The sequence below is a fragment of the Hemicordylus capensis genome, chromosome 4 (assembly GCF_027244095.1).
Source record: "Hemicordylus capensis ecotype Gifberg chromosome 4, rHemCap1.1.pri, whole genome shotgun sequence".
In the NCBI taxonomy this organism is placed as follows: domain Eukaryota; kingdom Metazoa; phylum Chordata; class Lepidosauria; order Squamata; family Cordylidae; genus Hemicordylus; species Hemicordylus capensis.
The window spans coordinates 100,461,565-100,728,933 of NC_069660.1; the positions used below are offsets into that span (position 1 = coordinate 100,461,565).

Sequence of the window (267,369 nt, forward strand, 5' to 3'; positions counted from 1 at the left end):
ACTGCTTCATCCAACACCAGCATACTGTCTGGCTGTTGCTGGTGTCTAACCTTTCTTACTTTTATGTTGTCAGTTCCGTGGGACAGGGAATTATCTTTTCCCTTTGCTGACATAAACTACTTTGAGAACTTTTTTGTTGTTGAAAAGCAATATATAAATGTGCTTAATAAATAAATAAATAAATAAATAAATAATAATTGCATCCTCTATAATAAAAAAGGTAAAGCGTGATCCTGTGTCTTTCTTCAGCCCGTGTCTTTCTTGGCCGTTCTGGGCATGCGCAGAGCGCATGCCCAGAACGTCCGAGAAAGATACAGCCGCCCAGACACGGGTGGCCATGTTGGGGCCAGGCCAGACGAAGAAGAAGCAGGAGGGAAGAGGCGACAGCGGCGGAAGGAGCCCTGCCGTTAAAACAAACTTCGGAACCGGGAGGAGGAGAAGCGGGGGACGGGGAGGGAAGAGACGGCAGCGGTGCACCAGACGAAGAAGAAGCAGGAGGGAAGAGGCGGCAGCGGCAGAAGGAGCCCTGCCATTAAAACAAACTTTGCAACCAGGAGGAGGAGAAGAGGGGAACGGGGAGGGAAGAGACGGCAGCGGCGGAAGAAGCCCTGCCTTAAAAAGGACATGGGGACCGGGAGGAGGAGACCCAAGGATCGGGGAGGGCAGAGGCGGCGGTGGCGGGACCAGCCCAGCCGCAAAGCCAGCCATGGGCACTGGGAGGAGGAGAACCGAGGATCAGGGAGGGCACAGGCGGCAGTGGGGGGAACGGGGAAAAAAAACAAAACAGCAGCGGCGGAGATATAAGAGAGAGGAGGCGGAGAGAGCTGGCACCAAAGGCTGCTGCTGCGGGTGTCATTGGGCTCCTTCTCTCGCCTCCCCCCCCCGCCATGGCGGTGGACGCGAGGCGGCTGGAGGACCTCAACCTCCACCAGCTGAACGAGCTGCTGGAGGATGAGAAGCAGCTCCAACACATGGCCAGAGAGATAGAGGAGGTGAGGACGGGGGGAGACTGGGGGTGTCACCAGGGGGAGGGTTGCAGCCCCGTTGCCCTGGAAACTGGCGCTTAGGGGAGCCTCCCCCCATTGCTGCTTCTAGCGCCCGTTAATTTAACGGGCTGAAAGTTACTAGTATATATATAAACACACACACACACACTTTATCTTATTTCTATTCTGCCCTATATAAATTCTCTGGGAGGTCTTCTTTTTCTTTCTTTCCCTCTGTCTCTATATGTGATATATTATAGAGGAAGTGAGCAATTACGGCATTTTGTTTAATTCCAGTTTCTTCAGTCCACTTCAGTGTTGACTGCTGAATTCAGTTTCAGAAGCCTTATGTTTTCAAAATTTATATTTCTATATACAGTATCAGTATAATTTGGAATATGATACTGTGTGTTTGAAAGACCTAAAATTCCAACTTGCACATACATTTTTCAAAAGAGTACCACATGGCCTATTACTGATTATTCTAGTGTTGAAACAAAATTTGCATCTGAACTCAAATGTCCAGTGCTTGTGGGTTCTGCTTTTAATTGTTAAAATTGTCAGGTCTGGGATTTCACCTTCAGCAAAGCCTGAGTTCTCTGCTCCTGCTTAGTCCTCTATTGTGTCCTTGAGTTTTATTTCATGCAATCTAATGGTGCACTAGCAAATCCTGATAATTGGTTTAGGATTAAAATACAGAGCCTCATCAGTCTTTTGATTAACCAGCAGCCAAACTGTTTTTTGTCTAACGATGGTACAATGAGAAATTCACCAAAAGAAGTGTAAAGGGAAACCTGCTTTCCTGCAATCATTTATACAAGGTGTTGCTTTTACTAGGAGAAAATGGCTGCTCCAAGCACCATTTGCATCAGGACTTTTTATTAAGAATGCCATCAAAGTCCAGAACAAATGATTACACAGCAGATTTAGGGAAATATGCCTGCGGACTGGGATGTCTGTCCCTTTAATTATGCATATCCTCCATACAAGCACAAACAACTATATTAAAAACAGGGCACATTTTCACACAAGAACATACATGTATTATATTTAATGAATGTAGAGAAGGAAATAAAATGTCATTTGTAAACCAATATCCAACTATTGAATGCCAGCTGTATACTGAGGATGGATTAAAACTGAAAAGACACCTGTGACCTTAATGGAACTTCTTTTCTCCCATGGATATCTTAGTTTTGTCTCATTTTCCTGAAATGTTTCTGGCAGTCATGCTTGTGGGAAGAACTTGGAAACCTAATAACATTGCTGTCATAACCCAACATGTTATGACACTGTGTAGACAGAGATTCATATGAAGATGGATGGCCTCATTCACTTCAGTATCAAGAAATGTGTCATAGATGCTTCCTTCCTGCATTCATGGAACACTCTCCAACATTGAAACGCTGAAGTTTCAAGAAAAACATAAGAACAGCCCTGCTGGATCGGGCCTAAGGCCTATCTAGTCCAGCATCCTGTTTCGCACAGTGGCCCACCAGATGCCACTGGAAGCCACAGGCAGGAGTTCAGGGCATGCCCTCTCTCCTGCTGTTACTCCCCTGCAACTGCTACTCAGAGGCATCCTGCCTTTAAGGCTGGAGGTGGCCATCTGACTAGTAGCTGTTGATAGACCTCTCTTCCATGAAATTACCCAAACCCCTCTTAAAGCCATCCAGGTTGTTGGCTGTTACCATGTCTTGTGGCAGAGAATTTCTCAAGCTGATTATGCATTGTGTGAAAAAATACTTCCATTTGCTGGTCCTAAATTTCCCGGGAATCAATTTCATGGGATGACCCCTGGTTCTAGTGTTGTGTGAGAGGCAGAAGAATTTCTCTCTATCTACTTTCTCCACTCCATGCATGATTTTATATACCTCTATCATGTCTCCTCGCAGTCACGGGGTTTGCTTCAACACACTAGCTTCAACACAGTTTGCTTCAACACACTTTTAATAACCAGAAGCCAAAATAGCTTAAAAATAAAAACTTTAGGCATACATTTGTACATAGGTTTTCAAGTGACTTCTAACTTTGGATGACATGTAGACTAACATTGTACTGCTGCAATGAACAAACATGTATCCACACAAGAATGTCATGTGGCTGAGTGAATGCTCTAAGTTGCTCAATCTCTTATGCTCTCAGGCTGGCATCAGAGGCACTATCCTTTCCCCCGTCTACAATTATTCCATGTAACGTATGAGATGACCTTATGTAAACCTGCAAGCTAATAATGAACCAAAACATGCATTTTAATTTCAGTGTCATTCTGAGGAGATACAACATTCTTTTTAGCCTACTTTCCTTAAGGAAAGTAAGCTTGTGAGATCACTTGGCATTTTGTGTGTATGTGCATTCATCCATGTGTGTCTCCTCCCCCTCCCATCAACTTTGCAATGCTTGGACCAATATGAACCAAATTGGGTAAAATTTAGGGACACTTCAGCGGTGTAGTTTATGATTATTTTATCCACCCCATTTCAAGATGGCGTATGTGTAAATGTTTGAGGTGGGCTAACCTAATGTTAATGTTTAACCTAATGGCTAACCTAATGTTAATGTAAATGTTTTAAGTGGGATAACTTGTGGACTGCCTAACTGATTTGGACCAAATTATTTTTTAAAATTTTTAAATTACATTTGTATTCTGCTCTTTGTCCAAGAAGCCCAGAGCAGTGTACATGGTTATGTTTATCCCCACAACAACCTTGTGAGGTAGGTTAGGCTGAGAGATACATGACTAGCCCAGAGTCACCCAGTGCATTTCATGGCTGAACTCAGGTCTCCCCAGTCCTAGTCCAACACTCTAACCACTACACCACACTGGCTCACCAGTGGTTTGATGCAGTTGTAGTGAGTGACACAAAGGTACACCTCAATGGTAGTAGTGTGCACGGATCGGTTCGGAGGCCATTCTACTGGCCTCCGAACCGGTCCGGACAAGGGGTGGTTTTAGTTCGGGAGGGTTAGGGTGGGGGGGGTCCATTAAGGGCGGGGGGGGCTTTACTCACCCCTCCCGCGCTTTGCTGCTTCGGCACCATAATTAGTTTAAAAAATGCGCCACAGAATCCCTCGCCGCTCCGGGGCTCCTTGACTTCAAAATCGGGCGGCAGGATACTTCCCTGCCGCCCCCAAAGCCCCCTCAAGCCATTTGAGCTCTTTAAATCTCGCCCCGGACCGAGTGCTAAAGCGCTCGGGCGGGCGGCGGGGAGATATCCGTCCGTCCGCCCGCCCCCTTCCCTGCCTTCTGCGAAGTGCAGGGAGCCTTCTTCGCGCGCGTGCGCAGAAGGCTCCCTGCACTTCGCAGAAGGCAGGGAAGGGGGCGGGCGGACGGAAGGACATCTCCCCGCCGCCCGCCCGAGCGCTTTAGCACTCGGTCCGGGGCGAGATTTAAAGAGCTCAAATGGCTTGAGGGGGCTTTGGGGGCGGCAGGGAAGTATCCTGCCGCCCGATTTTGAAGTCAAGGAGCCCCGGAGCGGCGAGGGATTCTGCGGCGCATTTTTTAAACTAATTATGGCGCCGAAGCAGCAAAGCGCGGGAGGGGTGAGTAAAGCCCCCCCCGCCCTTAATGGACCCCCCCACCCCAGTGCCGAGCCGCAGGTCCGCGGTCCGGTGCACACCCCTACTCAATGGCATAGTTTGTGATGATGTCATCCACCCCAATTCAAGATGTCAGATACATGAATGTTTGAGGCACAAGGGGGCTAACTTGTGAACTGCCTAACCGATTTGAACCCAATTTGGTACAGTTGTATGGACACATAGGGACACCAGAAAGGCATAGTTTGTGGTTGTTTCATCCACCTTGATTCAAGAAGGCGGACATGTGCAGACATGTGAATGTTTGAGGTGCAAGTAGGCTAACTTGTGAGCTGCCTAACTTATTTAAACCAAAATTACCCATTGTAAAAGGTAAAGGTAAGTGTGCCATCAAGTTGATTTTGACTCTGGGCACCCACAGAGCCCTGTGGTTTTCTCTGGTAGAAAACAGGAGGGGTTTACCATTGCATCCTTCTTCACAGTATGAAATGATGCCTTGCAGCATCTTGCTATATCACTGAAAACATACTAGCAGGGATTCAAATCGGCAACCTTCTCCTTGTTAGTCAAGCATTTCTCCACTGCACCACTTAAGGTGACAGTTAGTCTGTTGTAGAGATAGTTAACACAAAGTAGGCAGATTAATTCTTACCAGAACTTGATTACTTTTAAATTTAAAATTACATTTTAAAGAAATAGATAATTTTGTATTTATCTATCTATCTCTATTTTGCCCTATGGACTTTGAGCATTTTGTTTGAGGGTTCAGTCTTTCTTACAGCTCTCATTTTTTGACAGATACTGGACACTGCCATCAGCAAAATGATTACTAGGTCTCTAGACCTACTTTGTCTAGAGGTTAAAAGAAGTGAACTTACAGAAATGTGATGTCGCTATTCTCCAGTCAGGTTTCCAATAGGGCTCAACACCACATGACATGCCAGTCTTTTAACATGTACATTTTGAATATATAGAAATGATCAGGCAAGATATGAGCAAGGCAGAGATCTCCACCAAGCTCTACAAAATAAAAGGACATGTTTCTTCTTCCTCAGGATGTTTTCTGAAGTTATGTTGGAATGATCATCTTGTATAACTGCACCTCTAAAATTTCTAGTAACTTCCTCATAATATTATACTGTGAAATTCCCACCAACTTCACATACCAATTAAATCATTGTTGTAATTTCAGTTTTAGTTAGTGAAGGAATGGAACAAATATATCTTCCTTTCTGCCTTTGTCCACATGGTCTTGCGGTCCATGTCTTCTGCATTTGTACAAAAGCACATCTCCGTTCAGTGTTCTTGCGCAGTCTTGCTTTTCCTTCTTTGAAGTTATGGAAGGTCATTGGTCGGTCATTACTCCACACCCAACTGTCCTCTTTATTTTCTTCTTTTAGTCCTGAAATGGGAGACACTGCAATTGTGAAATGCACTATCTGCATAGAAAAGCTTTGTTATGCTGACAAAAATTGTATTGAGCCTTTTGCAATTTTGACTACAGTGGTTAACATCCAGAGCAAGGAATCAAATTCAGAATGAGCACTGTTGTGCTAGTGAAAGAGGATGGTTTACTTGTGCATCCCAGCCACCCTCCAGTGGCTGTTGCTGGTGTCTATCTTATGTTTCTTTTTTAGATTGTGAGCCCTTTGGGGACAGGGAGTCACACACCCCCATTAGGACGTATGTTGCAAATCCCATGGTACGTGGCACATCTTGCGAGAGTTCTGACAACACTCAGAGATAGAAGGGGGAGGGCACGGAGAAGGAGGGCTGAGGAGTGGATGGAGCCTCAACCAATGAAAACCAGTCCCACCAAGGAGAGCCTTCTACCAAATGTTTTGTGTCTCTCGCGCTTGCAATTTGTGGGCTGGCTCTGAGGGGAGGGGGCTGCTACCCTGACTTCCCCCACCCCTGAGTGACAACTTGAAGGGAACGAAGGGAAAACTGATGGAGCTCGTGTGGGCATTTATTATTGTAGCAGGAGATAAGCCTCTCTGAAATGACTGCCTCACCCATGGCAAACAGCAGCCCCCACAAGCCAAAGCAGAGCAACTCTCCCAGGAAGAGAATGGCCATGGCAAAAGCCTGCGAGCCCCCTTTACTTTGCAGTACTGGCTGCCACAGCAGTAGCGGAGAAGGCCCTGCACAGTGTCCAGCTGCTGTGCTTCAATACAGTACAATAAAGCAGGGGCTGTGGCAGGGGCATGACAATGAGGAGTGTGTGTGTGTGTGTGTGTGTGTGTGTGTGTGAGAGAGAGAGAGAGAGAGAGAGAGAGCGAGAGAGAGAGAGTGTGTGTGTGTGTGTGTGTGAGTGCTCTGTTCTTAGTGGGCCTCCCCTCCCCCACCCTGCACATTTGCCAGGCTTTCCTATGTGCAGAAATCAAAGGTGATTCCCACTCACAAAACCTGCCCCAACACACCTCCACCACACACATACATCACCTTCTGAACCTCTAGACGCCTCCAAGTCTAGAGGGAAAGCAGAATGTCAGGCACAGACAAGGGGAAATGACCTCTCTCTCTCCTTCTCCCCCACTGAAATGCAAGAGACTTCACTTCCCCTAGAAGAACCAGCCTCAGTCCTTTTCTTCGCTCCCCTCCACCTGCCACCCCAACCAACATGGCGGGGTGTGTGTGTGTGCATGCGGATAGATGTGGGTGGGAATTCCAGGGTTTGGGGCAACTGAGGGACTAAGAGAAAAGAGGTGGAAAGTAAACAGGAGGAGACGGGGGCGCTAGAATAAAGGGAGGGCCACACAGGGGATCTATCTCTTCCCCCCACTGAGTCAGATCATTGGTCTGTCCCTTTGAATAAACTTGATTTTGCAATTCATGTAGAAGGTCTATTTAGTCCTCAACTACTAAGGATTAAACAATTCTTAACTACTAAGGACTTAACTACAGTGGACTAAACAATTTAGTCCTTAACAACTTAGCACTACTAGCTGGTGCAAACAGTTTTGGGCTAGAATAAAGTCATTCTGCAAGCAGTTCATTGCTTTGGATGTCAGTCACTTATGAGCCTCCTTTGAGGAGGATCATAAGGGCTTTCCCCAATTCAGACAAGCCCCATCGAAACCATGAGTGGTGGGGTGCGTGGGTGACATGTCAGGGGCTGGACTTTCCCTTCACCCTGCTGTACAAGCCACAATGAGGCTTTTTCATAATCATAATCAGGCTATGGACTCAGGCAGTGGACTCCTTGATTTCAAAAGTATTTTACTAAAGGGTAAGAGAAGACACACATTATCATTTTGCTTGTGGCAGTATGTGCTTGCAACAAATGCAACTAAACTACCACAATCCTCCTTGGGATAGTTTAGTGATAAAGCACATCTTGCATGTATAAGGCCCCATGTTTAATATCTGGCACTCCCAGTTAAAAAATTCTGAAGTGGCAGGGCTGGGAAAGACTATCTGAGAGACTGAAGAATTATTGCCAGCCAGAGAAGACAGTGCTGGGTTATATAGAACCTTGATCTAACCTGATATAAGGTATAGTTGTCCACCATGAGCAAAACCTGTGTTTGCACACCACCACCATTCACCTCTCAGTACTGAGATAGGGAGGTCATTCACAGGACCTTTCCTGCTGGGGCTGGGAGGGGCTGGGAGGGGAAGACAAGATTCGTCCTATCTTCTCCCACATGGCCACCTGTGTAAAGCAAGCCACAATACTCGCACACCCACATGATTGCCACTGAAGCGAGTGGCATGGTATTCTGGAGGCCAGGGAAGCAAAGCCTAGCCTCCAGGAATCTCACAATGCACCTCATGTGCAGCACAGTGCATTGTAGAAATACTAGTAGCCAGGTAGCTCCTTCCCCAAGCCTCTATTGTTAAAATTGCTGCTGGCAGCCTGAAAGAGGTGCCATGCTGCCCACACAACCAGGCAATGAGGGAGGAGGGCATGCGTGCACCACCTCCTGCCTCACTTCTAGCCTGGGTAAACCTAGGCTACCTGTCTGAGAAGTGCTGGGATCAGGACTAATCTCGGCAGTTCTCACAAGCAGCTCTACCCACGTAGAGTGTGCTAGCCCAGGTAAAGCTGGTCATGAGAATGATCACACTGAATGATTGAGTGAATCCTATGAATACACATTTTGGGGGAAATTCTATTGACATCATTGGGAATTTCATCTGTGTAAACAGTGGATAGGATCAATTTTGAGAGAGTTTTGGCAGCTTTTAGAATGAAAAGGCAATTAAATGGCAAGTGAAAATATATTTATCGTTTCTGGAATATGAACATTCTAATTCTGGACAAAAAGTTGGTGAAAGAATATTGCCAATAAATAATAAATGTTATTTTGTGGCAAAATACGATGAAAGATTTTAGAGTTCTGAATTCTATATGTAGCACTACCTGTACTTACAGATACAGGATAAAAACAGATTTTTACATATCTCTACATTCATTATTCCAATGGTAACTTTTCAAATACGTCCAGTGTCATGTGCAATTGCAGTTGAATAATATTTACTTACCAATCCAGAATGGCTGCTTATTGGCAAATTTCCAGAGCCACGCCATCTCTCTTGGAGAATGCACACTGGCTAGATGCCCATTGGACCTGTATTTCAGACAACAAAACATGACAATGATCCCTGAAATCTGTTAATAATATAGGGGTGTGTGTGTGTGTGTGTGTGTGTGTGTGTGTGTGTGTGTGTGTTACCACATTCTAAAGATGGGAATCAGAATCCTATTGTTTAGATGATAAGAATCCTATTGTTTGGATGATACAGGTTGGGAATCCTTTATCCGGACTCCCAAAATCTGGAAAGCTCCGAAATCCAGACACCACGCTGAGAGAGAGGGGGGGGGAAGTGCTTGTAGCTTCAACCACCTCTGTTTGCAGGAGTGATCGCTTACGCCCCCTAAACTTGCTGTTGTTGATTCCTCAGCTCATTAGCTCTCCTTTTAGTTGCTATCTGCCTTTTGTTTACTCTCAAGCTTCGCTCCTAGCAGGAGGGAAGGGAAGGGAAGGGAAGGAAAAGAGGGGGAGGGGGGAAGATGAAAGAAGTTTTTTTTAAAATAAAAGGTATATATACACAAGAATTTAGGAGATAACAGGGGCACACAAGAAACAGATGAGTAAAGATCTAGCAGAATAAATATAAACAAACAGGAAGAGATGAGAAGAGAAAGAGAGAAACGCTGCCTAGGCTTCAGCAACCGAGAAGAGCCCTACTTTGGGGTACAGCCAAGCCAGTTTTGTGAATGGGATCGCACTGCCACTCACACACTTGCTTCTCAATCCGGTCTGAGAGAGGGGAAGGAGGGGAGGCAGGAAGGAGTGCGATCCCATTGAGAAGCATGTGAGTGCTGTTTATAAAATCAAAGAGAGACTTCTAAGACAAAAATCATTGTTAATGAGGCAGATGACTCTGGAGGAAACATTCAAAAAAGCCATCCAGCAGAATTACCCCTCATCCCTAGAGGACCCACTACCTAGTCCCTCAAAAGCTTCTGATGTTCCTTCTCATGATGATGAGATTATTTTCATCTGAGTTTCATTTCCATCTAAAATGCCATGTTTGAGTAAATTCAATGGTTATTTGATTATATAATTTAAATAAAACCTTTTTAAAAAAAAACCCCAGTAACCTTTCATGCCCAAGATATCTCATTTATGAAAATATTTCGAAATCCGGAAAAATCTGAAATCCAGAACACCTCTGGTCCCAAGCAGTCTGGATAAAGGATTCTCGACCTGTAAGGAGCATTAATCATTCTGCATATGATTGACTTACCTGCATCTCAGAGGATTAGTTGGCATCTGAAATGAAATGAGGCATGACTGGCTATTTAGGAAACCATCATGGTGACAATCGGCTTTAACCAGAACAAAAAGATCACCTTTAATTTTACATCAAGATTAATCAATGTTCCGATGCTGTTGCTTCTTTTTATTGTTGTTGCATCTCATGAATAACAGCAATAATTAGCACTTATATGGCACTTTTAGAGAATTCAAATATATAAAATATCTTTACATTTATATCAATGTTTCAGGAAGATATTCAGTATTATTATTTCCATTTTGTAAAGAGGTAGGCACCGAGGCTACATCACACTGGGATGCCTAATGTACCTAGGGAGATCATAGTGAGGCAGAATTTGAATCAGGAACTTCTCAGTCCATGCCACTCATAGTGGAGTTACACATTATCTGTAGGGCAGCAGTTCGTTGAGGAGGGATTTTTTAAAAACGCAATGCACTGCACAATGCGAGTAGCGATGCAACATGTGATTGCACAAAGTGTAGTGGAAGAACCCTGTTGAGGCATATTTATTAGATGCCTGCAGTGGCACTGGTAGGTCTAAACCATTCATGTTACACTGGACAGCATGGAAGCCATGTGAGATTGCAGTTCAAGACTGATGTGGGAGGAAAGGTGCTTTTTAACCCGGTTCCCTCACAGTTTTTCTGCTGGAAAACGCCACCCCCAGCTGCTTTGGTGCTGAGATAGGGATATCCCTAACTTTTCTCCAGTGTGGCTAATATGTGTTGGTGAGATTATTTTCAGCTGAAAAATAGCACAAGAGCCCCCCTCCCATGCTGGACTTCCACTTCAGGTTGCAGCCACTGAGGCTGCACATATGAAAAGAAAAATCTCAAAGAGGATGTAACATGTAGTTCCACCTTTTGCTTCTACACTACACCCGCTCCACATTAGGGGTATGCACAATTTGCTCCAATTACAGTTTTTCCAGAGAGAGCTGGTCTACCAATTCGGTTTAATGGGTCGACCTACTCTCCCAGAAAACCTGGAAAGGAGAGCTGGTCTACCAATAGGTTTTCTGGGAGGGCAGGTCTACCCCTTAAAGCCAATGGGAAGACCAGTTCTCCCAAAAGAACAGTGCTTTAATTGCTCTGTTTTTCTTGGGAGAGGTGGTCTACCAGTTGGGTTAAATAGGTAGACCTGCTCTCCCAGAAAACCTCTTGGTAGACCACCTCTCCCTGGAAGGAGAGCTGGTCTACCAAGAGGTTTTCTGGGAGAGCAAGTCTACTCCTTAAACCCAATTGGTAGACCTGCTCTCCCCACAGAAAATTAGTGGAATGGGCCAACAAAATGGCGGTTCAGATAGATAAATTGATTTGAATTGAATTAGGATCAATTTGATTTGACCTCTAGAATCGCCACTGAGGTCAATGGTGATTCAATTCAAGGTTGAATCATTCAAATTGACCCGATTTGGATCAAATCAATTCATCCTAGAATCACAGTACACATCCCTACTCTACACCAGTCTGAAGAAAGTGTAGAAAGAACTAAAACAGGGACTCTATGACAGCAGTCCTAAATATACTTAGTAGGGAGCAAATGCCATTGAACACAGGGGGACTTACTTCCAATTAAACATGCATAGAATTTCAATGTTAATCTTTCAATCTTTTTTCCATTCTTTTAAATAGAGGCATTGAAAAACAAGAGAGAGATTTCAGAGTTGTTCATATATTCACATGCATTTTCCAGCAAAAAACCCAGCTTGCTTTGGGTGCTTATTTTTCATTTTAATCTAGACCATATTGCCTTAATTTATCTACTAAGCAGTTATGATTAGTTGTTTTCTCCTCTTTAAATTTACTTGACTTTTTACATTTTAAAAAGGGAACTTTTAAAGAAATGGAATAAGGCAGTGTGCAGGCTTTTAAAATTAACAACCAAACAAACCACATCCTCTCTCTTTCCTGTTTGAATCTAATAACATTGTTAAAAGTGCATGGATATTCCTCTTTATGAAAAACACTTGAAGAAAACAAAACAAAAATACTCTGCAGTTCTTGTGAGATACGTAAACAGTCCAAATGTTAACTGCGGAAACATATCATTTAAGACCTTCATTTGCTTCCAGTTCTTTCCTGGCAACATATTTTGTTTCAGTTTAGTGAAACCATTTTCATAACTACCCTCCAAGGTTTTTGTTGCAAGGTCAGCCCCACTTCATGCTGGAGTTGGGAGTATTATTAACAAGTGTGACTAAACCGTTCCCTTGTTGTCCACTTCAATTTCCAGTTTGTCAGAAAGCATGAAAACCATAAATGTTCATGGGGGTGTGGGAGAGAGGGTTGAACCAGTTACATGGGATGTCAGGATATCTATCTATTATGAGGCAAAAAAGCTCAACACCTTGAAGGAAGTGGATCAAAATCAAGTCAGTTAAAAGAGGGACTGCTAGCATTTAGCAAAAGTGGGGGGACGGGACACTACATCATATTTGGAAAAATAACTTCACTGTATGCATTTGTTGGATGAAACCCTTCCAGATGCTGTTTTAATGGGCCTGCTATTTAAAGATTGGCTGGGTAACATTCTATGGTATACAGTCATCCCTTGCCTACCGTGGTTTTGAGTATATGCAAATAGCAAATTGTGACAGGTCTTGCCAACCGTGACCCAACTATCCGCGGCTGGTGAGGTTTTTTTTTAGTGTTGTGGTGGTTTTCCTGATTTGGGGAGGGGGGTGTTCAAAAGTTCGATCTGCTCATTCCTCTTGGTGACCCTTGCCAATTTAAAATTCCTTTGAATTATTTTGGGGGGTTAAAATATTTTCCTGAGGTTTGATCTGCTCTTTCTTCTTGGTGACTCTTGGCGATATTACAGGATTTGGGGGGTGGTTTCCCCCCGCTTTGGGGGGGGTATTCCCCCCCTTTATTTTAAGGTCTTTTTGTGGTTGTGGTTCCCCTAACCCCCTGTTTCCCATAGACTTTAATGCCTCGCCAACTGTGAATTTGCCAACTGCAAGGCTTCTTTGGGCGTAACTAGACAGTACTTTAAGGTCTCTGGTCAATTTTGTGTCAGAGGCTTGTTTTGATTTCACTGTTTATATCCCCCGCCACCATACCCATGTATGTGGCAACTGAGGGTAACACTGCATACATCTGATGAAGTGGGCCCTAGTCACAAACATTTGTGCTAGAGTATATCATCTCTAAGGAACTGAGATAGACTAATATGGCAACTCTTCTGGAATTTGTCCAGCTTGTAGTACACAATCAGGACCAAAGCTTTCCCCTGAGAACGGTAGGTATTGCTCCCTTTGCTGCTGCACTCATCATGGGGAACCTGTATAAGTTCTACAAAGTATAGCACTGTGGCAGCAGAACCCAGCAGATCCCTGATGTATGTGCATTCATTAGAAGGGCTCTCTTCAACACAATCAGGAATCCTACATGAACTCATATAAGTCAGGCAATGAGTCTGTTGCTGTGATGCCCACCCACTGATGCACATCCATTTAATCATCAATAATGTCTGAAAATGGCACCGCTATCAGTGAGCAGAGCCAGTGTGGTGCAATGTCTGCCCTTGGAAGTCTGGAAACCAGCTCGCCTCCCCAATATCTCCTCTCCAACATCTTCTTGCTCTCTCCAGCTGTAACCAAGCTCCAACCCTGCCCCCTATGCTGGGCTGTCTCCCACTAGAAGAAATGGGAAAAGACCAGAGATGTAATGTGGGTGGTTGACCACTGATGCCAGGCTCACTGAAGCTACATGTTGTGGTGGTTGTTGCTGTTGTGATCCTTTTGGCTTTGTTCTGCCAGCTAAAATCACTGCTTCTGTGAGGTCAGATGCTTTCAAACGTTTTACTTGTTCCAAACTCATCAGTTATATGTATGTTTTTAATAAAAATATAACACAGGGTAGAAAGCCATCCCAGAAATGAATGGGTCCCTATGGTGGGGTAGTTTCTGTCTTATTCCCAACATAAGACAATTGGGAGAAAATCCACCCCAGAAATCCCTATGGTGGGGTAATTTCTCCCCCAATCCCAAAGGGCTTGATATGGGAATGGTATAGATACCACCCCATCATAGAAAACTCATTCATTTCTGGGGTGGCTTTTCTCCCAATTGCCTTATAATGGGAATGAGATAGAAATCACCCCACCATAGGGACCTATTCATTTCTGGGATAGTTTTCTACCCTGTGTCATATTTTTATTAATAATATACATATCATAACTGGTGAGGGGCCATACTTGTGGATACATTGTGTACCAGAGTGCAGGTAAGAGTCTGACAACAAGAGCAAAGCTGGGAGTGCAGCGTGCACACAACGTTGCGCAGCTGGGGGTGGAAATCCACACCAAAATCCAGATGAGGGTTAAAGCTGATGATAGACCCTTTTTAGGGCTTAATAGCACTTCCATTACATGCAGAAGTGCCAGGGTTTCTGAGAAGCAGGCAAATCCCCTCCCCTAGTTTTAATACTTCTTGCTTCCTTGCTTTACTTGGATGATTAAAGGTATTTGAAACCCATCCTGAGAAGACTTTGCCCCTCAAAGTGCAAACCGATATGTTCCAGGGTGTCTGAGAAGGCATACAACCCTTCACATTTCTAGTGTGCTTGGATAAGACTGAAGGGACCGAGCAGAACTAACACAGAGGCTGGTAGGCACGCAGACTGACTATTTCTATGTATGAAAATAGCTGATGCAGTTCGATACAATCAGATATGGAAATGTTGTATTAAACAGTGCTGATATTATTAATTTTGCATAGAAAATATGATGCAAAATGTTGCCAATAGGTGCGGTTTGTGAGTAGGATACAATTGATTCAGTGCGCAGCCCTATAAAACATGCATTCCTTTCCAGCATCTCCATACCATTTTCTGCAGGCTCTTTCAGCGTTTTCCCAAGTTGAATTTCTAATTGAACTCAACATGTAGCAATGCTTGTCTCGGAGTGTCCAACCAAAAGGGCACTTCCTGGGTTTAGTCCTCTAAGAAGAGTAAAAGCAAACCATACAAAGCAAGATTACACATCTCAGATAAACCTCTTATTGAAGTCCTTTCCCTGGAAAATGGCTATTTAGAAAAAATGAGTTCAGAGTAGAAAGCATGACTTCTTAGGTTATGCTTCCAGAGCACATCTTAAGATATAGGTCTCGAAGCAGCTTGCAGAAATGTAAAAAAACTAATATGATTGTACATGTCTATTTAACTCTCATACTTATCAGTCAAATATTTGTTTGCAGTTACTTGATAAACGGGACAGTGTGCAGTTGTCATATCACATGTGTTTGAGTGACTTCTCATCTTGGTAAGTGAGCCCCACAAAGCTTAATAGCGCTTACTTCCAGACAAGCATGCATAGGATTTCCTAAGAGAGTCCCTAAAGCACAGATCCCCAGCTTCTTTTCCCCTGCAGGAAGAAAAGTGGTTGGGGAACAATTTTGATTGGGAAAATGATCAACCATAGCTCAGATTTGCCACCCTCCACCCCATGACTGTATTTTAAACCAGAACATCTAGAAATTGATCATGGCTCTTGTGTGTCTTATCTAGTTTTCCCTAATGAAAGTTAGATATCCTTGAATTGGGTGCAATACTTGGCATACTTATTTTGGGAGTAAGTCCATGGGCATTCCCAGGACTTTTTCTGCGGTGGGGTGGAGGTGGGGCTGCAATCCTATACCCATTTACCTGGGAGTATGCCCCCTTGAATTCAATGGGACTGACTCAATCAGGGGGGGAGTAATTGCCCCTTCTTGCCCGCACCCCGGATGCTCATGTATCAGATGTTTTCATTTGAGTTTAGAGGCTGCATAAATCCCACTGAATTAATGAAATTCAAGCAGCCTAGGTGTGAGAAAGAGTGCTGCAATAATTTGTTTTTTTCTGAGTTCTCACCTACAGTACTGTAGTTCATAGGCATTTGGTAATGAAGATATGCAAACTTTTGGCTCTAATTTGATGCAATGTTGCTCTCTTCCTCATGAGATTTTGATTTAATAGAACAATTTTCTAAGTAGTTATGAGTGAATTGGAGGGTTAAGATCATTTTAAAACCTTAAATCAACTTTTAATGTATGAAATGGTGTGAACAAAGTTGGACTCAATTCTGTGAGCTAGTTAACATTTTATAGTTAAGATGCTAGGAATCTTGATTGAAATCCTTTATTCTTCTATCATAGTGAAACTACATTTTGATTTGTTGGGAGTGGGGAGTTGCTAACAAGACCACCAAAACCTAAGAAGTCCAAGAGAAACATAGTCTGTAAAAAGAACCTAAAAATCAAAACACAAGAGTCAGTATTTGAGATGACACCCAAATCTACATCTCCTTTTCATCTTCAGGAAATGGCACTCATTCTCTAAATGCCTGCCTACAGGCAGTAATGGGCTGGATGAGGGAGAACAAATTTAAGCTGAATCCAAGCAAGACGGAAGTGCTCATTGTGGGGGCTCAGAATCTGAGGGATGAGTTAGATCTCCCTGTGCTGGATGGGGTTACACTCCCCCAAAAGGAGCAGGTGCACAGCTTGGGAGTATTCCTGGACCCAGGCCTCACCCTGGTATCTCAGGTGGAGGCCATGGCCAGGAGTGCTTTCTATCAGCTTCGGCTGATTCAACAGCTGCGCCCATTCCTTGGAGAGGATGACCTCAAAACAGTGGTGCATCAGCTGGTAACCTCCCGGCTCGACTACTGCAATGCGCTCTACGTGGTGCTGCCTTTGTACGTAGTCCGGAAACTTCAGTTAGTTCGGAATGCGGCAGCCAGGTTGGTCTCTGGGGCAACCTGGAGAGACCATATTATGCCTGTTTTGAAATAGCTACACTGGCTGCCAATATGTTTCCGGGCAAAATACAAAGTGCTGGTTATTACCTTTAAAGCCCTGAACGGCTTAGGTCCGAGTTATCTAAGGGAGCGCCTTCTTTTACATGATCCCCACCGCACCTTAAGATCATCTGAGGAGGTCCTTCTCCAGTTGCCACTGGTTCGTCTGGTGGCGACACAGGGGCGGACCATTTCTGTAGCTGCTCCTGGGCTGTGGAATGCACTCCTGGCAGAAATTCATAATTTGAGATCATTGCCGTCCTTCAGGAAAGCCCTTAAAACCTACCTATTTGGCCTGGCCTTCCAGGGTTTTAAATGATTAACTGTTTTAAATTGTTGCCCTGATTTTCAGGGCTTTTAGCTGTTTTATTGGTTTTATTGTGTTTTAATAGTTTTTAATTGTTAATTTGTTTTAATTGTTTTTATCATGCTGTGAACCACCCTGAGCCATTTTCGAAGGGCGGTATATAAATCTAATAAATGAATGAACGAATGAACAAATAAACAATATGGCACAGTATTGCTTGTGTTTGAATGTGGAGACTTTGGTATAAATAATTGCTCAGCCATGAAGCTCATTGTTGCCTTGGACAAGTAACTAGCTCTCAGGCTTACCTGATAGGGGTTACTGTGATGATAAAGTGAAACAAAAGTGTATGTTAATCCATTTTATGCACTAATAAATAGTAATAAATGATAATTCTAATGTATAATAGAGACGCCCAAGGAAAGTCCTGTTCCTTATTCCATACTTGATATTATTTCTCTCAACTTCCATAGAACACTGAGAAGCAGCACTTGAAATCAGGTAAAAAAGCATTAAATGAATATTACACCATAGTTACAAGAGGAATGCTTGGACTGTAGATTAAAAAAACTGAGTTCTGATTGATTAAGAATCTATCCTTTGTCTCCAGCAGTGGCAATAACATTGTTGGGAGGCTCTGAGGCACTACTAGTGAATTGCCCCTAAAACTTTCTGCTATGGATTGACAGCCTTTATATAACTTTATACACAGTTGCATGGAATATAATGATGTATAATATGCATGACACTTCTGAGGATATATATCTTTCCTTTCCATCACCCAGGGTTTTTCCCTCCCCCCTTATAAACTAATTCTACCTGCTTTGTGCTTGTATGTAATGAGATAGGTTCACTCTTCATGCCCAAATCTCTCTGAGGAAAGTAATATTGGCTTTGTTGGCGAAAAGGTAAAACAGACAAAGGCTCCTGAGCAGCTGTCCCAATGTCAGATGGTAGATCAAATTGCCCTTCAGCTCCTGTTGAAGTATTTCCTTGGAACTAAAAATGATCAAGAAAAATAATGGGAAAATACAACAATTTCTGACATTATTTCAAGGACCAATCCACAATCATCTACTTTTCTGTAGCAAAACAAAGGGGGATTCTTTTAATGAGGAAAGTGGTGCTTAGGGGGCTGCCTCAGCTTAGGGGGCTGAGAGAGAGAGAGAAGAAAGTGTTGGCACTCCTCTCCCACATGATTGTAAGGACTGATAGACGTTTTGTCCAAACCAGTCCAATGTAATCAGCTGTTTAGCAAGCAGCTAATGTTCACATGGTTGGAAAACCTGGATCTGATTCAGTTGCCTCCACTGTTGAATGAATTTTCAAGTATCTTCACCCTTCTGTGGCTGAGGATGACCTTTGGCTATTATGCAAGGGATGATGGGAGTTGTAGTCCAGCAAATCTGGGAACCCAAGTCTGAGAACCCCTGCTTTACATATTGCTCATTTTCAGGCTTATCCCGTAAAAATATCCTTGAGGGTAGGGGGTGGGTTCAATGGACATCCCATTCCACATGGGGCTGTCACATCCAGTCAGTGTAAGCAAAAAATGTTCACTTAATCAGTAGGGTTGGGGAGATAAAATATGGCCTGCTTTATGTGTTGTTCTGCATGTAATATACAATAGCACTACAAATGATGGAATTGGACTTAATTTACTGTATTTTTGGTAAGGTAATAGAACTGACTACTTCATTTTGTGAATTAAAGTTGGGTCTTGGAATGATCCAAAGTGGAGAAGAAGCATTAACTCCAAGGGAACATTGAAGTTGATCAGTTTAGCAAAAGAATATAGGAGAAGAGAGATGGTCTTAGGAGAGGAGAGCTAGTCTTGTGGTAGCAAGCATGACTTGTTCCCTTAGCTATGCAGGGTCCGCCCTGGTTGCATATGAATGGGAGACTAGAAGTGTGAGCATTGGAAGATATTCCCCTCAGGGGATGGAGCCGCTCTGGGAAGAGTAGAAGGTTCCAAGTTCCCTCTTTGGCCTCTCCAAGATAGGGCTGAGAGAGATTCCTGCCTGCAACCTTGGAGAAGCCACTGCCAGTCTGTGAAGACAATACTGAGCTAGATAGACCAATGGTCTGACTCAGTATATGGCAGTTTCCTATGTTCCGATGTCCTATGTGGCATCATAGACCCTGCAAATATTTTATTTATTTATTTAGTCATTTATTTTATTTAAAATATTTATGCCCCACCCCTCCAGTACACCACTGCTCAGGGCAGCTCACAACAATAAAATAGATACAATAAAAGTAATAAAATTAACCAAATTAAGTAAACAAGTTAAAAGTTAGGTTAAAAACCACAATCAGTATTAAATTTCAAATTAAAAGTTATTTTAAAAGCTAAAAATTGAGAATTACAGAACTAAAAACCAAATAACCTACCAGATATAACCAAAGATGGAGCATTAAAACGCCTCTTTTAAAAGATGTGTTTTTAGCTGTTTGTTTTTTATAAAAACAACTACTGATGGAGGGAGCATGGCAAAGCTCTTCAATGGTATTGAAAGCTGCTGAGAGATCCTGGAGGAACAACAGAGTCACTCCATCTATCTCCCAGCAAAGGTCATCCACCAGGGTGACCAAGGCAGTTTCAGTCCCATAGCCAGCTCGGAAGCCAGACTGGAAAGGAACGAAGTAATCAGATTCATCCAGGACTGCCTGGAGCTGAGACACCACAACGCTCTCCAACACCTTGCCCAAGAAGGGGAGGTCTGAAACTGGTTGAAAGTTATTTGTCACCTGGGTCCAATGAGGGCTTTTAAAGGAGGGGCCTAATGACTACCTCCTTCAGGCAAGGGCGGGACCACCCCCTGCTCTAGAGAGGCATTCACACTCTTGCCACCCATGGACCCAGTCCCTCCCTAGAAGCCTTCACCAGCCATGAAGGGCAAGGGTCAAGGACACACATGGTAGGCCTCAACCTTCCAAGCAGCCTGTCCACCGCCTCAGGAAACACAGTCTGAAAACGATCCAATATAACAAGACCAGACAGTGCACTGGCAACATCAGTTCCGGTGCCACAGAAATCTTAGCCTTTAAGTCAGAACGGATATAAGCAATTTTATCTGCAAAATGTAATGTAAATTGGTCATAGTGGGCTGTCACGGGTTCTATTTGATGGTTTTTGGGGTCCTCACCTAGGAGGTCCCAAACTACTCAAAAAAGCTCCACTGCACAACACTGAGATGAAGCGATGGTGGTGGAAAAGTAAGATTTCTTCGCTGTTGCCACTGCCATAGAGTAGGCCCTAATAGGGGCTCTAGCCTGTGTTCGGTCACATTCATTCTGAGTTTTCTGCCAACGACACTCAAGCTGTCTACCAGTCTGCTTCACTGTCCGCAACTCACCTGTATACCAGGGAGTCACTTGGGCTCAGCAGGTTGGGAGAGGTTGCCAACGTGCAACTGTGTCGATCACCTGACCCATCTCCTCATCGTTCGACTATTCGGAGTTGAACTGAACCACCCCCTGTTCGGTCCAACCCCGAAATGAACCACCACCACCACCCCGGGGTTCATGAGTGTGTTTTTTTTAAAAAAATTAACACTTACACCCTCTGGGGGAGTTTTCCGAGGCGGCGGGGGGAGGGTGTCCACTGAGGTTCCCCCTCCCCCCGCCGGCCTCTCTTATTTAAGAAATCAGCCGTTTGGCTGCTCTTTGGACTTTCCCCCTTGGTGTGGTGGCCATTTTGGTGCAGAGACCCAACCAGGTCTCAGTAATGCATGCCAGGTCTGTGTGCTAATCCAGAATAACCTCCTGGATGGCTGTCGCCTTTGCATTTATGGACCTGGCATTTAATAGCACCAGCTTTAAGCATGGTGGGCTGCTGGGAGAGTTACTGGGGTCTCCTTGGATGGGAGAAGAACCAGAGGGCATGATGGCTTTAATATAGCCAATGCACCTTCCCCTCACCTGGCACGTCCTACTCCCACCAACATATCAGTCTCTACCAAGGATCACTTCAGTCGGAAGGGCCTCCTCCAAAGTAACACTCCGCAAAAAAACATATTGTAGATATTTTAAAGAATAGCTATTCTTTAAACTCAGTCTGTCTCTGTCTTTAGGAGAACATGTAAGGTTATGATGTCAGATCGAGCTGAAATTGTGTGTGTGTGCAGGGGTGGGGGGATGGTTGGCAAACATTTTCATCTCCTGTCAAAAACTCCCCTGCTGGCAGTTTTTCAGATGGGGCTGTGAATGAGGCAAATGTATTTGCAGCATGGCAATTGTATTCCCCTTCTAGTAAGATGCTAGTTCAGAGTGAGATTTGGAATTACTGGTATCCTCTAAATTGGATCAATACATCGTAATGCAGCCAAATTTGATTGGATACAATGTCATCATGCTATTTAATCCCTGATTGGTTGGAACTGCATTGTCAGGAAAAAGAAGGTATGAAAAATAAAGAAATGGCAACAAGCTGCAGGTCAGGAAACAAGCAGGGGAAATGGGCAGTGAAGCAGCACTGAAGACTAGAGCAGGGTGGGCACAATTGTGGCTGGGGATGCTGGGAGTTGTTGTCCAAACACAGCTAGAGGACCAAGTTACCCAACCCTGAATTAGAAGATGTTTTGTGAAACATTTCTGCTTGCTCCCTGAAAATTCCCGTCCTGATCTTTTTGCTTGCGGGCCTTTCAAATCGATGCTATGCAGTCATTTGAGTAAGAAGGGGAGGATGTCTCTTGGGCTAGCTAGGCTATTGGTGACATTTCCTAAAGTGATATAAGAGCATTGGAAAAGGTACTTTTAAATTATGAAGTGTCATTATAAATAATACCAAAATAAAACTGCTACCCTTACGATGTTATATACTGGAGGAAGAGGCTCCATTTTGGCAGGTAGATGCACTGGAAGACACCTAGTACATTATTTTCATGGCTTTCTTTCATTAACTGATTTTCCATTTCCTCCCATTACAACTTTTCTAAGTAGTTAATTCACCCAGAAAGGCAATGATATTCATAATTTTATGGTGGCTTATTTTGCAACCTCAGCAGGAAACCGGAGTGTTATTAATAGGATATCTTTTAGTTCTTTGCCCTCATGTAGTAGAGGAGGCTGAAGAAAATCTATTATTTAATAACATTTGTTCCTACTGAAAGATAATTATCCTGGGTGTTTCGCTTCTGAAAAAGAAAAATGTGGAAAAATGTGTTTGATTACACTGTTAGCTGGTATAAATTAGAGAAGGTCACTAAAGGCAATGAGATCACATAATTTTACATCTAATGAGGACCTAAAATCAAAGTTTTGGGGGTTTTTGGATTCCTTAAGGTAACTACAGAACTCCTGGAGCTGGGTCTCACGATCCATGAGACCCGGTTTCATTTGGTGAGCGGGAAGAGCGGGCTAAGCCCGCTCTCCCCACTCACGAGCGGGGAGGGAGCCCTGGGCGGCCGGATTGGCCGCCCACACGATGTCCGGCTCCGAGATGGAGCTGGCGGGGGCTGGGGAGCTTGGGGGCCGCGCAGCCCCCGGAAGCCCCAGTATGCCCTGCGTGAGCGCGCAGGACATACTGGGGAGACCCCGAGCTGGGAGGCTGCTTTTAAGCCTCCTGGCCGGGGGTCTACTCGCAAGCCACGGCTACTCATGAGCAGTTAGCCCGGGTTTGCGGGTTAGCCGCTCCGGAACCACCGGGCTCAGCTGCGAGCCTGGTGGTTCTAACGATCACAAAAATCGGGCTAGGATTTTCCTAGCCCGATTTTTGTGATCGTAAGCATAGCCCCCTGGTCTTACAGCAATTAAAATGTGACATTGCAGATAACTATTAGGGGCAACTGTCTTAACTCATTTGCTTATGGATTAAACAAATCATTGATAGACTTTGCAGGCAGACAGACATTGAGCCTTTTCTCACGAATAGTGAGAAGGGGCTACAATATTTGCGCTGAGGAAGTCCTAAAGAGCTTACCTCCTTGCAGACGATCATTCCACTTTCCCTGGGTGGGCGGATCACCTGCCCAGATGAGCACCAGCTGCTGCCAGCAGCTCTGAGGGTCGGGGTGCCGGTACGCATCTCCCTGCATCCCCCTACCCCCTGGAGCTCCAATAATGCACCGTGTGAGTGTGCGGTGCATTATGGGATTCCCCCTCCCCATCTGCTAGCTGTGGCTGACAGACGACCATACAAATGAGGTTAAGGGAGCACTCGCTCCCTTAACCTCGTTTTAAGAGGGCGGCTTCATAGGTGGGTTTGCTGCTATAGTGCCACTGGGTTCGGTCGAATCCCAGTGGTACACATGCATGTGCAAAACCGGGCTGGGCTCACTTAGCCCAGTTTTGCACATGCATGTAAATACCCTCATTATCTGGGCATACCAATGGGCTGTGTTGAGCTGCTTGGTGCTTTTTCTCGGGTTTTGGATCAGCAAGAACTTGGAAATCCACGTCTTCATCATCAAGCATGTGTTCTGCCTGAGGAACATCTCCCCTGGATGGAGAGTCATGATGATGATGATGATGATGATCCTTATTGACCAGATGCTCTTCATGAAGGATATTTCCTCTTCCACTTGCCATAAGTGAATGACCAGCATACAATGGGTTTTCTGAAATTTTGCTAGTCCTCTCCAACACTTCCTGAGTATCTCGAGGTTGGATGGTTGCAAAAGAATCACAGCCACCTATTGTTAGATAGAAAAATAAAGAGAGAAAAAGAAAAGAAGATATGCGTTTTGAATACAGGGTGGTGAACTGTGAGGAAAATAGAAGATCCTGAGGGTTTTGCAAGCAATTCCCTTCTACTTCCATGCCTCTGCATAAGTTACTTTAGGATGGGAAAACACAGGAGTTTCCACCCTGGGGAACTGTTGAGAACCCTGCACCCCAGGAGAGGCCTCTACATGGTGGTCTTTAATCTCTGCAGTCCAAGGTTAAATCTAAAATAAACCACAAACGAGATTAATTTTGCAAGCTCAGCTTAATCTTCAGAGAACTCATTTCTGAAAGGGCCCAAAGCCAGATGCTGCAGACAAAAGCCCAAAACAACAGTGCTGCTTTTTGTGCCAGGACAGTGTCTTGCTTTCAGATTCACCACTGCAATGTCAGCTCAGGTTACAGTTTCCACTTTAGGAATATCCAAGGACAGAACCAGAAGGTTGCTGAAAATTAGGAGTGGAAGGATAGTTGTATGGGAAGCGTACATTGTTATTTTTATATATATATACATACATACATACACACACACACACATATACACATACACACATACACACACAAAATGATATAATAACTGGGGCCACAATAACAGGGGTAGTGTCTGAGAAAAAGGACCAGGAAAAAAGAATCACATGGCCACAGGGTGTCACTCTTGACCCAAATTTGGGTCAGTACATGCCACTGTCTATGGCAGCTGTAAATTTAGCATCACAATCATCAGATACTCTGCTTTTCCTATAGTAAAATAGTGATTGAAGCATCTCAGCATGTGAATGCATATATTAGAACACAGAACTTACTGCCTGTTATTCATTAATCTGCTGCAATGCTTACTCTTTTTATCATTTAGCTAAAGGTAATGGTGACCAACAGCGACAAATATGAAAAGAAAGGAGGGCATTTAAAAACAACATGCCGGCCCTGAACATAATTTGACCTTAGGCATCTTGGGAGTCTGGTGCTGCTACTCTTTTTTCTTGACTCAATTATATGTGATCTCTATTAGCAGAAGCACCTGGATCAGCAGCCTTCAAGAAATGTCAGTTGAAACTAACATCTGGAACCAAACAAAATAAAAGAGTGGAAGTTACTCTGTGCATGGATCTCAGGTGGTTTAAAGCTGAAGATGAATACTCAGGCTATTATTTAAGTTGTAGAGTGCCTATTGCAGAAAGATATTTAAGAATTGATTGAAAAAATGTCAAGGATTGTTTAGCTAAAATTGATTCAATAAAACAGCAGCTGCAAGGAGAAAGAGGAATAATTAAATTAAATAAGACCAACATTCTATTACGGCTGTATAATAGGGATGAATAGGGATGTGCTGGGACAGGAACCTACAAAATTTTGGAAGATAGATTGTTTCCTATTCTGTAACAAAGTTTCTTTCTGCTCACCTAGCATTGTACCTCAATAATATTAGACTAATCTCTGTGGGAACTGCCTGCCTTATTGCGGATTGTATTCTGCACTGAAGTACCTAGCGATGTGTCATAGGAATCACAGTCTATCCTGTCCTGGTAATCGATCTGTGTTTTCTCATTAACTTTAAAGGACACTGTGATGCTAAGGGTCAGTTGTGGTTAAAATTCTGTTGTGTTATGATTAAGTGTGTTGTGTCTCACTTAAAAAATAAACAGAATGCAATGCCTTCATTGCAGCACTCAACTAAAGTATTCTGCTTTCCATTCCACTTGAAAAATTGCATGGCTTATTTTAGAGAAAACCAGTCTGTGAGGTTCAGAAAGAGAAGGAATATTATAACTGATTGATTGATTGGTTAAGTGCCATCAAGTTGGTGTCAACTCTTGGCAACCACATAGCTAGATTCTCTCCAGGATGATCTGTCTTCAACTTGGCCTTTAAGGTCTCTCAGTGGTGCATTCATGGCTGTCATAATCGAGTCCAGTCACCTTGCTGCTGGTTGTTCTCTTCTTCTCTTTCCTTCAAATTTCCCAGCATTATGGACTTCTCAAGGGAGCTGGGTCTTCACATAATTTGTCCAAAGTATGATAGTTTGAGCCAGGTCATTTGTGACTCAAGTGAAAATTCTGGATTGATTTGTTCTATGATCCATTTGTTTGTTTTCTTGGCTGTCCATGGTATCCTCAAAAGTCTTCTCTGGCACCAAAGTTCAAAAGCGTCAATGATTTTTCTATCTGGCTTCTTCAAAGTCCAGTTTTCGCATCCATAGAGTGTCACAGGGAAAACCATTAGCTGAATGATTCTAACCTTTGTAGGTGTAGACACGTCAAGGTATTTAAATATTTTTTCCAAGGCCTTCATTGCAGGCCTACCAACCAAGTGCTAGTCTGTGGCGTATTTTTTTACTGCTGGATCCTTTACTGTTGACAGTCAATCCTAAAAGGCAGAAGCTATCCACCACTTCAATGTCTTCACTGTCAATTCTGAGGCTGGTTGCTGTACCCCTTGTCATTAGTTTAGTCTTCGTTACATTTAGTTGTAGTCCCATTTTTTCACTGTGCTCCTTAACTTTCATTACTAGAGCTTGCAGATCATCCCTGTTCCCAGCTATCAGAGTGGTGTCATCAGTGTAGCACAGGTTATTGATGTTTCTTCCTCCAATTTCCAAACCATGCTCATCTTCTTCCAATCCAGCTTCTCTCAGTATATGTTCAGCATATAAACTGAACAAAGAAGGAGAAAGTATACAGCCCTGTCTTACTCCTTTGCCAATCTGGAACCAGTCTGTTTCACCATGTTCTGTCAGGACTGTGGCTTGCTGCCCTGTGTATAGGTTTCTCATGAGAACAATGAGATGTCTGGGACACCCATTTTCCTAAGGATATTCCACAACTTGACATGGTCGACACAATTGAAGGCTTTTCTGTAGTCAATAAAGCACATATTGACTTCTTTCTGGTATTCTTTGGCTTTCTCAATTATCCAGCGGGCATCTGCAATGATGTCTCTTGTTCCTCGGCCTTTTCTGAAACCAGCTTGAACATCCAGCATTTCCCTTTCCATGTAGGGCTCTAATCTGCGCTGGATGTTCCTGAGTATTATTTTGCTAGCATGTGAAATTAAGGATATTGTGCTATGGTTTGTGCAATCTGTTAAGTCTCCTTTCTTTGGTATGGGTATGTAGACTGACCTCTTCCAGTCTGTTGGCCACTGTGTTGCTCTCCATTTCTGGCATAGTTTGGTTAGAGCCTTGACTGATTTGTCTTCTATCACCTGCCATATTTCTGTAGCTATTCCATCAATTCCTGTAGCTTTCTGACTTGGTAATCACTGGAGTCCTGATCTAACTTCATCTTCCTGTACTAGAGGTTCTTGCAAGTAGGGAATATCGTCTAGAGTATCTTGGATGTTGACATCCCTGCTGTACAGATTTTCAGTATACTCTGTCCATCTCTGTTTGATCTTCTCTGAATCAGTTTCTATCTGCCCTTTGACATCCCTTAACATACCAATTCAAGGTTGGAACCTCCCTCTCAGTTCAGAGATCTTTTGGAAAACTTTCCTTGTTTTTCCATGTCTAGTTCCATCCTCAAGGTCTTTACAGATGTCATTGTAGTATTGCTCCTATATTACAGGAGCAATATTATAGCCATTGCCAAATTTATTTTAGAAAGATTTTAAAACACTGAAAGATTCTTCTGGTTCGTAGCTATCAAAACAAATTTTCCTTCTACCTCATTTTTTGTTGAAATTAAAAAAACCAAAAAGATAAGTCATTTTAATAATACTATTGGAAATATTTTATAAAGGTTTATACTGAATATGGTTCATACACTTTATATCTAATTTTGTAGTTAGGACAAGATATTATTTACAGGAGTCATGCCCTAAAAGTTATTGTTTATATTGTGGTCAAAACAGCACTGTATAAAAACGCTGACTTGGACCTTCTAAAAACTTTCAGAAAATTTGATGCAGTCTGCATCTTCTGATATAAAAGATATACCGATGTTGCACTATATTCAACATGCCTTACTTCCTACAAATTGACCACCTAATGATGCAGCGAGGAAATGACTTGACTAGCAAGCCAGAGATTGCCGGTTCAAATCCCCACAGATATGTTTCCCAGACTATGAGAAACACCTATATGGGGCAGCAGCGATATAGCAAGTTGCTGAAAGGCATAATCGCATACTGCGCGGGAGATGGCAATGGTAAACCCCTCCTGTATTCTACCAAAGACAACCACAGGGCTCTGTGGTCACCAGGAGTCGACACTGACTCGATGGCACACTTTACCTTTACTCCCTACAAAGTAAGCTTATAATTACAGTCCTAACCAATAAACTCTGGAATTCAATGTGATTTAAAGTCACAATCCTATTTGCCTGAATTTAACAGTCATTTATTAGAACACTGAAAATTGGGGGTGGGATTCCTGATCAGAAAATGAAGCTCTGAATCACATAGATTAGGCTGGGCACTTTGGCAATTTGCTGAACTAGGAAGGCAAGCTCTAGATAAGTCTCTTTGGAAAGTGTTATTAGAAGACCTGTCTTACCAGTCCTTGGATCTAGAATTTCAACAGTCACTTCCCTCTTGTGTCCCAGTACAGCATTTTTAGGTTTGTTCAGTATTATTTTAAACACTTCATTGTTTTCTTCAAGACCATCATCCTGAAGGAGGACATTCCAGATCTTTACAGATACACCTGTCAAAAGCACAAGATATAAATGTGAGAGTCGTAAATCACCTTTGAAAGTAGGTTTCAACTGCCTTAGTGTAACATGCTGCCATTTTTTGTCACAGTCCTTCCAGGTTCAATAAGCAGTTGTGGAATGTTTCAGTGAGAATAAATATACTTGCTCTGAACATGTACAATGACCACCCTGGCCCTATATGCTTCAGATGTAATGTCCCATTAAACGGGGAAGAAACCAATGGCTGGCTCCAGATTAGTGTTTCACTAGTGCAATGGGAGCAATTGCACACACTTGAGAAGTTTGTGAAACTGCATAAAGTTGTGCTGCTCCACGCTGTTGTTCAGTCACTAGTGGAAGACCTTCTCTGAGACATATATAAGCTTTTGTTACAAGGTTGCACAACACTTGCAACTTGCAGTTGTGCAATACATGTGCACTCAATTGTGTGACAAGTGCAACATGTCTCTTTCACTAGCGCAAGCACTAGTCTGAAGCAGATGTTTCTTTTCTTTGCACAATGTCTTTGCACTGTTGTGCTAGCACAGGGCAACAGCATTATGCTAGCACTACACTAGTCTGGATATAAGAGTCTTGGGAGTTTCCACCAAAGAGCCTTGGGGGTTTCTTCCTTGACAGATATTCATACAAATTGTAATGTATGCAGGCTCATAAACACTCCAAGGCTCAGTTCCTCATTTCACATCCTCAAGCAACCTGCTTCCTGACACATCACCACTGCTTTGTGCTATTAGCATCAGAAAGTCCTGGAGGCTGTTCCCATGAGCAGCCTAGCCCAGGCTAGGGCAGCCTGGGCTAGGCTGCTTGTGTGGAGTGCTAGGATCCATGGAGATCCCAGCACTCCTGCCCAACCTAACCCCACTCCTAAGCCCAGCTCTAAGCTGAGTTTAAGGGAGCAAGCACTCCCTTAACCTGGCTGCTGGGGCTGTGTGTATTCTTGGGCTCCATGCAGCCATGAGCACAGTGCACTGACAGGATCCCCCATCTGATGGGTGCTCTAGGTGCCCGTCTGTGTCTGCTCGGGCACCACACAGCCTGAGGAGACACAGAGATGTGGGATCCCCTCAAAGGACTATGTTCATGGTCCCAGCCTCCAGAACTCCACACTGCGTGGTACTGGGAGCATGCTCCACACTCCTAGAAGCCTTTTAGTGATCATCTGCGGGGAAAGTGAGTTGGAGCAACCTACCCTTCCCCCGCCTAGTCATGTGAATCATGTACTCTCTAGTGAAGCAATTATATGCTATTATTAAGAAGCATTAAGGTTTTCAGCAACCTTTAAAATCCATGCCTTGCTAGCACTATTATTTTATGTGTAGTAATATTAAATAGAAGTTTTCCTCACCAGATTGTTTTCATACAACTGTATTTTGGACAAAAGACTAAGAAGTGTTGCATATGGAATTATGGAGGAGGGAGCCACAGGGGACTGTTTCACTGGATTCTTACTGTCAGTAACTTGGCAGAAAAGGAGAGTGAGAAGCCTTCAAAATACCAAGGGTGCCCAGCCTTTTCAAATCCCTCTTTCTATTATCATTGCTTCCCTCCTGCCCCATAAGAACATCTCTGCACCTGGATCTCCAGGCTATCTAAAGAGAAGCCCAATGCATTCTGTGAAACAGCATTTAAAACCCAGCAGAAGATGTTTTGATCTCCTTAAGCTCAATTTCTAATAAGCTATTGCCATGAAAGATTCTTATAGCCCGACTTTTCAAAGCACAATGCTGGCACCAGCCCCACTGAAAAGAATAAGGCTAGCATTGAGGGAGCAATTTTAGGACTGTGGATCCAGATGAAGTTTTATTCTCATCCTGGGCTCCAGTTCAACAAAGTACTTAACCACATGCTTATCCTATCAGGATTTTGTAGCACCAAACACTGCAGAATGTATGTGTATATATGTTCTTTAATTACAGTAAATGGAGGGAGACAACCAAACAAAACAAAACACAACTCTCCAACAACAATGAAATTATATTTAAAAGCATACAAGGAGTTCTTCAGCATTGTTAAATTGCACATTAATGGGCAAGCCAAGCAAACATTTTAGAAACTCTAGAAGGCAAAGCTCTAAAGAGGAAGCCCTCCCACTGTATTCCCCACTCCCTCTTTTTTGCACACACATATTTGATAGGAAGCAGTCTTATACTGCTAAACCCTCATTTTCAGAGTACAATTGAAAAGACAGCAGCTATAGTAATGTTTTGCTGCTTTTGGTGAGTTCTTCCCACTCCATTTTGAGCAGGGAAGCCTATTTTAGAAGAGAAATACCTTATAATGGAAACTGTGCTTACATGTAAAGTTCTTTTCTGAAGCCTGGCCCTCCCTTTTGGCTCCAAATGTTGAGGAAACATGTGAAAGAGAGCAGCATCCCATCTACTGGCTTCTCTCCTGACGTCTAAATATTCAGTAAAGGTGAGAACAGGCACCATGTGCATACATACAACTATAAGCACATGTGGTGTGTAAGCATGACTGGGAAACCTGATTGTCAGCTGATTTACATTATGGCAGCATCCAGACTGGTTGATCAAGGCAGTTGGTCATTACTGAGTCCCACTGAAATTAATGGGACTTAAGTGAGCAATGAGTAACTCATATCATTGATTTCAATGGTGCTTAAATTTCAATTAACTAGTTTGGGTGATGCCCAATATGTTTTAAAAATGTATGAACAGCTATTCTGAGCAAGAATTCAAAATGGCTAACAAGCAATAGAATCTATATATATAATTCTCCTGGGTGTGCCTTGGAATGTGCGTCCTAGCACGCAGCTGATTGGCTGGGCGGCGGACGGGCCTGATTGGCTGAGGCACACCCAGGAGGATTGGTTACCGCGGCGGCAGCAGGCCTGGCCGCAGAGGCCAGAGGCAGCGGCGGGCCCAGCCCAGCTGTGGAGGCAAGGCCCAGGAGCGGGGGGGGGGGAGAAAAGGGGGGAGAACAGAAGTGGCGGTGGGGAGGAGAGGCGGCTGGGCCTGGAAGTGGAGACTGGGGCAGAAGGTGGTGGGGGGGGGGGAAGAGGTAACCGCTGGCCCCAAAGAGTGCACAGATGCTCTGTGTGGGGTTGGCTAGTACAATTGAATTTTATCTCAGTTTCATCAGAATTATATAGAGGGTCCTCTTTGTTCCACAAGTCCAACATAGCTTGGGCTCTTTGCCCAAGGGGAAAAAAACTCCACACGATTATCATTTTGATTTCTGAATATATTCCTTATGCTTCTTTAAAAGGGAGACAAAATTATCTAGAATGAATAGTTTGGATGTATAAAATAAGTTATGTCATGTGCATTTCCAATTTCTCCAAGAGGTGAGAAGTTCCAAGGGTTTTGGTGTTACCTGGGTTTTGGCTTCCTTTGAAGGAAGCTTATGGTATCTCTGTAATTTTTTATTTATTAACAAATACAGAAGAAGAGCATGAGATGGAGGTGAGCAGCAGTGCACTTCTGCATGCAAGCCAGCAACAGATCACATCAGCTCCCCAGAGAATGGCCTTGAACGCCAAGGTGCTTCACCTCTTAGCTTCTCTATTCAGTCCCCCCACAAAACACTGACTGACATCTAGACTAGTGAAGCACTTGTGCAAATCAGTTGTGCTAGTGCAAGACCATTGCACTAACTAGTTGTGCTAAGTGTGGAGCTTCCATTTCATTCCATTTCACTAACACAAACATGTTTGTACTAGCTCAGCAAGGTGTGCAACCTGTGGCATATGAGGTGTAAAAAAACCTCATATATTTTGCAGGGAAATTTTGTGCATGTGTGCAATTCTGTAAATTCCCATAACTTTGTGCAGCTACACAATCTTCTTGCACTAGTGCAACTTTGTCCATTGTGGAAGCACTTTGGTATTCTGGATGTCAGCCTCTAATGCTATTCACACGAGGAGCCCATCCCAGGCTAGAGCAGCTCAGCCTGGGCTGGGCTGCTCGTGTGGAGTGCCAGGATCACTCCTGATCCCAGTGGTTCTGCCCTTACTAGCCTGACTTTAAACCCCGGGCCTTAACCAGGGTTAGAGGGTGCATGCAGCCCAAGCACACATAGCGTCAAGTGGCTAGGGCATCCGATCCACAAGAGATTTCCCCAATGCATTGTGCTCATTGAGTGGTGCATTGTGGGATACCTGGAGGTTGGGACATATTTTCCTGGCCTCCAGAACTCTGTGCTGCGAAGCACAGTGCAGATCGTGTGGGTGTGCAAGCATCCCACTCATGGACCTTGCTCATCTGGAGGGGAGAAGTAAGCTGGATTTTGCCTCTCCCCCCCCCATGCCATCCACGCCCGCCAACAATGGTCATGTGCAAGATCTTACAGTATCCTAAAACTGCTTGTCTGTCCCAAGCTGCTTCCTCTGTTTCTACACACACACACACACACACACACACACACACACACACACACACAGTCTCTCTCTCTCTCTCTCTCTCTCTCTGCTGGGATGGAAGAGATGAGTCTCCTTTGATACAGCTTCTGCACCTTCCAGAGGGATCTCCCATGAAGGAAGCATCCTGAACAATTAAGGAACATTAGCTCTTTTTGTCAAATCTCAGATTCTGTCAAGGCATTGCCTTAGGCAGGACCTTCGTGTTAGGACTGTTCAGTCTAATAATAATACTGAATCTTGTTCCTGAATAATTCAGTGGTACCATATTTGCCTTCTGTAAAATAAAAAGCTTTATGAATTTGTTCAGCTATAATAAGTCGAGGGCATGGTTCTGCCAACATCATTGAGACAGTTAAGCACATCTTTCATCTCTCCTATTGAAATTAATTGGACTTAATAATGTTTTTGACTGGATCATACCCCAAATAATTTATTCCTAACAGCAAGCACAACTCCAGCTTTTTGTGGGTCCTTGGGCATAAGAATCCCACAAATGAAGCTCCTTGCTTTATCTTGTTTGCAGATTTTTCAGGAGCTGATTTTGTGCTCTTCTCCAAGGCTCAGCAGACATAAGTCATGTCTATCTGAAGATGGTAATTTGGAGTTACATCTACTGCATCTCTTAAAAGTTTTTCCCCAAACACTCATTAACAGATCTATAAGCTCTGCTACAGGGGAGCAGATAAGCAGAGTGCTGATCATCAGTGGTCTGATTCATACAATCATTCAAAACTAGCTTTGATGTAGCAATAGCAATAGCACTTACATTTATATACCACTCTATAGCCGGAGCTCTCTAAGCGGTTTACAATGATTTAGCATATTGCCCCCAACATTCTGGGTACTCATTTTACCGACCTCGGAAGGATGGAAGGCTGAGTCAACCTTGAGCCCCTGGTCAGGATCGAACTTGTAACCTTCTGGTTACAGGGCGGCAGTTTTACCACTGTGCCACCAGGGGCTCTTAGGTTGTAGGTTGTAGGGGCTCTTAGGATGTAGGTTATCAACATTCACATTACTCTGTGAACTCACAGCAAGGTGATTTATGTCCCAAGATTAATCTAAGATTCCCACCTTGGTGTGGGTTCACACAATCAAGCTAATGTTAGTAACCTACATTAAACCTAGATTCAAACAACTGTGTTAACCAGACCCCTATCTATTTTATCTCACTGTACTAGGTCTGTGAATATCACTGAGTGATTTCCTCCCAATGCTACCTTAGTGGCAAATGGAAAGGAACTGTATTGAGTGGAGGGCGTGGAGGGCTCATGTGGAGCTTTGAAAATCTTCCCAAGTGGTCTGCTGTGCAAGCACATTAACCATCAGTGTGAGTACACAATGCATCATTATAAGGACCCCTGCTATAGAGGGAACTCTGAAAGAAAGCTGGAAATTAATGGCGACTTCATAAAAATCTACTTCATTGTCAGTATACAGACTGAGCAGGAGCATCAGGCCAAGAGGCAGTGGTAGTTTCACAGCAATATCAGTCCTGATTTCAAATAGCTTAGAGCAAAATGAGAACTACTCCTCAAACTTGTATTTTTTTAAAAGAATAAAAAGAGTGTCACCCCTTCCCTTTCTATCTCTTGTTTTTAACAAAAAATAAACAGAATTTAAATTTCATCTACCAATGTCCAGTTAATCAATTGGATTGCCATTAATAATTTGAGCTTCAGGAAGAGGTCAACACCTATTTTACCTGCTCAGTACAAAAGTATTACCTGTGGCATATAGTGCTTTTCTGTATTATCTGATCCATGAGACAGTGAGCAGCATAGCCGTTTATTTTCTAAACTCCTGGCTTGTGTTCCCTCTAACAGGTATTTCCAGATGTTGTTGACTACAAATCTCAGAATCCCCAGCTGCAATGGCTTTTGGTTGGTTATTATGGGAGCTATAGTCAACAACATCAGGGAATCACTGTTAGAGGGAACACTGCTCCTGGCTATCACCTACTTAAGGTTAGCCATTTATGGAAACACACTGGCTGAATTCAGATGGAATACGATACCAGAGTTAAATGGGGCAGAGGTTGGAAGTCCATTAGGTCCAAATTCATGAAACCATGGTTTCGAGCTGAGAGCGACCTGCAGTTTGCCTCACTATACTTTAATGTGAACCTTTGGTTTGCACAAAGGTTTGCTGCCAAGACCTCCAGTTTGGCCGCTGAACAGTTACGTCCAAACCCGGATGCTGCCATATGATTTTGAAACCGCAATCAAAGAGGTTGCAGCGCAGACCCACCCAGGGACTTGTACCAGGGATACAGCCTGCAGGAGTGGATGGTCACCCCCTATCACAACCCAGAGATGCCCTAGAGAGGAACTTGAACTACAGGCACAGCAGCATGAGGATCATCGTGGAGCAGTCATTCAGGAGGCTAAAGGCCTAGTTGCACACGATCTACATTTTGCTGGATGTGGAGGAGGATCTTGTGCCCAAGGCAATTGTGGCCCGCTACATCCTGCACAACATTTGCAAGACCAGGGGAGACATCTTGCTGGAGGAGCCTCTGGACCCAGCCACACATCCAGAGGGTGAGGAGGTGAGCAGGTGCATGGGATTGGAAGGGCATGCTGCCCTTTAAACTGCTGGTGGTAACATGGGGTCATCACCAGTACCTGCAGCAGCAGCAGGATCAAAAGTTGCAAACACCTGTCCCTACCTTGCTAATTTAAGGGCTGACAGTGTATTAAAGCCTAATAGAGTTATAGCATCCATTATGAAATCATTGTGTTTATTTCCAAATGCAAGTGTGGAGCTACCCCATCACACCTGGCCAGTGGCAGGGAGGGCAATGAGCTGTTTGGGGGGTTGGATGAGTAAGGTCAGGACATGGGATCCCCCTTGCAAATGGCAGGCAGGGTGGTGAGCAGTTTGAGGGGTTGGATGGGGGCAGGGAACGACATGAGATCAACATGCCCACTTTGGAATCGCAACCAATGGTGGCCGCCTGGATGCCGTGTTGATGCCCTGCTCTCACTCTCTTGACATGAGGAGCGTGTGGGTGCCTGAGATCTGCCTCAGTGGCCAAGGTGCAGGGAGGGGCTCCCCTGTCCTGGAACCGAAGGTTTGTGGACTGTGGTTGGATGAATGTCTGTAGTGCAATTTATAGTTAAAAATTGAAACCGTGGGTTCACCAACCTTTGGTTTTGCGTTATGTCTGAATTTGACCAACGATGTCTGATTTGTAATCTATGCTAAGTCTTTTTAAGAAGGCTGTGATCAAGAGACTGGATTGATATTGCTTTTGGTCATGGAAATTTCCCCCCCAAAATCAACATATAATGCTTCCCACATATGTATCCACAGAAATGATTCTAAAAAAATTCTATAGAGGCAAACATTATCTCGAGCCCTGTGTTCAGAAGGAAGCTTTTTTCTCTTATGGATGACATACTATAGATGCCATTGGCATCATTGTTACTCTGAACTAAGCTTTTATTTAATAAAGCCATAACAGAAGCATAAAAATGGTTTTCTTACCAGGATCAAACTGTACTAATCGTGCGGAGCTGTGTTTGAAGTCCAAGTCAATTCTAGCTGATACTTCTTGGACCTTTAAAAAACACCACCATTCAGAAGCATTAGAGATGCCCATGATGGTTTAGCTTCGTGCTGAACAGATTTTAATATAAAGTAAAACATGTATTGCACTCATTGCATATCTCACTTTTATTCCAACAAATGATGGTTCGGCACTCTGTCCTGTTCTCAGAAGTTTAATGGGAAGAGACCCAACGCTTTCACAGACACGGTAGCATGTTTCCGCCAGTTCTATACGTGACCATTTTATTTCAAGACTGATGAGGAAACAGAATTGGGAGGAAAACACAGTATACAGGAACCACAACAATCCTTGCAGTTGTAATTAAGCTACTTAGGGACAGTTCATAATTACCATTTCATGCTTGTCATGTTGTGTCTAATTATTGATAGTAATGTTCAGCATTGAAAAATAACCTTTGCTGCCTCATAAAACTTCATTCTCAGAATCATAATGTTAACATTTTTGGCCCTACATTTACTCATGAACACAGCACAGTTCTATTCTGCCTGTACTCCTTCAAATTCACCTCCAGATGAGTTGTCTAGGGTTGTGAGGGGGCTAGTATGTATCCTCTACTCCTTGAATTAAAACTTGGAACCATTGGTCACTCGCTGTGACATTTTAAATGACTTTTTTGTGTGGACAAAATCTCTCATATTCGGGCCGAGCTGGATTCCATAGTTACTGCAGAGTCTACTGTGGAGGTGTCCAGCAACTCCTCTTATGGGATCAGATTGGGTTGTTTTCGGTTTGTGACTCCTGAGGAAGTGGACAAACTGCTTCGGACTGTACGCGCTACAACCTGTTCTCTTGACTCTTGCCCAACTTGGCTTATCTCATCTGATATTCATGTTATCAGAGAGGGTCTGATAAATATTATAAATGCTTCTCTGAGGGAGGGCAGGATGCCTCCTTGTCTTAAGAAGGCTATTATTAGACCAATTTTGAAGAAAGCTACTCTGGATCCCTCAAACTTAGCTAATCACAGGCCTGTTTCTAATCCTCCATGGTTGGGCAAGGTGGTTGAGCAGGTGGTGGCCTCTCAGCTCCAGGCAGTTTTGGATGATGCAGATTATCTAGACCCATTTCAAATTGGCTTTCATGTGGGCTATGGGATTGAGACTGCCTTGGTCGGCCTGATGGATGATCTCCAACTGGCTATCGACAGAGGGAGTGTGACTCTGCTGATCCTTTTGGATCTCTCTGCGGCTTTCGATACCATTGGCCATAGTATCCTTCTGGAACACCTGAGGGAGGTGGGATTTGGTGGCACTGTTTTAAAGTGGTTCCGCTCCTACCTCTCTGGCAGATCCTAGATGGTGTCACTTGGAGACTGTTGTTCTGCTAAGTGAGATCTGAAGTGTGGAGTTCCACAAGGCTCCATACTATCTCCAATGCTTTTTAACATCTACCTGAAACCGCTGGGAGAGATCATCAAGAGGTTTGGTGCAGGGTGTTATCAACATGCTGATTCTCCCCCAGCCCCTTACCCCTCTAGGGACAGCCCTGTGAGGCTCAGATGCAAGATGCCTCTGAATACCATTTGCAAAAGCAGGAGAAAGGGCATGCTGTCATCTCATCTGTGAGCTTCCCATACTTTTGCTGTATCATTTACTTTGTTTTAACTGGTGTTTTAATTTTTGTTGTTTATTTTAACTAATGTTTTAACCTTTTCTGTTTCTTTGTTTGCTTTGTTGTAAACCGCCTAGAGACGTGAGTTTTGGGTGGTATAGAAATACGTTAAACAAACAAACAATACTGAGTAATGCCTGGTCTTAGGCTAGGCAGTCCATCTGTGACATCACAGCAGCTAAGCCAGTATCATTCAAAAAGGCAATCTCACCCTAGGCCAGCACAGGTCTGCACTGGCCAGTGAAGAGACACAGCTCAGTAAGAGAGAGGTCAGAAATTGTGAAGAACTTTGCAAGAGGCATGAGTCAATGGTCAAGGAGGACATTTTATGTCCTCCTTGAAATATGTAGTCTGCAATATTGACAGGCTTTATAAGCCTAGATCCCAATTTTCTCTTGTTTAGTAATGGTGTGACATTTGAAAGACTGAAATGTCTAAAAGAAAAGGTCTGGTTCTGTTGCACAGAACTATGCCTAATATTAGTATGACTATTACAAGTTCCCTCCCTGACATCTCCATGATAGGGCCGAGAGAGACTCCTGCTTGCAACCTTGGAGAAGTCACTGTCAAGTCTCTGCCAAGTCTTTGTCAGTCTGGGTCAACAATACTGAGCTAGATGGGCCAATGGTCTGACTTGGTAGAAGGCACCTCCCCATAGTCCTATGTATGTTCCTATTAATTCTGGGGCACCTGTGATTCATCTAGCACAGGGCTGGCCAACCTGAGGCTCTCCAGTAGTTACTGGACTATGACTCCCATCATCCCTAGACCCAAACAGCTGGGAACCCTCAAGTGGCCATCCCTGCTGTAACACAATGCTACGAGACATACATATGTATCTATAATAATTGTTCCCCGCAGTGTTAAACAATAACACTACAATGAGGACAGACCCACAGATATATACAGGCTAATTTTCAAACACTCTTCTCATTAAATATGCCAAACCCACATCTTGACACTTACATTTCTGGAGCTATTGTGTTGCCTGCTGTATCTGAGACCTGAAATTCAAAGCTATCTGAAGTTATTTCCATGAAGGGGTTTATGATGTACCGAATGTGATGTTGGTTTAAGTCATCTTGAGTAAAAGAGTTTTGTAGGAAATTACCTATAATGGAGAGATATACAATATTTTAAGAGAGGATAGATTTTTCTATGCAGAATACTCAATGCTGTAACTTATAAAACAAACATACCATTAAAATATGACACTTAGCTATGATTCCAAACTTTAAAATTCAAATCAGTCAAGGCTAACCTTATTCAGGATAATTATTTTTTTTAATGACAGCTCTGAGGCAAGGCAACTATTCAAACAAATGTTTTAAGTCAGTGTAGGCTGCAAAAGCTGGCAAATGTTAATTATATCAATAGATAAACAGTAGTGGTGTGCATGGTCTGGAATTCCCGCGGTCCGGCACGGGGGGGAGTTTCTCTTTAAGGGGTGGTGGTAGTACTTACCCCCCCCCCGCCGCTCTTCCCCCTCCGGCGCTGGCAGTATTCAAAACATTCTTGGGGAATTAGTCTCCACTGCTGGCGCACACGCACAGCGTGACATATGCGGCACGCGTGCACCAGCGGCGGAGACGAGCGCGCACGCCGCAAAGGGCACATGTGCGCCACCAGCTCTGCCTACTTTTAAGCTAGCAAGGACAACGACGGGGGCAGGGGTGGCAGGGAGGAACTCTGCCGCCCAAAGAACGTTTTGAAAACTGCCAGCGCCGGAGGGGGAAGAGCGGTGGGGGGGGGAGTACTACCACCCCCCCCCCCTTAAAGAGAAACTCCCCCTGCCCTTCCGAACCAAACCCCGGGAATTCCAGACCGGTCCGGAGGCCTTGTCAATGGCCTCCGGACCGAACCATGCACACCACTAATAAATGGTGAGTCATAGAATTCTGCGTTGTACTGGTAAGGAAAGGAATTCGCTGTTGTACAGAACCAAAGAAAACAACTGGGTTCCTTAAAATCAGTTAATGGTTGGAAGCAACATATCTCTGATGCATTTATGTTAACTGTAAACCCCACCTGTTCATATTTCATTTATGTTTTTAATATGCAACAACAGTAGACTGTGTTTTCCAGGTGAGAATCCATTTTATCCAGTTACTACATTTATATTCCACTCTTTCTCCAAGAAGCTCACAAGTCAATTGCATTATTTCCCCTTTCCCCTCACAACAGCCCTCTGAGGTGGGCTAGCCTGAGGGAGAATTAATGGTCCAAGATGAGCATCATGAGTATCATGGCTTTGCATGAATTGTGCCTCTGAATTCCTGGGATGAATGTAGCAGGGGCGTAGTGTACATTGTACAAGCGGGGACAAATGTCCTTGGGCCCAAAGGGTCAGGCGGCCCCCAAGGGACCCCCAAGGAGACCCCCCCAAGAGGCCCCCAAGGAGACTGCCCCACCACCATCCCTGTCCTGCCCCGCTGCTGCCCCCACGACTCCTGTCCCACCACCACTTCTTATCTTGGCCTCTGGCTCCAGAGAGTGAGGGGTGATCGAGCGGGAAAGGTGGTAGGTGTGGTGGCAGCGGGCCTCTTCACTCTGGCATGATGTCATGGGCATGCGATTTCCATAGTCAAACTGCACAGGTGTGTAGTTCAGCCAGAGAGGAGAGGCCCGCTGCCACCACACTCACCGTTTGTCCTGTTCGGACCACCCTCCACCCCCTGGAGCTGGAGGCCAAGATAAGTGGTGGCAGCGGGGCAGGAGTGGTGGTGTTGGGGCTGGCAGGGCAGGGGCAGCAGTGGGGAGATGTTGGCTTCCCCACCCCTTGCGTCTGATGTCAGGCGCAGGGGACATGGCTGGGGGCATGGGGGGCCTCAACCCAGGTTTTGTCCCCTGGCCCCCGGGGGTCTTGCTACACTCCTGGAATGTAGCATTTATTTCCAATATTTCTATGCTGCCCATTATCTGAGAATGTCAGAAAAGTATTTCAGCATCATGCTATATTTATCCAGTGCTTCACTGTGAGCTTCCTGGCTAAGTGAGGGTTTGAATATAGTTTTCCAGACCCAAATCCAATTCCCTAGCCACTGTACCACACATTTCATAGATTGCAACTCATGTTCAGATCTCTATATTTAAATTAATCCTGGAATGCATAGATCTGACTATAGAGGAGATCTGTTTATTGCCAAGTCAAACCATTCTCTCTCTCTCTCTCTCTCTCTCTCTCTCTCTCTCTCCCTCTCGGTATAGAATACTTCCACAGGCAAACCTGGTGGGGGGGGAGCACTGTTCAAAGGGACATTTACTATCCCAATGCAGATAATAAATGAGAAGGGGGGAAATACTTCTCATTGTGGTTTGTCTTGTCGAACTAGAATTTATACAGAACTGGCAGACCAGACAATATTTTGAGGATGATTTTACTTTGTGCAACTATGCCCCACCCAATACACACTTGGTAAACAGTATCAGCCACAGAAAAGCAAGTCCCTGGTATGTCAACCTTTCCAAACAGTTCATGGCACTAAAGCTGATGGTTTGTGATCTTCACTCCCTGTTCATCACATGTACACCTGCATGGACTTAAAGTATAGGAAGTGAGTGCACAAATTAGCCCTGAGCTGCAACAGAAAGGATGTACTTCCTCCGCTCCAATTACTGGTAGTGGGAATATAGAAAGATTTTCTTTTCCAATGACTGCTTTTCTTAAATGGTGAGATGACTGGAGAGAGGAGAAAGTGACATAATAAAAGGCTTTTGAGATCAAGAATGGTGTGAAGGGAAAAAGCATCCATAGTTCCTCAGAACAAACCAACCTTATGAATAAACTCCTTATGAGGTTTATGATAAACACATGGATGTCTTTGACAGAACACAGTTCAACTGTGGAACTCTTTGTTCCAGGAAGTTCTGTCACTAGCAAAAACATTGTTTTAACTGGTTAGATGGCACATGCAGAATAGAATGACCTGTGGCCACTAGCCATGATGTCCAAAGCATAGGCTGCATTTTCAGACAGGCTACTTCTGACTACCTTTTATAACAACTTCCCTTGTAAACACGAAGAAATATTATGCTGGCTTAATTAAGTCTTTATAAAAAGTTTTTTTTTCTGCTTTCGCTCCTTTTTCTTACTGACACCATACCCCACACTCTGTACAGGATCCCCACTGAGACAAACAACCAAACAACAAAAGATTTCTATATAGAATACAACACATCCCTCCCCTTTATAACAACCAGAATTGAATTAATTTAAAATTTAGTGACAAAGTCTTTTAGGTGGTCTCTAGTCATGCACACTTCTCCCAATTCTTGGGTTCTCTGGCACAGGAGCTGTTTGTGGTTTTTCTTCTGGTAATTGTCCATCCCTTTCTTCAGTCTAATCAGTGAGGTCAAAACTAGAGGCAAGATCAAAGTCCTCTCCAGTTTCTCTCTTGAGATCAGAATCCCTTCCCTCTTGTTTCATAGTGTGCATGCTGGAAAGTCTTGAACTGTTCCATCTTTCCATCATCCAATATGACAGAATCTCCTTGGATTTTGATTATTAGTTTTGGTCCAGAATATTGGACCATATCCCTTTCTCATTTTATAATGCAACTGTACTCAAACCCACCTGAAACGTTCGCATTTTCGCACTCCATTACTGATCCACATACAATTTGTATTTTTGTTACTTCTCCCTTACCCAATCACAAATCTCTGCATCTGCAGGGTGAGACAGCATGCAAAGCTCTTTCAGTTGTTGCCATTGTGTAAGTTTGGTGGTAGCTTTGCATCCTCTCAGCAATTCTAGTGGTGATTTTCCTGTAGTAGAATGAAGAGCAGTTTGATACGCAAATAGAGTTTTCATGTATTGCCTCTTTCCAGGGTTGTTGTTGCATAGTAGACAGTTGTAAACTTTCTTCCACTAATCTTTTCATTGTTTCCACTAAGCCATTCCCTTGAGGATGGTACAAGGAAGCAGTCTTGTGTTTTATCCCATGATTATTCAATTATTGCTCCATTTCAAATGAGGTAAGCTGTGCTCCATTTTTAGTCACTGTTAGTTCCTTAGGAGGACCTTCTCTTGGAAAAACTGCAACCATGAACTAAATCGCCTTGTTTGTAGTAATTTTTTCAGCAAATGAAATTTCTGGCCACCTGGAATAATAATCCACCATCACAATAACAAATATTTGGATTGTGGGTATGGTTCTCAAAATGACCCAATATAACCAGAGCAAATTTTTCCCAGGGACCATTGGGATACTCTGCTGGAGTCAAGCGGGTGGCAGAGGTGGCTGGCGCTGGGGTGGTGGTGGCAAGAGGTACCTTTAAAAGTCATTAACGCCCATACCACCAGCATCTAGACAACCACTGAGAGCTGCCCCGACTGTGGCACTCACTTGGTCACAGCGCATGTGCTGCAGCCTCGTGAGTGCTGTAGCCAGGGCAGCTGCCGAGTGGGATGCCACTGCTCCTGGCATTTTCCAGGAGCCAGTGGTATCGCCAGTAATGACTTTTAATGGTACCTCTCACCGCCATCCCCAGTGTTGCCCTCACCGGCTGCCTTGGGGAGGAGGAAAGTAGTAAAAGTCTTCTGCAATTTGTCACATACAGCACAACTCATATGGTGCCTGATTACATTTTCAATTTGCTTGTCCATGCCTGGCCACCAGAAACTTTTTCTGATTCACCTTTTAGTCAAGCTCATGCCCAGGTGACCTTTGTGGGCAATTCTGATCACTTTTGCTTGGAAGCGGGTTGGCACCAGCACCAAGTCATCAGCACCAGCTCCAGAATGGATAACTCACCAGAAGGGACAACTCACTCGCTACATGCATGTATGGTTGAAGATGTTCAGGTACCTTGTTTTTGCATGGCCATCCATTAGTTATGTAAGGATTAAGTTCAGTAAGCAATTGATAAGCACTGAGGGCCATTTTCCATTCAGAGGACTTAATCGCTCTATGAGTATATGAAGCTATTTGAGCAATCACTACTCCTTCATCCTCCTCCTCTTCTTCTTTTAAAAATAAATTTATTTGTACACCACCCCAAACACATGTCTCTGGGCGGTTTACAACAAAACAATAAAAACAACAAATAAAAGGTTAAAACATTACAACAATTTAAAGTTTATAAGGTTAAAGCTATTAAAAATCAAACAATTAAAAGAGTATCTAATTAAGAGCCTGGGTGAACAGGCTTCTGGGTTCTTATGGGATCTCCTCTTAGCCTGGAAGTGGAAGTTGAGATAAACAATCTGCAGTTATATTCCGAAGACCTGGAGGAAATTCCATCTGTAAATCAAGTCCATAATTCTGATGATCCATTTGGCTATTCTTGGGATTGCTTTACTTGCGCCCCGAATAGTAAATAAAGCAGATAGGGGTTCAAATCATTTTATTATGATTAAAGATCAGATACATTAGATATATCAATACAGTTACAAAAGAAAAAGGGGGGGGCTATTAAATTTAACTACCACCATAAGGCAAGCACTTAATCATGGCTATTGAATATATTGATCAAACTGGCTGTTAGTCGCTGCTGAATCTTGACAGCCAACATACAAAATTTTGCCACATTATAAGTGATGCCAGGTTTCTTATCTGACAGGAGAAGCATAATGTAAAATTAATCTTCTCAACCAGTTCAGTAATAATAGGGTTATCAAACTATTACGACAATCCCTGTAAAAAGAGCAGTGTAACAGAATATGTTGGACTGATTCAATCACTGCATCTCCACAAGGGCAGGTTCAATTAACCAGTGGAGTTTTAGTAAACCTCTCTTGTAGCACAGCTGACAGGAAGATATTGTATCTCGCTCTAAAAACACTTTCCAGTATTTGGGCAAAGTTAATGTGGCTAAATAGCTGGCCAGCTTCCATCTAGAATTTGCAAAAACCCATCTCATGGGCATCAATACCATATTAATTTTGGTTTTTTTATTCAGTGTCCACAAGTCTCTGCATAGATACCTCTTTAGTTTGGTTATAACCTAGTGACATAAGGAACTCTGTAGACAGGCCACATGTTAGGAGCTTCCTAACTAAAGTCAGCTTCCAGCTTGACTGAAACTTATCAATAAAAATTAAGGGGGCTAGCCCTGCTGAGAAAAATTGGATGTTCAATCAATAACTAATAACTAGCTGACCCGAGTGCCGCGGCCGGGCCGAGTGCCGCCGCCGCGGTCGGGCCGGGTCGCTTCCGCCCCACTGCACCACCACTACCGCACTGTCGGGCGGGCTGGGGCCCGCCGCCGAGTGCCGCGGCCGGGCCGAGTGCTGAGTCCCGCCGCCCCACCACTACCGCGCTGTCGGGCGGGCCGGGCCGCCCCCGCCGCCTCACATCTGCGGCCGGGCTGGGGCCTGCCGCCGGCTGGCCCGCGGCGCCGACTGGCCCGCGGTGTGGCCAGGCCCGCCGCCTCGCCTCCGCCTGGCTCCCCGGCCATGGCTGCCGCCGCTGCTGTTCTCCTGGGTGCGCCAGCCAATCATGCGCCCCGTAGCCCAGCCAATCAGCTGGGCTGCCGGGACGCAATTTTGCCTGGCACACCCATGAGAATTAAATATATAGATTAACCTCCATACCTTTACTTCAGTTTTCTGCATTCCATTCTCCAGCCTTAATATTACATTAGATACACACCCTAGGAGCCCAGAGAATTGCTCTTAGAAACCTAGTTTGAAGTATCTCTACTAGTTTATAATTAGTGTACAATCCCACTTTGTCCCCATATAAGATCTGTGCCAGTAACTTGGCTTCAAATAACTTTAAAGCTGCGGAGACAAATTCTCCCTTTTCATGTGGTAAAATATCAAAATAGCCAAAGAGCTTTTTTGATCCACTTGCATGGCATAATTTATGTGTGTCTTCCATGTCCCCAAGGAGTGGAAGACTACCCCCAAATATTTGAAAGATCTAACTTGTTCAGTTCTGTTACCCCCAATTGTCCAATTTAACATTTTTTGACCTTTTGAAGAATGCCATAATCTTAGTTTTCTAGGAATTTATCACCAGCCGATCTTTAAATCACCAAGATTTATCTCTCTTAAGCTCTCTTAAGCCCTATTGGGGTATGCGAGGTGACTGCTGCATCGTATGCATATAACAAGATTGGCACACTTCACTCCAAAATTTTGGGAGCATTCAAATCTGGGTCAAATTTCTTGACAAAGAGTTTATGTAGAAATTAAACAAGGAGGTGCACCCCTGTTTCACACTTCTCAGAGTTGGCACTGTGTTTGAGAGCAGCTCTTGTGGGTTACATCTTACTCTTAAAGATACAATTTCCCCCTGCTAGCTGTGCTTCAGGGGAGGTTTACTAAAACTTCACTGGTTCATCAAACCTGTCCTTGCGGAGATGGTGCAATTGAATTATTTGTTGGTTGGTTGGTGGGTTTTTATTTAACATATTTTTATACCAACCACAACCTGTGTCTCTGGGCGGTTACAGTTAAAATAATTTAAACAATCAATTAAACAATTTAAACCATTTAAACATTAAAATCGTTAAGATTAAAATCATCTTTTAAAAAAACAACATTAAAATATTAAAACTATAAATCTAATTAAAAGCCTGGGTGAATAAATATGTCTTCAGTGCCTTTTAAAAAATTGACAGAGATGGGGAGGTTCTTATTTCAACAGGGAGTGCATTCCAAAGTCCAGGGGCAGCAATGGAGAAGGCCTGTTCCCGAGTAGCCGGCAAACAAGTTGGCGGCAGCCACAGGCGAACCTCTCCAGATGATCTTAGTGGGCGATGAGGCTCATGGTGAAGAAGACCATCTCTTAAATACCCAGGACCTAAGGTGTTTAGGGCTTTATAGGTAATAACCAGCACCAGCTGTATTTTTCCCAGAAACGTATCGGCAGCCAGTGTAGTTCTTTCAACAAGGAGTAATATGGTCTCTCCTAGATGACACAGAGACCAACCTGGCCGCCGCATTCTGTACCAACTGCAGTTTCCGGATTATGTACAAAGACAGCCCCACATAGAGCACGTTGCAGTAATCCAGCCTAGAGATTACCAGCATATGTACCACCATTTGAGGTCGTTCATCTCAAGAAATGGACGCAACTGGCGTATCAGCCAAAGCTGATAAAAAGCACCTCTGGCCACCGCCTCAACCTGGGATATCAGGGAGAGGTTTGGATCCAGAAGCACCCCCAGACTGCGTACTTGTTCCTTCTGGGAGAGAGTGACATCCAGAACTAGAAGATCAAAATTGTCTCCCGAGTTCCGACCCCGCACAATAAGTACCTCCATCTTATCTGGATTCAGTCTCAGATTGTTACCTCTCATCTAGCCCATCACTGCCTCCAGGCAGGCATTTAGGGAGGTTATGCCTTCTCCTGATGATGTTGACATGGAGAAATAGATTTGGGTGTCATCAGCATATTGATAACATCCTGCACCAAATCTCCTGATGATCTCTTCCAGCGGTTTCATGTAAATGTTAAACAACATTGGAAACAGTATGGAGCCCTGAGAGACACCATACAAAAGTTCAGATTTTGAGGAACAACAGTCTCCAAAAGAGACCATCTGGAATCTGCCTGTGAGGTAGGAGCAGAACCACTGCAAAGCAATACCTCTCACCCCACAACCCCCTCATACGTTCCAGAAGGATACTATGGTCAATAGGATAGAAGGCGGCCGAGAGATTGAAGAGGACCAACAGAGTCACACTCCCCTTGTCAATTCCTAATTGGAGATCATCCATCAGGCTGACCAAGGCAGTCTCCACTCAATTGCTTTTTATTACAGCCGTTGGCCAGCCAAGATATAAAAACCAGAATGACAAATATAACTACACAAATAGTGACTGTAAATTATATACAATAAAACTGTATACAAACATCCAGGATAAATTACTTTAAAAACAGTAAAACAACTCCTAAAATTGAGACCTTAATCTCATAGCAATATAAAAAAAATTTGGCCACCACTTTTGTGATCTCACAGCTTGTATCTGCAAGGCAATGTTGTATATAAAAAAGCTCACACCTTCCAGGAAATCTAAGTAACAGGGGGGAAATAAGTTCTTCTCTAACACCTTGATACAAAGAGCAATATTACAAAACATGGGTAACAGTTTCCAGGAGGCCAGAGCCACAAGGGCAGAAAACCGTAGCTGAAGAATCCTTAGAGAACCTCCTTTCCAAAAGAGAGGAGGGCAGCACATTTAAATGAGCCTGAGCAAACACCACCCAAAACTTGGAGAAGTGAAGCGTTGTTAGATAATTTGCACCTCTATCTCCCGTAAGGGGGGGATCCCAAAGTGTAGGGGAGAGCAGGTCCTGTTTACCGAAGACGTAAGTTCTTGACGTTCAATGTCATGCAACCATAGAAATAGTATTTCCTTCATCTTATTATTCTCCAGAGTAAGTAGTTCAGAAGGAGAGAGCCCCAATTACATTATTTTGTTGTTTACATAAGATAGCCAGGGGTTTGGATAAGAGTCCAACCATAAGTAACGGAAAAAAGAAAATTCCCGAATCTCTAAACAGGGTTTAATCCATCTAGCAAAAGCAGATTCCCAAGCTTTACAGACTTTAGAAAAAGACCCAGATTCCAGACAAAGAACAGAATATGGCACGCACATAGGCACTGCAAAGATTGCTCTTAGGAATATAGACTGAACTCTCTCCAATTCAATTGTGACCCCCGTATCCATAATGGCGCTCCAAAAAGTAATTGAGCCACAATCTTAGCCCGAAATACCTGGAGTGCCATAGGTATAGGCAGTCTCCACTCCATAGCCCATCCGAAAGCCAGTTTGTAATGGGTCTAGATAATCAGTTTCTTCCAAGACCACCAGGAGCTGGGGGGCCACCACCTTCTCAATCACCTTGCACAGTTATAAAAGGTTGGAGACAGGCCTATAGTTGCTTAACTCTGAGGGATCCAAGGCAGGCTTCTTCAGAAGTGGCCTAATGATTAATGGTCTAATGCGGGGAGACATTATAAAGGTCTATAAAATCATGAATGGTGTAGAGAAAGTTGATAGAGAGAAATTCTTCTCTCTCACACATAACACTAGAACTAGGGCTCATCCCATGAAATTGATTGCCAGGAAATCTAGGACCAACGAACGGAAGTACTTTTTCACACAATGCATAATCAACTAGTGGAATTCTCTGCCACAAGATATGGTGACAACCAACAATCTGGATGTCTTTAAGAGGGGTTTGGATAACTTCATGGAGGACAGGTCTATCATTGGCTACTAGTTGGAGGGCCACCTCCAGCCTAAAAGGCAGGATGCCTCTGAGTACCAGTTGCAGGGGAGTAACAGCAGGAGAGAGGGCATGCCCTTTACTCCTGCCTGTGGCTTCCAGCAGCATCTGGTGGGCCACTGTGTGAAAACAGGATGCTAGACTAGATGGGCCTTGGGCCTGATCCAGCAGGGCTGTTCTTATGATTGTCTCCTTAAGACAAGGAGGCATCCTGCCCTCCCTCAGAGATGGAGAGATGAATTAGTCCAACCTGTTCTGTTACACTGTTCTTTTTACAGGGATTATAATAATAAATTGATAACCTCTTTATTACTGGGGAAAAAAACTTTTTTTAAAAAATGAGCAAGAGTAAGCATCTGTCTATATTAGTCACTTTAAACTTATCCCACAAGATCGACCTTGAAATTGAGTCCAAGGCAAATTGGAAGTCAATTAAGGCCACATATAAGTTTTCGGGTAACTACTATATTAACCTGTAAGATGTTGTAATACCAGTACATGGTCTGCCGCTGAGCACCCCGCCCTAAAAGGGTTACTTCTATATTAACCTATACGCGATGTAACATCAATGCATGGTCTACCACTGAGTGCCCCACCCTAAAACCAGCTTGTTCATCCCCTAATATACCTTTATTCTCCAGCCACTCTTGGAGCTTCCAGTTCAAATGCCTTGCATATAATTTACTCACAATACTTAACAGACCAATTGGACAATAATGTGCAGAGTCATCTTTGTTTCCTTTTTAAAATATTGGAACTATTATCTCTATGCCCCACTCTTAGGTATATGCGCTGTGCAGTCTATGTGTGTAAAGAGAAATTGCTCATCACTCAGCATTAGTTCTAGGAGAACAAGATCACTACCCGGGGCCTTACCTCCCTTCATGTAGTCCATCAGTTTATTATCTTCAGACATTATACTGCTAGCCAATCAGGTAGTGGAGCATCATTAGATCAGCTGTTTTTAATTCTTCCACTGGATCCTCAGAGAGTTTTAAATGCTCTTCCCAAACCTCCGCCAGTGGGGAAGGATTACCAGGATGGCTGATTAAGGAGAAATTCCTATCTTTAACTGAATGACTCAGCAATTGCCAAATCTTCTTTGAGGCTTCCCTCTTTTTATATTTGAGAAGGGTTTTATATTGTTTTTTAAGTTCCAATACTCTTGAGGGAGTAACTAGCAAGGGGTTTTGCTGGTATAATCTGTAACAGGCCACACGTTTCCTCTTGGCCTCTACTCACTCCAAATCAAACGAAACTTGTGATCTAACAATTTGCTTATGGGTATGTCTATCCTGTTCTGAGGCAAAGAATGTCTGAAGCTTGTGAATGAAAAGACTCTATTGACTAATGATCTGATCTTCTGGTTCACCACCTATAAGGGCTAAGTGGGTTGCTAGAATATGTGCTGATGTTATCCATTCTGTAGAGGCCTTAGCATGCCTCTCATTCCATCTGACCTGGATCGCCCCAGCTTTGTCCACCACTGCAGGGCGGTAAATCTCCTCCAATTGCCATGAGCCAATAGAGAGGGCATTCTGTCTGGGCAAGGCTCCACCTCCACATATACTATACTTCTGATCAAGTTCTGGGGGAAAAGCCAATATCTACTGTGGACATTCTATCCCCAGCCCAGATGGTGAGTTCAGCTAGGCAATCCCCTACCACTGCCCCATTCAGTACACACAGATCTAGACAACTGGCCAGCTGCATCAAGCAGAATCCCACTAGGCTGCACCTGTTGTCCTTAGCAATCCACAAGAGAAAGGACCCCACTTCTACTTCCTCCAAGGGGCATCCCTTATAATGTGCATATAGCACTGGGCCCAGCCTGGCATTAAATTAGCCTCCTCTCAGACACAGGCTGTGGGGTTTGATTCTAAGCATTTTCACAACGTATTTACCTTCACTCTCCCACTGTTGTCTAATTTGTGAATGCACATGGTAGAGGGGCTAAATAAATATTGACCAATAATATTCTGACATTGTTAAACTGGAGTAAGCACCCAACGGGCATGAAACCTGTAAACCCAGATGCCACCAGCATAGCCAAGCTCCAGTTTGGTCTACCTCCTTTCATACTGCGTATCACACGAAAACACTTAATATAATACCCATCAAGCTCCATCTTGTCCATAGCCCAGTTCTCCTGTAGGAGCAATATAGCAAAGTTAGTAAAAAAAAATTTAAAGCCTAAATCTAAGACCTCAGATGCCCATTCTACTATATTCCACATACTCAAGGTAAGATAACAGGGTTTCCTTAGTTGTCAGTTTGTCTGTTCTGACAACAATTGTGGTAGTTGACTCCCTAGCAGGGTTGACTGCCACCTCTGGCTCAGAAAGCTTCAAGCTGGGAGTAGTGATGCTGTGTTCACATCCGTTGGCAACCTCTCTGGTGACTGGTGGCAGGGCTGATGTCTCTCCAGTCTGCTGGAAATTATACTTTATACTGTAAATTATACTTTAGCTCATCCTCCCCAGGTTCCTGGGCACTCTGGTACCCAACCTACGAGGGCTCCTCGAGGTCTAGTCACAGAAGGGATATCACAGTGATACTCTCCCTCTCCTTTTCCTGTGTGGGATGACTATCTCTTTTCACTTCTCCACCTCATTAGTTAGAGCCTTCTCCACAGTGGCTATTATCTCAGTCAAGGAGGCTAGGGGCTCCAATAGTTACACCAGGTCTTTCATTGCAATTGGAAGGACTGAGCATGATATATGTTCCCTCTTTCTTTGTGTACAATGTTCCTTGGGGAATGCCTATGTTCTGATTGTGCAGCAAAGGGAGTCCTGTAGATGACCCTCTGCTGATGGAGATTAGGTTTGCTGTTTGCCTGACTCCATCATTTCCAGCATTTCTGACACTCCATCTCACTCTCCTCCTTGCTATCATTGATAGTGTTTTGCTGCTCTGAAGAATTCATCCAAATGCACCCATGAAAGGACTCTGCTTATTTCTGTATGCTGTCAAATGCTTGTTTTACTTCCAGGAATTTGATGTTTATTCCTGCTTCCCCTTTGGAATTTGTCCTCAAGGGGTTAATCCTATCTGTTGCTCTAAATGACTGCATTAACTTCTGGGAGTTGTTGGGGCCCTTCTGTCTCCTAAATTTAACTAGTGAACTGTCTTTAACTCTATCTCTTATATATATACTCAATGTGGCTGCTTTCCTTATTCCTTACTTCAGGCTTAATGCTTCCAACTAGAAGTGGCTGTGGGCAGAAATCTTGGAACACACGACTCAAAGAGGCACCTTTTAACGTGGTGATTATCTTTATTTAGCAGGGGGAGAGTAACTGGCCCTATCCACCCCCAGCACATTACCTCCAGTGACTGTTGCTGGTGTCTATCTTATGTTTCTTTTTAGATTGTGAGCCCTTTGGGTATAGGGATCCATCTTATTTATTTATTATTTCTCTGTCTACCACCCTGAGCCATTTTCGGAAGGGTGGTATAGAAATTGAATACATGCATACATACATACATTTGCTTTAAAAGGGCTTCATTCTTTGCAGCATAAGAGGAATAACCAAGGTCTTAAACTTAATTAGGATTCTTTTCATGTTCAACTCTAAAGGTAACTGTTCAAATCCCTACGAGGACACCTCAAGATCTGAGCCAGGGAACATATGATTGACTTTCAGTTCACCCTTCTCCCATAATTTAAGCTGATATTCGCGATATAGAAGACTAACTGATTTGTCTGTAGAATCCGCATGAGATTCAGTGTCCTGACTCTTCTCTTAGGATCTCTCTGTGCTGTGGAAATCTCCAGCTTGGGGGGGGGGGGCACTGGGTGAGGAGATCCCCAATACTGAGTACTCTTGGATGAATTTGGCAAAGTCTCCTCTAAGTCTTCTCTGCATTACTTTGTAATTTTTGGAACACCGAAACTATGGTTTCTGATGTAAGAAGACAGTTCTTACTGACAAAATCAGCTAAAAACTCACAGGTGTAAACTTTGCTTCTCGGCCAATGGATGTGTGTTTTCTTCTAACCCCACTTCTTCCCCCACTGCCCACTGCTCCTCCAAGATGGTTTTTTCGAGCTCCAAACACACTGGCTCAACTTCCAGTGGAGCCAAGCGGTTCTCTCCTGCTAATAAATTCAATGAGCCCCCATTCACTCTTGCTATGAACATCTATTCTGTGTTCCTTAATTGCCTATGAGGGCGGGCACTCTTTCTCATTTTTCGGGCTCACTTTTCTACTTCGATTGCCACACATCCGATTTGTGGCAGATTTATTGCTGTTACACTGCCCCTCTGTTGCTCACCACTGGTATATAAATCCAAATTGTGAAGCTATATCAGTTAAAAGTCCTTACTAAAAACACTATTTAAAACTTGTGTTAGAGAAGACTTGTAAATCATTAAAAAATAATTAAATTGTTCTAAGCACTCTGCATAAGCATAGCTCCCCAGACACCATCTTCTCGAATATTGACTGGCTTATGGTTAAAATAACCACCATCACCACTTTACAAGGTAAGAGCTGGAAGAAAAGTACACTCAGATGCAGAAGGGGGGGGGGTGCATGCTGCAGACAGGTTTTTATGATCTGACCATAAAGTGAATTTTCTGCCCCACAAGTAAGTCCTGAAGTGCCTCACTGCTCAGAAACATGCTACAGCTTATTTTCAATGACAGTAATCTTCTCTGATGTAGTAAGCACTCTGGAAGCAAAGGCAACTGTAACTTCCCTGCCACTTTTTTGCTTGGTCAACACAGCACCCAAATCATATTCAAAAGCATCAGTGGTTACAATAGTGTGGTTACAATAGTGTACCTATTAGTGTAAAAAAAAAAAAAAAAGTGAGAGCAGGGCTTTCAGGAATGGTCAATTGAATAGTCCCAAAACTAGCCTTGCAGGATGCATCCCAATTAAATGCTACGTTGTTGGTTTTTAAAAAATAATTTAAAAAGAAGATTCAGTGGAGCAACTTTTGAGGCAAATTGTCTAACAAATTCAGAGTAATACTCACAGAAGCTATTCCAATGATCCAAAGAAATTGGGCTAAGGGAGCCTAGCCCAGCTGCCACCTAAACCCCCCTTCCCTTAAACCAGGTTAATGGAGTGAGCACTCCATTAACCTGGGTTTTTTTTGGTCATGAGACACCACGGCACATCTTTGCACTGTGGTGACTCATTAGGAAACCCCTGTCAGGAAGGCTAACACAAGCCTCCCAGCCTTGGGGGTCTCCCCAGGATGCCCCGTGCACACGTGCGGGGCATCCTGTGACTTCTGAGAGCTGGTAGCCCCCAATCCCTGCCACCCCTACCGGCTCTGTGATGGGATGGCTTCCTGCACATCTGCGGGGAGAGCAGGCTAAGCCCACTCTCCCTGCAGAGCCCAGTAAGGCTCTACACACCCATCATGTGTACAGCCTCACAGGCTCTATAAATGAGCAAAGTGCATCGTTGTGTGGCTCTGGTGCTTCCCAAATAGTTTTCATCAAATCTGTTTTGGGATGTACACCACACAATATGATGAGGCTATTCACCCGAGTGTGCAAAACTGGGCTAAGGGAGCCCAGCCCAGTTTTGCATGCTTGTGTGGACTACTGGGATTGTGCCTGATCCTGGCGGCTACAGAGTGCCAAATCCGCTAAAGTAGCCTCTTGCTAAAATGAGGTTAAGGAAGTGAGTGCTCCCTTCATTTTATTTTTTTATCATGTGTCAGCCATAGCAGGCACAGCCGTAGCTGGCACAGTAGGGGGTGGGGGAGGATCCCAGTAATGTGCCATGCACTCACATGGTGCATTATTGGGGCTCCTGGGGTGGGGCAACACACAGCGGCACGTCCTGGAACCCTGACCTCCAGAACTCCCAGGTGAGCTGCAGGCACGCCTCCACTCGTCTGGGCAGACGATCTGCCCACCCAGAGACTCATTGCAGATCATCTGTGGGGAACATAGGCTAAACCCTCCTTCTCTGCAGACAACCTGCAAGCTCTTCTCAGCGATCATGAGAAGAACTCCATTGTGTGTCCCAAGTACTTCACCGAGTGTGTGCAAATCTGACATTCCTCTGTAGAGACAATAAGTCCATGTTCTTGTGAGTTTTCTTAAGACTTATGTCAGTTTAGCATCAGGCACCTCATTGGTTTTGCTATAAACTAAAATGTCATCCTGAAAGTAAATGATGCCATCCAAAAATGGCATGCATCATTCTTTGAAATTTCGAAGCTGTGGAGACTAATCCAAAGGGCAGTCTTTTGAATTGAAAAAGACCCTCTGAGGTAGTGAAATCTGTGTATTTGCAAGAACCTTTGAGCAGATGAATTTGATAATAGGCCAAGGACAAGTCCAAAGTTGTGAACACTGAGGCCCCTTTCAGAGTAAGCAGCGTTTCATTGATATTGGGTAATGGATAACAATCCACTACCATGTTGGTGTTCACATCTCTTAAATCTACACACATTTGAAGTGTACCATTTGATCTGCATATAAGAATAATGGGAGAGACCCATTCGACAGGCTCTATGATATCAGCATGCTGTAGTCTTAAAAGCTCCTCTTTAAGTGGTTGGTACAATTTTATGGGTACATTCCTCATTTTGTGTTGTACAGGTATTGCATTCATCTGAATTTTATGTTTGAAATGCATGGCACTGCCAGGAGTACCAGCAATCCGAGATATCAGCAATCATATCAGCATATGGATGCTCCATAATCTATAATGGGTTCCATGTTATTTGGAGAGTACAGAGAATCGGAATCAGCCATCATCTGCACTTCATGGCCATTAAGTTTAACTTGACAATGTGGAGAAGCAGGCTCTGAGTCTGTCACACTTAAAACGTTATCAGGAAGTGGTTCATCTGCCTCATCCTTATCATCAGTAATGGAGTGGAAAGCAGACTTGCAAATCTTGCAATGTGTTCCCTTTTCTTGCACTTGTTGCAAGTGACCCTCCATGCATGACATTGAGCAAAATTGGCTTTGTTGTAGTCTCCACATGGGTAGCTCTTCCTTTCCTGTGCTGCCACTTTTTTGGGCAGTGCCATATAAGCCCCATATGAGGCTTGGAAACAGCCTGGATTTCAGGAGGTTGGTTTGGGGGTACCAAAGAGAATAATTTGGCACAGTGAAGAGCATTTTCTACCCTCCTAACCATCTCCATAACTTTATCCAAGGTAAGTTTCCCTTCTAGTAGCAGTTTTTCATGCATTTTGGAGCAGTTTGTTTTCATAACAACTTGATCCCTGAGTATTTCATCTGTAAAGTTGGCAAACTCACATACAAACCAAATTCATAGGACTTCAAAAGGGGTCCAAGATAAGAGTCACCATATTAAAAGAAGCAGCAAGTAAGTTCCACTCATACTACTTAAAACTACTTGTTTATTAGTTCTAAGTAAATAATAAAATTTATTGATAAATAAAATATAGACCATTTATCATACAGTGGGTCCAATAATTTTGATTACAGTTTGAAAAACTGAATATAAATATAGCAGGTTGTTGGATAATTATGTTCTAAATCTTCCGCCAACATTTGTTTAAAAGGAATCCATATCTATTTTGGTTACAATTATCATAGTTTTGAAATCTGTATTCATTTTTAGTTCTGTTTTATATTCTGATGGATTTTTAGCTTACTTTCAAAAGGAAAGAAGGCTTTTGATATCACCATGTTCATCATGTGTCCTCCTAATAACTTCTGTATTTAGTCCAATTACAGACCAAATTCACAGCATATGGAAGTGGGACCTAGGAGACTTCAATTGGAGTATTTTTCTCTATTGGCCACCTGATTTTCAAGACTGTAGCCATTCAAAGTATAAGTAATGTTACCCATATGCTTACAATCAGATACAAGCCAAATTCACTGTGGATAGGAGAGGTCCAAGGAAAGTCTAATGGGAGTATTTTAGTTCTGCTGATACGCCATCTTGAAATAAAATGGCAGCCACTCAAACTTAGGCAAACACTCCTGTGAATTTAGTTTCTATGTGCTGATAGTCACATACAAACCAAATTCATAGGACTTCAAAAGGGGTCCAAGATAAGAGTCACCATATTAAAAGAAGCAGCAAGTAAGTTCCACTCATACTACTTAAAACTACTTGTTTATTAGTTCTAAGTAAATATGCAAAATTATTTACATCTTTAACAAAAAGTTAGAGTTGCTCTCATAGTGTTTTTACTTTCTTATGATATTTTTATAGTCACCTCTCAAGAAGATTTCACCAGAATGGTTCTAACAACTCATACCCTTTTCCTACCGATTTGAGATTGACCAGCTCTTTTTTTTAATTGCCTGTTTGTTGCTGTGGTTGTTGTTGAATTTTTATAACTTTGCAAACTCCATGGTTCAGGGCAGATTTTTAATGAAACAGCTTGCTCAATTGATATGGCTACCCTGAAAACACAGGTTGATCTGAAGAGCCACAGCTCTAGAACTATACATACTGCATCAAACAAAAAGGCTTATATAAGCAATAAAACTAGCCCATGGATTTCAGAATCTTATATTTTAGAGTCAAATACCTGCTTTTGTGTTTTCCAGATACCCAAAGAAAGGGTGCCGCTGAACACTGAAGATGATATCCTCTTCTCTGCTATCAGCATCTGTGACTTTTAGGTTGCGGACTGTAATAGGGATTGCAAACCTCCCATCTTTGAGGTTTTGTATGGTGGTTGGACTTGCCTTTAGAAAGAGTTTTGGAGCTGCTTTATCTTGAAATTCTACCTATTAAGATAATGCATAAAATGAAAGGGAGAGGAAGGACTTGTCTTCATTTAAATAACTCTCACCATTGTCCTGAGTATTCAACTTGAATGTTAGACCTGAAATTGCATTTTGCTTCACTTATTAATTGTTTCCATTGTGGTAGATGAGCATGGAAATAAGAACATAAGAACAGCCCTGCTGGATCAGGCCCAAGGCCCATCTAGTCCAGCATCCTGTTTCATGCAGTGGTCCACCAGATGCCGCTGGAAGCCACAGGCAGGAGTTGATGGCATGCCCTCTCTCCTGATGTTACTCCCCTGCAACTGCACACCCCTGCTTACTACATATCTCATTTTGCTATTGTCTGGCAAGTTGCATTTTTTAAAACACAGAATAATGGGTGTGTGTTCTATTTCATTTGTTACATATATATCTGTCTTGCTTCCATCATGGAGCAAGGTGGTGCTCATGGAGTTCCCAGGTGATCTCTCATCCAGGCATTGACCGGATCTAGAGCAGTTTACCTTCAATAATGTGGCTATATATATAGCTTTTAACTGATATTGTTTTGATTGTTTTGAATGTTGTTTTTAGAATATTGTTTTAAAAAATTTTAAATTGTGTTTTACATTTCTTGCTTTTAAATTTTTGTTTTGTTTGGTTTTAATTAAAGTTTTAATTTTTAATCTTGTTGTAAACCACCCAGAGATGTAAGTTTTGGGCGGTGTAAAAATATGATTGATTGATTGATAAATAAATAAATAAATAAATAAAAATAAATCATATGCCTTCAAACCATATCCTGGGACTCTGCTTTATAGTTCCATACAGTTTTAGGATTCACATATATGAAATTATATTCTCCACAAGTAGATACCTATGAATGGTGTTAGAAAGGAGAGGAAAGAAGCTTTGCTCAAATCCTGTCCATTCTTAAACAGGAGGATAACTCAGCACCTGGTCCCATATCTTCTTCTGTACAGAACTAAATGGTGGCTTAGTCCACAGCCACCTGTGTCTCCATTAAACTTCAGCATTCCTTCCTTTCTACTAGGAGCTATGATTTTCAACAGAAAAAGCAGAATCTGACTTGTGTTAGCCCCCTCTCCTTTGTTTTTCTTTCATGTTAACTCTTACCCATGCATCCAGGACACTGGTAAGTGGCTTCAAATAGCATTTGAATGCTGGTGTGCATGTGCAAGAGAGAGTGTGGCAGGGGAGAGAGAGAGAGAATAAAGATCTCACACACACACACACACACACACACACACACACACACACACACACACACTTTATGCATTCATTCTGAAAAGAAGACATATCTCCTTAACATGGTGTCCAGGTGACAATGCAAATCTATGTTTCGGAAGGATTTTCCATAGCAAGAGCCATCTTGCCATCTTCCATAGTAAAATCTATGGAAGTTACTGGTGAAAATTCTGGAGGCACACCAGTGACAATGGTCCACATACAGTGCAGTGAAACGCAGGCTGAAGAGCATGTCTCAAAGAGTGCTTGTACTGCTGCGGAACAGGCTACAGGGTGGTTCCACTCCACTTTAAAATGGCACAAGCACAGTTGCGTAACACTAGGGAAGTGCATGAACTGAATTTTCAGATTCAAATTCGAATCAAAACTGGCCATTTCAATTCAAATCCAAATTGATTCAATTCAAATATGAATTGATTCAAACGATTTTGGTGCCTTTTTGTTTTTAACCAATCAGGGCACCTGAATAGTTTTTTAAAGGTGCCAAAATGTTCCCAAACTGTTGTTGTATCAATTTGAATTTGAATCTGGACAATTAGATTCAAATTTGAATCTAATTGCCCTTTTTAGGGGTCATTCGATTCAAATTTGAATAGTTCAAACCAGCCAGATTTGACAAATCAATTCAAATTCCAATCACTTCGCACATCCCTATACAACACTACCTCCATTAGAGATAATGGAGGTAGCATCACACAACTGCACTTGCACAATTTTAAGTCAGAGAGGAACAGTTGAAATTCCCATGTTTCCCTGTTTTCTATGTGGGTCACTATTTTAGGGAAGAAGGGGAGAGAAATTGATACAGCCAGAAGCTGCTTTACATGATGGATTGCCAGATAAAGATTGCTGACTAGGGACATGAATAGTTGAACAAAGACAAGTTGCAAAGGAAGAGACAGCAGGAAGTACAAGCGTTTCTGGATTATAAACAAAATAATATTAAAGTATGCCAACCCCCTACAGCTTGGGTCATGCTCTTTCAAGCATTCAGCTGACTGGCAGTTTCATTCTGAAATTAGACCAAAGAAGGGGAATGACGGTATTACAGTCCACTGTGATGTGCAGTCCCTAAAGAAAGAACAAAGCTGCCCTCCCCATCAACATCATTGTAATTCAGCCAAGTGTTGAGTTTTATGCCACTGAGATGCTCATCTATCCAAACTTTCTTCACCTGTTCTGATAATTCACGCTCCTCTGGGATACACACCTTCATGCCACTGTCCAACCAATTAGTTGCTTGACTGACTGCATTCTACAATCCTTAAGTGATGGTTCCCTATCTGACATCTTATGACAACTGATTAGTAAACTAGGCCATGAGTTTTAAGTACATGCAATTTAGGAGCTACTTCCCGTTAACCCCTCAAGTTCCCAAACTCTTTAAAGTGTACTATCACATATTAAGGGGATGAAGGCATGTTTGCAAAGTGACTAGGTAAAGATAATCTGTAAAGTTGCATACTTACTTGGAAATAAGTTCCATAGAACTCAGTGGGACTTACTTCTGAGTAAACAAGCAGAGGATTGGGCTCTGCTGCTTCAAAGATATGGAGGATATAGAGGATATAAAATATTTTTAAAGGATATACAGGGCAAGTTTATTGTAGAGTTGTTTGCTGCAGTTTGTTTGTGCAAACAAAAAGATTACTTATGCATGTGAAAAAGACTGCAGTTAGAGTAACTAAATGCAAAAGTGGATAGGGCTCCTGGTAAATTAATCACAAGGTTATTTCTTGAATACATGGCAACAAACAAAAATCCCTATTTTGTGATTTAGCATGAAGAAGCATATTTCAAAATGCAAACTTCTTGCAAGAATGTTCAATCAACCAATACGAAACAGGCTATTCAGACGCCCCTAAACCTAAAGCTGGCACACCAAGCCACAATCAGTGAAGATCTAAGTGGTTGAGCCCAAGCACCTTATGAGGTTCAGGAGGTTTTGACCATAGTTAGGTGCAGCAAGGGAGCAGTTAAATGTCATTTAGAATTTGACTGCATTCGGTCAGGGACACGCTCTCACATGAGAGCTGGTCAGACCAATCTTTCCGAAACACTGATTTCTGAACTTTTGCCAGAGTTGCCTCTCTCTGGTGGCCATGAAGGCTGATTTACCAGACATGTTAAACCTCTCAGTCCTGAATAAGCAGTTAAATCTGTATCCAGCATTAAAGAGTAGGTTTAAAGGCACAGTGCTGTGTTTCACAGGCAACCTGCAGCACTTAAACACAGTTTAAACACAGAGAATTCCATGGAAATCAAGTGGGCCTTTTGACCAATTCATACAACCAGGTTAGAGGTTTATTTTGAATTTTCCCATCCATGACAGCTTTTTAAAAATCAGTACGGATAGAATGAGCATTCCATGGGTCTAGATCCTCGTTAGTGTCCATGGAACACTTCAGAAAGTTTGTTCTTAGTTTGAGTAATCCAGTTCAGAAGAGGATGGGGCTCCAGGGAAATTAATCACAAGATTATTTTGTAAGACTGTCCCCCTATGAGGTGACATATGGTACTCACCATGTCTGGCAGCCAGTTCTTAACTTTTCCCTGAAGTGGTAAAAACTCAGTAACAGAAATAACTGCTGCCATAATATTTACAAGATGTATAATTAAGAACAACTTATAAGAAATATTTGCCATATAAAGAAAAATGATACCTGTATTGTAAATTCCACAGGGTCCTTTCTCAATTGCCCATTAACCAAAAATCCATGATTGACTTTGTCTGTAGCTATAAATGAGAATGTATCAATTTGTCCAGCTCCACCATTGTGTTTGTAGTACACCTTCATACTGTCCACATCCAGCTGCGTAAACTGGCCCCAGTGCATGACAGTCTCTTTCATGTACAAATGTCCATATTGTGGATGCTGGGTAATTACATAGGTGAGGTTTTTTACTGGACTATCTACATCCGTAAGCTGAAGAAAATCTGGAGTTAAGAATCCTTTACTACCCTCCACAACATGGAGACCTTTGTTGTTAAGTAACGTGGGAGGAATGCGGTCAATGTGCTCAATGTTCAGTTCTAGCAGACTTTTTTTCTCCACATGACCATTGCTGACAGTAAAGCTATTTTGTAAAAGAAGAGGGGAAATAACTGTTATTTATAGAAAGGCATTAATTCACATAGCACTGAAAAGTTGAATGGGCTCTTACTTTAGCCCTATTCACACACGATGTTTAGTGCACATACAATCTATGTACAACATATGTATGCACATAGTTATTCACATATTATGTCCAAAACATGTATTCCTTCCTATTTGCACCCTGCATTTGAGCAGATCTGTATCTACATTCACTTTTTAAATGAATGCACATACAGCCATACATACAAAAATGTGAAAATGTGTACAGTAGACACTTGTACATTCATACAATGTAATGTTTGAATAGGGCTTTTGAGGAATTCTAGTGGCAGGGAGAAGAAAAGAAGCAAGAACAAAGGTACTGGTATGTTTGTTTGGTTTAACTGAAACTAAAAGATCTACAAGATAACCCCATTGCGGTCATCTGTGGGTTAAAAGGCTTAAGGAACATAGGGAGAGAGGCTTGATCTGGCCCAAGATAGTTCCTCACTTTGCCTGCCTCTATCAGTGATGGTTGGTAACCATAGCTTCCAAAATGAAGAGCAGATAATGCTTTTATGAGGAGGGGAGGCAATAAAGTGAAGACTGGCGCCTCTGCCACTGGATGTTTTCAGACATGCTTTTTCTGAAAGTTCCATTCCTTAGCAGGAAGAAACATGTTTGTGAACATCCCACAGTGTAGCACAGTGGACATCCAATCAGAGTCAGGGGATTCACCACCACAAAAATCCCTTAGTGAATTTACATTTCAGCTCTTTCTATAACTCCAAGAATGCTACAGAGTTTGCAACATTAATGGTTTGACTTAGAACCCCTATTTTTGTCTCCTGCAGTCTTAGAAGTTAGACCAATAAAAACATAAGTGGAATTTCATTATTGCTTCTTTCTCTTTTGCAGAACAAAATGATCACCAGTGGTTGAATGGAGATTCCTGTTTCTGGTGACAGGACCATCACCAGTACAAGTGGAGGGTGGCAGACTATTGTGAAGGCAAGGTTACTCTTCCCAAGACAGGACAATGGAAAAGAAAGGAAGAATAATAATAGCTCTATTCATACATTATGTTCAATGCACATACAAACTGCATACAGTGTATGCACATACAGATCTGTGCACACATACAGTTTTTCACACATTATGCTCGACACAAGTATAGTACTATACTTCCTATCTGTACCTTGCATTTGAGGAACCTGTACCTAGGTTTACTTTTAAAGTGAACACATGTGCAATCATTCATATAAAACATGTACACGTGTACAGACTTCTGACCACATGTACAACATAATATCAGAAAACAGGACAGAAGTATGTTTATATGTAAAAGACTGCTGTTTTCTAGGGCCATGTAGGAGGAATAACTGATGCATGGCTGTAATGGAGCAGTACAAACATGCAGTGAAAGCACACTTTGTGACCAAAATGTCTGTATATGCAGTGCTAACAAAAGCAATAAACCCATCAACACCACCTTGGGAGAAGGCAGAGAATGTTCAATGGGTAGAGCATTCACTTTACATGCAAGAGGTCCCAGCTTCAATTCCTGGAGTCTCCAACAGGGCTGGACTGGGGGCACTGAGAGGGCAGTGGAATGTATGTGGGGAGGGTGCCAGGTTTTGAGCAGAATATGTAATTAAAGGTGGGAGCATTCACTGCTGCCGGGTGCAGTGGGGCGCACTGGGAATATGCCCTGTTGCCCTGTGGGCCACTCCGAGCCTGGTCTCCAAGGAGGGCTAGGAGAGTTTGAAGCCCTGAACAGCTGCTGTGAGTCACTATAGGCAAACCTGACCTAGACGGAACAATGGTCTGACTCAGTATAAGGCAGTTTTCTATGTTCACTAATATATGGACCCAGAGAGGTGTGTCTAAAATTCCATAAACCTGAGTAAATATTGCACTGCACTCTGGGGAGAAGCCCTTGGCATATTTATGTGGAACAGTTTTTAGACACTGTCAAATTTGTTCTCATTTTTACTTCCTTACTAGAAAGAACAGTTGGTTTTTCAACCACCTTTGTTTCCTTCTTTGACACTTTCAGCAGTTTTCAAGACACACTAGCATGATACAGTGATATCACCACTATATTATATGCCCTTGTATGGCAAAGCGTCAGTGTTGCACACCGAATATGGATGGCCAATACAGCACATCTGATAGTGTTTACTGAAGTAGGAGCCAAAAGAAACAGTAACAGAAGCAGTGACAGAAGAAGGATACAGCATTACATAGCCTGGGGTCTTGTAGTGTAATCTCTTGAGAAAGTCAAGGATCAGGGTGTGAGGAAGAACTATGAACAGGTTATGACAGGAACTGCACTTGGTGTAGCAAGCACTGAAGCCTGACAATGAAGGAAACCATGCCAAAGGCTTTAGTGGTGAGAGAATTTCAGGAAAGTGGATTAAAAAAAAGGAATTTTGTAAAATAAATACATGCATTTATGTAATTCCAAAATTTGATGCAAAATAAAAAATAGCAGTTGCTAAGTCTGAGCCATGACACAGGAAGTTGCTAGTTCTTATTTTTTCTGAGTACAGGTGGCGGCCATAATCAGGCAACTATTTCTCAGCCTCATCCCCTTTTCTACATTCCACCAGTGAAAATAGGAGCATGCCTCGGAATGTGTAGGGGGTGTGGTCAAGCAACTTGGGAGGTATACTTACAATATGCAGGGGGTATGGCCAACCAACCTCAGGGGCATGGTGTACAACTCTGACTATAAGCATGGTAATAAAGTACATGTAGAGTACATTATCTCAGATTATCAAAACAGATGAACCGTGCCATACCCCCAACATTTTACAGATGAAAAGAGGGATATTTTCATCTGGAACAACCAGTTCTCATGCCAAGGATTATGGCCAAGTCCCTCACCTACCATTACAATTGGCTGAAGACTGGATTCCACCTGCCATATGCTGTGAGTTGCATACAATGGCAGATTAAAGGAGAGGCAGGAGAGACGGCTGCCTATAGCGACAGAATCCTCCCAGCAAATTTTGGAGTGGGGTTGAAATGATTTTTTTTTTTAACCTTTAAAAGTGCCGCCGTGCAGCAGAGTGGCAGCGAGAGCTTCTCCTGCACAGCAACCTCCCAAATTATAAGGGTGAAGGCTGCACCATGGAGCGCTGGCAGGTGCAGGCACAGAGGTGATGGTGTGGCTGCGGCTGTGCAATGGGCGCACATTGGCAGCCAGTGGGTAGAGGAGGTAGGCGCTGGCAGCAATACAACCTCTTACCGTAAGCCCGCTCACCTCTCAAATGAAAGCCGTCGCCCAATTTCAGGCCTTTCTACGCACGCATGCACAGAAAGGCCAGATTTCGGCGATGGCTTTCATTTGGAAGGTAGGCGGGCTTGAGTTAGGAGGTATATCGCTGCCCTTTCCATGGCGGAGAGGACAGTGATATACCTCCTAACTCAAGCCCACCTACCTCCCAAATGAAAGCCATCATCCAATTTTGGGCCTTTCTGTGCACACACGCTTGTGCGCAAAAAGGCCCAAAATCAGATGATGGCTTTCATTTGGGAGGTAGGTGGGCTTGAGTTAGGAGGTTATATTGCTGCCAGTGCCTGTCTGCTCTTCCCACCACCCACCAATGTGCACCCATTGCGAACCCGCCACTGCCGCACCTGCTGGCGCTGCACCCTCATAATTTAGAAGGCGGGTGGGTGGGTGCCATGCAGGAGGAGCTCTTTTAAAGAAGCTTTTTAACTTTTAAAGGTTAAAAAAAATAATTTAACTCCCCCCCGCCTTCTTACTTGCAAAGGGAAGGGGTGAGGGGAACCATGGCCTGGCAATAGTTGACAAAGTTTTGGCTGCCTACTGGCGGCAAAGAGCTTAATCTGCATAGTAGCATTGTGTACATGCAACCCATTTACATATATATGCATTAGAGACATGATGCATCCACCCACCCGCTGGAGATTTACTTGCTATTGACTCCAAGGAGGGTGCTGAACCCTGAAGAATGACAACTCTAGCAGCTCAAATGAGAGGAAAAAAAAAATACTGAACAGGACAAACTGAAGAGGCAAAAATAGGGACAAAGTAGGGACATTGATTTACTAGTGACAGATTCCAGGAAATAGGAACTGTTTTTACCAAATAGGGGCAGTTGGAGCCTATGTATTAGGCCTGTGCACCTAATTCATTCATAAATTCAGATCTAATAATAATCTGCCAAAAAAAGAAAAAGAAAAAAGAAAGCCAAATGCCCTAACACCATTGGAATCAGAGTTGGAATCAGGTTGAAATTGATCCAATATTTTACCAATAATGCTATTGGTACTTGTGGTGATTGGTTAATTGATTCACTGTCAGTCAAGAGGAATTTAAACTTAGGAACCTACTCTGGAGAGAATTCCTTAGGGAGGGGCTTTGGAATGGCATGAACAGGTGGCTATAAAACTCAGTTGGAGTTAACTGATAGATTCAGATAGGGCTTGGATGAGCCACAGATAGGGATGGCCAGGGCTAGATATAGGATCTCTTGTTATTATCTCTAGAACATGACTTAGGGTGCAATTGGGAAGTTGGTGGGTAGGTTTTACACACCAGGCATGACCTCTGTAGAGCAAGCTTAAGAACCAAATGTAAGTGCTAGGAGTGTATGGTTTATTACACAAGATATACAGTCTAGGAGTTATTTGTACTTGGCTTCAGGGTAAATGCTGAGCAAAGCCACTTCGAAGTACACTCGCAGCATTTAGGGATGCAGATCCTCCCCTCTGCTCTTGGTTTTCTCTTGAAACAAGTCCACATGGCATGCTCTGCTTCTAGCCAATGGGGGTGGGGGAGAGAGAGAGCTCCTGCAGAGATAAATCTGCATTTCTGAAGAGAGCATGCCTCTTATCATGCTAATGATTCTACGTCAGTGCCTCTCCCATTAGGGGTGTGCACAGAACTGCCACACTGTGGTCTGGCACTGGGGTGGGGGTCGCTTTAAGAGCGGCGGGAGGGTTTACTTACCCCTCCCGCCGCTTTCCGCTGTGGCGCCGTAATTAGTAGTGTAATTGGGGCGGCAGGATAGCTCCCTGCTGCCTCTTCCCCGCTGCGTGCGCATGCCCAAAGCATTACTGGGAGCTTTGCCGAGTCGCAACCCCCCACCCCCAATCCAGACCACCCAGGTCCAGACCGGTCCGGACCCATCCCTATCTCCCATTTGCTCCGGTTTTCAGAAAGAGTAGCTTAAAACCAGCATTTTAAAAACTGGGACATACATCGAGATAAGCTAGAATTCACATCACAAAGCCCGGTTTGTGTGTGGAGTGGGTCCAAAAATCTCGAAGGGACTTCGAGGTAAGTTTGGCTGGTGTGTGAACGCACACACTCTCCTTTGAAGGAGATTCGAGGCAGAAGCCCTGTGTGTTAAGCCTCCAGGGAGATTTAATCCTAGTAAAGGTGCTGAAAGTCTAAAGAAGCTTGTTATTTCTAAACAGTCACCTCAGTAACTTAAAAGCAAAGCCTTTGTTGATGTACTGACACAATCTTATATCAGTTCCTGAGTGTGAATACAAGTTCAAAATATAAAAGGTGATGCACAGACTTGCCAGTTCTAAGGTAGATACTTTGTTTCAGAAACCATTGCACATTTGACCCTACGTTGTAGTGAATAAGAAACCGCTGGAGCTATTGTACAAGAATAAAATTATTTGCTTTGGTTCGGAACTTTAAAACTGTTTCAACTGTGTTTACTTACTCTCTGTGTTAATGTTTAATATCTATATATTTTAAACACTAATCTCCCAGTCCCAACCTCGGGTCCTGATAGTACTTCCCACTCTTAACTTTAAAGTTTAGAGACTCACCACTTCTGCTTCAGGTAACTAATCCCCTTTGCTGCTGCTGGCCATCGGCCACTCTTCCTGGCCGTGCTGTCCCTTTGGCCTTGGCCCCTTTGCTGCCGCCAGCCTGATGGCCACTCTTCCAGGCCCCACCACTGAGCTTCCACTGGAGGCCTCCAGCACAGGCCCCACTGCAGCCACTGACCACTACTCCCCAGGCCTAAAGGTCCTGAAGCCTTCCAAAACCTCTGCTTTTTCTGCATCACTGAAGAACTGTCTACAAAGTGGGGAGGAGCGGGGGGGAGCCATTTTTAAAGGCAAGCACCTTATTTAGTACTTGCCTTTTTAGGAATGCCCAGCAACACTGTGGGAATTGTGCATCTCTTAGAGGAACTACGATACTCACAATGCCCCATGCCTCCAGCAGTGAGTTTCTAAACTTTAAAGTTAAGAGGGTGAGGTCCAATAGGTGTATTGGAAATATGCTTAATTCCATGCTCATAGGAGGGAGTTCAGTCGGAGTGCTAACTCTTGAGGGCTATCTCTTATCACTTGTGGATTTACTTCCAATAGTACCAATATGGGGACCACTGGCCCAATATGCCTATCGGACCTATATTACTGCACAGGCTTACTATGATAAGAATACTGACTGCCTGAAAAGGCTGTTCTTGTTACAATGATTCTGAGAATGATTGAGGAATGCTTTGAATGTTCTAAATGTTCTTAATTATTAACATACAGCACCAAAACTCAGAAAGATGGCCCACAGGGCAAATTTTAAATTTTATTTTACTAAATTTGTCAGTGAATGTTCTCATCATATTCCATAACCTTAGTATTTACTTCACTTATCCGCTTTTGGAGGAAACTGCCCCCCCCATATTCCATTCTTTCCCATTCTTTTTAACAACTAACCCAAGAATTTATTCAGATGTAAGAGTTGGGAGACATCAAGTCTTCAGGCACACTGGCTAATTTTCTTCTTTAGAGCTGCTTTCAGTAAGCTCTGCATGTCAATCTGCAGCTTCTCTAGGTACTTCTCACACATTAGCACTAATTAAGACAAATGCTGTCTGCTATCAGTGCTATCTTACCCACCCACCACAACACACACAGCATCACTTCCAGGGGCTGTTGTATGTGAGAAAATAATATGCACTGATAGTGTTCTGAGGTTACAGATTCTAAATGTTTTTTTTTAATTCAAATATAGATTAAAGTAACATGAGTAGGCAAGTACCTAAATCATGAAACAGGCAACAGTTAGGGTATATCTGTTTGGGTATGTTTGATGTAGGAGGAAGAATTATGTGTAATTTGAATTCCTTGTACCTACATTGCTCATATCTACATTGCTACATTACTGTATCGGCATACAGATTATATTTGCTACATAGTCCTGATCAGGCCCTGCTTGCTGTATAGACAGGGAGGAATCTGTAACGACTTGAGACAAGTACAGAATCCACTGCAAGTGCTGGTTTCAGATGAAAACACAAGTAAGGGTATTCCATTCCCATAGCAGCAGCAAATGCAGGCCTTCCCTTAGTTAGAAATATAGCAAAGACATACTTAATAAATATATCATAAAGCAAAGACATGTAAATATATTAGCAAAGGCAACCCAATAAGCATATTTTATAATAATATTTAGCATTTATATAGCACTTTCAAGTGTTCAGGTGCTTCACATGAGGCTGAGAGGGGATGACTTGCCTAAAGCCACCTACCAAGTTAATGGCAGAGGTAAGAATTCAAACTTCTTGATTTGCAGAAGTGAGCGTGTGCGAGGTTTCAATCATGGAAGCTTGGCCCGGGCAACCGACATTGGCAGTCTTAGATTTGAAGTAGGATGGCCAGTGAATGTCGATTGCCACACCAAGGATTGAACAGTTTCATATGATCACTTTCTGGTTGTTTTCACTGTACAGACAAACCAGGGGCTGGGAGTACATGTGCCTCCTCCTCCGTCCACCACCCAACACTTAGCAGCATAACTATGATCACTGGATCACAGGGGCCCCCCACTCTAGCAAGGTTGGAGTAGGCCCAGACACAAGATTTTCAATTGGGCCCCCCACCCCTCACTGAAGCTCAGCTCATGAAGTAAAGAAATCTTATACACACACACACCTATCTATCTACAGTATCTATCTATCTACAGTATCTATCTATCTACAGTATCTATCTATCTATCTATCTATCTACAGTATCTATCTATCTATCTATCTATCTATCTATCTATGTGCCACAATAGAACATCATCCTAATTTATTTATTTTTAAGGTTTTGTAAATTGTGGGTGATGCAAGTCATTTCATGGTACTAGAGAAAGACATGCTGTTCTGGTAGCTCCAGGAATTAACACTCATATCAATTTCAGAGGATGAATACAACTGAAGGAAGCCTGTGTGGGTGCACGGCTGGGGGAGTCAGTGATGTGACTTGCCTCTGGGGGTCACCCAAGGCAGTGGGCCCCCAGACAACTGTCTCCCCATGCCCTATTATATTTACACCCTTGCTTGATCAGGATAACCAGCCCACTGAGTCTAAGATAAAAGCAGCTGGATGTTGATGATGAAAAAAGAGGGGTCAGCTCAGATGCTAGGGAGTCATGATGGTGAGTCAGGCATACAAGAGAGCAGGGAGGCCTGGGAATGGTCTAGCAACTCATTTTACTGTCTACAATTCTGGTGCATACTTTATAAACCAGTCCCAACAAATGCTGCATATGTGAACAAATAATAAGGGTCATTCACACGACCAAAGTGAGGAGGGCTGGGGAGCCTACCTGCCTTCCCCCAGATGATCCGAGCCACTTCTGCCATGCATGCTCAGATTACTGGTGCTGTGGCAAGTCTGGCAGCAATCGGGAGTGGGGGGAGGAAGTCGTGCCGCCAGGTATCCCACAGTGCACTGTGAGAGCAGCGTAGTACATTGGGAAACCTCTCTGTTGCTGGGTTGCTACTCCCCCACCCCGCTCCAGGCTCTATAGTTAAGATGGCTGCCAGCAGCTTGAGAGCACTGCTGGCATCTCAATCACCCACATGACCAGCGAGTGAGATAGGAAGTGTGCATTTGTCCTCTTACCTCACTATAAGCCTGGGTTTAGAATCAGGGCTACTCAACGGAGGAGTGGTGGGATCAGAAGCAATCCCAGCACTTCACATGACTGCCCCCACCTGGGGTAGCCTTGTCCTACCCTCATAGGGCTGGTTTTGTGAACGGTCTTATAACATCTTATGTCTTGTCAAATCATGAAATCAGTCTTTTTTCTTTTCTGCACTGAGTTCTGACCAGGTTCTGTCCACTTCAACATTTGTCCAGGCACATGTGATGACTCTAAGTTTCAGAATTTCCTCAAAGCATATACTTCCTGATCCAGAGTTCCAGTTGCACTCCTATGCACAAAACAGAGCTCTTGTGTGCACGGGCTGCCCCATTAATTTCCACAGAGGGAGCAAATCTTCATGCATTAAAGGAATGTGGATTTGCATGTGGCTATGTATTGAAATGAATGGGTCATCTCTTGCAAGTAGGGGAATGTCATGTGAGCCCTGAAGGTTATACTGCAAAAATACTGTAAATGTATTGGGGCAATAATATCTTTGTGCAGCATGGGGGTGAAAAATCAAAGATATTCTCTGGCAGTTTTAAAGCAGCTTTGCATTGAAAAGAAGCTTGAACTGTGATTGTCTTCAATAGGTAGTGCTTCAGTCTCAGACCGCTACTCTTAATGTTTTTAATCACATCTGCTACATAGATGTGGCTATGAATAATTAACTATGCCTCCAACATTACACTCCTAGATTATGGGAGAGACAGTGACTGGTGCAGCATCTCGAACAGTATAAGCCATTTAGGAAACTGTTATCCACTTTCCCTTTATATTTGCCGTGCAGTCACTTACAGCTTAAAAGGGTAAATCTTTCATAGCTTTAATTAAAGCATTTAATATAATTTACACTGATGCTCTATGTGCTCAGGGTCTGTCAAAATTGATGCTTTAATAACATGTCGTTTCCTTTCTTTTCCCCTCTCCCGACTGGCCTGAAATCTGTTAAAATTACCACTAATCTAATTGGGAACAAAGTTGTCAAATGCATGCAGCTCTGACAGTTTGTCTTTCTGCAAACTGCCAACAGATTGCAAGTTACGCATGTGTTGCGCAGATGGGTAAGTTAAAAGGAACACACCAAAAAAACAAAAACCCAATTTATTAAATCACCTGGAACCAGCAGCTCCATTCCAAAAATAGTGGGAATGAAATATAGCAGGAGCTACAAGAGTTGGCACTGGAATATGCCAGAAGGTACCAGTTACAAAACAAGATAAACATTTTGAGAAGCCTCAGCTGTGTAGCAGAATAATGAGGAGTTATTTAACCCGAACTGGATTACCAGCAGAAATTAATTTAGAGTGCACAATTTAAAAAAAAGAAGAAGATATTTTAACCCCCCTTTTAACCCTTTATAAGCACTAGAAAGATAACATTTTCTGCCTCAGCCCCAAAGTGACCGCCCCATGTACCTGTTTTAAATCATCCAATGATGTTTACTGAAAGGACCATACAGATGGTGTCCTCTCCCTTAGCACGTAATCTCTTCATGTGCTCACCCTCCATTTCAGGAAAGGATACTGGCATTCCCTACATGGTTGGGAGCTGACAACAATATGCCAGCAGTCTGCTTCCAAGCTACCAACAGAGAACAATTTGGAATTTTAATCTTAAAATGGAAGAGAATTTAAGGCTTGGTTGACGGCTGAACAGATGTGTTAAATACAGTGGGAAAAGTGCCCACAGAAACACTCTTAGTAGCTGAACCTCAATTATCCAAATCTCACTTCCCTGGGTGTCCTCCATGTGATACAATGTCAATGTAACCTCAACTTTCTGAAGAGGTAGGAGAATATATGGATAAAAGAGGCCCTCCAACTAGAGCTTAATTTGTAATTCAGCATCAGGAATCTGTTTTAGTACAAGGGCTATGCATCAGAGCATGCTGTCCCTTCACCACCATAGCTTCTCTCTGTCCATTTAAGATTAAGGTCACTACCAAACTACACATTACTTGTCATTAGGCTGACCTGCTTTGTTTTCACTGAATAGGAGTGTGTGTGTGTGTGTGTGTGTGTGCGCGCACACACACGCTTGTTAGAACTGCAGGGAGATCCAACCCTTTGCCCCCAACATGGTCCTGATTTGGATTGTCCTCGCACAACTATTATTTGCTCGAGAATGGTGAACTCTTCAGAGCTGCCTCAGAAAACTCTTTAGAGCTTGCCTCAGACTAGGTCAGAAATGATCTGAATCCCACCCACCACCCACGCCAAATTGGGAAGAACTTGGATTAATTGCCAATAGAGCTATGCATCACATCAGAATGATAACTGGGTCCAAGGTGATCAAGGGCAGAGGTATTATTGGGCAGATGTATTCAAAGAACATGAACTGCCTGGCTCACCCCTCCCACTGAGATCCGGCCAGCCTCACCCCTCCTCACTCATTCACAGCCGATGCTTCATTGCTGGCTGGGTCTTTTCTTTCTTTTTTAATCTCCCTCACTTGGAGCGAGGAAAAGAAAGAAGAAAACACCCAGGTAGCAACAAAGTGCTGGCTAAGAATGAGCTGCAGAGGTAGGCATGGGCCTTTCTGGGCTGACCGTGCCCCCTGAGTGAGACATCACATCATGATGTGATGGGTCACGGCCAGCACCTGGAAGGACCCACACAGTTCCTCTGCAGTTCATTCCCCAGCTGGTGATTCAGTGCAGGCAGATGCTTTCTCTCTCTCACCTTGCTCCAAGCAAAGGAGAGAAAGAAAAAGAGCACCTAGCCAGCAACAAAGCATTGACTGGGAATGAGCGGCAGACCACTGTGAGGCCCTTCTGGGTGCTGGCCACACCGCCTGTGTATGGTCCCTTTATGGCAGTGCTGCTGCCAGGGCGATGGAAGGGAAAGACGAGTATTGAAATTGGGAGCTTTTCTCCTAAGGTAAATAGCAGCTGCAAGGAGGCCCAATCTGAACCAGGACTGTGAAAGGCAACATGTTAAATCCATTCTACCCCTGCCGCCAAAAATTCACTCCTGATCTCTATCAGCCTACCACCACCCTTCTCAGCTCCTATTTAGTAAAGAAGCTAAGCATATCACTTAACATACTAGCCTGATTCAGATATGCTGCATGAGTGTACAGATGTCTGTACATGCATACACATTTGTGTGAATGACTGTACCTGTGTTCATTCTAAAAGTGGACATGGATACAGGCCCTTAACATGCATGATATAGATAGGAAGAGTACTTCTGCACCTGCGTTCTTCATAACATGTGAATGACTGTACCTGCGTTCAGATCTGTTCCTGTGTACACTGTACACTCATTGAACGAGTGTTGAACATAACGTGTGAATGGGCCTATTGTATATTTGGGTCTGAGGAGGAGAGGATGAGGAGCCCAAGCACCTCACGTTTTAGAAACTGAGGGCCAATATTGATATGGATTTCCAAATGCAATTTTCTATGCTTCAAAGCACTTGCTAATCTAAGTGAGAAAGCAACACTGGTAAGTGGGTATTGAACCCTAACCCTCTGTGTCATTTACAAAATTTGAATCATTTCCCAAAACTGCTATTATTTCTACTGCTGAGAAAATATAGGAGCCTGAATTGTGCTATATGTTTTGCCAATGGTCAGCTTTAGGGGGGCTGATTGGGCTATATTCCCCAAATAGAATTGTGCTCCTTCCCCCAGAGCCCCCTTCAAACTTCTCCTCTGCTATTTTTGCGGGGCAGAGCTCCATGAATGGAGGTAAATCCTTCCAACTCCCAACCTCCCACCACCACCACCAAAAAAACCCCAAACCAACCCAAAATGTGATGGAGAAGTGGTTTCAGGAGAGAAGATGCTTTGCGCTCATCTGCCCTGAGAGAAAAATATTAATGCTAGCACTGAGTCAAATCTCCTCCCTGCAATCATGCCTCAGCATTTGCAATCTAGCACACATGCCACATCTGACAGACAAGTAAGTAGAGTAGCCCAGCTGAGTGACTGTATGGACCTACAAGGAGCAAAAATCTAGGTTCACTGCTTTTGCTTGTTGACAGAATGGACAGGGGTTAATCAGATTTTTGGTTCTGCTTAAAAGAAAAAGAAATTGGAAAGTCTGGAACTGGAAAGAGGCAGGAACTTGGGTTGTTAAGTAGAAAATTAGCAGGATCTGGAGTTAAAAGTGTAGAAAAGTAGGAAATGAATAGAATCTGGACGTAAAGGTGTGGAAGAGAATGATTCAAGAAACAAGGGACCCAGTTGTATAACAAGATTGGAGTAGGCCCTGGGACAAAAAATCAAAGTTGACTCCTGCCTCTCCGCTTTCTTCACAGAGGCAGGACAGTGAGAACAAAGTGCAAGGTGTCACCCAACTGATGGCCCCCACACCCTCAGGGCCTGGAGACATTTGTACCTGCCTCTGTTCAATTGTAGCTATACTGCTTAAAGGCTCGTTTTGGGTGCCTCAAAAGCCAGGACTAGTCAGCATACTATTGAACTATTATGCCTGAAATTAATTATTTTTTCTTTCTTCCCTTCTCCCCTCTCTCTTTCTCTCCCCTCCAGAAAGGTTCAAGGCAGGAGAAGGGGAAAGAGTTTTTTCCCATACATACAAAAATGCGGTGCGGGAGTGGGGGTGGGGGACCATGCTTTAGGATCTGTGATTTATTTGATGACGGTCATAACCTCACTTAGAAGGAGACCGTTTACATGATTTACCGATTCCTTCTTCCCCTTGTTAATTTGACTCATTTCTTAGGAAATTATAAACACTTAATCACTGCAAGAATAAAATTAGCTAGAGTGCCCATTTGGTAGCAAAGAGAGTGTAAATAACGTTTGGTTTGGGAAACTGGAAAAGAGAAACAAGTTAAGAGCGGTGTGTGTGTGTGTGTGTGTGTGTGTGTGTGTGTGTGTGTGTGTGTATATATATAGTGAGGTTAATCACACATTATGTGTAAATATCCACATTAGCGCTCTGACATTTTTATTTTTAGAAAAACGTCTATGGGATGAGAGATTGAAAAGGGAGATGTGGGAGTGGGTAGAGGATGCAGACTCTTCCCTGCAACATCCGAAGGTCTTTTCCTGAGTGGGGGGGGGGGAGATATACATATACAAAGTATACATGGGCAGGGGGCAGGCAATGGAAGCAAGTAGCAGGGTAATATTGGCTCATTTGAGGGAGGCAACTGCCCCGCTTGCCCTGCTCCATGTTTCCTCAACCCATTGGTTCACCTACTCTGTATTCCACCCAAGCTGTTTTCTCACTCACAGGGTTTTAACTACATGCTTTCAAGGCAGGAAAAGAGCCACATACTCCAAATCCCCTTTCTGTCCTCCAAAATCTGCTCTTTCAAAAATAAATATGGTTCCAAAGAATTCTAATGCACATAATGTGGACCTAGCAACAGGTGTGCTGACCAAGGGAAAGTCTGAGGAGCAACTCCTCACTTACATAGGTGGGTGTTTTGTTTTGGTTTTTTTGCAGGGGGAGGAAAGACACTTTTGAGGGGTTATTAGATAGCAAGGGGCAGTTCAAGAAAATGAGGGGGGATTCCTTAGGGGAGAATGCTTATGGGAGATCTACACCCCTGCTAGCCACTATATGTTGAAAAAGAATGGAGAACCTATAAGATCATTCCCAAGTGAGCTGAAAATGAAGTCCCTATCCTGTTACTGATTTAAACAGTATAGGTGATTCTTTTCTTCAGGAAGATGGCATTAATGGGTTTATAATTCATTAAACATGCCACATCTGTTTGGAAATTCATCAGAAAGGGAAGAAGAAATCTATTTTCTGCTGTATATGGTATAAAAAGAGAGAAGGGGTTTTTTTCTTCTTCTCCCTTCTGCCCACTCGAGGTATATAAAACCATTACATTTAAGTACCATAATAAAGAGCAACATATGCTTTTCTTTAGAAATGACACCACCATCTGGATTAACCTAACAATTATTTCAGACAATATTGTGGATTCTTCCCCACTCCTGACTGGAAAAAACTACCCCAGAGCACAACTACAGTTTCATTTGGAGAACAACAGTAACAGAATTGACAGTATTCCTGCCCTGCCACCTATCTGAAGATGGGGCTTCCAGTGTACTGTATTGATGTGAATTCATATGCTAATTAATTAAAAAGTCAGTAAAAATATGTCTCAGTACCATGTGTACTCATCTCTCACTGCTTTTGGCTGTAAGACTTCAAAGCATGACAGTTAATCAATTGCTGGTGCTTGCGGCACTGATGAGAGGAGATCCAAATTGCCTTTTTCCATATTGCAATGACTGAATGGACAACAAAAGCCATGCAGAGGTTGGTCTGAATGCCTGGCCAAAACTGAAAGGTTTTTCCATAGATTGAAAAGTAGGGGAAGAAAGGGAAGGTCTTCTCACCTGAATGAATCCTTACTAGCCTCGTGGCTATTGTCATGAATGTAGCAAACCTTCTGGGCCACGACATCCAACTGGCTGTAGCGGGAAATGGGCATGCCGGGATAATTGATGTACTCAATCTGACCATGCACAGGTGGCACAGAAATGGCATACAGCAGCTTCTCGGGTTTGCCAGTGCCATCTGTTGCCATAAGAACATCTGTCGTCAAGGTCACCCTGTCACCCTCTGTTAAAGTTACAGGTTTGGTGAATAGAACAATGTCACCTAAAATAAGGGTGGGGGGGGGGAGATAGAGAAAAACATAACACAAAGGATGAGACAAAGGTGTGTGTGTGTGTGTGTGTGTGTGTGTGTGTGTGTGTGTGTGTATGTATGTGTATGCATGCACTTAATCCTTTAATATTCCGTAGAGGGAACTGGTTGGAGATGGCGGGGGGGGGGAAGCAAAGCAGCTCAGTATGTGTGTGGGGGTGGGGAAATAGACATGGTGAGTAGAGGAAAAGCTGGGATGAAGGAGATGCTGTGATGAAGCATTTCGCAGGAATTAACAGAGATGTTTGCCAAACCAGGCTGGGAAAGAATTCCTTTGGTACCTGCTGACTTTTGAAAACTCTGTGTCAATAAATGGAAAGTATTGAACAATAAACCCTTTAATTTAACACATGAGCTGTCTGTGCAGAAATATAAACATATCAAGGATGCATTTTAGTTCTTTAGGGACTCTATGTTGCTACAAGTGTGCTATGCACCTATGTGGGCATACTGAGCAATATGTACACACATGGAGGGTGGAGTAATACATGCAGGTATACACACAGTATCATTTGACAATGCACTCTCCCCCTTATCACAAATTATCCTAAACTGCTTCTTTACTGAAAGTGACCCATTTGTATACAAAGAACAATTAAGTTAATAGACCCACATAGGCTGATGGACAAAATGCCCTAATATACTAAGCGCAGCATGGCACTTTAAGCTGATGGGGTTATGTGATGCTGTAACCTTGCCAAGGGTGATTCTCCTGTTACTGGATTTGTTGCAATCCTTTTTGTTTTTTTAATGTCTCAAAAGTACATGAGCAATTGGCAGATGTGACACTGGTTAGGAGATCAACAGTCACAAGCTTATGTACTTGTTTCCCTCCCTCCCCAGCTTCTCTGGCATGAATCCCCCCTCCCTACCCTTAACCATGTGTTACCATTATATATACACCAGTAATAACTATGGTGAATTCTAACAAGGGTTTCCTAACTTTACCAGAGAGCAAGAGTCAAACTAGACATAATGCTGGCAGATGAGGGTGTGTTTTTTTAATGTAGCAGCCCAGTTTAACATATAAAGTGGAGTGTTGTGGGGGGAATCTTCTTCAAAAAGTAAAGGAATATGAGGAAGAAGAGCGCTCAGTTCTCATCTCCACTTACCTCCTTTAGCTCTGGCACTTTTCTCCATTCCTGACTCACATCCAGTATTGAAACAAGAAGAGAGTGAAATGGTTGGAGGAAGGAGAACAGGTGAGGTGCAGACCTTTTGCTCTTAAATAACTCCCATTCCCCCAAGTTATATATCATGGGCAGTAATGTCCAGCGTGGTCCTGAAATTGTTTAAAGGTGGTTTGCAAATCCTGGCTAACAGAGAACCTGTTTAGTATTAACTGTGATTAAGACAGTTGCATGTATATCACTAAATCATGGTTAAGACTGACAAGAGAAGGGAATGGAACGGAAATTTGCATCAGAAAAGGAAGGTAGGTAGGTAGAGAAAATGGGTAGTGTCTGCAATTCAATCCCAGGTGGATTCTTTTCTCTCTTTTTTGGAACTATAGTATGTTCCAAAGAGGAGTCAAAATAATTCCAAGCCATCAGAGCCAGATTTTACACATCTGTTACAAGCCACTTAAAAATTCTTCAAGCATCTTGAAAAATAAAAGGGTCAAAACGTTAGAACACAATGAGGCTATTTTCACGACCAAACATAACCAGGCTGAGGAAGCCCAGCCTGGCTTTGTGTGGTCGTGTGCTGCACTGGGAGCCATGTGGCTCCCGGCTGCTAGCTCTGCTAAATGCCCCCCCCCCGCCTGTTAAATGTTTGATTGATCATGAATCGCCACAGCATGGATCTGTACCATGGCAACTCATGAGGAGACCCCAAACCAGGAGGCTACTATGAGCCTCCCAGCCTCGGGGGTCTCCCCAGAATGTCCCACACAGTCATGCAGGGCATCCCTGGACTTCCAGGGGCCAGGCAGCCCCTGATCCCTGCCACCCCACTGGCTCCATGAAGGAACTGGTAATCATGTCAGCAGCCGATCCGGCTGTACAGGGTTAGGGGCAGGATTGTCTGCAGGGAGAGCAGGCCAAGCCCAGAGATGCAAGTTTTGGGCAGTATAGAAATATTTTAAATAAAATAAATAAATAAATAAAATTAAAAATTAAAGCTCACTCTCCCCACAGAACCCTCCTCTGCTCTCCGCACTACTCGAATGGAGAGCCCCCAAAAGATTGAGGGGGAAATGGTGAAAAAATATGGTGAAGTCCACTGCTGCCCTAGAATTAGGGAAAGCCTATTTTCATCTAATCTTCAGAAGCTGAGTCAAGCAAAATCCAGCATAAATTTTCATTGTAAGTTTTGCTGGATTCTTTCAGGCTAATATGAAGTTTACAGGTGGTGACTTTGTAAGCCATTTGTAGGATAACAACAGCAGACTTCATATTTCCCGCCATCTAATTTGCCGGCATTATTTTCCATGGTCTAAAACAGTGATTCTCAAACTTGGGTCCTCAGGTGTTATTGGACTTCAACTCCCATAATCCCCAACCAAAGGCCACTGAGGCTGGGGATTATGGGAGTTGAAGTCCAATAACACCCGAGGACCCAAGTTTGAGAATCCCTGGTCTAAAACAATGGGGTTTAGACTGTTTCTGCCTCAACAAAATCATTGATATTTTACTTTTCTATTTTTGCAAAAGTTTACTGTAATTTTCAAGTTTCCCAGGAGCTGCAGTCGAGTCCTCGCACCATTCTAGTAAGTAATGCAGAGTGGTGGAGTGCTCCATCTGCAATCTAAACATCAGATTCCTTTCAGACCAAACTTGACTCTGGAGGGAGCTGGGGTCCAATCCTAAAAGAATCTGGGGAATGCTCAGCCCAAATTTGGTGCCTGGGCCGCCATCAATTTTAGAGGCCACCACCAGAACTAGTAGGAATGCTGGCATCCTGAGATATGAGACAAAGCCCCTCAGAACTGGAAGTTATTGTAGGTCTACACATGCAGCAGGTAGTAGAATCCTGCACCACTTCAGAGTACAGGTGTATAAAACACACACCCACACCCACACACCAGAGAGAGTTCTAGTTCAGTTCCTGCTACGCCAGTTGGGGGTTGTACACATAGGGAGAGTGCAGGTGGGAGATGTCATTTCTGCATGTTCCCCTGTATTTAAAAACACACACACGCCAAAGAGAAGAGTTCTAGCCCTGTTCCTGCTGTGTCAGTTTTCAATTTGCAGGGCATTTTTCTTGTGCTGCTGTTACATTTGCCCCCTATTTCACCACACCATTCACAGACAGTGATTCCGTGGTGGTCTTTAGTGAGATCTTTGGGTGTGGGGGCATGGAATAAAGAGTTGAGAAGCAAACTAATTGATAATGGCAGTGGTAGTTTTCCTGGCAGCCACAGTGGGATGATGGCCATTATTTTCCTCCCTGAAGCCTCTAAGAACAGTGTTACATCATGAGGCAGCATCACAATAATTTTAATTTATTTATTTATTTAAACTTTTTTATACCGCCCAAAACTTATGTCTCTGGGCCCCAATAATAGGGGCTTATGGGGGAAAATGACAGCCATCAGCCTACAGCTACTAGAAAGAGACCACCCATCACCAAACAAGTGGCAGCAGTAATAAACTGTAAGCCAGTGGGGGCTTTGAGTCAAATTTGAGTCAAAAGATCTTAGTTAACCTCCACTTAGAATGGTGTGTGTTTGTGTGTGTGTGTGTGTGTGTGTGTGTGTGTGTGTGTGTGTGTGTGTGTGTAAGCACCTCCTATTAAGTGCGTAAGTTATTAGTTAAGAACTTTAGGCTCAGCTCTATTTTTAAAGCAGGAGAGCATTCAAAGTGGTAACTGCCAGCTACAACATTAAGTCAATTCTTCACCTCAGGATCTAGAGCCTCATTCTCAGCTTAATCTTTTGCAGGTACAGAACAGGCCTTAGTTTCAGGAGGCATCTCATAGCTTAAGCAGCTCTAGGCACTCTGGGTTCTAGAAACCCAAAGACTGGATGAAGAAGATGAAAGGGAATTCCTATACTGTGCCATGCTATACAGGGAAAAGAACAAGAAAGGAACAGACTGGCAGCTGTTCCTTACTGGCAGACTGACTCCTCTTGAACTGCCTCATTCCAAATAACTTGATTCCTGTGCTATCTCTGTCATATAACCTGTTCTGTTTCCACATCATTTAATGAAAGTTCAGTGAAATAAATCCAGCATAAAATGCTTGTGAATTGCACTCCATTATGATATTCCATTGGCCACCTATTGTCCTAAAATGAGATCGAATGGCCAGGTATAGAAGAAGAACTGAGTTAGATTACTAGTCACATTTGAACATCTGCAAACTCATTGTTTGCAGGCAGCTTCCTGGGTTTATTTGGTTTAGATTTCCTTTGTTTGACTCTATTAGCTACAGCTGGGAGGTTTCCTTTGTCTTATTCCAAACATGGTGAGTGTGCAAAAATCTGAATTTAAAGTTTTATTAAGGGTACATTTTATTAGCTGAAAAAAGGCAATATTAAATGCTCAATGAACTGTGCACAAATAGAGAAATTGTAGGAGTCGGAAGAGAATGACTATACTCAGGGAAGTATACATTGAAAGAGGTATGTAGTAATAATTCCAAACTAGATCCCCATCTTGATTAGTTAGTAGGATGAGATGTGTATTTCAGAACCGTGATGTCTTAACATATCAATACACATATTGAAAGATCTTTGTCATTTAGTAAGGCAATTTCTTAACAAGGGAAGTTCTTTCTCTGTGTTAGTTGCATGATCCCAGCTGGAAAGGATGATAGATATTCCCACTCTCATCCTTCTCCCAATTTGTAAAAGTTTGCCTAAGTTTTCACTTGATCACACTTATTATTAACCACATAAAGTAAAGAATTAAGCACACACATGTGCATGCGCGTGCACACACACACACAGACAGAGCTTGGTTAACTGAACACTCAACTGGAGAGAGCTGCAGAGGTCCATCTGCAGCTGCCAACGGCTCGTCTGGTGGCCACTCAGGGACGGGCCTTCTCCGCTGCTGCCCCAAGGCTTTGGAACGCGCTCCCTAGTGAAATAAGAGCCTCCCCATCTCTGACAGCTTTTTAAAAGTCTTTAAAAACACATTTCTTCACCCAGGCTTTTAATTAATGTTGTTTTAATGGTTTTAATGCTGCTTTAAAATATTATTTTAAAATTTTTAAATTGTTGTAATGTGTGTGCCCCCCCCCCGCAATTTTTGTCTTAACAAATGTTTTACTTTGTTTTTATTTTGTTGTAAACTGCCCAGAGACGTAGGTTTTGGGCGGTATAGAAGTGTTTTGATAAATAAAAAACAAATAAATAAAAAACTGGTATTGGGGTAGATTAGGGAGGGGGAAACTGGGTTTTTCCTCTTCAGTTATAAACTGGCAACCACATTTTGTAAATACACTTTGTAATTACACTTTGACAACCAACTGGCAGATTTTAGTCTTACTGGAAAAGAAGTTGCATTTATAAATGGTAAAAGAAAAAAGCAACACCTAGCAACATTCACAAGGCTGACATCAGTTCCTCTTTCTTAGAAAGAATAAACAGTCTGAGTAAAAAAACTGAATTTCACACCTTGGGACGCTCCAATATAAGCTTTGGGCCATCCCCAAATGACATACTGCATGACCAGCAGATTGTCCCAGTTGAGATGCCCCAACATATCTGGCCTAAGGCTTTGTTCTTGCACAACATGCTGGAAACATATGATACCTCAGGGAACACTTCGGAATAAGAAACTGGGGGCTTTTTATCTTGAAACAAGGCTTTGGCCACCATAAATCACATACCTTCGACACTGGGAGACTGTCTCCTCTGAGATGCCCAACCTCATGAGGTCATTCTCATGACCAGACCTACCTGGGTGGGACAGGGCTAGCCCGAATAAGGCTGGTCGTGAGAAGCACCAAGATTGTTCCTGATTATGCTGCTCCTCCCTCATGTAGCCCTGATCCTAAACCCAGGCAGAAAGTGAGGTAAGAGGACAAGTGCACACCTCCTACCTCACTCTCTGGTTGTCTGGTTGCTTGTGCTGCCGTCAAATGTTCTCAGGCTGCTGGCAGCAGGTAGGATCCTGCCTTCCCCTCAGCCCTCCCCACTTTGGTCATGTGAACAACTTTCATGTTTGGCCCAAAGCTATGTGGTTCAACTACTTATCATTTATAATGCCCCCATGCCAGTCATTGCCAGTAAACCTGTGAATGAGGATCTAGGGGATTTGTACCCCCAAATAAGCACAGGGTCGCTCCAAATATACAAATCTTGCCTGAATCTTTGTTTTTGCACAAGCCACTCTCAAGTGTGTGGTACTTAAAAATACTATTCTATCGTTATTCACTTTTTTCTCCCACACCAAAGCGTACAGGTCGGTATACATATGTTACCCATTTATCATCACGACAATCCTGTGAGGTAGATTAGGGTGAGAGATGGTAACTGGTCCAAATTCAGCCAGTGAAGGTAAAGGCTGAGTGGGGATTTGAACATTGGTCTCCCTGCTAGTCCAACACTGCCACTACACCAATGTGGTTCTCAAGCACTGGGTCACATCCTACCACACTTCTCAGTCTCTTGTAAATCAAGTTTAAGAGGAGTGGAAATAAATCTAAAGTTTAGAAAGAGTATGTTACTATATCTCCCTGAAAACAAACACACACACGCAACTAACTTCAGATGATTTTTATTTTTCCTAAAATACATGAAATACCCAGATGATGATTTAGGATTAATAGATTATCAAAAGTGCCAGTTGGCACTCTCTCGGATTTTTTTTTTTTTACAATCCCTGTAATAAATGCAGCTGTTTACTAATAAATAAAGCCTCAGCTGTAACCGAAATAAATTAGATGCATTTAATTGGTTGATTGCAAACCTCCCCTCTTTATTACAATACTGCTCCTTGTTATTTTATGATGTCAGGGTAACGTGGCAGATTGACAGAGTGTTTATGAATCACAGTTTACAGATGGCATCCCTGTTTTCTTCAGGAGTTATGAGCACAAGTCACAGGAGGGCTCAATAGAGGGTTTTCGCCAAAGAAGACCCCCAGAGATTTAGCAGCTTCCATTTCTCTTATGCCAATCTTCTCCTGACAGGAACACTATTTCACAAAAACCTATGTTCAATACATTACAGCCACCTGGCACAAATTTAGAAATATTTAACACTCAGAGGACTCTGGTGAGACTCCATGTGATTTCTTTTCATTTCCAAAAAGGACATAACAACAATGCTAGGAACAGGCCTCACACAGTTGCTCTCAATGGATTTGGGTGTTTTTTTCCACCCTCCCGTAAGCTAAAAGAGTAAGAGGAATTGATTTGGCTTCTACACCCCCCTCTCGCCTACATAAGGTACTAGGATCTCCTGAGCACACCTCAGAACATTGAGCCTTGAACTTTCAGAGCGGCTGAGACTCCTGACAGCTTTGAAATTCATTTGGTATATAATCTTGGATTGTTGCATTTAAGGAGGCTTTGGAAATGAACTCTTTCTTTTGGTCACTAGTCATGAACACACACAGGGGTTTGTAGTCATAATAGTCAACAGATTTGTAAACTTGTGCTATTAGTTATGCGCATAATGGATTGGATTTTAATTAGCTTGTGCATAGAAAACTGGAAGGAGATGGCATCCTTTGGAGATAGCGAAAGTACAAACTTCACCCATGCATTTAAAAACACATCAGAGGCATAAAAGGAGGTACAGGAATAATCTTCTGCTCCCCCCTCTAAAACACATTTTGGCCCCCAAAATGATTCATGAAAGCTCTAAACCATTCATTTCCTACCTTTGTCCACACTTTGAATAAAGATATAGAAGCTTTCTGGTGGTAAGCTGTGCTGTCCATCTGTCACATAAAATCGAAAGCTGTCGTGGCTTTCTGGAACCAGGATGCTAGTATGGAAATACCAGAGGCGGTTCATGTCCACATCATCTTGAGTGAAATTCATTCCAGGATGCAGTGTGCTCCAAGCTGATGTAGTCTGAAAAACATCATTAAATGGGTGGCTGGAAACAAATACATGCACACTCACAAAGCCCACATGCCACACAGATATTCATTTGCACCGTTGCTCAATATGTTACCTTTCAAAACTGAATGTTCATCAGGGGGTGCCTGAGCTGACAATGTTATGTTGTCACAATGTCTGGAAACTTGAGAAGGGAAAGGCAGAAGAAAGACCAACAGTACAAACATCCTAAAGTCATATTCCCCCACTGGAGTGCAGCTGCAAGTGTCTCATGACTATCAGCTGCCTTGGTACGCTAGAGGTGAATCTGAAAACCATGGCCAAGGCAAAAGTTAGTGGAAGGAAAACACTGGATCAGGATGGATGCAGAGTTTATTTGATCAACAGAAGTTCAGTGCATCTGAGGGAAGCCATTTTGTTGTGGTTGGCTATCTGCTTGTCAGTTCTACTGTGGCTGGTCAACAGCCGTAATAATAAAGCTATCTATCTATCTATCTATCTATCTATCAGGGATGTGCACGAATCAGTTCAGCAGTACTTTTATAGACCGCTGAACCGGTCCAGAGGTCTGGCGTTTGGACCAGTTTGAAGGCAGGGGGATTACCTTTAAGGAGCAGGGAGGGTGCCCATCCCCCCCACCCCCCGCTGCTTCTGCCCCCGCCGGTACAGTCTCCAAAAACACTAGAGCAAGGCTGCTGCATACCTCCTTGCAGCCCCAGTCAGCATCATACTGGAAATGGCTGGTGAGCATGCACACATCATGCACATGCACTGGCCACTTCCGGTATGACGCTGAATGGGGCTGAAGGAAGTATGCAGCAGCCCCGTGCCAGCGTTTTTGGAGACAGCGCCGGCAGGGGGAAAGTGGCGGGGGAGGGGATGGACACCGTTCCTTCTCCTTAAAGGTAACCCCCCCCACCTCCTGAGAGTGCACAAACCCATTTGTGCACATCTATCTATCTATCTATCTATCTATCTGAAAGAAGCTATCTATGGGTATGACACTGAAAGCTGTTTCAGACTTCCTTTAGGACTTGTTTGAATTTGGCACTGGTTTCTATTGCATGTGTATCCCACCCTTTCTTTCAGAGTGGTGTACAGAGGTGTTCTCATTTTTTAAATTCTCACAACAACCCTATTTGACAGGTTAGGCTGGAAGAGGCAGGTACAAGATCAGACAGGGAGATTCATGGCTGAGTGGAGATTTGAACCCAGGCCTGCCTAGCCTAAGCCTGATACTCTGTTCACTCTATTGCATTAGTTCATTGCCTCTTTAAAGGCAGGCCACCCTAAACAATACTTATGCATGGTAAGCTTTCTGCTGCTGAAAAATTTAGTGCTCTAGTAATTAATCGTTCATTATTTATTAACCATTACCTGTTGGGAAAATGCACACAGGTTTGCCTAGTCTATTAGCACCTTTAAAAAAAAATGGTATGCTTTTTAGACAAGTCTCACCAGCCTCTGTCTCTGGGATCCTACCTCCCAACCAGTCACACAGAAAAAACTCTGGCATATGCCAAGAGATGCAGATGGATCCATTGTAGCTCACCCTGATGTTCATAGCTGACACCCAGGTGTCTCAACTTGCACTTGCTAGCAAGCCAGAAGCTGGCTTTATGCCAAGAAGAGGTTCAAGACAATTAGATGTCATCATAACAGGAGTTAGAGGGGTTTCTTTTAATGCTAAGCAAGCAGATAAATGACTGTCTCCAGCAGTAGGCATTGGTGGCTCTGTATATGATAGGCCCTGCTGCTGGCTGAACCCCTCATGTGGTTTCATCACAATCCAGTGTTTGACCCTGACTGGTGCTGCCAAAGAACAATTTGTCTCTATGTACTCCTGCCCAGATGTGCCTAAGCAGACCTGATGTGATGTTAAAAAAAAACACTTGATTCCTTTGCAACCAGAGGCGTATCTAGGAAAAATAGCGCCTAGGGCAAGCACTGAAATTGCGCCCCCTGTCCAAACATCTGACTCCCATCTTTCAGATAACTTTACCATAATATCAGCTGAAAAATACAAGTCAAGCTCATTAATCTTTTAATCTTTCAAAAACTATTTAGCAGTGGACATAGCCAGACCAAGAAATGCTGGAAAACTACAAATGTCAGTATGCTGGGACTCATGAAATAGCCAAATACTATGTGGAGGTGTACTTGGAAAACTAAACAGAAGTGCCTGTCTAATTCTCTACTATGCATTGTAGCATCACTATTACATAAGTTTTAAAAATAAATGGAGAATTTGACTTTTCCCAGATACTCTGAAAATAATTAAAGGATATGCAGGGTAAACTGTGTCACTGCTTGGAATATATTCTAGTATTTCAGAAAGACAGTTAAAATGAGAGAAAGAGAGCAAGAAACTCCCAGTGGGCCTTAATACTAAGGATTTCACACTGATTCAAAGACAAACTCACCATTAATAGCCATATTAGCAAGACATCACATTTAACTCATTTCTCACAAGAAGCAAAGTAAGAGCAAATGAATACAATCCTAGCTCATAAGCTTCAGCTCAGTATTCACAAGCCCTGATTCTCTGTACATAGTGCCAAACTGAATATGTGTACAGTGACATATTTTTAAAAATTTAAATCTTTTTTACCTGTTCCTGAAGGCTGGAGGGGAGGTCTGCAAAGGTCCCCCCTCCTCCCCGCTGGCTTCTAGGGCCTCGCAGGGACCATTTGAGTATGTGCAGTGGCCATTTAAATTTTTCTTTTAAAAAAAATGGCCGCTGAAAACAAAATGGCCAGCACGTATGCTCAAATGGCCTCTGAGGCCTGGCATAGCCTAGGGCCTCACAGAGGCCATTTGAGCATGCATGGTGGCCATTTTGTTTTCATCAGCCATTTTTAATATTTTTTAAATTTTTAAAAATGGCACTCCACTTCAGGTGGTGCCCGGGGCACATGCCCTGCCTCCCCTGCCCTAGATATACCCCTGTTTACAACAAAGTGATTAGTCTGTTCCCCATACTGTATTATGTATGTCAAAGATTCAGGTCAAATATTTAGTTGCAGTGTGGTTGCCACTTGAAAACAGAACACACAGATACCATGCCTCCAGGCTGCAGCAGAGGGAGTGGTGAGACAATATGGCCTACTGCATTGGCTCAGTTGGAATTAACTGTCATTTGACTTCTCCTCTTCCAAAACTGTCTCATCTGCAGCCCTTCCATCCAGTCATTCTGTAGCTTGGAAGCTTTGGTACCTAAATTGACTTGGGCTTTCTCTTCCCTCCCACATCTCCTTTTACTTTTGTAGCATGCCTGTAAACCTGATTGTAAACCTGCAGAAAGGGACAGTAGTGTCATTTTTAAATCTATGTTCTGAACCTAAGTGTCAGTGATATACATACTGTGAGGTTAAAAAACTCCTCTCTCTGCACAATACAGTGATATTTCAGAAGGAAGGGAAGGAAAAGGACATTTATTTTCTGTCTCATCCTCTAGAACCATCACTCCCCCTTCTATACGGTAGGCCTGTGGAAAATCAGATTGGTAAAATTGGACTATGATCGATTTTATCAAAATCAGAGGGGTTCAGAGAAAGTTCAAACCTGAACTTGGCCAGCCCAGTTCAGATTGGACTTCTCCACCTCTTTTGCAAAAAAATTTGGAGCTTTCCAGAGCTCCAACTGGCAGCAAGAGGGGTGTGTGTGTGTTTGTTTTTTGCTATTGCAGCTGGGGAAGGAACCCACATTCTGCCCTCTATCTGCCTGCCTGCGCATATATCATCTTTTTTAAAAAAAAATCAAGCTTTTTAGCCCATTTTTCACTAACAGCCGCCAGCCTATTTCTGGGTTTCTCTTGCAATTCTGTGGTGTGAGGTAACTTCCCTTAGACTCTTTGATGTTACATCACTTTCCCTGCAACTCTCTGGTGTTGTGTTAATTTTCTTCCGGGGTTCACAGTGAGTATCCACAGTTACTTTAAACTGTTTTGTCCAAGCCTGACTCTGACCCAAATTTGAGAACAATGCTTGAAGCAATAGAAACCAAATAATTTGTTTATGTAAAATAAGGCATAATTTTGCACTACATTTGAGTTTCTTCCATGCAGCAGAATGTGGATAGTGTCATAAGGGCTAGAAATTCCTGCTTATGCTTGCCATGCCAGGGTGGGCAAGGCTTGTGGATATTTAATATAATGGCCTTCCCTCTTCTAATTGGATTTCATTGTGGACCTGGGTTTATAGGAGAGGCCTCTTGTAATATCAGCCATCTTTAAGAATTGCAATGAAATACAGTGGCATTGCCTAACTTGTCCTTTAATTTCAATGGGACTTCTTTCAGTAATTTTCTTATGTCAGCAAGTCTATGCAAAGAACTGGAGAGTCTTTACAAACCAAAAAAAAGACAACCCACAGTCAATTCTATGTATTGTGAGCAATCCACCAGACTCTATTGATGCAATCTCCTGCACTTAAAAGTTCTTCATTCCCTGTTCAGACAGCCACCCTTCTTTCAGTGGATTGTGCCCATGTTTGCTTATGTATATGAATCAGAATGGTGGTGAAGCAGAGAACTTATTTCCTTTAGCTTCACAGCCAATATTTAATTTTGACATAACCATGGTATTCAGAACTATAAACACACCTCATGGTGATGATTAATTTCCTTCCTCTTACTAAATTAGCGGAATTTCAACATTAAGCTCAAATGGCTTCCTTCTGATTGGACTGAGTACTGAAAGACTTTCTCTCATCCCTGAAGAATCCACAAGGATACTCTAGCTTCATACTGGGAATCTCAGCAACTCTAATGATGAACACACGGTGCCTTCATTTAGCTAAGAATAAAATCCTTTTGGCGCTATGAGTATTTTCCTTTAAAAAATTATTTTGCTGTATGTATATGTATGTGTGCATATACTGTATATATCTACACACACACACACACACACACACACACACACACCTTAATACCACCAGTTGAACAGTTAAATAAGTTGAGGTGCACGTTCCCACCAACAAAAAGAAAATATCAACCACATGCTGCAATCCACTGAAATATCACCTTATTTTTGAGCTAGAGTTCACATTTCTTTGTGTGTCCAGGATGCCAAAAAGCTGGAAGTCCACTTTAAAAACTCCCCCCACCCCAGCTCTCTCAATCTCGCTTTCTTTCCATTTATATGGGTAGATTATGTGAAACTCATTACATTTTATGGTTTTGCACAAAAATCTTAGTTTCCTACTAATATTATGCAATGACATAATGCCATTTGTAGAGGTGTCACATAAAGGGATTGACTTTTATGGGCTTCTGATGGCAAGAGTATCCACTTTATATTCTGTTTTATGTAAGCATTCTTAAAATTTATTGATCCCAACAGATTTCTCAAGTTACTTAATTATAAAAGGAAGACTATAGCATAGTGGCTTAGCAAACCAATATACAAGTCAGTTAAGATGTTTTGCTATAGGTGCAGAGAGCTGATTCAAAGAACCAAGATAATGGACATCAGCATATAGGGCAACATACATGGACAAAGCTACAGTATATGGGGAGGAGAGGGAGAGGGAGACAGACAGATTGCCAGACACAGTGGTTAAATATTAACTTAGTCTCTCATGCACAGTACTCCTATTTCTTTTTGAATCTCTAATGTTTGAATCGCTAATCATATTTAGTTATATAAACACATATATGGGCACACAGGCCTCACACATCTGCATTACTGCATTTTTTTGCCATTTTTATCACAATTGCAGGAAGCTTCAAATTCAACATAGCAGCAAACATGCACTTGCCACCACATGAACATGCAACTCAGAGCTGTGGTCACAGTGGTGGCTCAAAACTACAGGTTACTCACCTGTAACATTGGTTTTTCTAGAGGTCATCTACTTCTACACATATGGGCTATGTGCCTGCGCAGAGACCACATTGGAATCTAACAAGCTCGATTTCTCCTGCTTTGGGCAGGAATCCCGCCCCCAGCTGCTATATGCAGCTGCACCACTCCTCATCCCCTTAGTCAGAGTCAAGCTTCAGCGACCCTTGTGGGGAGAAGGGGAGGGCATGTAGAAGTACAGATGACCACTAGAAGAACCAACGTTAGAGGTGGGTAACCTGTAGTTCTTCGACATAGTCTCTGTTGCATAACAAGCAAGCACCCAAGGAGGAGGGGAAAAACATTAGGCAACAGGTAAACAACCAGGGAGAATTTATTTCAGGACAAGCAGCTCAACTGAAAATGGATTGCAGGACGCTCCTGCCAAATACAGCATCATTACGAGCTCTAACATAGATAGCATAATGCTAAATAAACGAATGGGGTGAAGCCCAAGTAGCTGCCTGACAGATAGTGTCCAATGGGACCACCCGATCAATGGCCATAGAGGCCGCCACAGACCTAACAGAGTGAGCCACAGGGGCAGGCAACTGCTTACGGGCCAATTGATCACAGTTCAATAGTGGAGACTATCCACTGGGACACGGATTAGGCCGAGCCCTGAAGCCCCTTCTGTGGCCCATCGTTAAAAACAAACAAAGAGGGGGACTTCCTCCACTCAGCAGACCTCTACGTACAGAGCCCTACGTACAGCCAAACGGTGCAACTGCCTCTCCGCATCCGATGAAGGATTTGGAAAGAACATGGGCAAAGTGAGTGGGGATGAGTGGTGAAACGTGGGCACCACCTTAGGCAGGAACGTGACATCCGTCCTGAGTACTACCTTATCCTTATGGAACTGCAGATACGGTTGGTCAGCCTGCAGGGCCCGCAACTCACTAACCCTCCTGGTGGAGGTAACGGCCAGCAAAAAAGTGACCTTCCAAGTCAGAAGACAAGGGTCAATAGAAGCCAGAGGCTCAAAGGGCAGCCTTAGCAGACCAGCCAGAACCACGGAAAGATCCCAGGCCAGTGACATGACCGGATCGTCTGGAAACAACTGTTGCAGACATTTCAGGAAACTTTTAACCACCTGATATTTGAACCACAAAACCCGGTCAGAGGGAGAATGGGCCACAATCGCAGCCAAATATACCTTAAGGGAGGCAAGTTTCAACCCAGATTCCTTAAAGGACAACAGATAATTACAAATGTCCTGTACACACAGATTGCAGGCATCAAACCCATGCAGGGGGGCAAAGGACACAAAGCAAGTCCACTTGTGATTATAAGACTTCCTTGTAGATGGCTTCCTAGCAGCAAACAACACCTCTCGCAGTCTCAAGGGGAAGTCAGGAGGCCCCGTCATGCAGTCAAGTGGTGGGACCAAACATCCGGGTGTAGCACCTGCCCCTGTTCCTAAGACAATAGGTCCGGCTGGACCGGTAGATGGCTCAAGTCCACCACTAGGTTCGTCAGGGCCAGAAACCAAGGCCTCCTGGGCCAACATGGGGCAATCAGGATAGCCTTGGCTCGATCCACCCGCATCTTGCGCAGGACTCTGGGAAAAAGCAGGAATGGAGGGAACACATACAGGACCAGATGTGTCCTGTATGTCCTGCCCAGGACCGGACAAAGGCATCTCCAGCAGAGCCCTCGCCCACTCCCCCTCTGGAGCAGTAGAGGGAACATTGTGCAGTTTCCTGGGAAGCAAACAGGTCCAGACTTGGAACTCCCCAATCCACAAAGATGTCCCTCAAAACACCCTGATGCAGCATCCACTCATGGGAAACCATGGTCAACCTGCTCAGGGAATCAGCCTGAACATTTAGGACACCCTGGATATGCACCGCCTGGGGCAATACCATGTTGTCCAGGCACCAATGCCACAGATCCATGGCCACAGACCGAAGGCTCCTTGAGGAAGCGCCGCCCTGGCAATTGAGGTAGGCCTTTGCCGTCGTATTGTTGGTCTCAATTAGTACCGATCAGGCTCCCAATAGGGGCAGAAAACTTTTGAGCACGTTGAAAATCGCCAACAGCTCCAGATACTTTATGTGTCGAGTCGGTTTCTCTGAAGACCAGTGGCCACTCAGACGAAGGCCATCCAGGTGAGCTCCCCAAGCTCCAAGGCATCCGTCATGACCACTTGGGAGGGAGGGGGCACCTGGAAAGGGGCACCAACGCTTCAGTGCTGGACCTCTGTCCACCACTGGGCTGCTGCTCATACCCCCGGAGGGAGCGAATGCTGAAGATGACCCAGATCCCAAAGAGGATCGAAGACGTCCAAAAACCGCCTCTGAAGGAGGCGCATCCAAAGACGTGTGTGAGGTAGAACATAAGTGCTGGGCGCTATGTGGCCCAACAGGTGTTGTACAGAGTGCAAGCTTTGCGGGCCTCCAGCCAAGAAGACCACTGCCAGTCTCCGAAGAGTCATGATACGGACCTCCAGGAGGAAGACCTTTTCCAAGGCCGTGTCGAATATCAGTCCAATGAACTGAATCTGCTGAGTAGGTTCCATCTGAGCCTTTTTGAAGTTTATCTGGAACCCCAACTCCTGCAGGGTATCGATCACGAGCTCGAGGGTCTCCAAGGCCACCTGTTCTGTACTCGCCATGACCAGCCAATTGTTGAGGTACGGCAGTACTTGCAGGCCGTGTTCCTGTAGGAACACCACCACTGGGGCCAGGCACTTCGTGAAAATGCAAGGAGCGGTAGTGAGACCAAATGGCAACACCTTGAATTGATAGGAGATCCCTCATATCTGGAACCGCAGGAAGCAATGATGTAGAGGCCTTATGGACACATGATAGTATGCATATTTTAAGTCCAGTGAGACCATCCACATGTCCCTGTCCAAGACGGTCATGATGGTAGGCACCAACAGCATCCGGAATCCTTTGTAGACCAGATGCCTATTCAGAGCCCTGAGATCAAGATAGGGCACTGACTGCCATCTGGCTTTGGCATCAGGAAATACCTGGAGTAGAACCTGGGACTGTCCGGATTTGACAGGACCTTGATCGCATCCTTCTCTAGGAGAGAGGTGACCTCCTGGTCCAACTCTGGGGTACGAAGGGTCACCACCATCCCAGATACCAGTTGCAAACTGCAAATCTCCAGGGCGTAGCCCAAATGTACTACTGTAAGGACCCACTGGTCCGTAGTCACCTTGTCCCAACTCGCCACAACTGGATGCAGGCAGGTGACAAGGTTCCCCAAGAAACTGTTTCTGTGGCAGGACACTAGGGTGAGCTTTCTGGAAGGCCGTCTTATTGTGTTATCTTGTGCTGGTCAACGACCGTAATAAAGATTATTATTATTATTATTGTGTTATCCCCCCGATTTGTGTCTGAGGGGGAACTTGTTGTTCTGAAAGGACCGTTCGGAAGGCGACTGGTGGTGAGCTGGCGCTCTCTGTGTCTGATGAGGTGACCATTTGGAAGTTCTCTGTAGCTTTTGCGATGGAGAGCTATAGGACATGGATCGTGTGGTGTTTCGCAACTTTTTCACTATCTGAAGCATGTAATCGGTTTGTTCCGAGAACAGGCTAGAACCCTCAAAGGGCAAGTCCTCCACCCTGGCACGAGCCTCATAGTGAAGGCCAGATGACCTAAGCCAAACGTGGTGTCGAAGTGCCACAGACATGGCCATCACTTTAGCAGCACTCTCCACGGAGTGACGGGCAGAATACAGTTCCTGCTTGGAGACTTGCATGGCCGCCTTCAGAAAGGACTTCGCTGGATCCTGCTTATCCTGAGGAAGGAGATCCAGGAAAGGACCCAATTTCTCCCACAAGAAGTGGTTATATCTAGCATTATATGCTTGATAGTTTGCCACACATAAGTGCAAGGCCGCAGCAGAATAAAGTCTTCTCCCAAAGGAGTCCAATTTCTTGTCTTCTTTATCACCTCAGGTCGACTTGCTGCTACCCTTGGACCTCCATAAAGAGGCCTCTACAATGATAGAGTTCAGGGTAGGGTGACTTTTCAAAAAAGCTGCATCCTCCTGTAATTGCACCCTGTAGAAGTTCTCCAGGCACCTATTTGGCTGAGAGAGCGTATTAGGCTTCTTCCAGTGAGCTTTCGCCACTTTCAACAAGGCCAGGTTGAAGGGCAAGGCAGCAGGCACCTTGGCCCCCGAGTCAATCAGCTGAACAGGAGGTCCAGCTCCCCTTCTTGAAGGGTACTGAGATTCACTCCCAGAGCCAACGCCATACAGGTCACATAGGCAGTATACATTTTCAGGTCATCTGACGGAGAAACTGGCTTTGAATCCGAGTGGAGATCAAGTGGGGACAAACCCGGGGAGACAGCCTCCGAGTCTGTGAACTATCCTCACTGTCCGACATAGGGTCCCCTCGTACTGACTGGTCCTGAGGCACAGGGGTCAAACCCGATGGGGAACCAGGCATATCAGCCGGGTAGGCCAGAGCTGGGCCCGAAGGTTCCGGCAGCGACCAGCGAACTAGAACTGTCTCTTGGTGCGGCTTAGATACTGACATGAACTCCCCAGAGCAATCCTCACGTCCCGAGGCAAACGGTGCAGAAAGCGTTCGTGGTCAACCCTCTGCATGCGTGGGGGGCATCTGGACAGTCCTTAGTGCCAAAGGCTGCCGATACTCAAGGTCTTCCGGGTGGTGAGACCCATAACAGGATTGAACATAGTCTGAGCAGTCCGAGCAGCTGTCCATCTGGTAGCGATCATAGGAACCAGGGTCCCGACACCAGGAGCTGTAGACATGCTCTGATTCCAAAAGAGGGGAACGATACTCCATGGTGTGATAATGATCCCAATAATCCCAGGACAGATCCTGCTGATATGTCAAGGATCGCTCTTCTTGATCGACATGGGGGCGACCTATGTCTAGGAATCCATGAAGCGTTGGGATCAAACTCAGGTGGAGCATAGGCTTCTTCCTCATCCAAAGCGCAGTCGGGTTCCCCCGCCACAACTGAGTCCAAAAACCCCGACGGCACAGGCAAAGCAGGAAGCGTTGATACTCAGGGTTTTTGCACTGAGCAGAGTGACATCATCTTGGCCTTCTTAGAGGTTGGGCCCGACGATCCCTTGGTATCCGTCAATCCCTTCCGCTAGGGGCTTGGGTTTGATCTTGATCCGTTGGGGAGTGCTTCTGAGTCTTAGATTGTTTCTTTTTCATCTTTACCCCTGACAAATCCGGGGGTGGGTTGCAGCAGCCGCCTGAGGCTGCTAAGAGGGGAGCTCCTCTGACCGCACCCTATCGCTTGACTCTGCCAAAGGCTGAGCGTCCGAGGGTGACCATCTCGATGCCGGGACCTGGTCCTCCACAGTATTGACAGCCGATCGGTCCACTGACATCGAAGCAGCCATTTTCAGAGACTATTTAACTTTTAAGGCTTCTGAAGAATTAAGAGCCAGAACCCACAGGGCAGCGCACAAGAGAGAAGCTCTATTCCTGCGAGCCTGCTTAGTAAACTTCTGGCAATGCAGGCAGGTCTCAACAATGTGGGATTTCCCCAAACACAAGAGGCACTCAGCATGCATATCAGGGAAGGGAAGCTTCGATCCACAGCGGATAACTTTGTAAAGTTCTTCGTACCCAGCTTACACGCCGAGGGCCAGCAGGCCACCATCCTCCGTCCCAGCTGGGACTGGATCTCAAAGGAAAGACTGTTAAAAGAAAAATGAAAAGGCAAAAAAATGCAACTGCGCAAAGAGAAAAACAAAGGGAAACTAGAGAAGAAAATAGGAGAAAAAAACAACCAGACTACCAAAGCCAAAGAGTTGCTGAGCTGAAAGACACCACGATGTTCGCTGAAGTGCGGATGAACAAAGACTGAGGGAATGAGGAGTGGCACAGCTGCATATAGTGGCTGGGGGCGGGGTTCCTGCCCAAAGCAGGATAAATCGAGCTTCTTAGATTCTGACATGGTCTCTGCACAGGCACATAGCCCATATGTGTAGAAGACAGAGACCACGTCAAAGAACCTCTGTGTGCCTGAGGAAGACACACTGAGTCAAATGCTGACCTCCCCTGCATATACCATCCTTCTCCACTTTCCCCACTTCATTTTTTTTAAAGCAGGGGAATGGGAAGAGCATCTTGGTGCCTTGCTGGTGCTGCAATAAATGGTGCCTTGCTTGGTGTCTTGCTGATGCTGCTTAAAGTGACTGTCTCACCTTGCCTCATGGAAGGACCACCCTTTGACAGAAACAGCCAGTGGCACATATTCTGCATGCCTGTGGGTTTGCATGTAATTTAAGGTATGGAACGGCCCTTAGTGTACTCATGTTTGAGATTGTACTCAACACGTCTGGCTGTCATAATGACTAAATTTATGGTGCCCATAGCAAGGGGAGGGGAATTGCAATGGATGGCAAGTTTCAAAGTGTGTATGGGGGAACAGCTCCTTCAGGGTGGATGTTTGATAAGCTGTCCAGTTAGCATTCCTTCAAGTTTTTTCCTCATAGTTCATACCTCATTCAGACATTTTGCTAAAGTGCCACTGTACATGGTTGCAGTGGCGCAAATGAGTTCAAAGTCCCACCTCTAACCTGTCAGTCATCCTTGCATCCCACTGCTCAGAGTGAGGTTTGTCTGAATAGGGAAGCACCTATCCATGATGGTGGATGCTTGCATGGAAGTGAGTCTGGGGCAATCCAGCCTTGTTTTCATGGAAGCACCTACCATCATGGGGTAGGGAGCTTCCCTTTTCAGACAAATCCCACTCTTAAGTGTGAGCAGTGACGTGAGAATGACTGTTGAGTCAGAGGTGGGATTTCTGACCCATTGTGCCATGGTAACCATGTACAGTAATTATGAAGCTTTATGAGGGTTCATAAAGCTTCATTATGAGGCTCCAGAGTTATGATCTTTGTCAGTAATACAGGAAGAACAACCTCCTGCTCCTTTCCCTAACATCCAATTAGAAAGACTCAAATTGTTTGGTTTAATGCCTTGCACATATAGAATTATGATCAAGGACACATCCACACACATGCTGTAAGAAATTTTCCTTCAGAACCAAATAAATGAGGTTTGCTTTCAGAGGCGTAACTAGGGAAAATAGCGCCTAGGGCAAGCACTGAAATTGCGCCCCTGTCCAAACAGGAATGATGGGACTTGTAGTCAACAATATCTGGAAATCCCTGTTAAAAGGAACACTGTACCATCTAGACATGGTTGTTGATCAAAACCTGAAAACATGAGCCATCTCTGTAAAAGACTTAGAACAACAGTCAGGAGTTATGCGAGGATTCCAAGTGTCATTTTCTCTGTCTCATCTCATTCTTTAAAAAACATGACTTTGTCCTAGAGGATCACCTGCCCAAATAGCCACTAGCAAAATAGGGGAAGAAGAAGGTGGTGGTGTGTGTGTGTGTGTCTATAAAATAGTGAATGATTCCTACAAGCCTTTGTCTTATGATGACTGTTGGCTCATGGTGGTGCAGTGGTAAAACTGCCGCCCTGTAACCAGAAGGTTACAAGTTTGATCCTGACCACGGGCTCAAGGTTGACTCAGCCTTCCATCCTTCCGAGGTCGGTAAAATGAGTACCCAGAATGTTGGGGGCAATATGCTAAAATCATTGTAAACCGCTTAGAGAGCTCCGGCTATAGAGCGGTATATAAATGTAAGTGCTATTGCTATTGCTATGATGGGGTATATGTGCATTTACCACACTAGTGCTTACTTTGACACCAAGAGGGAAGAGGATACATTAGTTTGCCACACTAGACAGAGGCATTTGCAACAGGAGCAGACAGCCAAGTTCTGCCATGGCCAAAACCAGCCCCTGCCAGACTAAGAAATCATTGTAATTTGCCCCTTCCTGTCACAAGCAGTGTGCTGTTCTTTTATTATTGACTCTAACTCTCAGATACCCCAGTCATGGATGGAAAATTCAGGGTCAATTTACAAGAGACACATTTTCTATATGGAAGTTTCTTCTGTGCAGGTATTGTGCAGACACCCATGTGTAGTGACCGCCAGGGGCATAGCAAGGTTGGAATGGGCCAAGATGAGATTTTAAAATGGGCCCCCAGCCCCTCCAAGTCCAGGGCCTCCACACATCCCATGCCCCCAAGGATTTAAGTCTGATATTTCAAAATAAGTATGCTGCCTGAAAATACATTTCACTGAATACACACATGCACACTTCACAGTATATAGTGATATACATTGAGTACTATATATTTGTGCTACTTTTAATGCCTAGAACACACTAGCAACGCTAATTATTAAAATGGCCCCCTCGCTACAGATTAGCAAAGGAGACTTTCAACCATGCAGGGTGAGCCTATGTTTGTTTTCTCAGAATTCTGAACAAATTCAGTAAAGTTTGATTGCAGGAGGTTTTTCACAGGAGGCTTTTAAAGCCCTTTAACACACATCTTCTCTGAAATGGAGGAGCTGCATTCACATGTTGGCCAGATTTACCCTGAAGTCCCTGCAAGTTATTGGGGAGCAGTTCACACACAAGAAAAATAAAATAAAATAAAAGCACAACACATGCTTCACAGTTCTCACTCAGACCTTCTGGGTTGCAAAACAACTTGAACATAAGTGCATTTATGAATGAATGAATAAATAAATAAATAAATAAATATTTGTTCCAGAAGAGTTTGTAATTTTCTGACATGAAACAAGCCACTTATAGGCCTTTTTAGATAGTTTTTGTTTTTAAAGCCAGCACATGTTTCAGTCTGTTTTAAATTAAATATTCAGAGACTTCTCAGTCTCACCCCACCCCCAACCCCCCATATCAAACCCCTATGGCAAGCAGATTCCTATAGGGGTGGGGGGGGACCACAAAAAGGAATTCACAGCCTACCTAGCAAATGCTGTGCTGGATGGTCTGGGCAGAGGGGCTGCTGCTGCTGCTGCTGTAGAGAACTTTGCCTGCTTCCTCCTTCCTGCCTTTCTTGGGGCCTGCCGAGTTCAGGCTTCAGGGAGGCCTACTCGGAGGCCTCCCTGGAAGCAGAGGCGGGGATAGAAGAGCTCTGCAGTTTGCAGGCCTTGCCTATCCTAGGCCTTGCCAATCAGCCGGAGCTGGAGGCAAGTGGCTGAGGGGCCCTGGGGCTGGGCAGGTGGGCAATGGGGTGGGGGTGGCAGGAACTGGCATGAGGACCCACTTCAGTGGCGCCTAGGACACATGCCCTGCCTGCCCCCCCAGTTCCGCCTATGTTTGCTTTGCTGTGGATATTTCAGGGCCATATTTTAGAATTTTTGTACTGGAAAAGTAGTATCTAAGCAGTAGCAACAGCAGCAGCAGTAGTGAAAGTATATCACTACTCATCAAGAAAAAACACAGAAATCCTTTGTTAGGGGCTGACATAGACTACCACCTGTTGAAAGGCAACAAAAAATTGACACACTGAAAATCCTTGCTACCTTTAATTTTAGGTGTCCACATTTTGGCTTGTTGTTGATGATATAATGGAGCTGATTCCTTGAAGAATCTTTGTCCTCCACTTCTAATGACACACTGGAAATAACTTTACTTGCAGCAACTTCAACTTCTAAACCTGTGTTCCTGGGGGATCAGAAAAGGATATGTTGAGCAGTGGGGAGAGGGGAACTTGAACACAGCAATTCAGAATCTAAACCTACTTTATTTTATTTTATTATTTATTTAACACACTTCTATACTGCCCAAAACTTATGTGTCTGGGTGGTTCTCAATAAAATACAAATTAAAACAGAATTAAAATGTTAAAACATTAAAATTTAAAAATTTAACACACTGTTTAAAACTGTGAATCTAATAAAAAGCCTGGGTGAACAAATGTTTCTTAACCGCCTTCTTACAAGTTTTCAAATACTTTACATAATTTAATCTCCATAACAATTCAGAGCGAGTTCAGAAAGCACTGCCCTCCCTCTGAATGAACAAAATCTTTCACCCTTGTTCTCAGGCTCCCTTTGTATTGGGGAGAAAAATCACAGAAGAAGAGGTTGCTTTCTGCAGCTAATGATAGTTTTGCAAAAAATCCCCCATCCACTACCAAAAGTACATTCTCCTCTCTTTCAGTAAGGAACATAAAACCATAACATCAACAAAAAGATTGATGTATCGTTTTTTGTTGCATGTACAACAAAAGATAGATTTTCCCCTCTCCTTCAACCCAGGGGCATGTAGTGGGTTCAAGATGGATCAAACGTGCTGGAATCATGGAATAGGGAGAGGGCATTCAGAAGCACAAGACTCATCCCCTTTCATATGGATTCAGATAGGAAATCTGATCAGGGACCAAGATGTCTTTACTAAGTCTATGCTAGTAAAAGGGCAGATTTCCTAAATATGCACAAAATACTGCAAAGATAATTACTAAGGGTCTGGAGTTCACATAAATTCCTGTGGCCCTGGCTTGCCAGTGGGGAAGTATTCCTTTATAGAATGAGACATCTTCATGATAGGATGGCATATTATTGATACAGTAATAACCTGCTCACAAATAAACCGGAGAGAAGCCATTCCTTCCATCTGTTTTGCATTATGAATAAAAATCACAGTAAGATCACATTCTCTGACCCAAACCTCTGACCCATCTGAGAGATGTCATTCTTGGCAAACTAAACAGTTTGATAAAGACAATGAGATAAAATTATCATATGAGCCAACAAGCTTCCTGGAATGGTTTAACTCCATACCTCCATATATGATATTCATGGGAAAACCAGAGTCAGGTATGCCTAGCTGGTGCTCCAGTATTTTTAGTCATGAAGGTTTTGGTGCCTATCTTGGCAGGAAGACAGGGCTTTTGTTCTTGTATGGCTGAAGTATTCCTGAGCAATTTCTAAAGCTGATTAATGCATGAATGGGTTTATTCCTCACATCAATGGGTTTCTTCCTCACATTTCTTCCTTCCTGATTTCCCCCCAACTTACCATTACATGCACATACTTTTGTTATGAAACTTACCTTGAAATACCCAGCCATTTCTAAATGAACAAGATTTCCCTATGTGCCCATGTTAATAGCTACAAATACTAGCTAGAACTGATGTAACCTCTTGTACTAGCAGCAGTGCAAACAAGATTTGATGTTGACACTTCTGTATCTGTGTGATAGGATCAGCCTTAAGAATGGCAAGAGTGAGTTATAAGGTAGCAGCCAGGACACAAATGGCACATTGCTTTAACTCTCCTAACAGTTCCAAGTTCTTCCAGTCCTGCTTCCATTCTCTTAGGGCTTGATTACTGCAATGGCTGGTAACGGTTAAATCCCAGATCATCAGGGCCAGCTGTACTCCTGCAGTGTGTGTCATGTGGACTGCAAAAAACCTCCTAATCTCCAATTGTCACTGCAACAACTGACATTTAACAGGACTAACCAACAGAGTTCAAATTTCAGACCAACAATCCCAGTTAAATGCCAGGTTGGCCTAGGAATAGGAACATAGGAAGCTACCATATACCGAGTCAGACCATTGGTCTATCTAGCTCAGTATTGTCTACACAGACTGCCAGCAGCTTCTCCAAGGTTGCAGGCAGGAATCTCTCTCAGCCCTGTCTTGGAGATGCCAGGGAGGGAACTTGAAACCTTCTGCTCTTCCCAGTATGGTTCCATCCCCTGAGGAGAAGATCTTGCAGTGCTCACATGTGGTCTCCAGGGTGGACCCTGCAGCCAGGGTGGACCCTGCTTAGCTAAGGGGACAAGTCATGCTTGCTACCATAAGACTAGCTCTCCTCTCTTTCACTAGGTATGTGCAAAATGTTTCAAGCTCAAAACAGAACACCCTTAAAATAAAGGGACTGTTTTGAGCTTGAAACAGAATGCCCCAATTTTGATTGGAATGTTTTGAGTATTTTGAGCGCCATTTTTGAGGTCGGTTTTATCCCTTGCTGATTGGATTTCTGGCACTGGATTCCAATGGCTTGCATTCTCTTGTTATTATACAAATCAAGTATTGCCATGGGCAACTATGCCCCCATTGGATGGGGGGGACACACAAAATGAGGGCATTTCAAATTTCAAATGCATTAAAAGGGACTGGGAGGCAGAGAGAGCCCTTATACTGTGTCTCTCTTCCTCTACATCAGGACAGGAGGAAAGAAGGTTTGATTTTGTGCTTTTCTTTTCTCAGGACTGAGTATAATATACTGTGGTATTGCTGCTCTATCTGGTTTTGCTGGTTCTCAAATTGACAAAGGCAGAACTTGGGTGCCTTGCTTCCTTGAGATAGTGTTGTGGTGACAAATGGACAGTGGCAGCTTTCTCTGTGTGTAATATTTCTTGGTGATTGCTGTGATGCGCTCCATGTCTGGCCTTGAGACTAACTTCTGTGTCTCTTCTGCAATCTGCATTGCAAGGTGTGCTCAATCAAAATGTGGCTGAAGTTGCTCTAATTGATTTTATGGCTATGCTTGCTGCTAAGTAAGGGTGCTGCTCTGACAGCTGTTGTAATGCCTGGAAGTAACATAAAGAGTAATAATTGTGTGTGAGAGAACTTGTGCCAATGATGTTATTGCAGGAAGGTACTGTGGCTGGCAGTGGATACTGCGTCAATGATTCTTTAATTTTTTGGTCATTTTTGGACTGTTGAGATGGACAGATTCTCTTTTACTATGTGTTTCTGTTCTTCAGTGTTTTTCAAGGCAGGATTTCAAAATGTGAGTACTCTGCTTGTTCCGGCCATAGGGAAGAATGGGAACCTGAAACACCCAGTTGTTCTCCATGGATAGCTCCTAGGGACAACAAGTGGGTTGTTGGGTAGGGCATGATGGGTGCTACCTACCACCCAACCCACAAAATTAATGGACAAGCAGGCAATTTTAAACAAAATGTTAACCTTTTCCCCAAACCCCCATAGGATCCTATGGGGGGTTTAGGGAAAGGTTACCAAAGAAAGAAAGAAAGAAAGAAAGAAAGAAAGAAAGAAAGAAAGAAAGAAAGAAAGAAAGAATTAAAATTGCCTGCTTGCCCATTTCTATTGTGGGTTGGTTGATAGGTATCACCCATCATGCCCTACCTAGGAGCTACCCATGGGGGACAATGGGGTGTTTGGGGTTCTCTATTCTTTCCTATGGCCGGAACACTTGAAACATTTTGAGTCTGTTTCTTCAAAACAGCTGGCTCGACCACTCTTTTAACGGAATTTTTTTGCCATTTTGTCTTTCATTTTGAGCTTGAAATGAAATGCAAGATCCACTTTGTGCACATCCTACACAGGGCCAACCACAGATCAGAGGTTTTTGCAGCCTCCACGACACTCTCTGCAGGAGCCAATCTGGGATTTACTGATTACCAGACATTGCAGTAATCATCAGAACAATCCCTTAATGTAAAAATAAGGATAATGCGCTTCAGTGAGTACATTATGGGACTGCACCCTGGAAAAGAGTAACAGACTTCTGCGAGCTGAAATTTCGTATACCATAACAACCTGATCATGGGGATGAAGCAAGTTGCTATGGAGATAAGTCAGTAATGTGTGCTATGTGAGTGTATGTGGGGAAGGGGAATAGAATAGCTTGCATTCCACAGGTGGGCCTCCAGCCCTTATGCACAAGCTGACAAAGCCGGGAGGACAGATGACTAGAAGGCAACGTGGGTTTGTGGAGAGGGCATGTCAATTTAGCCTCAGTAGCAGGGAGATCATGTGGACACGATTCTGTATTAATCTCTTCCACATGATTTTCTTTTACAAACAATGAATTCAGATGTTATCACATGGTATAAGAAAAGTCACATATATAAATTAGATTGGAATTGAACTTCTAGTATCACAGGAAAAGACCTTTCTCAGGGGAGTAGCCATGTTAACCTGTTGCAGCAAGAGTCTTGCAGTATTAGAAAAACTAACAAATGGATCATGGCATGAGCTTTTGTGGACTATAGCATGAAACTTTTGTGGACTATAGCATGAAAGCCTATGCTATAATAATCAGCACAAGACAGTAGCCTGATTTACTTGTTATGTCCAATGTCTAAACAATCTGTGTAACACACATGTACATACAGATGTATATGAATGTACGGTTGTTCACACATTATGTTAAGTGCATGCACATTAGTACACTTCCTATCTGTATCCTGTATTTGAGGGGACCTGTATGTAAGCTTACTTTTAAAATGAATACATATACAGCCATGGCAGCTGCTGCCATCTGGGACTGGGGAGCAAGGATGCTAGTTGCAAAAACCACACAGTGAATGTTTCACAAGAGTAAGCCCATTATTTCCAATGGACATGCCTGTGGGTAACAGCCACTGAGCAATTTGAGCCATTCAAATCTAGCAGCAGCTAGAACCCCTCCCACACCTCCCCAAAAAGAAAACAGCCCATGGCTGGTAAATGATAATTTACAGTGTCCCACCTACCAGAGAAGAAAAAGAGGCAGCTGGTCTGCTGTGATGCAGGGAACTTCCTACTTCCATGCTTTGGGCGCTCCACATCACCACCTCCCCAAATTAGCCATAAAAGGGCAAAGGAGACAAGTGCACAAGAAGTTGCAGCAGCTGGGAGAAGGAATTCACAGCAGATTGGCTGCCTCCTTCCTCCCCTGGCTGGTTGGACACTGTAAGTTCTTTTAAAGTACCCACAGAATGTTTACTCTTTCTTTTCTGTACTTTTTTGGTGGGGGAGGGGCATCCCCTCCTGCCCATACTGATGGACCGCCACTGTTATACTGCCATTCACACAAAAATATGGACAGATATACTGACACCTGGACACATATAACATAATGAGGCTCTCCAAACAAGCAGTGTGGAGAGCCTGCAGGGAGTTTGTGGGGAGAGCAGGCTTGACCCACTCTCCCCACACACAAGCAGTCAGCTTGCCTTGGGTGCCGGATTGGCCACCCACACGATTACGGGCTCTGTCACGGAGCTGGTTGGTGTGGTGGGGATCATTCTGGGGAGCCTCCTGATGTCAGGAGGCTTGTTGTAGCCTCCTGGTCGGGGGTCTCTTCATGAGTTGCCATGCTGTGGTGACACACAACCAACTAAACAGGGGTAGCGGAGTGTGCACTCCGCTAACCTCATTTAAGGGGTGGGGGAATTAAGCAGTTCACATGCACGGTGGAAACTGGGCAGCGCTCCCTTAGCCCGGTTCCCACCGTGTGTGAGAATAGCCTCAGTGTCTGAAAAGGGCTAATGTCTTGCATTTGAACAAAACACAGGCAGGGGTACTTACCACTAAAGCTTATCCCGCTTCCTCACTCTAAAGTTCTATATACAGTAACAATATTGTTGTTGTTGTTGTTACTACTACTACTACTACTGAAAAAGGAGACTGTCATTTTAAAAGGACAAATAAGAAATCTGTCGATGTGGTTCAAATATTAGTGGGAGATACAATGTAAAAACAGCTCTTTACAAAATGTTAGGTTTTACTTGAATGTCCTACAGACAGTGAATATTTGTTTTGTACTTGCAGTATCTATTTGGATTATACTGCAGAAATTCATCTTCCACAACCGCTTCAACAGGACCTTTTCTCTGGACCTCTTTCCTCCAAATCATTTTCGATAGCATCATTTTGCTAAACAGCTGTGTCTTTCCAGTTTACTGATCATGATAACACAACTTTTGTTGAATTTGATGTTTCATATAGGATTTGCTATTTGTACTCCTCTGATGAAGATTAATTAACTCTACTACTCTGATCTATATATTCCAATATCATGATTTTGTATGAAATAAAAATGAAAACAATTGTAATTGTCAAGAGACAAACAATGCATCCATCATCTTACCAATAAACATTCTATTCAACTTGTTAACAATTAAAGAGAAATAAAATGCTCCCCCCACCCCGTCTCTCCTAAAGTCACTTTGCATAGAATGTCACTTCAACAGCTAACCTGGAAAGATGAGGGATTTCATCGTTGACTGGCGTGATGTAGATGTAAAGTGTCCCTTGGACTGTGTGCTTGCCATCTGTCAGCTGAATGGTGAAACTATCCTCTAGGCTTTCTGTGTCATCATGCATGTACATAAGCATCAGTCCTAGTGGAGAGAGAAGAAAAGAGGAGAAGCAAAACAAGAGACAACTGAGTCCTTGGAACACAGCGGTTAGGCCAAATTCTAAAGGCAATCAACATCCACATGGAATTAAGGATATCAAAGCCACTAAGACTGGGAACTTGGTTACGTTTTTCCAAGACGTTGCCCTAGTTTCTTCTCTCAAAGCAATCAGAGAAATGCTAATATGGTATTTTGAAACAGTAAAAAACAACTTCATCACAGAATGGCACTTCTGAAGCCCGGAACCTATTTCCCATGCAACGTCTTCATTTGCTAATCAGCTTGGGTGATTAGTGTTCTAAGAAATAATTTTTGTTAAAATCCAGAATGAATTGGGCAGCTGTCTGACACATTGCCTCCATACCATAAAGACATGAGGCAGAAGATGGATGAAAAAGGCCACAACTTTATGGGTTCCAAGAGCCAATTAATGCAGCATGGGGATTGGTGCTCCACTCCTCTTCCCTCAACACTACAGTCAATCTAGCACAAATGCCCAGTTATGGGTCCCTAGCCTGATTTATGTTGGGTGATTAGACCTCAGCTCAGAGCAGCATCACAGCCTGTGGGCTGTTCACTGACCTTCTTTGCCAAGCTGACAAGGTCAAGATATCAGCAGAGAACATTGCTACACCCAGCCACACAGCCTTTGAAGTTGGAGATGTCCTCCCAGAACAGAGAAGCCCCAGTCATGTCTTCCTGAGCTGCAAAGCCTTTAAGGAATGGCTAGAACCCATCATTCCCCATCATGCCAAACATGTATCTTTGTATGTTTGGATGCTCACCAAAAAGCTGACCTAAGTGTCCCTAGACCCACACTGTGCTTGCCAGTTGTGACTGAGAAACCCGAACTAGTTAAGAGAAACAATGTGAGGCAAAAAAAAAAAAGACACACACAGCCCTACACACACACAATTCATGGAAAGCAAAACAAACAAACAAACAAACAAACAAACAAAACAAACCCCACAACCCTCCTACCCAACCCTCCATAGATTGATCAGCAAAAGCTCACATTGTGGAAGGAAGGGATGCCTCTCACATGCCAAATGAGGAGGCTTGGGAGGGGGAAAGCATAAGCAGCTGGCTCACCTGACCCACCCAGGCCTCCTGGCCAGTAGGAACACCCCCTCAGCCTCCTGCTTCAGCAGGCTGGGTGGAGTAAAACTGCCTTGTGACTAGCACAGGTGGGTGGTGACTAATGTATTGCAGATGGTGCAAACTAATGTACTGGAGATGGTGCACTGGCCTGGAGGAAGAGTTTTGTGAAACAGTTCACTGCTTCCCCTACCCCATGGCAAGCATTCCTGCCATTTCATATGATGGGAAGGCCCCTAGTTGTGTGAAATGGTGGTGGTATTAGCAACATACAACACCCATCCATTGGAACCATTGCCACAGCTTGTGACAGTAGCCAGTGACTAGCCTTAGTCAAAATTCATTGTAAAGATTAAAGAGGAACAGATTGGGCATATTCATGTTAGACAGAAATGAAATAATTGGAAATTACCTTACCCTGGCAAAATTGCCTATGGCAGGGCTGCTCAACTTTGGCCCTCTTGTAGATGTTGGCCTACAACTCCCATAATTCTTGGCTATTGGCCACTGTGGCTGGGATTATGGGAGTTGTAGTCCAAAGATAGTTGGGGGGTCAAGGTTAAGCAGGCCTGCCCTATGACATCTAAAATTATTTAATTATCTGGTCACTATTCGATATTAGGGTCATTCACATGACTACTGGGGCTGGGATTGGGGTTGGGGAGGATTGGGGGGAAAGGCAGGATCCTACCTACCTTCCCCCATATGATTGTCACTTTTGCCAGGCACCACTGTTCACATGTCCACACAATTTGTGAGTGGTGTGGTGATCCAGAAATAGGGGGAAGGAAGCCCACCACTAGGAATCTCACAACACACTGCACGAGGAGCGCAGTGCTTTGTGCTAATTCCTGCTTCTGGGTTGCTTCCCCACGCCCGACCTGCTCTATTATCCTGGTGCCTGCCAGCAGCCCAAAAGAAGCTGCTGGCAGCCCAATAGCCCATATAACCTGGATGTGAAGTAGGAAGCACGCAGGCGTCATCCTACCTCACCTTTAGACCATTTTTAGAGTCTTGGGCACTATGCGCATCTTACTAGTTAGTTATATAATCATGAAAATAATGAATTGCCAAGTCATGAATGGATGAATTATGAACTACAGGGTTGTGAATCATTCAAAATTGGCGAAAGTTCTCAACCAGTATGAAGGGAAATGAGCATTTGGTAATTATTTGTTTCTTTGAAAAGGTCTATTCATTTCAACTCAACTTTCTTCCTCTGGGCAAGCTTGGGTATACACAAAAAAAGCAAAATCAAACTCTTTATGGGAAAGGACATAATTTAAATTAAAACCACCATATAATTGGATAACAACTTGAGTGAATTCAGAGGGGCTTAAATTCATGAGCCTGTGTTCAATGTTTGTAAATAGGCTTGAATATGAAAGGAGAACATTAAAATATAGATATTTTAGAAGCAATCAGGTCAGCTGAATAACTAATGTTAATGTTATTCTAGATGCAGAACTAATATTTTATGTGCTCTAGTTCCTTCCATTATAGAAGACTGTCAAAGCACTGCCAAAGAAGAAAGAAAAATGACTGTAATATACCAAATTCATTGTAGCTATTTAACATGCCATGGGGTATTTAACATGCCATGAAGGCATCCTGTGGGTCCCTGGGACAACTCACATCCTGCATGCTCTCATGCTTCAAGATTAGTTTAACAACTTATGTTTAAAAATTTTCTAGCACCTTGTCTTGAGTTCTCCTAAGCAAGTAGATATATAGGATTTCCCTCTTTAAAAAAAAATCTGAACATGTGCAATACAACTTTCCATTGTGAAGGGAATGCTCCCTTTTCTGTACAGAGACTGCCTGGATGTGCTATAGAATTGGGGATAAATCATGTGGGTGAGGTAAGTGGGTGGTCCCTAGGGATGTGTGAATTGATTTGGGTACAAATCAATTTGTACCCAAATCTAGTTAATTCAGGTGATTTGGAGACAGAACAAATCACTCAGATTCTATTAGAATCAATTCGAGATTTGGATTCTTCCTATTCATTTCCCCATATTTACAGCTTTCATTTAATTTTTTTTTAAAGCTAAGCTCTAGCCCTGGTAGAAGTGGAGTTATGGAGCAAAATGTGCGGTCACTATTTTTTCAAGAGTTTGGATTCTTTGGCGTATAATAACTTTTCCTCAATGAATGCCTATGAGGATTCATTACACACCTTCATTTCTTCTATTCATTTTGACTGTCTTTGGACAGTGCCAACTATCAACTGCCATGTGCCAACTATACCCCCACCCACCCACAAGGCAGTGGGGTACTACTCAGTTTATGTTCTAGGAATTTTTTCAAGTGTTTAGACTCTTTGGTTTCTAATAACCTTTCCTCATGATGAATCCCTATGAGGATTAATTACACACCAAAGAGTCTGAACCTCTCAAAAATTCCTAAAATATAATATGAGCACCCGTGTTGGGGGGGGGGTAGTTGGCACATGGGATGACACTAATTCCCTACCCCCACCCACAAAGCAGTGGGGTAAAAATGAACAGAATAAATAAAGGTGTGTAATGAAGACACCAAAGAATCTAAACTCTTCAAAAATTCCTTTAAAAACAGAGTGTGTGTGTGTGTGTGTGTGTGTGTGTGTGTGTGTGTGAGAGAGAGAGAGAGAGTGTGTGTGTGTGTGTGTGTGAGAGAGAGAGAGAGAGAGAGAGAGAGAGAGAGAGAAAACATGGCAGTTGGCACTATCCAATGACAGTCAAAATGGACAGAAGAAATGGAGACATATAATGAATCCTCATAGGGATTAATTATGAGGGAAAGTTATTAGACACAAAATAATCTAAACACTTCAATATTCCTAAAAAATAAACTGAGTACCCCACTGCCTTGTGTGTGGGGGGGGGGGGGGTAGTTGGCACATGGCACTTGACAGCTGGCACTGTCCAATGACAGTCAAAATAAACAGAAGAAATAAAGGTGTGCAATGAATCCTCATAGGGATTGATTATGAGGAAAAGTTATTAGACACCAAAGAATCCAAACACTTGAAAAATAGTGACCGCACATTTTGCTCCATAACTCCACTTCTACAAGGGCTAGAGTTTAGCTTTAAAAAAATTTTTAAAACTGGGGGTCCATGTTAGGGTTAGGCTAGAGTGACTTCAAATCCCCATTAGAAATCTGGGTAGCAAGTTACCCAATTGTTACCTACCCACCATCAAATTTGGTGCCCCTAGGACCTTTATAAGTGGTCCAAATTTTAATCTAATCAAATCCAAATTGAATTGGGTGATTCGGGGTGGGGTGGGACAGATTCAGACACAAAACAAATCAGGGGTGATTTCATTCAGGCACAAATTGAATCAAAAAAATCAATTCGTGCATATCCCTAGTAGTCCCTTATTTTGTAGTGAGAGATTAATTTGGGCTACCCACAGGTAGCTTCTAGCTATCCTCCATCACAGCTTTAGTTATAAGAAAGTCCCTCTTGCCTTGTTTTCTTTTTCCCTGCAGTACTTCCACTGCTGAGACATTGCTGCTCCACAATCAGCTGGAAGTAGTTATAGGTTCACACTGCATTTAACATATTACTGTATATCCCAAGAATGCTAACTTAGATGTAATGAATGCAATTGAACTTACTCCTTGGAAAGTCTGTTTAGATTTGCAGCCTTTTCCCACACTGCAGTATTATTTATTTATTAACATTGCTTCTGTTCCAACAGAAACAAGAAAAAATATCACTGCCCTTGCATTAATTTAAAAGCAATGGTATATGCTTATGACAGAGGGATGCGCCTAAATCCTAAGAATGTTTATGCAGAAGTCAGTCATGTTCAGTGCAGAGGAACTTACTCCTTCAAAAGTGTGCTTAGGTTGCATCTTCTCTCTGTTGCTGGCTTCCAGTCAACCAATCAGCATGCTCTCAGTAAAGGTTAGGGTTCAGGTAGTGTTACTTTCTCCTATTCCTTAGCTCCCATACTTTTGAAATAACAGTTCTACTCCTGAAAATCAGCTCATCAGTACCCCACAACACTGACTCTGCCTTCTTTGCAACCAGATAATTGCTTATTAATTTTAAAATTATTTATGGAGGAACACAATTGCAAATTACACTCATAAAAACAGAATAAAACAATAAGCAACTGCTCTGATCGCAAAAAAGGAAACCAATAATTAAGTCCCCCTACCTAGATATTGACAGGAAGCAAGTGCTATCTATAGCAGTGTTCTCTATTGTAAGGCCCGGGGACCAGTTGAGGCCCCTGCCAACCCTACGTGTGGTCCCCTGACTAATTGTTTATTAGGCTTATGTAAAGCTTTGGTCAAACCTGCATACTCTGCACAATCCCTCTGACATAATGTGGAGATGACAATTCTCATCATGCAGTGCTGTGCCTTGCCCAGTGCCAAGGAGTTCCTTCAAGTGTTGCACAGAGCACTGGAAAATGTAGCCCTTCCCAGTGCTTTCCTCTTAGAGCTCTTAAGAGAACTCTCTCTCTCTCTCTCTCTCTCTCTCAAAGAGCCCTCCCAGTAGGGATGTGCGTGACATAAATGTTGTGATTCATTTCGAGTTCAAAATGAATTGTGAACTTCTCAAATTGATTTGTCCAAACAGCGGCCAAAGCTGGCTCAAATCAATCTCAAAACATTTTGAGTGTTTTGAGCTCCATTTTGCGGCCTGTTTTTCTGGGGAGAGCTGGTCTACCAATAGGGCCAGTTCTTCGAGACTGGCCATCACACTAAGTCCAGGGTGGAGGACTGGTCTACCCATAAAGTGAGGTAAGATTTTTAAAGTATACAGAATTAGTTCTGACAGATGTTGAGATGCCGAGATGTATTTAGGCAAGGGCAAATTTCATGCAGATATGGTAGAACTGCTACTGGGAACAATATAGTGGAGAAGTATGGCTGAGAAAAACTAATCGTATTGATATTGTCAGTTAATCAAGTGGATAAAATATTTCTTTAATTAAATAAGATTTCAAGTAAAATAATTAAAAAAATTAAAATAAGTAAAAAGTATTTTGTTTTTAAAATTAATTAATTTTGTTCTTTAAAAAAATACTTCTGTTTAAAACGAATAGGCCTCTTACATTCTAAACTTATTCCTTAAAACTGAATCCATGACCCTCTAGCAAAAGAAAAGGAAGGAAAAAATATTTACTTCTAAGGTGAATTAAATATAAACTAGCTTAACCTGCACAGAGCATCTGCACACTAGTACCTGATTGCACCCCCTGCCACAGCCCCCCTCACTTCAGAGATCTCCCCACCCTCAGCTGAGCTGCACTCCTGCTCCTCCTCCTCCCTCCCTTTACTCCATCTCCCTCACCTCTCTTGGTTGAGGCTGCAGCGTTGCTGGTGCCTATTGGCCAAGCTGCAGCCTCCTATCTCCAGAGACCTCCCCACCTGAGCCCCACTCCTGCTTCTCCCCACAGGAGCAGCAGCAGCAGTGGTTGACCGGGCCCTTCCTCGCTGCCGCCGCCACCATGGCCATTCGCTCCCTCAGGCCACTGACAAACCCAGGCCCTTCCCTTGCCTGCCTGCCTGCCTCCCTCTGACAATGGCCTCGGTAGCCCCAAACAGCAGCAGTGGTTGACTGGAACCTTCCTTGCTGCCAGTGCCGCCATTGCAGCTCATTCCCCTCAGGCTGCTGACAGTTGGGCCCATCCCTCACCCTTCCTTCTGTCTCTCTCCCTCTCCCTTCTTTTTCTATCTTTCTCTCTCTTCCACTCTCCCCCACTCTTCCTTCCCCCTCCCTTCATGTTTTCCCTCCCATCCTCCTTTCCTCCCTGAGTTAACAGATCTTGTTCATCTTGTTTCCTCATCTAATTCACAGAATGGCAGCCTCCTTCTCTTGAAGGGGCTCTTTCCTCCCTCATAACCCCTCTCTTCGCAGAATCCTGCCATATATATAAGGAATATATATATTTCTTTACAATCAAGAACTCTTCCAACCAGTAACAGTTGCATTCCAATTGACCTTAACCATCACAGGCTCCTCCTCCATATCTGGATATGGAATCCCCACTTCCCAATCACCACGGTGCCACAGGCTCCTCCTCCTTATCTATATATGGAATCCCCACTGCCCAATCAGGTGCTTCTGCTTGCGAACTCTCGTGAGAGCTGCCACGCATGGGCTTAGCTAGGGTATGCTTATAGAATTAAATAAATAGAATATAATAGTCATATATTTAAACTATCAATATAATCTATGAGGCAGTTCAGATGATCTAACAAACCATGGTTTGTTAAATCATAAACATGTAGTGAATGAACCCTGAGCCCATGTGCTACCTCATCCCCATTTGCTTTCCTCTTAATTTCCAGATGCAATGACAAAATCTTGGTTAGTTAAATAACAGCTCTGACTATCATTTGAACCCAGATGCTGTGCTTTAACTGTGATGTATAAATCAGGGTATGAAACCAGGATGCTGGTCTGAGCCAACCCAGTTCTGAATATTTATGACTATGTGGACAATTACATTCCATCTTACGGAGAAACAACTGCTGACATCTAGACATCCAATGAGCTAAAGTGCCAGAGTTTCCTGTTGCAGAATGAAGCACATTGTGCCTCCTGAAATTATGTAACTGAGGGTTATGGGAAATTCAGGGACATATTTTTAGGAGGCGCAAGTGGCTTCAGACAGAAGGTAGGGAGTCAGTTTATCATCCCCTCTCACATGTATGAAATGAGAGCTGGTCTTGTGGTAGCAAGCATGACTTGTCCCCTTAGCTAAGCAGGGTCCACCTTGGTTGCATATGAATGGGAGACTTGATGTGTGAGCACTGTAAGCTATTCCCCTTAGGGGATGGAGCTGCTCTGGGAAGAGCAGCAGGTTCCAAGTTCCCTCCTTGGCATCTCCAAGATAGGGCTGAGAGAGATTCCTGCCTGCAACCTTGGAGAAGCTGCTGCCAGTCTGTGTAGACAATACTGAGTTAGATGAGCTTCCTAGGTTCCTAAGTGTTCTTCCTCATGCATGATATTAGTCTGGATGTCAGTGCCACTGTCTTTAACTAACTTAAAATAATTAATAATTTCCAACTCCTTGTTGGAAATGTACTGGTTGTGATCAGAGTCTTGCTGGCAAAATATTAAAAAGTACAATGGGAAATGGACACTTATTATGGCAGTTAGTGCCTATTGCAGGTAGATTCATTTAAAGGACATGGAAAAGACAAAGTAATCACAATATCAAAAACTAGATCTATATAGAATTTTACAGTGAGAGTTATATAAATTGTCTTCTTGTAATCCTTGCAATTAAACCATAAGGAACGAAGCCACAGTATTATCCTTATATTGCAGATGGGCGGATGAGACGATGGCTGACTTCGGATGTAACACAGAATGGACCTGTTATGTAATGCAGAACCCGTTGTCCTGTACCTCCCTCCCACTCTCCGACTCGCATACGGACAAAACGGAGAGCCCCTCTCTGCAGAGAAGAGGGACAACTGGCTGTCAGGGCTTTGTTCTTCAATGAAGGACAGCGCTGGCAGCCAATAGTAGCCAGAGCGAGGGAGAAGCTTCCTCCCTCAACTCCAGTTGCATAAGGGGGAAACTGTGGTGCCAGCGTTCAGATGTAATGCTGGCACTGCGGAATTGGAGGTCCAGGCAAAAGACCTCACTACAAACCAAAGAAACAAAAGGCAGTTCAGGGAGGGAAATCGCGAGTCCATTTTTTAACAAAACTCTGGTTGCCCACATTTGGACATACAGTTTCCAAAACTGGAGGTTAAGGGACCTCCAGTTTTGTGTTATGTGAGAATGCAGCCTAAGAAAGAATAGTTTGTTTCGAACACCAACCCTCGTGAGTAATGGCAAATGTGAACTTTGCACTAGGAACTTTCCATTTTGTAACTAAGCCTCAAACTCTGTGCTACACCAGGGGGCTAGTCTCACGATTGGGGAAAATCGGGCTAGGAAAGCCTAGCCCGATTTTTTCTGATTGTGAGAACCACCGGGCTTGGCTGTGAGCCCGGTGGTTCTCAAGCGGGTAACCCGCTCAAGTACCCCTCCTCTTAGCCCGGGTTTGCGGAGCGAGTGCTCTGCAAACCCAGGCTATCTGGTCATAAGTAGCCACGGCGCAGCTCCACGGCATGGTTACTCACGAGTAGACCCCCGGAGGGGAGGCAAAAAGCTGCCTCCCAGCTCCAGAGGTCTCCCCAGTATGCCCTGTGCACTCGCTCAGGGCATACTGGGGCTTCTGGGGGCCACATGGCCCCTGAGCTCCCCAGCTCCCGCCAGTTCTGTCACGGAGCCAGTAATCGTGTGGGCGACCGATACAGCTGCCCAGAGCTTTTGTAGAGATTGTCTGCGGGGAGAGCGGGCTTAGCCCACTCTCCCCGCAGTTTCGGCAAAAGCGGGTCTCACTGATTGTGAGACCCGCCTCCAGGTCTCTGAAGAAACAGTGCTGAGTCACTGATGATGCTTTGTTTTGTTGACACATGGCAGCAGACTAGAAGAAAAGATACAAAGAAAATTATTCATTTCTAACACACAGGATTAATCTATTTTTAAACAGCAATATTATATTCTATAATAAATTTTCAGAATGAAAAACTTACCATTAGAAAAATCACTTGTATCCATAAACAGAAGCTATGGCAGCACCAACAACCAGAGTTGAAGTGGAAGGTGGTATATAGAGTGGTGAAAGGTATACCACTCTTGAAATCTTTCCCCTATCCTACATCATTTCCACAAAGTCTCACAAGTCTCCACTTAGTATTTTCCATTTCAATCTTACGCTTAAGGTCTCAAACCATTTCTCATTCCATTTACTAAGTAACCCCCACTGAGAACTTTTTTTTTGTTGAAAACCAGTATATAAATATTTTTAATAAATAAAATAGTTAATTTTACTCTGAACTTGTGAAGTCTTATGCAAGCAGGAAACCTGCCCACTAGCACTAATGAGACTTGAAAAACAGGAGTTAAATTATGTTTAAGGCTTATAAAACTCCTAGTTTTTTACAAGACAGTTATTGTATTTCATAGATGCCCCTAACATTAGAGCATTTTATCCCTCTCTAGTTTGGAAAATAAACTTTTCCTGAGTAAAAGGTTCTGTACATTAATTTTACCTTCATCTCAGTTTCCTCCATGCTGAAGTGTCCCTTAATGTAACAAGTTTAATTAGACTTCTGTGCGTAAGGAACAGCCACAAGAGTGCAATGAATACAGCTAAATCATATGTTCGTGATATTAAAATTCTGTATTTGTTTAGATCAGGATTTCCAAAGTGACCTGCCTCATCATCACAGAGAGCATTAGGCCAGATTTCCATATGCTAATATGTATCTGCCCAATCCCCTTGAAACTGATATTAGAACCTAGAATCAGTTTTTGAATTTTACCATGAAAACAAATAGTCACATGCTCTACGCGAAGTTTCTTTACTGGGTCAATCAGGAAACGTTTCTTTTGGATGGATTTCAGTATTTAACTACAGTATACCCCTATGAGAATAAGACTGGCACTGAATTTGTGGAGCAGGAAATTCTCTTTAGTCTTAAAAGAAATTGGCTTACTATACAAAATTGCAACCCCCATGTCTAGGTGGGATACAGAGTGGTAGTCCGGCAACTGCCAGGCACTCTGGTATCTGGGCTCAATATCACCTGCTCACCTCCCATCTTGTAGAAAGGACGTGTGGTTTACATCAGGGAAATACATCCAAATGCGTCTTCTCAGGGATAGCACTGTGACTGTGACTGAATGGAACACTTTGCAATTCTTATCTCATTCATACTTCACAACATGGATGGCCACAACTTTACTTTCCAATTTTACTTTCCAACTTAATAGGAATGTCAACCTGGAGCTCCAAAATCAAAATCTTACAGTCTGTCCAGTGTATCACAACACTGGCTCATTCATTTACCGATCTGTCTTGTGGAAATGATAATGATCTAACAGAAACAAAGTCAAATGGATGACTCAGATATTGTAAAAAAAAACTTAATATAAAACTTGCTACTATCCACACAACTGCACTCACTCTCCCTTCTGCCTTTATGTTAGGGACCTGCATGGATGGAGATTCAAGCACAGATTTGAAGCCGAACCAGTTCGTGGGGCCGCTAAACCTATTCAACCGGTGGGCGGTGGCACTGGGGGCAGGGCGGTGATGGCATTTTAAAAGTGAGGTCAGCACGTCCTTACCTGCTCCTATGCTGCTTCACGCAGCTTCCTGCTGTGGCGGTGCCACCCCCCAGCAGCCCACACACACCAACAGTGCTCCCCTCAGCAACCACCATGCGGCGGTGCTGCTGTGCCACTGCAATGCGATGGCTGATGTGGGGGAGGGGGAGTGCTGCAATTTGCATTGTGCCTTCTGCTGTGAGTGCAAAGGTAGTCAAAGTACCAAGATAACATACCTTCAGAAATACTGGCTTGGATAAATTGAAAAAATACTATTCTTTAACCAGCCAGTTGGAAAGCCCAATGCAAAGTATTGGTGGTTACCGGGGCAGACCTTTCATGAGGCATGGTGAGGCAGTAGCCTCAGGTGGCAGGTTGTTGAGGCACCAGCAGGGTGGCAAGATGCTCTCCCCACTATCACCACTGGGGCAGCTCTTTGGGACCAAGCGGACCCTTGCAAACTTGCAAGGAGTGCCTCTTTTCTCACAAAAATTGCAAGAATCACAAAGGCCACTAGCAACCTCCCTCCCTACCCACTGTGCCACTTTCAAAGTTTGCAAGGCTTGATTTTGAATGGGGGCTGGCCTCCACCAGGAGCATGGGGCAAGGCAGAATTTTGTGCCTCACTCCATATGCCATAATACCTTGGGCCGCCCCTCATGATAATTAAACTCTCTCCATGGTCTTGGGCCTTGTAGCTTGGGGTACACTTCCTTCCATATATCCCTCCCTATGTCCTCATATATGAAAGACAAATACCCTTCCTTGTTGCAGCTTTTACTGAAGCAAGAACTGGGAAGGCACAAAGCCATGTGTTTTTGTGGTGGTGCCTATGTTTGGGAACAAGCTCTGACTGGAAGCTGGCTAAAACTTGGTAAACACCAAGTTTTAGAATGCTTCCAGTCAGAGCTTGTGGGTGGCTGAAGGCAACTATCAGGACCTCAAATTTTTATTTCTACTCATGTTTTTACACCTGTTATAGCAGAGTCCTTAATGGTTTTTATGGCAATAATTGATTTGTACATAGTGGTGGTGATGTTTTTAAAAATACTATCTTTACTATGTTGTACATAAATGTCGGGTGCCATTTATGTGGCAGAGGATTGAGTACAAAAATGCTAATAAACAAACATTTGTTTCAAATGCTAATACTAATCTGAGTGTTCTAAACTTTACACATAACTCAGAACCATTTCTGGGCTTGACAGAATGCCAAATAGCCCCTAGATTCATTCAGCTCATCCACCGCATATTAGCCCTTTGCTCTACTTGGCAAGCACAGGGCACATATGCCAAGCTGGAGAAGATGTGTTATCTGCTACTTCTGGTTGTAGATTCCTATGGGCAGTTGCATTGGCAGAAGAGGTGCCTTTGGCTGCACCATTACTCAATTAAGTGACAGGCTTTCCATTGTATCACTTGCTTGTGCATACTTTCCTGTTGGCTTTTGAGAAGGGACTATCCATTCAACCACTGAAGGACAAGTGGCTGAGCTGGAAATTCTGCATGTGGAGTTTGTAAAGAAGCTTTTACAGAATTAAGGTAAGCAAGGAGAGGAATGAGAGACTGGCAAGGGGGAAAACAATATCAAGGTTCGATGTCTTATATAAGCCTAGCAAGAGAAAAGTCATTGTCAGTGATATTCTTCCTACAGAAAGGACAATTCACTTGGGTTCTTTTAAAAACATTTTGCACAGAGAAAGAGATTGTCCAATATTTATTTTATGTCCTTTCATGAGAGCAATTTGCTGCAATGAACTGTGGTTTCCAGTAGAGGACATCCGCAGCTCAGACAACATAAATCTAGTTTCTTGCAGAAGGAAGCTGAAAAGCTGATAATGGGGAACTGTAAAACATTCAAAACTAATAATTTGGTTTCCTTCCTCCTGGAGCTCTAGGAAGTTTTACTCATGCCTACAAAACATATTAGAAATGCTATGTCGTTGCCCACCACTCGAATACATTAAGCCTTCCTTAAGAATTTGAGATTGACACCCTAAACACTTGAAACAAGGGCAAGATCAAATAGCACTTAGCAATAGCAATAGCACTTACATTTATATACCGCTCTATAGCCGGAGCTCTCTAAGCGGTTTACAATGATTTTTAGCATATTGCCCCCAACATTCTGGGTACTGGAGGAGGGAGAGCAGCAGCAGCAGCTTTACAGGACAAGATAGCAAACTGCTGTTCTACCTTTATGCTCCTGTCCCACAAGAAACCATGAGAAGCAGGAGTTCCTAATAATTCTGCTCTACCCTTTTAGGAATTATGCTGGAATGCTTGGTGGGGGACAAACAGAGTCATGCAAATTAACCATGCCACTCACACTGATGTGCAGGCTAGCCACCCCCCTACACATATGCATATTCAACATTTGTCAAAGGCAAATACTGGATGCACTGAAGCTTTCTACAAGTGATTTTGAGCATTGGACAGCCACAGAATGTGTGTGGGAGAGGACTGAAGAGGGTTTAGGTTTCAGTATTATGTCTGCGCACATCACAGAGAAAACATCCTGCAATGGTTTGTTTCTGAATAAGAGAGGCACCTTGGGATACACCAGCACCTAACATAGGTCTGGCTACTTACAACAAGCTACCAACTGCCTTTGAGTTCTTGTGCATGTTTAGGTTGCTACTTGGAGGAGTGGTACTTGGATCAGTGACAAATAACACCATTTGTCAGCCCAGCAGGGGTATTATGCAGGGATATACAAGGTGAGGTTAGGCATTGTTATCTGTGTTTTCCACTGAATTCTATTGGCCAAAATAAACAGGCTCTGATTGGCAAGACAAAGCTTCAATTGTTTTAAAGGTCAGTGCAGAGGAGATAGAGGGGAAATTAGGAGTGCCCTGGCTAGCCATGCCCTCAGCAGCACTATGTTTCATGGCCATGGAGCTCTCCCCAAATTCAGCACTTGTCTAGAGAGACAAAAAGTGAACCTGGGAAGATTTTCTCTCCATATTAGGGTTCTAGAATTTAAGAAAGAATTCTTCCCAGTTCTGCAATCCGGTTCAGCAAAACCTGGGAACTGCAGGGGTCATAGCCCCAGAGCAGGCCTGCACTGAGTGTTGTGGTTAGCTAGCGTGTTCCCATTCCCCCTCTACCCTGGGTACATCAGAGTTGCTCACATTCCACTGCTGCCACCAATTGCAATTCTTTACTTTCTTGCATATAGCTGAATATCTGTACTTAGGAACACTGTTGTGGTAGACCTAACCTGGCCTCCATGATTAATCTTTGAGGTCATTCACACAATCAAAAACCTGGGTTTGGGAGCTGTGTGTGCTCCCAATTTTTGGTTGTGTGGAAGAGGAAAACCTGGGTAGAAGTGATTATGTGGAAGCAAGGTAGGAGGAAAAGATACCCAGGTTTTCCTCCTATCTGGCTTCCACACAATGAGGTGGTTCCCACGATCAGTGGGAACCACCTTGTCAGGTTTAGTGAGGAGAGCAGGCTTAGCCCACTCTCCCCGCAGATGACCCAGCAGTGGGTGGCCGAACCAGGCACCCACATGACTGCCGGCTCCGTTGCGGAGCCGACAGGGGCTCAGGGGCTGTGCAGCTCCCAGAAGCTGCAGCATGCCCTACGTGAGCACAGACCCATGTTAGGTGCTGGTGTATCCCAAAGTGCCTCTCTTATTCAGAAACAAGAGACCCCCGAGCTGGGAGGCTGCTTTTAAGCCTGCTGGTCGGGGGTCTACTTGTGAGTTGCCATGGCGCAGAGCTGCGCCATGGCAGCTCACGATCGTAGAGCCCAGGTTAGCAGAGCACTCGCTCCGCTAACCTGGGCTTAAAGAAGGGTTATTTAAGCGGGTGACCCGCTTAAGAACCACCGGGCTCGCAGCCGAGCCCGGTGGTTCTCACGATGGGAGAAAGTTGGGCTAGCTAGCCCGATTTTCTCCTATCATGTGAATAGCATCAATCACTTCTAACTAGGTTTCCCTTACCTTGCTTCCACACAACCGAAAATTGGGAGCACATACGGCTCGCAAACCCAGACAGAACAGAGTTTTTGATTGTGTGAATGACCTCATAGTGTTCCACCTTCCACTGATAGGGTCACCACATATGGCTGTAATTTGACACTATGGGCAGAGTGCACACAAAATGCACTGTGCTACTTGGGATTTGTTCATTATATTTAAATAACATTGTGTAGATATACACATACACAGATATTTTTGACTATGAGAAGACACTGCATATTGTAACAAAGAAAAACTATAATATGGTATCCCAACCTTGATTAAGTTCTTCCAGTGTAAAGCTGTGAACTTCTAAGTCTCGATGAAGCACAATTGGGCTTAACTGCTTGTAATGCTCAGTGTCTCTGCCAGAAATCTCTTTTAGTATCATCCCATGATGAGGTGGAGTTACAATGTAGACTATCAGGGCATCTTGTGGGACGTCATCATCTTCAACTTTAATGGTGTCAGGGCCCATTGCCCTAATGTCACCTTCTCTTATCTGGAGGAAAAAGTGAGTTGCAGATAGGGGAATGAGAATTTAAAAATTATGAAAAGTAGTATTAAAAGAAGTACACAATCTTTTAAAACCTCATATCAAAGCTTACAGCTCCCAGAATAAAATGAGGCAATTCTCACGATCACCCAAAAGCAGGCTAAGGGAGCCTAGTCCACTTTTGGCCGATCGTGTGCTGCAACGGAAGCTGTGCAGCTCCTGGCAACAAACCTCCATCGATACCTCTTCCCTTAGAGAGCACTCCATTAACCACGTCTTTTTGCTTGTGTGTTGCTGCAGTGCACGGTGACCCACGAGTAGACTCCCAACGGGGAGGCTGGAAGCGTTCGCACAGGGCATCCTGGAACTTCCAGGGGCCACACGGCCCCCATTCCCTGCAGCCCCTGCTGGCTCCGTGACGGAGCCAGCAGTCATGTGGCCGGCCAATCCAGCTGCCCATGTCTTCCTTCCGATCGTCTGCGGGGAGAGCGGGCTAAGCCCACTTTCCCCGCAAACCCCTTCGGGCGATTCCCACTGATCATAAGACTCACCTCCATAAGTGACTTAATGCAATGGTGCTGAATTATAAACTTTTGGGAAACTGCAATTCTTTTTATCTTCATTTTGTAACTGGAAGTTCTCACCTGCCCAGTTATCGAGTCTCTGAACTCCCTAAAGAACTACCCAATATACTCTGCTTTCCATACTCAAATCAGCCTTCCCTTTCTAAGCTTTTCACACAGTCATCCATTTCTCTAATGTACTTCCAAACCTCTCTCATAGTCATTTGCTCAATGCAATACTCAGAGACCTCAGTCAAGGCTTCCTACAAAAAGGCAGATGGTAGACCAATTGATTCATTTATCTAGACACATATTTTTTAGATTGATGGCACTTCAAAAAACCCTCATGTTTTCTATTGTTTGTATATATATAATATTTATATCCCACTTTTCTTTCATCATGGAACTCAAGCGTACATGGGATTCCTTTGTGTCCTTACATTCAAGCACCAACTATAGCCCAGTTCAGCTGTACAAGTAAGTGTACATGTGTTTGTGTGAATTATTATTAATTATAATTATTATTTTAATTTGATCTCTATACCGCCCTTCCAAAAATGGCTCAGGGTGGTTTACACAGAGAAATAACAAATAAATAAGATGGAATCCTGTACCCAAAGGGCTCACAATCCAAAAAGAAACATAAGATAGACACCAGCAACAGTCACTGGAAGTACTGTGCTGGGGGTGGATAGGGCCAGTTACTGTTCCCCAGCTAAATAAAGAGAATCACCATGTTAAAAGGTGCCTCTTTGCCAAGTTAGCAGGGGATGGATGACTGCGTTCATCTTAAAAGTGAACCTGGATATGGGCCCTTCAAATGCATGGTACAGATAGGAAGTGTAGTTCCGCACCTGCATTCAACATAACATGTGAATGACTGTACTGTGTACATTGTGTGAGTGTTGAACATAATGGGCCCACACAATGGGCCCACACAACTGTTTGGGAGGGCAGGCAGGCAGGCAGGCTGCAAAACCGTACCTTCCCTGCAGACGATTACCAAGATGTTGCTGGGTGCACGGGTGACACACTCAGATAGTCTGCTGCTGCCTCAGGCAGTATGGAGGTGTGGGGGTTGGGATGCATTATCCTGGCACCCAGAAATCCCACAATGCACAGCACAAGTGCATGGTGCCTTGTGGGGATCCCCCTGGCAACAGCAAGGAACCCACTCCTGTGCCAGTGCTGGCTGGAAGCAGCCAGTGCTTGCACATGAGCAGCTCATCTGAGTTAAGGGCATGTGTGCACCCTTAACCTCGGTTAACTGGCAGGCTCTGTAGGCGGGTTTGCTGCTGCAGTGCTACCATGATCCATGTGGATCCCAGCAGTTCTCAGCCCGGGCCTGTCTGCCTTAGTCCAGGCTTGGCTACTCGTGAGAACAGCCTGAACTTGTGAATGGGCCTCAGATCTAGACCTATTTAACTTCAGCACAATTCTACCCTTAGGGGGTGGAATATGCTGATGAGAGGAGGTGAAACAAAAGAAACAAGAAGAAACAAGAAGTTAAAACAGGGATATGGTCAGTGTAAATTTATTTTAGAACTGAAATAAAAAAAAGTATCACATCATTTTTGAAATGCAATCAAATGTCAACATCTTAGTTTAATTTAAAAGAAGTCTGAGCTTTGCTTTTCTCATTTAATTTAAATTTCTGTGCATAATAATTATCTCACATTACTTTTGAAATTCAACTTCTGAAATTAAATATTAAGTTCCTTGACTAATTTCAAGGCAATAATGCCAGCTAGCCAGGTTCATCACTGACTAGCCAGATTCCACACTGGCATGGCCTACTGTACATCTTAACAGCATGCATAATGGGAAAGGATAATGAATTCTGAAGATTTGCAAGTAAATTCAAGTAAGGAAAATTTGCTTGAGATTCACCTTCCCAATACATTATGTTCTGGGTTTTTCCCTCCTCTACTCCATAGGAGTAACCTGATTAGTTTGTAGTTTGTACCAGTTCTGTTTTCATCAAAAGAGTTGTAAGATAAACGAGAAAACTCCTGGCAAAGAATTACCTTGCATGCTCCCCAACATATGCACACATATTTATTTAAAAAGAAGCCATACTGCATATGTCCCACCACAGTTTTTTTGCATTTCAGCTAACATATAATACAGAGTGTGGAGCTGTCTCTTTTCTCTATTTGTAGCTTGTTTACTTTCATGTCATGAAAAAGCAAACCAATGTGTCTAAACAATTCAGATACCTAGTTACATGGCTCATCTGGTATGTTGGTTCAATTCCATTAGAAAGTAGAGATTTTTCCTTTCTTTTAACAACTCTAATTGGGAAGAAGAACATGTACTAATGATCCCAAACCAGTTTGTTTAGGTTCAGAACTATCAGATAAGGCCTGGATGAACTATCAAGTAAGATTATTAGAAGAGTCCTTTCCTTCTATTTACAGAATTATGAGAGATTGAATGCACTTATTCAATAATGTATTTTAATTTAGCATTGTTTCACATATTTTTCTGATGCAAACAGGCATGTTGGAATAAAGCATGGATCTCATTATATATGAATGCCAGCAGAAGGGTGCTTTTTCCAGAAAAATACACAAACATTCATGGTTCATGAAAGTATTTACTTCTTTCATAATATTTGTGTAGTGAAAACAACATTGTGTGAGCCATCCATTTATTTATTTATTTATTTATTTATTTATTTATTTATTTGGATGGATAACTGAGACAAAGGATCATTTCTGCTCTAACCCATATACTGCCACCCACAAACAAACAAAATCCCCGCAATTTTGGATATAGACTACCTAGCCAAAGACAATGAAGTCTTCTCCAAAAAAAGTTTCTAAAGAAGTTTCTAAAATATTTTTTTTAAAGATCCAAACATTGGCCTCACCAGGGCTGCAGTCCTAGAAATCTACAGGCACATGCCCAACAGGGAGACTTTGAAGTTTCTGCCTAAGCTACTTTGAACCTGAAAAAGAGTTGAACTGATGATGATGAGAAATTCAGACTGATATTCCTGGCATTGGTGCAGATTTCATTTATATGAAAGAATGGCCCACATTTATCCTTACAATAAACTGCGTAGAAGGTCTATTATTTTTCCAGCATTACCAAGAAGTAGTAACAAAGGTTGCCAGATAGTAGGGTGCCTCCTTTCAGTCTATGGTTGTGCTACCTTTCAAAGCAAGTCACAGCCCAGTAACACTCAGACCACTGAAATTACAACAGAATGGGCTCATTTGCACGTAACATGAAACTGGAGGTTGACAAACCCACAATTAATAGTTGAAACCATGAATCGCATCATAACATTCATCCAAACGTTTGGAAGCCTCCTGTTTCAGGGCTGTTTCCACCTCCCTTCTCCTTGGCCACTGAGGCCACATCCCAGGGAGCTGCATGCCGCTCATGTTACAACACTGAGGGCAGGGCATCCGCACATCATCCAGGTGAATGCCATTGGCTGCAATCCCCCAAGGGCATGTCAGTCATACTCAGCTCATTCCAGCTTTAACCCTTCTTCACTGTACTCTCAATAAATATCTTGATATGTGGGATTGACAAGGGGCACATCTACATGGATGTGGATGTGGAGTTGGGGGGGGGGCACTCATTGAGAGGGGGTGCTTTATTCTTTTAACCCCTAGGCTTTTGACTGGATGCAGGTGGCGCTGGGATGGGAGGCCTAAGGAAGCCTGCTTGCCATCCTCCTCTTTATGGTAGCCAGATAACTAAGCTTTTCCTCCCTCCACACCCTCCGCTCTCTGAACAAACAATCTATGGATTGACACACCTCCAGCTTGAATAAAAGCAAGCTCTCCGAGCACCATGCACCATTCTGTACCATTCTGTACACAGAACATTTTGGGGTAGGGTAGGGTATTCCATGTCCTCCCCTGCTACATCCAAACACCCAATCCAAATATTGTCCTCCCCACTGGCCAGGTCTTGCGGGGGTTGGGGGACTGTGCACTTGCATTTTGAAAGAAACACACAGGTTTATTTAAGGCTTCTTTTACTTTACTGAACAGCAATACACTGGCAGATTTTTCATTTGTGTGGTGGGGACAGGTGTTTCCAGTATCTGATTTCACTGATGCTGCAGTTGCAGACAATGAACCTGTGTTACCATCAGTGGTTTTTAGGGCAGTGTGCCCTTCAAAGACTATGCACCTGCCTGCCTTGGCAGTGGGCCAGAGGGAGATGATCTCATGCCTGTCTTGCAAAGCCCACTCTCACTGCCCGTGCCTCCTTGCTGCTGCCAGCAATCCTGTGAGGTTTGATGGCACAGCATCCCCATCTCTGCAAGGTGCCCCTCCACCGCATCACTCTCACCCCCTGGATGTGTGGGCATGTCCACAGGCCCCTCCAGCAGTACATCGTCCCTAGACTGTGCAGGATGCAACAGGCCATGATTACCTTCGGCATGAGCTTCTCCTTGAATCCAACAAAGTGTAGAGGGTGCGCCACCAGGCCTTCAGTCTCCTTAATGCCTGCTTAACTATGATCCTCATGCTGCTGTGCCTGAAGTTGAAGTTACTCTCTGTCAGCAATCTGGCCACCCAGAAGGGAAGTCCAGGAAGACAGTCCACAATACAAACTGGGCTGCAGAAATGTAACACAGGCTCAGGCTGAAAGCTGTCGACACGAGGGTTGACAAATGTTGTCTTCCAGCAGCTAACAGAAAGCTGCTGACGTGCTTTATAGTCCAAGCTGATAACTCTCAGCTGGCAGGGATTCAAGGCTTATCAGCCCTCTGCAAGAGGCGTTTAGTCCTCCTGATAGTTTCCAGCTGTGCTCTCCGCCTTGTGACACACCGTTGCTGTGGAGTCAGTGGGGGTTGCCCGCACAGCTCATCATCCAGTCTGTCCGTCGCTTTCTCCGCTGCCCCAGACTGCTGTGCCTGCTCCAAAACATCAGCTGGACCTTCCTCAGCCGTCTCTTGAGAACTGACAGCTGGGCTCTGCCCCTCAGGCACCCCCGCATTGTCTGAAAGGCTGTCAGCCTCCCCTTCCTCCTCGCTATCTGAGATCGAGGGCGTGACACTTTCTAGGGCACCTCTGGGTGTGTGATAGGAGATGACCATTCACTCCTGGAGATTGTATCCCTGCTCTCCAAATATCACCAGCTTCACTTCACCTGCATGGGGGCAATGTTCACCCAGGTACCAGAGCACAGCTTTGAGTCGAGTGGGGAAGTCCAGAAAATAGCTGTGTTGTGATTTCTGCCCAACACCCGAGGTAGACTTCCACGCCCCATTGCGTCTACCACATCTTGCAGAGTCATGATGTAGTGGTGTTTACACCCATAGTACTTATCGTGGCATTGGGGGGGCAGGCAGGACTAGAATTTCCACATATGTGCCATCTATACACGAGTTGATGCCCAGGAATCGCATCCCTGAACAGTGGCATCTTTGTCTTTGCCATGCTGCAGGCTCACATGAGCAGAGGCATGGCAAAAGCAAAAGGTGGGGAACCTATTTACTCAGGGGTGATCATGCACATCATCTACGGTGGTAAAATGAAACATGGGTTCATTTTACCTCGGTAAATCACTGGGCAAAAAAACAGGGCCACCATGTTCTGGAGCACCTGGGAGAGGTGGGCTCTACTAGGGTATTGGGAATCTTTTGTTATATATTAGACTAGTTCTTATAATCCTAATCAGGGTAGGAGGGGTGCCCAGCCAGGGTAGGAGAGCAGTGTGTGTTTCCAACTGGTGGCTGTGTGAATTCAAGGATCAAGTAGGAGGAGGGGAGAGTGACTGTGTGGAAGATGGGAGCTGGATAGTACAGCTTTTAATCTTCCCTCAATAAAATGCTAGGGACCAATTGTGATTGGCCATGGCCATCCTACCCAGACTTCCACACAATCACGATCCTCTCCTCCTACCTTGATCTTTGAATACACATGACCACCAATTGGAAGCATGCATGACTTTCCCACCCTAGCTGGACACTCCTCCTAAGACCATGAAAAGCAGCCCATTATGTTGTTATTATATTGCCTCTCATGACTAATGGCCTTCTACACCCTTTCCTGTAGCTTAGTGTGTGTGTGTGTGTGTGTGTGTGTGTGTGTGTGTGTGTGTGTGTATATATATATATGAATTACAGGTAGCAGAGCACAGTAGCACAGTGATGATATATCCAGTGCATCCAATAAATTGCTCTCTCCTAGAATCACCATATTGTTATTCTACTCAGTCTTACTCAGGAAGCAAGAAATTTCAATGGAAGAAGATATCTGACTCACTGTTATGTTCCTAAGTTGCAGCACTGGTAATTCATCATTAACTGGATCAATGATGATGTAGAAAGATGTTGCCATAGACTTGTGAAGGCCATCGCTGACCGATATCATGAAGAGATCAGAAGTGGGTTCTGAATGCTCATGTTTGGACTGCACATAGTTGATATAACCAGACTGGAGACTCCGAAAAGTGAATAAACCTTTTGGAGAGAGTCCAAATGTTAAAACCAGAGAATTAAAGCCTATTTGACATATCCATCACTGAGAGTACACTCAACAAGAACAGAATCAGTCTTGGCTTCTTCACAAGCCATGCTTGCCATATTTTACTTTACCATACTTTACATTTTTAAATGTACTTGTAAATCATATTGTGTGTACACAACAACTAATTATTCAGTTTGACAAACTCTCTCAAACAGCAGCATCTTTGACTTGCCACCTGAATTCTAATAATGAAGGACCCAGGCAAGCTTCTCTTGATACCACCAATGAAAAGTCTCCATCTACTGTAGACACTTAATGTGTCCCCATGGAAGGTACTGGCCTCAGTGATTGGAAGTCTGGGGTGACCCAGCCCTCCTACCAAAGAAATAACTGTCTCCACACATTCGACAGTTGCCTCTTCAGACAAATGCTATAAGCAGGAAGAGCGTGGGGAGGGTGATGCTTCATGGCACTCATGGACTGGGGTGAGACTTCTGGGTAAGCTCTGGGATGCTGTACAGTGTCCTTTTAAAAAGATGTCCAAAACAGGGCTAAAATATCTTGCCATTCCCAGTGGACTCCAGGGGACAATTAATTGTCCCCTGTAGCCACACGAGGGGATGCAATTTTTCCCCCAGAATGCAATGGGAAATTACATGATGTTGTGACTCCCCAACACATTTTCAGGGACAAAAAACAGCACCCAGCAAGAGCCATCTGTTTCAAAGAAGAACTGTTGGTACCAGTACCCATAGAGGGGTAACTTTGTCAAGCAATATCAGGTCTATTCAAACACCACCCACACTATCCCACACCTTGAAATTTTTGAGGTACCATGTCCCTCCGCCCCTGCTTCCCAAATTCCTTCCAACCCCTCCCAGGATCAGTATATATGTATACTGATATATGTACATATCAACACAGGATACACACTCCGCTGCCCCACTTCAAAAAAAATTAAGTAAACCTCTAAAACTCACTTATATTAAGCCCAGCATTGCTTTTCTCATATCCAGGTGTAGGAAGGATGTTTTCCAGGTAACCATATTGAGGATTTGTCTCCACAAAGAAAGTTAGCTCCTCTGGCTTTGAGTCTTCATCTGAAGCATCCAGATATTGTAAAGTAATACGTGCTGTAGACCCCTCTTCCACCACAAACACTTCTCCTTGAGGAAAGGCAAAATAACAACTTATTCTTACTATTCTGAATATAAGGGCCACTTTGTAATTAAGAAGAGGTGAAGTCACCAGACCCTGACCTTCTAACAATGCAACATAATCAGGGATTGATCTGGGGCAGCAGCAGCACTAGTGACACTTTTTGTTTCAGCTCAGCACTACTACTAGGCTGGTGCATGTGCATGTGTCTATCCATGTATCTAGTTAGTGGCAAACATTAAACAGTCTTCCTTCTCACAGTGCTTGAAGAGCATTCTGTAGCTATGAAGTAAGAGTTCAATTTAGTAATATTTACCAGATTGTTCCCCTCTAACCTTGATAACTTCTAACTTAGATAACATTTCAGTGAGGTGTTGAAGTTCATTCATTCATTGATCCAGGCCCACTTTTGAATGGTGCTTTAGTTACTTTTATTCCACCCCTTTGACTCACATCCTGTGTCAGTTGGAAGACTACTCTGTGAAGAGCAGACACATCTTGGGGAGGAGAGCAAGCTTTTGTAAGCATCTAGCCCTTCCCCCCTTCAAACCAACTAACAGGAGGAGGGGAGATTTTCAGGGACTGGTTTCTCTTTAAGGGATAAGTCCTAGTTTCTGTTTGTGTGTTTGTAATTGCAAGGGTTAGAATGTGAAAGGGTTACAGTAGATAACTCCAGTGTTTGTTGTTTGTCCCTGCAAGGGTTAGAATTTGCAAGGGTTAGCTAACTCTGGTGTTTGTTGTTTGTCTCTGCAAGGGTTAGAATTTGCAAGGGTTAGCTAACTCCAGTGTTTGTTGATTGTCCCTGCCTGGAGGAGGTGGAGTCAGCTAGGGCTGGGGGAGGCCCCACATTCCTTGGACTCACATCCTGTGTCAGTTGGAAGACTACTCTCTACATAAGAGGTTTAGGGCTGAGAGGATAGCGAACAGAACATAGCGAACAGGAATAGCAAACAGGACATAGGAGTTTTGCCGGAGTTTAGCGGGAAGTGTGTGGGGGAGCCTGGAACAAGCCCCAGTGATCACAAGGAGACTGGTGAGGAAGAGAACGAAAGTCCCTTCCTCATATTCTTGGGAAAGGCTGCTTGGACAGTAAATACCTGACCATTACAGCTGAGACCTATCCTTCTAATAAGCTATCTCTAAATACTGTAAACAGCCAACAAAAACAGTATGACGATAGAAGGCCAGCAGGGGAGGGGGCACTTCCCAGTGTATTGCAGAGTGCCACATGTATGACTATTTGCCCCATGGGCAGAAGTCATGGTTGTGTGCTCGGTGCAAGGAGCTCCTGGCTCTCAGGGAGCAAGTTTGTTCCCTTGAGACCAAGGTGGCAGATCTGGAGAAGCTCAGAGAGACAGAGAGGCATGTGGACGAGACCTTCAGGGATGTGATAGAGACATCTCACTCCAGGGCTGATAGCTCTTCTGCTGTCAGGGAGAATGAGGGTCTCGGGCAAGAAGAGCGTCGGTCTAAGGAAGAGGGAAATGCTCCTTTAGAAGGGACCCCTTCCATGGATGATGAGCCCATATCCTCTCGCACAGGGGATATTCCTCTGGGGGGTGGGGTCCTCCTTGTAGTGGATGATTCGATCATTAGAGGTATAGAGAGATGGGTTTGTGGCCCGTGTGTTGACTGCACAGTGACTTGCCTGCCTAGTGCGAAGGTTGCGGACATCACGCAGCATCTAGCTAGGTTCTTAGGCAGTGCTGGGGAGGAGACAGCTGTCGTGGTGCATGTTGGCACCAACGATGTGGTGACATGTAGTCAGGGGGTCCTGGAAGCCCAATTTAGGCTGATAGGTAGCATATTGAAGTCCAGGACCCGCAAGGTAGCATTCTCAGAAATGCTACCTGTTACACACGCAGGTATAGTAAGACAGACAGAGCTGAGGGGTTTCAATGCGTGGATGAGAAGTTGGTGCCAGGAGGAGGGTTTAGTTTTGTTAGGCACTGGGATACATTTTGGGGTATGCAAGACCTGTACAAAAGGGATGGGCTGCACTTGAATCAAGATGGAACCAGACTGCTGGCACTTAAAATCAAAAAGGTTGCAGAGCAGCTTTTAAAATGACACCTGGGGAACAGTCGATGGGAGCTGGGCATTGTCCCATTCGGCAAAAGCCATCCTTTAAAGTGTGAGGGTGCAAAGAATTCAGATAAAACAGAAGGGGACAGAGCAGTACCGCATAAGGAGCAGACAGGAGACTGTGCCAGCTGGTCAAACAATCAAAAGAAAGATAGCGTACATCAGGTGAGAGATTCAGCATATAGGTGCTCATATGCCAATGCCAGAAGCCTCCAAGCCAAAATGGGTGAGCTGGAGTGCTTGGTGGCTAACGCAGAAATAGATATAGTAGGCATAACAGAAACATGGTGGAACAGTGAGAACCAATGGGACACTGTTATCCCTGAATATAAACTCTATAGAAAGGACAGGGAGGGGCACCTTGGAGGTGGAGTAGCACTGTATGTTAAAGAAGGCATAGAATCTAACAAGCTAGAAAACCTGGGTGGACTGAAGTCCTCCACAGAAACCCTGTGGGTGACAATACAGGGCCTGAAAGGGAACGTGCTACTGGGGACGTGCTATCGCCCTCCTGATCAAAACGCTGACAGTGACTGGGAGTTGCAGCAGGAAATCAGGGAGGTGTCAAGGAGAGGCAGGGCTGTAATCATGGGTGACTTCAATTACCCACACATAGACTGGGTAAATTCACAATCAGGTCATGACAAAGAGGTCAAATTTCTAGATATGCTAAATGACTGCGCCCTAGAACTGTTGGTCTTGGAACCGACCAGAGAAAAGGCAACCTTGGACTTAATTCTGAGTGGCACCCAGGATGTGGTGTGGGATGTCAGTGCCATAGACCCTTTAGGGAACAGTGACCATAGTGCCATCAAATTCAGCATACGTGTGGGGAGAGAATCACCAAGGAAGTCTAACACTGACATTTTGAATTTCAGAAGAGGAAGCTTCTCTAAAATGAGGAGTATGGTGAAAAGAAAGCAGAAAGGGAAAATCAGGAGAGTCACTTCGCTCCAGAATGCACGGAGTTTACTCAAAACCACAGTACTAGAAGCCCAGTTTGATTGTATACCCAAAAAGAGAAAAGGTACCACTAAATCCAGGAAGATGCCAGCATGGCTAACGGGTACTGTCAAAGAAGCCATAAAAGGAAGACTTCCTTCCAAAATTGGAAGGCCTGTCCAAATGAAGAGAACAGAAAGGAACACAAACTCTGGCAAAAGAAATGCAAGGCAACAATAAGGGAGGCGAAAAGAGAGTTTGAGGAACATTTAGATAAAAGCATCAAGGGGAATAACAAAAACTTCTTTAAATACATCAGAAGCAGGAAAACTGCCAGGGAGGCTGTTGGACCATTAGACAATGAGGGAGTGAAAGGGATTATTAAGGAGGACATGGAAGTTGCAGAGAAGCTAAATGAGTTCTTTGCGTCGGTCTTCACAGCAGAGGATACTGAGCATATACCTGTTCCTGAACCAGGCTTTTCGGGGATGGAGACTAAAGAACTGAGCCAGATAGAAGTGACAAGAGATGATGTTCTAAACTGTCTGGAAAAACTGAAAACTAACAAATCACCAGGGCTGGATGGCATCCATCCAAGAGTCCTCAAAGAACTCAAATGTGAAATTGTCGACCTCCCTGCTAAAATATATAACTTATCCCTGCAGTCAGGTTCTGTTCCAGAGGACTGGAGAGTAGCAAATATAACACTGATTTTCAAGAAGGGATCCAGGGGTGATCCGGGAAATTACAGGCCGGTTAGCTTAACATCCGTTCCAGGCAAATTGATGGAAAGTATTGTTAAGAATAAAATTGTAAAGCACATAGAAGAACAGGCCCTGCTGGGAGTGAACCAGCATGCCTTCTGCAAAGGTAAATCTTGCCTGACCAACCTTTTGGAGTTATTTGAGAGTGTCAACAAGTGTGTGGATCAAGGTGATCCAGTTGACATAGTATACCTGGACTTCCAAAAAGCTTTTGACAAAGTTTCTCATCAACGACTCCTGAGGAAACTTAGCAGTCATAGGATAAGGGGACAAGTACATGTGTGGATTGCTAACTGGTTGAAAGACAGGAAACAGAGGGTAGGTATAAATAGAAAGTTTTCCCAATGGAGGGAAGTAAGAAGTGGGGTCCCCCAGAGATCTGTACCGGGACCGGTGCTTTTTAATTTATTCATAAATGATCTAGAAGTAGAGTTAAGCAGTGAGGTGGCCAAATTTGCAGATGATACCAAAGTTTTTTGGGTAGTGAAATCCATAACTGATTGTGAAGAGCTCCAAAAGGATCTCTCCAAAATGGGTGAGTGGGCGACAAAGTGGCAAATGCAGTTCAGTGTTGGCAAATGTGAAGTGATGCACATTGGGACGAAGAAACCCAATTTCAAGTATATGCTAATGGGATCTGAGCTGTCGGTGACTGACCAGGAGAGGGATCTTGGGGTCGTGGTGGACAGCTCGTTGAAAGTATAGACTCAATGTCCGGCAGCTGTAAAAAAAGGCCCATTCCATGCTAGGGATCATTAGGAGGAGGAATTAAAATAAAACTGCTAATATTATAATGCCCTTATACAAAATTATGGTGCAGCCACACCTGGAGTACTGCATACAATTCTGGTCACCATATCTAAAAAAGGACATTGTAGAACTGGAAAAGGTGCAGAAGATGGCAACCAAGATGATCAGGGGCCTAGAGCACCTTACTTATGAGGCTAGGCTACAACACCTGGATCTATTTAGTTTAGAAAAAAGATGACTGCGGGGAGACATGATAGAGGTCTATAAAATCATGCACGGTGTGGAGAAAGTGGATAGAGAGAAATTCTACTCCCTCTCCCATAACACTAGAACCAGGGGTCATCCCATGAAATTGAAATCTAGGACCAGCAAATGGAAGTACTTTTTAACACAATGCATAATCAACGTAGAATTCTCTGCCACAAGATGTGGTGACAGCCAACAACCTGGATGGTTTTAAGAAGGGTTTGGATAACTTCATGGAGGAGAGGTCTATTTGATGGCTACTAGTCGGAGGGCTGTAGGCCACCTCCAGCCTCGGCGGCAGGGTGCCTCTGGGTACCAGTTGCGGGGGAGTAACAGCAGGAGAGAGGGCATGCCCTCAACTCCTGCCTGTGGCTTCCAGCAGCATCTGGTGGGCCACTGTGCGAAGCGTGATGCTGGACTAGATGGGCCTTGGGCCTGATCCAGCAGGGCTGTTCATATGTTATGTTCAGTCCTGAAGTAGAGGTGGGGCTACCAAACAGCCAGCAGCAAAAGCACTGAAGGCAGACTTGCCTCTTTGTAAATAAGATCTGTCTCATTAAACTCTGGTTCTACATTCTGCACAGCCTATTTGTATGATTTCTATGAGTTGCATGATTTCTATGAGTTCCCAAGTGCTTTGTGGGAGTGGAGAGAACTTCTGTTCATGTGAGCCTATCTCTGCCCCGCCACACACACATTGTTGCTGATTTTCCCCTTCCACTGCAGCCCCCTATACAACATCTACACTGTTCTGGAGGGTCATCTGACCAGATTTTCAGAAATATCAGCAGACAGAAGTGGGAAGCAGTCATCAGGGAAGCCCCACTGTATGGGTGAAACTCTGCTTGCGCTCATTTGGACATTACTCTATTTGTTGATGAGACCCATCAGTAACAATGTTAAACTGCTGTGAGCTTCCCTTCATAAACTCTTGCTGCTTCACAAAGTGGGAGAGGAAGGGAAGATGTCTCAATTTCATTGAAGTCACGATGTGTTCCATGGGCAGAATAGAGCTAGGCAGCACTCCATCCATATTTTCCACAGCTGGATGACAGAGAATTATACTTGCTGAAGTTCAGATTAATCTTTAATGTTAATAAGGTTGTGGCCCTTTCTACCATATAAGTTGCTTAGTGTTTTTATTGCCTTGTGTCTGTTGTGTGTGTGGTGGTGGTGGTGGGGAATCCCCTGCTGCCATAATCACATAGTGATATATCCTTTAAACTTTATAAGAAACTTTAGAAGAATTTCTCCTTTCCCCTGAAATGCCTTTTTTCATCCCAAAATCATTCAGTACTTTCAAATCTCATCAGAACTGCTTCTAAGAGTATGTTCATATCAAAGCTAAATCAATGGGACTGATTTTTACAGTAAGTAAATACATTTGGGGCTAGAGTGCCAATATCCGTTTTATATTTTTATTTTTTATTTGCCTATTTACTGGGGAAATTCATAACATTCTTAAAGCAACTGACGTGAACTGTAATTGCTTCTGTAGTTAAAGAGAGAATGCACTGAAGGGCACACTTGAATGAGAAGAGACCTTCTTTGTATATATCAAGTGTATATTCACTGGAGAATCAATTTGCAGTAAGGAAACTTCATGGTGACTTCAGTCAATTCTTTTTCTAGATTTAGATTATTTTACTAAGTAATTGTTACAGAATCCAAGTTATAGAATTGTGGATAATTCATTATGTGCTCATTGCTTTTAACTTGAAAAAATGTCCTACATTATGCAATTTTTCCCCAACAGTTAATATTCTCAGCAGATGTGTATAAATTGCAAACTGCCTTGCCAGTGGACAGCACTAGTTTGGAGATCTAAATTCAGATTCTGGTCTCAGAATGTACAAATCTGTCTTTCAACTGTAGTCCACAGTTGTAAAACATGGTTATAATAATTACCTATCTGAGAAAGTAATTGTGTGGATGAATGAGCAAAGAGAATGTTGCTTATTTTGAGTCATCCCAATTCTGCAATAAGTTCTATATCTAATTATTAAAGTACTCTGAAGAACAGAGAAGATACAATTGGTGCTCCTCAAGTCTATGTTTTATATGCCAAGGATGTTCATTACAATTACTGTTCACTCCCTACTTTACATTCCCTGTTTCTGGCCCTTCACTAATACCCTTTGTGCATTCAGCTCTTTCCTGAGTCTGCACAGCCTTCCAGAATTCTGTTTATGGTTGTTCATTTTGTGGAGTTTTGTTTTTGTGATTCGGCCAAGGCTTTATGCCTGTTTTTATGAGCGATGGTGCTTCCCCTATGAGACGTATTCTGTCCGTTGTGACTAATAAGCTCTCTAAAGAAAAACATAGAGCAATTAAAAAAAATGTCCCAGCCCAACCAATCTACTGGGAAGCAAATAATTCCTACTTGACATCCAATAGGATAACCAGAGAAGTCTATTCTGTGCCCAGACAGGGAAGCCACTGGTACAAGACTGAAGTGCCAGTGGGAAGGTGGGCCCTAATGGCTAGACAAGTTCCACTTGGGGTCAATGTGCACCCCAACCAATCAAAGGGGCCTTATGCCTTCCCGCAGTGTTGAGTGAGGCAAAGCTGCCACCACAGCATGAGGCTGGAACACAGTGGCAATGTTATTTTCTTTTTCCTCTGCTGGTGGTGATGATAGTATTAGTCACGATGTACTGTTATTAGGAGAAGAATTTTGGAAGAAATGGCAGCCAGCAGTAAGCTGGGAAAATTCTGAGTTTCTCAGAAAAATTGCAGAAAGGTACAAAATAGACATTTCAAATATTAGACAATATGGCAAAGAAAACCAGATGGCCCTTTTGGATCAGCACTACCCCTAAACAAGAATGCCTAGGACTGAAGGATGCAAGCCTAAATATGTCAACTTGAAATCAATGGGATTGGCTTTTAATAAAGAGTTGGGACCTTGGAGATCTTCTAATCCCACTTCCACTGCCAGAATCTGCTGCAGCATCCCTTAAAGATGCCTGTCCAGCCTCTGTCTGAAAGCCTCAGAGAAGGAGAGCCCTACACCACATGAAGCTCTTACAGTTGGGAAATTATTTCTAATGTCTAGCCTAAAACCTCCTCCTCATAATTTCAACTCTAATCCTGCCCTCTAATTTCAACTGTTCTAATCCTGCCCTCAGGATCAACAGAGAACAGGTCCATTTCTTCATGTGACAGACCTTCAGATATTGAAGATAACTACCATATCTCCACTTAGTCTTCTGTTGTCTAGGCTAAACATATCCAGCTTCTTCAATTGTTCTTCACAGGGCTTTGTCTCACCATTTTTGTTGCTCTCTTATGAACCTATTCCAAGTGAGCGCTGACCAGCACAGATTAGAGTGGGAGATTGGAAGTATTATTTCTTGTGTTCTGGACACGATACCTACACGATGCCAGCCGCAAGGGTTCCGTTCCAGCAAAATCTCACAGCTGGCAAATTGAAATCAGTGGGAAACAGTGGAGTTACGGGAACTGCGGTCAAGAAAACAGCAAAAAAAAAAAAAAAGTCAAAGAAAAAATACCCCCAAAATGCCAGAAATCACTCAGAATCCCTTAAAATCACCAAGAATAATTAGTGAGCAAATTGAATCTCTGGAAAAGTTTGAACCCCCCAAATTCACTTAAAGGCACTTTTGAATCACCCCAAAACCACTCAAAGTCACTTTAAACTGTGAGGACTTGGCAGGGTCAGCAAGAGGAATGAGCAGACTGAACCTCTGAACCCCCCAAAATTGCTTGATATTCCCTTACTTGATATCTTATTTAGGAGAGAAATACAAGCTTTTTGCTTCCTCTTGCTCCAAGACCAGCAGGATACTCAAAACTGTGATTGGGAAAACTCATGATTGGGTTGGCGAGGGAGGACTTGCTGTGGTTGGCGAGGGAGCCCAAGACTGCATTAGCTTTTTAAACTGCTACATCACACTGCTGGCTTTTGGTCTGCTTGTGGTTACTAAGACACCAATAACATTTCCACATGCATTTCTGCCAGGCCAGGTCTATCCACCCTATATTTCTGCATTTGATTTTTCTTACCCAAATGCAGGACTTCATATTTCTCTCTGTTGAATTCTGTTGGTTCAACAAACATCTCGTTGGTTATGGCCCTGTATTCTAGTCTGTCTAGATTGATTTAAATCTTGATTCAGTCTTTTATGGTGCTATCTCCTGCAGCTCTCATTATGATTTTCTTGTTATGTAATTGAAAGATATGTAAGATCCAGAATAACATTTAGGAAGATGAAGAATGCTTCTCACTTTCCTCTCTATCAACAACTGTTTGACTATCACTACCAAAACTGGATAAAGCATTCATTCATTCATTCAATTTATATACCTTCCTTCCTAAAGTGGCTCAGGACAGTTTACGTTAAAAAAAACCCACACACATAATACAACAAATATTAAAAACAGATTAAAATTAAAACTAGCTATTATTAACAACTGCTACCAACAACTGATGAAGAAGAAGAAGAAGTTGATGAATTTTATGCTCAAGTTCAGTCTGAAATTGACAGAACATGGAAGAAAGATGTGATGCTGGTGGTTGGAGACTGGAATGCCAATGTTGGAAAAGGTAAGGAAGAAAACACAGAAAGTCTATATGGCCTAGGAAACAGAAACGAAGCAGGAGGACTACTTATTAGTTTCTGCCAAGCCAATGACCTCTTCATTGCTAACACATTCTTCAAACAACCAAGGAGCACCTATACTTATGGACATCACCAGATGGAGTACACAGAAATCAAATTGATTACATTATTGGTGCAAGGAGGTGGAAGAGCTCAGTTAAAACAGCAAAAATGTAGCCAGAAGGCAATTGTGGAACAGATCACAACTGCTCATGTGCAAGTTCCAAGTCAAGATAAAGCGGGAAAACAAAGCTATCCAGCTGCCACGATATAATCTTGAGAATGTACCTACCATTTTCAAGGAGAACATCAGGAACCGCTTTGAAGTTCTGAACCTCATTGATAGGGAACCAGAGGAACTGTGGAATGAAATCAAAGAAGTTGTTAAGGATGAATGTGAAAGGAGACTGCCAAAAACTAAGAAACAGAAGAAAGCAAAACGGATGTCAGAACAGACGATGGAAATTGCCCAGAAGAGGAGAGAAGTCAAAATCAAGAAAGATAAAGACCTCAGGAAGGAACTTAATAGGGAATTTCAGAAAGCTGTTAGAAGAGACAAGGAGCAATACTACAATGACATCTTTAAAGACTTCAAGGATGGAAATAGACATGGAAAAACAAGGAGAGTTTTCCAAAAGATCTCTGAACTGAGAGGGAGGTTCCAACCTCAAATTGATATGTTAAGGGATGCCAAAGGACAGATAGTAACTGATTCAGAGAAGATCAAATAGAGATGAAAGGAGTATACTGAAAATCTGTACAGCAGGGACATCAACATCCAAGATACTCTATAAAATATTCCTTACTTGCAAGAACCTCTAGTATGTGAAGATGAAGTTAGATCAGTACTCCGGTCACTACCAAGTTGGAAGGCTACATGAATTGATGGAATAGCTACAGAAATATGGCAGGCAACAGAAGAAGAATCAGTCAAGGCTCTAACCAACTATGCCAGCAAATTTGGAGAGCACAGTGGCCAACAGATTGGAAGAGGTCAGTCTACATACCCATACTAAAGAAAGGAGACTTAAAAGATTGTGCAAACCATCACACAATATCCTTAATTTCACATGCTAGCAAAATAATGCTCAGGATCATCCAATGCAGATTAGAACCCTATGTGGAAAGGGAAATGCCGGATGTTCAAGCGGGTTTCAGAAAAGACGGAGGAACAAGAGACATCATTGCTGATGCACACTCGATAATTGAGAAAGCCAAAGAATACCAGAAAGAAGTCAATATGTGCTTTATTGACTACAGAAAAGCCTTTGATTGTGTCAACCATGTCAAGTTGTGGAATAACCTTAGGAAAATGGGCATCCCAGAACATCTCATTGTTCTCATAAGAAACCTATACACAGGACAGGAAGCCAAAGTCCAGACAGAACATGGTGAAACAGACTGGTTCCAGATCAGCAAAGGAGTAAGGCAAGGCTGTATACTTTCTTCTTCTTTATTCAATTTATATGCTGAACATATACTGAGAGAAGCTGGATTGGAAGAAGATGAGCATAGTTTTAAAGTTACATAAGAACAGTCCTGCTGGATCAGGCCCAAGGACCATCTAGTCCAGCATCCTGTTTCAAACAGTGGCCCACCAGATCCCACTGGAAGCCTACAGCAAGAGTTGAGGGCATGCTCTCTCTCCTGCTGTTACTCCCCTGCAACTGTTACCAAGAGGCATCCTGCCTTTGAGGCTGGGAATAGCACTTACATTTATATACCGCTCTATAGCTGGAGCTCTCTAAGCGGTTTACAATGATTTAGCATATTGCCCCCAACATTCTGGGTACTCATTTTACCGACCTCCGAAGTATGGAAGGCTGAGTCAACCTTGAGCCCCTGGTCAGGATCGAACTTGCAACCTTCTGATTACAGGGCGGCAGTTTTACCACTGCGCCACCAGGGGCTCTAGTTGGAATGGCGTATAGCCCTCCAACTAGTAGCCACTGATAGACCTCTCCTCCATGAAGTTGTCCAAGCCCCTCTTGAAGCCATCCAGGTTGTTGGCTGTCACCACATCTTGTGGCAGAGAATTCCACAAGTTGATTATGCATTGTGTGAAAAAATACTTCCGTTTGCTGGTCCTAAATTTCCCAGCAATCAATTTCATGGGATGACCCCTGGTTCTAGTGTTGTGAGAGGGAGAAGAATTTTTCTCGATCCACTTTCTCCACACCATGCATGATTTTATAGACCTCTATATGTCTCCACACAGTTGTCTTTTTCCTAAACTAAATAGCCCCAGGTGTTGTAGCCTAGCCTCATAAGAAAGGTGCTCTTCTAGGCCCCTGATCATCTTGGTTGCCCTCTTCTGTACCTTCTCCAGTTCAACAATGTCCTTTTTAAGATGTGGTGACCAGAATTGTACGCAGTACTCCAAGTGTGGCTGCACCATAGTTTTGTATAAGGGCATGATAATATTAGGAGTTTTATTTTCAATCCCCTTCCTAATGATCCCTAGCATGGAATTGGCCTTTCTCACAGCTGCCACACATTGAGTTGACCCTTTCAACTGCTGTCCACCATGACCCCAAGATCCCTCTCTTGATCAGTCACCGACAGCTCAGATCCCATCAACGTATACTTGAAGTTGGGTTTTTTTGTCCCAATGTGCATCACTTTACACTTGCCAACACTGAAGCACATTTGGCATTTTGTCACCCAATCCCCTAGTTTGGAGAGATCCTTTTGGAGCTCCTCACATTCCGTTTTGGATTTAATTACCCTAAAGAGTTTTGTATCATCTGCAAATCTGGCCACCTCACTGCTTAACTCTACTTCTAGATCATTTATGAATAAATTAAAAAGCACCTGTCCCAGTACAGATCCCTGGGGGACCTCACCTCTTACTTCCCTCCATTATGAAAACTCTCCATTTATACCTACCCTCTGTTTCCTGTCTTTCAACCAGTTAGCAATCCACATATGTACTTGTCCCCTTATTCCATAACTGCTAAGTTTTCTCAGGAGTCGTTGATGAGGAACTTTGTCAAAAGCTTTTTGGAAGTCCAGGTATACTATGTCAACTGGATCACCTTGATCCACACACTTGTTGACACTCTCAAAGAACTCCATAAGGTTTGTGAGGCAAGATTTACCTTTGCAGAAGCCATGCTGATTCTCTCCCAGCAGGGCCTGTTCTATGTGCTTTACAATTTCATCCTTGAGGATGCTTTCCATCAATTTGCCTGGAATAGACGTTAAGCTAACCGGCCTGTAATTTCCCGGATAGCCTCTGGATACCTTTTTGAAAATCGGTGTTACATTTGCTACTTTCCAGTCCTCCAGTACAGAGCCTGATTGCAGAGCTCTGTACTGGAGCCCTGCAAGGAGGTCGGCAATTTCTCATTTGAGTTCTTTGAGGACTCTTGGATGGATGCCATCTGGCCCTGGCAATTTGCTAGTTTTCAGTTGGAGGAACATTAATAACCTGCACTACGCTGATGACACCACTCTGACAGCTGAGAATGAGGATGATCTGCAAGCTCTAGTAATGTAAGTCAAGGAGCCCAGTGAAAAATGGGTCTACAATTAAATGTCAAGAAGACTAAACTAATGACAATGGGTACAGCAACCAGCCTCAGAATTCACAATGGAGACACTGAAGTGGTGGATAGCTTTTGCCTTTTAAGGTCGACCATCAACAGTAAAGGATCCAGTAGTCAAGAAATATGCTGCAGGGTTGCACTTTGTAGGATTGCAATGAAGGCTTTGGAAAGGATATTTAGATGTTATTATGTGTCTGCACCTCCGTCTAGAATTCTTAGGACAACGGTTTTTCCCTGTGACACACTATGGATGCGAAAACTGGACTTTATAGAAGCAAGATAGAAAAAGCATTGACGCTTTTGAACTTTGGTGCTGGAGAAGACTTTTGAGGATACCATTTCCTGGATACCAGCCAAGAAAACAAACAAATGGATCATAGAACAAATCAATCCAGAATTTTCACTCAAGGCTCAAACTATCATACTTTGGACATATTATGTGAAGACCGAGCTCCTTGAGAAGTCTATAATGCTGGGGAAAGTTGAAGGAAAGAGAAGGCGAGGGTGACCAGCAGCAAGGTGGATGGACTCGATTACGACAGCAATGAATGCACCACTAAGAGACCTTAAAGGCCAAGTTGAAGACAGATCATCCTGGAGAGAATCTATCTATGTGGTTACTAAGAGTCGACACTGACTTGACAGCACTTAATCAATCAATCAATCATTAAAGCCAGGCTAAAAAGATGGGTCTTTAGACTCTCCTGAAGGCCTCCAAGAAAGATAATCTTCTATTCACAGGGAGCGTTAGTGATGTGCACGGTCCGGAGAAGTCCGGACCGGCACCGAAGGGGGGCCTTGTTTTTAGGGCGGGGAGGGCTTGCTTAGCCCTCCCACCTCCTTGCCCCCGCCAGCGCCCGTATTTTCTAGTATAGGGGCGCTGGAAACCAGCCGCCCCCCCGCCGCCGCCGCGGCGAAAGAACTCCCAATGCCAGCCCTCCCTCCCTCCCAGCTAGCTGCCCGCCCGCCCGCCCGCCCGCTCACCCGCTCACCGCATAGGAAATGAGAGGAGCTCCGGCACAGAGCTCCTCTCGTTTGGAAGGCCTCCAGCATAATGGTGTTTTGCGCGCACGCGCGCGCCACAAAGCATGCCGTTCGCCGGAGGCCCGGTCTACCCGCCGGGAAAGGGCCGGGTAGACCAGGCCTCCGATCGCTGGGTAGACCGGGCCTCCGATCGCCGGAGGCCCGGTCTACCCAGCGATCGGAGGCCCGGTCTACCCGGCCCTTTCCCGGTGGGTAGACCGGGCCTCCGATCGCTGGGTAGACCGGGCCTCCGGCGATCGGAGGCCCGGTCTACCCAGCGATCGGAGGCCCGGTCTACCCGGCCCTTTCCCGGCGGGTAGACCGGGCCTCCGGCGAACGGCGTGCTTTGCAGCGCGCGCATGCACGCACGTGCGCAAAACACCATTATGCCGGAGGCCTTCCAAACGAGAGGAGCTCTGTGCCGGAGCTCCTCTCGTTTCCTATGCGGTGAGCGGGTGAGCGAGCGAGCGGGCGGGCGGGCAGCTAGCTGGGAGGGAGGGAGGGCTGGCATTGGGAGTTCTTTCGCCGTGGCGGTGGCGGCGGCGGCGGGGGGGCGGCTGGTTTCCAGCGCCCCATACTAGAAAATACGGGTGCTGGCGGGGGCAAGGAGGCGGGAGGGCTAAGCAAGCCCTCCCGCCCTTAAAGGCATACCCCCCACCCAGACCCAGACCAGGCAGGGCCGGACCGGTCCGGCAGTTCGGCCATTCTTTGGAATGGCCGCCGGACCGGTTCGGGCACACTACTAGGGAGCGTGTTCCACAACCCAGGTATGACAAGTGAGATGGCCCAAATTTGCTTTGGATTGCATGGTAATTGCACTAAACAAATTTAGATTCCTCTTTGACAGATTAATCCACTTCCTTTCACTTTTAGATACTTCCTCCTTTCCCCTTTTGCACTGCAGTTAATGCATGGTATTTTTGTAGCTATGCTACAATTACATTTGCAATATGGGTTTTTCACACATGTAGATTTCCACACTGTATATCAATTTAGTAAAATGCTCTTGTTTATAAGATTTAAGAGTCTTGGTTATATTGGTGGAATAGTCATATACCAGACTGTACAAAGTCTTTACAGCTTATATGGTGCAAAAGTTAAGATGTGCACCTTTACTTGCATGAGTATATATGTAAAGCAGCTTAACTCTCATTTTAAACCAAAGGTTTTTGGATTACTGACTATATCGTGAGAAGGAGTTTGTCTGGGACAATTCATATTAACAGCTAGTAATCTTCTTGCTTGTTTTTCTAAATGTCCAACATTCAGACTGTGAAGCTGAGCAGCAGGACACCTTTAATTCTGGATTTCCCAAGGATACATTTTTGTTTCTTAATTGTATTCCACTAAGCAATATATTTCCATTAATTCAATTTAATGATCTGAAATAAATCTGCATTTAACAAAGTTATAGTTGCATATTAACCACCCCCCTTTTGCTTGTACTAATGTTTTTGGAAACCTTTTATTGGTTGTGTTGGTTTTTTGAAATATGCCAAGCACCAGTATAGGCTTCTGCTATCGGCAATAGACAATGCCTCTTCTTCCTGGAAACAGGCATGATATCAAAGAAGGTTACATTTAATTTCTCCAATAAATGAGTCAGTCATACTTAATTACTAAAGAAAGGGGAGCTTGGTTTCATTAGTCAGTACAAGCAAATAACCTGCTTTTTAAAAAAAAACCCATAGAGAACTACAAAACTGGACAGCAATAAGGCAATGAATAAAGCTACAAAATATCGTGTTGCTGAATTCCTTCTGCTAAGAGAGTGCCTGCACAGATGGAATGAAGCTATGTCACCAGTGACCTTGCTCACTCTTCCGCACCAGTTGAATTTTCCCAAGTTCTCTTCTCCTATTGGACCTATGGACCTTCCACTCTCAGCTGTAATATGCCTTACCAGCGCGAAGCTCAGAAAGAAAATTCAGAGACCTTGCTACATTTTAACCTAGATAGGCAGAAAAGCCACAATTCAGTGGTTGATAACTGGTCCTCATGCTAGGTAAACCACTTAGTGAATTTTGCTGAAATGTGATAAACGTTCTCCAATTAATTTATAAAAAACAACAACTTGTGGACACAGGTGGACCTTGATATATGCACGGGTTCTGTTCTCCACAATTACCGCAGATAGCAAAACCACGAATACCAGGTCATTAAAGGCTATGTGATCGCAGGGGCTACAGGAGGCTCGAAATCTTGCAGAAAATTGTGAAAAATTGGCAAAAAACAACCCCCCAAAAAACAAACCCACAAAGTAAAGTGCCCTATCATATTCCATGGGCCTCCTAGACAGCAATGCACCCTAGAAGTCTGAATTTTGCCATTATTCCGTGATTTTTGTGTGGAAAAAACGTTTTTTTAAAAACTGAATGAGCCACAAAATGGCTCCTACGCTCAAAATGGTGGCCGTAAATGACCCCCACGGTCATTTATGGCTACCCCCTGACCTGCAGACACACAGATTTAACACCGTTTTAACCTTTTCGGTCCATGTATGCCAAGGTTGGGTGTCAGTTCCCCAACTGCAGATACACAAAACTGGGGGTGCTGGATCCATAGGTAACGAGGTATGCCTATCTATATTTGTATTTATCTCTCTCTATCCCCTGGATTGATCTCCAGTTAAAGGTGCTCCGGTGATTTTCCTGGAAAGAATTACTCACTGTCACTTGAGGCACACCACAACTGCAGCAGAGCTGAATATAAACACTCTCTTTTCAAGAGTCACATGCACAACAGCACTCTATGCTGCTCACTTCCTATAGCAAGGGTAGGCAACCTTGGCTCCCCAACTGTTATTGAACTTCAACTCCCAATAAACTGTGGCTGAGAATGATGGAAGTTGTAGTTCAGCTGAAGAGTCAAGGTTGCCCACCTTTCCTGACCTATAGCAAGCAAGGTAAATCTTTGGTGACAAGGACAGTTGGCAACATTAATGCCACTCCTAAGCTACTTCTGTACTGTAGGCATCTAGCAATATTGAAATGTGATCCAAAACATTTAGTTATATGAAGTATTTTTAAACTATTCATGCTACCCTTTCTGCCAAACAAAATAAATTGGATTAGATGCTGCTTGATTTCAAAGGTTACGATCTAAATCATCCAAGATGTCAAGCAACAACTGAAAGCACAGCAAAACAATGCTACTTTGACTGCAAACCAGAATGTCCCAACTAATTTATTAAGCCATTTTCATGTTTAGATTGCTGAAGTTTCAAAGGAATTATTAAATATGAAATTTCAGTGTCACAATTATTTTGGTAGCCCAAAACAGGTTCTGGCACTCCAGTGTGTTACATTTGATTTTTCAGAGGTAAATACAATGCCAAACATTGGCTGTTGAACATCTGTGTTGGAAATGGACACAGATGGAGATCTGGTTATGAGTTACATTCAAAGTACAAAAGCTCTACTCACAGAATCCCCTACATAAAAGTGTATAGAGAAATCAATATACTTCTCTAATATCAAACATATCTATTAATTAATTTTACTCAGTATTAAACTCTGATTGTATTAACCGTAGTCCATAGTCATTATCACTGTAATGCAGACCTTATATGTACAGTACCACACTTTCTAAGATTTGGCCAACATGAAATTACAGACTTTCATAATAAAAAAGACAAAATTCCATTTAAGCAGGGAGCAATGCACTCAGCCTCAGAACGATGGAACCAACCTGTCTATCATTTAGGCAACAACCAGGAAAAAACTGGTCAGTCTTTGGAGAGTGTTTCTTACAAATTCCATACTCCCCGTTATCAACTGAAATGCTTAAGTTTATTACTAGATAGAAACTAAACTACCTAACATCTTCCATTAGCATGAAGCATGAAGTAACCTTTTCTACAAGCAAAATCTTCCTTGATTAGCTTTTCATAAGCTCTGTCTCTTCTACAATATTGATTGGTCCACATCACTAGGGGTGGGTGGGTATCCTCTGGCAGTCCTGACTGGTTTAGATTTTTTAAAAGAGGTGGGCCCAAGTCACTCTTGGAGGCTCTTCTCATGATTAGTGAGAAGAGCCTCTATGGGGTTAGCAGGGGGAGTGGGCTTAGCCTGCTCTCTCCGCACACGAGCAGCAGTCTGCTCTGGGCAGCCGCAGTGACCACCCACACGACTGCCAGCTCCATCATGAAGCCAGCAGGGGCTCGGGAGTTCGGGAGCTGGGCGGCCCCTGGAAGCTCCAGCATGCCCTGCACGAGCGTGCAGGGCATGCTGGAGAGACCCCCGAGCCGGGAGGCTGCTTTTGAGTCTCCCGGTCAGAGGACTACTCGTGAGTTGCCGCAGCAACTCACAATCAGAAAGTCCGGAATAGCGGAGCTCTCACTCCGCTAACCCGGGCTTAGGGGAGGGCTACTTAAGCGGGTGACCTACTTTGACTGAACCAGGCTCGGCTGCAATCCCAGTGAGTCTGATGATCGGTGGGCACCCTTAGTCTGCTTTCCACTGATCATCAGAATAGCTTCTTTCTCTCTTGTATTCTTGCTGAAAGATAATCATTTCCAAAGCCGAATGTAAAAAATTCCAAAAAGATTTCTCTGAAATGTATCAAGAGCATATGAAATCCAATGTAAGTGTAAAAAGCCTGACTTCCTCCCATATACTGATGGAATATGAACTGGATTGAACTGCTTCAGAATGAGATCTTGTCAGTGTAGTAGTAGTGTCAATCTATGCTGCAGTCACATTTGGAATACTGAGTACAGTTGGGTTGAGGCTTACAAAATTTGTATGGATAGGGATTTCTCTCTCTCATAATATTAGAATTCAGCAGTACACCATGAAACTGATTAATAGATTCAGGATGAGCATAGGGAGGTACTTTTTCACATCATACAAAATTTATGGAATTTATTGCCACAGGATGTGATAGTCACTAGTTTAGATGGCTTTTAAAAAGGGTTAGGCAAAATTCAAAAGAGGGTAAATCGACCAATAGCTGTGATAGTTATATGGCTCTGGGCTTAGAGGCAATATACTAGGTGCCTCTCACAGAGGTGCACCTAGGTAATTTTGGAGCCTGGACCTAATGGTCTTTGGAGCCCCACCCCCCAGGAAGTTAAGCATCATCCCCCTACACACACACACTGTGACATTCAAAGAGAGTATTCTCACGATCATTGATAAGAAGGCTAAGGGAGGCGAGCCCGCTCACTGCAGGCGAGCCCAGTGATTCCAAAGCAGGTAATCTGCTAACGTACGCCTCGCGTTAAACAAGGTTTGGGGAGCAAGCGCTCTGCTAACCTGTTTATTTTATCGTGTATTGCTGTGCTGTGGCTCCGCACAGCGGCAACATACGAGGAGACCCCCGACCGGGAGGCTGCAAGCAGCACTCCAGGCTTGGGGGTCTCTCCAGGCATCCTGGAACTTCCGGGGGCCGCATGGCCCCCGATCCCCGCAGCCCCTGCCGGCTCCATGACAGAGCCGGCAGTCATGTGGCCGGCCAATCTGGCCACCCACAGCTGCAGGAATGATCATCTGTGGGGAGAGCGGGCTAAGCCTGCTCTCCCCGCAAACTGATTGTGTGAAGCAACTCACAGTATTTTTAACACGTCACTTCTTAGGGCACAAACAGCAACTGAACTCACAAGAATGTAAGAAGATAAAACAGGTATATTTATGCAAATATGCATTAGCAGAAACATTTCAATACACAACTTAAACCATTCCCATCCCATATAATTCTTTCACCACCCCCCGCTCTGTCTCTAAAGCACCCGGCGCAGGTCACAATCACACTCGGCCACCTGGCACAGTGCAGGCCAGTGGCAAGGCATGGTGACCACACCACCCAGGACAGACTAAAGAGGATTTGGAGGCCCCCAGGGTATGTGGAGGCCCTGGACTTTGGCCGTGAAGTCCAGGGGTAAGAACGCCTCTGGCCTCTCACTACCAAATGCTAGGAAGATACAATGTAGAAAGGATTCCTTGAAGTATCTCATTGCTTGATGTTTCTAGATACCGCCAGGAACAGTGCTGGATTAAACAGATCCAGGAAGGTTCTTTTTTACATATGTTATATGCTATGATCTGGCTGGAACTAGCACAGCCTAGCAAACATGTGGCTGATACCATTCTGGACACAGCAGGAGCCCACACTAATAAGCTGGAGGCGTGGAAAAGGAGCTGCTGTTCTCTTGCTGCCTTCTGGCCCCGCCCTGGATATAATTGAGCCATGTGGGCTGGTCATTCATCCAACAGGGGAAGGAAATCCCCAACCAGGTTAATGACCACAATTGGAGATTTCCTTCCCTACCAGATGAATGACCAGCTCACATGCCTCAATTACAACTGGGGAGGAGCCAGAAGGCAAGAAGAGAGCAGCTGCCAGGACCCAAGCAGCTCAGGGTCCTTTTCCTATCCTCCAGCTTGTTAGTATAGGCTGCCACTGCTTGGGCCCTTTGAAATGCCTGAAAAGAATTTTTGAAACTTTTGCTGTGGGACACACACACAAAAAAAAGGCTTACTATTGCTCAGATATTAAGAAATACCTTCTTTTCTTTTATGTCTAAATGCTAAGTGATTCCAATTCCTAATAACCCTATTTTGCCAGTGCCACCAACCTGCCTCTGCATAAAAACCTTCTGTGCATAAATATGTTTACATGCCCTACTGTGCTACACTTCATTGATAAACAGATATATATGTTGGTTTTATATGATAAAACTGAGGTATCCTGAAATGCCTAGTGGGTTAAGACAGAGAAAGCCTCTTTTGAGTGGTAGCAACTAATACATACCATTTTTGTGATTTTTAAAACATTGTAATTAGGAAACATCTGTGGGTGCAAACTGAGGAGGTTAACAAAAATTCTTGTTTGACCACAGTGCCTCTTGCAGCCCTCTATAGAAAATGGCTATCATTTTTGTCCAATTTACACAGCTGTGCATAGAAAAACATCTGATTGCAATCTACATCCTGCTGAACCATATAGCAATCCCCTCACTTATTTTAACAACTTTAGATTGCACCAAGAAGAGCACAATGTGCAATCTAAATCACAGACTGAAGGATAAAGTTAAGTTTTCTAACCATAATACAGTGAGCAGTGGGAATATATTTAGCAAACACATACCAGTTTGCACCACTGGCCACTGATTGTTAACAGGCAGCACTGTGATGTTCAAATCATACACTGGTAAGTTGGGGTGAAGTGGCACAGGTGGTGGGAGATTTTTCTCATTGCAACAGCCATCTATTATTCCAGCCTCTCCATCGGAGATTATGAGGGTTATAGTGTCCGTGAAGTACTTATCTCCTATTTCACCTCCTAGAAGAGAGACACAAACAGAAGATTAAGGAACTCTAAAAGAAGCTACCAAGCTTTTTAAAAAAGTGATAAGCATTCTAATGGCAGACAGTAAGGAAGCAACAAAAAATGGCATCAAAATATGAACATATTCTACTCAGTAAGGGTATTCATATGCAGCCCAGCCTGGGTTCATCTGCATGTGTGAAGCACTAGGAGAGGTCACTCCCAGCACTACCTCCAAGTCAAGCCTCAGTTCTTATCCTGGCATTTAGCCAAGGTTAAGCGAACTGTTTGAATCCCAGCTGGTACTATATCGGGCAGCAGCAATAATAGGAAGATGCTGAAAGGCATCATCTCAAACTGTATGGGAAGAAGCAATGGCAAACCCCTCCTGTATTCTACCAAAAGAAAACCACAGAGCTCTGTGGATGCCAGGAGTCGAAATCAACTTGACAACACACTTCATCTCAGCTGGGGATTTTCTGGGCGATCACCACTGCGCTAAATGGCTTCCCCCAGCCCGCTGCCATTTCCAGTAGTGAGCTGTGGGGGGAAGAGCAGTTGTGCCAAGCACAGTGGCTGCTCTCACAAGAGCAGCTGCCACGTTCGTGCCCCAGGGCAACCCGTGATGGGAAGTCCTCCCTCTCACAGCATTTCCCTTTGCTGTGACACCGCTCTGGTGGGCATGCGGCATAGTGGAGGGGACAATGGTGGCTGCTCATCTGCCGGGGAAAGCAGATAAGCTCCTGCCTTCCCCCCAGCCTGCCTGTCCTCCCCAGCAAGATCATGTGCATGACCTCAGTATGTTCCTAAGATCTACCAAAAATCAAACCCACTCCACGAGAATGGACATTACTTATGATGACCTTAATCTTACCAATAATCCATGGAAAAAATCTTGGAGTAAACTGCCAACAGAATTAAACTTTATAAGTCTGTAAAAATGAAACTCAGAAATTATCAGTTTAAGAAGCAAAAATGCAAGCAACAAAATGGCTAACATTCGACTGACAATGTCCTCATGCAAAAATGGTGCGCTGGGGCTAGAGGGAGGGGCATTATTTGTTGATCTCTTCTTCCCTCTGAAGCCCACTGTGACTCCCAAAAACATATCCCTGGGGCTGTATGACTCAGAGTGATATATTTTTGGGAGTCACAGTCAGCTTCAGAGGGAAGAGGAGTTAGACAAAAATAGCCTTTTCTTTAGGCACCAATCTACCATCGCTTCACCAGTACTTCATTAGTCTGGATGTCAGCCATTGAATATAAGGCATTCTTCTTTCAGCAGCTCACTTCACTATGACTGATGTAAAGACATGCTCTTACATTATATTCCAACTAAAAATGGAGAATGAAAATATGGGTGAAGGCAGGGTTTTCAATGAAATGAAAAAGTCAGTCCTATTAAGTGTTCCATGGATATAACACCAGCACAAGGGAAAGCATTTACAAGTGCATTCCCATTGGTGCTGTACCTGGGTACAATGCCCATGGATTGAGAACACCTGAAAAGGACTAGAGTGATATTGTCCAGGTGGAAAGGCTTCCACTACATGGCCAGTCAGGACCTGCATTGCTGAGATCAGAATTATCCATTTTTCAACCTGTCCTGTAGGAGGATTCCAAAATCTCTAGGAATGTGTGCCCTCAGAGCTAATGGTCTAGGCAGCTCTGTGTTCAAACCAGAGGTCTTTGTTTAGAGGTGCAGCTTCCCAGTAGATTCTGATAGCATGATATAAATAAATCAGCAGCTCCGATGTGCAATGCACTTTTTTACAAAGAATATATTTATTGCACATAGATTGGCTTGGGTCCAAGGTATTTAAGAGAGCACCTTCTTCTTCATCAGCCCCACTGCCTGTTAAGATAATCTAGTGAGGTCCAGTTGCAGTTGCCACCAGCTCAGTTGGTGGCGAGTCGACTCAAGACCAGGCCTTTTCTAGAGTTGCCCCAGGACTCTGGAACGTGCTTCCTAACGAAATTAGAGTTTCCCATTCTCTGCAGGTTTTCAAGAAGGACCTAAAAAACATGCCTGCTTAGCCAGGCTTTTAGTTTATAGTTTTAAAGCTTTGGTTTTAGAGTTTTAATTGTATTTTAATTAATTGTGAACTGCCAGGGGACCTTTTTGTATGAGGTGGTATATAAATGTACTAACTACATACATACATACATACATACATACATACAAAATATCACAAGCTGTTATAGGATTACATAATATAACGTGCAATTATCACATGGTACCACATGCAATTACACCACATGCAACATACTACTACAGTATATACTTAGAAAACCAGCATAACTCATCTGTAGCACGCAGGTCCAAAGAATGATTGGATTTTATCAGTTAACTCCACTACTAAAAAAGCTAGTAGTCTGCAATATATTTTATGTTTTTAAAATACAAAGGACAACTTTGTATACATACAACTTCAGAAAAAGACACAACCACCAGGGAGCTCACGGAGAACCATTTCCAAAAGCGTAAGAGCACACCAAGGACTCTGTATTCATCAGTAGCACTTCGTTATGGCTCTCAGGGTAGAGATACATTATTTAACAACAGTTTTTTTGTGGGGAGGTATTGACTAGAAAGGCTACCATGAATATTTGTGTAAAACTGGCAGTGCTCCAAGTTCCTGGGCTGAATAGATAGACAGCCAAGGAGAAGAACACAGCAGCAGTTTTCTTGCCCTTGTGGCAATGATCCTGAGATTTGGGAGGGGAGAGGAACAGGGGACACAGAGACAGGCAGCTTTAATTCTGAAAGAGAGATTAACTGATAGGAGTTCTGCTATACACCAGGCTGATGATGTGAAAAATAATCTGTAAATTTGAAATCTGTTGAACAGTGGCATAGCTGGCTGGCTTAGCTACTGCCTGGAAATGTAATGGAGTAAATGTGCAGGACATAGGGAGGCAGCGGAATGCAGTATCTGAAGTTTGGGGGCACACCTAAAAAAACAAGTTGTTCTCCTTATGCATGGACTCACCCACTTGCAGCCCACATGTTTATATCCATACCTATTTGGTGAGTATCTTGCTAACATGGCAACGTGCTCCTACAATGGTATTAGATTTGGTTCAAATTGGTGAGGTGATTCCCAAGTTAGCCCACATATGCTTCAAACGTCCACACTTCTGCCATCTTGAATTGGGGTGGATCACAAACTATGCCATCGAGGTGTCCCTTTGTGTCACTACTACTGTACTAATTATGGTTGAAATCAATTCCCACTTGTGAGAAATTGAAATCAATTCTCACTTGTGCCTCAAAAGTTAAGATGCCTGCCATTGTAGGAGCACATCGAGACATGTCAATGGAATAGTTTGTAATTCTGTATCAGCAATACGCTGCTTAATAACCTGCCAGGCCTGATCATGTCCTAATCTAAGAATTTCCTCATGGGAGAACCCACACTGAAGAAGTTTATTTTTAACCAAGGTCTTCCACTTATGATTAAAGTCATCAATCATTATCGAGGAAGCCAGGCCTACATTGGCAAAACCCAAAGTTTTAACCAAAACTTTATAATACAGGTCCAGTAACCCAATTCAACCCTAACAAGACCTACCTCTCATCTGGTAAGAGAATTGGGAATGCAGGGGGGAACCTGAAGAATAGCTCTAATAAATTTAGACTGTACAGCTTCCAGCGAGCCAAAATTACTAGGAGGCCCCAGTTGGGCACCATAAAAAAAAGGGGGATAAACTTTAGCGACAAATAACTTAATCGCCACTGGGATAAACGAGGCCCCTCTCATAAAATGGAATGATTTTATTTTATTTGTAGAAATTTGAGCATTTTGTATGGACAAATTTAAATGGGTGTTTTGCAAGCCAGAAGACTGGAAAACAAATTGGAGATATTTAAATGAGTTGACTTGCTCAGTTTTGTGCCCCTGCATAACCCAATTGTGATATCTTGGACGTTTGGCAAACACTAAGATTTTCGTTTTGTGATAATGACCTCAATGGATTCCTCCCTACAAAAATCATATAATATACCAAGGGCACATTTTAATCCTATGGGAGTCTGGGTCATGATGGCCATATCACCTGCATATAGAAGAATGGGGACATGTCTATTGGCCAGTTTTGGAGGATGAATGGCAGGAGTTGAAAGACAGGAAACTACAGAATTAATATAGATGTTAAACAAAATAGGTGTTAATATGCAGCCCAGTCTTACTCCTCTAAATGTGGAGATTTTTTTAGGATAAATGACCTCTCGGGGTATATCAAACCTTTAAGCAAGGATTCTTGTGTAAATTAATTATTAATAGCAGAAGGCAGGTGTCAATTGATACTTCTTTCAATTTTATCCAAAGTCTTTCCCTAGAGATGTAATCAAAAGCTGACTTTAAATCAATAAAAGCTACGAAGAGAGCAGAGCCAGGGTTTTGCGTGTATTTGGCTGCTAGAAATTGGAGGGTATAAGCATGCTCTACGGTGGAACAGCCCGCTCTAAAGCCTGCCTTGTTCAGAAGCCAAAACATTGTTAGACTCCATCCATCGGTCAGTTTGCCTAATAGATGTTTGGCGTATAGTTTGCTGATCGTGTTTAAGAGGCTTATTGGTCAATAGTTAGCAGGATCATCATGTTTCCCTTTTTCTTAATGGGGATTAAGATAGCTACGCCCCAATCCTTCGGTATTTTTGCTGTTAAATCTATGTACGTGAAAATAGAAGTTATTCTCCCTTGGAATATAACAGCCTGTTCATATGATGTACATCTGATCAATGATCATAATAAAGCTATTCATTCATTCATTCGATGCTAAGTATTTAGCATAATATAGTAGTAGCATTATGTGAACAAACTGAGAATTTGTAAGGGAGTTTGGGGAAGTGGGGGTATAGCCTGCCAATAATACTGATGAGGGAGGGGGTGCCAATGTATAGGTTCCAGGGGGGCAACAGAATTCCTAGCACCAGCTCTGCCACTGCTGCCCCGAAACTTTGGAACGTGCTCCCTGCTCCTCTGACAACTTTTAAAAAGTTTTTAAGACATATCTGTTCACCCAGGCTTTCAATTAAATACTGTTTAAATAGTTTTAACATTGTTTTAAAATATTGTTTTAAAATTTTAAATTGTTGTAACCTTTTCTGTTGTCATTTATTTTGTTTTAACTAATGTTTTAACCTTTCTGTTGTCATGTATTTTGTTTTTAACTCATGTTTTAAGCTTTTCTATTGTCATTTATTTTGCTTTGTTGTAAAGCACCCAGAGACATAAGTTTTGGGCAGTATAAAAATATGTTAAATTAAAAAAAAAATCCAGCTGGGCAGGTGGTGAAGCACAGAGACAGGTGCGCAGATCCTTTTTTCTTTCTCTTTTATTTTATTTTTTCCCCAGTGGTCAGTGGTGTTGTGGAAGACCATGCTAGTGTTACACAAGATAACCCAGCAATTTAAAAAAATGCAAAGAAAAAACCGCTCTATCACTATGTCCCCTCCATACATCTCAGAAGAAATGTATGGAATGCTCCCCAATACCTCACAGGGACTTCAAGGTAAATCCCCCTGATTTGCGAACTCACACCCATCACTCCTGGGGAACTTTGAAGTAAATTTGCTGTCTGGGAAATCCCCATAAGAACTTAACACACGAAAGTCCTTAAATTTCAGCAAAGAATAATCCACAAAAGTATTTGTTAAGGGTCATCAAAGGATACAAATTTCTGTGATATGCCTCAATGAATCAGAGGATGCATATAATCTTTGCAGTGCATGGAAAACCAGAATAAAAGGTTGAAAGTAAGAAAAGTTGCTAGTTACCAGTGTGTACATAGGAAATGGATCCTTGAATAATATCATGTTGAGAAAACATCTCCACCACAAAGCCATCCTTTTGAATCACTCCCTGTGTGGGAGCCCTGGCAATCATGTAAGTGAGTCTGGAGTCATCACTGTCAGCATCTGTTGCATAGAGGTATTCGGCAGTGATGATTACTTGATTTCCTTCTAGACACTCCAGACTTGATTTTAATCCAGGCTGCAGCTCTGGTGGCTCATCATTAACTGGTATGATCTTGATTGAATGAATGCAAAAGAGCAGAATTCATGCCTTTAAGGAAGGCCAGTAGATTTGTTAATATGTCTTGAACCAGTGATTTTGGTTAAGACAACATATTCTAAACTTGTGGCTAACAAAACTGCAACAAGAGATTTACATATCAGACGGTATAAAAATATGATATATAAACAAACAAACAAACAAACATGTCCAACATTCCCCGTCACCAGATGGGCAAATTTCAGATGCTGGCGGCTTGTACCACAAACATAACTACATAGATTTCCTGGATCAATCTGAATATTTTGTTATGAGCAGGCAGGTATCTACATGACCAATGGTAGCATGGAAACATGTCAGCCATTGTCTCCACCCTGTCCCCCACCTTTGATCTTTCTAAGCTTTGAAGACCTAAACAGAGAATTGGTTTGTGTTAAACTAACTAGCTCTGGTTATTCGTGAGATCTTCCACTGCTGTCTGCACCATAGTGTGATCTATTATGGCACTTCTGAATTTTCATTCATGAATATTTTCAAACTGAAAGGTAGTAAAAAATTTTACATAAAAACAACCTTGTTTATCTTTTTTTTTTTTAAGTGCTATTCACTGCCTGTTCGCCACTGCTTTTTTTCCTTAAGCTGCAACTTCAGCACCATTTTCTTTTTAAAAGCTGGAGGCTATAGAAATAAATCATAAATAATCCTCTGCGTAAGTCCATGAAAATTCTTTAAAATCGATTATAAGAGATTTTCACTGCAACTCATCCAAAATGGCATTTGAGACAAATTTAAAGAGCCATTCCCAGGTGAAAGATTTGTAGGAAATTCTAAATTTAAAGGATTCTGATAAAAATTTGCTAGGATTTCTCTTTTCCTCCTCCTTCTCCTCCTCCTCCTCCTCTTGTCATTTATCAAGAGAAATAGAAACATGACTATTCTTTCAGTCTTTCGGAAATCTATCCATCCAAAGGGGACGTGGCCACTTTAAACATGCCAGAGGATCTAGATTCTGGGACCTGACTGATGCCTTAAAATGTCTGACCACCTTAGTAAAGAAACTACTGTACAAGAGCATCTTCTGCTCCAAGTTCAGTGCTTTAAGGTATGTTAGAAAGTACAGTGGTGCAATGCAGAAATAAGTCCGTAGTGTCATCACACCCTGGATGCCAAGCACCATGGGATTCAAAGCAAACTGACTGCCTAATTCCTCTGACAAGTGACCCTGGTAGTCACCTTGTCCTAGGGTTCAGGTGATGCCTGCTATTAAGCACCTGGGTCTGGAGGGTTTCTTTAGTTTGGGCACATTATTGCTCAGGAAAGTAACAAGACAACCCCTTTTTTCTCTACAGACTCAATGACAGCTGTCAACCAGCCTACTTGTCTGCCGCTTGCAAGCATTTTGATCCAAATTCTCAATATCAGATCATGGACACAGCATAGAACATAATGTCCCTGATGGTTTCTCCATTTAAAAAGGAAAGGGATTTGCAGGCATGGGACTTGGAACATATCCAAGCCATGTGAAGAACTGGCCCAAATGATGATAGGAGCATTGAATCTCTGTGCACATGCTTTGTGCCAGCATGTATACTGATTTCAAATAAATGAATTCACACTGGGTGAGAAGTGTTTTTTTCCTACAAAAAAACCCACAGCATTGGCAGCAAAGAGCCAAATTCTACCCCAGCAGCTCTTTTCACCAGAAACTGCTGTTTCTCAGCCATTTTTCTCCTGGTGAGGGTTATTTCCCATTTTGGAGCCTCCCAGGAAAAAATCCCTCCTGCCTAAACTGCACCTCTGATTGCCTCCATCATTCTGCTTTATACACTTGGCAGCATATCTGCTTTTAATACACATGTTTACTGTTGTCATGTATAGGTTGACCTTTGCTTGTTAATCTAGAATTATCTCCAGGCTATTTCACCCAAGTGTTAGATCCAGCCAAATAGATATTGTTGTGGGAATCTATGGATAAGATTAACAAGAAAAATGTTTTCAAATCTACTGGCAAAGCTGAAGAAACCGGTATATGATTAATACCTTCCAAATATACTTTGATAAAGTATGTTGCTGAATTTGTTGTTACCTGTACTCTTAGCATTCCATCTGCAGTGTTCAATCCATCTGTTGCAGAAAATGTGACTCTGTCTTCAAGGGTTTCAGAACTGTCATGCTGATACCTTTTAAACATAATTATAGAGAAGCTGGGCATTCATTCATTATAGTTTGGAACAAGCAAGCTGGGCAAGAACAAGGGCGATCAACTTCCATATTTACAGCTCATAGCCTTAACATATTTGGATCTTGGCCACATCTCCACTTGAGAGAATCTGCTCAGTTCTAGTGGGATTCAGTGACACAAATTGAGTTACATCAGCTGATATGGCAATATGGCAATGACCACAATGCATTTTTTTCTTGGACAGGAGTCAGATATGAGTAGCAGCTGTTGGCTTACTATGCCCTATACATGGGCTACACAAATGAATTCAGATAACTGGAAAGATTTGACAATAGAGAACTTGATCACTGATGTTCAAAATGTGTCCTGGGGAACTGCAGAATCTCTTGGAAACTTATCGGGCTTCCTCAATAAGATCACTAAATCTGCAGGAGAGGGGAATGGTTCGTATGCTGTAGGGCATATCCTCAGTTTGCACAGCACATAAGATGACCCAACAGTGTTAGCAGACAGACTATGTCTCTCCCCACTATTTTGCTTTGTCTGCATTGAGAAACAAGGCTTGCAACAGGAGCATGGCTAGCAGGCATTTGGCGTCTGAGGACTCTAGTCTCAGATAGCCATATTCACAGAGCAGGAGCTGGTTTGGGTAGCACAATGAACAGAGCCATGGGACATGCTAACTGAGGATGTGCACAAAGTGTTTCATGCACATCATGTATGTGTGTGTGGAGAGTGGTCACTTCAAAAGGAGGAAGGCAGGTCTTAGCTGCCACTCTATTGCTCCTCCACCCCACCCCCACCTGTGGCGCTGTTCATAATAAGCAGCTGGGATGTCTATTTTGAAAAGCCATGCCATCTGGCTGCTTCTTGCTTGTGAACAGGAAGTTCCCCATTCCCAAGCAGCCTGTGGGTGGCATTGGAAAGGAAATGGCAACTGAGCATGCACAGATGCCATCTTGAGTAGTCAGCAACACCATGCTGACCACACATATCTGCACATGCTCAGATGCTATTTCCTTCCTGATGCTGCCCACAGTCTGCTGGGAACAAGGAAATTCCTGTTCCCAAGCATGAAGAAGCCAAGCAGCATGGCTTTTCAAAACAGAAAGCCCGACTGCTTAATATGAACAGTGTGCTGGGGCAGTGGGGTGTGGCAGATAAGACCTGACTTCCTACTGTTAGTGACCCACTCACCCCTGCTGAAACAATTCAGCTGGAGCAGCTCGAAGCATTTCGGTGCCTCAAAATAGAGAAGCCAAAATGCTTCGTGCACATCCCTAATGTTAACCCAACAGCAGGCAGAGGCAGACTGAGCCCTGAAATATTCCTAAGCCAAGTCTACCCCTGCTAGGCTCCACCTCCCTGCTGAGAGAGTAACCTCCTTAAAGGTGTATCCCCCTGAGTTGAAGCTTGGCACTCCTCGCTAGTTGATCCTGCTTTGTCCACTGCCAGATTTGTTTGATACCAGGCAGGGGGGTAATGGAGGAGCAGGAGGAGGGGCTGGTTCCTCCCTGGGGCTTGGGCTTTGAAGGGGTCATGTCAGGGGGTCCAGGCTACTCAGGTACTGTCAAAAGAGGCCCCATCCATGGAGTTCTCACCAGGTCCAGTCAGGTGTGGGACTTGAGGCCAGACCTGGTTCTGGTTCTGCCTCTTCAGGATTAACTTCTGGGAATCCACAGGCTCTCTGGGCCATCGCTGGGGCAAGGGTCTGTGTCTGGCATGGGCCCTGCTCTTCAGGGCCATATTCTGGGGTTTCAGCATGGTTACCATTGTGGCCTGGAGCCAAGTCTAGTGCTTTCTCTGCCTCTTACTAGTCAGACTCTGATTCACTGTTGAGGGCAGAGCTCATGATACATTTGCAACACTCCAAACTGTGGTTTTACATGCTACCTAGCGAATTTCATAGGCAAATTATAACTGAACCAGGACGTGCATCTTATAATTAGTTTAGGTCATTATATCCAATGCAACAAAAAAGCCTAATTACCTAACATTGTAAGAGTGTAAATCCTCTAGGGTAAATTTCTCCCCTTCTAGCATAAGAAGGCCATGTAGTTCAATGTGTCCATGAGAAGGTGATTTCTTCAACTGAATTCTGATATCACTGTTCTTTGTGTCCAAGTCTGTTACTATTAGGTGCTCTCCAGTGATGAATGAACTGATACCTTCTTTTGTTTTTAGATGATTGGTGAAAATCTAAAACAGTCATAAGCTCACAAAATGCACAATATGAAACATGACAAAATACATTGAATGCAGCATCTAATGACATATCAGTGAGCCTATGAAGCTGCCATTCACTGCAATTCCTAAGCAAGAAAGGACCACTGAGTTCAAATAGCTCTTTTTTCCTGGTTGTGTATACACAACTGAAGCCTTATTCTAAGTTGGTTGGTGTATCTCGCCCACCCACTGTCCACTCCAGTGATAGACAACCTGTGGCTCTCCAGCAGTTGTTGCTTATAACTCCCATCAACCTCAAATACAGTTTATTTTGGCTAGGGATGATGGGAGTTCAGCTACCTCGAGCCTACTCCAACTTGAAGTGCCTTTCAAGGACTTGGGCAAAGATCCATTTTACTATAAATCCTGAACCTGGGATCTCCTGTAGCAAAACATGTGCTCTATCCCATGCTATAGTTCTTCTTAATTTTAGCATGTGTCCAGTGCATCTCACTGAGGCACTTTTCTTTTCTTTCACTTATGCCTTACCAATTTATTTAGGGATGTAGTAGGTTAAAGAAGCAGGCCCAGGAATAGGTCTTAAGTGTCATGGTGGGTGGGAAAAGCATAAGGGATTTGGGGTTTATGCCTGCTTGAAATATTGTTTGGATCCGTAACTGTTTACTGTTTTAAAACAAGGCATTGTTAATGAAAAAAAGTTTAGCATATGAATGCCAAATGCAATTTTCTGGAAAACTCTGAATGGAGCACAAAACTGCTATGCTCTTGGCCATCAGTTAGTTATCACATGAGTAAAGAGTGAAGAATTCAAGACTACTGGTTTCTCATTAATTCAGACCTCATCACAACCCCATCTCGCAGGCTTGTAATAAGTCAGAAAGGAATAAACAAGTTACAGTAGCAAGTATTCCTCAAGAAGGCTTTCAGGTTTAGTGTTTGCATAAGCTGGATCCAACAGAGCAATGAATCCATGCTTTGGATCTTTACAGCATTTGCCAAAAGCCAGCTGGCAAGTGTAATCATTATCTTCAGCCTTTAGATGGAAAACTTGCACTAAAAAGGATGCTAGACCACTCAGGAGGGCAATCATTTTATAGAAGGCATTTAGCACTAGCAGGTGAACCATAATATGCCTGACCTTGAATCATTAATCAAACAGCAGGTAGAAAAAACCCATTTAAAATGTACTTGTTTTCACCGTGTTGCCCACAAAATGCAGTTTTCACAGAGCAATCTCATATATCGATAATGTAAAATACAGAGCTGGTTGTCTTCCTCTTGGGTTCCAGCTCAGAAGAAAAGAATGCTTTCTTAATCTGCTTGTATTTGTCCTCGAACATTTGGCATCTCTCTACCTTCTATCAGATACTAAGGTAGAAAAAATGCAAAAGAAAACCAGAAACTACCCACCAAGGTATAAAGGAAGATTGTGTAGAAAGATAAGGAGAGGTCAGTATCTCCTAAGAATCACAGGAAAACAAAATAAACAAAGGGTGACATCCAGACTTACACGTCACTGGTATTATGGAGGAGAGGCAGTTTTCACTGATCTCCCTCTCCCTCTGTAGCCCACTGTGCCTTCCAAAAATATATCCCTGAGGGTCATGTGACCCTCAAGGACATATTTTTAGGAATTACTGTGGCCTTCACAGGGAAGGGGAGATTGGCTAAAATTGCCCATCCCTAGTAATGTCACAGCAGAATTCGTCGGAATGTCAGCCAGACTAGATGCTTTTGTCTAGATATTTTGATTCAGAACTTAAGAGTTGCTCTAAGTCATGCCCAAATATTCCAGCAAAGAAGCTATTCTAATTGATGTGAAATACTTTCTTCCTAGGTATTGGTGAAGTCTAAGAGTTTGTGGATTACAGGACATAAGCTTACCTATTCTATCTATCTATCTATCAAATTTGTACACCGCCCCAAACTTTCTTCTCTGGGCGGTTAACGATAGCATAAAATAAGTTTAAACATATACAAAAACTTAAAACAATTTAACAATTTAAAAATCTTAAAATTTTAAAAATGTAATTTTCATGACTGAAGCCTGGAAGGCATGGTTAAAAGTATGACTTGGAAAGAATCAGCTCACAGAATGGCACCAGAAGTACTTGAACATTTAATCAGTTGTTTTAAAAAAATGGAAAGGAAGGGAAGAGACTTGAATGCACCATCTTCTATCTGAACAAACTCCTAACTATTATTTGGGGAATAGCATCAATAATTTAATAGTATGAATCTTTCCACTTGCTGCAGCTGCCTGAAGAAATCACAGCAAACAACTCAATGAACTTTGCCTCTTGCACTGCATATATATTTCCAAATGAAATATCTGTGAGCAGAGAGCATGAATGTATGTCATGACTTCTGACTAGTATCCACTGGTAGGGACAGAAATGGGAAATAACATATAGCACAGTCTGAATGAGGTCACCCTTTTAACAACTTGTACTTACATATCCATGCAGGACCTGATGTAATTGCATCCTTGCTCTGTTTTCTTTATAAGTATCACAAGAGTAATCACATGCCCCAAATGAACAGCATAAGTGCAGTATCTTAGTAGACATCCCATCATGAAGATTTGGAATGACAGTGATTAAAATCTGCATTCCAAAAGGGATTTGTATTTCCCTACCCCTGGACTTTGGCTCGGAATACTATTACTACTACAACAAATATTTATATACCACTTTTCAACCATTACCTTTTCAAAGTGTGTTGGGGAGGGGCGGGGGGCTCAGATTATTCAGAATAAACTTTACAGAACATGGATATTCCTTTTGGAACGCTCCTTCTTTCCTGTAAAGAACTAATTTCCCCATCTGCCTTGCTTTCAGCTATAGATATGGTTGTGGGTATCCAGCAATTCCAAAAATTTCATTTTGGACACAGAATTTTGCACCTTGATGTTCCAGGTTGTTATGTTTTGATAAACCAAGTCTTTAGGACTTATGATTATGAAGATAGATGCAACAGTGTGTGAGCAATGCCTGATGAAATGTCAGGAGGCAGGAATTGGAATTGGAGGTCAGGTAGATTTTCTGTCAGTTAGGGGTGGAACTTGGAAATGGGCCAAATCTTGGAAATGGGCCAAATCTTTCTTCATCTCATGCTCAGAAAAAGCATAGATTTTTCTGAAAACTTCCAATGCCTAGAATGATCCAGTCTGCTTATTTTCTATTACTTTTTCATCCCCACTTGCCCAAACTTTCCAAGTTGCAGTGATGGGAGGTGAAATAGCAACTGATACATCTGGCTAAAGCTCCTTAAATTTTTAGCTCTCTGCAATAATGATTCTAAGTATGCTCAAACCCTGTAATGCTATTGGGAACTCTGGGAACTACAGTGCTGTTTTTGTTTTTTAAAATCTCCTGGTTAATTAATCTGAAGTAATTTTTAAAAATGCCTTACACTTCCCAGAATCATATCATCAATGCAAGGATAGTTTACAAAAGCCCTCGGCTTTAGCCTTCACTGCTGTTCCCCCACCCCTTCCTGCCATACAACTTACTAAATTTGAGATTTTGTGGGAAAGAGGTGGGGGGGGAGAGAAGGAAACTGGCAGATGAAAGTGCTGACTCTGGGATATTATGAGCCAAGGTGAACTTCAAAGGGTTGGGCTTTGTTTGTGATGGCTCCAGGATTTCTGAACCTCCTCCTTTTCCAAAAAAAATTTCCATCCCTAGCTGTCCAGCATCTTGTCCTATTCATGATAGGCAGAAGTAGTTATAGGAATAAATGAAATATGTAAATTTGCTTCACTTACACAATGCATAAATATCACTGAAAGCAACAGGCCAATATACTACCAGTCTGCATACATTTATTTACATGTATTATCACCCAACATTGGTGCTGATATTCTACAGTTTAAATTCGTTGCAACAAACTCAGGCTAGCAGTTAATTAGGAGCTTTGACAAATACCTCAGGTGCTTCATCATCCACCGGCATCACTGTGATATTGAAAAGAAGACCAGTCATCATTCCTCCCTGCTGGTCACTGACAGAGAATTCAAACTGTATAAACAACGGGTCAGGGCCTATTTCCATCAACGGGGGCATGTATGCCACTTTCAGATGTGTTACGGCATGCTGGTAGAAGGGAATGAAAGTGATTGAATTGCATGAGATTTTAATTCTCTTCTTTGCACGCTAAGAGGATCCTGCAAGATGAACAGCTATTGCAGCCATCAGATTAATTTGGCCTATGAATTATATATTGGCCCTCACTGTATAGTTGGAGAGCTGGCAATCCAAACAAACAAAACAACAATAGTCAGGCCTATTAATTATGCTACATAGAAGGGCCCTTGCTCTAGTCACTGAGCATCTGTTTGAGAAAAGCAGTGTTAACTTTCTACAGTTCTGCTTGTTAGGCTCCTTTAATCTTCCCCATAGCTCAGACTCTGGTGATGGTTAGAGTTGAGATCAGGGGAGAATGAAAATTGCCCAGTTTGGATCTTCTAGGCTAATTATGTGTTGAATCATAAATGGTTTGGGCTCAGCTCATAATTAATTTGACCCAGCCCAAGCACAATTCCTTCCCATTATTGCAACTGCCCCCTTCCCTTTTCCATGGAAAAGTATCTGACAATGGCAGCAATGAAATGAGCTGCTGTGTGCCTGTTGCAGCCCCCATTCACAGTAGTTACTCTTTGAGTCAGGCACAGTGGAAGTAGGACCAGAACTTACCTTAGTCCTGGAACAATACACCAGATCAGAATCTGAAGAGGAAGCCCTGCCCTGTGACACCAAACTGGAACCTGGGGAAGCCCCAGAGCTGGGGTTCTCCAAGAAGACTCCTTTGGAACAGCACCCTCAGAATCCAAACCCACAAAGTCAGTCTCTCCCACAACATCATGCCTCCTGATGTCTGCATAGCAGTGCTAACAACAGGTAGAATGGAGAAAGAGTGCCCGACTCCAAAGCAGTGTTGGTCCCTCTAACAGGGATTCCCAGATGTTGACTACAACTCCCAGAATCCCCAGCTGCAATAGCTTTTGCTTGGGGATGCTGGGAGTTGTAGTCAGCAACATCAGGGAATCCCTGTTAGAGGGAACAGTGCTAGAGGGCTGGGAGGTGGAGTCCAAGAGGGGCAGTCTGGATTCAGGAGTACTTAAGGGCACAGCCTGCCTCCAAGGAGTGTTGAGTCAACTTGTCCTCCAAGGACCAGCCTTGCCATGCCTCACCTTGTAGGCAGACAAGACAGGATAGAACTGTGACCTTCAGGACCTGCAGCAGCATTGCAGGCACCAAGAACCTTAGGGGATGCAGCTTCTCAGGACTTCTCAGTTCATACTAAGAATTCAGGTATGAGCAAACTCAACAGAGCTGTTCACACTATGATCCTTAGGAATTCTAGCTTTCTTGAGGTTTTGATGCTTACAGTGATGCTATTGCTGCCTAACAAAGGCACAGCAGTGGCTGTTTTCATCACCAGCAGGTGGGTATTCAGGCCCTGCTGTATTCCCAGTGATATCACCAATGGTTGCCTTAAACTTGCTTCCATCCACAAATAACAAAGAAATGTAACAGACTGGTAATCTGGCCAGTGGTTGCATACAGGGGCACAGTGATTGTGCTTTTCTAGATCATGGCAGATTTTAGGCATCCCAGCAGCATCCAGGCTTCCCAGTGCATTGTGCTGCTCGTGCAGAGCATTGTGGGCTTTCTGGCGACCCAGCTTCCTTCCCCCCAACTCCCACTCGCTGCACTGCTTGCTGCTGTGCCAATCACCTGGGTAGGAGAGCAGCAGAGCCCGGGGGAACCACTGATCATGTGAGGAAAGACAGTAGGCTCCTACCTCCCCTCCAGCCCTCCCATTATTATCATTATTATTATTATTATTATTTATTTTTACATGTATATCCCGCTCTTCCTCCAAGGAGCCCAGAGCAGTGCACTACATACTTGAGTTTCTCTTTCACAACAACCCTGTGAAGTAGGTTAGGCTGAGAGAGAGGTGACTGGCCCAGAGTCACCCAGCTAGTTTCATGGCTGAATGGGGATTTGAACTCGGGTCTCCCTGGTCCTAGTCCAGCACTCTAACCACTACACCACGCTGGCTTTTTGTCACGAGAATGGCCACAATGTGTGGTGTGTATAAAAGAGCCTGGCACAGTACATTTTAGAAGAGCAGGACATGTCCCAGGAGAAAGCAGCAACATAGGCCAGGAAATGATTACTACAATTACTACAAATATTTTATACCACTTTCCAACAAGAGTGCTCAAAGTGGTCTACAAAGACAAAGGAATAAATAAATAAATAAAATGGCTCCCTGTCACAAAAGGGCTCACAATCTAAAAGGAAATGTAAGATAGACACCAGCAACAGCCACTGGAGGAATGCTGTGCTGAGGCTGGATAGGAACATTCGCTCTCCTTCTGCTAAATATAAGAGAATCACCATGCTGCTCAATTAGCAAAGGTTCTGTAAAGACCAGTTTAGGCTGATGTATGTGCCATGCCAGATCAGAGGTACTGAAAACCAGGACCCTAGCCCACTACATTGTGAGTAGTCTGGAGGCTCTCTAAAGAAGCAACATAAACATTACCTGTGTGAAAGATGATAATAAAGGCATAGTAGAGTTTTTCACATAACTTTTCATGCTGTCTGTGAAAATTAGCTTTCCTGCATCACAAAGCCTATAAAACAAGCAGAAAAGGCAACATGTTAGTGTGAATTAAAACATGACACCAAATAGATTAGATAAAATGATGATGATGATAATAATAATAATAATAATAATAATAATAATAATAATAATAATAAGCTGATTCACTGGACTTCAAAGGCTCATTGTCCAGATGAATTTATCTGAGGAGCCACATATTTTATTATTATTAATTATTATTATTTCTTGTTTACACAGTCAGACAGGTGTTATTGACTGGTTTGATGTCTGGATAAAACAAACCAGTCAATAACACCTGTCTGACTGTGTAAACAAGAAATACTAATAATTAATAATAATAAAATATGTGGCTCCTCAGATTCATTCATCTGGACAATGAGCCTTTGAAGTCCAGTGAATCAGCTGCATAAAGTGATCTAGAAAGCTGGTGATCTAGGAAAACTGGTTTTACACAGCAAAAAAAACCCCTTGGCTTTATGTTTACCCTTGTGGGTTTTTTCTTAATTGGTGAACAAGGACAACATACCCAAGAGAAGCAGGGAAGAAACAAGGCTTTGTAATTGTATACATAAGCTGGTTGTCTGGCGATTCAATGTCTGTAAAATGGAGGTGGTCCTTTGTGATGTGTGCAATCTCCGTTTCTTTGACAACAAGGTGCCTTAGAGTTCCAGGGACTTCTTCTGGCAAATGATCTTTCACTGGCATAATGTGAATAAACACAATCTGTAAGAGAATTGCAAGATCTGAAAATATATTTCAAATCAGATTATTTACTTGAGAGTACATCGTTGTACTGCAAACAAAAAGCATTTGTGAACTGTCAAGCACAATGCAATGCATAGGTGTCAAGTGGAATATCATCCACTCACGTAGTCTTATTTTTGAAGCCTTGCCAAGTGAAAAGAGAACAACCAAATAACCTTTAATAAGTAGTTCTGATTCTGAATTGTTTTTATTAATAATTCAGGAAGCCTATGGTGTGATTTTAATTAGCAATATAAGAAGAAAATAAAGGGTATGCATTATAATGTTATTTTGTATTAAGAGGTTTCTCACAGAAATCTTCCCTGCATGCTTTACTTAGGGAGCAACACTGTGAGGGAGCTGTGAAATGTGATACTGGGAGTGTAAGTCTAAGTCAACTTACAAGGCTCTGTAAGAGGCAGACTACCCCTTTGTTTAAACCTGCTACTCAGATGGTGTCAGATATGTGAGCTGGGGAATACCAGGCAGGCTGCTGTACCACACAGATGGTATTTGGATTGAATAGAGGCACCAGGAGGGAGAAGCTGCAGGATCAGAACCTCTTGCAGCTGGCATCAGCCACATTGCCTGAAGGTCTGGAGCTGGGGTGGGGGTTGGTAAACCATCCCTGCTGTTTTCCCTGCAGGGAGATGGCTGGATAGTAAAAGTGCCACATGTCTAAAAGGAAGGTACTCACCATTTCCTACAATGGATGTAAATAGTTACATTTCATAAACATCATAGGTTTGGGATACTTCCCCCCCCCCACCCCGTGCTGAAGGGATACCCAGATTTCTGTCTTGGAATTAGGCCTAAGACACCCTAAACATGGGCCCAGTACCTCTGAGAATGCCATCCTCTGCAACTTACTAAAATTTTAAAGATTACCTGAAGTTCTGAAATATTAGGTGGTTCCTGACTGTCTGCTAAGGTAAACTCAAAAGAGTCTTGGAAAATTTCTCCTCCAAAATGTCGATAATAGATGAGACCATGGAAGATATCTCTTTGGAAGAAGCTGAACACAGGGAAACCTGGGGATCCAACAGAGCAGAAACACAGTTTTAACATTGCTTTTCATTTTTCTCAGTCTCTCTTCATTCGTCCCATTTGTCCATCTGTCACACTCTGACTTGCAGCATATCTCTAGGTTTGAAGCAGATGTCCTGCTACCCAAAATCCTTTTAAAATATATATACTTTAACTGAAGATACTGGGAATTGCAAGCAGATCATATGCCTCACAACTGACCTAGGGATTCTCTTGTTAATCCCATCCCAGAAATAATGTATTGAACATTCTATTTTTACTTTGCAATTTCATCAGTGTTTCATAGAAAAAGAAATGTTACCAGGCCTATCATTAATAATAACTATTGTATTTATTGGCCACCTCATAACAATTGTTCTTTGTTTATTAATAATACCAGCTATATCTCCCCGTTTCAACAAGAATCGGTATTCTACCTGAGCCATCCAGGAAGGGTTGTTTAATAAGTTCTCCCACACAGGGTGGTTTGGATATTTTGTAGAAGATATAATCATCACTTGAGTCAAAATCAGCTGCCATAAGCATATGAGTTTCAATGAGGATTTTCCCTCCTTCTTCCACCTCAAAGACAAGATTGCTCACTAGGAATGGTGGGCTGTCATCTTTAGGAAGAATGTTAATCGGGAATTTATGTCTAGCACTGTGCCGTCCATCAGAGATCCTGAAGACGATGTGGTCCTTAATTGTGTCAGTATCATCATGATGATAGAGGACAACGCCATCCTTGAGATCTGTAACACCAAACTTGAAGCCTTTGTTCCCTACAGAAGTCCCAAGAAGAAAAACAAAAACTATTTTCACAACTTGCATGCATTGAAATCAGTGGAACAGCAAGATTACACCCACCTGCCCCAAGGTGTTGTTTAGATCTACCCACTCAAGCTGTCTCAGTTTATTAGATACTGCAGCATTGCTTAACATAGATATGGATCCAAATAATTGTAAGTGGAACTCAGCTTATCTATCAAGACATTTCTACTCCTTTTGCCCACCATGTGCTCCCCCAAAAGCCACTCTTAATCATCAATCAGCCCACCCACTCTTTAGAACAGTGGGGGGGGGGTCAGTAGAAAGGGGTAATCAGTGGAAATCAGGGGCAGCTTGTGGAAGCAGAAGTTATTTTTTGCTCATATAAGACACCACTGGATTTTGTCAAGTGTATATTTTATTTATTATTATTATTATTTATTTACACAGTCAGACAGGTGTTATTGACTGGTTTGTTTTATCCAGACACCGAGTCCTTCCCAAGGACCTGGGATGGCTAAATTTTATTTTCAATGTTGTTGCTTTTATTATAGATATCATCGCAGAATATAGGCTGTTCCCATTAAAGTTGCTTTTTGTAATTGGCTGATGGTGATTTCTGTGGCCCCTATGGTGTTGAGGTACTCTTCAAGTTGTTTTGGAATTGCACCTAGGGAACCAATTACCACTGGGGTTATTTTGGTCTTCTTCTGCCACAGCCTTTCCATTTCAATTTGTAGATCTTTGTATTTTGTGATTTTTTTCTATTTCATTTTCTTCTATTCTGCTATCCCCTGGTATTGCTATGTCGATTATTTTGACTTGTTTTTCTTTCTTCTTGACTACAGTTATATCTGGTGTATTGTGTGGCAGATGTTTGTCTGTTTGTAGTCTGAAGTCCCATAATATTTTTGCATCTTCATTTTCTACAACTTTTTCAATTTTATGGTCCCACCAATTTTTGGCTGCAGGTAGCTTGTATTTTTTGCAGATGTTCCAGTGTATCATCCCTGCTACCTTGTCATACCTTTCTTTGTAGTCAGTCCATGCAATCTTTTTACAGCAGCTGATTAGGTGGTCCACTGTTTCATCTGCTTCTTTACAAAGGCAGCACTTGCTGTTTGTTGTTGATTTTTCTACTTTTGCTCTTATTGCATTTGTTCTTAGTGCCAGTTCTTGTGCAGCCAGTATTAAGCCCTCTGTTTCTTTCTTCAGGTTGCCATTCTTAAGCCATTGCCAGGTCATGGTGATGTTTGATTTTCCAGTTATATTGTGCAAATATTGACCATGCAGTGGCTTATTTTTCCATTTTTCTGCTCGGTTCTTCACTTGTTCTTTCTTGTAGGCCTGCTTTGTTTCATTGGTGTCGAATAGTTTCTCGTTCTTGACCATTTTAAGTGCATCTTCTTCACTGTCCTTGATATGTTCTTCAAGGCCTCTACTGTTTGATGGACTTGCAGCATTCCTCTTCCACCTGAGCTGCGAGGGAGGTATAGCCTATCTACACCACTGCGGGGGTGCAGAGCATGATTGCTGGTCATTATTTTCCTGGTCTTATGATCTAGCATCTCTAGCTCTGCCTGGGCCCATTCTATTATTCCTGCAGTGTATCTGATAACAGGTATAGCCCAGGTCTTTATGGCTTGTATGGTGTTCCCACCATTGAGTTTGGACTTGAGGATTTTTCTAACTCTCCTGATGTATTCATTTCCAATTTTTCGTTAACTTCAGTGTGTGCGATGTTATCAGCCTGGAGAATGCCCAAGTAATTTTACTTGATGTTTTAGATGTTTGATATCTGAGGCCTGTTTTGTTTAGTATTTGTGAAAGTGGGGTCATGGCAATTACAAACAACAGAGGGGATAGTGAGTCCCCTTGGAAAATGCCTCTTCTAATGCTAACCTGTCCAAGTGTCTCGCCATTGATTGTTAACGGTACTCCACATGCTCATTGCTTTTTTTAAAAAATAAATATCTGAATGTTTTTGATGACACCAGTTATTTCTAAACATTTTAATATCCATGTGTGAGGCAATGAGTCGAAGGCTTTCTTGTAGTCAATCCATGCAACACTTAGATTGGTTTTTCTTCTCTTGCAATTTTCTAAAATCATTTTGTCAATCAGCAGCTGGTCTTTTGTGCCTCTGGTGTTCGGGCAATTTCCTTTCTGTTCAACTGGAAGCTGTTTGTTAGTTAATAAGTGTTGCATTACTTCATCTGCTATTATTCCAGTTAATAATTTGAACATGGTTGGCAGGCAGGTTATCGGTCTATAATTACTTGGAACTGCACCTTTTGCTGGGTCTTTCATGATGAGATGAGTTTTCCCAGTTGTTAGCCATTGTTCAATATCACCTCCTTGCAAAATGTGATTGAACTGTTTTGATAGTTGTTTATGAAAGCTTGTTAGGTGTTTAAGCTAAAGGCCATGCAGTTCATCATCGCCTGGTGCAGTCCAATTTTTAATTTTCTTTGCTCTTTCACTTATTAATTCTGGTGTTATTATTAGATCTTGCATTTGTTGGTTACATTTTTCGACCTCTTTCATCCAGCCTGCTTTTTTATTATAATCTATTGGATTGTCCCATAATTTCCGCCAGAATTGCACTGTTTCTTCTTTATTTGGTGTTTCTAGGTTTCTTGCAGTTTCTCCTTCTATGCTTTGGTAGAAACGTCTATGATTCGACTGGAATTGGAGATTCTGCTTGTGTTGTGTAATTCTGGCTTCGTATCTGCTAATCTTCTTTGACACTGCTGTTATTTGCTGCTTTATTATTTCAAGGGCTTCTCTAATTTTCCTTGAATCTGGGTGGTATTTTCAGATCAGATACTGTTTGGTGTTTTCATTCTTCAGCTTCTTGTCTTTCATATCTTTCCATTTACTAGCATCTGATCTAAGCCTGGAGATTTTATTTTATAATCTAATCTTCCATTTAGGTGATGTACTGCTTTCTTTTTTTACAGGTCCACTGATCTTATATCCGAGCTCTTGTGTTATTGTTGCTGCACTGTACATTAGTTGGTTTGTTTCTTGCAAATTCTTGGTTGTTATTTCTGCAAGTGCAGCATTGACATCTTTTAATGCCTGAGCAAGTTGTTTTTTGGCAACTGTTTTTTGAGCTGGAAGTCGAATCCTGGTGGCTGTTTGGTTCATGTGCTCAGTTATTTTTTGCTTTAGTTCTTGTTGCTTTTCTGTTAAACAGCATTCGGGTTTTTGAGGTGAAGGCAAAAGGGAGGTTGCCTGGTTTTGATTTTGAAACAGTTCAGCAACAGTGGCATCCTCTATTTCCAACACCTCCTCCTCCACCTGCGCCTGAGCAACTGCTTCAGTTGGTGGTAATTCTTCTTCCATATCTTGAGCCTGTGTTGCTCTTTGCAGTTCTTCCAGCTCAACTTCTGTGAATACTTTATTTCTTATTATGAATCTTCTCTGGTCTGCTAGCCTTTGTTCTGTTATCTCTGTATCTGGATGCTTCTCTTTCCAAATCTGGTACATTCTTTTTAAATAACCTCTTCTAGTTGGACTAGACTTATAATAGCAGATCATTATTTCCTTGTTGGCATTTTTCATATATTTTTTCCAGTTAAGCGACGTTTCTTCCAGTAACCTTGCAGTCTCCAGCCCTGGTTGCTCAACTGAAGATCCTGAGTCCTGTTTCCCACTTGCCACCAGATGTCCAGGGACTCCAGCACCTGGTGCGGTCCTTGTTGACCCAGGCGATGACTGATCCGTTATAGATTTATTAAAGTTACATCTCACCATATTATTAATGGGAGAGGCACTCTTTGTCTGGCTCCTCTGGTGAGACCTGTCCAGTATGGTTGGACCTCTGGCATAACTCTCACCTTCCTCAGAGCACACAAGCCCCACAACCACGCCAAGGTAGTGCCTCACTGGGGGAATTATTATTATTATTATTATTATTATTATTATTATTATTATTATTTATTAGGAGCCCAAATTATTCCATCTTCATCCAGCAAAATTGGGAAGAGGGAATGGCATGGTCTTAAGATAAATACATTACTTTACATATAATTAAAACCCATGCTCTAAAAACAGGAATATAATTAACCGTAAAAATGGAATTTGTTACACTACATTTGTTCTGTGATTGGTAAGCTCTGGTGTCTATTCCCTTTTCAGCTTCTTTGAGTTCTTCTAAAGGCTTTTTCAAAAGTTACTTTTGTTTTTTGCAAAAGTCATCTTAAAGAATTTTGATGCTGGGGAGCAACATGAGGGGGTATACCTTCTCTTCTCTGTGGGCTTCTCAGAGAGTCTGGTGGGCCACTGTTGGAAATGCTATGCTGAACTAGACTGGTCTTGCGCTTGATCCAGAAAGACTGCTCTAGTGTTCTTAAAAATCTTACACCACCGTTATCTCTTTCCCTTTCTCGCTTCTTCTACTGATCTCTCTCGCCCTCAACTAATACTCTTGAAAATAAAATACTGCTGAATTGGATGTTACCATTGATTTTTTAAAAGTATATCATATCTCTTAACATTTAGAGATACTTTCATTGATGTTACAGTTGAGCTATAACTTTAAATTTATCATATCAAACCTGTAAACTGGATATAACCAAACAGATAGTTTGCTTTCCCTCCACATCTATAAAAGGTATGCCCTTGGCTTGCAACCATGTAAACCATCTACTTTGCTTCAAGGAAAAGGCTGAATGTTAACAGGGAGAAAGTACCAGTATTCATAGCTGGGAATGTCTGGTTTTTATTTTGTTCTTTTCTTATTGGACAAGATGTCTAAACAGAAACTTTTAATCTATACATAATTACCCACATTTTATCAGAGAGAGAGAGAGAATGATATATGAAACAACATACCATGGATTGTGAGCCAACCATGATTCAAGCCTTCCACAACAAGCAGCTGAACAGCATCAAGGTTATCATTGTCTACAATCTGAAGAGTCTCCCAGGTAATTGGATGTGACTGTCCTTCCAACAAGTAAAGCCCTACAAATGGGTATTTTAAGCACAATGCAGTTATACATATAATTTATGGAGCAATTCAGTTTTCATTACGCTATAGGTTTTGTTGTCAGCTCTATATCGAAATGTAAACCACTGCCCTACATACAGGAAAAGTTAATGCCATTACAAGGTGGCTTTATTTCTCCAGATAGCTGAGAAGATTCCTAAATCATTCAGAAATGCCAACAGGTATGAGCCTTAAGAATACAGTTAAAGAGATGTGGTGGGGCAAGAAACAGAGAATTCCAGTATTGAAGCATGATGAATTAATCACATTTGGATGATGGTGATCATATGGACTATGATCCTTTTACAAGGATAAAAAGCAGATGTTCTATTATGATAGTAAATTCCATGATTTGCCCCATTAACACTGTGGAATGCTTTGTTTCTCTTAGAAGTAAAATCTGTTCACATTGCACAAGTTGTGCAATTCTTCATATTGAAGAAGAATGTATTGTGAACACATATCTGTAAATGCAATATTAAATAAAATTCCTCTTACCCATGTTCCATGCAACTCGAGGAGCATTTGTTTCTGCACTTCGTATAGAAAAATGGACCATGATAGGAGAACTGTTCATGAAGAAGCTATCAATTGCTTGAAACTCAACCTACAAAAACAAGATCAATGCAGCATTTCATTGACTGTCGAGCTGCAGGCTTATGCTAGCTTGTGGGCACGGGGGTGGGAGAGCATTTGAGTTCCATTTCTCACCTCATAGTTCTGTCTCTCAGAATGAGAAATATTTGGTGGCTGGAAGGCAACTTTTGTATCATACAAATCCTGCCAAGTGAAAGATGTAATAGCCTTGGAGTGGTCTTCCAAGTGAGTAACAAATCCCTGGAGAGGAGGTTTAGTAATGTTGAATACCAATCTTTCTCTTTGGGTTTCTTCATCTTCAGCATCTAAAATCACTGTGGTAAGAGGCGTAAGAATGAACTCATCTATCTCCAAGATGAACATGGACATGAATGCAGCTTGTGGTTGTCTGTTTGGAATAGCCCCTTTTATCCTCACAGGGATCCATATATTTTCTGTCTACAAACAAGAAAAACAATTCACAATCACCTGGGCAAATGCACAATATTTCTTAACAGTAATACAAAAGCACTACCTCCGGGGCATCTAGGAGTATTACAAAAAGAGAAACACTGTTACATTTATTAGCCAACCTTGCCTAAAGTGTTGTCAAGAATCCAATCCAAAAGCTTGGAATTAAAAGGAGAGCGATAATATTACCAGTAAGGTCTGTTTTTACAACATTTGGAGCAAGTGCTAACATTTCCCCCACAGCACCCGGCTTATCATCTGGAAGAGAAGAATTTACTATAAGCCTGCCCTTTTTATGTCAGCCAAAGGGAAAACAGCCTTTCTCTACTCACTTATATTAAAGAGATACACAGTATAAGGCAACAATTGCCAAATCAGGTGATTCTGATTTTTCTTCCTGATTCTGTACTCTGAGAGGTTTACTTCTTTACACAGCAGAGAGGAAAGAGTTTAATTGGCAAAGGGTCACTATATCCTGCAACCCAAGGGGTTGCTTTTGCCATTTGGAGTGTGCAAGGCCACTGCTGGATTCACACCAAGGGGCACTGCTATAGTGGTGCTTGTTGACATGCTGCACAAGAGACTGCAGGGACTCATAGCACCACTGCTGTGGACATGGAATTAGTGGCACTGCTATTGAGAACCATGGTTGAGCTGCAAGCATTACCATCATTTTCCCCATCCGGGGCAATGGGAATTAATATTGTTACACTTGTAGCACAATTGCAGCAGTCCTCATCAGCAGTGCCACAAGTGCCTCCTGTTTTCATAGGGCTTGCGCATCATTAGGGGTGTGCAATTCGGGTTTTCGGGTGATTCGGCTTGGACCCGAACCGAATCACCCCTGTTCTGTTTTGTGCCCGAATCTGGGTCACCCGAATCACCCTTGATTCGGTTCGGATTCGGATTTAATCCGAATCCGAATCTGAATTGATTCAGGGGGGTAAAAAGGGGCCCAGGGGAAAATTTTTGGGGTGGGATGGTAGTGCCCAATGGGTAGAGTCTACCACCCCAATTTCAGGGGGATTGGGCAAAGTCCTGATTTTTGGTGAATTTTTGAAGTTTTAGTGACTTTGGGGCAGTTTGGGGGCAGAAAGTGGATCTGCCCCAAAAGAGTGGGGTGAGGTGGTAGTGCCTAATGGGTGGAGGCTACCACCCCAATTTCAGGGGGATTGGGCAGAGGGCTGATTTTTTGGGAATATTTGAAGTTTGGGTGTCTTTGGGGCAGATTGGGGGCAGAAAGTGGATCTGCCCCAAAGGAGTGGGCTGGGCTGGTAGATAGTGCCTAATGGGTGGAGGCTACCACCCATCCCCAATTTAAGAGTGATTGGGCAGAGGGGTGAATTTTGGTGAATTTATTTTTATGAGGTTTGTCTTCATAAGGTGAAGTGTGCTAAATTGATTACTTCCTCATATTATTCATAGTAATAGAGAGTGTGAAAAAGTGAAAGTGGGGTCATGAGAGTTGTCTAATTGAAAAAAAATCTCATTTGCTATGATACAATGAGAATTCACACCTCAGAAGTTTTTTCTGAGGTGTGAATTCTCATTCTATCATAGCAAATGAGATTTTTTTCAATTAAACACTTTCTGCCCCAATCTGCCCCAAAGACATGAAAATTTCAGAAATTTACCAAAAATCAGCCCTTTGCCCCTGAAATTCCCCCTGAATCCCCCTGAAATTGGGGTGGTAGCCGGCACCCATTAGGCACTACCACCCCACCCCACTCCTTTTGCCCAGATCCCATGCTATGACCCCGAACTGCCCCAAAGTCACTAAAACTTCAAAAAATCGCCAAAAATCAACCATGAACCGAATCACCCGAATTTTTCGGGTCCGAAATTCGGGTGATTCGGCTTGTGCCCGAAAAATATTGGGGGACATCGGGGGTGATTCGGTTCGGCCCCGAATCACCCAAAATTGTTCGTTTCAGGCACAGATCGTTCTGTGCCTGAAATTTTTTGCACATCCCTATGCATCATGTCAGCCACTTTGTGTATAAACTAGTTCTTCCACACGGGGATTATTCATGGAGGGAAGGGGTGGTAGTAGCTTAGTGGCAGAGCACATGCTTTTTATGTAAAATGTCCTAGGTTTGGTTCCTGGCATGTGCAAGTAGAGTCAGGAAATACCCTGGTCTAAAACCCTGCAGAACTACTGCCAGGCAGTACAAATAACATTAGAGGCAATCTGGTCCAGGCGGACTGCAGCAAAGGAGGGTTTAACTTACCTTCCCCCTGCAGACAATCTCCTTCAAGTCCCTAGATGGGCACATTGCCTGCCCAGAAGAGCAGCGGCTCCTGTTGCAGTTCCTGGGGTTGGGTGCCGGGATACACTGCCACGCACTGCCCTGCCTCCCTGAGCCCCAACAATGCACCATGTGAGTGCACGGTGCATTACTGGGATCCCCCTCCCTGAGTGTGCCAGCCGTGGCTGGCTGATACATGTTCAGAAAAATGAGGGTAAGGCAGCGCTCACTCCCTTAACCTCGTTTAACTGGAAGGCTACTTAGGCGGGTTTGCTGACGTGGATCGAGCCCAATCCCGGTTCACACGAGCATGCAAAACTGAGCTGGGCCCCCTTAGACTGGTTTTGCACACTCATGTGAATAGTTTATTGACTTAGATGAATCAGTGGTCTGGCTCATTAACCCCTGGCTAACTTGGCAAAGAGGCACCTTTTACCGTGGTGATTCTCTTTACTGAGCAGGGGGAGAGCAACTGGCCCCACCCACCCACAGCACAGTACCTCCAGTGACTGTTGTTGCTGTCTATCTTATGTTTCTTTTAGATTGTGAGCCCTTTGGGGACAGGGATCCATCTTATTTATTTATTATTTCTCTGTGTAAACCGCCCTGAGCCATTTTTGGAAGGGTGGTATAGAAATTGAATAAATAAAATAATAAGGAGGAGGAGGAGGCGGCTCATATGTTCATGTAGCACTGTGATTTGTGCAATCCTGGGGGCTCAAAAAAGGGGAAGATTGCTACAATTTCTTTGTATCACAGCATCCACATGGGCAATCCCCATTTGGAAGTGCCTGTTCAATACAAACAGTGGCTCTGTTTGACTGCTTTCCAGCTGCAAGGCAGGCAGCAGCCCCACATGCTTCTAAGGTGATCAAAGTGGGACAGCTGGCTGTATGAACCAACCAACAGTAAGAGCAATTTATATGAAGGCTGCAGTTTATTTTATTTGTTTTCATTCATTTAAGGGCTCAATATAAATCAAGCAGTAACAATGTTTTATCCTTTTCTGTCATTCATCAGGTAGGTTGGAGTTTCACACCTCACATATAGATGAATTAACATATGATGACTCAAAGAACTATGGCTGACATCCATGTGTCCCTGCATAGAAAGGATGTTCGAAACTCAGCCAGCATCTTCTGTAACAGTAGAGTGCACATGCACGGGGGAGCAATTTTTGCTGCTCTCCCCTTCTCCCAAAAGTGCTCTTTGCCTTCCAAAAATATGTCCCTGAAAGCTGCACAATCCTCAGAGACCTGTTTTTGGAAGGGAAAGCGTATTTATGGGAGCAAAGAAGAGCTGTGAAAATCAAATTTCCCAACACATGCACTCTGCTGCTGTGCCCCTAGCTGGCTGCTCTGGATGTCAGCCTATATTATTTGGGGAAAACAAGCATATGTTTAGAATTTCAGGGTGCCAAAAACTGACATCAGCTCACATTTTATTTGCAAACAGGAAGTTGTGCAAAAATTATTGTACATTGCATTTGCAAATGTGCATTGCATTCTCACCTGTAATTGTAATCTGCTCTTTTTCTCTCTGATTTCTACTTGGATTGCGATATAATCTGTATCAGGTGATGGTGGGCTGAGATGCTGGTACCTAAGTCCCATCACTAGAAAGTCTTCACAGCTCATCTTTAGAAGTTGTATTTCCTTCAACCCTGAAAGGCATGCCGCATTCCTGGTACAAGGTGGTTGGGATTGCCCAGCTCAAGGAAAGAAGGAATCAATCAATCAGTCAAGATCTAAAAGATCAACTTCTTTTTTAAACAATCTTATAAGAATTTGTTTTTGAATAGACAAGGTTTCAGATTAACTGGTCATTTCTGCTACAGCCTCTGAGGCGGTGACAGTAGTGCAGAACAAGACTATAGGCTTGTTCACAGAACAGCCAGCAGGGTAGAAGGGGCACCCACGCTGGATAAGAGAGCTGGGCACACTCCTGATTTTTGGTCATGTGCCTTGCCTAGTCCCCCATAAGTAGTTTTAGAGGAGGGGACCTGAAGTGAGGTTCAGGAAGCCTTTGACCCAAAGCCTTTGACCCAAAGTGAAGCAAGGGTCCCTCCAAAGCCCCTCTGCAATGGTGGCATCAGGGGGGAAAATGGAGTGGGGGTTCAGAAAGGCAAAGTGCATTTATGGCTGGGCAAGCTGTGTCTCACATATTAGATTTCTGAATCAGAAATGGTGGGGTCAAGGCACTTCTGGAGCTGCCCTTGCTCCAAAGTAAAGCAGACATCCCTCCCAAACATCAAGACAGTTCTGGAACTGAAGCAAAGCTTCTTCACACAGGCCTATTTTGCATCTTCATTGCTAAGTGAAATCCATCCTGTTCTCATGGACCTTGTGGTATTTAGCACTTTTTCATTGGCTTAAATGATGCTATTTATTGGTTTATTGATTTGTTATTGGTTTTAGTTGTTGCTCATTTCCTGTGTTTCCTTTTAAACAAATATTGATTGTTTTTAATAGGACATGCTTTGTAAACAGCCTTGAAGGCACTGTCAAAAGGCAACATATAAATCCTACAAATAAAAACAAAACAAAGTTGAACTCCACAGAGTTGAAATTAGGATACTCAAGAAATACATTTATTGCTGTTGGTGCAACTGAAAGGGCAGAGTATAAACCCTCAATTCCTTTTCTTTTCATTCCATTTGTTGTCTTTGGTTCTGAATTGTGATTTTGCTGTGAGTGATAGATTTTTTTTCTGGAGCAAAAAGGTCCTAGAGAATCTATTATCTTCAGAAGATAAAAGTACGGCCAACATTGCTTCGTCTCACTCAGCAGTGGCAGAACACATGCTGTTTACTCTTCACCTTTGCGTGTCTAAATTTCAGATAACTGAGACTTGACTACCACCCACCCCCTCCCCCAAAAAATGGATACGTAAGATGTATTTTAAAAGAAAATCACCTTTTTTCAATGCAGTGTGAACTGGATTATCTGATAATTCATCACTTTTCTGTATTTTAAGATCCTCAGCAACTAGTTGGCCAACAGCAGGAAAATGTAATTCAGATGACATGATCCTAACTGTGCAAGCTTTACCAAGTCCGCCATATTTGAAAGTCATAACGTTTTTGTCAATTGGCTGAGAAACCCCAAAGAAATCTGGAACTTCTAGAGGTATTTGTCCAAACTGAATGAGACTTGCTTTTGGGCTTCTTATTTCTATATGAAGAATAAATTTTTCCACAATGGTCTTCAGTTCCGTAAACCTGAAGTGAAAAATGTGTCTTATGTATAGTAATAAACAATATTTTCCAAGAAGCGGTGGTAACTCCTACGTGAAAATTTAGATAAACCCTGTTCACAATACATCTCCTCATAAATGGGGTGGGAGGTGTCCAGTGGCATAGCAACCTTGGCAGTGGCCCAAGATAAATTTTCAGTAAGGTCTGAGCCACCACCACAGCCACTGCTGCTGCAGCCCCCACATTCATGAGTTTCCCCCTCACCTGCTGCCTCTGCAGTGGCCCAACTAAGCCCACAGACCCCATGTGGCATGCAGCCCAACTTGCTAAGCTTTGCTGGCCATGGCGTGGTATAATGACATCCTGGCCAGGCAACAGGTATCGGGTTCCTCAGCACAATTAAGTGTTCTGAAATTACTGAAAAAAGCAGAAGGGGGCAGAAAAAAGACAAATACAGCACAGTACCTTGCTCTCCAGCAATGCTCCACCAAAGCCCCCAAATTCTCCCATTTTCAGCGGGGAGGGGAGGTTGTTTTTGTTTTTGGAGCCACAAAATTGCTCCATGCTGCCCCCAAACAGGAAAAGCCACCAGAAATGACATTGGAAGTCATTTCTAAGTGGCAGAGAAACCACGACTAGCCGAATATAGCCCTAATTTACCACCACAAACAAGGAAACCGGGTCCTTATGACCCAACCACGAAAGGTGAGTACTGTGAAAGTATTCACCCACAAAAAACCACAAAAATTGAGGGTCTCCTGTATATACTTTTATTTTCAGAAATAAAGCCAGTTTATGAATTATGTCAAAATAATAAACTTAAATATAATTTCATCTAGGGTTGTCAATCAGCTAGATTCCTATCAAATGAATTAAAATAAATCACATTAAATTTGCATAGTATCCAAACCACAATGTAGGTTCCTTTTGGATGTTATAAATGGAAGGACACAGTTTCCCTTAAGTGTGAGAACTTGCAAATTAGCCAACAAGAGGCCAACAACATGTCATGCCCTACTTTTGAACTACATGTAGTTCATCCCTACCTTTTTTCTTTTGTTTGACAATGTACAACTACAGAGTATATATTCTAAAGCAGAAAACTGGCAGGGGATCACTGGGATCTTAATGCTTTCCTTTCACACTGTTATTCTGATGAAATTGCCTTCCATTACTTTTCCCTTGTAGGACAAAAAAAACCAAATCACCTATACCAGGAGCCTTTTATTTTAGAGCCATGAATGTCACTAAATGCATGTGTCCTTGTAATGGAATTATGCATAAAAAACTATTCAAGCTTCTGAAAAAACTGAGGACACACCTATATACTCTCAACATCACGCTGTCTTCTTTTAGCAGCAGGCAGCCATTATGAATGTATTTTACTTCGTTGGGTAAGAAACGACAATCAAATACCTGGTATAGAAAGAGAAAAAGCTATTTTTCCATGTCAACACATTGGCCTTCACAACTTGCTTAACAAAAAATATCTAGAGCTAGCTCTGTAATATGTAGATAAACATAGGACAAGGATGCCATGAGGTGAGAGCCTCAGGATTAGACTGTAGCCAAGCTCATGGTGCCTGAACAGCCAACATAGCCCGTATGGTCATGTAAACTGATTTACACTTTATGTACATTTAAAATAAACCCTCACTCCAATAATAAAAAATGAAAGAAAGACTAATATCACTCACCTGAGGGATAAATTTTCCAACTCTTTGTGTCACAGGCTCATTTAAAACCACCTCTACCTTGCAGGAGTCTTTCTCTTTAGAAATATTGAACTGTAGCTCATTTTCTGTCACATATGCAACTCGTCCTCTTTCAACGCTGATGCCTTTATTCACAAGGACAAGCTTGGCTACTATTAGAGGTTCAAGAATCCCCAGGAGAAGAAGAACAGTCAATGCTAGGAAAGCTTTCACAGTTTCCATTTTCTTGGTGCTGCCACTTCCTTTAAGTCATTAAAACAATAAGTGTTATGAAAGATGATTTTACTCAAGAAATTGAACTCCCAGCTTTTCTATTATGTGAATAAACTTTGATTCACCTTTTGTAAGCAGACTGAACCTAAGATTACTTTGCAGTACTGCTTTTCTCTCTGACAGTCCAGTGCCTGAGAAGTTACAAGTGAGCAATTCACATGTGTTGCTTACTATATCAAGTGGTGTGTTTTTCAATATTTAGGAGACAGCAAATAGCAAATGCAACCCTGTTAATTTTTTTTAAAAAAGGAATTACAAAAAAAAAAAACCCCACACACCCAAGCTTTAAAAAGACAACTGTAGCTCAAACATCTCACAAGTGAAACTGACATATTTTGCCTCTGCAGTAAATGAAATGCGTGATGGGGGAAAACTATTGTAATTAGGTCCTATTGTTACAGAATTTGCCTTAGGACAGGGCTGCACAACTTTAGACCCCCAGCTGTTGGTGAACTAAAACTCCCATCATCCCTGATCATTGATCACTGTGGCTGAGAATGATAGAGTTCTTTGAGAGTGTCAACAGAAATGTGGATAAAGGTGATCCAGTTGACATAGTATACTTGGACTTTCAAAAAGCTTTTAATAAAGTTTCTCACCAAAGGCTCTTGAGTAAACCTAGCTGTTATGGAATAAGGGGACAAGTTCATGTGTGGATTTGTAACTGGTTGAAGGACAGGAAACAGAAGGAAGGAATAGCTGGACAGTGTTCACAATGGAGGGAAGTAAGAAGTATGGTCCCCCAGGGATCTGTACTAGGACCAGTGCTCTTTAACTTGTCCATAAATGATCTAGAAGTTGGGATAAACAATGATGTGGCCAAATTTGCATATGACTAATCTGCCCTGAGCCATTTTTGGAAAGGCGGTATATAAATCAAATGAATAAACAAACAAACAAACAATTTAGGGTAGTGAAATCCACAAAAGATTGTGAGGAGCTCCAAAAGGATTTCTACAAACTGGGTGAGTGGGCGACAAAACGACAAATGCAGTTCAATGTAAACAAGTATAAAGTGAAGCAGTTTGGAAAAGTGGCAACTACGGGGAGACGTGACCAAGGTATATAAAATTATGCATGGAGTAGATAGAGTGGACAGAAAAAAATTTACTCCCTCTCTCACAACACTAGAAACAGGGGCCATCCCATGAAACTGAAGGTCAGGAAATTTAGGACCAACAAAAGGAAGTACTTTTTCACACAGTGCATAATTAATCTATGGAATTCTCTGCCACGGGATGTGGTGATGGACACTAGCTTGGATGGCTTCAAAAAGGGCTTAGACAAATTGATAGAGGACAGATCTATCAATGCTACTAGTCTGCTGGCTATAGGCCACCTCCAGCCTCAGAGGCAAGATGCCTCTGAATACCTGTTACAGGAGAGCAACAGCAGGAGAGAGGGCATGCCCTCACCTCTTGCTTGTCAGCTTCCCAGAAGTATCTGGTAGGGATATGCATGAAACCAGTTTGTGCACACTAAAGGCGGAGTAGCTTTAAGGGAAGGGGAAGGCACTGCCTCTCTGTCAGCCCCCGCCCCACTGCTTTCCTCCTGCTAGCATCCTCCAAAAAAGCAGGCGTACTGAGCTGCAGCATACCTCACTCATCACCTCGCTCATCAGCATCACCTCGCTCATGGCCAATGCGCACGCTCCTGGCACACACATGCACACACGTCAGCCATGAGCATGGTGATGCTGATCAGGGCTGCAAGAGGGAATACTGCAGCCCAGCACGCTTGCTTTTTTGGAGGGCTCCATTGGGGGAAAAGTGGTGGGGTGGGAACTAACAGAGAGGCAGCACCTTCCCTGTCCCCTAAAATTGCCCCCCTACTCTTTGAACTGGTTCAGACTCCAGAGGACCGAACCAGTTCGTTGCTCCAGAAAGGAAGTGCTGAACTGGTTCCATGCACATCCCTAGCATCTGGTGGGCGACTGTGTGAGACAGGATGCTGGACTAGAGAGGCCTTGGTCCTGATCCAGCAAGGATCGTGCGCTGCAATGGGAGCCGCGCAGCTCCTGACAGCTAGCCTCCATGAATACCCCTCCCCTTAGACGAGGTTAATGGAGCGAGTGCTCCGTTAACCTCATCTTTTTGCTCATGTGTTTCCGTGGTGCACAGCGACACATGAGTAGACCCCAGACCAGGAGGCTGCAAGCAGCCTCCCGGGCTTGGGAGTCACTCCAGGATGCCCTGCATGCTTGCACAGGGCATCTTGGAATTTCCAGGGGCTGCGTGGCCCCCGATCCCCGTAGCCCCCGTCGGCTCTGTGGCGGAGCCGGCAGTCTAAGCCTGCTCTCCCCGCAAACCCCCTTACAGCTCTTCACACTAATCATGTGAAGAGCCTCAAGGAGAAAGCATTTGAAGGTTTCCACAACCGATACAGTAATTTGGAGAACCTGGCTGTACCCAGGATAATTGCTACTTTACCACAGAATGTCCCTCTATACTACAGTATAAACACATAAGCCTTACATCAAGAAACAAAAGATGGGTGGCCAATCTGTGAAGGAAAAGAACAAGCAACGGAATTTATTAAAGACTGCGGACAGCATACCAGGTCAGTCATGGCTAAGTCCTAATTATTATTGGTTTCATTAATGCTCAGTCATGACTGTGTAGTCTAGATGCTGTCGAGCATCTGCAGATAGGATAACTCAAGGTGTACCTTGAGGGGAGGAGAGCTGGTCTTGTGGTAGCAAGCATGACTTGTCCCCTTAGCTAAGCAGGGTCTGCCCTGGTTGCATATGAATGGGAGACTAGAAGTGTGAGCATTGTAAGATATTCCCCTCAGGAGATGGAACCGCTCTGGGAAGAGCATCTAGCTTCCAAGTTCCCTCCCTGGGATCTCCAAGATAGGGCTGAGAGAGATTCCTGCCTGCAACCTCTGCCAGTCTGTGAAGACAATACTGTGCTAGATAGACCAATGGTCTGATGAAGTATATGGCAGCTTCCTATGCTAAACCAGATAATTTTTGAGGCTATTTGCCAGTATGAACAAAACACCCCATTAAATACTTATTAGATCAGTTTTAACATGTGCTGATCAGTTAAATCCAGCAAAATGCCTTTTTAATATTATTCCATGTTCAGCTGTCCTGGCAGTAATCCCAAATCTGCAGGTGTTCATCTGTTGCTTTGAGCTTGAGACACAAATCCAGTAGTGGCCTCTTTCTGGCACAACCTATGCAACAGTTCCTTACTATCTTCCATCCAGAAGATCACTTATGCCTAGTTAGAACATGACAAAAGCTTAAAGAATACAAGTAAGCTTGACTACTGCCAACATATAGATATGTAGGTCAGGAATTTCCTTATATAAAGTGCAAGATCAAATGGTCCATGTTGCTCAATACTCCCAACCCTTGTGCAAAGGCTTGTACAAAGCAACCCTGCTTCATTCTGGGGACCACTTCGGAGCTTCTGTAGGGCCCCACCATTCAATTGCTTATTTGACGGCACACTTTACTTTAGGGGATGGAGCTGCTCTGGGAAGAGCAGAAGGTTCCAAGTTCCCTCCCTGGCATCTCCAAGATAGGGCTGAGAGAAATAACTGGCTGCAACCTTGGAGAAACCACTGCCAGACTGTGTAGACAATACTGAGCTAGATGGACCTATGGTCTGACTCAGTATATGGCAGCTTCCTATGTTTCTATGTAACATTGTGCGACGTAGGGGTGTGCAAGGTCCGGAGTCCCCCCGGTCCGGCGGGGGGGACTGTTACTTGAAGCGGGGGTGGTGGTAGTACTTACCCCCCCACACACCGCTCTTCCCCCACCGGCGCTGGTCCGTTTAAACATCTTCTTGGGGCGGCAGAGTTCCTCCCTGCTGCCCCTGCCCCCTATCGTTGTTCCTTAAGGCTAAAAGAGAAGAGAACTAGCGGCGCGCATGCACCCTGCGTGGCGCGCGCTTGTCTCTGATGCTGGTGCATGCGCGTCAGCGTCACAAATGAGTGTGCGCGCTGTGCAGGGCGCATGCACGCCGCTAGCTCTCTTCTCTTTTAGCCTTAAGGAACAACGACGGGGGCAGGCGCGGCAGGGAGGAACTCTGCCACCCCAAGAAGATGTTTAAATGGACCAGCGCTGGAGTGGGAAGAGCGGTGGGGGGGTAAGTACCACCACCACCCCGCTTAAAATAACATGCCCCCACCCATCCAAACCTCCGGACCGCTGGACCGCCGAACCGGTCCGGAGGTCTGTAACGTGTGCCCGGACCGAACCATGCACACTTCTAGTGCGACGTTAGGGGTGTGCATTTCATTTTTCTTGTGTTTTGATTTGGCCCGAATCTGAAACACACCCATTTTGGTTTTTGTCCGACTCAGATCAATCCAAATCACCATAAATTTGATTTTGATCCACATTTTTGTAATCAGAATCCAAATTGATTTGGATTTTAAAAGGGGCCCGAGGGCAAAAAGAGTTAGTGCCCAATGGGTGGAAGCTACCACACAAATTTCAAAGGATTGGGCAAAGGGCTGATTTTTGGTGAATTTTTGAAGTTTGCGCATCTTTAAGATTTTTTCCCCATAGGGAATAATGGAGGTTTCAGCAGTCCCATAACTCCACTTAGGGGGCACTGGGGGCCCAGATCAAGTGGTTGTGTAGTGCACATAGGGTGCCAACCACCCTACAAGGCTTTGCTGTTTCTGAGGTCTTCGGTGCAGATTCTTGGTAGCATATGAGAGTGGATTCATGGTTTGCCATTGAAAATCTCATATGCTACCAGAGAATCTACACTCAGAACAACTCAGAAACAGCAAAGCCCTGTTGGGGGTGGTTGGCACCCTATGTGCATTACACCACCACTCACTCTGGGCCACCCTGGTGCCCCCCCCAAGTGCAGTTATGGGGCTGCTGAAACCCACATTATTCCCTATGGGGGGAAAGCTTAAAGACGCATAAACAATTCACCAAAAATCAGCCCTTTGCCCAATTTCCTTGGAATCAGGGTGGTGGGCAGGCACACATTGGGGCACTACCATCCGACCCACTCTTCTGCCCTTGGAGCCCCTTTCCTGCTCCAAAGTCACACAAACTTCAACAATTCCTTAAAAATCAGCCCCTTGACTAAATCCTTTGTAATTGCACCATCCATTGGGGCACTACCACCCAACCCACTCTTTCTGCCCTGAATCTGCCCCAAAGAACATTAACAGCGCACATCTACAACAACAGCAGAGCTTTGCAAACAACCAGGTTTCCAAAGCAAGCATGACCTCACAGATGTAGCAGACTAGGGCCAACAACAGCATATCATGTGCCCTGCCCTCCCTCCTCCAAGCATTTTTCATCCACAAGCAACAAAGACACTGTGCTGCTGCTGGCACTGGCAGTAGAACTCTGGTGCAGGCCAGGGAGCAGGGAATTTAACAGAATCTGACACAAATGGAATAATGTAGCAAAATAATAATTCTAGTAGTGAGAGATGGATTTGATACAATGTCCATAACAAGCAGCAGGCAGATAGATACAATGGGGCTATTCACACAATTAGCAAAAATCGGGCTAGGAGAGCCTAGCCCGATTTTTGCTAGTCGTAAGAACCACCGGGCTTGGCTGTGAGCCCGGTGGTTCTTGAACGGCTAACCCACTCAAGTAGTCAGCCCCTTAGCCCGGGTTTGTGGAGCGAGTGCTCCGCAAACCCGGGCTATTGGATCGTAAGTAGCCATGGTGCGGCTCCGTGCTGTGGCTACTCATGAGGAGACCCCCAGAAGGGAGGCGAAAAGCCACCTCCTGGCTCTGGGGGACTCGCCAGCATGCCCTGCGTGCTTGCGCAGGGCATGCTGGAGGTTGCAGGGCCTGCTGGAGGTTGCAGGGCCTGATCGGCCCCCGCTCCCCCAAGCCCCCGTTGGCTCCGTCACAGAGCTGGCAATCGTGTGGGCAGCCAATCTCGCCTCCCAGGGCTCCCTGCCCGATTGTCTGTGGGGAGAGCGGGCTTAGCCCACTCTCCCCACCGTTTTGGAAAAAGCGGGTCTCACGGATCGTGAGACCCGCCTCCTTGTCACAAAGGGATTATAAATGGGTACTTTCACTCAGTCTTCTCAAACACTGAGTCTCTCTGTAATCCACTTCTGTGGGTCTGGTCAGTCTTTCTTCTTCAGTCTTCCTCTTCTCCAGATGGGCAAAAGCCTCAAAAAGGAGAGAGTGGCACAGCTGGACAATAGCAGCAATACTGAGCATTGCAACTGGAGATAATGGTGGATGATAGGAGCATCAAGGGTGAGCAATCAGGCAATAGAGCTCTCTCTTCTCCCATACACGAGGCAGCAGAAAGGAAGAAATGGCACCTGCACCTCCAATAAATACCCTGGTGGAAAACCCTTCCGAAACCCCCCCCCCTTGCTATTTTTGCCCTTTACCTGGCCAATGAGGGTGAATTTAAACATTAAAATACCATAAAGGGCATTAGGAGGCAATTGCCAGCAGATCAGCCCCTGCTTTCACTGGCCAATCTGAAGGCTTGAAGGCAGGGCCGGATTAAGCTAGTGTGGGGCCTGTAGCATATGTTATGAAGGGGCCCCAAATTTTAAAAATGCACATAAATATTGAAACATTAATTATTTACTTGCATAGTAAAGTAATTCAATTTTTTTCATTTGCCTAGTGCCCCCCCCGCAACTGCCCCATGCCTCCACCCAGCTGAGCCAGCCAGTCAACAAACTTTGCAAAACACCCCACCACCACCACCTTTGTGTTCAATCTGTAGTGCAGAGAGACAGGAGTCATGGCAGGAGCTGGAGGGCTGAGAGCCTGAGCCCACTTCTCACTCAGTACGCTCTTTTCCCCATTCTACACATACCTGGCCCGCCTGGCAGCAGCCCCAGCTCTTTGGATTCAGTGCAGGGGGGTGGTTAGTGGGTTCAGCAGCAGCATACCCTGAGGGAATGGCGGTGGTGGGTAGACATGCTCTTCTTGATTATAAAGTGTGGTGCATGGTCACTGGTCACAGGTGTCGTGCACGCACGCGAGAAGCACCCACGGAAGGAGCGGCTATGGGTGCAATCACAAGCAAGTGTGTGGTGCGTGCATCGTTGAATATAGGAGGAGTATGTGCCAGTGCTGTGTGCGGGCAGTATCGCAGGCATGAGGAGGGAGTGCGCGCCGCACAGGGCGGCTGCCTGCATACTTATCAGCCCCAGCCACGAGCAGCACATGGGCGAAGGCAAGGCAGGCAGCCAATTAGAATCAATCAGGTGGTCACCGTCACTCAGTGGTGCTGCCGCGGCCAACTCAGGAAGGACTGGGACTCTCCTCACTGCCTGCTGCTGCCCATTCTTATCTCCCAACAGGAGACGAAAATGGGCAGTAGCAAGCAATGAGGAGAGTCAGCATGCAGAGGCAGAGCACCAAATACAGAGGGTAGATGTTCAAGCCAGGGGTGTGTTGCAGGCATGAGGAGAAGCGGGTGCCGCGCAGGGCAGGCTGCCTGCACAGCCCCAGCCGTGAGAAGTTATGTGGGCAAACAAAGGCAAGGCAGCCAATTAGGATCAGGCGGTGGCGCCGACGTGGCCAACTCAGGAGGTACTTTCCTCACTGCCTGCTGCTGCCCATTCTCTTCTCCCGTTCTGACAGGAGATGAGAATGGGCAGCAGCAGGCAATGAGGAGAGTCAGCAGAGAGCACCAAATAGAGAGCAGAAAGAAGGGGCATACATTCAAGCCAGGCATGCGGGGCCCTAGAAAATGCTGGGCCTGTAGCAAATGCTACATTTGCTACTATGTTAATCCAGCCCTGCTTGAAGGGTGGGAAATTCAAACAGATGTCAGAACTCAAAATGGAGACTGAGGAGAAAGACTTCTAGTGATCGCAAAACGGAGATCCGAAACATTGTCCAAAATACAAAACTTTCTGATCCAAAATTGGCTCATTTCGATTTGGATACAAAAATCTTTGGAACTGGATTTCTGTGTTTTGTTTAGTATACAAAACACCCGAAAGTGCCATTTTCGAGTACATAATGTTTTGCACCCCAAACATTTTGCACATCCCTAACTGTGTGTATCCTGATCACAATTGATTGTTGTCTCTGGGCACCTTCTGAGGGAACCTGAAGTGAACTCACCTCAAGTTTGCCCCCTGTGTTGTCCTAATGATTGGAACTACAGTTCCAAGACCCAAACGCAGTTCCAATTTTGCCCTCAAACCTAGGAATGAACCCTCGGTCTGTAGTGAGTTTCATTCACCCAGCCGAGAGTCTATCACCATCACCGCATCATCTGGATTGGGACTGAACCAGAGTTAAGGTAGGAGGCTCCCCCTGTGAGCTCCAACACTATTGGCAGACACGGGCTGTCCTTCCAGGGTTGGAAGAAGTCCATGCAGACAGTCCCACCCCTGTTGCCGGCTCCCAGACTGAGTTTGTGATCATCTGGGAGCACATGGGGTGGGGGAGGGGGAACTGCAGCACCTTCCAGTATGGACAGATGGATAACCAAGGTTTGGGAAACAGGTGACTCCAGGTCTATTACTTGACTATCATAAATAAGCCACATGACACATTGATGCAATAAATGAGACACTGGGGCTATTCTCACAAGCAGCAAAAATCGGGCTAGGAGAGCCTAGCCTGATTTTTGCTGCTTGTGTAAACCACCAGGCTCGCAGGCGAGCCCGGTGGCTTACAAGCGGCTAGCCCACTTTTGTAGCCCTCCCCTAAGTCTGGGTTTGCAGAGCGAGCACTCCGCAAACCCGAGCTTCCTGATTGTGAGTAGCCACGGCGCAGCTCCGCGCCGCAACTACTCATGAGTAGACCCCCAGAGGGGAGGCGAAAAGCTGCCTCCCGGCTCCAGGGGTCTCCCCAGTATGCCTGCACAGGGCATACTGGAGCTTCCGGGGGCCGCGAGCTCCCCAGCCCCCACCGGCTCCGTCACAGAGATGGCCATCATGTGGAGGGCTGATCCGGCCACTCAGGGCTCCCGCTCTGATCGTGAGCGGGGAGAGCCAGCTTAGCCCACTCTGCTGCAGAAACCGGGTCTCACTGATCGTGAGACCCAGCTCAGTATATACGATGTTGGAGCTCTTCTCACAATTGGTGAGAAGAGCTCTGGGGCATTCTTTAAGGAAGGCAGGTTTAGCTTACCTTCCCCACAAACGATCTTCATTCCTTCCCTGGGAGGGTGGTTCACCCGGGTCAGGGTGCCAGGATGCGCCGCCACGTGTCACCCTGCTTCCCAGAGCTCCAGTAATGCACCCTGCGAGTGCGTGGTACATTACCAGGTTCCCCCTCTGCCCCCACCGCATGTGCCAGCCATGGCTGCAAGCAGCCATGGTTGACACATGATCAAAAAAATGAAGTTAAGTGACTTAACCTCATTTTAGAGGGAGGCTACTTACAGTAAGTGGGTTTGCCACTGTATAGCTGCCTGGATCAGGCCTGATCCCGGCAGTTCACACATGAGTGCAAAACTGGGCTGTATTCCTTTAGCCTGGTTTTGCATGCACATGTGAATAGCCTGGTTATTTTCTCCAACTTTTATTTTACTGTCACAATAAATAATGTGCAGACAGGTTGTTGCAATTTAGTTAGATTTAATAATAATAAAAAGGATTATTAAGCTGTACCAGCCTTATAGTTTAATTAATTTGCAAAGCCATCTCTTTTCCTCACACTTGAAGAACCAATCTACATGTTACAAAGAAAGCCTGAAAGGAGCTTCAGAGCACACCTGCAAACTCTTATCATTGTCTCAGAAAGGAAATGACCAAAAGGAAATAAAAGGCATGTTCAGCAAATAGCATTGATCCAGATCTTGCTTTCCATAACTTACCAGAAAAGTAGTGAAGTTGCCAAATATGTTTCAGAACCAGTACAAAGCTCTTTTACTTCCTGAACATCTTACCAAATTATATAGGGTAGTTTCAAAGGTCTGGCTATTCTTCCTTGATGTTTAATAAAACATTTCAGTCACTCAGTGATGGATATTGGAATCAAGCTGCTTTATTTCAAGAGTTGCCGTAGACAAAGTGTTACAGGCCGGAGTCAGGGCCATGAACACAAGCCACCACACTCCCAGGAGCCACCACTGCCTCCCCTGCTTGGACTCCACGGGCCTTCTTTGCCACCGCTGCCACGGCCTCCTGTCACCGCTGCCACCGCCTCATTCCTCTTCTCATCTCTCCTCAACCATTAAGCTGCCTGCTGTTGCAAGGGAGACCAGTGAGGGGGCGGGAGATTTCCTTGTTGGCACAAGAAAGGAAAACCTCGCACCCCCTCCCCTCCTTCACTGCTCTAAGAACCAGCTGAGCATGAAACTTCTGGGTGAGGTCATCAGGAGTTTTGGTGCTGGGTATTATCACTATGCCGATGGCACCCAAATCTACTTCTCTTTTTCATCTGCATCATCAGGAAATGCTGTTCATTCCTAAATGCCTGCCTACAGGCAGTAATGGGCTGGATGAGGCATAACAAATTGAAGCTGAATCCAAGCAAGACGGAGGTGCTCATTGTAGGGGCTCAGAATCTGAGGGATGAGTTAGATCTCCCTGTGCTGAATGGGGTTACACTCCTCCGGAAGGAGCAGGTATGCAGCTTGGGAGTACTACTGGACCCAGCCTCATCCTGGTATCTCAGGTGAAGGCCATGGCCAGGAGTGCTTTCTCTCAGCTTCAGCTGATTCGACAGCTGCGTCCATTCCTTGAAGAGGATAACCTCAAAAGAGTGGTGCACCAGCTGGTAACCTCCAGGCTTAACTACTGCAATGTGCTCTACGTGGGGCTGCCTTTGTACGTAGTTTGGAAACTTCAATTAGTTCAAAATGCAGCAGCCAGATTGGTCTCCAGGGCAACTTGGAGAGACCATATTATGCCTGTTTTGAAACAGTTGCACTGGCTGCCGATATGTTTCCGGGCAAAATACCAAGTGCTGGTTATTACCTTTAAAGCCCTGAACGGCTTAGGTCCGGGTTACCTTAGAGAGCACCTTCTTCTGCATGATCCCCACCATACATTAAGGTCATCTGAGGAGGTCTGTCTCCAATTACCACCGGTACGTCTGGTGGCGACTCAGAGGCGAGCCTTCTCTGTAGCCGCTCCTGGGCTGTGGAATGTGCTCCCTGCAGAAATCCGTAATTTGAACTCTTTATTGACTTTCAGCAGAGCCCTTAAGACTTACCTGTTTGGTCTGGCCTTACAGGATTTTTAAATTGTTGTAAGGGGTTTTAAATGTACTGGGTTTTTTAGGGTTTTTAAATTGTTTTTAACTTATTGTATTAGGATATTTTAGGATTTTTGTTTATGTTGTTGACTGATTTTGACTGTTTTTGTTTTGTTTGTAAACCACCCTCGGCCAAATTGGGAGGGGCGGTATAAAAATGCAATAAATAATAAATAATAAATTAATAAATTAATAAATAAATAAATTAGAGGCCAGCACCTCTCATTTAGTATCCAGCTCGTGCAGTGCTGGGAAGTTCACCTCTCTCCACACTCAAATGAGGAAAGAGGCAAACTTCCCAGCACTGCTCAAGCTAGATACTAAATGAGAGGTGTGCATGCACCCTTATTTAGTTTCCAGCTTGCATAGTGCTAGTCACCTCTCTCTCAAGCTGGATACTAAATGGCATTAGCTCGCACGCATGTCTCTCATTTAGTATCATATGGCGCCAGGAAGTTCAGTTGCTGTTCTCATCACTGGAACAAGGGAGATGAATGAACTTTTTAGTGTTGCAAGTGCTGGAGACTCACCTGGGTGGGGTAGGCAGGAATGGCGGCAGCAGCAGCAGCAGCAGCAGCAGCAGCAAAGGAATGCCACTTGCCCCCAGCCCCGTATCCTCCTAGGGACAGCCCTGTCCTCCAGAACCATAGTCTTAAAGCAATTTGGAGGACCCTGAGGCTGGTTTCATTTTTTTAAAAAAAGAGATAGGAGATACAACCATAGATCTTCAACATCTCATTTAGTAAGGCTGTAGCACAGGGGGAACAGATGCATTCTTCTTCTACGTATATAGGTATACATGCATTAACACTAAGGCCTTCAAGTGTACTTCCTGCCATTTTACATGCTGTGGCTGATGAGGTTCAGTTTGAATTATTACGTCTTATAGTATATTATAGGACAATAAAAGGTTGGTTTGGACAATACGTCTTAGTTGGCAGGCTTGGGTAAATACCCGAGCCTGTTGACATGGAGAAAGAGGGGCAGGTAGGCTTCTGTCTCTGTGACCAGATTCTCCCCTGTCCCCCCTGCTCCAAAGCCCACCAGCCGCTAGTGGTTTACAGTACAAACCAAATCATACAATACATGGGAGGGGGTCCCAGGGGTTTCTTACAGAGGTTTTTTTTTTAAAAAAAATTCAATCCACCCTCTTGAAACACCAGCTTGAAACAAGATGGTGACTACTCACAAAATTAGTACCACCCCTTTAGTACGCATGTGTTTTCAGTCCAATACAGACCAGCATGAAATAATTAAGTATTATTAATTATAATTAAATCAAGTATTACAGTTAAATGCTCCATGAAGAGATGACATTTCACCTTTTCTCACCATGTGATAGTCCTGGTGAATATAGCCCACCCTAACCTGCTGTGAGCCTCAGGAAGAAAGCTGCTACTGACACCAATGGAACATTCTGTTACATTCAAAATGGAAACTCATGCATCTTGTGCTATTCCCTTCCAGGGTCTCATTCATCCAGCTATGGAGGAGTTATTTCATCCAAGCTGTGATCGGGGGTGGGGGGAGCTAATTGCCACCTCCTTGGCACCATGGCTGTGATCCTGATCGGTTCCCCCTGAAGCTATTTTAATTTTGAAAAGTGAGATGCAGATTATGCATTTAAAGTTTCATTTAGTTTGACAGACTCCCTATTAATATTTATATACCTAATTTTTTTTTACAGTGATGCTACTGTAGAAAAACATAAGTAAGGTATCCATCATCATCATCATCATCATCAGCTTACTGCCATATATAGCAACCTGGCTCTGCTTTTTAATGCTTACTTTACACCCTCCAGTTGTGGTTTTTAACCTAGTCACATTATTTTCCATAAACCTGGATAACAAAATTCTTCTCCTACAGAAAATATCCATATCCTTCAAAACTGAGAGATGCTTAAAGTTCTGGGAACCCTTCTTCTGTTTCTCATTTTTTTCCACAGCAAAACATGATAGTATGTTTTATCATCAGTCCTTTCATTGTACACAGTTCTCAGTTCCAGTAGCAGCTTCTTTTACAAGACAATTTGCTGACAGACTTAATGAAAAACACTGTTACTCTCAACTGCAGGGGAGGGGGGGGGAATACAGCAAACATTCTAATTCACACTCCTATAAACCCAGGATGAACAAGCACCTGGATCTTTTAAGTTTAAAATTAATAAGCCAAGTTATGGGATCCCCAATGCTAATTAGTGCAGTCCTGTTAGATTCCCCTTTCCCCTCATGCTAATTAGTTGGGGGGGGAGAGGAATTCTCATGCACGTATGGCTAAAAAGACAAAATATCCACAGGACTCCTTTGATAAACAATCCGTGGGGGGTGGGGCGGTGTCTGGATACAACAGCCCATCTGTGATTCAAACACCTGATTGCCTGAAGCATGCAGGTGTGTAAGAAATGTCTATTTAAATGGCAGGAGTCTAAAAAATACCATTCTCATTCACATGAAAATCCAGATTCCCAGTTAGCTGCATGAATAATTTATCAACAGCCTTATAAATCGGAAGAGTGACACTTTTGTTGTCTCCTGAAGCAGTAACAAGATCACTTGCCATGACAAAAAAGTTTTCAGAATATAAACGCTGCATAAGCATGGCATTATTTCATTTGGCCAGGCACAATTATAAAAAAGTAGTATCTTACTATAGGACATTCCTACAGCTCAGAGAAAGAGAGGGGGGCGGGGAGAGGTCTGCTTCTGAATTATATTCAGTAATACATCTTCCATCTACATTCTGTAAACACCACACAACATGTACTTTTAAAATACAGCTATACAATTTGTATTTAGAGCATATTTTCTAATAGAGATTTCAAATTTAACCAAGTCATTCGAAGAATTCAACACATCTATCCATTCTGTGCAAGATTTTGTTGCTCTATTGCTACTTGTCTAATACAATAATTTTAAAAGGCCTGTTCTTTAGGCACTCAGTCATGGTTTTTTGGAAGAGGATGGAAAATAGCAAAAGCCTGCCAAGAAAGGAAAATCAAAGCCATACCTGCAAGCTGCAATACAGCTTTAGGAATCCCCTCAAAACTTTTCTTTCATGTGTCTGAAACTGGAACTTTTCAAAATGGTGGTAATGTTCCTTAAAGTCACTTTAAAATCCTTCGAATCAAGCTACCCATAGAAAGGTAATATAAATAAGAGGCATTAAATGAAATTGTCCCAGAGCAATCTCCTCAGAGGAAAAAGAGCCTTAAAATGCAGGAAATCTGTCTAACCATTCCCACTCAAGCTGGCCTGTACTCACAGATGTTACTGATTCAAGTGAGATAGCAATTCCAAGCTCCCAAAACAGATTCCAAGTGAGAAAATAAGAGAAGTCATTGGTTGCTATTAGATACGCATTCTGAAGTGGGATTTTTTTTTTTTTTAAGAGTATGGGCAGTGAGGAATTTGTGGCCTGGATTAGAGGTTCTATGATAATTAAGGAAGAGTGACAAATAATTCAATTTGCACAAAAGAGACAAGAAATTAAGGTTGCAGTCATAAACACACTAGTGAGGAAGTTCCATTAAACTCAGTGGGACTTACTTCTGAGTAAACATGCTTGGGATGTCACTGCACAAATTGTGACTTCTGTGCTAGAATTTGAGGAAAATATGTCAGAATGTTCTGATGATTTAATAAGCATTGAGCCATCAGGTTAACAAAGACATCATGAAAGACAGACCGGGATATCATTAAACCATCTTTGTGTTCCACATTCCTAACAACAGAATTTTGGTGCAGAGCTTGAATTTCCTGGGATAGATTATTAAGGCTGCAGTTCAAAGAGCCCTTCGGTGAGGTCACAAAGTCCATACAGACATTTGGCCTGGATTTTTTCCTCCTGGTAGCAGCCACTTTAGCTACATTGGAAGTCAATTCTGAAGCTTCTTTTAGAGGTAACTTGTCAGGGAGTGAGAAGACAGTAGGCTGCTTCTGGATGTTCTATGTGCTTAGAGCTCATCATATATGCCTCTGGATCACTGCCCATTTTTGTAAGGTTCACAGAATCACTGCAATGCACATTAAACAAAAATTGGAGATCCCAGCAGAACAAACGTTCCCATGGAGCACATTGTGTGAACTCAGGATTACTGGTGACACAATGTATGGATTATTATTATTATTATTATTACATTTATATCCCGTTCTTCCTCCAAGGAGCCCAGAACGGTGTACTCCATACTTAAATTTCTCTTTAACAACAGTAGGCTAGGCTGAGAGAGAAGAGAGAGGAGTGAAGTAGGCTAGGCTGAGAGAGAAGCGACTGGCCCAGAGTCACCCAGATAGTATCATGGCTGAATGGGGATTTGAACTCGGGTCTCCCCGGTCCTAGTCCAGCACTCTAACCACTACACCACGCTGGCTCTTGGATGACATTTGCAAAAACCCAACATTAAGCCAACACTGAAAATCCAAGTTCAAATCCTAGATTAATGATCTTGGTTAAAATGTCAGCTGATTGTGGCACCATCTAAAGATCAGCAAAAGATCCTGAATTCACACAATGTGCACTATGGGAACACATCCACCGCCAGCATATCCAGTTTTAGTTTAACAGACATTGCTGCAATCATGAAAACCAGCCCTAAGTCTCCACATCCCTCAGGACCAGTCCATCCATGAAGCTAGCTGAAGTGAGTCACCTCAGGCAGCAAAATCAGGGGAGCAGGAGATTTGCAGTCAAAACCAATTAGCTCCATAAAACATCCAATGAAAATATTCCCGTCTCACAAACTGCATGTCCGCAATTGGCAGTTTCCCACACTCTCTGTTCAGTGTGTAAACAGAAGTGCAAGAAATGTCATAAGAAAAGACAGGAAGGATGTTACCACACTGACATTCAGAAAACAGCCACACTATTCTAACAGTGAGTAGTCCTGATATTTTATATGGATGGAAAGAAAAGTACCAGTGTGGCCTGTATTGTCTTTGGATAGGCTGTGGGAGTTAGATATTGATACACATCCAGCGACCTTCCAGTCTCACATATGAATGCTCCCTAGGGTTATGCACAAAGTCTGCTTCTCTGCCATGCAGCCTACATAAAATACATCCATTTCTGCCTTTGTTGTGTATCTGGACCTTTGGGTGAGGGAGGCAGTGTGGAGACATCCCTGGGAATATAGTGAGAGAGTGAGATCCTGTGCAACACCAGTGCAACAGTGTTGCATTCCAGACTGAGGAAAACTTATCTCCCCTTCCTTCTGCAGCTGCCTTCGGCACCTAAAAGGCACCTGCAGCACCTGTGGAAGGAAGGAGTGGTAATTTCTCCTTAGTTTAGAATGCAACACTTCTGCACTGGTGCTTCGTTAGTCAGGATACGAGCTAGAGCCTCTTAGCCCATGGTGCCAAGGAGAGCCACTTCTATGTCACAGGAAGACTCATTCAGAAAGCTGTAATGACAAGTATTTTAATGCTACTCACTCCACCATTAAAAACAGACCCTAGAAATGAATTATGTCAGAAGTCTTTGAAAGCAATGGAAGATGGAACTAACCCCTGCTAACTGGGCATAACCCCTGCTAACTGGGCAAAGAGGCACCTTTTACCGTGGTGATTCTCTTTATTTAGCAGGGGGAGAGTAACTGGCCCTATCCACCCCCAGCACAGTACATCCAGTGACTGTTGCTGGTGTGTGTCCTATGTTTCTTTTTAGAATGTGAGCCCTTTGGGGACAGGAAGCCATCTTATTTGTTTTATTTCTCTTTGTAAACTACCCTGAGCCATTTTTGGAAGGGCGGTATAGAAATCGAATTATTATTATTAATAATAATAATAATAATAATAATAATAATAATAATAATAGATTTTGGATTTTGAATAATCCATGTGGCTGAAATATGCTCTCAAAACACACTTGTGTGCTATGGGATCAGTTCTAAATAAAAGACACAATATGTATAAATATACATTAATGCCTGACTCACAATGATTATGCACAGAGAGATAGTATCAGATTAATGAAGTGAAAAGTCTTCAATAATAGCAAGAATAGTATACCGGAAGCTACTCTCTAGAAGGCACCAAATAGTCTGCTAATTTATGCACTTCTCTGAATGTTGTGTGCTGAACTGGACAGTCAGCATGTCATGACTCATAATAAAAAACTTCGGTGACACTCCCCCTACCACAGACAATACCCAGACAGACAAAGAATTAAGTTGCCTGAGGAAACAAGGAGGGGGACCAGCTGGATCACAAAGAGATAGCCATCTAGTTTCAGGCTAAACTACCTGAAGATTCAACTTCAAGAAACAAGTAGAAGTAGAAAACAGAAGTTAAGCTTAACGTAATAATTATGTTATTGCAACTGTTGCTCTACACCAAAGCATAGAATTATTTCTTTCAAAACAGGATGTGATGTGGTGAGTGGTACCTTCAGATGCTTACATGTTAGACACAGTAAGACAACCTGATTCTGTACCATGATTTTCTAGCTGCCCAATTCTGAGTTTTATCATATAGTTAGATATGAATATAAGAGTATACTAATTTGAAATATCAAGGAATGTTGAGATTATTGCGAGAGTATGGGAGATTTCTTTCTTTTCTAGTCTTTTTAAAAACTACTACTACTATTTATTTATGTATATATTGCTTTTCAACAAAGATCTCAAAGCAGTTTACATAGAAAAAATGAATAATAAATTGCATAATTTCATCAAATATGAAGGAAACACAAAGTATTTACTGTATATCATTTAACTCATTTTTAAAGTCAAGTTACACATAACAATATACCTACAGTTATCCAACTACCAAGCACCCATTTCATTTTGCCTAATAATTTATTATCAATAATTTATTATTAGCACAATGAGATAGAATTTAAAAATATATGAGGTATTGATTAATGTTCATAAATTAATTAATCAGTATTCATAAGTCAGTTAATATTCCTAAATATTAGCATTTGTATAAATATTAATATGAACACTGTAATCAATTACATTATCTAATATATTAAATATTTATATATTATATATTAAATCAGTTTAATTTTAAATATCCCTTGAAAATTGATTCTTCTTTCACTCCTTGATTCTCACACAGTCCTTCTGTGTGTGTTTACTTGAATTGGATTTAATCTTGTGCTGCCTCTTTAGCCAACCTATCAATCACTCAGGCCAATGGACTTGTGGTGCTAAGTGCTGGGCTTCAACAGTGGAGTGAGGAAACATCACGATTACGCATTACTGGATAAGCTGGGGGTGGGCATTGCTGGAGGAGCGGGAGAACAGGAGAGCTGAGGTTGTCAAGGTTCAGTTCTCTGTTCCAGCCCTATTTCTGCTTTTACCTTTTCTTTGGTTATTTTTCATTCATTTTCCTGAGCTCCGGAACCTAACCCCCCAATTCCCATTGACTTAAGGTTTCATTATCTATGGTTTCGCGGTTGTAGGCCAGAACAGAACCCCTGCAAATAACAAGGGCCACCTGTAATTACATTGTGGGCTCATTCAGATGAAAGCTAGTTACAACACACGATCAGGACAGGGTCTCACCAAGAGCACACCTGCCCTGAGGTAGGGACATGCATGAACTGGTTCGGCGGTCCTTTTATAGACTGCAGGACTGGTTCAGAAGGTCAGGTGTAAGGCTGAACTGGCAGCAGGGGATTACATTTAAGCAGGAGGAAGGGTGCTCTTAACCTCTCCCCCACCCCGTTGTATTTTCCCCGCCGGCAGCAGAAATGGTCGGTGTGTGATGTGCGCACGCAAACAGGCCACTTTCAGTCTGACGCTGACCGGGTGGCAAGAGAGTACACTGCTGCCCTACGCTAGTGATTTTGGACTCAGCGCCAACGGATAACGGTGTGGTGGGGGTAAGAGCACCCTCCCTCCTGCTTAAAGGTGAAGCCCCCACCACCAAACTAGCATTCGGCCGGACCATGCACATCCCTACTCTGATGCACTGTCAGGGCCCCCATCAATTGTATGAGGGGGCATTCATCTGAACCATCTCTCAATACATGCTCCAACCTTGTATTTTGGAGTGCATCTAGAGGGGCAATTCAGATTTCCAATCACCTAACGCAATTAAAGGCTGTCCTGACAGTACATCAGTGACATCAGGGTGGGCATGTTCTTGGCATGAAATGTTGTGGTCAGTGTTCATCTCTATACCATCCCTGAGTGAAAAGAGCATAATGGTAACAGGCCCCATGTCCAGCCTATGCATGCTAGTTATGGTGTGTGAAGTCTGAACTCCTATTAGTAGTCCACACAGTTAAAGGTTCTGGAAACTAAAATTGCATGTACTTAGCTTTGCAACTGAAAACAATGGGACATAAAGTGCTTAACTTTGGCTAGATTATGCACATGATATTTAGGTTTTCCCTCCCTTTGTTGCTGTTTCAAATTGTCATACCAAGTATAATTTTTAAAATATTAAATTGAACTTTAGAATAATTGAGTTGTATACTTGAGAGCAGAAATGCACACTTTGGAGAAAAATACATGTTGCTAAAAAAAATGGTATTTCCTTAACATATCTCTTAGAACAAAAAAGTACTGTACCATTATTATTTCAGGTGGTTTTCTGTTGTTGCCCTCCAACAAAGACAGTCACCTTTGGTTCTTTGAACTCCAAGGCAATGGCATTCTTGTGAAAGCAGAATCACTGCTCTCATCTGTTGATGCAGTGGAGTGGATCCATGTTTGAAGGATTAAAAACAGCTTCTCTCTGAAAGAGCCACACAAAGGAAGGAGTCAAATTTCTGGGCAAGTAACAGCTGCCAAAATAATTGGTGTGAATCCTCTTAATTAAGAAGAATTCAGAAATCCAACCAAAGCGATCTAAGCTGGACAGCACAGGATCACTATCTTCTATTTTTATTTTTTAAATGTATATACACTGCTTTTCAGCAAAAGCCCAAAAATATATCCTCGATAGCATTATAAAGTACATGTTCATTGATAGGTGAAGGCCGGTGTTTAGGGTATGTTTTATGTTTTCTGAGCAATCTCCCCATTCCTCCAAGCTTTCCTTAAATTTATCATATTTGTATCCCACTCCTCCACTGAGTAGCTCATGGATGCATTATTGCATCATAGCATCAGCACATGGGGCTTTTAACCAGCCAAGCACCCTGTGGAGTAGGTTAAGCTAAAAGATAGTGATTGGGCCAAGGTAAGTGGAGATGTTTACTCAGGGCTCTCTGGCTCAAGCCCAACAGTTTATCCACTACATCACACTGAATAAATTGGATAAATGCAATGAAGAGCAGCTGATGCTATATTATGGGTGTAGATAGCCTTGATCCGGGAAAAGCACTATATGCTCTTTAAAAAATGCAATTTTAGGCAGAAGTAGGTTAGCTCTAATGTTGGAGTAAGGTCAATATTCTGTTCAGTAAAAATGGTGTTTAAATTAGAGGACTGGCTGGAGTTCACATGATCTGTCTGAACCAGCCCCATGATCTGTCTGAACCAGCCCCATGCACACATAGTAAGGGATATATGCATGCACATCCCATCCTACCTTCTGGAAGATGGAAGGCTGCCCATCATGTAGCCAGTGAGGCTATTCAAGGTTACAAGTTCGATCCTGACCAGGGGCTCAAGGTTGACTCAGCCTTCCATCCTTCCGAGGTCAGTAAAATGAGTACCCAGAATGCTGGGGGCAATATGCTAAATCATTGTAAACCACTTAGAGAGCTTCGGCTATAGAGCGGTATATAAATGTAAGTGCTATTGCTATTGTTATTGCTATGTGCAAAACTGGGAGAAGGAAGCCCAGCCTGGTTTTGCACACGATCGGGATTGACCCGATCCTGGTGACACCATGGCAGCAAACCCGCCTATAGAGCCTCCCTCTAAAATGAGGTTAAGTCTTGCTCTGACTGCAGTGCTCTTGGAGAGGGGGGGATCCCCATAATGCACCATGCACTCACACTGTGAGGGTATTCTCACAAACACAGGAAAGCAGGCTAAGGGAGCTTAGCCCGCTTTCCAGTCATCGTGAGAACCAGTGGGCTCTCAGGTGAGCCCGGTGGTTCCCTGGAGGCTAACCTGCCAAAGTAGCCCTCCCCTTAGCCTAGGTTAGTGGAGCGAGCACTCTGCTAACCTGGGCTTCCTGATTGTGTATTGCCACGGTGCAGCTCCACACCACAGCAACACACAAGGAGACCCCTGGCCGGGAAGCTGCAAGTAGCCTCCCAGGCTCGGGGGTCTCTCCAGGAAGCCCTGCGCGCTCACGTGGGGCATCCTGGAACTTCTGGGGGCCATGTGGCCCCTGATCCCCCACAGCCCCCACTGGCTGCACGACAGAGCCAGCAGTCATGTGTGTGGCTGATGAGCCCACTCTCCGCACAGAACCCCCTCCAGCGGGTCTCACTGATCATGAGACTTGCCTTTTTGCATTATTGGAGCTCGGCGGGGGGGGAAGCAGTGTGTCCCGGCACCCTCACCCTCGGAGCAACCAGCAGCCCATGCTCATCTGGGTGGGTTGTCCATAGTGTTCCCAACAGTCCCGTATTATATGGAAAGTCCCGTATCTGAGGCAAAAATCTCATCCCGAACAGGATGCTGTGTTTCCCATATTATTGGCAGAGCCTGGGGCTCTCCCTCATCCCTCAATGCATTTGCATTGAGCCCTTTGAAGTCTGGGTGAAGTCCTTATTATCATGTAAAAGAAACAACAAAGTTCACAAAAGAAGCCCCAGTTGCTCTGCAAACATGCAGGAGCAACTGTCTGGTTTTATTTACATCTTGCAAGTTGCTAATTGTTTACTTATCAAATGTAAATAGACCTACAGACTCCTGCTAAGAGACTCACCACTTCTGGCAGATCAAAAAGCCTTTCAGTGAGGCTTTCAGTGGGGAAAATGCAGGGGATATAGTGTGTGTATGTGCAGGGGCGTAGCTAGGGGAGCAGGGGCCCGTGTTCATCCCTCTCTCTGGCAGCCCCCCAGAGTGAGGGAGATAATGAAGAAAATAGGGAGGGGTGGAGCTGGACGGCCCTCGGGAGCTGGGGGTCCATGTTCTTTGAACCCTTTCACTCAATTATAGCTGTGTGTGTGTGTGTGTGTGTGTGTGTGTGTGTGTGTGTGTGTGTGTACACTTGGGGGATTCTCTTAATTTTTCACCTGACATTTGCTCTATGCCTATGTGGGATGGTCTGTGTGAACAAGAAACTTTGTGAAATCATGGGGCTTGTTTTGCTGTTGTTCTTACAAATGCATTGCTACTCAGGCTTCTAGGATGACCCCTTCACAGATGACCCCCAAGACACCCTCCTCCACTGCGCCCCATATTCAGGCAATGGAATGTTGGCAACCCTAGTGGTCCACGTGCCCGAAGAAAGGAAACTGCTCGTCTGTGGGGAGGAAAGCTCTTCAGTGACATTGACAAAGGCATCATTTCATATTGCGTGAGAGAAGGCAATGGTAAACCACTCCTGTATTTTGCCAAGAAAACCACATGGATAGACAAGAGAATTTATCTATGTGGTCACTAAGAGTCGACACCGACTTGACGGTACTTAATCAATCAATCAATTGAAAGCAGATATGTTCTGGGATACGTGTAAGGGAGAATGAATCAAAGTTTGCACTGAAAACCCAGATCCCATAATACAGTAATGACCATATAGATTTTTAGACATTTGGCTCATGCTAAAAGACTTCCATAAGTATCATTATATATTAAATATTCTAAACGCTGTAGAATTTAATATTAAAGAAAAATAGGTAGGACTTAAAATGAATATTTCAGAGATAACAGCAAGCCCAAATCCCACTTCTTTATAGTGGTTTCTCCTTCCTCTCTGCAGACGGATGAAAGTAGAAATGGAGAAAATGCTCCTCCTTTATCTCCCCTACTGTATCTCCCCTGGAGAACCCTGTCAATTAGAGTAGACTGAACTAGATGGACGAAGGGGCTGCCTCAGTAGACAGCAGCTTCCGATGTAATGTTCTTACTATCTGCCATATTTACAGAAGTTTTGCAAAAAGAAATTGGTGAGCTAGTAACCTGCTGTGTTTGGTGAGAGAAGAGAGAATAATTCAGGACAAAATTACATATCAGATGGGGGGGGTTGTGTGGAGGGGGTCCATGTGGCATATTTTAGTGAGTAGGAATATTCATGTGATTACTCTAAACTTCATTTACCTTTGTGATATCAGTGAAACATAAGAGGTGTCTGTATAGCTCTTGAGCAACATTCAGGCTAGTTAAGCATGACTAGAAAAGGAAAGGAAAGATTGTGCCATCAAGTCAGTGTCAACTCCTGGCGACCACAGTTCCATGTGGTTTTCTATCATTTCTTGGTAGAATACAGGATCGGTTTACCATTGCCTTCTCCCACGCAGTATGAGATTATGCCTTTCAGCACCTTCCTGTATCACTGCTGTCCGATAAAGGAGTTTCCCATATTCTGGGAAACACACCAGCAGGGATTCAAACCAACAGCCTCTTGTTCTCTAGGCAGGTTACTTCCCCACTGTGCCTTTAGGTGGCCAAGCATGACTAACCACCACTGAAATGAAAGAGATGAGTTAATGATTAAACTGAAGTGTGTAGGCCTGTAGCTCAATGGTTTGCTTTGCATACAGAAAGTCACAGGTTCAGTCCCTGGCATCTCCAGGGCCTATCTCAGACAGCAGGCTTTACCCTGGGATTTGAAAGTACCAGCAGGGCCTAGAGCATCCTCCACCAACTCGCTGCCTCCATGGAGCCACCACAGGTGAGCTCCAGCTCGCCGCCACCGCCCACCCCTTTCAACCCAAATCTTGTTGCTAGGGATCCCCAGTGCTTGTAAAGGGGAATCCTTACCAGATTCCCCTTTACAGGCATCCTGAACCAGTTTGATGCAGTTCAATCCAGTTCGACCCAGTTCATGTGCACAAACCAGAAAGCCCTGCTGGTCCTGATGAACCAGTTTCAATCCGGCAGTTCGGTTCAAACTGAACCGCTACTGGTGGTCCCATGCACAGCCCTAGCAATGAGTTAATATGTTCAGTTCAATGAGACTTACCTCCAACTGAGTAAAACCTTGAGCCCAATTCCATTCAAGTATTCAGGGAAGTAATTGCCATTGAGCATAATACCCCCAGCACAGCTCCCTCCAGTGACTGTTGCTGGTGTCTATTTTACATTTCTTTTTAGATTGTGAGCCCTTTGGGGACAAGGTTCCATCTTATTTGTTATTTCTCTGTGTAAACCACTCTAAGCCATTTTTGGAAGGGCGGTATAGAAATTGAATAAATAAATAAATAATAGGAAATAAATGTGCATGGAGTGCAGCCTTTGTTCTCAAGTAGTATTTTGGAATTCATGAGAATATTATGGGAACCATGTTGCTGAATTGGCCATTGTGGGTCCAGGGTCTCCATGTAATCATGTTGCAACTTGAAAGGATGTATGTAGGTCCATATATGTACTTGTACAGTCCCTTAGCAAGAAAAAAGTGCTAACCCCTGCTAACTTGGCAAAGAGACACCTTTTAATGTGGTGATTCTCTTTATTTAGCAGGGGGAGAGTATCTGGCCCTATCCACCCCCAGCACAGTACCTCCAGTGACTGTTGCCGGTGTCTATCTTATGTTTCTTTTTAGATAGTGAGCCCTTTGGAGACAGGGATCCATCTTCTTATATTTATTATTTCTCTGTGTAAACTGCCCTGACCCATTTTTGGAAGGGCGGTATAGAAATTGAATGAATGAATGAATGAATGAATTTCATACAGGAGTGAAATTTATTAGATTAGAAGCCACTTATAATTTGAACTAGTCAAGTTTCATGTCTCCTTTTAATTCTATAAGACTGGCTGCAATTAGGAAAATTCCCACATTCTTGCAACACTATTTCCCATTTCTTCTCAAGGTACCAATACCAAATGAAGTGGTAAGAAGGAAGTCAGTATAGTACAGTAAGAGAGAAGGCAGTTGTTAGCGGTAAGAGGGAAGTAAGTGTGTGTGTGTGTGTGTGTGTGTGTGTGTGTGTGTGCGCGCGCGCACACACACCTACCACTCATTACCGAAGTCTCTAGGCGGTTTACAGCAAGAAAATAAGCCAAGAAATTTTAACAATTTAAACATTAAAAAATCAAATTAAAATGCCCATAAAAACTACCAATTAGCTAAAAGCTTGGCTGAAGAGATATGACTTTAACTGTTTCCTAAAAGCCAACAGGGATGGAGCAGCTCTAATCTCAGCAAGGTGTGTTCCACAGCTCTGGGGCAACTACACAGAAGGCAACTTCAGAGGTATCTCACCAGATGATCTGGTGGCACCCTCAGACAAACCTCCCTTGAAAATCTTAGTAGGCAGCAGGGTTCATAACGAAGAAGGTGTTCTCTTAAATACCCTGGGCCCAAGCCATTAAGGGCTTTATAGGTAATAACTAGCACTTTGTATTTTTGCCTAGAGTTGTTCTTTTAAAACTGGAGTTATTGTTGGGAATTCTCTCTGGTAAAAGAAACCCTTTTTCATTATAGCAGAGTGCACAGAGGCACAATACAACGGAATTTAGTTAGGCATGCGTGTATGCTGAGAGTAAAGTAACTTGGAGCCAGTTCATAGTTTCAAATCAATATAAGTGGTATTTATTAGAGAACTCCATTCTAGATAGGAAAGCGAGGAGTTAGGATCTCTAATCTATCTATCTATCTGGATTCTTTGCAGAGATGGATTCTGCATCTGTGCACACATGGTACAGGGAGAGGAGCTTGCATGTTGCAAGGTAGAAGGAACAGGAAGATAAGAAAGAAGAGAGAGGAAGAGGAAATGTAAAGCAGGAAGGAAGTTAGTTAGTCCCTAAGAGTAGCAATCTACATTCCAAAGGGCTAGTGTCAGAGCAGTAGAGAAGGGATGACCAATGTCTTGAACCTCTAGCCCTCTGACTCACTAGTCTGTCCTCTGCTGTCATTGAGACAAGAGACAGCGCAAAGTCCTTCACTTCCAACAGTTATGTGGTCTCTTCGGGATGTCCCAATCTGGCAGCAGTATTGTGCACTAATTGCAGTTTCTGGACTATGTAAAAAGGCAGCTCCACGTAGAGTGCATTGCCATAGTCAAACCTGGAGCTTACAGCATGTGCACCACTGTCTTAAGCTCACTCACTTCCATGAAAGGATGCAGTTGGCAAAAATCAGCCGAAGCTGATAGAAAGCACGCCTGGCCACTGCCTCCACTCATAGTATCAGAGAGAAGGTTGGCTCCAGAAGTGAACCTGTTCTTTCTGGGAGAGTGTAACCCCATCCAAAACCAGCAGATCTATCCTCTTTCCCAAACTGCAGCTTCCTACAATGAGCACCTCCATCTTGTTTGGATTCATTGTCAGTTTGTTATTCCTCATCCAGCCCATTACTACCTCAAGGCAGACATTTAGGGAAGATATGCCATTGCCTGATGAAGCAATTACTAACTTAAGTCCCGTTAATATCACTGGGATTCAGTCTTAACCTAGCCTAAATTCTGTCTAAAAAATAAACAATAATAATGGCAGACATCATAACTAAAGCTGTGTGCATGTAGCCAAATAAGGCACATGCATGATAGCATCCCTGCTTCTGAAGTATGAGGGTTCATGCATGGGGGGATAGTTCTACCAAGTTTCCTTTCCCCTCAAGGGCTCTGTTCAGTGCAAAATTATGTCCCTGAGGGTCGCACAGCACTCAGGGACATAATTTCATGTTGCACAGAGAGCTTCCAGGGGAAAGGGAGCTCAATGAAAATCTCCCTCATGTACAAGGCCCCACATTCAGAAGCGGGGATACTATCACTGTGGTCATGCCTTTTTGAACTGCATATGCTCACCTTTAGTTAGTACATTGATCAATAAAAATAACATTTTTCCATGTGTACTACAAATCTTAAACATAATGGGCGCTGAGGGTTGATCCTCAAGAAGACCAACATAGGCCAAAAAGCTAAATATCCCAAATCACATGTATAGTTATTCCTTAATTATTTTTCCCTAGACCGTACCTTTCTTTTTAGTCTATTATAAGATGTGGGATGACCTAGTCTACAATTTCTCAGGATACTCTGAAATACTGTAAAGGAATAGATCCTTCATATACCTACAGGTGTATTATATGTTGTCCTCTGTCCTTGGAATAGCATGAGAGAACACATGGAAAAATGTACCGTAGATATAAAGTGCTCTCTACAAGAGTTTTATTAAACACCTTAACTGCTTCTGTCCCCACATACCTATTTATTATAGTGCTGGGCTGATTCTAAGGCAGTGACATGCCATCTCAGGTTCTTAAATGTCTCATGATTAATAACCTCTTAGAACAACAAAATGCCTGCTTGTTCTCCTAAAAATTCTCTTCTGTCCACAGGATTCTGATATCTGGTCCAGCGGTTACAGCTGAGCCTCAGGTTTTGCATACTACACAACGGGGGTGGGGGTGGGGAGAGAATGGCATGATATCCATTATTGCCTCATTTTTAATGCAGCTAGAAGAGGGGAGGGGTTGCTCTTACTAATATTATTGCTGAAGGCTGATCACATTTCAAGCCTGACCAAAAAAGAAAAAAAGAAATGTCCTGTGGTTCGCTTGGTGATTTATGACTATCCTTTCTGAACAATAACTATGTATGCATTCATTATTGTGTCGCTCGGTGTCACATTTTTGGCAAAGTCACCCAATGCTGTGTACTGTGCCCCATTTCTCCTTCCATCAGAAGATGTTTAGCAAAACTGCCATTTAATAATGATGCTGCCTTTTAATTTGCTTGAATAAGACTACCGCTTGTACCACTTTGCTCAGCTTTCCTTTGATTAATGGGAATGCATTTACATGGCAAGAAAGGCTATAAGCATTAGGGATTGTGAGAATTCCAATATCAGGTTTCATAGGTGAGAACCCAAAGTGCTTAGTATGTATTGTTTGGAAGCTGATCCTTAATGAATTGAAGGATAAAAATATAGTGGAAAATACTTTTGTAAAAGTTGCTTTAAGAAATGATGCTGGCAGTGCAAACTGTTCTCCTCTGCTTTGGAAAGGCAGAAGAGATGAGTACGTTGGTTGATAATGATAACCAACTGCCTTCTTTTCCCAACATAAACAAAGAGCACAGCCAAGCAATTAGGAATAGTGTATTTTAATTAGCATAGTATATTTCAAAAGCTCTTGGTTATCATTATATTATGTAACTGCAATAAAATTATATGAATCCTGGATGTGAAGGGAAGGCTGGCAATCCTATCTACTAGCCTTTAATGTCACAATCTTTCCTTAGATATAGTAGCTCTGAATTCTACAGTATATAGCCCATGTACAGAAACAATAAATGGAGGACTAGAAGACTAGCATATAAGACTTAAGTAATTAATTTGATTCCGTACTACAATGATGTATGCAGAACTGCTGGATTCAATGGAGGGTGGAAAAATGTATCTATGTAGATGTCATCATGGGATGAAATCCATGCAGAATAATTTTGGCTCTCTCACTTGCAAATTGTTTGTCTCAAGATAAGAACATAAGAACAGCCCTGCTGGATCAGGCCCAAGGCCCATCTAGTCTAGCATCCTGTTTCACACAGTGGCCCACCAGATGCCACTGGAAGCCTACAGGCAGGAGCTGAGGGAATGCCCTCTCTCCTGCTGTTACTCCTCTGCAACTGGTACTCAGAGGCATCCTGCCTTTGAGAATGGAGGTGGCCTCAAAGATACAATTATCATATACATTCCTCCCCCCCAATTTAGAAATAGTTCCATAAATATCACAATTAATCCTAGAAACATTATTTCTACCACTTCCTATTTGCTCTCTCACTTGTCAAAATGAAATATAGTCAAACTGGTGACAGTCGTCCATGTGTACTGTTTACAACAGTTCTTTTTGTTCTATTTATACTCATCCTTTCTCTCACTCCATGTATGTTATAAACACCAGTGCTGTTTTGGATTTGAAAAACATCATAGAAACAATGGAAGCATGGGCAATATCACATCCAAAACAGTAACTATAATAGGAGGCTAGTAAAGATAGACCAATACAATTTTTGGATTTCTTTCCTTTTCATGCTTGTAATGTCACTCACAATAGCGTGTACTGATCCATTTCAGACAAGCTTTACTGCCAGAAAATGCCAAGGGTTTGGACAGAGATACCAAAACAATCCACCCCTGTGTCACCATTTAACAGCAACAAGAAGCCACTAGAATAGAGGGCCGAAGTGTTTGAGGAGTGGTGTCATCAATAGGCCAATGAAACTCAATTATACTGAACAGCAAAAACAGCACAAGTCTTAAATAACTGCTTGGAATGGAAGAGATAAATATGAATAAGCAAATGAAATGAATATATCCACCTATTTATTTGAAATTCTGCAGGGTTGATGCCACTTGAAGGGCTACCTCTCCTCCTGTTTTCATCCCTTTCAGCAAAGAAATGAAGACAATATAGGTATTATAGTTATTCTGCCCAGTGTATCCTATGGACAAATATTCAGACAAAATTGAACATTTGATTTTGAATCACCAAAGCTGAATTGAGGGGAATCCAAAGCATTAAGCCAAAGAGTGCATGCTGTGAATACTGGCTGACATCCTGAGTAAGAATATTATCAGAATAACAACACTTTCAGACTAACTGGTGCACTAGGGAAGGAAGAATTTCTTAAAGCCTCCCCCTTCCACAAGAAAGCCTTTGTGCCAGCTGAAAACATGTCCCTGTAGGCAGTGTAGCCCTCAGGAACATATATTTGGGTGGCACAGAAGGTTTCCTGGAGAAGGTGGAGTCATCAAAAATTGCCCCTTCACTGGTGCACTGGTGCAATTAGTATGGAAGTGCTGTTACTCTGATTCTTTCACTGCACCAGCTGCTTTTACCGTGGTGATTCTCTTTATTTAGCAGGGTGAGAGTAATTGGCCCTATCCACCCCCAGCACAGTACTTCCAGTGACTGTTGCTGGTGTCTATCTTATGTTTTGTTTTAGAATGTGAGCCCTTTGGGGAAAGGGAGCCATATTATTTATTTATTGTTTCTCTTTGTAAACCGCCCTGAGCTATTTTTGGAAGGGCGGTATAGAAATCGAAATAATAATAATAATAATAATAATAATAATAATAATAATAATAATAATAATCAGGACATCGGACACTGAACCTTAATACCGAATACTCAGACCCAATCTCTTTGCACGGGTCTATTGTGTTTTATTTTATGGATTTTGCTTGGCTCTTTGAGTTTATTTTGGAATAAAAGAATCAAAATCCTAAAACTGAATGAAAAATAACAGTTCTTTTGTTGTTCTTATCCTTAGAAGTGTGTGAACCACCGAGATTAATGGTTTCATTTAAAATTCATTGATTTCCTTTGCTTTTTATCAAGTGTTTGCTAGGCTAATTACCACATATTAAACAAACTCATATTATGCTGCACTCAGTGCAAAATTGCACTAGATAACTTTCTAAAGTATAAAGTGATGTCAGATGTAATTTGTTTATATTTTTGCAAGATATGATGGCATGATTCTGTCCTCACTGATTATTCTGCTAACAGCCCTAGAATAGTCCTACTCTTTAAAAAGTTATGGGTGAATCCCAAAGCCTCTTTCAAAATCAGTGAAACTTTTACTAAGGAACAAAGTGTATTTAATCCAGAATGGAGCTTTTCACTTCTGTCCCACATAATGTCTAATACTAGCAAAAGCTCATTGCCACAACTTGGATTTTCCGTGTACTTCCTCGGGGATCCACAATAAGCTGATTGCCAAATAACAATGAGCTCATCTCAAATGCAAATGCAGCCTGAACCAGGTGAATAAATTGTCTATTATTAGGCTTTTTCATGCAGTAAATGCTTTTGTTTCCTGCTCCTCTGTCTTAACACCTGCTGTTGCAATGGATACCAACTTTCAGAGCATCGCTCCCCATTAACAACAGAATATAAACTAGTATGGAATTGCTTAAATGGAAAGTGATTAACTTATATAAAGGGTGCTTTGTTGAGCAATAAGGGTCGAAAGACACATAGCAATAGAACTGGGGCAATGCTGAATATAAATCATCAATCTCCATTGAGTCAATGCAGCAAAAGAAAGACATTCAAATGCATAAGATCCACTGAGAGGTGTTAAAGAAAACACTGAGAATTGTTTTCAGGAATGAAATTGTTCTGGGTAATAGTAATTTGGTTTTTAAAAAATCCTTTTATTGAAATTCACACTAAAAGAGAGTGTTTGACTGGTGTGTGAAAGTGTTGATGGGACTGTGTAGGCCAGTAATATAGAATAGGTGTAACCAAATTAAGCAGCTTTAAAAACACATCTTTGACAGCAAGATAATTAAAATGACACAGAAGGAAATCCTTATCTAGTGGCTGATTCTGTGATAGGGAGGAAGTGGCCTATGCTATGTTAGGGTTTAATCCTGCAGAAGACAAGAATGCTCATCCAAAATGGAATGCTCATCCAAAAAGAAGAGGAAAGCAAAGACTGAAAAAAGTTCCAAAACCCTGTTGTAAGCAGGATGAAGGGAAGGCAACAGCCAAGGAAGCTGCAGCTCCTCCTTTGTGTTTGTGTATAGAAACATTATTGTGTATAGGCATTATGAGCCCTTAATGGGTCTCATAATGCAACAGCCAGTTCTTCTCACTAGTAAAAAGTGGGCCAGAGAAGCACCCTACCTAGCTTTGAGAGCTCTCTGCACTCCTAATTTTCCACCATATGCTTGCAAAAACCTAGGCAAGAGGAGAGGGAAATCATCATATAGAAAGGTTGTAGCTGAGTCAGAAAGCACGGTCTGACCCTACACTAGTACCCACATATTATCAAGGGTGGAAGAAATGCCATCCAACCCAGCTCCCACTTCCCACATGATCACTCCCCCGCCTAGGTTTTTGCAAGCATATGACAAAAAAATTGGGAGTGTGCACAGCTCCCGAAGCCAAGTAGGATGCTTTTCTGATCCGCTTTTCACTCATGGGAACTGGCCCCAAAGTGTTTTTATCTGCTCTTCCTTTATTCCTTCAGGATATCTCTATTCTGTCTTTCTAGTTTAAAAAAAGATCAAGCTAGTTAACAGTGTCAATAATAAGCAATAATAAAGCAAGCTAAAGGAGTATTATAAGCTATGGAGGAGGATTAAAATGTTTTTTGAACAATTAAACTTTTTTTAAAAAAAATGACAAACTAGTAGACTAGTAAGGAATGATAGCAAAGAAAGAAAGACTGCCCTTGAAAGTCAAGAAGAAATAATGCTAGGCAGACCTACTTGGGAGCATGCGCCATAGTATCAGTGCCATGACAGCAAAGGCCCTGTCCTTTGTGCCTGACAGCTGTACTTCTGAGAAAAGAGGAGGGAAAGGGAATGAAACAGCTTACCTCAGAAGCTGACCTTGATGGTCCGGGAACTTCATAAGAGTGGAGACAATACTCTGGTGGAAGGCTGTTAGTGTGTGCTTTCATAGTAAAAACAGCACTTTGAATTGATCCTGGAAATATTTTTTTAAATTATTTATTACATTTATAAACCGCCCCATCCAGAGGCTCTGGGCAGCATACAACAACTTTTAAAAAGACATTAAAACACACAAATGAAAACACAGTGCTAAAATCAATATAAAAACAATTTAAAAACAATTAAACCCAATTAAAATACTTTTAAAAAACAACAACACTTTACAAGCCTTGGAAGGCCAGGCCAAACAAGGTATCCAGTGAAGATGGCAATAGTACTGGATCTACATCTCCAACCTGCAAGTCAAAGTTAACACCCTGCAGTCACATTTTGGACCAGTTGTGTTACCGCACTTACTCACGTACATATATGCTACATGTATGTATCTGCTTTAGGACTAATTTTGAGGAATTCAAAACTGAATCTGCAAGCGTGAGTAACAAATGGACCTCAGTCTAGACGAATGCAAATCTAATGCTAGGGTACCCTGGAGAAACAATAGAGGCAAGGCTTTTGAAAACAAGAGATAAAGTTTATTTGTAAAGAAGAGGAACAAAGTAATATGTGGCAATTGGGATAATCACAGTTATGCAAGGAGTGAAGGCAGTTCCTGCAGCAAGATAAGGAGTGAGGGAGTGAAGACTAATAGCCAGGCAGGCATTGAAATGAGCAATGGGAGGAGAGCTGGTCTTGTGGCTGGAAGCATGACTTGTCCCCTTTGCTAAGCAGGGACTGCCTTGGTTGCAATGGGAGACTACATGTGTGAGCACTGTAAAATATACTCCTTGGGAGGTGCAAGTCTGTGAAGAGCATCTGAGGTTCCAACTTCCCTCCCTGGTATTTCCAGGATAGGGCTAAGAGAGACACCTGCCTGCAACTTTGGAGAAACAGCTGCCAGTCTGGGTAGACAAAACTGAGCTAGATGGACCAATGGTCTGACTCAGTATATGGCAGCTCCAGGGAGGAGGGTCCCAGCCGCAAAGGTTTTTCCAAAGCAAGGAGAAATAGCAGGGTGCTAGCTTGACAACAAATTCCAAAGTCTCTGGCACACCTCATGCCTTTGGAGCACTGTGTTTCCCAGTCAGGTGCAGGGTTAGCCTGTGGCAAGCCCACCTAGAGAATGGCACAACCATGGATTTTGTTCTGAAGTCCAGGGGTTCTCAGGCACTCAAGCGAAACAATTATTTTTATTGTATTGTTCAATGTCTATACCACTTTTCATTAAAATAATCCCCAAACAGTTTACAATATAATTAAAATAATGCACAATTAAAATACAAATTAAAAGTACAAATATTAAATAGAAACATAATATATCTCTATTTAAAGGTTTAAAACCCTATATAAAACAGTAACACACAAAACACAGGACCTTCCATTAGCCCATAGAAGGCCCATGGAGAGAGTGACCCAAGGACCTGGGGGTCCAAGAGTGTCCAGGGCAGACTGGTGCAGGTCTCCCCACAACAGGCCTGTACAAGGAATGCTAAAAGAGAATGATTTCAGCTCCTCTCAGCAGTTCTGGATTCCACAGTCCAGTGTTCCAACTTAAGGACTCAGCAGTCCAGTAATTCTTCAGCTTTAGGGAAAGGGTTTGAAGCACACAAATTGGTGCTCAGCCAGGCAGGCTTCTAGGCTGCAGGCTTCTTGTGCTGCCAAGCTCCAATGGCAAAGACTAACCAAGCAAGCCTCACAGAAGTTAAGCACTGAAGTTCCAGAGTAAAAGCCTTTTTAGAGGGTTCTGTCCCTCTGTAAAGTACCAAAAGCAGGAACACTTAAAAATACAAATGGGACAAAGGAGAAGGTTCCAGGTGCTAGACTAGGAGGGAGTATGTGGGTGTGGCGGTAGGTGCTGTTCAGTGGAGCACAGAATGAAAGGGCTGTATTGTGCAGAATCTGCTTAATTGATTTAGCGCTTAACCATGGGGTGTGTTTTTCCTATTTCTTGGGGTAGTCTTCAAGGTTCAAGACTCTTTTCTTGAACTCTAATGGAGCTCTGGCTTCATTAAGAAGTCACATAATTTGAGGGGAGGCTCACGTTTTGCTCGGTAGCTTTTGCACTGGTTCAGGATTTGCATGACTGAACTGCTTGATCGAAGCAGAGGACAATTTCTCTTCTGTGACCAAGGGTTTGCTTCCTTTGCAAAAGCTAAGTTTTGAAAAAGGAGGCTGTCTAGTAACAATTGTTGCTTCTGAATTGTCTTCAAAGACAACCCCACACAGATTGCCTTACAGTCATGTACTTTGTATGTAAGCCACCTAATGGCACAGCAGGAAAATGACTTGATTAGCAAGCCAGAGGTTGGTGGTTCGAATCCCCGCTGGTATGTTTCACAGACAATGGGAAACACCTATATCAGGCAGCAGCGATATAGGAAGATGCTGAAAGGCATTATCTCATACTGCATGGGAGATGGCAATGGTAAACCCCTCCTGTATTCTACTAAAGACAACTACAGGGCTCTGTGGTCACCAGGAGTCAACATTGACTCGACAGCACACACTTTACTCTGGAGGTAACTAGGACCAGGGACAAAGCTGGAGAGAGCCCTAGGACAAAAAGTGTAGATTCCCTCCAGTCTTTCTCTCCTTCCCCTGCCTGCCATGTCATTAATCTGCCTTGAAATCAGGCCACAAACCCCAGGGCTGTCCTTTGCCAGGTGCTTTAGGGGGGGCGGATTGTGGGAGTAGGAAAATAAATATGTAGGATGAGAATGTGTTAAATTGTCTGTTGAAATGTTTCTACTAATGCATATTTGCATAAATATACCTGTTTTATTCTTACATTCTTGTGAGTTCAGTTGTGGTTTGTGCCCTCAGGAACCCATGTGTTAAAAAATACTGCATGTGCCATGGGGTGTGTGTGTGTGTGAGAGGGAAGGATGGAGGGAGGGAGTATGGGGGATGATGCTTAACTTGTGGGGGGGGGCTCCAATGGGGGGGCATGCACTCCAAAGGCCTTTAGGTCCAGGCTCCAAAATTACCTAGGTGCACCTTTGCACACATGCTGACCGGGACTGTCACTTGGGAGGCAGGCAGGAGGGTGAAAGGAGTTTCTGCCGCCACTGCAGTCCTGTGGTGCTGTGGAGGCTAGGGATGTGCACGGAACCAGGTGGGGGTGGCTCGATGGCGAGGGGGTTGTGTCTCACTTTAAATGCAGGGGAGGGTGCACTTACCCCTTCCCCTGCTTTTCCGCCGCCGGCGTTCAGAATTTTTAATGTCCTATGGGATGCCACCCCATTTGCTCCTTGGCTGGAAGTGGCTGGAAATGGCCAGAAGTAGCTGGTGTGTGTGCGCCCACCAGGCATGCACACACACACACCTCGTGCTTGCACACGTTGGGCAGGGTCACGCACGAGTGCAACATGCACGCACACCTGGCAGGCACACGCACGCCACTTCCAGCCAAGGAGCAAACGGGGCAGCAAAGAAGTATGCTGCCACTCGGTAGGATGCTAACAATGCTCCTCAGCATTGACTAAAACAGTTAAGTTAGTTATCCTGCCCACGTGAGCTTCTCCTCCTCCTTCTGTTTGTGCCCATTAACAGCATGTCAATACAAGTGCAACATGCATCGCGCAATGTAGGTTACACAGCAGAGGGACACTCGTAGTGACATAACATGCAAATCAACTCTTTTTTCATGATGCTCAGTGACAAAACAGCCTTGGATAACCCTCAAGAAAAGGTGGGGTATGTTAAATAAATAAATACATACATACATAAGTGGGACCTTATTTATTCAGTTCTAATCTCTGCCTTTGCTAGAATTTCCTGACATTTAGGCCTGAACAGGAAGATTCAAATTTATTGCATTTATTGCATTTTCCATCATGCCAGGCTATGGCCAAGAGAGTATTGAGGAAAGTACTGTTTTAGTAACATGCTCTGGCAAATCTAGCTTTTGTTCTATAGCAATAACTCACATTTGCCATGCTATGAAGCCAAAAACTGAAAGCCATGCTATAAAGACTCAAAAACTGAGTTTATTAAAAGAAACTCTCTAGAAATTGATTGGGCCATACAACCAACGGAACCATTATTCTTCACATTTGAAAGGCCCTAAGGCAAGATCTTAGCAGGGTCATCTCCAAAGCTGAATGGTTATTTTTTAAACTGAAAGATTTTACACAGGTAAATCAGAAGTACACCTGAAGTACACCTTTAAGGTAAATCATAAGTGGTGCAGCGGGGAAATGCATGCTTGACTAACAAGCAGAAGGTTGCCAGTTCAAATCCCCACTGGTATGTTTCCCAGACTATGGGAAACACCTATATCGGGCAGCAGCGATATGTATTCTACCAAAGAAAACCACAGGGCTCTGTGGGAGCCAGTAGTTGAAATTGACTTGACAGCACACTTTACTTTGACCTTAAATCAGAAGTTAGTGGCCACACAACCCAATACAAGTTGAGCAGTGAGCTAAAATCAATAAGCTTAAGTGCACCTAACTTTGTTGGATTGTGGCCATCCTATTGCTTGAATGTCTAGCTTTCTGAAGGATAATGCAAATGAAATCATTAAATAAACGTGTCAGTGACTAACATTGTTGTTGATGTCTTGTAACATCATCTTAACCCTGCTGAGCCAGGCTTTGCCCGCTGCTCTTCTCCTGGAGAAGATGGTGGGTGAGCTACGGACCTGCCTAAACACTAGGGAATCATATGCCCTGGCAGATTGGTTGAGGACTAGAGTGGTGGAGCAGCTCAGGAGGAAGTTTGATCAATTGGCAGAGCATGTTTTGGCCTGCCTACTTGACCCAACTATGAAGAGCAATGCTGTCACCACTGATGAGCTGCCCAGGTGAAGGGCCCTCCTGGTTCAAGAGGTTAGGCAGGCAGAGCAAAGGGGGCTAAGTCTAAACCAGGAGGAGGGGGCTGGAATGCCTACTTCTAGTGTGTAGTCCACATCGAGCAGCAGAGCCTCCACCACTTCCTAGTTCAGCAGCCTGGTGTCCCTGGCAGCGCCAATGCAGCCGGCACTTCCACCCATGTGTTCGAGCCTGTGATTTAAAGATTGCCTGTGATTTAAAGATTGCCTTGCCACTTTGCCAGAGGTACGGAAGGAGCCCACCGTGCCCTTCAGCTCTGCCAAGCAGAGCGTTATGCAATACCTGCAGGAGCTGGTGGTTGACCTTGAGACAGAGCTGATCCAGTTTTGGGTGACACATCGCTAAGTCTTGCCGGACTTGGTGACTGTTGCCTGATAGTTCCTCTCATGCCCACCAACCAGCATCCAGAGTGAGAGGGTGTTCTTCATGGCTGGTGTCATGGTGACATCCCATTGATCATGCTTGGATGCTAGCTTGGTGGAACAGCTGGTCTTCCTTAAGTCCAACCTCCCCCTGCTGGGCTATCCTGAGCTAGAAGTGGAGAGTGAGTGACCCTCTACCCCCACCTACTACAGCACCAATGCAACGTCACCCCACCCTGCCCAACCCTTAGATGTGTTACAATCTGCCCTTTAGTGCTGCTGACACACACACACACACTGCCCATGATTATGATGGACTGTTGTCCTGAAGGCCAGCAGCAACCAGAGGCCATGGTGAATCATGCAAGAGGTTGTTTTTTTTGCGGCATTGTTACTGTTAAGTTATTGTGTGTTACTGCTAAGCTTTTTTCTCCAAGCAGCACAGACAGACATGTATGCACATCCCATGATGATTAGGTGGACTGGTGCCCTGACTTGTGTCAGCCAGGCAGGCTGTCAGCACAGCCAAAATTCTGAGGCCAACTCAGTGGCGCACCTAGGTCCAAAATCAAACTGGACCTGGAGGGCTTGGGAGCCCCCACCACCACAAGGACACCCCCCCCCCAAGTTTTTTTAAAACCTGCCACCACTGCTCCTGCCTCCAGGGGGCCTCCAAACATTCCGGGGGACATTTGCTGCTGGTGATGGTGGGACTGCTGGTGGTGGTGGGATGGGGCATGGCTGCAGCGAGGCGGGGGGAGGAGAAAGTCCCACCTTTTATGTAAAAAAAAAAAACCACCAGTGCACAGCAGTGGCAGTAATTGCAGGGAGTTTGGGGGCGAGGAGGGGAGAGTTCCCCTTTACCTAATTTTTTTCCTTGATCCATATAGGGTGGGATGGGGCATTGTGGTGGCAGTGGCGGCTGCAGGGAGGGTGGGACAGTACTTGCAGGGAGGGTGGCAGCAGCTGCAGGGAGGGTGGGGGTCCCCCTTTTACTGGGACAGGGGCGGCAGCAAGCTCCTTCCAGCTCCCATCTATCCTTCCAAGTGACTGCACGAGCCTCTCTTCTGTGCAGCCCATTTCCGGCCTTCCTCCATGTAGAGGAAGCAGAGAGACGAGAAGCCTGTGCAGTTGAATCCAGCAGGGCTGTTCTTGTGTACTTTTAGAGCGCACCAGCTGCCAAAGAAAGAGAGAAATATCTTTAAAATAAGGAGGGCAGGAGAGAAAGAGAGCATAGCAGATCATGTATGAGCAAGAGAAAAACAGAGCAGCAGCATGCATTGGCGCAGCGGGAAAACAAATTGACTAGCGAGCCAGAGGTGCCGGTTCAAATCCCTGCTGGTATGTTTCCCAGACTATGGGAAACACCTACATCAGGCAGCAGCCATATAGGAAGATGCAATGGTAAAACCCTCCTGTATTCTATCAAAGACAACCACAGGGCTCTGTGGTCACCAGGAGTCGAAATCAACTCGACAGCACACTTTACCTTTAGCGTGCAAGAGATAGAGATAAACAGGGCAGAAGGTGAGTCAGGCAGCAAATGAGATGGGCAGTACCAATTACCAAGTGCATTCAAGCCAAGGGAGAGAAAACACCGGAGAGAAAGAGAGAATTTTCTACAGTTCATTTAGAAGGTAGTTGGGGGTTGAGGACAGTTGTGTATGTACATTGGTTGCAGGCCTCTAGTTACTTTCTAAAATACCTCATATATTTATTCATCAACTGAAAAGATAAATTCCTGCCTGTGCTGTTTTACAATAATATCACATGACCTCTACAAAGTGGGGTCAGGGGGCTTGTGAATCTGCCTGAGCCACCAAAGATAAACAAATCTGGAACTCATTAGCCTTTGGGCAGCAGTGTTTTGGCGCATGCTGGAAAAAGAGTTATCGAGACTGCATTCAGAAAGGTTGATCTATGTCTTTTCTTATCCAACTGTATGTTAAACTGCCAACAGGCTTTACGTGGTCCCTGAGAGATTTAGGTTTTTTCTCTCCTGCATTGTTTAAACTCTCAAATGGTAATGTGTTCCTGGCTATTTATTACACTGATATGACAAGTTATGAGTAAAATGGATTCATGTTACTGCTGCTAATAACTGAGTTTACAGTAATTAAAGAGCATTCCAAAGATTAGTCTTTTTAATTTTGCATACTAGAAAACTAAGACTAAAGCTCTTAAAGTGGATAAATAATATTCTATATGGTGGACCCACTTAGGTTAATTGGTATAATATATTCCAACTAAACCACTGCACTGCCAATTCACAATGGCATCAGGAAATATCAGACTGAACCACAGGGCTGGCTCAAATGAACAGTAACTATGGTATGTGGTAATGTCAGGGCTGCAATGAAAACATAAGCGCCCCAACATCACTGAAGGATATGCCAATGCTATATCAAAATTGAATATATTGTTATAATGTGATATTATGTAATGAATATGTTGTCTTTAAAAACTGTAACCTGCCTTTATTTATTGGTTGTTTATTGTTAAATTCATACTCTGCCTTTCATTAAGAAAATCCCAAGGCGGGTCACAATAAAATTTAAAAACACGATTATAAAAAAGACACATTAAAATATTGAGCTAAAAAGTATAAAAACAAATCTCATTTTTAAATAGATATAGATATAGATATAGATATAGATATATTAAAACACAAGCATAAAAACAGTACAAAATACAAGAAGCAGCAGTGGGGACAATCATATAGAAGCCTGAGTAAAAAGCCTTGATTTGACATGCTTTCTAAAAACTGTGATGGAGACTGAGGAGTGGATACCAATCGCCTTGACTCCTGTGTTTGCTTATGTTCTTGTAACAGAGTATGCATAATTGAAAAAGTTGTGTAGTAATAGAACACTGAACTTTATTAAGGTATGCACTTGACATTAGGATATAGAAGATCATTGACCAGGATCTCCCACCATTTAAATTTTTTTTAAAGCAGCTGCTAGAAACTGATTCAGATTGGGCTGTGGGAGAAGGTTTTTTAACAGCTCCAGAGGGATCTGGTTCCTTGTGTGTGTGTGTCTCTCTCTCTCTCTCATTGGGCAAATAGAAGTTTAAGTTCTGGTGACTTAAATCAGAAATATGGCAAGGAATTGAAACCCTGTATTTATTTATTTGTTTGTTTGTTTATCAATCATATTTATATACCGCCTGATATGTGCATCTCTAGGTGGTGTAAACAATTTAAAATATGACAAATATAAAAAAGAGTAAAAACAATTAGGTCTGTGCACATTCAAAAAAAATTGCATTTGGATTTGGATTTGAATCTGAATTTGAATTCCTACTTTAATTTGGATTTCCCCCCATAGTGGTCAGTGGAGAAATATTTTAAAAATCACCAACCATCACCATTTGGTACTAGAGCATTGAAACTTGCCAGTCATGTGGGGAAGAGGTCAGGGCCTGCTGTAGCGAATTTGAGGAGAATTGGTCAATCCTCTGAGTTTTGGTGAATTTTTGAAATGTATGTTAAAAATGGTCAAAAATGGTGGATTTTGGCTTGTTTCAAGCCAAAATGTTAAAAAAACTTCCGAAACTGAAGACCCTCCTTGGATCATCATTCCACCAGCATGTGGAGGAATCAGCCCTTTGCCTTCATGAAAAGGGGTAACAGCATGCTCCTTTTGCCCCAATTATATTTCTGGAATGGATGGGCATATAGTTATGAAATTGGGCACACATGATGTACACATTGGCAGGACTCCATGTAATGTTTTTTCAAAGCTATGGGTCATTCCCCTGATTTTTAGTGATTTTTTAAAATTCTAATAGAGGTGGCCCTGACCTCCTTCCCCCCCATGTTTAATAGGACCAACCCTAGGCTCTAGGACCAACCTATTATTTTTAGTTATTTTTCTTGATTTCCCCATTCACCTCCATGGGAGAAAATCCTATTCCATTTTGCTAATTCTGAAATTCCAAAGTATTTCAAAAATAAATCTCAATATTTTTGAATTAATTCCCCACTGTGCCACTCCAATTTTCAATAATAATAATAATCAGATTCATATTTTACCTTATTATTCATATTTTTACTGATTTGGGGCATTTTCAGATAATATCTGAATTTTCAAATTTGAATTTGCACAGGCCTAAAAACAAAACAATTTCACAGAATAAAAGGTAAAACAATATTATGGGATAAAAACAATTAGATGGTTTAAAATTAATTTCATTTAAAAGCTTGAGAAAACAGGTTTGTCTTAAGGGTCTTCCTAAAAGCAAACAGGGAAGGAGATGCTCTTATTTTGACAGGGAGCATATTCCAAAGCCCCATATGCTTTGAGCCCCATATGCTCATGTATGCCTGAGCCATGAAGCCAATCCAAATTATCCCCAAACATGGCTGCGTTTAAGTTTTGAAAACTGGAGGATCTTGTTTATGGCTCTCCTATATCACACCACACCATTTTTGCTGCCCCAGTTCAAAGGGAACAGTGAGAAAATCATTTTTGTGCTTTCAGGGACGTGGTGCTTCTGCCACTGTATCAATGTCTGAAGAATCCACTGTTCAATAACTGTGTAAGGCCTCCAAAATGCATCCACTTCCATAATTAATTAGGCTTGTTCACATGAGCCTAAGCAAGGTAGGTGGAACACTCAGCCAGGGTAGGAGAGCCATGTGCAGTCCTGGTCATCGGTCATGTGAATTGAAAGATCATGTGCTCTTGTTGCATGAATCCACTGGGGAAAGAAAACTATGGAATATTAGTTGCCTTAGGGAGATTCCTGTGGAACACAATGGATTGGGCTGCTGCTTAAGTATTCAGTCCCGTCAATGGTTTTTAAAGCTTCATTCCAGGGCTGGTATCAGCACAGGTCATCCTTGCGTAACTAATGAGGGCCCAGAACCTAAAGGGGATCCCTTGCTGATGCCTGCTCTGGCTCCCTGGAAAGAATTGGGCTCAGCCATCAATTGGTGATGTCAGGTGGGTGGGCCGTCTCCCCTCACTATGGTGGCATATGCAAGTTTCTTTAATTACTGGCAAACCAGAAGCAGCAGGAACAATGTTTTAGCTGACAGTTGTTGCCTACCATGTTTTCCCCCACAATGCCCCATATAGTATTGTGACATTATTACATAGGGCATTGTGAGGGAAGAAAACAGGGTAGACAACAGCTTGATAGAACACTTTTGCTATTGGACTGACCAGATGAGAACGGGGGCATAGGGGAAATGTAGCAGGGAGGAGTAACTGGACCACCGGTGTCCCGGTGGTGCCAGAGGGCTCCATCGTCTCCTGGCAACCAACAAATGATGGACACCTTGCCCACTGGTAAGCGTTTCACTCAAGTGCTTGCCAACCAGGAGAGGCCAAAGAACAATGTGTCCATGCCTCATTGCATACCTTCTTGGTGCAACACATCAGAAGCACATCAACATGTTGCACCAAGAGGGAAGGCCTGGAAACAGGACACTTATGCATTCTCTCCAGTTAGCAGAATACTACATTTGCTGCTTGGGTGCTTTCTTCCTTTCTTGGGGAAGACCAAGAAACTGTCCACTGGCTGGGAGAGCACACGTAAATGCCCCATTGCTGGGTATGTTCTCCGGTGCAACACTTTGATGTGCTTCTGTCAATGTGACATGCCAGGGTTGTGTGCCCAGCAACAGGGCATGGAAACACTTACAGCAGCAAAAGGAGGGGTTGCAAAGCAGTCATCCATCTAGTCCCCAGCAGTGTTCCCTCTAACAGGGATTTCCAGATGTTGTTGACTACAACTCCCAGAATCCCTATCTGCGGTGTCTTTTGCTTGGGGATTATGGGAGTTGTACTCCACAACATCTGGGGATCCCTGTTAAAGGGAACACTGGTCCCCAGCCCACCATCAACCTCACTACACCCTTGGCTGAGAATGAAATAAATCCATGTCCCCCACGTCAAGGGAAGGAGCCTAACTCAGGTAGGAGGGAATCAAAGTCAAACCTCAGACCTGGAGCTGACTCTGCTTTGTTCATCAGTTGAGTAGCTCAGGATGGCTTGAATCAGTAGCAGCCGGTGCGAGCGCGGGTGGGGTGGGTGGGTGGTGAGAGGCACCTTTAAGTGTAAATTAATAGGTGCTTGCCTCTGCTACCACTGCACCTGAATGCTGCGTCAAGCAGCAGCATACCATGCAGCACCCCTTGTGGTCGAGGATCACCTCCACCACTCTCCAGGCTGCCAGCAGGGATTGGCTCCGCGGAGGTGGCAGTCCGCCACCACAGGGGGTGCTAGGGTGGTGCACTGCTGCTCGAAGCAGTGTTCAGGTGTGGCAGTAGCGGAGTTAAGCACTTATTAATTTACACTTAAAGGTGCCTCTTGCTGCCACCCTGGTAGTGCCTGCACTGGCCACTACGGGCTTGAATCATGCCTTTACCAGGCAGAAAGTCCCCAGTTTTTGGTGTGTATGATGCTGCCCTGCAAGAGCATGTGCAAAGATCTAAGATGCTTAAAGAAGTGCTACTCAAAAGCTGATTCATTCATGTTTATTTTAGAATTTCACTAGAACAGGCACTTCGGAAATGCAGTTGTATGTGCACTGAGTATGTGTAATCATAAGCACAGACTTCATTGGGATAAATGCATGTACAAAGGCTTTGTCAAAGCTGCCCCATCCTAGAGTAGGCAGTGATTACTTTTCCATACCACTCACATGCTGCATTAGTATAATAGGTGGAGAAGAAAAAGGCTGTCATCCTTGTGCAATTTAAAATCAATTTGCATTTGCCCTGCTTTTAATTAATCTATATTTGCAGAAACAAGGCAGTAGGCTTCATCTGTTTGCCACTTTCAGAAAACAAGCCCAATCACACTGAAATAGTAGCATCATTTTAGATTTGCCAGTGAAATAGCTCTTTCTCTTTTTCTTAGCTTTTATAAACCTATATCATTTAGGCACATTTTAAAAATTATTATTTTATTTTATTTTTTCAAATTTATATCTTGCTTTCCCTTCAAGGAGCTCAGAGTGGTGTACATGCTTATTTTTATCCTCACCACAACCCTGTGAGGTAGGTTAGGCTGAAAGAGAAGTGACTCTCTCAGTCACCCAGTGAGTTTCATGGCTGAATGAAGATTTGAACTCGGGTCTTGATCCAGATCTTTAATTTAGAGATTTAACATCCAGACATAACTTGAACTACCTTGAACTCTGCCACCTGAATAGCTCACTGTGTATCATTGGTATGGTCTCTCTTAATTTTCACTTTGCCACCATATCACTACAGATTCCAAAATGGTGATAATCATTCCGCCTGCTCCTTCCAACATATTTCTTTCTATTCTTATTTTCAGTCATATTTCTGGACAGTTAACATTTTGGTTTGCTACCCAATCATGTATGACCCCCACCGCAAATATTTTCTGAGAATGATTTTTATATCAAACGATTAAAGTATACTTGCTTAATTTTGAATAGCTATGACACATATAAAGTGCATCATTTCAGCAGGGGCTTATTCTGCTGGTACTGATATAAAGTGCCTATTTGGGCAAATTGTCAACCTCAATTAAGACATCAGCATGTCAACCTAACAGGTATGGCAGTATAGTCTATTGTTGAACTGTGTGTCAGGTGAAACAAGTACTAATTATACACTTAGCCAAATACGTCTGTTCAGAATTGCTTCAAAACTAAGATCACTGAGTTATTATGAAATGGTAGTTTACCCTATTTTGGCTTCTGCCAAGTGGCAGGTGGCCTTACAAATATGCAACTCAGCATGTTTTGTTTGGTCCCCACAGCTGTTCTGCCAATCAGCTAAGGATGGCTGTGACTAAATGCTAATTAGCTTCTGTTGATCTGCATACTCGAGCAGCTTCCCTAGATTCCTGTTTGGATATGTAAGATTGCCAGTTGAATTTGATATGTAAGATTGCCAGTTGTGATTGAATTAAGAACCAGGAAATCTTCCTTTTTTAGTGTTGGGGAAAGTGGGTCTAGGAAATCCTTAGGAAGGGCTTCTGCCACTCTTGATTTGTACTTGACAGTTGCTGTCACCAGAGTGGTAGCAAAGTCTCAGTGCTAGAGGGTGCTGCCTCCTTTCTTTTGAGCACAGGAGAACCTTCTCCTAGCCCTATTAAAACCAGGCATTTTTGCCATCTGGTCTGTGAACTGACACTGGCAAATACATTGACAATCATTCTGCAAGTCTGCTGCCTCACTTAGGGCCAAATGATGCTTGTATGGTGATTGAAACTGGGCTTTGAAAATAAAGTATGACGAGCTTTGTTTTATATTCTTTTTTTAAAAAAAAAATCCTATATATAATATTAGACAGGAAGGTTTCTATACTTTTGCAGGTTCTTTTCTTTTTTGCAATAGTTGGCTGGCTGAGTTTGCTATAGCTGCTAAGTCTGCTGAGAGGGGAAATGGTTGGAAAATAGGACCACTGGGACCACTGTGTTTAGTCGTTGCACCTGTATTTCATCAGGACAAAAAAAGCAAAAAATAAATAAAAATGATCTCATTGAGTAAACATTACAAAAACAATTTTCAGAAATTTTACTTGGCTGTGGTATTAACAAGTGAGTTCCCTGCAGCGATGAAACAATATTTCTTGGAAAACACTTGTAGTATCTGATAGCAAAACAGTATTCATCCAATCTTTTTTTTTTTTAAATCCTTAATTTTGTTTTGGTTATATGGCCTGATCAGATGTTGCTGGACAAACGATTATCTACATATGTTGCCAGGTCTCTATAAGCATTTGCCATATTGTTTCTCTCCCCCTCGCACCCCACACACATTTTAAAAAGCATAAATCAAACAAAGTTGGATTCAGACTGATGAAAAAATGTCTGATCGTTTTGCAAAGATGGGGAGCTAGTCGTCCTTATGGAATCGCCTTGGTTTTTTCCTCTTTAAATGATGTAGTTTGCCCACTCATAAACCTCTCTGTTCAAAGCAACAGCTAAGTAATTTCCCATTAGCTCTGTTTATAGAGTTCATAGAGGAAATTAATATGCGACTTCATTTTACTTTCAGTGGCAAAGACATGATGTAACAATAAATACTATTTTAAAGGGCACCTGGAGGAGGACTTTCCCCTTGATTCTTTTCCTTTTGTAGTTAAGGCATTCAAAACTTCACCCAGTTATCAAAGGAAATTAAATAGCACCCAAGACACACTAGCCTATTATGTAATAAAATATTTGTCCTGCTGACAATAAAATAAGACATAAAAGACTCTATTCATGGATGCTTAATGAATAATACAATCATGTCAAGTGTGTGGTTAAACTAAAAGATGTCTGCTCATGAATCACAGCTTGAAATAAGATGTGGGAACTATATTTTTCTCAGAGTGTCTTTTTAAAAATAAATGGTACCCTAGGGCTAGATCTTTTCAACACGAGATAATATAATATTGGGGTGGGGCATACAAGGAGAGAGAATGGCTTCTAAGCATGGTAGATAGATCAGCATGGCTTCTAAGCATGGAAGATGTATAATTAAAAGAAATATATTCATCTTTATTTTCCCTAGGCAAAGAAAACTTTCTTATATGGTCCAACAACAAGACAATGTGAAATGGCAATGCCTGTTCATCCTGCACATAAAAAAATGGGGGGAGAACTAATAATGGTGCAAACTGGTCTCCAAAATCTGGTTGAGCTGGAAGGTCTTCCTTGGAGGAGTAATTTTAGACAAGAATTCCATGTTAGTAGTATCTTCACAAAAAGATTCTGTAGTTCAGAAACTTCAACTGGTCCACGTACAACGGTGTTCTTCCTCGTGGTCTCTGTCCATCACACATGGGCTCTGTGCCTGTGTAGGGACAGTCATCGGAATCTCTCAAGCTCTCTGGTTTTTGGTGGTAGTTCCACCCCTCCCAGTCTCGTTCTTGCTCCTCTTCCAGTCAGTTCTTTGTCATCCACCAAAACATTAGCAGCTCCTTCGTCTTTCTCTTGCTCTCTGCAAGGTTTAAGGTTGAATTTGTCTCATTTCTTATTTAGTTGTTTTTTATTCCACCACGATGTCTTATATCAACAGACAGGGTGGAATGGGTACAAGGACTCTCCTGTATCTTACACTACACCTTTGGGACTGAATTCTCTTGCAGGACATGATGGTCTCCACAATTATTTTATTTATTTTTATTTATTTATTTATTACATTTGTACACCGCCCCAAACTTTCATCTCTGGGCGGTTTACAATAGTATAAAACAAGTTAAAATATATACAAAAACTTAAAACAATTTAACTATTTGAAAATCAGCCACGAATTAAAACCTTAAAAATTTAAAGAACAGAAAAAGCTTGGGTGAAGAGGTGGGTTTTCAAATGCTTTCTAAAAATTGCCAGAGATGGGAGGATCGTATCTCAGTAGGGAGCGCATTCTGCAGTCTCAGGGCAGCAACCGAGAAAGCCTGTCCCCATGTGGCCACCAGCCGAGCTGGCGGCAACTGGAGATGGACCTCTCCGGATGACCTCAATGGGCAGTGGGGATCATAATGAAGAAGACGTTCTCTTAAATACCCAGGGCCTAAGCCATTTAGGGCTTTATAAGTTATGACAAGCACTTTGTATTTTTCCCGGAAACCTATTGGCAGCCAGTGTAACTCTATCAACAAAGGAGTGATGTGTTCTCTTCACATTTAAGGAAAGAAAAACACTCTTGTGGATTCCCTCAGCTGCTCCTCAGCGAACTCCCACAAGTAGCACCTGGATCCAGATTTTCTCAACCATGTATTCACCTTCTGGGGGACCCCAGATATAGATATATTTGCGTCCATAGCCAGCTACTAGTTCCCTCATTTTTGCACAAGGGCAAGCAAAGGGGGAATGTCCCTAGGGGATGCCTTCTCACTGGACTCGAGCATAGTCTATCTGTACATGTTCCCACCTATCCCATTGCTTCCCAGAGTAATACAACATATACAGGCCAAAGTGCTTCTGATTGCACCCTGGTGGCCCAGGATAATGTGGTTCCCACATCTAAAGCTACTAGCCACGGGGGGCTGGAGGCACTTACCCTACTCGCCACACCTCCTGACTCTTCAAGATGGCCTGGTGCTGTGCCCCAATGCACTACACCTTTGTTTCATGGCATGGTTAATCCTTCTGGCATGGACCCAGTCCTCAGGGAAGTACTGATAGCTTCCAGGAAGCCTGCCACGATAAAATCTTATTGACATAAATGAACTTGTTTCTCTATTAAGAAATGGGCCGTGGGAAAGGACCCAAAGAACCCATCACTTTCCACTTTGCTTACTTACCTACAGGGACTCAAATTGTCGGGGCTGTCATCATCCTCGGTTAAGGTGCATTTGGCCGCCATATCTTGCTATTTGATGGAGCTTGGTCACCCCTCTCCTTTCCAGAACCTGACTGTTAAGACTTCCTCAAGGGATTGATCCTTAAGTACCCGGATACCCCATGAATGGCCCCTGCTTGAGAACTTCCATTGATACTTACCCAACTAATGGGTGCCCCATTTGAACTTTTGGTTTCCTGTGATCTGAGACTCCTGACATGGAAAACCGTGTTTCTAGACGCTGCCATGTCTGCACGCAGAGTGAGCAAACTGCACACCCTCCCCTCCCTACCTGGTGTTTCACAAAGATAAAGCTCATCTTCAACCTGATATCACATTCTTACCTAAGATAGCCTCTACTTTTCATTGTGCCCAGAATATCTCCTTGCCAGTGTTCTTCCAAAACCCTGCCTTGGAATCAGAGCATAGACTACATTCTTTGCATGTTTTTAGGGCACTAGACCTTTACGTCCAATTGACTAAGGACATCTGTAAGGGACCTCACCTTTTTGTGGCCTATGCCAAGCGCTCCTTGGGTGCTCAGCCTTTTCCAGGTGGATAGTTGAGGCCCTATGCCTAGCATATCAATTGGCAAAGAGTCCCTTGCTGAGACTGGTTTATGCTCATTCTGCAAGGGCTATGGCCACTTCAGTAGCTTTTGATGCTTACCTTCCCGTAGATGTCATCTGTCAAGTAGCCACATGGGCTTTGCCCCACACATTTGTATCTCATTATGCACCTGATGTGCGTCCCAGACAGGATGCGATTTTTGATAAGCTTGCAATGCACCCATTTGTGACAGAAAGAGACCACGACAAAGAAGAACAGGTTGCTTACCTGTAACTGAGGTTCTTCTAGCGGTCAGCTGTCTGTTCACACACCAACCCATCCTTCCCCACTACAGTCTTCTGTTTTCTTTCTGTTCTATATATCAGTGAACCCCTGAACTGACTGGAAGGGGAGCGAGAACGAGGCTGGAAGGGGTGAAGCTACCACCAAAAATCAAGAGAGCCTGAGAGATTCCAATGACTGTCCCTGCACAGGTGGACAGATGATGGACAGATGACCACTAGAAGAACCTCAGTTACAGGTAAGCAACCTTTTGTTCATAAGTACCAGTCACATCACAAGCATTACACCCATCCTGCAGCCACTTCACTAATTGTCAGCTGGTTTCTGGGCTAGATTCAAAGCACTGTTTTTGACTTTTAAAGTCCTACATATCTTGGGTCATGGTATCTCTCAGACTGCATTCATCCATACAAATCTGTGAGGGCCATCCATTCTGCATCACAAGCCCTGCTCTTCAGCCCACCACTGACTTAGATGTGGTTGGTGGGGACTAGGGACAGGGCCTGTTCAGTTGTGGCTCCTCAGGTTTGGAATACACTCTTGGGGGAGTTTTTCCGCTCTCCCTCTCTTAGGGTTTTTTTTTTTAAAGACTTTAAGACCCTCCTTTTTAGAGATGCTTTATCATGTTTTTATCTGCTATAACTGCTGGTTTTAAACTTGGTTTTAATTGGGTTGCCAGTTTTTAGCCCCATTTTATACCTCTCTGCTGCCTTGTTTGTTTTATTTTAATGTTATTTCATTGTGATTTATTCTCTATTATCTATTTTATTGTGATCTTTCGAGCCACCCTGAGCAGCATTGTGATAAATGCAAGAGAGGGGGGGGAGAGAGAGAGAGAGGGAGAGAGAGTAGGACTTTTGGGACTGTCCAATAAAAACTGATTTCAACCATTTCCCCCATTGTTCTTTTCTGCTCGGAAATAAAGCTGAAACTGAGAAAATTAGAAAAACTGCATTTGTCTGTGAGGTAGATTTTTTAGAAAGAAATTAGCCATTTTGGTTGACTAAAATTTTTTAAAAACCTCAGTGAATATTCATTTTTTCTGACCTGCTTGCTACTATTGTTCTCTTGCTTCTTTCTCCTCCTCAGACTAATTATATGGGTGATCCCATTCAACCAGAAATTGTAGTGCGAAGATGACATCACATTGTGATTTGACTTGACTATGTGATTCTATCATTGGGAGTAACATAAATGAATGCAAACACTCCTTTCCACAAAGAGTGCCTGCCCGCCCACCCACCCATAATTGTCTGACATCCTAACCAATGTTCCCTCTAACAGGGATTCCAAGATGTTGACCACAACTCCCATAATCCACAGGCAAAGGACATTGCAGTTAGGGATGCTGGGAGTTGTAGTGAACAACATCTGAGAATCCCTGTTAGGGGGAACGCTGATCCTGAGCAGGATCAATGGGAGAAGCAGCAGTGCTTCTGACGAGTTCCAGAATAATGTTGCACTGGTTCTAGTTTGTGTGTGTGTGTGAGAATTTCAACTCCCCCTTCCCCCAGATGTTTCACCTGTAAATATATCCTTGAGTGCTGTGCAACAGTGGAACATATTTTCGGGTGCTGAGCACTGCCCGGGGAAGGGGAGGACACTGAAATTTGCCACCACCACTGTGCCACCAGTGTAGTTGAGTTAGTTGGACTTTTCAGAAGCTCCACTTCTTCTCCATTATATTCCTGCTTTGGTACAGGGGTGTAACTATAATAGGGCAAGGGGAGACAGTTGTCTGGAGGCCCACTGCCTTGGGGGGGGCCCAGAGGCAAGTCACATGACTGACTCCCCCAGCCGCACACCCTCCCAGGCTTCCTTTACTTTATTTACAAAAATATAATTACTTTATTACTTCCTTTATTCATCCTCCAAAATTGATGTGAGTGTTAAGACCTGACGCTACCAGAACAGCATGTCTTTCTCTAGTACCATTAAATGACTTGCATCATCCACAATTTACAAAAACTTTTTAAAAATAATTTAGGATGATGTTCTATTGTGGCACATAGGTGTGTGTGTGTATATATATATATACACACACACACACACACACACACACACATATACATATACATATACATATATACACTATACTATTCAGCCTCATTTAAGATTTCTTTACTTCATGAGCTGAGCTTCAGTGAGGGGGGGCATTTTAAAATCTTGTCTCTGGGCCCACTCCAACCTTGCTACGCCCCTGCTTTGGTAGTCAGGATGTCAGCTGAAAGGAAGAGGCCTTTCCAAAAATGTTTGCAAAAAATCTGAATCGTTTCAGCTCAACTCTGATTTTCTTTCCAAAACTTCTGGAGTCAATGTAAATCAAAACAGCTTAGACCTTAACAAGACTACTATCCATTAAAATTATGGCTTTCTATTTCGTACCTGTGTCCATATAACACTAACATGGCCACAAGGATTGTGAATGCTGGAATTTGTTTCTGGATCTTTGATCTGTTTCGTTGTTGCTGTGGTTTTGAGGTTGTGGTTTTTTTAAACATATCATTATGCCTGCCCACCTGACATTTTCTTCTATCCTTCCACAATGTACACAGAGAAATTTAAAAATCATTCCAAGTATTGCAATTGTGACAGTAAAGATAAATAGCTCCATTTCTCCCCACATACAAAGAGTAAGAAAACATTTATCATGAAACATATTTCCCCTTGCAATAATACAGAATGCAAACAAGTTCCCAGGACATATGGGGCCATGTGTTTCCTTAAAGAGGTGTTATGTGTGTCAGAAGCAGCATATGTACCGTGTGATACAGCTACCACTGTGGTAAGCATTTGTTATTGCCTAGAGAACAGGTGCATAAAACCCAATGCAAATAGATGTATTTAATGGACTTTCTTGTGTACCTTCCATTAGGAAAATGATCATGGAATCTGGTCGGTGTGTAAGAGAGAAAGAAAGAAAGAGACTTTTTCATCCCAGAACTGAATCTGTATTTTCACATTTATGTCTACTTACAACTTTCTCTATTAGAGTTACACATTACTTGAATGAATAACAGGTGTTAACATGGAAAGCCATATTAAGAATGTCAGCTGGCTGAACCTATTCTCAGTTCTATAAGGAGCTAAGAGACTGTGATGATGATATTGCTATAAATCCCTATTGAGATTACAAGGAGTATGAGACTTGGGAATTGCCAAGAAAAGCAACACAACACAGACAACCCTTAAACTGCTGTCAATGCACAATTAAATGCTTTCTTGTTCCTCTTTCTAAAATGCAAATATGAATATAAAGTGTTCTATGGTATCCCAATATGCAATTTATGCCTATGTTTGTATTTAGATAAACGTATCCCTTCAGAATTTCTATACTCTTACTCTCAGAACTAGATTCCCCTTGATGCTTAGGCAGAAAGGGGAGCAGGGGGAAGCAAGACCAGTGTTGATAGCTGTGTGAGCATTCTCATGTCTATGAAAACGTGGGGACCTCAGTTCAAGCCCTTTTGTGCCCTTGAATTGAAAAGCATTAAAATCCAGGCTTGTCAAGTGAAGCATTAATTTTAGCAGCAGTGTGTGTGTGTGTGTGTGTGTGTGTGTGTGTGTTTAAAAGGATGGTAGGTATGACAGCAGTAGATCTTACTGTGGATTGTGATTTGGAGCCAAATATGGGAGTCAAGCGTGTGTGCTTTGAAACGGTAATTGCGTTTACTCATTATTTCCAACACACCAGACTTGCTTACATTAATTCTGGATCAGAACTGCACCCCGATTTAAGTTAAGTTCCTCTACGCAGCACAAAAACCATAGCCAGAGCATATAGCCAAGCACTCACGTGCAGTTCTGGTAACACCCTTCTAAGGAGGATTTTGCCACTTTACCCCCGCCCCCATCTTAAATGGAGAGAATGGTTTGTCCCACATTAAAATAAAGTGGATGGTGGTATCTTCCTGTGAATCCCTTACAGTAAATGACTCACCCCAGTGAACTCCCCTCCTCTGGCTCTGGTAGGAGCTATGATACCCTCGTTCCCCAGCATTCTAGGCAGTGGGAAGAAGAAGAGGGCAAAAAAGAAATAAAAACAGACGAGAAGAAGAAAAGAGGGGAGAGAGTGACCGAACCTTCCATTCCTCTTTTTACAACCACAATGGTCACCTCAGAAGGGGAGGAAGCATTAGAGGGGGAGAGAAAGAAAGATGTTGCACTATCCATTGCTGCATCAACTGGTGCTGACTCACCTAATGGGGGAGGCGACCAGCAATTACAAGATTTTCTTTTAAGCATTGTCTGCTTTTGCTCAAGATTGTTAGTCTATGAACAGGTAGGCCCATGTCTGCTCCAAGATGTTGCTCTTTCCCTCTCTCCTGCTATAGATGTCACCATATGAAAGTAAGAGAGAGATTTCAGAACATCAGGAAAACATATTCTGAATCATTAAGAAACATTAGAGGTCCCCCCACCCCCCACCCCATATCCTTGACTGCTGTAAGGTTAGTTTAGGGGAAAGGGAAAGAGTGGTGGCAACCCTGCACTTTACTAAACAAGCTAAAATGTATTGAAAAGGCTTATTATTTCTCAATAGAGTATATGTGTTCTTGAACACACAGAGTTCCAAACGTTGACATCATTAATCACCATCTTTGATGAGGCATTCCCCTCACTCCATCACTTTGTGTTGCCATGCTGGGAGGTTTCACTGGTAGCACTTCTTTACATTTTCTTTTAAATTTTAAAGCATTTTAAGAATGCAAATGGGAAGGGAAGTGATGTCACTAAAGATGGCAGAGGCCTTGCTCCATCTCCCGGGGATAAGGGATTAATTATTAGGAAGCTGCCATATAATGAGTCAGACTATTGATCCATCTAGCTCAGTATTGTCTTCACAGACTGGCAGCGGCTTCTCCAAGGTTGCAGGCAGGCATCTCTCTCAGCCTTATCTTGGAGATGCCAGGGAGGGAAGTTGAAACCTTCTGCTCTTCCCAGAGCAGCTCCATCCCCTGAGGGGAATATTTTACAGTGCTCACACTTCTAGTCTCCCATTCATATGCAACCAGGGCAGACCCTGCTTAGCTAAGGGGACAAGCCATGCTTGCTACCACAGGACCAGCTCTCCTCTCCATTGCTTCACTTAGCACTGAATAACTTTCTTTGTTAACCAAAATGGGGAAGTCTGACACAAAAACACCCGAGGATTCCACCTACAAGAGAAAAGATCTTTTAAAAAAAACCACCTTTTTTGCTCCACAAATGGCTGAAATATCCTTGCATCTTCAACAGGTTAAAGACAAAATGGCCATGAAAGAACTCCTTAGTGCCCCAACTGACATAAATTCGCATACTAATGAGACTCAACTAGTTTTGAAAGAGCTACATCAGGTAATATCTGACAGATGGAGCTGGGGGCCCCGGGTTCTTTGAACCCATCCACTCAATTATAGCTACACCCCTGAGCACAAGTATCCGATATAGCTATGGAGCTTGGCACAACCCTCCAGACAGAAATAAAAAAAAAGGGGGGGAGGGGAAGAAGAGGATTGTATTCTTCATATAGAAAATTTGGGAAATCAGTTACACACAGGGATTCATTGGGCTTCAGAGATTCTGATGAACATCTTGAGGGATCAGAGGTATTATTTATTTTGTCTCTGGCTAACCAAAGACCTCAACTTGCAATACAAGGTAGGTCCTCTGTTATCTAGCTCTAACAACCATTCAAGAGAGATTATGGCAAATTATTTAGATGTTCATCGAAAAACAAAATTCTCCAAGAAGCTAAAAAGACAAGGAATTTCCATCATCAAAACAAACCTATTTAAGCTTTCCCAGCCACCTAAAGGCGCAGCGGGGAAATGACTTGATTATCAAGCCAGAGGTTGCTGGTTCGAATCTCCGCTGGTATGTTTCCCAGACTATAGGAAACACCTATATCGGGCAGCAGCGATATAGGAAGATGCTGAAAGGCATCATCTCATACTGTGAGGGAAGAGGCAATGGTAACCCCCTCCTGTATTCTACCAAAAACAACCACAGGGCTCCATGGTTGCTAGGAATTGAGACCGACTTGACGACACACTTTATTTTAGATGTCTCTCAAGAGGCGCTAAAAAAGAGATCAATACACCCTATAACTGAGGTCCTCTCAACAGTTCAAATTGCTTATTGATGTGGATTTCCTTTCTCTTTACAAGTTTGGCACAAATGAAAACTTCTGACAGCTAATGATATAGACTCAGGTAAAGACCTCCTCACTACTTTAGGTTTTCAAGTGCAGTCTTCAGAAATGTGGATGGAGACCCTCCCCAAGAAATTCAAATGGCAGACTCAATAGCAACCTCATTAGCATATCTCAATGGACACTTATGCGTTTTCATGTCTGTGACTTCAGAAAGTCAGAATTCACATTCAGAACAACTGAATCCACAAGTCGACTCTACATTAAAGTAACACTTCATGTTTTAACCACTAACCTGTTTCCTATGTTTCAGGATATATTATGCTTTTTATTCCCCCTCCCTCACTTTATTTTCCCCAATTCCTCTTCCCCTGTACTTCCTACCCCTCCCTCCCCCCTCCCCCTTTTTATTTTCTCCTTTCTTCCTCCCCATTTTTTCTTTGTTCCATTCTCTTTCATCTATTTATTATGTTACTATTGTTGATGTTGTAGGTATTGTTGTTAATTCCCCTTTTTTATTATAATAGCCATTCAGTATTTTTGCATCACCTGGGACAAGACCAAGGTCTAGGTTTTCCTCCCTATGTAGTTAGAGATCTGTATCAAAACTCTAATGTGTTTACACTTGACCGTTGTCAAATTGGTTTGTTATGAATGTGATGACTGGGTAGTTAAGGGGGAGGGTTTTTGGGAGTATACACAACCAGCCAAACAAACAATTTCAAAAATTAATGTCTCATCCAATAACCAATGTAGTCAGGTTATCTTATAATGTGTGCCTAATGTTTTATGCTGTGTTTCTGTCGAAAGAATATTCATTTTCTTTCAATATGTTGTAACTTGGAAATAATCTCAGCAAACTGTAATGGACATTGGTCACCCGTTAAAAGATCCAGAGTTTGCTTCCCTGAACAGTTAATTGCTTCCAGAACTTCAAAATCAAGAAGTGTAGCCATTTTATTATCAAGAGATTGCCCTTTCCAGCTATCTAAAATACACAAAGATCCAAATGGCCGATACATTTTTGCAGAGGGCTCACGCCATATGCAACTAATTCTGGGCAATATAAATTTATTAAAGCTATATTTTAAAAGATGCAAACAACCAAAATAAAAGATTACATTATGGGGTGACATTTTAATGCATATAGAGATCCCACATGGGACAAATATTTTGAACAAAAACATATCCAAAACATATCTAAAGCTTCATTAGCATTATTGTTGGAAAAATTCAATTTAATAGATACATGGAGGATGACTCATCCAACAGAGAGAGAGATTAAACTTATTTTTTCTATCAGACATCAGGCATTGCTGGCATAAACACCTAAACTACTATTATCACATAATTCACAACCCTGGGCAGACAATGAGAATCAGAAGAGTTTTCCACACAACGTGGAAGAAATACTGTGGCAAGACTTGAAGGCTAGACCATTATCTACATTAGACAATTCTTATCTACTCATTACTTTACAAATCTGAGATAAATGGAGATATCAACTTACTCCACCTGCTTTCCCAATAATCACAATTTTTGGCCAATGTTCTTTCCCACCCAGAAGACATATTCAAGCCTTTCAAATCAGGAAAAAGGCCAGACTCCCTAAATGCTACTTGTTGATTAACAAAGATAAGATGTTCACAAAACAAGAATTGGCCTCCAAAACCAATGGTCTGCATTTGCCATGGTTTGAATACTTACAAATATCACACCTCATAGCATCAATCTCATGGATAATGAAACGTAACTGACCTAAGACCTTCTTTGCGTTATAATAATAATAACTGACAATGCTAACCATAAAGGGCTGTTAGCCCAAATTTATGACACCTTATTTACAGAAAAGTGGAAAGTTAATTGCTATACAAATCTAGATGGGAGAAAGACCTTAAACAAGAAATTGACAACCTTAAATGGAGCCAAATCTGGAACTCTAACTCTATATAATCCTCCTCCTTAAATATTAAAGAAAACATATACAAGGTACTGACCAGATGGCATCTTGCGCCAGTCAATTTGACAGCATCAAACTCAGTGAATTCCTCTAAATGCTGGAAGGGATGTGGTAGTAAAGGAAATGTCTTCCACCAATGGTGAATGTGCCCCTGTCTAACTAAATTTTGGCTCAGGACTCATAAACATATCGTTGCAATTATTAGTTATAATATTCCTCCTGAGCCTATGAACTATTTACCCTTCCAAGGCAAATTTGACACTTCACACAATGAACTCTTTAGCTTATTGGTGACTTCTTCACAACTCTCAATTAGACCTGTATGGAAAAAAAGGGGTCACATTTCTATCAGAGACTGGTTTGTAACAACGTGGAATATTATAATAGATAAAGTCTCCTCATCTTTAAAATCTGACAGCAATCATAATCAAGATATCCCTTTTTATATGAGGTGGGAACTCTTTTGGAACTACATATAGAGGTGTGCAAGCCTGCCATTTGCCCAGCTTGGTTCGAATCCAGACTAGATTTGAACTGACGCAGCCCGGGCTCGGGCTCAGCCGAACCAGGTCTGATCCAGTTCGGCCACTGAGCCAGCCAAGCCAGCTCATTGACTGGCTCGGGAGATATACAAGTAAAGGGGGATTCCCTAGACAAAATGGGGAGTGGCAAAAGGGAAATATTTCCCTTTAGTTTCCCACTGGCAGGGATGGCAGGAAAGGTGGAAGCAACGGCAGAGGCAGCAGTGGAGGTGACAGAAGCAGCAGTAGAAGTGACATCAGAGGTAGCAGTGGGGGTTCTTCCACCCCCCCCCCCCCAGCCTCCTAAATGACAGGCTGGGCTGGCTTCGTCCCAGATTGAGCCTCTGCTGGCCTGGCCTGTCTTTTGGGAAGCTGGTGGGAGGGTTGGTGGACCTCCCGCTGCCACCTCCGATGTTACCGCCGTGGCCACCACCGCCTCTGCCATCCCCGCTAGCAGGAAACTAAAGGTTAATGTTTCCCTTTCTCCCCCACCCTTTATTAGTCTAGAGAATCCCCCTTCACTTATAAACAGAAATGCTAGCGGGATTCCCCTTTACAAGTATACCCCATGAGCCAGCCTGTGAGTTGGTTCTTCAAACCAGTGGAGTAGTCCAGTTCAAAGGTGGATCTGCATTCACCTTTGGGAGGCCAGTCTGGTTCGAACTCGGACTGCCCAAACCAGGCCAGCTTGATGTCAAGCCCAGCTTGATGAGAGCCAGCTTGCATATCCCTGACTACATAGAAGGAGTTAAAGATCCAGTCCATTCACCCTCCTCACTTACTTATGTCTATTGCTGGTAAGATATCTCCCCACCCATTGGTAATTGCAAAAGGCTGATGTTCGTTCAGAGGGTTAACTTTAATATTTTATGTTTAAGTCATATGTGATGTAATACTATAGCAATTGTGTCTATTAGTATTGTCTATGCTTGTCACTTACACAGAAGTTATTTCTTCATTTTCTTTACATGAAAATGTCTCAATAATCATAATCTACTCCTCCCGTAATATTCCAAATTTGTTCCATTTCATCTTCTTTCATGATAGTGCCACCTTTAAATGTGGCTTCTGCTGCCAAAAAAGAATATTTTCCATGAGCACTTGGCTGTGTCGCTTGTGAAATAGGTAACAAAATATACAAATTTAGAATAAATCCTTCCATAAATTTTCATGGCCTTTTACTTGTTATTTTTGATTATTTAAGGTGGCTATATAGACCTAGGTTATGAACAGCAGCTGTACAGTGGCATTATAGACACCCACAGACTCTAAAGATATTCACCAAGCATGTATTTGGCTTCCTTGGCTTACATTTAACAAGGATATTTGTTCAATAAGAAGTAGAAAAGCAAAACAACATTGTTTCAGCCAAGATTGTAGCTCACTTTGTTGATGTACCATTGTGCTGCCTTCGTCTGGTGCATATTAAAATAATAATTTTTTTCTTACCTCTTCCCCTGCCACAAGAGCAAGTACATTTTCCTCAGCTTGTTAAATTTTTAATGTATTTTCATTTCAGATTCTTTCAGCTTGTGGATAATGTATCTGTGTGTTCCCCAGCAAACACCATCACTAGAGTTTGCGTCATTGTTTCTGCCCCAACTAAAAGACTTTATTAAAAACATATGGAGATAATAGATTCACTAGGTGACAGTAGATGCAAACCCCAACAAGAGTTTCTAGTTCACACAATGTGAAAAACAGCAGGGTTTTAAGCTGTCTGGGCCAAGTTCTGACAGTGTGTGTGTTTAAAGTCAACATTGGTAGGTGTTTATACCTGAAACAGGGTGGTATTATCAAATTTTGTCCTGCTGACCATGACAGAGACCCAGACCACAATAAGAAGACTTTTAAAGTCACTTCTGGAAAAGGAGGAGGCTATTCACATGCACGTGCAAAACCAGGCTAAGGAAGCCCAGCCCAATTTTGCACATGCATGTGTACCGCCAGGATCGGGCCTGAACCTGCCAGCACCACGGCGGCAAACCCGCTTACTGAGTCCCCTCTAAAATGAGGGAGGACATTTAAAATAGAACAAATGTGGCTCACTTCATGGGCCTGGTAGCTCTGCAGGAGATGGTTACATTTTAAGTGAATGCAGTTTTACTTTTTAACTTCTTTAAGAAGGGCCCCACATAATATAAGAATAATACTGTGCTATTGAATGAGTAAAAGAAATTGAAGTCTGGAAGAGTGACGCCCCCACGACAGCATTTGACAAGGTCACTGAGGAAGACTTTAACATCGAAACATGCTTGACGTACTGAACAAGACTTTAATACTTTGAGAAGACTTTTGTTTGGCGATACAATATGGAATCAATAAGCTTTTAAGAGGAATTTAGCTCATTTGCGAGCACCCTTTCACTTAATATACTTTGGGACATTTTTATATTTTTATACTATTTTATTGGTATATGAATGAGGATGTTTTATATTTTTAATATAATAATCTTAATTGTATTTTAAGTTATTCTGTTTAGAACTTTTAATTTTTATTATTAAAATACCCATTTTTATCTATATTCACAGTTTTTAGTAGCCTAGCTTTATATTAGCTTTCCCCCACACTCATCTTTTGTGGTGTTCAGTAGTAGTGCTGCCACATGAAACAATCCTGCCATCTGGCACCCCCTAAAATTTCAAAATTTAAAATTTCCCATCTACACAGCCCAGGACACCCAGTAACTCCTCCTCAGACCCTGACATCACCTCCTGCAGGTCGCCCATGCAGATCATGTCGTCCGTGAACATTTCCACCAGGAGGCCTACCACTTCCCTGACTATCTCGCAGACAGTGGATCTTACAACTGCAAACAAGTTGCTGAGTGTAAGGTAGTTCAGTTTGGAGGCAAGCTTTTAAATGGTTATGGCTACCCTGTTCCATGGCGTTGCCAGAACCTAAGGGGTATACTCATGGGTCAAATGGGCCGTAACCCAAAGTTTGGCTATCATGTAGTGCATCAGTGTTCTGTCAGTGGGGCACGGGTCTTGCTTGCCAGGTAGTCAAAAGTGGCCCAGGACATCTTGAAGCTGCCCCCATAGTGCTCATCAGCCCACTCATCGGCATCCTCCATTGACTTCCAGATGCTGTTGTACCTAGGCAGCTCTCACCTTTCCTCCAACCACTTCTCATCAACCACTTCTCTGGAAAGCGGAGGAGAAGGCCTCCAAATGTCTCTGGGTTGCTTCAACGGTTGTCCTCAAGAGCACAATCAGTCCCTTGAATTTCCTGAAGACCACAAAGAACCTTGCAGCCTCCAAATGCGCAGCTACTGCACACTGGAGCCCCAAGTCTCCCAGAACCTGCAGAAAGCATCTCCTCTGCTAGGCTTTGTGTATTGCTTCCTCCTCCATGGTGCTGAGAACCATTTGCATGGTGGTGTGGCCTTGATACTGGGTGCTATGCCCAGCATGGCAAGCCTTTTCCTCTCTTGCTGCAGAGGGAGTTGTGTGATGGTGCACGGCCTTGTGGGAGCTTGAATGGTGAACACTGGCTGCTAGGGGCATCCAAGGGTGGTGGTGAAGGCAGTGCCTGCCCACTTAGCTTGCAGAGTAGCAGGAGCAAATGGGCAGTGTTCCAGGGAGGGGGCATCATTCCAGAAACCTGATTCCTGGCCCAGTACATCCTTCCTTCAGTTTAATACCCATTGGGGCACCTTGGAATGGCCAGCTTTTGGCACCCCTCAAGAACACCCTCCTTGTTTGTTTCAGGACTGACATCCTATTGTCCCTGCCTGTGTGTGGGCTCCTGCTCTCCCCCATGACCAAAGCGCTTTTGACCTTGCTTTACCCCCTTGTAAGGGGAGCCTTTTATACATTTCTAGATGGAAGGGGCAAGCCTGTCCTCCTTTATTTATTCCCCATTCAATACTTTAGGAAGCTGTGGGTGGGGCCTTCCAGGAACCCTTCCTGGATACCTTCCGGGGTGCCCATAAAGACCTTGCATGCAGCTAGGGGTGTGTGGGCCCCCTTGCTGGAGTGATGCCCCCCATCCCAGCACCCTTTCCCATTGGAGGGTGGGAATGGATAGAGGGGTTGAATGAAGAGAATCAACAGCAGTCTTATGAACAAACGAAATTTATTCAATGAAGCATAAAGTCAGCATTCTCCTTGCAAAGGTTTTGGAGGAGGAAAGCAAACTTTCAAGAGGGTTTCAAAGTTGTGTAACATAACATAACAGTGTGAGCACAGTGATGGCTTGTGAGCTTTTGGTTTCAGGGAGTGAAACTTGAGCTGGGGGGCAGGTTCTAAACCTGCTGCAAGACAAACAAGGCAATGGAATGCAGGGTCCAGCAATGCCCATTACTGGGCAATCTCCTGCACAGTGGCTTGTAGTCTGAGAACCACTGGCAAGCCTAGTTGGTGGGTGAGGATGGCTCTGAATTCCCCTCTACCTGTCTTGGGGGAGCAGTGGTCTGTGCATGGCCATCTCCCTCTGTGCCCCCTGTATTGTCCTTCTCTCTGGGTGGCCCAGGCATGAGTCTGGTTGCGCTGGGCCCCCTTCCACTGCGGGTTCTTCTTCTAAGGGGAGGAGCATGTGGGGGCAATGCATTTCTTCATGCATCCCCAGAGATACTTTGTTGCAAGGCTCCTAGTCAAGGGTGGTATGTTGCACTTGAACCCTTGTCTTAGCCATGGCCTTGCATGGTGGCGACTGTGGGTCTGCTCCAGAGGGCCCTTCTCCTGCTTGCTCAGCACCCTGGGGTGTCAGGTGGAGAGGGATGTGTGGAGGGGCTATGCCTCACAACGCACAGGGGTGCCCTTGGAGATGCAACCGTAGATGGCCTCATTTCGGAAGCTGCTCTGCAGCTGGGCCTGCAGCCCTTTACTTGTCCAGAGTTCAACAAAAGCCCCAGCCTCTGTGTTGGTCCAGAGCTTGATCCAGACCTTTCTGGAGGCATCTGCATCTTAACTGCTCCCTGTAGTGCTCCCAGTGGTGGTGGCACCTGTAGAAGTTGTTAGGGCAGAAGGCTGCTGTGACTCCATGGTTGTTTGGAGCAGCTGGGCACCCACACCAAACTTGAGGTTGTGGGCCACCAAACTCCTGTGGTCACACGACTGGCAATCATGGCAAGTGTATGCAATAGTCTGTCCATTGCATGCAAGCTCATGCAGGACTGGACGTGTTTGGGTGTAGCCAGGCAAACAATCCCTACATAGCAGGATAGGGTTAGGTGCAGAGACATTGCCTTCATGCCCTGCAGATCCCATCAAGAATATCAACTGCACTCTTGTTGTGTGTGGGCAGGAAAGGTTGTTCTGCAAAGGGCGTTGATGTGTTCAGTACAAAAGCATGAGGCAACTTTTTTTTAATGCTACTATCAATTTGAGGGGTCCCTGCTGGGGTGCATAGTGTGGCACAGTGGGGTGCACACCATTTTTCCGCCATTGACAGCTGCCTGCTTGGCTTGAGCGGTGAGACATGTACAGCCATGGGTAGGAGTGCCTCCCCTCTGTCCACTGTCCCCATTTTTCCTGCCCCCAAATTCCTCCTTGACAGTAGCAAGAAGCTGGGATGAGCCCAAAGGGCTGTGTTTCTTTAAAATATCTGCATGCATCACTGTTGCCAGGCAGAATGGGTAAGAGAGGAAAGGATGGCAGGGCGGGGCACTGTGGCTGAGAACCGGCCAGTGATAGCTGTGATGTGCATAGAGCAGCTGCATCCCTGGGTAGGTCTGCACTGCTGCCTCTATGATTGTGGTCTCAAAATCTGCATGAAACCTCGGTTATGGCAGCACCCTGGTTTGAACATAACCCTTTGGCGGGCAAAATTGAGGTCTCGGCAGTACACCTTTGTGCAAACCAAAGGCTGAAATTGGAGTTTGACGAGGCAAACTGAAGGTTGCTTTGGGCCCAAAGGTTTCATGAATTCAAACATACAAGAGTTCCAACCTCTGCCCCATTTCACTCCAGTTTTGTGCTACGTATGAACTTGGCCTAAATGTTCTACCAATGGTAAGATAATATTATTAATCATTATTTTATTATTATTTATTTAATTTTTATACCACTCTTCCAGAATGGCTCAGGACAGTTTACAATTTAAACAAAACCATTAAAATCAGTTAACAATTAAAACAGAAATGATAAAACAGCATAAAACAACAATAATTAAGAATTAAAATATCATAAAACAATTAAACAATCAGAACAATTTAAAAACCCTGAAAAACCAGGTTACAATATTATAACCATTTACAACTATTTAAAAACTTTAGAAGGCCAGGGGATCACGCAGAAGAAGGTGCTGAGGTAACCTGGACCTTAGCTGTTCAGGGCTTTAAAGGTAATAACCAGCACTCGGTATTTTGTCCAGAAACATATCGGCAGCCATTATAACTGTTTCAAAACAGACGTAATGTGGTCTCTCCTTGTTGCCCCAGAGACCAATCTGGCTGCCACATTTTGAACTAACGGAAGTTTCCGAACTACGTACAAAGGCAGCCCCACATAGAGCGCATTGCAGTAGTCAAGCCTGGAGGTTACCAGCTGGTGCACCACTGTTTTGAGGTCGTCCTCCTCAAGGAATATACAACCCATATGGTAAGAACTCTATCTTTCTCAGTAAGAACTTCATTTACATTTTTATAACATGTTATCTTTAAAATGCTGTGGTGCCTAAAATACCTGCATGAATTCACAGCAACTTGTTACCATATGATATTTCAAGATAGAATAAACCGATTTTCTTCCACTGAAATAAGGCAGGAAATAACTTCAACTGCTTTTCAACATTCTCAGTTGGAAATGTTAAACTTAGAGTAAACAGCAGTTGTTTAAGCAGCTCAGTCACTAGCACATCTCTGGTTGTGATTGGAAATATCACGTCCAGTTACCAATACAACATCATGTCCAGTTACCAAACAGCTTCCTATAACACCCAGATTTTCCATGGACATTTCTCATTCAAGACCTGATCTAATTCAGCAACATGTGGATTAAGATCAGCAGACATCTCAGCAAGCAATGAATGGTATGGCTGTAGGCCATAGCAGCATCAGTTGAGTGTCCTGGGACTACAAGCATGGTTTCTTTGTTCTGTATTTTTAGTGCATTTCTGAACATACTAACCATTGGTGCAGCAAAGAAAAGGCAGTTTCCAGAGTTCAAATGATATTTAAACCTCAATTATTTAAATACTACAGAGAGTTTCCATGAAACAGTTGGGCTTATGAACCATAGCCCTCCCTTCTCATTAGTTACATTTCAAAAAACAAAAAACTACTACCCACACATGCATATTCAAATGTATGCACTCTATAGATCTTGAAGGCTTAGAAGAAACCAGTTGCAATTGTGCACAAATGTTTGTTTGTTTAAACTGTATGTTTGTAGCATTTCAAGAAGACTGGATATAGCTGCAGAATTTGGAAGATGCTGGTTTCCTTTCCTTTCCTCAGTAAAAATAATAAAATCTTTCATCACACTATCAAAATGTCTGTAAGCTCAGTGTATATCCCATAGCCTACATTCTGGGGGTGATGCTCTTATTAGGAGTGTGCAGAAAACAGATTTTGTAATTTGTTTCAAGTTTGAAACAAACTGAACATTCCTCAAAATGATTTGTTGGAACACTGGCTGAGCCGGCTCTTTTGATTAATCAAGCCCAAAATGATTCAAGTGATTTGAGTGATTCAACTATAGAGAATAATGTGGAACTCAAAACACTTCATTGTTCCTCATGGGTAGCTACCAGGAACACCAAAGTGGGTTGGGTGGTAGGGCATGATGTGTGCTACCTACCACCCAACCCACAAAACAAATGGGCTAGCAGGCAATTTTCTAAAAAACAACAACAACAACCCCACCTTTCTCCAAAAACCCCATAGGATCCTATTAGGGTTTTGAGGAAGTGTTAAAAAATTGTTAAAAATCACCGCTTGCCAATTTATTTTTGTGGGATGGACACAAACTGACCCTGCTCTGCTGCCCTAGTTATGTTCACAGCATTGTCAGTGACCATGAATACTTGTTGAAGGTTTGGATGCCTGGACAGCCATCCCTCCACCTGGCAATCCATGGCCACTGATAGCTCCTCTACCATGTGGTTAGTCCAGCACCTCCACATGCAGTACAGCCCACCCTTGCTTTGCTGCATGGGAGGGGCTGGCCTCTCCACCTGCAGCAGATGTCCCCTCACTTTCCTGCCCCCACCAATGTACCATGCGGGATAGGAATTCAGCATGCCCCTGCCCTGTGGCTGGTCCACAGAGCTACAGTGAAGTGCACACTTGTGTCAGGCCTCCTGATACAGGGATGGAACCACCTGCCTGCTAAAGATTGTGCATGAGGGGATATTATAGTCGGGGGCAAGCCATCGGATAAGCCAGTAAAAGCCGGTGTTCTCAACCACCTGGAATGGCTGGTCATCCAACATGATCATCTTCCCAATGGCCCAGGTGATAAAATAAGGCTCTGAGCTACCGAACTGCTTGCCCACTGATTATGCAGGCAACTTTCCCTGCTTAGGAGCAGGAGCCTTGCCTCTACTTGAGGACACATCAGGCCTATTGCTACCATCAAGAGTAGGGACCTTTGGGTGATGCCATCACAGGTGCAGCAGCATCCCCAACATTTTAAGATTCTTACAGTCCTTCCCCCTGCTGACCTGTGTCCTGCAGTGGATACAGGCAGCATACTTTGGGTCTCTGAGGTGGAGCTCAAAGAGGTCCTCCTATACCATGTGGCTATCAGTCCAGGACCATTTTGGTGGTGGTGGTACTGGCGCTGCTGGTTCCTTCTGAGGGCCACCATCACCACCACCCTTGGTCCAGGGCTGAGAAGGTCCAGGAAGCAGAAGTACTTCCTCCTGCTGCTCCTCAGTCTCAGAATGAGGGGGTCCTCTGCAAACTGGGATTGGAAAGGATGGAGAGAGTGATCTGTCTGGGCTAGCAGTCAATGATGACACCTCCTCTTCCACTGTCACAGGATGATCTTCTTCCTTGACAGGGGAGGACCTCCCCACTACTTCTATCTCAGCTGCCACAGGCGGCTTTGCTGCAGGACCAGGATTCTCCAGAAAGGAGAGCCTGTGCATAACCACATCAGTGGGGCAACTCAGGTAGTAGATCCCTCTCACTGTTGTCCACCATGACCAGCAGCATCACCCCTCCCTCTGCCTGCCACTCTGCTCCTGACTCTGCCTCACACTCTCATTAATTGAAACCCTAACTCTGAAGGGGCGGGGGAAGAGAAGCACCTTTAAGATGAGTTTTTTTTTTAAGGGGTGTGGGTTTGGGGGTGGTCTATGTGTACTGCACATAGTGCTATCTATAACACTGTAGAGCACACACAGAAGCTAGAAAAATAAAAAAATAACATAAAGAAGCAGGCTTTATTGGGTGGAGGGAGGCTGGAGGGGAGCAAGCAACAATGGGGTAAGTCTAAGGGAAGGGAAGGGAGAGAGGATTGCTGTGGGCTCTCCTAAGTTAACCCTCCCCTCCTGTCCTACAGTCCTTCTAGTGCCTACCTAAACCCTCCCACAAAGTAGGCCCTATTTAAATAAATTATCTAATTACCATCAGTTGAACGAAGTTTATAAGAAGGATCTTAAAGTTGGATTTGAGGATCAGATCTCGAGGTTTGAGAAGGAGCTGTGTGAAAATGATGAAAAATTAGTTTCTAAAATGTAGAAGCTCTTGCTTTTGGAGGAGACAAGAGACGAAGTGGTTAAACGACTATGGTAAAATGGGCTCAAGATGTGGGGCGCAATATAGAAATGGCAGCCTGGGAAAAATTATGGAAAACTGATTTAAAGTTCACTGCATGTTATGTTTTAAAAGAAAATTATTATAAAATGATGTATAGGTGGTATTTGACACCAAAAAAACTGGCATTAATGTATAAAAATGTTTCAAACAAATGTTGGAAATGTGGACACGCTGAAGGAACCTTTTTTCATATGTGGTGGACTTGTAGGAAGGCTAAAGCATTTTGGGACATGATATATAATGAGTTAAAGAAAATATTTAAAATGACATTTCCTAAGAAGCCAGAATCCTTCCTGCTGGGAATAACACAAGGAGTGTTTCCTACAACTAACTTAACATTTTTTATGTATGCTACCATGGTGGCCAGAAAAATATATGCACAGAAATGGAAGAGCAATGAACTGCCTTCAAAAGAAGACTGGCTGATAAAAATTTTGGAATATGCGGAGATGGCAAAACTTACAGCACTGATAAGAGATCAAAATTTAGAATGTTTTAAAGAAGATTGGAAACCATTCTTATTGTATTTAAAGAACTATTTTCCTAATATTGATTTTACAACAGGGTTTGAAATTTAGTAATATTAGCAGGTTTAGTAGATCAAAATCATGTTTGTAAGGTTTAAATCTATGTTTTGAATTATTATTATAGCAAGGGTTAATTCTATAGTTGGTGATTCACGAGGAGGTGTGAGTGGGAAGTCCATATTTGTTTAATGTGTTGTGAATGGTTATTGTTAAAATTAATAAAAATTTAATATAAAAAAATTATCTAATTAGCTGACCAAGCATGTGGGGGGGGGGGGCGCTTGCCTTCTGGCATCTTCAGCTGGAGTCTGGCCAGGTGTTGCTCTCGAGGAACTCAGGCCAAGAAGACACTGGGACTCAACAGCTGGGGAAAGGGCAGATGGGCACCAGTTAGACATCCAATTATCCAATAAATCAAAAAAGAAAAAGTTGGGGAGGGGGAACAAGAAACACCAGGGAAACAGAGAAAGCCTGGGTAGGCTGGGCATCAGACAGAAGTCACAGAACACCAGCCAGCCCCCTGCCAAATGCAGTCCAATCCAGGCAGGCACACAGTAGCAACAGCAAAGAGATGCAGCTTGGGTCTGCAAAAGGAAAAACACAGTGCCCAGTTATTAAAGCCACTGGGGGCTGGCTACAAGTAATAAGAAAAAAATTCACATGGGGGGGATCAAAGCAGCACTCAGTTAAAGCCACAGGGGGCTAAGGCAAGAATAAGAAGAAAATCCACACAAGGAAAAAATTCAAAGCAGCACCCAGTTAACGCTGCTGGTACATTTTTTTTTTTAAGGAAAAAGATCAGCACAGCACCCCAGTTATTAAAGCCACTGGGGGTTGGCTACAAGTATGAAGAAGAAGAAATCCAAAGCAGAAGAAGACATTTAAAAAACAGCACCCAGTTAAAGCCACTGGAGCTGCTGGTACAATTAAAAATAAATTTGTGGTGGGGGAAGGAAAGCAGTTGTTGGCACTGCAAATTAAAAGGAGGGAATAAAATAAAGAGACAGATAAACCCAGCAGGCACTCTCTGTCTCTCTCTCCAAAGCGCCAGGCAGGCCCCAGGCCACCACTTTGCTCTCCTCTGCTGCTGTGTTGCTGCAGTCTCTGTCCTTCCTCTCTTCTGATGTATCCTTCCTCTTCAAGAGGCACTGGCACACTATAAGGGCTCTCTGCCTCCCAGGCTTTTAAATACTTTGTGAAACTTGCTCCTTTGACCTCCCCCATCCCTGCTTCCTCTCCCCAGCCAATAGGGGCACATTTGCCCATACCAACACTTGGTTTGAATGATAACAAGCCAATCAAGAAGCAAGGAGATCTCAAGCCAACTGGAAGCCAGTGCCAGAAAACCAATCCGCAAGGGGAAAACGGGATTCAAAACAGTGCTTGAAACACTCAAATCGATTTGAGCTCAAACAGGCTCATGTCATTCAAACTCAAACAGGACCTTTATTTTAAGGGCATTTCATTTTGAGTTCAAATCTCTCAAAATGGTCTGTATCAAGCTCGAATCAATTCAGATTGAATCATTTTGCACATCTCTAGCTTTTATATGTATAGCCAAACAATTCCTTCTCCTACACTTATTTTCTCTCTCTGATTCATCCTGTCATGATTTCCACAGATCTTGAAGGTGGAAATGTATTTCTAATCACAATTTAATATTAAATTCTGCACATTGGACATCCACAAGAGAACATCTTGGCAGCTGTAATCTATAGCACTTAGTGGGGGGCAGTCTTTAAGAAGCATGCTGTTTCTAACAGAGCTCTGACCTCTTCCCTGAGTTTTCTTTTCTCCCAACCCACGCTGTGTATTATGTTGACTGAGCAAGAAAAAGAAGTTCTTACCCAGTTTTCTTCCTTTCAGGTAAGGAAGCAGTATACCCTGCACACCCAAAAAGGATCTCTTGAGAGTCAGGAGACCCTCAGATATGGGTTGGGGTGTGGGAATCACCCAACACTGAGCAGAGATACTGAGCAGAGCTTTTGTGGGAGGTGCAGGAGGCTGCTATGGGAAGGAGGGGACAGGGAGGTTCTCTTGGGTGCAGAATTCAGTCCAGTCTTGTCTATTTGATAGGTGGTCAGGAATTCAGCCTGAAAAGCATTGAACATATATGTATTCAATTCCGAGTTCATTGTTAATTAGGTTATTTTTAAAATGAAAAAAACTTACTATGATTGAATTTTTTAAAGTTATTTCAGTTTTAACCAAATTTGAGTGTTGTTTTTTAAAGTCTTCTGCACTGTCCAACAGGAAGTTCCTCAATCACTCAGGACTAACACTGAGTTATATTAGGACGTGAAGCAAGTGCTCCACTGGGCGTATGTCCTAATTGTGTATTGCGCCTTTGCCCCCTATGATGCAGTTCTATGATGCACTAGGTTGCTGCCCCTTACTGGGCAGTGACAGGAGGCAGTAAGTGGCAACTCCTCCCTCTCATGCCTCTGCAGGGTGAGAAAAAAAATGAGCCACTGCTACTGCTACTGCTACTGCCAACTTCTTTGGCAGAAGCCCATTCCATCTGACAGTGAGTTGAGGCTTGTGCAGCAGCGCCTCCTTCTATCCCCCCATGGGCCACTTGGAATGTTCCCCAAGCCCTGTGATGATGCAGGGACCTCTAGGGGATGCTCCTATTAGTAGATCTGCAATTTGCAAGTCTGTCAGCTGATTTATACCGCAAAAGGTTTGAGTGTGTGGGCATGAGTCCTCAGGCCTGTGCCCAACCTAGCCCACTCATGATGTCGGCACCACAAGCACTTCAGAATAGTGCCAAATATTTAGCAATCTTGGCTCCTGAAACCATTATATGTGTACATTTCACTGACTAAGATATTCATATTCATTTCACTGACTAAGATATTTCACTGACTAAGATATTCATCTTTATTATGCATTTGTTATTCTTTGAGGGAGTACTAAGGGTACTTCCAGATAGAGGACTTTTTTGTGCAAGCTTCTTCTGGCTCATGAGAAGAACTGTGGGAAAAATAAATCCAGGGAGTCCATGTGCTCCCTGACTCTTTCACCATTTTCTCTCAATTTTCTCTTTCTAGATTCCAACCGGCTCTATCCACATGGCAGTTCAAAGTATTGTCATTGTCATGAACCCAACATCTGACCTGGAGGAGTCCTAGGATGAAAGAGTCATGACCCTTGAGCAGGACACCAGAGGCCCTCAAGGTGAAGTAGTTGAACCTGACTCTGGTCGAGACAACTCACCCCTGAACCTGACTCTGGTCGAGACAACTCACAGGACAAGGCAGGGTTCAAGAGGCCCTCACCTCCACCAATGGAAGTACCAGCACTGCTGACCCGCTCAACACACCCTTGCCTGTGACATCTGAATTGGAGGATGAACCATAAGCACCCCAAACCCCACCAGCAGCCATCCAGCTACGCCGCAGCCAGTGCTTAAGAAATATGGTGCAGTCCCTTGAAACATTTGAGGCTTAGAAGGGGCTACAGGGCTGGCTCTCTATTTAAGACCACTGCTTGTTGAAGCAATTTTGTTTTGAATGTGTACTACCTTGTTTCTGCTCCTGCTCTTGGATTCCCTGGATTCTGTCCCCTTGCTTGTCTTTGGACCTTGGCCATGCCTGCTCCTAGCAGACTGATCTTTGACTCCTGACATCCTGCTAGATTGATCTTGCCTTGCCTGCCACAACAGACTGATTTCAATGGACTTGACTGCTTGCTGGTTTGACTCTGACTTGCCTACTCCCATGGTATGCTTCCTGCAGCACCTGACCTGCCCAGATATGAGTTATAGTAGTTGTAGCTTCTCTCTAGTGATGTGAAGGCCTGTGGGGGGAAACTGGATTTCCCTCCTTTTTTGGAGGCCTTCACTTTTCTCCTTCTCCTCCTTCACTGTATCCCTCCCACTGGTGCCACCCGCCTGAAAGCTGGTTGTGTGCATGCAAGCCAGCCTGCCCTGGCTATTTTTGCCTTTTTTTTTAGGAGTACTGTAGCACACTTCTTAACTCAGCTCCACAACCCTATTGCCCACTCTATCCTGTCCCCACTTGCAGTCCCTGGAATATCTTTCTGCGCATGGATCCACCTTCCCTTCAAAACATGCTGGCTGGCATAGCAGAGTTCTAGGACTGTAAAACTCCAATCTTTTAGTGAGCATGTGAGCAGCTGATTGACAAAAGTGTTGCGGGTGATGAGTGGAGGAGTGTTGTACCACACCAGTGTATCAAAAAACCCCAACAATAATAAAATAATAAAAACAGTCAGGTAGTGGCAACACAAAACATAAGATAGCCATGCATGCTGAGAACCATGCACCAGAAGGGAAGTGTACCAGAAACATGGGGCATGGGGAATGTTCAGGGGTAGACCTAAAGGAGTCAACCCTCTTGCAAATTCCCACCCACATGGAAGCCAAGCATTGGCTTCTCTCAAATTACCACCCACATCTTTGCCCCTTCCTCCCACATTTTTCTTTCTGAATTCATGACAGCAGAAACATGGTTATTAAATGTGGTTATAGATGATGATGATGATGATGATGATGATGATGATGATGATGATGATGATGATTCACTATTGGGGAACAACCACGGAAGAAAAATTTGTGAGGGTCTGTGCATCATCTGAAAGACCAGCAACACCCACACTAGGAAACAGTAAAGAAGATGGAATATATTGGGGCTATTCTTACGATCACAAAAATTGGGCTAGGAAAATCCTAGCCCAATTTTTGTGATCGTAAGAACCACCGGGCTCGCAGCCGAGCCCGGTGGTTCTGGAGCGGCTAACCCGCTCCTGTAGCCCACCCCTTAGCCCGGGTTTGTGGAGCAAGTTGTCCGCAAACCCGGGCTATCTGCTGGTGAGTAGCCGCGGCTACTTGTGTGTAGACCCCTGGCCGGGAGGCTTAAAAGCAGCCTCCCGGCTCGGGGGTCTCCCCAGTATGCCCTACACGCTCACGCAGGGCATGCTGGGGCTTCCGGAGGCCGCGCGGCACCTGAGCTCCCCAGCCCCTGCTGGCTCCGTCTCGGAGCCGGACATAGTGTGGACAGCCGATCTGGCCGCCCAGGGCTCCCTCCCCACTCGTGAGTGGGGAGAGCGGGCTTAGCTTATCCCGCTCTCCCCGCTCAGCGCCCTAAACCGGGTCTCGCGGATCGTGAGACCCGGTCCATTGTCTGGAAGTAACCTAAAATGAGATTTGAGAGTACCAGACTACAAAAACACTCCTTTTGAAACAACTATTTAAGCACAACTTTTTAAAAATCTACTATTAGTGGAGAAGCACAGTACTCTTTATTTTCTGGTGGTTTATCACCTCCTGTGGTAGGCATGAGGATAGATCTGCACCTATTAGTGGCAGCTCAATATCTCTGTGTGCCTGAGGCAGGGTGCCAAATATAATTTCCCCCTTGTACCACCTCTTTGCCATTTTCAAAAAGTGGGGCAGGAGGGTATCTTGGCACCTCACCAATAATCTGCTGCCTTAGGCCTCACTTTGCCTCATGGAAGGGCCACCTTGGTGACATTTGCACCTTGTTTTTGGCTTTTCCCCTCCCTGCTGACCTTGACTATAGCATTATTTTTCTGTCTTAAATGCCTTTTCAAAGCCAGTTAATTATATATCCATGATCCACAACACCAAAGTATGTACACTCACAAAGTACCACATCTTCAGATGGTATAAATCAGCAAGGAAGTTTCCATTAACATCAGTTTGCTCCTCTAATTGACAATGCCATGCCTAGGCCTATAACTCTAACTCAGCATTTTATCTTAGTGGAGTGATTGCTATCATTGTGTGACAAATTAGCCTACATTTATTTTTGGTAGTTGATTTATAGAGTGTTGTGATGAGGTGCTGGAATTTGCTACCTTGCAAATTGACATAAAGGGAAGAAAGATACATAAAGCAAGAGGAAGAAACGCACTGGATTTGGTAAAGGACTGGCTTTATTCTTATCTCTGCAGTTCATTGCTGGGGGCTAGTTCAACTATTAGATTTCTTAGATGTCTTGTTTGCTTCCATCAGATGGAAGTAATATAAAATTATGTAAATCAACTTTACATGAAGTAAAGACTCATGGACCAGTCGATAATGTTTATGCATTAAGAAAGGGCATCTTCTCCTGGAAGAAATAACACAGGGAGCCGATCATAAGCAAACATTTCTGAACAGACAAAGGGCTGGTCCCTGCAGCACAATATATTATCATATTTCCACATAATTAGTTTGTTTTCCACTTGAAATCAGAAAATGATTCGACATTGCAGCCTGTGCCTCAGGACGGTACATACAGTAGAATTCTCGTGTGCAGGTTCATATGTTGAATAATTAGTAAGAATTAATCTGTTGAAATTAAAGTTTGGAATATTATAGAACTCATGAATAGTGCATAGAACACTCAAGTAAATTAAACTAGAAACAGAATTTAAGAAGCCAGACAATAGCAGATGACTGCTGGCAATCTGTTTTTTAATCAGCGAGTTTACAAGCCAGAGGGTTTAAATATGGTTATTGACTGTGGAAATATATATATATATATATATATATATATATATATATATATATATATATATATAAACTCTTCGCAGGCACAATAAAGCAAGACTTTGCTAGGTAAGCATAATTTTCTTTTAATTTTTGGAAAGGGATTTTTAAAAAATCTTTCAGCAGGGAGCTTCCACCTTTCTCCAGCACATGGCAAGCAGAAAAACACAATTTTGAAAATGAATTTGTTCCAACTGAACAGCAATATGACTTGATGGTAATTCAGTTCTTCCATTTAAATGTATAGTTGTTTTCCTAAAGCCACATGGGCAATATATATCTAGTTTACTTGCATAAACCTCCCCAACCATTGTTAAAATACAAAGAATGCCCCCAAAAGACTGATTTCACATGACAAGTGACTCTTTAACATAAAGAGCTATTTCTTTTTTGTATTTATTCAACATAATGTTTCAAAGCAAAAAAAAAAAGTATCCAAAATACTTCTGCATTCATATGTCCTCAAGCTTCCATATTTTGGATGGAAAAATAATATTTTGCTTTGGAGGAAGTGCCTTTGAGTCTGAACCCCTTCTTGACTTCCAGTAATCTGTATGATACTGTTCAATTTGAAGTAGTTTCCAAATCTTTTTTTTTTTTAATTGGCCATTAAAGTGAGCTGAAACCTCACTCGTAAAAATGAATGAATGGAGCTGGTCCAGTACATTGGCTGTAGACCAGTCTTTAAAATAGAGCAGAACAATGATGAACACCCGAATTCACAGCCAGCTGGTATCATGCTTGGGCAGTGAAGGTGTCAAAATATTAGTGACTTTTTTCATTTGTCAAACTCATTGCCAATATGGGAAAAGCATGGGCAGCTTGCAAATGTGAATCTTGCACCGATGTCATCTGGAAATCTTGCCTTAAGAATGTGTGTGCAGTATCCTTATTTTACACAACACTCCGAGTATGAGAACAGGAAAAGCAAAGTAAAATATCTTTTACTTAGACAATCAAAGTGCTTATTGATTTATTGTCAAACATCAACAGCTAATTTATTATAGTGTTTCTGTCTGCCCTGAAGTAAAAAATGGATCCATCAGCATTCTTGTTCTTAATTTTCTGAGATCTACTAGTCAACCACTCATTCCATCCCAGAACTTAGTATGCGAGGTCACAAGGTGTGAGTAAATATATCTATACAAAATGTAGAATGAGGGGGGAGGAAGGAGCAGAGCACATAGAGATATGTTTGCCTGCATTTCAGTTACAAGAGGGAAAATAAACATATGTTAGTGGTGTCTGACACTCTTTCTGCTCCAATAATTTCTAAAAATGTATGGGTTCCCCCCCCCTCGCCTTTAAACAAAAAATGTTGTTGGCATTTGGAACATGTTGCAAGGTTTTTTCTCTCTCTCTCCTAGTTTCAGAATAAAAAGGCCAGGATGACTGTTATTCCACTGTGATAAAATTAGGATTTGAAAAGCATTTATTAGATCAACTGGTATATTACCTGATTAATAGATTAATACCCAATTAAAATACATCATTTCATTTTGATTAAAGACATTCCCTTGGAAAAGGTGCTTCAATGGGTATGGCATTGGTATTAGTCAAATGTATCTATTGTGATTCAAGCAATCCAACCATTTTCAAAGCAATGGATAATATGCCCAGAGGTGCAACTAGGTAACTTTGGAGTCTGGACCTAAAGGCCTTTGGAGGCTGCCCACCCCTGCAAATTAAGCATCATCATGCTCCAGTGGGTGACCCCACGTACTGTTGAGTGAAGCAACAGTATGTGTCAAAAATCTTAGCCAAAGAGTATTGATCCATCTTGAGAGAGAGAGGGAGAGAGAGAGATGTTATATATGTCACACACACACACACACACACACACACACACACACACACACACACACTGTGTGTGCCTCTCTGTAGTTGCCAGGACTGTGGAATGCACTTCTTGCTGAGATTAGAGCTGCTCCATCCCTGTTGGCTTTTAGGAAACAATGAAAGACACATCTCTTCAGCCAAGCTTTTTAGTTAGATGGTGTTTTTATGGATATCATGTTATGGAGGGGATTGTGGGTGGGAGGCACTGCTTTGCAGTGGTTATGCTCCTACCTCATGGACAGATTCCAGACGGTGTCTCTTGGAGACTGTTGTTCTTCAAAATCTGAACTTTTGTATGGTGTCCCTCAGGGAGAAATCATCAGGGGATTTGGTGCAGTATGTTGATTACACCCAAGTAACATTGGGTGTCACAATCTATTTCTCCATGTCAACATCATCAGGAGAATGCATAACCTCCCTAAATGCCTGCCTGGAGGTGGTAGTGGACTGGATGAGGGATAACAAACTGAGGTTGAATCCAGATAAGACAGACGTACTTATTGTGCAGGGTCGGAACATGGGAGACAAATTTGATCTGCCAGTTCTGGATGGGGTTATGCTCCCCCAGAAGGAACAGGCACGCAGTCTGGGGGTCCTTCTGGATCTGAACCTCTCCCTGGTATCCCAGGTTGAGGTGGTGGCCAGAAATGCTTTCTATTGGCTTCGGCTGATAGCCCAGCTGTGCCCATTTCTTGAGATGAATGACCTCAGAATGGTGGTGGTACTACTACTGCTACTACTACTACTATTATTAATAATAATAATAATAATAATAACTCATAATTTCTCGATTTTCTGCAACTGTATACATTCAGTGTTGAGTTTGAATGTATACTTTTTTTCCAATGTTGAGTTTGTTCTTCCAGTAGCTCTACAGTCTCCAGCCCTAGTTGCTCAGCTGAAGATCCTGAGTCCTGTAACCCATTTTTCAACAAGTGCCCAGGGATTCCAGCACTTGACGCGGCCCTTGTTGACCTGGGCAATGACCAATCTGCAGAGGCGTAACTAGGGGAAACGGCGCCCGGGGCAAGCACTGAAATGGTGCCCCCCCGCGCCCCCCCAACATACTACATTATACTTAGGTTTTTCCTCACAAGCGCCCGCCGCCACCAAGCCAGGCCACTGACTGGCCACCAGGTGCCAGCAAAGCAATGGGGGGGGGTGCAGGCAGCGCGGAAGGGACCGCTCGTGGGGAAGGGGGCACCGACGCACTCCCTTGACTGCTGCAGCGCTGCTGCACTGAGCAGGAAACATTTGTATTAACAAAAAATTAAAAAAAATTGGTCATGGCGGCGCCTCCCACGTGACCAGAAAAGATGGCGCCCGGGGCACGTGCCCCCCCTGCCCCCCCTATAGTTACGCCTCTGCCAATCTGATATAGAATTTGTTTTTCATGTTTCCATCATGGTTATGGGATTAAGCACATTTAGTCTGGCTTCTCAGCAGAGACCTGTCTGGTTTGGGTGACCCTCCAGCATAGCCCTCTGCCTCCTTGAAGCTCGCAAGCCCCTCCACCTCAAAGTAGTGCCCGTCGAAGGGAACCACTGGAACCTTTGCAAGTACTACACATTGCCAGCAAGCAAAAATTGTTGGAATCATCCAATTGAGAAGGTCACAGAAAAAAAATCCTTTGGGATTTTCAAATACAAACTGATAGGCATTTAGTGCATAATATGGCTGATCTGACAGTCATCAAGTAGAATCGGGTTCTGATAATTGATTTTGCAATCCCAGGGGATAGACGAGTCGATGAAAAACAATTGGAGAAAATAACTAAATACAAGGACCTTCAGATTGAAATTGAGTGGCTCTGGAAAAAGAAAACAATACTTGTGTCCATAGTTGTTGGTGCCCTTGGTGCAAAAGAACTTGAACACCATCTCGACACCTTGGGCATCAATAAAATTACAACACATCAACTATAGAAGGCTGCACTACTAGGAACAGCATGAATACTATGATGATATCTTTAATTTTTCTTTAGTTATCCTAGACCCTTGGAAAGGGCCCAATAATTAAAGTACCAAATCCAGTCAATAACATCTGGTAGACTGTATGTAAATAGCATAATAACAACAATCTTTATTTGTTAGTTGCCCCATAACAAATTGTTCTCTGGGAAGCTCACAACAGAGGTAACCTCCAGACTGGACTTCTGCAATGTGCTCTATGTGGGGCTGCCTTGTATGTAGTCCGGAAACTGCAGTTGGTACAGAATGCGGTGGCCAGATTGGTCTCTAGGTCATCTCGGAGAGACCATATTACTCCTGTGTTGAAAGAGCTACACCGGCTGCCAATAAGTAGCAAAATACAAGGTCCTGATAATTACCTATAAAGCCCGAAACAGCTTAGGCTCTGGGTTTTTAAGAGACAGTCTTCTTCACCATGAGCCCCATTGCCCATTGAGATCTTCTGGAGTGGTACATCTGTGGTTCCCACTGGCTAGTCTGGTGGCTACTCAGGGACAGGCCTTCTCCATTGTTGCCTCGGGGCTTTGGAATGTGTTCCCTGTTGAGATAAGATCCTCCCCATCTCTGGCAACTTTTAAAAAGGCACTGTTCAACCAAGCTTTTAATTAGATTTATAGTTTTAATATTTTTAATGTTGGATTTTAAATTATTTTAATGTTTGCTTATATTATTTTAATTGTAAACTTCTCAGACATGCAAGTTTTGGGTGGTATAGAAATATGTTAAATAAAATAAATAAATAATAATAATTTAATCTGGTTTTTATATGTTTTAATTGTTACATTCTTGTTTTGTTTTGTTCTTGATTTGTTTTATGCTGTAAACCACCTAGAAACTTCAGTAGCGGGTGGTATACAAATTTATTAATTAAATTTAAATAAATTAATGTGTGTGTGTCTCTATGTATAACTACAATAACACTCTTGGTTTCAGCTCAAAATTGTTGCACTGTTCTAATCTCATTTGTTTAAACTTACAATAATTTTATAAGGTAGGCTGGTTTGAGGTTGCTTTCAAATGGATTTTTCTCAGTGAGAAGCAAAATGATTCAGCATGTCTGACAAATGCAAGCAATGCTGTGCTGATCCCTTTAGACCCATGGCAGAATTGATAGTAGTAGGACTAGCAATGTCAGGGTGGCACAGTCCAAAAGGTCTTTTTTTGCACAAAATATATTGAAGTTTTCTTTATGATATGGTGTGTCCTTTCCCACTTATACTGTAATGCTACAGCACTCTTCTAGCTCTGGGACTAGCTGAAAAAAAAATCAATGACTTGGCCAAGGCATCAGTTTGGCTGACAGTTTGACTAATGAAGCTTTGGTGCAAAAAGAGAAGCATCAATGCTTCTGAAGTTTTTCAGACTGATGAAGCACCAGTGCTAGTGCGGGGGGTGCATGGGGGTGCAGGGGGAGATTTCAACAAACCCCTCTCCCTTCAGAAGCCCTTTTTGCCACCCAAAAATATGTCCCTAGGAGTTGTGTGAGCCTCAGGAACATTTTTGGGTAGCACAGAGAACTTCCTGGAGAAGTCATCAAAATTTGCCCACACCACTGAGCCGGCAGAGGAACTGAGTTAATTTAACTTTTCAGATGCACTGGTACGTATACCATTGCTTTTCATTAAGTCATTGTGTCAGCCTCTGTGCCGGAATAACAATTTCAACCTGAGTCTCCCAGATTAAAGCCAAATATTCGCTCTACTGCAAAAATCTCAATATCTGTGAAAATGTAAGTTGTGAATGTAGCTGCATTTCAAGTTAGTTAGAATTTAGTTACACACACACACACACACACACACACACACAAAATCAGAATAGAAGAACTGGAACTGTACTATGGGTTCACCACCCATTTGCAGCAAATGGTAAATAATGGATTTATGTGCATTGGATCTGGAGCAAGTGAAAGGAATTGTCAGCACTCTTAGTAATACAGAAAATGGGGGGAAATATGAAGTTTCTGATTGAAATGATTTGAATGGTTACAATGGCTGCATCTGCACATAATGTGAAACCACAGTTAAACTGGGCAGAGGTTGGAACTCTGTTATGCCCGAGTTGCCCTTTTATGGGCCTCCAAACAGGTTTGAACACTGGGAGGTTTGAAAGTTTGACGGTGGGGGGCGGGATAATTTTAAGGGGAGGGGAGGGTGCACTTACACCCTCACCACCACATTTCCCCTGCCGACGCTCACTGTAAAACCGGTCCAGCAGGGCGGAAGCATACCTCCCTGTGAGGTATGCTGTTGCCCTGCCAGACCAGTTTTTCAGCAAGCAACAGTGGGGGTAACGTGGCAGGGGGGTAGGTGCACCCTCCCCTGCCCTTGAAGTTATCCCTACCACCATCGAACTAGCCCC

At 43.3% G+C, this 267,369-nt stretch overlaps 1 protein-coding gene and 1 long non-coding RNA gene across 7 annotated transcripts; one reads left to right on the top strand and one right to left on the bottom strand.

Moving 5' to 3' along the window:
- Nucleotides 1-4,575: 4,575 nt before the first annotated feature.
- LOC128324687 (FRAS1-related extracellular matrix protein 1-like) lies at nucleotides 4,576-200,399 on the bottom strand. 5 transcript variants are annotated; one of them, XM_053249535.1, is made up of 35 exons: nucleotides 200,161-200,399; nucleotides 185,709-185,968; nucleotides 185,333-185,427; nucleotides 183,731-184,035; nucleotides 182,327-182,526; nucleotides 178,231-178,554; nucleotides 178,018-178,126; nucleotides 177,363-177,494; nucleotides 172,190-172,534; nucleotides 171,615-171,757; nucleotides 170,509-170,705; nucleotides 169,902-169,992; nucleotides 167,270-167,437; nucleotides 163,144-163,352; nucleotides 161,058-161,151; nucleotides 158,734-158,986; nucleotides 152,773-152,967; nucleotides 131,520-131,705; nucleotides 130,336-130,532; nucleotides 123,311-123,536; nucleotides 107,678-107,822; nucleotides 101,258-101,399; nucleotides 85,857-86,052; nucleotides 77,760-78,024; nucleotides 62,095-62,509; nucleotides 57,979-58,180; nucleotides 39,263-39,407; nucleotides 36,788-36,917; nucleotides 36,601-36,673; nucleotides 28,568-28,717; nucleotides 23,740-24,044; nucleotides 18,229-18,408; nucleotides 10,287-10,312; nucleotides 9,018-9,103; nucleotides 4,576-5,928 (listed from the first exon to the last, which is right to left on the bottom strand). In XM_053249535.1, exons 2-35 carry the CDS (start codon nucleotides 185,946-185,948, stop codon nucleotides 5,696-5,698), a joined length of 6,402 nt encoding a protein of 2,133 aa, XP_053105510.1. In that variant the 5' UTR covers nucleotides 185,949-185,968; nucleotides 200,161-200,399; the 3' UTR covers nucleotides 4,576-5,695. The 5 variants fall into 5 exon arrangements, with proteins under 5 accessions (XP_053105510.1, XP_053105509.1, XP_053105512.1 ...); XM_053249534.1 differs by lacking the exon at nucleotides 10,287-10,312 and adding an exon at nucleotides 15,149-15,264; XM_053249536.1 differs by lacking the exon at nucleotides 10,287-10,312 and having other exon boundaries at nucleotides 5,797-5,928.
- Nucleotides 27,728-58,119, top strand: LOC128324688 (uncharacterized). Of its 2 annotated transcripts, XR_008307035.1 has the most exons (6): nucleotides 27,728-28,741; nucleotides 31,043-31,142; nucleotides 32,133-32,230; nucleotides 34,290-34,438; nucleotides 35,252-35,659; nucleotides 57,998-58,119. It is a non-coding gene; the product is annotated as an uncharacterized LOC128324688 (long non-coding RNA). The 2 variants fall into 2 exon arrangements; XR_008307034.1 differs by lacking the exon at nucleotides 57,998-58,119 and having other exon boundaries at nucleotides 35,252-36,076.
- Nucleotides 200,400-267,369: the final 66,970 nt, after the last annotated feature.

Bases quoted from the DNA above. Each gene is read 5' to 3' on its own strand.
- LOC128324687 (XM_053249534.1), bottom strand. From the start codon at position 185,948: ATGGAAACTGTGAAAGCTTTCCTAGCATTGACTGTTCTTCTTCTCCTG. The intron at 101,400-107,677 runs GTTAGCTGTTGA...CTGATCCCCCAG, and splicing joins GAAATCCCTCATCTTTCCAG to GAACACAGGTTTAGAAGTTG. The intron at 9,104-15,148 runs GTATGGAGATGC...TCTGAAATACAG, and splicing joins GAAAGAGCCTGCAGAAAATG to GTCCAATGGGCATCTAGCCA.